The sequence below is a fragment of the Corythoichthys intestinalis genome, chromosome 2 (genome assembly GCF_030265065.1).
Source record: "Corythoichthys intestinalis isolate RoL2023-P3 chromosome 2, ASM3026506v1, whole genome shotgun sequence".
Classification (NCBI taxonomy): Eukaryota; Metazoa; Chordata; class Actinopteri; order Syngnathiformes; family Syngnathidae; genus Corythoichthys; species Corythoichthys intestinalis.
This window is the reverse complement of record NC_080396.1, coordinates 61613580-61890964: the sequence shown is the minus strand read 5'-3', so window position 1 is coordinate 61890964 and position 277385 is coordinate 61613580. Positions and strand designations below refer to the sequence as shown.

At 40.2% G+C, this 277385-nt stretch overlaps 6 protein-coding genes across 17 annotated transcripts; all 6 read left to right on the top strand.

Moving 5' to 3' along the window:
* Positions 1 to 2605: 2605 nt before the first annotated feature.
* Positions 2606 to 13602, top strand: dpm1 (dolichyl-phosphate mannosyltransferase subunit 1, catalytic). The gene is made up of 9 exons (XM_057855916.1): positions 2606 to 2779; positions 2971 to 3070; positions 3187 to 3220; positions 4768 to 4844; positions 4942 to 4967; positions 5871 to 5966; positions 6046 to 6114; positions 12886 to 13000; positions 13232 to 13602. The coding sequence occupies exons 1-9, from the start codon at positions 2649 to 2651 to the stop codon at positions 13334 to 13336; spliced, it is 753 nt and encodes a 250-aa protein (XP_057711899.1). The 5' UTR covers positions 2606 to 2648; the 3' UTR covers positions 13337 to 13602.
* Positions 13603 to 17138: 3536 nt separating this feature from the next.
* adnpb (activity-dependent neuroprotector homeobox b) lies at positions 17139 to 28769 on the top strand. The gene is made up of 4 exons (XM_057830609.1): positions 17139 to 17528; positions 23235 to 23351; positions 24856 to 24948; positions 25024 to 28769. Exons 2-4 carry the CDS (start codon positions 23244 to 23246, stop codon positions 27880 to 27882), a joined length of 3060 nt encoding a protein of 1019 aa, XP_057686592.1. The 5' UTR covers positions 17139 to 17528; positions 23235 to 23243; the 3' UTR covers positions 27883 to 28769.
* Positions 28770 to 38303: 9534 nt separating this feature from the next.
* On the top strand, positions 38304 to 77241 carry pard6b (par-6 partitioning defective 6 homolog beta (C. elegans)). Its single transcript, XM_057828374.1, has 3 exons — positions 38304 to 38674; positions 48465 to 48687; positions 73399 to 77241. Exons 1-3 carry the CDS (start codon positions 38612 to 38614, stop codon positions 74301 to 74303), a joined length of 1191 nt encoding a protein of 396 aa, XP_057684357.1. The 5' UTR covers positions 38304 to 38611; the 3' UTR covers positions 74304 to 77241.
* A 2609-nt stretch (positions 77242 to 79850) lies between these two features.
* On the top strand, positions 79851 to 132052 carry arfgef2 (ADP-ribosylation factor guanine nucleotide-exchange factor 2 (brefeldin A-inhibited)). 3 transcript variants are annotated; one of them, XM_057830505.1, is made up of 40 exons: positions 79851 to 80184; positions 82646 to 82676; positions 83017 to 83140; positions 83508 to 83654; positions 84781 to 84960; positions 86734 to 87019; positions 87101 to 87217; positions 88468 to 88592; positions 88733 to 88866; positions 91026 to 91260; positions 91335 to 91434; positions 93641 to 93780; positions 95623 to 95731; positions 95817 to 96006; positions 96091 to 96202; positions 96284 to 96489; positions 96562 to 96646; positions 96878 to 97049; positions 97134 to 97279; positions 97491 to 97619; positions 97707 to 97865; positions 97941 to 98088; positions 100156 to 100255; positions 100338 to 100378; positions 100797 to 100966; positions 101894 to 102045; positions 102167 to 102339; positions 102449 to 102609; positions 102695 to 102825; positions 105699 to 105828; positions 105915 to 106050; positions 108581 to 108719; positions 108800 to 108857; positions 110079 to 110187; positions 110414 to 110553; positions 111821 to 111998; positions 112101 to 112239; positions 123902 to 124019; positions 124099 to 125976; positions 131903 to 132052. In XM_057830505.1, the coding sequence occupies exons 1-39, from the start codon at positions 80037 to 80039 to the stop codon at positions 124255 to 124257; spliced, it is 5457 nt and encodes a 1818-aa protein (XP_057686488.1). In that variant the 5' UTR covers positions 79851 to 80036; the 3' UTR covers positions 124258 to 125976; positions 131903 to 132052. The 3 variants fall into 3 exon arrangements, with proteins under 3 accessions (XP_057686488.1, XP_057686487.1, XP_057686486.1); XM_057830504.1 differs by having other exon boundaries at positions 97128 to 97279; positions 100159 to 100255; XM_057830503.1 differs by having other exon boundaries at positions 97128 to 97279.
* A 19-nt stretch (positions 132053 to 132071) lies between these two features.
* bcl2l1 (BCL2 like 1) lies at positions 132072 to 171895 on the top strand. The gene is made up of 2 exons (XM_057830526.1): positions 132072 to 132606; positions 171343 to 171895. The coding sequence occupies exons 1-2, from the start codon at positions 132076 to 132078 to the stop codon at positions 171484 to 171486; spliced, it is 675 nt and encodes a 224-aa protein (XP_057686509.1). The 5' UTR covers positions 132072 to 132075; the 3' UTR covers positions 171487 to 171895.
* A 942-nt stretch (positions 171896 to 172837) lies between these two features.
* Positions 172838 to 266396, top strand: wu:fa11c10 (protein FAM110B). 10 transcript variants are annotated; one of them, XM_057830513.1, is made up of 6 exons: positions 246925 to 247090; positions 249163 to 249314; positions 255265 to 255350; positions 261126 to 261289; positions 262491 to 262779; positions 263645 to 266396. In XM_057830513.1, exon 6 carries the CDS (start codon positions 263646 to 263648, stop codon positions 265011 to 265013), a length of 1368 nt encoding a protein of 455 aa, XP_057686496.1. In that variant the 5' UTR covers positions 246925 to 247090; positions 249163 to 249314; positions 255265 to 255350; positions 261126 to 261289; positions 262491 to 262779; position 263645; the 3' UTR covers positions 265014 to 266396. The 10 variants fall into 10 exon arrangements, with proteins under 10 accessions (XP_057686498.1, XP_057686500.1, XP_057686502.1 ...); XM_057830515.1 differs by lacking the exons at positions 246925 to 247090; positions 249163 to 249314; positions 261126 to 261289 and adding exons at positions 172838 to 177266; positions 214979 to 215071; XM_057830512.1 differs by lacking the exon at positions 261126 to 261289.
* Positions 266397 to 277385: the final 10989 nt, after the last annotated feature.

The window sequence follows — 277385 nt, the reverse complement described above, 5'->3', positions numbered from 1 at the left end:
TTTTTTTTTTTTAATTAGAAACACGATCCTTTTCACCTGACTAATCCTCTGAAAAATGGCCCGATCAGCCCTATTTCCGATCACGCAATTGGATTGGGACATCCCTAATAGATTTAGAGCTTATGTATGCACAGGAAAGTTTATAAATTAATTACCAATAAATACCATAGAGCAGGGGTCAGGAACCTATGGCTCGCGAGCCAGATCTGGCTCTTTTGATGGGTACATCTGGCTCGCAGATAAATCTTTAATTGTTAAAAAAAAAAAAAAATGTTATACTCCTTTGTGCATTGTACGAAACGGTGACGGTCACTGGTCATATGCTGGTATTGTGCAGTAATGAGCAGACGTGACTTTTGCGGCGAATCTTCACTTTTTTAATGCTACGACAACACCCCGCACTTCACACTAGATACCATCAAATAGCAACCTAGATCCCCCCAAGTCCCATGCCATTGGCTGCATGAGTCCAGGGTGATCATGGGACACGTAGTCCATATACTACAACCGGCAACTAGAAAGCCGGTTCGCAGTAATTTTAGTGGGAAAGTGGCAAACATACGTGTCATTCTATCTATTTATCTATCAATCGCATAGGCAACGCAGATGTGGCAGAGGCACTGTTCAAGTGGTGTTGCCGAGTTTTGATGTCGAAAATAGATGTGCGCTTGTGTGTGAGATCAGGAAGTAAACTTTCCTCGTTTTCAGTTTTGTTTTCCGCGTTGTCATCTAATTTTAGAAACCCTTTTGAGAAGATGGCAAAAATAAAAAAAGACGAGGAGTATCGTACCTTTCAGCAGGACATAAGGACATAAATGCAGCACTGTCTTTTCTCTCGCTGTGGATGAGTCAACAGACGTAAGCTATTCATCACGGTTCAGCGTGATTGCAAGGTTTTGACTATGAAAGGGACAACAAGAGGGGAGGATTTATACAAGTCCTTCACTGAGTTCGGTAAAGAAAAAAATTTACCGATGGATAAACTTGTTTTGGTGTGCACTGATGGTGCTCCATGCATAAGATTCTCAACGCCTGCATTAAGCTTAACCCCACCAAGTATCAACTAGACTACAAAGCCATCAGCAAAACCATGCAGCACCAGAAGTCATATTAATGGTAAGAAATACTCATCATTGATTAGTAACAGCATAACTATGTTATTAAAAAGAATTGACTAACTAGGTTATTAAAAAGTGTTGAAATTATATAAATGCACACATTACTTGTATTTTTAGTTTTAAACATATTGTATGGCTCTCACGGAATTACATTTAAAAATATATGGTGTTCATGGCTCTCTCAGCCAAAAAGGTTCCCGATCCCTGCCATAGAGGAAGAGTGTCCAAAATACGGACCGCAGCAAATAGCGACCCGCCGCCCAGTTTTTATTGGTCCTCGGCAAATTATGAAAATATCACTGATTATGCCTTGCACAACAAGCTTGAGTTCAGCCTACATTCTGTTGCATCTCTTATCTTTTAACACTAGATGTAACTAATCACTTAAAGATTGCCTTTCAATTTTTTAGAGGTCAAAACCTGACAACATGTTGAAATCAATGAGAAGAGAGCTGTTTAGAATTTCAGTATTTTGTTTTACATAGTAAATAAATATGAGAAATAATCTAGTGTGAAAAATTGAGCTAGATTGGGTGTGATTTTCTTGATTTAAGATTTTTTTGTGTGTGTGTGCAATATCCTAATACCTCAAGATTGTATTGTTCCTTGTCGCCCTCTCTTTTACAGCCATTAAAACTTAAAGTGATCACATCTATTTCAACTGGGAAGACATGAAGTCATGTTACGATACTGGAACGATCGCTGCCAGCCCCCCAGTCAAATTGGATTGGACAACTATCACCGTCAATGGCAGCTAATGAGTTATCACTGAAAACTAAAAATACAGTTTAAACCTGATCTTTTTTAACGGATTTCGGTCCTCTGAAAACGATCGCATCGGGGACATCCCTAACATATATTGTGCTGTAACACATGATGATATACTGTCTATCTTCACGTTTGTCAAATACAAGTGGAACTATTTCAAGTTGCCCCCTGCATTCTTTTGATTTTTCTGATATTGGAGAAAGTTTGGACACTACTGCAAAGAGCTTCACAGACACAGTTGGCAGTAAAATATCAAATAACAGTGGATGAGTGATGATAATTTAAAGATACACTTTTACATAGGAATATATAAACCATACAGAGTTACAGATCATACCCTCGTATTGACACGTACACATACTTTTTGTTCTGAATTATTGAGTACTTTCTTCTGGGAACTAATGTATAAAAAAAACTGTTTCCAGTCGCATTTATTTTCTAACAGTACACAAATGTTTCTGCCGATCGTGAAAATATCATAATAGTTGGATGCGCTTCCGATTCAAATCGGAAATATTTCAAAATAATGGAGTTTACTTCAATGTGTGGGGTTTGGGGACATTTTTTTTTAATGTCGTACCAACTAAACTTGGATTCCATTAATTTTTTATTTATGACTCGTGTAACATTTTCAATATAAGTGATGTAAACCTCGCCATATAAAGAGACGGTAAATTTACTTAGACATTACGAAATCGGATATGATACGGTACTTTGCTCAGCATTGCTAGCTTTAACAGCGGTCATCGTAGTGACGTCGCCATGCCAGCCAGGAAAAGTTCGCACTCGAAACCAAACGGTGGGGATAAATATTCAGTGTTGTTGCCCACCTATAACGAAAGAGAAAACCTCCCTTTGATTGTGTGGCTTTTGGTGAAATATTTTGATGAAAGGTGAGTTCAGGAGAGTGAACAGACATTTGGAGCTACTTAGTGATGAGTTGTCACTTAACCTAGCCAGACCTGTACTTAACTTATTTATCATTATAAGTTATTACAGATAGCACTTTACATTAAATCCCAAGATATTGAGTTTTGCTGGATATTTTGCTGTCGCGTTGCTAAATTAAAACATGTATTTCCAGTGGTTACAAATACGAGATTATCGTGATCGACGATGGAAGCCCGGATGGGACATTGGCAGTGGCGGAACAGCTCCAAACCATATATGGAAAGGACAGAATTGTAAATTCTTTCTTATTCTAAGACTGTCTCTCAGTTTTGTAGGTTTTTTGTTTTGTTTTGTTTTGTTTTTTGGTGTAGTATATACTTACTATTGTTTTTCTATATTTTTTAACAAGCTTCTTCGGCCACGAGAAAAGAAGCTAGGACTCGGTGAGTTCATTTTATTTATTTATGTTTTATTTATTGCTTGCCATTGACAACGATAGACGTCCAATAGCGTATCGCACGCAACACGTCACTTTTGCTAATTAGTATTCATGACGTTAGCAATTGTTGCTAGGCGGGTCAAGCTCGCGTTTGTCCCTCATGCTAGATGCATTGCATGAGATGTTTACTGAGCTAAACCTACCAATTCTATCCAAAAATGATGTCCCTGGTGCCAAATTCGCTGTTAAAGATGTGGAAGAACATACAAATGTTCAGTTAAAGAGATGGCTTGAGTGTCGAGGGCTGAAAAAGACTGGAAAAAGAGCCGACCTGATCCAGAGTTAGCTTCTTTATCGACACCTTTTTCTTGTGTGCATTGCCTTACGCCAGTGTTTTTCAACCAGTGTGCTGTGAGAGATCGCGGGTGTGCCGTGAGAAATTAACCAATGTCACTTTTTTTTTTTTTTTTTAAAAACGTCGTCGGGCAGAGTTGCAGTAGGAAGGAAGGAATAGGTAGAAGGTTGCGGTTGTGTGCAGATGAGCGAGGTTTTGTTCGTGTTGCGTTCAAGAACTGCTTGGATTTCTAGCCATGAGCCACCTTGCTGTCCGTGACAATGTGCACTCCAGCACATCTACTGTACATCATTCTATTCAACTCGTCAAGTGGCGATATACACGAAAGTCCTTACCATTTCATCCATATGTGACGACAGTCAATCCTCCCCCTGTGTTTTATTCCAACACATTTCCCTTCCTGTTTGTATGTGGTACAGCTTTCGTACTTTTTCAACCTAAACCCGGCGTTGGATCGCTGCATGTGTTTGAGAATAACTGCGAGCGACTTTGACCGACTGAAGCAGAGTGTGGGACGGCCCCCTACTTGAAGGCGTGGCGCAGTGTCTGGGGAATGTGTCCCGTCAATATCATTATGAAGTCTATGCCACAGCATTTTAACTATAAAAAAAAACTATAGTGAACATCTGCATGCTATCTCCATTAAAACCACGACATTCACTGCTCACATTAATTATTTTGACATGATGCTAACAGTCGTAGCTGATAGAAAAACAAGCTAACAACCACCAAAATGAGCGTGAATGATTTTAAAAAGGATACAAAACACATTTAACATAACTAATCCTCCTCCACCTAGCATTGTGAGGAATGTCCACTTTACAAGGCATACTCACTTTATCATTGAAGGAGCAGACGCATGAACCGGGAAACGCATAACTAGGAATAAAAGCACGAGCAGTATCCAGAATAGTTTCTCCCTTTGGGGTTGCTTGCTGACAGTTCCTGCCGTCTGCAGGGGGCATCATTACAATACTAGGGGCGCTCATTATATTAGTAGACAATCCCTTCTTGTACCTCGCATGCATGCGACCGCCCAATCCGACCCTGCAAGGAACCGCCATTGCTTCCTGTCAAAATGATTTGGACGTCTAGCACTATCAATAATAGCCAGTGACTTATTCAAAAACATGGATGTAAGTCAGAAAAATACATGGATATCTGTTAATTCTGTTTGCTTCCCCCCAAATATTAAGGCACTGCGTATATCCATGGCATGAAGCACGCTACAGGAAATTTCATTTTCATCATGGATGCTGATCTCTCCCATCATGTGAGCGCAGCCTAGTGGATATCGATCGGATGTCGAGTGGGGTGAAATAATTCGCAAAATGTCTCTGTGTTTTGACTTTTTTAAAATTATGTTTCAGCCCAAATTCATCCCGGAATTTATCAAGTAAGTACTCATTTTGTATTTTTTCCCATTTTCAACTTCATTTAAATGACACTGTAACTAGGGCTGCAGTTATCGATTATTTAAGTAATCGGTTAATCTATTAATTATATAATTCGAATAATCGAGTAATCGGATAATGAACATTTAATATGTTGCCGATTCAATTTTAGGATAGGAAGGGCTTGCTAAGATTGCACTTTCCAAAGAGCATTAAATGCGAATACGAAATTAAAATTCCAGAGTGTTTTTCAAACTATGCAAAATTGTACTTTCATTTTCACAATGCCAACAAATGGATTTAACAATAAATTAAAATACCTGAACTCTTGAAAATATTTAATAAATGAGGATCGAAGTACAACAAAAGAACATTTGGCTAACTTGCATAGCAAAAGTCAGCTACCGGAAATGACATAAAATGCTAATTTTTTTAACAATGCTCATAACAAATATTGTTACAAAAAATTGCTAAATGTACCTCTAAACTTAATTATGAATGCAGAAACAATCATATTAGCTTAAACAAAAACTTACAACCTTATGTTGGTCTTAACAGGGAGCAGCCGTATCCATCAATGTTAGATGAGTTAAGGCATATTCACTGTTGCCACTAGAGGGCAGTGTATTCAGCCAAATCAATAAAACTAAATGCAAACAGTTTAAAAACAAACCATTACAACGTCACCCTAATTAAGCAAATCCTCGAAGCAACAAAATTTGATTCAAAGCTTTTTTTCTAATCGAATTCCTCGAATTAATGGATTAATTGTTGCAGCACTAACTGTGACATTACACTGTGAGGTTTCTTTTACATAAGGTTAGTTATTCTACATGTTGCTGTCAGATGTTGGCAGTTCAAAGCAGAATTTGTTTAAGGAAAATCCACTTTTTTATGTCTGCCAGAAAGCAGAAAGAAGGCGATTATGATATGGTATCGGGGACTCGCTATCGAGGCAATGGAGGTGTTTACGGCTGGGACTTGCGCAGGAAACTCATCAGGTAAAAAAGGTGACCAAATGTGAGTGCAAGGGCAGAGAAGAACTATTATATGTGTTTCGCTTTTCTTTCTCGCACACAGCCGTGGAGCCAACTTCCTGACTCAAGTGCTATTGAGGCCCGGTGCATCAGACCTCACAGGCAGCTTCCGGTAAGCTTCAGTATGCTCAAAATACAGCACAGAGGTACCTCTTCACACTATTTAAAATCCGTTCCAGGACCTTGTTTGTAAGTCGAAATGGTCGTATGTCGAGCAGGATTTTTCCATAAGAATACATTGTAATTCCATTAATTCGTTCCACAGCCCAAAAATCTACACTAAATCCTTAATAAATACTGCTGTTACTATTGCAAATAGCAATTGCAAAGAGCAAAACAAATGAATTATGAATAAAAATCAGAATAACAATACTATAATAATGTCAATAATAAAAATACCTGTAATAATGTAACGAATCAGGTTCTAATGTGGCGAACTTTTTTTGCTGTACCTGAACACACCGCGAGCTGACGTGACGGTGAGCAAGAGAGCACTATTTTACTTTCTTTTTCAATCCTGGCGTCAACAGCAGCGGAAACTAGGCGAGTTGATGGAATAAATTATTAGAAATCTGACGAAGCAGGCAATTTCTTTGGTGATGTTACCACAATAAGAATCATCACCTTAACTTATAAAGACTGGCGAACGGAAGAGAACCGCCGGCTGAGATAGACATTCTACGACCCTACTGTCGACCCAGTTCATGGATGAACACACCCACAATGCTTATATTTTGCTATCATTCACATCTTCATTCCAATGGTAAGCGTCACCTTTTCTTGTTTTTTCTCCACCTGCATTAACCATTTTGGATCCAGTGTTGATTTCTCTCACAAGAAAATCAGCCGTGCATCCGTCTTCCGGCAAAACAAAGGAACTGCGGCGCTCTCAAAAATCCTATTTCGAGCATGTCGTCGGATGTAGAAACAAATGGCAAGTCAAATTTTACGTCAGATGTCAAAAAGATCGTGTGTCGAAGCGATCGTATGTCGAGGTACCACTGTATATGACACCTCAAGTAAGATCCAATAGAAGAACACTACCTTTGCAAAGATGATAATACTGGGCAACACAATTTTTATTATATTAGGTCTGAAAGCTGATTTTAACTCATTTTTAAGTGCTGAATTCATATGTGATCTCAGTTTTTCGCACGTTTTGGAAATACAGGATCCCTGTTTACATTTAAAAAATAAGCGGCAAACACTGTACATAACGTAGTTGTTTTATAACTATGTAAAAATATTGACATACTATGACATTTGAAAAAAAATGCATAAAACTACATACTAGTAGTAAATACCGTGAACTAGAGAAAAATGGGGCATGATAGTGAAAAATTCTGCACCCATTAATTAGCAACAGCGGAAGTTCAGGATTTTTGACATTAGGCGTAGTCTTCGAGTTAGCAGGGGTTTAGTTTGTCGGTGGAGTTGATTTCAACAAATTCTGTTTCGTTTGTTATTTAGTTTTTTGTTAGTTAGTTTCAGGGCTCCAGAGTGGCTAAGCTAGCGCGAGTCAATGGCACAATTATAGCATTCCAATAAAAAGAACGATACAGATCTACGAACAGATCCAATATAGTCAAATAAATTCAAAACACCCATGCAGCCAAAACAATGTCACACCAAACTGCCGTAATTCATTTCATTCTGCAGGACTATTTATTCTTTTAGATGCGTAATACGACCCCAATAAAGAGGAGTGCTATAGGCACTCGTTCTATCGCTGCATTCGAGGAAGTTGGGAAGTCGGACTTATCTTGTTCAGGGGGTACCAGTTGCGACCTTAAAGCAGTCCAAGCGAATGTAAACCGCAAAGATGGCTGATCGCCACAATTTTTTTTGTATTTTGGCCGTCAAAAGACCTTTTGACCCTCCAGCAAACCTGACTTCTCGTAAGCGATCAAATAGTGGAGGCGTACTAATGATATTTTTCCAGGTGAGAGGTTGCAAACTCTGACTTCCCAACCTTCCTTGAATGCAGCATCAGTCTGCTGAGTTAACTGACGGCCGGCAACATGGCGAAATGTATATTTAGGGGCTGTGGAAACATACAGAAGAAACGGGCGAAGGAAAGTTTCCACAAATTCTCTATGAAGAACGAGGAAAAATATAAACTGGTCACTTGCTGCTGGCTACTCCATAAAAAATCAATGGTGAAAAAAAACCGATGTGATATCACTCCGCCCTGCTCCGCTGCAGAGCTTCTGGATTACAAATGTTGTTGTTCATACTGCAATTATTGACATGCAATATTAAGTTTTAATAACTTTATCCTGAAAACATAGCCAACACTATTGAGTTTTAATAACTTTATCCTGAAAACATAGCCAACACTATTGATTGCATGGATCATCGATAGGGGTGTGACAAAATATCGAAATGGTGATATATCATGATACTTTGTATCCCAAAAGGTTATCGATGTGCTCCTGTCAAGAATAGAGATATCGTTTAAAAAGGTATCAATTTTAAAAAATAATAAAATATTTTTTTTTTTAAATGGCTGCCATTGACGGTGCTCGACGCCCGATCCATTTAGACTGGGAACGTTCGTTCATTCAAAACCAGAGCATTCACAGTCATTCGGTCTGATTTTCGGTTCATTTACAGGTCACTTGCTTTTCGTTTCAGGGCATTTACAGGTCATTTCTTGTTGAGTTTGAGTCACTGCCTATTCATTTGCGTGATTCCCAGGTAACTTCCCTTTCTGTAACGCAAAATAAACAGCAAGTGACCCATAAAACACCCCAAAATCAACAGAAAGTAACTGAAAATCAACAGGTAAATGACCTTAAATGGCCCAAAATTACTCATTGCCTGGCATTGGCTGCCACTGACGGCCATATACGTTCAATCTGTTTGAAGTGGGAGGGATGGCATCGAATGAACGAATGTTCATTCGCTGCCACCCTCCCAGTTCAAATGGATTGGACGTCTACTAGTGATAAACACATTCCAATTCACAGCAGAAGCTTGTTTTTCTGTTTAATAGTTTTTTGTAGTCCTGTTGTCCTGGCCAACGTATCGAAAATCGTATCGATATATCGTCAGATCATCGTTATCGTGAGCTTTGTATCGCAAATCGTATCGTATCGTGAGGTAACAAGAGGTTCCCACTCCTAGTCATCGATGATTTTCATGTGTGCATATGTTATTTTTTATGGGCATGCTATAATGGTGCCATTGACTCGCACTAGCATAGTGAGGCAGCATTTAGTTATTGTGCTCCTCACCTCTGGAACAAGTTACCTGAACGTCTGAAGTATGCTCAAACTGTTAGCTCTTTTAAATCAGGGCTAAAAACGCTTTTGTTTAGCACTGCATATCCATAACTGGCTATATACAGTGCCTTGCAAAAGTATTCGGCCCCCTTGAATCTTGCAACCTTTCGCCACATCTCAGGCTTCAAACATAAAGATATGAAATTTAATTTTTTTGTCAAGAATCAACAACAAGTGGGACACAATCGTGAAGTGGAACAACATTTATTGGATAATTTAAACTTTTTTAACAAATAAAAAACTGAAAAGTGGGGCGTGCAATATTATTCGGCCCCTTTACTTTCAGTGCAGCAAACTCACTCCAGAAGTTCAGTGAGGATCTCTGAATGATCCAATGTTGTCCTAAATGACCGATGATGATAAATAGAATCCACCTGTGTGTAATCAAGTCTCCGTATAAATGCACCTGCTCTGTGATAGTCTCAGGGTTCTGTTTAAAGTGCAGAGAGCATTATGAAAACCAAGGAACACACCAGGCAGGTCCGAGATACTGTTGTGGAGAAGTTTAAAGCCGGATTTGGATACAAAAAGATTTCCCAAGCTTTAAACATCCCAAGGAGCACTGTGCAAGCCATCATATTGAAATGGAAGGAGCATCAGACCACTGCAAATCTACCAAGGCCCGGCCATCCTTCCAAACTTTCTTCTCAAACAAGGAGAAAACTGATCAGAGATGCAGCCAAGAGGCCCATGATCACTCTGGATGAACTGCAGAGATCTACAGCTGAGGTGGGAGAGTCTGTCCATAGGACAACAATCAGTCGTACACTGCACAAATCTGGCCTTTATGGAAGAGTGGCAAGAAGAAAGCCATTTCTCAAAGATATCCATAAAAAGTCTCGTTTAAAGTTTGCCACAAGCCACCTGGGAGACACACCAAACATGTGGAAGAAGGTGCTCTGGTCAGATGAAACCAAAATTGAACTTTTTGGCCACAATGCAAAACGATATGTTTGGCGTAAAAGCAACACAGCTCATCACCCTGAACACACCATCCCCACTGTCAAACATGGTGGTGGCAGCATCATGGTTTGGGCCTGCTTTTCTTCAGCAGGGACAGGGAAGATGGTTAAAATTGACGGGAAGATGGATGCAGCCAAATACAGGAACATTCTGGAAGAAAACCTGTTGGTATCTGCACAAGACCTGAGACTGGGACGGAGATTTATCTTCCAACAGGACAATGATCCAAAACATAAAGCCAAATCTACAATGCAATGGTTCAAAAATAAACGTATCCAGGTGTTAGAATGGCCAAGTCAAAGTCCAGACCTGAATCCAATCGAGAATCTGTGGAAAGAGCTGAAGACTGCTGTTCACAAACACTCTCCATCCAACCTCACTGAGCTCGAGCTGTTTTGCAAGGAAGAATGGGCAAGAATGTCAGTCTCTCGATGTGCAAAACTGATAGAAACATACCCCAAGCGACTTGCAGCTGTAATTGGAGTAGAGCTGAAACGAATACTCGAGCAACTCGAGTAACTCGAGTTTAAAAACTGATCCGAGTAATTTTATTCACCTCGAGTAATCGTTTATTTTGACAGCTCTAAGCATCACGTTTTGCTAGGACTACTTTTAATGCGGGACAACGCGCTGTCACGTGCGGAGAGGAAGAAGGGGAAAAAAAAAAAAACTTACCGCAGCCGACAGCCGCCACAAACGACGCCGACGTTGCTAAATACTAGCCCGCACAATGCTACATTGGTAACAGGTAGCATCTGGTGCGTCTCATAGAGATCACATGTATGTTGAACTAGATGCACAGTGAAAGACTAGGCCGCGTCTGGGCAGCGTTAGCAAACAGCCGCCATCTTAAAGCAGTAGAGCGCTAAGCGCTAATAAAGAGCGCTAAGCGCTAATATATAAGATTAACGTTACTGTCACTACTAGCTCACCTTACGTTAGCACTGCGGAGGGCTAGGTTTCAATTAATTAAGACCGCTTTCGATGCGTGGCTAACGTGTCTTTCATACAGGCTTTAACATAACATAGCGTTGTGGAGTGATGAGGGTGTCAAATAAAAACTCAATAATGCTAACTATCAATTTTAGCTCAGTAGTCATTGCTGGATAAAACACCAAGTAGCACTAGTCCCTAATGTGCTCCAATACAGCCTGTATCATACATTTATTTTGAACAGTGCAAAAACTCAAAATCCTATCAGGACTTACAGTTTAGACTAACTTAAAACTTAACTAGAACTTAAAAATGACTTGACACAAATAGATATTTAATTGAAAAACGTGGGAAAAAATCCTAACTTTTAAGTGATGTGTGTTATCAAGCGTAAAGGCATTTTTAGGTGTGTTTATATATATATATATATATATATATATATATATATACTTTTTAAAAATAAGATCTAAAGGTTTTTTGAGTGAAAACAGTGAATTAGTCATTTTTTAAAATTCTAGTTACATCTGAGATGCAATTGTTGGCTGTTTTTAACAATATACATCAAAAATAAAGACATTGATTGACTGAAAATGATAAAATGTCTTGTTTTCTCATGTATATCTATAATTGCTCTTTACCTAAAAATATATTTGTTTTATCCGATTACTCGATTAATCGATAGAATTTTCAGTCGATTACTCGATTACTCAAATATTCGATAGCTGCAGCCCTAAATTGGAGCAAAAGGTGGCACTACAAAGTATTAACGCAAGGGGGCCGAATAATATTGCACGCCCCACTTTTCAGTTTTTTATTTGTTAAAAAAGTTTAAATTATCCAATAAATTTTGTTCCACTTCACGATTGTGTCCCACTTGTTGTTGATTCTTGACAAAAAATTAAAATTTTATATCTTTATGTTTGAAGCCTGAAATGTGGCGAAAGGTTGCAAGGTTCAAGGGGGCCGAATACTTTTGCAAGGCACTGTATTTCAATCTACTTGCTTTCTATTCCTCTTGTGCTTATCTCCATTGCTGATTTCAATTATTATTATTAGTAGTAGTTTTTGTTTTATTTTTATTTACATAGTTTTATTCTATTTGTGATTAAATGCGATCTTTATGTATAATTTTATTTCCGATTTTGATTGTCTTGGTTTTTACGTTGTATTGATTTAAATGTGATTTTTATGATCTTCATGTGATCTAAAGCACTTTGAATTGCCTTGTGTTGAATTGTGCTATATAAATTAATTTGCTTTGCCTTGCCTTGCCTAGCTTAGCCACTCCAAAACCCTGAAACTAACAAGTAACTTGCAAACGAAACCGAATTTCTTGAATTCAACTCCACCAGCTAACTAAACCCCTGCTAACTTGAAGATTAATGTCAAAAATCCTGAACTTCTGCTTTAAGAACTGCTGTCCAACCTAAAACAATTGCATTTTTTAAAATTATTGTCCAGTGAAATGCTCGGTTTGATTTGACTCTTTAGCAAAACCTCACAGCACACAGCCAAACAAAACATAAAAGTGAATGTACAAATAACTGTGTACCTTCTGCCTACCAGTCGAAGAGTCATTTATCATTGGCATGGCTATATGAAAACATTTTTGTCGGGGTAAATAATATTTTTTAGACCTATTGTGGGAAATTGGATAATTTCTTGGAGTACACCTGACATGTTTTCTTTGTGTGATACAGACTGTACAAAAAGAAAGTTCTGGAAAGTCTGGTTGAGCGCTGCGTGTCCAAAGGTTACGTCTTTCAAATGGAAATGGTCGTCCGAGCCAGACAGCTCAACTACACTATTGGAGAGGTGAGTCACTTGCATAAAACAAGGCAAGTCTGCAGACGACCACTGTAAATGTAATGGAGGAAACAGTCAGTTACAAGCAAATTTTCATTGATAGGGAAAAAATGTTGCTTGCCTTTACATTGTACCAAAGATGTGATAGTGACTCTTCATTTCTCTGCCACCAGTTTTAAAAAAATGTTTTTAATATAGTTTTAATAAGTGTGTGTCATGACGCATTGACATCTCTTTTAGGTTCCCATCACCTTTGTGGATCGGGTCTACGGCGAGTCCAAACTGGGAGGGAATGAGATTGTGTCGTTCGTGAAAGGCCTGCTAACACTTTTTGTCACCACATGATCACCCAATATACACCATACTGTATAAATGTGGCGTGTGAGAGTCTTTATTGAGGACGTTGTACAATTCATGGTGCAAGGAAAAAGGTTTCCCAGCCTTTGGTTGAAGCAGTGATAGCAATTGAATAGATTATCCTAATAACTGAGGCCATTTTGTATTGTACATTCCCAGCCTAATGGACTTTGCACTAAGTGTATACTGTCTCAAAATTCATAACACAACTGTCAACAAAAATAAAGTGGTATTTCAGAAAATATGTGCCATTTATGATTTGAGTAAAATGCCAATCATGTTCCTTTTCAAAAATACAAGGATTCAGCTGGGGTATCAGTATCTTCTTTGATTCTAATTTTGTCAGATTTGATGCCTCAGTGTCTCCTCCCAGATGGCAGAGAGTACAGCGTTGCCCTGCTTTTTGACATCGTTCGTGCTCCTGCTATATTGCAATTTATGTATGCCACTTTTTTCTCTTCCACAATTTAAAAGCACCTGTTCGTGCGAATTTCTTGCCATCGTAAAACTGGCTTTACAGCAGTGGTGATTGCTCCTAAGATTGCATGGGAAGCTCAGCTCAGCTCTGAGAACTGACTCAAAGCCAATGCAAACAGAGCTCTTCCAGACATCACAAGGACAGATAATCTTTTGGCTGTAAATGCACAGACAATTAACTTCAAATAGTATATTAATATTGTGACATTCTGTAACGACATGGAACTGGTCAATTGGTCACTGAGTGCCCTGGCCAAGATCTTCTCTACAATGCTGTCAAAACCTGGACCACGCGCCTGCCCGGGAAACAACTTAAAGTCTGGATATGTGGAGGATAGCTGGGGTAGATGGCGGCTGCTGTGTCTGACCACACTCGAAGGGGAATGACATCGAGGATGTTTTTCTTTTTGTTGCGCTGCTGGCTGCTATTCTTCTGCAGGGGCTTGGAGCACACTTGATTCGTCGGAACATCATCAAAGTGTTGGATAGCCAAAAGCGATCGGTGGAATTGGCAACTACTGCAGTCAATGCTATCGCCGGAGTGAATGTCAGCCTCAGCAAGGCCTGTGACAATATATTACAGGTGAAGAATGACCTGGCGGCATCCAACACTGCCACAACCTGAATGGCGATTCAACTTACTACGAAGCTGTTCAACCTTGAGATGAATGTTCGTCGGGAGGCAGCAAGGAATGAAAACTGCGACGATTAAGTCGACGAAAGGGGGTGGCGGACACCGCCTGCCATCGGTCCTTAGCTATTCCCGATCTTCTGGATCGAATCAACTGAATAAACTAACCACTGAATTATGAACTAATCTACTGGATCTAATCAACATAATGGACTATTGGGAAAATGAACAATCAAGGGGGATGGTTAAGTTAAAAAAAAAAACTTGTAATCACTACGCAATCTGAATGTCGAAAATTGTTATTCGATATTTTCTGCGTCCTATGGTATACTGGGGGCGGGTTTCAATAAGCTTCGGCTTCTCCCGTCTGCCCTTTTCTTTTCGGGTTGAATTAATTGTAAACACATATAAATGCTGTATGTTTGTTTGGATTTGTCATGCCTGAAGGGAAAAGAAAGAGAAGAAAGAAAGAAGAATAAGCCCCCAAACTGTCAAAAAATAAGCGATCAAATGTATACTGTTGTGTGTACGTGTAATTGTAAAAATGCTTTACAAAGCACTCAACAATTACAGTTGCTGGCCCGGATGCTCATGCTTCTCTGCATGATGGTTGGATGATCTGTCTGAGGCTGAATCATCTTTTGATTGACAGCGAAATGAGCGAAACCGGGATCTAGTCATACTGTATTAACATCCACGGAAGGCATTTTTCAATTTTCACTCCGTTGTTCTGAGTTAAACTGGACACTCATAATCATCCTAGTGACACTAGCTTTGTTCAAAACAACTAGTGAAAAGCTTCTATTTCTGTTTTTTTTGTTTGGAAATTTCACATCTGGCACTGTGGTTTCTTTCCATACTAAGCCCCTCCATCGTCACAAAGCACGCACAGGCGGACACACTTTGAGCTTCCCCTCACTGAAAGACCAGCATCCGCCACTGCTCTACAGGTAAAGGGCCTATAACGCAACTAACACTTACATTTTTTTGTTTGTTTTTATGTGCTACCAAAATGCATCTAGAGAAAAAAATGTCACCCAAAAATGACTGCATATTGATTTTAGGCTTGTTTTAAAGAAGATTGTCGGTCTGTCGTAACCCATTAATTAAAAACAGTGTAATAGTAGAGGTGTAAATGACCGATTTATTGATGTTCGATACAATTTCAAATCTTTGAACAGCAATATTCCAAAGTCTGCCACGGTTCAATTAAATTCATGTGCTTTCAATGGATTTAAACCGATATGTAGACCATAGACTTCATAATGATATTGACTGGACACATTCCTCAGACACTGCGCCACGCCTTCAAGTAGGGGGCCGTCCCACACTATGCTTCAGTCGGTAGCAGTTATTCTCAAACACATGCAGCGATCCAACGCCGGATTTAGGTTGAAAAAGTACGAGAGCTGTACCATATACATACAGGAAGGGTTGTCTCAGGAGTGATTTGTTCGAGGATTCAAGGTAATTATCATATTTTTTGTACCATGCATGCATTTTGAAACACTGTGAAAAAAATCATTAGGAGAAATTAACCACTACGGCATTGGCGTCGCAATATTTACGTAAAATAAATGCTAACTGCCCGATTTTTTGCTTTTAACCAAGAATCGAGACAAGAATTGAGGCATTTAAGCATTTATTCACGAGAATTTTCAACGTAAAAAGCTCTTTGTGGTGATAAGGCGGCGCCACAGTGGCTTAAATACGAGCAGCACATTCGACATATTTACATAAAATTCCCATTCTGTTTTGTGTTTTTTCATTGCACGCAAAATCAATGAAGATATTACTATCAAATCATTTGTAATTGCAATCATTTTCTGGTACAAATTGAGCATTATCTGACAGATCGCAAGATCCACCATCTTAAGCAGCCTCATCCAGCTCCTTTTTAATAATAATAATAAATATTAATATGATATTAATATAATACATTCTTAAAGTAAAAAACTATATCAGAGAAAATTACGGTTTTTTTTTTGTTTTTTTTAAAATCCACACAATAAACCTGGTGTTAGAATTCTTACTATTTGCTCGAACACAGTTTCTAACCACCAAATGTCCCCAGACTCCTCACCACACACCCAGGTCAAAGAGGAACAGCGTTTTTTTTTTGTTTTGTTTTGTTTTGTTTTTAGGTTGTTTTCGGTGTTCAAGTAAAGTAATTTACTTGGTTGTGTGTCTGCACAGTCGGCCAGCACACACATACGCACCAAAAAAAAAAAAAAAAAAAAGCCCAGTCAAAAGGGGCACTTTAGGCATGTAGAGGCAAAGGGGCAGGTGCTCAAGCATACTCCCCCCGCACGTGCCTGCTCTTTGGGATACTTACATTAACATAAAAATTAACATAAAATGAGTCACGAAAAAAATGAAGGAAAATTGTATTAACATCAAGGTAGCCACCGTGATTTTCGTGAAGAAATCCACTTCAAAAAGGACGCCCACTGTTGGCCAAAATTGTGAAACTGCAGTGCATTTTTTTAAACCTGCAGGGCCAAAGACTGCAAAATAAGAAAAAACAACGACAAACAAAGCAACGGGAACTGTCAAATTCCCTCAAACCTCAGCCAAGTAGGCGTTTGGAAAGGAAATATCGACTTTTAAATCGGCGCGCCGCCCCTGTACGCTAAATGATCAAACAACGACGTCACATCCGCTCATTTATTTGCGCCATTTTGGATGGGGGCACTTTCTCGGCTGGATGTGTATTGTCTGTCAAGAGAAGAACGGGGCAGAGAACCATGTCGTTATTAACATTGGCGTGCATTCCCGATCTTCTTAATCATGAAAAGTGATTTCCTTTTCGTTTCCCTCAACACGTGTCCGTCCTCACCGAGCTTTTTTTCGTCACATGAGGCTCGGAGCGGGTGTGTTCCTGTTTGCTGAGCAGAAGGAGGAGGAGGAGGAGAGACCCTGTCGGCGAGGGAGACCGACGGCGGGGTGACTGACCGACTCTCTCCTCCTGCTTCGGAAACACTACCGGTACTCACCTGTACGGATATCGCCGGTCGTTCCCGCTGGGGTGACGCGGAACACTCAGAACTCCAGTAGCGGATGTAAGAGCAGGTAAACTTGGCTGTCACGATCACATAGTACGTGTTTCGCTACTAATGTCTATGGAAGAAACGCTCAAATGAGTTTAAAAAATAAACGAAGAGGCAGCTGGAACGTTTCAAGGAAAGAGGGCTCCGTTGTCGGACAATATAGCCGAGCTCTCGTATCCTTTCAAGCCCTCTTGTTGTGGTTTAGCTTAGCATGCTAGGCTAGTCTAGCGCTGCTTCGGCACTCTTTGTCAAACGGCGTTAGTGTTTGTGTTTTTTTCACACAAATAGTCTATTGGAACAAAATGTCAGAGTTTGCTGATGACGGAAACGTGAAAGGTGAAATTGGACTCTTATTTGTACAGATTTCACCTTCTCTTGTTTAATTGTATTTTTCTTTTGAAGGGAGGGGGTAAGGGGGGGTATGTAAACTGATTTCCAAGTGACACTTACATCCGCGTGTATTGGAGACGTCAAGTGGGAGGGATTTTGTTCTGTCACAATTTTTATTAAAATGTTCCCCTTTTCTGATTATTTAAGCCGGTGTCACCTAGGGTTCATCTGAGCATCCCAAACTTTGAAGGGGTTGGGAGGGGGGCCTGACGTGATGTCCATACACTATGTGGGAGCTGGCTGGATGACAGGGGTCATGTCCCATTCGGAGGTGGACCATCTAGGTTTTTTCAGGCCCTCACGGTTCGTATCCATCGAGGTGATTTTCTTCCAGGCTCCTTTCAATGTCTCTCTCCCCCTTTCTCCCTTCCTCCCACTCAGCCTTGGCTTCTCTCTCTTTTTCCCTGTCTCCCTCGCCTGTTCTTCCTCCCAGTCCCAGTAGCCCTCCCCCTGTTTTCTCTCACCCGTTTCCATTTTCTCTCTCCGCTTCTGCTTGCTCTCACCCTCTCTCCCCTCCCTCCCCCTTTCCCTTTGAGCCAGTCTGTCCGACCTCCCCCGTCCCATCCCCCCCCTGCTTCCGTCGGTCGCTCCCTCCTTCCTCATCCTCTCGGCAAGCCACCCTTCCTCACCCCTAAGAGTCCATCCTCTCCCACACACACCCTCACTCCCTCCTCTGATTACTCCTTCTCCCCCTCTACTGCAGACATATTGTAAAGGCTGCCGCTGACTCAATAGGAGGCGCCATTCTGTGGCAGCATTGGGAGGCAGAGAGAAAAGGGGAGGGCGAGCGGGTAGAGGAGAAGCAAGGCATTATATAATGGAGCTCCTCACTAGCGCCATCTACATGTAATGGTAGTACTGTATATGACAGGAAAGCAAGGCAGCGGGAAGTTCGTAAATGGAAACACCTGAGTGTTTGGTAGTCCTATTTGCTCTTTTGCGCTAGGCCATCAAATGAAACAAAACCAAATCGCCAGGGTCCTACAGTTTCCACTCTCGCCAACTTGTTAGAACCAAAAGACACAAGCACAGCATATATGACAAAACCTCAGGTCAGCGAGTTTCAAAAATGAACTAAATTTTCACTCACTTCGTAAACTAAGCTGATCGTAAAGCGCTTTATCAAAGGTAAGTTAGACTATGAAATAGTAGAGGTGTGCCATCTTAGGCACCCCACGATTCGATTACGATTCAAGGTGCTACGATTCGATTGTTGAACGATGATCACTGTACTGACGTTGATCACACTTATTACAATTATCGATGCATCATACATTACTAATTAATAAAGTAGCCAAACAAATTTATGTCCTTTATTTATTTAAAATATCCTAATGATTCTACAGGAACGATGGAAACATGCACACACAACAAAAAGCTGCCCTTTTTTATTGTACAAGAAAGTGCAAAAACATTAACCATTTTAAAGTCAGTAGTTATTTCTCAGCATGCTTATACAACACACACCTGACCTTGAGATGCCCTTTTTCACAAGACGGTGAAAAAAACATTAGCTGTTTCAAAGGTAGTACTTATTTCTCTCAACAATACAATAAAATTTTCACTGGTGATGATATGAACTCCATTTTCTGGAAGCAAACAAGGTGTCTTTAGAAATAAGGCTTCTTTTAACCAATATACTTTGTTTTCACAGATTTCTGTACTATTTCGCATGTTTGTAGTGTTACTACTGTACTTAATCCTGGTTTTAAACGTTCTGCATCTGGAGTAACTTTTGTACACCACCAAATCCAATCAAAGCACAAATTGACATGGAAATACATTTTAGCAAAGTCTCTAATTAGCATAGCACTCAGCGCTAACTAGTAACATCTCAAACACAATAACAATAAAGGCTAAACAGTACAAGAGGGTTTGTGTGCTCGCCTCTGATAGACGGACACGGGACTTGGCAAAACACTCGGGACTTTTTCCAATTAACATGACTTGAACCTACTGCTAGACAACTGAAAGACAAGGAGCAACGAACTCTCACTTTCCCTCTCGCGCTAAAAAATAACTGGCGCACAGAAGAGGACCCAAAGTGCGACCGCCGGGTCCCTGCCTGTCTCATACACAAATTTATTTTTGAGTCTTTTGAAAAGGAGTAATTCTCTCGCTCAGTAACTTCAGCTGCATCCATTATAACGTTGTGTGTCCGATAAAGGTGTCCGGGCGGCGGAAGTGTGTTGAATTTCGTTCCGCTACTCGCGGCTGTCAAAGTTATTAGGGCAAATCGTTTTTGAACATTTATAAATCGTATTCGAATTGTCACGTGTTGAATATCCATGCATCTAATAATTGATTTTTCGGCACACCGCTACGAAATAGGGCTGGGAAATTATTTGATTTTAACTAGAGTTGGCCAATATGATCGGGTAGCTGATAATATCGGCCGAATGAAGATTTTAAAATGATATGTTTTTTATTATTGGTTTTGGGCCAATGTGCATGTTGCCTTCAAAGTGAATGTAGAAGCTTTCAACGTTTTTACAAAGGCTGGTCACAGTTTAGCACAGCAGTTATGCCTATTGACCATTAGATGGCTCTAAACTAAGGGGCCATTTAGATGGTGACACTGCAACACCAAGACACAACGATTGTGTTGAGGAATATCCTCGCCTTTAAACGGTGACGGCAAAAACCGAAGGCGAAGACATAAACTTTTGATTCCGGCCTCCAAAGCAGAACGATTCGATTGCGGTGATACGAACATATGAATGGAACGCGCTCGCTCAGATGACGTCAACACTCGCACATGTCACTTGGGACATGCGCCGCGAGTAAACAATCAAAACAGCAAACATGGCGGAACGCCAGCTTTAGCATACCGTTTTGATAATACTTTTAATTTAAATATATTTTATTTTTGCATTTTCGTGCCTTTCGAAGCAAAGCTGTCGCCTTGTAAGACTGCACTGCCCCCTAGGGCCTGACATGAATACTACATCGCTTTCACACAGAATTGCGACATCGTTCGAATGGAGACAGAACCATGTAAATGTGTCTCGTATTCGAAGAGCTTTACCATGTAACTGGCCCCTAAGATGCTTGGAATTTGTTATGTGAGCAGACCATTTGAATTCATGTTGCATGAACAATAAATGATTGAAAAATAATATCCACGACCACATATTGGTTTTAAATCCTTATCGGATTTTTGGAGTTTGACACTATCAGGTTATCGGATAAAACTCATTATCGGACAACTCTAATTTTAATGGTTATTTGCTACTTGCATGAACAACATTAGAACTGTGTTGCTAATTTAACAACCCAAGGCTTAGATTGACAGAGATATTTTGTAATTGTCACCTAACCTCACCTGTACTGCAATAGAAAAGAGTACGAGAGAGCAGAATTTGTTAACAAACATTGACCAGTCCAGCCATGCAGTTGGATAGCTCTTTAATTTGTTAAACATTTGATTTCATATGCTCGGGAAGAAATGCAAAGGGGGGGGGGGGGGGGACAATTAAAAGTATGTCTGGTACACGGAAAAACAAGCAAATCCCAGAACGAAAAACAAAAAAGTTAATTCTGTGTCATGATTCATGTATTAGTCATTGGCTGTTTCAAGAAGCAAACGGGATAAAACATATTAGTTTATTTTGATAGAATTTTAAATGTTATTTTAAAGTCAGTTTTCCTATCTTAATGATTTTACATTTGACTTGCAGAGGTCGCACTCCGGCTTTTCCGTGTGGCATTGCCTGTTCACCTTGTGCATGTACGTGTTTTCACTGGATACTCCTGCATATTGAAGTGTAATGTTTAGGATAAAATGCCCGATAGTGGATGGGTGGATTGATTACAGCGAACTCTATTGCATGTTATCACCATGATAGGGCACTTATCGACTCAAACTCAAAACTTGTGTAGACTTCCAAAACATTTTGACTGAGAGTCAAAATGAATTTGGTGTCAGGCGGCATCAATGGCATTGAAACATGAGCATTGAGCATGAGCAGCTAGTTATCCCAGTTTAAATTAATTGGACGTCTGTCGTTTTCAATGGCAGTTAATGAGTTAAATATGATGGAGAGAAAAAAAAACTATTTTACAGTATTTGTTACATTTACATTCAATTGTTTTTTTAAAAAAAATTATAAATCTATATTTTTCAATTCGTAAAGAATATCAAAATAATGATTACAGGTAATAACAAAAAATAAATCATTGAGATCTGGCGTCCACATATGTAGATGTCACTTTCTATGGACACAAAGTCTTTATGGTGTCTGTTTTGTTGTTGTTGCGTTATTTTTTATTTATTTTTTTATTATTTTTTTTTTAAATTACCAAAAAGTCATTTGACCTGCTAAGGGTTTAAAAAAAAAAAATGTTGAACAAATGTAACGTAACTGAAGTGAAAAACATATGTTTTAGGTGTCTTTTTCTCTCCTCATGCGTGCTGTCAACCTCCAAATACAACGTAATAACTTCACAAAGAAACAAACTCCTTCTCGTGGGACAATCTATTTAATAAATGGTTCTTTGTTGTTAAAAAAAAAAAAAAAAAAACAACCTCAAATTGGTATTTTTTTTTTCAATCATCTACACTACGACCAGTTTATAGGGTGCAGTGCGCCTTTCGCCCCGAGTCAGCTGGGATGGGCTCAAGCATTCCGCGACCCTGACAAGGAAAAGCGGTTATAGAAAATGGATGAATGAATGGGTCGTCTGCAATAAAAAAGTCGAATTAATTCATAAAATTGATTGCCCAGGCCTAAATACTACTAATTAGATTTGAAAAGTATACTTCACTAGTGTCTGGGAGGCCTATTTTTGGTGAAAAGACCAGAGATGGAATTGTGATTGATTTTTTTTTTTTTTAATGAAAACTTCACCAATTCTATAAAAAAATAAAATATGTAAATTTAAGAATTTTTCCTTACTGGTGATCTAAATCATAATGAGGGTCCATTTAAAAAAAATATTTTCCTTTGCGAATAATCTAATTTATTCGCTTCTATTTTGTCTTCCTTTTCATCCATCCGATTGCCCCTTGGGACCTTGTTGTCAGTCTTGGTACTACGAAATTGTAATAAGTCTTCCTGTGTTTGTCATTTTGAGTGCAACACAAATTACAAGAGCCGTTACCACAAAGGACATATATTCCCCTTGTAATTTTGAGTATCTTGCATGTTATGACAACCAGCCATTGCCCAATTAATTATATTTAAGTATATTAACATGCAACCAATCCTGGGTGTACATCCTGTCTTGCTTGGATTAAACACTCACAGGACACTCACAAATCGAATGGGGATAAGTGGTATAGTAAATGGATACATGGATTGAGACGGCTACATCAATGGTTTTCATTTTGATCCAGGCCACCAGAATGTTCCAGCTCCCTGTCAACAATCTGGGCAGTCTGCGCAAAGCTCGGAAAAATGTCAAGAAGGCCTTGGGAGACATTGGCTTGGAGTATTGCAAAGATCATCTGGAGGTGCGTGTGTGAACATTTTAATGCTTTATATACCTCATCTGCAAACTGATAGAGACTACTGGACCTACTGAGGAAAACTTACAGTATAGCTATGCAAACATTTTTATGTTAACTCATTGGGTACCATTGACATACAGTGGGGAGAACAAGTATTTGATACACTGCCAATGGGTTTTCCCATTGACTGTGTATGAAATACTTGTTCTCCCCACTGTAAATATGATTGGACGTCTATCTAGATAAAGAGTTAAATATTTAGGGGCTGCAGTTCTCATTAAGGCCCTTGATGGCCAATAACGAAGATCATTAAAAACCAAAGTAGTTTGTCCATTATTTTTCTCTGCAGCAAATGTACATTTAGCACTCAGGGGGCTTAACCCTCATGTAAACGGGACACAACAATGCAGCTTGGTCACCAAATTGTTCTTAAATTAGCTTCAATGCTATGTAATAACACTGACTACCTCAGTCATGATCTTTATGCAGGCTGTTTATGGTTTATGATGTTACCGGCATGCAAAGTTTTCAATTTACGAATGTAGTGCAATCAACTCGTATGTGCAGTAGTCATTATGCAGCAAGAGAAGGCTTGCTTAATTACAGCCTTAATTTATAACTTTTTAAAATTTGAGTGTATTTATTTCATGACCTAAAAGTGTTTTCGTACAAATAGTTATAGAGTTACATTTCTACTCGAGGTATAAATCACCATTTTCATTACGGTATGATATTGATACTTTGGACAACGGTGCAATATTGTAAAATTTGTCATGATTCAATTGCAACATTATAAACACACATTGAAAAAAAAAAATCATTTAAGCATTGGAGACATATTAATGAAAATCAGTCCTGTTAACAAAACAGCATATATAAAAGATGACTATATTATTTGAATTGATTGAATCATTGCTTAACCAGCCGATGTAGTGATCTGGATTAATTTATTGTTAGTTTGTTACACCCAGAATTTCTGCTAGTGTGGAATAAGACGTGGTACAAGTTTGAATGCAAATTAAGCTTAACTATTTGCAGCAGAAACTGTACTGTGTTGTAACTAAGGAAGACACCTGGGTTTAAAAATAGTTGAACTGATTGTTGACAATTGAATTTGAATTTTGTGTGATATTTTCTTCAAGTATAGAGACAAAACAAGACTTAGTGGGAACTAACAGGTATGCTATTCGTGCAACATAACATGACATCTATTGCATGGACTGATCTTCGCTGTGACTCACTCCTTTAAATACCGCTGAAGCAACACTCTTGAGATTTCACCATTGTGGCGGGAGTAACTTAAATCAAAGGCCCGTGGGTAGCCACATATTTTGCAAAGAAGCCCATAAACGTGCAAAATGTACAAAATTGGCTATGAAAAAGTTAATGTAAATACGGTTTTAATTTTTGATCATCGTGACATCTTCAAAAAAGCAAGTGGACAGGAAACATTTTCATTTGTTAAGAATTGAAAATGGGTCGTAAAATGTCTCGTTGCCTTTTGCAGGACTTCAAACCTTATACTCCACCAGAAGTTTATATAAAGCACACCTCCTGGGAAGATGTGTGCACGTGGGAGCCATCGCATACCAAAGTCCAGGTGTGTAGAATGGTAGTCACCAAAGCATTAAAATATCTTATTTGTTAAATAAACTGTGATCCTAATGTGTCCCAGGACTACAGATCCAAACCTTTCTGCTGCTCCGGCTGCCTCTTCTCGTCCAAATACTTCTCTGCATACAAGAGCCACTTCCGCAATGTCCACAGCGAAGACTTTGAGAACAACATCCTGCTGAACTGCCCTTACTGCACATACAATGGGAACAAAAAGAGCCTGGAGACGCACATCAAACTTTTCCACATGCCCAGCAACACCTTGCGCCAGGGTCCCGGGACTGTCCACCATGGAGCTCCCATGATGAAGGACGGCCTCTTGAAGAGGCCTGGGGACAGTGTGGAACAGGCCGTGTACTACTGTAAGAAGTGCACCTACCGAGATCCTTTGTACAATGTCGTGCGAAAGCACATCTACAGGGAACACTTCCAGCAGGTTGCACAGCCTTACATTGCAAAACCAGGAGAGAAGACCAACACTCCAAATGGCGGACCCACTGCAAAAACTGAGGGGAGCAATACAAGCAGCACGGCTAGTCATCAGATCCACTGCAAGAAGTGTCTGTTCGTCCCGAGGACCTATGAGGCGCTTGTTCAACACGTCATCGAGGACCACGAGAGGATCGGCTACCAGGTGACCGCCATGATCGGTCACACCAGCGTAATTGTCCCCCGGCCTAAGCCCATCCTTTTGATGCCACCAAAAACTCACGGAGATAAGACAGTCATTGGGATGGGCCCGAAGGGGATCGTCATGGCCAACCCCAGGCCTACGGCCTCTCAGCAGATGGCCCGAGTTCCCATCGCGTCCAAGCCAAGCCTGAGTGCTCAAAGTCTCCTCTCTGGGATTAAACATGAGTCAGTGGGATTAAAGTCAGGGACCAACCAGCTCTTTTCCTTTGCGAGCCAACAGGCGAAGGCCACCCTCACAGGGAACGCCCAAGTTTCACCCCAGCTGCACTCGGCAAAACATCACTTTCCCGGAGGCGCCCTGCGCAGCCCATTGTTGGTTAGCCCGGCATCTTCCCTCAAACCCAACCCCCTGGGATCAAGGGTCCAGGCGGCAGCCACCACCTTTGCATCGGTCACAGCCAAAAAAACTGGTTCCTCAGTCCTGAGCGCGTCTTACACCCAGAAGTGGAAAATATGCACCATTTGCAACGAGCTCTTTCCAGAGAATGTGTACAGTTCTCACTTTGAGAAAGAGCATAAAGCCGAGAAGGTACCTGCCGTGGCCAACTACATCATGAAGATTCACAACTTCACCAGCAAGTGTCTGTACTGCAACCGCTATCTCCCCAGCGATACCTTGTTAAACCACATGCTCATTCATGGCCTGTCCTGCCAGCACTGCCGCGCCACTTTCAATGACGTGGAAAAGTTGGTAGCTCACATGCGTCTGTCTCACCTGAACGAGCCAGTAGGCCCTCGCATTGACTCCCCTCTTACTTTCGACCTCACCCTTCAGCAGGGCAATCCAAAGAACGTTCAATTGATTGTGACTACCTACAACATGAAAGATGCACCAGAGGAGTCTGTGGCCTTTCATTCCCAGAACAACACCCCTATCTCGCCTTCCCTGTCCTCGTCCCTACTATCGTCTAAGAGGTTGTTGTCTCAGCACCCGCCTAAAACGCACGTGGGGGTACCTGAGACTGCCGGCCCGCTCAAGAATGTTCCACAAACGTCTGTACCATACAAGAGGGACGTTGGGAAGACCCTTTGTCCACTTTGCTTCTCTATTCTCAAGGGCCCCATCTCAGATTCCCTGGCCCATCATTTGCGCGACAAGCACCAAGTCATTCAGACTGTCCACCCTGTAGAGAAGAAACTGACCTATAAGTGTATTCACTGCCTGGGTGTGTACACTAGTAACATGACCGCCTCCACCATCACATTACACTTGGTGCATTGTCGAGGAGTAGGCAAGTCTCACAACGGCCAGGATAAGTCTGCTCACTCCTCACGAATCAGTCAGGGGCAGGTTGCTGCTGCCAAACGGATCGCCCTCGATCGTGCCAATACGAGTGCACCAAAAAAAAAAAGGCGGGGTCCTCCTGGAGAGAGAGCACACCCAAGAGATGTGAATGGTCCGTTTGAAGAAAACCCAGACCAACCTGTTTCCCTAGCGCTAAACCCTAAAGGACTTGAAAACGATTCATATGAATCGAGGAAGGCTTTTCTCACTCGCTACTTCAATCGAGCGCCTTACGCCACGCAGCGAGAAGTGGAGAAGCTGGCGGCCGGTCTGTGGCTGTGGAAGTCCGACATCTCCAGCCACTTTGTCAACACGCGCAGGAAATGCACGCAGGAATGCGAAAGCCTCAACCCTGCCATCTTACTCGGATTCAGTATGCACGAAGTCGGCAAAGTGAGACACGGGTTGGCGTTGGATGGGGTAGACTGCTTGTGTCAGAGCCAGCCGGGCCGTAGGCGCACATCTAGGACACGCTTAGGCCTGTCGGAACGAGCTCGGCAGAGGCTTAAGGAGTCGGTCACAGCAAATCTTGACGCCGAGATCAACACCGTTATAGACCAAACCAAGACAATCAACAGCACCCCGTTGCAGAAAACGCCTGCGGATCCTGCTGAACCAATCCCCATTGATTCTGACAGCGAAGAGGAAGTCCAGCAGGTGGCATCCAGAACGCAACATCCAGAAGCAAAAACGGCACTCGCTGCAGAGGGCAAAGTTACGTCGGACCAACAGGACATGTTCGAGGACGATGACGACGATGATGATGATGATGACGATGATGATGACGACGACGAGGATGAAGGGGTGCACCTGGAGAATGGCTTCGGTCCGACCGAGGCGGCCAAAGGGAGGGATGCCCTGCCCATCATTATTCCCAAGTTTGTACCCTCGTCTGCAAGACGGGGTGGCGATGTAACACAGCTGGGAAAGCAGCAGGTCTAACTATGAACCTAATGGACAATTTTCAAGACCTGCAGCCCCACACCAACAAATCTGCCTCACTTAGACCCAAGGAACACAAAGAAACTTCAAACAAGCCATCCAATGACATTTCAATGGACTCAAATCGCCACTGGACAGCATAAAGGATTCAATGAGTACACTTTTAGCAAACTAGGAAAAGTTTTTGGACTTGCATACATCAAACAAAAGGCATTGTTAGCATTGCTTTAGCCCCTGAATTTGTAAACATGGCGGGTTAATCCAGCTTTATTTTATTACCCTCACCCCTTTTTTTACTGAAGTAGTTTGTCTGAGAGGTTGTAAATTTGTACAGTTTTTTGACACATTTGGCCCAGTGTCACCACGCATCTCCTCTTGGATATTTTGCTGTCCAAGGTAGAGATCTGTATGCTACATGATAGTGTTGCTTTGGTGGCTGGTCTTTACCTATATGTTAACTTTATTTTTACTAAAAGTAATTTGGGAGGGGGCAAAATAAGATATGAATAAATAATTCTGTTGAATTGGTCTTTTTTTCCGCACAGAGCTGTTCTCATTTGAACAGATTGTACTTCAACTGTAGTAATTTGCAGCTCTGTGCTTATTAGCCATGACTGCAGTTTAGTTGCTGTTTTTAGTGTTCCCTATTATGCCCACCCAACTTCCACTCACGCACGCAACTGATAACTGGATGGTAACCATCACGTTTTTACAAATATATTTATCTCATGTTTTTTTGTTCGTATATGTGTTTGTTTTACACGAGTCTATTTTACACTTGCGCATATATGAATAAAGTGTTGTGAATGTTTCTCACAAAATGGTGGCCAAACCAGTTTGACTTAATTTAAATTCAAATTAAACCTCAATTTAGGACAGTAGTATCTCCTTATTCATTTGTAATGTCAATGGATCACAACTATTTGAAAATTGTTACTTAAGTCTTGCAATTCAGTTGAAGAACACTTTTTTGTTATGTGTTGGCCTAATTAGAATAACGAAAAAAAAATTAAAAATCATGATAATGCTGTGAACATATATTTTTAACCTAACTACAAAATGGATTTTTCTGAGTAAAGTGTTTCAAAATGAAAAGCATGACCACAAAACCTATAAAATGGAATTGTGGAGTTTAACTGTTGGAGTTTAACCCTTATACATTATCAAGAACAATTTTCTTTTAAATGATTTATACATTAAGTAAAAGTGTTTAAAATATAGTTTAACAGCCAGGTTACTATTTCACGATATCATTTAGGAGCTGCAGCAGTAACACGATAACAGGCCATAGCAAATTCATTTATTTGATATGAATAAGTTCTTTAATGTTTAGGGGGGACATACCATTATGAATATAGACCCTACTCACGTGACGTCACAGCCACGCCCCCGCGCCATGTTGTCCGTCTACTCGTCATGTTAATGCATTAGCGCTTCATAAATTCCTATTATGGCGTGTTTTTCTGTTCGTTAACAATAATCAAAATGGTGAAGTCGTGTGTGGCGATCGGTTGCAAAAACAGAGAAGATAGACGGAGACTTGAAGTTTTACCGTATTCCGAGAGACCTGGAGAGGAGAGCGAGATGGACTGCTGCAATTCGACGAGAAAACTGGGCTCCAAACGACTACCACAGATTATGTAGTAGTCATTTTATATCTGGTAAGATGCATTTAATATATATTTAGAGGGTTTTGGGCTGACAACCGCACTTAAGATCATTGCTAGGCTAATCGCTGACAACATACACTCAGACGTTGTGAATGAACTACCTGAAAATATATACTTATAAGGGGATAAGACAGTTGTCATACAATTAATTTACAATTTCACTATTGAGGTCAAAAGCCAAAAAATAAATTCAACTAGGGACAATCTGGAGTAGTGCTATCGCACTTCATATTTATTACATATTATATATGTATGTAGTGAGAGTGCTATCGCTAAACCATATAAACATTAAAAGCCCTAGCGCCATTGACAAATGACATGAAATACATTACTTGACAGTGGATGTTAGCAAGAACAAAAGATTTTGAATTGAAAAATTCGTAACTCACCTTTCCGAGCACAAGATAGATTCCTGCCGAATTTTCGTGGACGAGGACCTGTTTCACCCAACCAGCAACGAAGTATTTATAAGCCTCCAAGCTCTTAAAGTTTTTCAAACTTTCGTGAGAATAGGCTGATTTTGTGTGGACAAGATAGTTGTAAATATCAGGGTAGCAGATGTCAGGCAAAGACAGCAAAGACAGCGGGTTGAAAAACATCGATTTAGGCATCAAATATGGATCTGGCGAATGGATAAACTGAAGCTTTTCCACATAACGCCTTTTATGCAATGCATCCAATGAGTTTACAGCGTCAGATAACACCGGGGCTTCCATGAATTGCTCTATAAATTGCACGACTAATTGAAAACAATGAGAATAGGTCTAAAAAATACGGACAATATGGCGGCCGGATACAGCGACACGTCATTTTGTGACGTAGGTGAGTAGGGTCTGTTGAATAGGTTTAACATTCATGATTGTTTTCCCAGACTGATCTCTGCAGATTGGGGAGGATTTTTGGGGGGGAATAAAAGACATCTCTTGCTCAAACAGGCTTAATTATTGGTATGTGTACAGTTCTCCATTTTAGACTGTAAACAATGCATACCTAACCTTCAATAGGGCAAGTGACTTGTTTGGTAATTAAAAAATAATACATACAGTGGGGAGAACAAGTATTTGATACACTGCCAATATTGGCAGTGTATCAAATACTTGTTCTCCCCACTGTATATTAACATTTGGGACACTAAATTTTGTTCACCATCCATCCCATTCATCCGTTTTCTCCCGCTGATCCCAGGTCGGTCGCGGGGGCAGCAGCTTCAGAAGGGATGCCCAGACTTCCTTCTCCCCAGCAACTTCAGCCAGCTCTTCTTGCGGGATCCCAAGGCATTCCCAGGCCAGCCGGGAGACAAGTCTCCCCAGCATGTCCTGGGTCGGCTCCGTGGCGTCCTCCCTGTGGGACGTGCCCGGAACACCTCACCAGGGAGGCGCCCCGGAAGCATTCCTAATCAGATGCCCGAGCCACCTCATCTGGCTCCTCTCGATGTGGAGGAGCAGCGGCTCTACTATGAGCCCCTCCCGGATGACCGAGCTTCTCACCTTATCTCTAAGGGAGAGCCTGGACACCCTGCGGAGGAAACTCATTCCGTCCGCTTGTATCCGGGATCTTGTTCTTTCGGTCACGACCCACTGGTCGTGACCATAGGTGAGGGTATGAACGTAAATCGACCGGTAAATAGAGAGCTTTGCCTTTCGGCTCAGCTCTCTCTCCACCACGACGGACCTATGCAGAGTCCGCATCACTGCAGACGCGGCACCGATCCACTTGTCGATCTCCCGTTCCATTTTTCCGTCCCTCGTGAACAAGACCCAGAGATATTTGAACTCCTCCACTTGGGAAAGGACCCCATCCCTGACCTGGAGAGGGCATTCCACCTTTTCCCGACTGAGGACCATAGTCTCGGATTTAGAGGATTTAGAGTTTCATCCTGACCGCTTCACTCTCTGCTGCGAACCACTCCAGTGAGATCTGAAGGTCACGGCCCGATGAAGCCAACAACACCACATCATCCGCAAAAAGCAGAGCTGCAATACTGATGCCACCTCAGTGCCTCGGCTGCGCCTGTTCTGTCCATAAAGGTGATGAACAGAACCGGTGACACAGGGCAGTCTTGGCTGAGTCCAACTTTCACTGGAAACGGATCCAACTTACAACTGGCTACACGGATCAAACTCTGACACCGGTCATACAGGGACCGGATCCCCCGTATCAGGAATTTCAATACCCCATACTCCCAGAGCACCCCCACAGGACTATCCGGGGAACATGGTCGAACGCCTTCTCCAATTCCACACAACACATGTAGACTTGTTGGGCGAACTCCCATGACCCCCGGAGAACCCTGCTAAAGGTATTGATCCACTATTCTGCGGCCCGGATGAAAACCACACTGCTTCTCTTAAATCCGACATTTGACTTCCCGACGGACCCTCCTCTCCAGTACCCCTGAGTAGACCTTCCCAGGGAGGCTGAGGAGTGTGATCCCCCTATAGTTGGAACACATCCTCCGGTCCCCCTTTTTAAAAAGAGGGACTACCACCCCGGTCTGCCAATCCAGAGGCACTGTCCCTGATAGCCATGCGATGTTGCAGAGGCATGTCAACCAAGACAACCCCACAACATCCAGAGCCTTTAGAAACTCTGGGCGGATCTCATCCACCCCCAGGGCTCTTCCACCGAGGAGCTTTTTAACCACCCGTTGACATCAACCCCAGAAATAGGAAGACCCGCCTCAGAGTCCCCAGGCTCTGCTTCCTCATGGGAAGGCATGTTGGTGGAATTGAGGAGGTCTTCAAAGTATTCGGCCCACCGGCTCACAACATCCCTGGTCAAGGTCAGCAGCGCCCCATCCACACTATACACAGTGTTGGTGATGCACTGCTTTCCTCTCCTGAGATGCCTGATGGTGAACCAAACTTTCTTTGAAGTCGTTCCCCATGGCCTCATCGAACTCTTCCCATGCCTGGGTTTTCGTCTCAGTGACCACGCATGCCGCTTGGCCAGCTGGTACCCGTCAGCTGCCACTGGAGTCCCGCAGGCCAAAAAGGCGCGATAGGACTCCTTCTTCAGCTTGACGGCATCCCTCATCGATGGTGTCCACCAGCGGGTTCTGAGATTGCCGCCACGACAGGCACCGACCACTTTGCGGCCGCAATTTCGGTCAACCGCCTAAGCGATAGAGGCCATAGGATAGGATGGTCCATTTTGACTCAGTGTCTCCCGCCTCTCCCTGGACATGGAGGAAGCTCTGCCGGAGATGGGAGTTGAAACTCCTCGAAGAGGGGGCTCCACCAGGCGTTCCCAGCAAACCTTCACAAAACGTTTGGGTCTGCTAGACCGGACCGGCATCTTCCCCCACCATCGGAGCCAACTCACCACTAGGTGGTGATAGGTTGACAGCTCTGCCCCTCTCTTCACCCGAGTGTCCAAAACATGCGGCCGCAAGTCCGATGACACGACTATAAAGTTGATCATTGAACTACGGCCTAGGGTGTCCTGGTGCCAAGTGCACATATGGACACCCTCACGCGTGAACATGGTGTTCATTATCGACAATCCGCGACGGGCGCAGAAGTCCAACAATAGAACACCGCTCAGGTTCTGATCGAGGGGGGGGGCGTTCTTCCCAATCAGCCCCTCCAGGTCTCACTGTCATTGCCCACGTGAGCATTGAAGTCCCCCAGCAGAACGAGGGAGTTCCCAGAAGGAGCACTCTCCAGCACCCCGTCCAAGGACTCCAAAAAAGGTGACTACTCTGAACTGCTGTTTGGCGCATGAGCACAAACAACAGTTAGGACCCGTCCCCCCACCCGAGGGCGGATGGAGGCTACCCTCTCGTCCACTGGGTTGAACCTCAATGTACAGGCGGCAAGTCGGGGGGCAGTAAGTATGCCCACACCCGCTCGTCACCTCTCACCATGTGCAACTCCAGAGTGGAATAGTGTCCAACCCCCTCGAGAGGACTGGTACCATAGCCCAAACCATGTGTGGAGGTGAGCCCGACTACATTGAGTCGGAATTTCTCAACCTCACGCACAAGCAAGCAAATTTTGTACACACGACACAAAATGTGATATAGACAAATGGAGAAGCCAGGTCTCAATTATAATTTATTATTTATCCTTATTTTTTGTTCATATTTATATAAATACACAAATTAATAAAAATATTAATTCAACAAAAACGAGTAAAACAAATATGCTCTTGTTATGGCCCTCTGGGAGGACTGACTGAATGCTTATCATTCAGTGCCATTGTGGAGCTAGACGTCCAATCCACTTTGGATGGGAGGGGATTAAATGGATTGGACGTCTAGCGGCTTCAATCACAGCCAATAAGTTAAATGAGTGCCCTGTAAGAGTAAAAGAAATCATTTGTACATGCAAGGCTTAATGGGGCAGACAGCTAGGTTATTATGTATGATCAGGAATCATTGCTGCCAAACTTCCAAATGTCCAAATGGATTGGACGTCTTGCGCAATCAATGGCAGTGCCCAATTAGGGGTTAACAGGGCATCAATTTACAAAAATCAGATCCTCATTAGGGTTTTGGGTCACCTAGATCCTGTCCAATGTGGTTTTGGAGGACAGGCAAAGTACCATAGTACACCCTCGACTGGTCGCCAGGCAATTGTGGGACATCACAACTAGGGTAATTAGAGCCTTCAATGAACCTCAACATGCACACCTGGGGCGAAATGATGCTCAAACTCTGGAGTAGGAGGCCGATATTTTCACTTCAGTACACTGTGGTGCTGCTATCCAAAACATTGGTTTAGAAAAACACAATGTTAAGTCTGCTGAGGTGAAATGTGCTGGAGTAGGGATAACGGACAAAATTGGAGGTGGGAGGTCTTTGATTCCATCCTTTACTGTCCTACAACCTGGGGATGAAGACAAAATGGAGGGGAAGAGGTCTCCTTGGCTGGATAGTCTGTGTTGCTATGCTGTTGTATGGAGTGAGAGGAGGAGAAGGAGAGGCAGACTGCAAGCATGGGAGGGGGGAGGCCTCATCTGCAGTGCATTGGGGGGGGGGGGCAGTGGGGGAGGGTTTTGAGGGAGAAAACGGGGGAGTCAGAGGAAGGTAGGGGAAAGGAGGGGCAGTCAGAGCGGGGGCTGATAAAGAAAGGGTGAGGTTGGGTGAATAGGAGGGAAATGGTTTTGGACAAGTGGCGCCCCCTGTTGCTGGAAAACACAGGCCGCTGTGTGGACGTCAGTACTCCTAAATCGACTACCTCGTTCGACCCCCAGATGACCCCACCAATTGCTTTCACCTGAGCGCTAATTAACACGATGGTAGGATTTCTGGATGCACAGTCTGGACTGCAAGAATTCTGCAGTTAAGAGGGTGGGGGAGAGACAGCAGGAGTTGAAATGCAGCAAACAATAATACTGTATGTTCCCTGGTCAAAGTGTCGCAATCATAGAAACCATGAGTAGTATTGCACGGGCAATTGCATTTCAATCGCTACAAAGAGTGAAAGGAATACTGATAAATGATATCTCAAAAGAGAAATGATATGGAAGATTTACTTAGGATAAAGGGTTGTGTGTGGAGTAGAACTGCCCTAGGGCGTAGGTTTGGTCTCATCATTGGTAGGGACGATATTACCCTAATGCACACAATGAAAACAATGATCCAAATAAGGAATGGCTAGCTTGACTTTGTTGTTCCTCGTGGAGGCTGGCCTGACCACAGTAGTTTTGCAGGTTAGCAAGTTTATTGTTATGCGAACTCTGATGCAGGTCGGACTTCCATTAGCAAAAGTAGTGGTGTTTCCCCCCACTTCCACAACATTGACATCTTTTTACATGACTTAATGGCTGCTGCTGGTCGAAAAAAACTTCTAATACCTCTCCTCTCTGAAGGAGGCGGCAAGTTTTCGACATGAATCTGTCGGAGCTGTGTGAGTATGTGTGTGTGTGCCTTCTTGCAACAGCAATTTTGAGATCTCTCCATAAGTGTTCAAAGGGATTTAAATCCAGACACATCGATGACCACCTCCTGAATTCTCCAGCGCTTTGTTTCCAACCATTTCTTGGTGCTATTTGAAGTATGTTTTGGGACATTGTCCTGTTGGATCACATATGACCTCTGATGCAGACAGTTTTCTGACACTACATCCTACGTTACGGCCGAAAACATTTTGATGGTCTGCAGATTTCATGACTCCTTGCACATTGTCAAAACCCAAAACATCATTGGACCGCCACCATGTTTGACTATAGGCACAGTGTTCTTTTCTTTTTAGGCGTCATTCTTTTTTCTGGCACTGGCTGGGAGAAATTAATTTATCTTTATTAAAATGTATTTACTGCTAAGGATATTTTCTTTAAATTGAATGACAACTTAAGATCTCTTCCATGTGTGGGTCATTCTACCGAAATCGTGCAAATTGTTAAATTTTTTAAATTGTTACACAAAACTATAACAAGAATTCAGGCCTTCGATATTTACTAACATTATGTTACAGTCCAGTTAAACACAAAACTAACTCGATGGTAATTAAGCTAGATACATACATAATCATCATTTCAGCTTCGAAGGTACTTTTTTTCATTAGGAAGTAGTTGTGCCAATCTCTAAACCCTAAATTTTAATCCAAGAAAACAATATAATTTTTTAAAAATTGTCATATTTTTCCCTATACTGTATTTTAAAATATGTTGGGTTGATTTCAAACTGAATGTATAATATTTGGATTGAGGATAAAGTTTTTTTTCTTTTTTTTTTTCTTAAATGCCACATGGCAAAACTCCTTTTGCCACATGGCAAAATCCATTTTGCCACATGGTTTGGTTCTCGCTGTCTCTCCTTACTTGGGTGCCAGTTAAATGTCAATACGCCCTAATGTAAAGTGTATGGTCAAAAATCACAGCCACACAAGTTTTTCCTGATATTTAAAATGAATGGAAAATTAGGACATGCATCGCTGTCAATGGCGTAGCCTTACTTGGGTGCCAGTTGAATGTCAATGTGCTCCAATGCAAAGTGTATGGTCAAAAATCACAGCCACGTATGTTTTTCTGCCATTTAAAATGAATGAAAAATGTGGACATGCATAGCCATCAATGGCATGGATGTGCATGGCCTGCAAAACTGCCATATACCCCCCAAAAATGTCATTTACCCCTTCCCCCCAAGAAATGCCACAAACCAAAATGCATTTTGCCATATATGTATATATATATAAACGCATGGCAAAATGAATTTTGCCACATGGCAAAATGAATTTTGCCTCATGGCAAAAAAATGCCACATGGCAAAATCGATTTTGCCACATGGCAAATACTTCTTTTGGTTCTCGCCGTCTCTCTTGTTGAATCACCCTGTACTGTATAGACCCTGCTCACCAACGTCACAGAATGACGTGTCGCTGTATCCGGCCGCCATATTGTCCGTCTCTGTTTAGCCCTATTCTCAATGGTTTCAATTAGTCGTTCAGTTTATAGAGCAATTCATGGAAGCCCCGGTGCTTTCAGACGCTGTAAACTCATTGGATGCGTTGCATTAAAGGCATTATGTGGAAAAGCTTCAGTCTAACCATTCGCCAGATCCATATTTGATGCCTAAATCGATATTTTTCGACCCGCTGTCTTCGCCCTCTCTGCCTGACATCTGCTACCCTGATATCTACAACTATCTTGTCCACACAAAATCAGCCTATTCTCACGAAAGTTTGAAAAACTTTAAGAGCAGCACTCTAAGCAACATTACCCTGTGTGACTTCTAAAATGGCGACAATAAAAAAAAAAAAAAAGTTGACTGCGATGGCCAACGCTAAAAAGATAGGTGGATATTGGACTATTTCTTCAATAAAACACGCAACAACTGTGTCTGCCTCATTTGCAAAGAGACAGTCGCTGTTTTCAAAGAGTTCGATGTGACGCAATATTACTAAACAAGACACGCTGACATGTACGACAACATTACAGGGAACATACGCGGCGAGAAATTATAGCAACTTGAAGCTAGTTTATTTTTTCACAGCAGCAGTATTTCGCAAGAGTCCGAGTGTCGAAAGAGAAAGCCACAAAGACGAGACTGTTGAAATTATGAATTAAAAAAAATAATAATAAAGCAAATGTGACACACAGAAGGGCTTGCTAAAATTTGTTTAAATATATTGTTCTATGTAAATCAGCCAAGGTAGCCCCCCGCATTTTTACCACACCAAATCTGGCCCCATTTGCAAAAGGTTATGACACACCTGTTTAACTGATGATCCGTAGACGACGCCAGCTTCTTTCACTTGGTACCAGCTAAATACTATTCAAAATGTAATGATGGTGGAATAAATAAGCATCTTGAATTTGAAACTGTATGTTGTCGGCGATTAGCCTCGCAATGATCGTAATTGTGGTTGTCAGCCCAAAACCCTCTAAATATATATTAAATGCATTTCACCAGATATAAAATGACTACTACATAATCCGTGGTAATCGTTTGGAGCACAGTTTTCTCGTGGAATTGCAGCAGTCAATCTCGCTCTCCTCTCCGGGTCTCTCGGAATACGGTAGAACTTCAAGTCTCTCCGTCTATCTTCTCTGTTATTGCAACCAACCGCCACACACGCCTTCACCATTTTGATTATTAATGTTAACGAGCAGAAAAACACGCCATAATAGGAGGAATTTACGTAGCGGTAATGCATCAACACGAAGAGTAGACGGACAATATGGCGCGGAGGCGTGGTTGTGACGTCATGTGAGTAGGGTCTATACTGCAGCTTTTCTGAATAAATAATTTTTTCCCCCGTTCTTCCACCAGATGTCACAATACAGCAACCTAAGAACACCGGGAGGGCTCTTATTTTGAAGTCGGCAACTAAAACACTTATTTTGAAGCAGCGCGGCTCAAGGAGAGAACAGAGAGACCGACCAGGCGCCAGCCCACTGAGCTCAGTACAGTAGCCGCTACCAGCGCACCGGTGTCCGGCTGTGGGCCAGGCAGTATGACGAGGAACAAGTTGCGGAGCACCGGGGCTTCTCGACGGTAGTCATTCGCCATATATATTCGACGGACAAGACGGAAGCCCTCACCCACTGGAACCATATCGTATCGGACGGATTCGGCTCTTTGGGTCCCGAACGGAGGTCCGCGGCGAAACATGAACAAGAACCACCGAGTGCCGAGCAGCCGTTCTCTGAGTGCCGTGGAGGTGAAGAGTAAGGTGAATATGACAACTTATCAATTGTTGTTGGTGTTCGCGGTTCAATGACAACATCCACTAGAGGCTAATTTAGCTCAGCTAAAGTGGCTGGTATCAAGTTGTTAACAAATGAACAAGTGCATACGCTGATAAAGTTAACCTGAGGTGGTTGCTAACACTCGCTAGCATAAAATGGTGGGAAGAACCGAGGTTTGGACTCGTCGACAGAAGTTTTTGAAGGTTCTCGCCTCGGAGTAATTTTTCACCTGTCACTGCCTCCTCTTGCTTCCTCCAAATATTGACTCAGCGCACAAGTTTTCATTATGGCGCGTTGACTTAGGTTCGGGATTGTTGTTTTACAGGCGGCGACGACATCCTAGTTAAACCAAGTCGCTCAATGGTAGATTTCCTGGAGCTGGAGCGCACAGGTGTTTTTGGGCCCGCGGGCTGCTCTTCTTCCGCGACAGGCGGCCTCACCTTGGGGCGGATCTTGCGGGGAGGTCGTTCTTTTAAGACTCTGGTCGTTTGACGCCAGGGAATGGGGAAAAGTTTTTGGTTTCAAAGGGCTGCATTGTTTTTTTTATTCAAGACCAGATGGGAGGAGGAGTAGTAGTAGTAGAATGGGCAATTATTATACTGTAATTATTATTATTACTGTAATTTTTTGACAGACTACTTTAATTAATTGAATTACCCGTATAAATTAATCCTAACAAGACCCGGCGTCAATATGCATGTATAGGCCAGAATATTATTATGTTGTAGTCAAGTGTGGCCTACAAAATGTAATCTCCACATACTGTATGTCGACACCAGGCTGGGGCGGCACTTTGAGCGTGCTGAGGGTGCGACCGCACCTGGACCTGGGCCTCTACGGGGCACAGTTTGTGGGTGTGGTTGTGAAAGGGGTGGTCGAACAGAAATGTAAAATGATGGGCGGAGCTGTAATTTAGTGATAAAGATTAAAATATCTTTGCCAGCCAGTTGTCTAGGGGAGCCTGCAAAACAATTTCCACTGGCACCCCCCACACACACATCGGATGGTAGTATTGAGGGGCCCGCGAATAATTGTCCGCGAGCTCCAGTTTTGGTAGCTGTGTTTTATTAAACCTACAGTGGGGCAAATAAGTATAAGTTCTCCCACTTGAAAATATGAGAGAGGCCTGTAATTGTCAAAACCTCAACCATGAGAGACAGAATGTGGGGGAAAAACAGAAAATCACATTGTTTGATTTTAAAAGAATTTATTTGCAAATCATGGTGGAAAATAAGTATTTGGTCAATACCAAAAGTTCATCTCAATACTTTGTTATGTACCCTTTGTTGGCAATAACAGAAGCCAAACGTTTTCTGTAACTCTTCACAAGCTTTTCACACACTGTTGCTGGTATTTTGGCCCATTCCTCCATGCAGATCTCCTCTAGAGCAGTGATGTTTTGGGAATGTCGTTGGGCAACACGGACTTTCAACTCCCTCCACAGATTTTTTTATGGGGTTGAGATCTGGAGACTGGCTAAGCCACTCCAGGACCTTGAAATGCTTCTTACGAAGCCACTCCTTTGTTGCCCTGGCTGTGTGTTTGGGACCATTGTCATGCTAAAAGACCCAGCTACGTCTCATCTTCAATGCCCTTGCTGATGGAAGGAGATTTTCACTCAATATCTCTCGATACATGGCCCCATTCATTCTTTCCTTTACACAGATCAGTCGTCCTGGTCCCTTTGCAGAAAAACAGCCCCAAAGCATGATGTTTCCACCCCCATGCTTCACAGTGGGTATGGTGTTCTTTGGATGCAATTCAGTATTCTTTCTCCTCCAAACACGAGAACCTGTGTTTCTACCAAAAAGTTCTATTTTGGTTTCATCTGACCATAACAAATTCTCCCAGTCCTCTTCTGGATCATCCAAATGCTCTCTAGCGAACCACAGACGGGCCTGGACGTGTACTTTCTTCAGCAGGGGGACACGTCTGGCAGTGCGGGATTTGAGTCCCTGGTGGGGCATTGTGTTACTGATAGTAGCCTTTGTTACTGTGGTCCCAGCTCTCTCTAGGTCATTCACTAGGTCCCCCCGTGTGGTTCTGGGAATTTTTTTTACCGTTCTTATCATTTTGACGCCACAGGGTGAGATCTTGCATGGAGCCCCAGATCGAGGGAGATTATCAGTGATCTTGTATAGTGCTGCAACGCTTAATCGATTAACTCGAGTATTCGATTTGAAAAAAATATTTGATTTAAATTTTGTTGCTTCGAGTATTCGTTTAATTAAAGTGGTGTTGTAGTGGTTTATTTTGAAAGTGTTTGCATTCAGTTTTGTTGATTAGGGTGGTGTTTGTAATGGTTTATTTTGAAAGTGTTTGCATTCAGTTTTGTTGATTAGGGTGGATACACTGCCCTCTGGTCTGCCTCTTTTCACATGGCTTAATCCAACTGCTCCCTGTTAAGACCAACGTAAGCTTTTGTTTGAGCTAATGTTTTTTAATGCATTCATAATTTATATTATAGGTATATTTAGCCGTTTTTTTGTGGGAATATGTGTCTGAACAATTTGTTAAGAGCATTGTTAAAAAAAAAAAAAAAAAAAAAAAAAAAAAAAAAGTTAGCATTTTATCACATTTAAGTAAGGTAGCCAATTGTTCTTTTGTTGTACATAGATCCTCATTTTAAAAATATACCGTTTGAGGCTCAGCTCAGGTATTTTAGTTTTTCATGTTCCTTATCCAATTACTCGATTATTCGAACTAACTAGTCCATCGATTAATCGACTACTAAAATATTCGATAGCTGCAGCCCTAATCTTGCATGTCTTCCATTTTCTAAAAATTGCTCCCACAGTTGATTTTTTTTTTACACCAAGCGTTTTACCTATTGCAGATTCAGTCTTCCCAGCCTGGTGCAGGTCTACAAATTTGTCTCTGGTGTCCTTCGACAGCTCTTTGGTCTTGGCCATAGTGGAGTTTGGAGTGTGACTGACTGAGGTTGTGGACAGGTGTCTTTTATACCGATAATGAGTTAAAACAGGTGCCATTAATACAGGTAACGAGTGGAGCCTCGTTAGACCTCGTTAGAAGAAGTTAGACCTCTTTGACAGCCAGAAATGTTTGTTTGTAGGTGACCAAATACTTATTTTCCACTCTAATTTGGAACTAAATTCTTTAAAAATCAAACAATGTGATTTTCAGGTTTTTTTTCTCCACATTCTGTCTCTCATGGTTGAGGTTTACCCATGTTGACAATTACAGGCCTCTCTATTTTTTTCAAGTAGGAGAACTTGCACAATTGGTGTTTGACTAAATACTTATTTGCCCCACTGTATATATTTATTTATGTTGTCATTAGGGCCACAAATAGCGGTTGTTTTAATGATAATTAATCTGTCAGTTTTTCCTATCTGCTAGCTACCTAGCTGCTTATTCAGCTACATACTAGCCGGACATTAGCCCCTAATACGCTGTTGTACGACCCACATAAAGGCAACTTCAATTAAAAATGTCGTTATATGGACTTACGCTCTGCTAGCTTGTTGTCTCCTGTCCTCTTCCAGAATTACACCTGGGTGACGGCGCTTCAGGTGTTCATTCACGGCCGGCATGCTGCTGTGGTATGCAAGCTTGGTGTACCGTGTACCGTCCTTTGTTTCATTGAAATAAGTCCATGCTTTGGTCACTCAGGTGAATTTTTTTGGCTTTGTGCCGCTTTCCCCGCCATTCTCAACTTTCCATGCATATATATTTTTTAAACCCTTTATTAACTGTCGATGGGATGGGGTGCTCGTCGACGCATTTACATCATCGATGACGTCGACTACGTCGACTAGTCGGGACAACTGTATTTGACCGGTCATCATCTGAGTAATACCAACAGTACAGGGAAGCATGGATGTGGCAGTATTGAGCTGTATGGGGATGTTTTTCAGCGGAAGTTACTGGGAGACTAGACAGGATTGTAAAAAGATGAATACAGCAGTGTACAAAGACATCCTGGATCAAAACCTAATCCAGAGTGCTCAGACCCTAGAGTGGGCACACAGCAACAAAACGAAGTAGTGGTTTCAGGATAACTCTTCTCATGTCCTCGTGCGGCCCAGCCAGAGACTTGAACCCGAACAAACATCTATGGAAAGATCAGAAAAAAAGATGAGCACCAATGCCCCCCTTCCAACCTGACAGAGCTTAAGAAGTGCTGAAAAAAGTAATGGGAAAGTGTTTCGAAAGATAGGTTTGCCGAGTCTGTGACATCATATTCAATCAGACTTGAGGCTATAAATACTGCCAGAGGCGCACCAACAAAGTATTGAGTAAAATTCAGTAACGTAAAGAAATTCCTAGAAGGCGATCAGTGCTCTTTGTACGATTTCATGCATCAGCATGTCTAATGATAGGTCTATGTTTGTGAGTTTGTAGTCATTTGTATGAAGTTGAATGTAGTAATTATCTTTTTTATTATGCACTTAATTATGGCAAAAGTTTACATTTTAAAAAATCATTACGCACAACCAGTATTCACCAAAAAGGCACTCTAGGTTTTTAGATGCAATGTCATTTTTTGAGGGGAAAAATAAAGACTTTTAACTTGGTACTAGAGATCGACCGATGTAGGTTTTTCAGGACCGATACCGATTATTAGTAGTTAGCGGAGCCGATAACAGATTTTTTGGGGCCGATACTCATTTGTCATTTGTCATAAGTCTAAAAAATGACGTTAAAAAAATTGAATAATGCAAACACTGAGTTTCATTAATATGCCTAAAGCATGTTTATTGAATCACACAAATAGAAAAGATTAGCTCCAAAACTTCCTGAATTTCCTAGAATCAGAAACCTGAGGGCCAGGTGGAAAGGCACAATCCAAGTGTAACTCCATTTACATTTACCATTTAACCAATCAGAGGACAGGGTGAATACTCGTGCAGGAGACAGCAGGCGGGAGAGAGGCAAGTTTAATGCGCTCATCTCAGAATGTAAGAATACGTGGATCTGGGTTAATATATCAATTGCTATAGTACAATCAAATCGAAAATGATATAAATGCAAAACATCTATCAATGTCATTTTTAGATCAGCTATTTTGCTCCAAAAAATGGTTTTCATCAAAAAATCTGAAATGTTTCACCAACAAAATTGTAGAAAACATCAAAATTGCTTAAATATATTTATTGTTTGGGTAAAATGGAATTGATTATGTTTGATATGTACATAATGCCATATTAAATGAATAAAAGGCCCTTAAATCAAATCGAATCATGGCAGAACTTGCAATATCGATGCCAATCTTAGTGTCGTTGTCCAAAAATCATAAAATTGGAAAATGACCACAGTTTACCAAAACACAGAAGTAAATCAACTTCAGAATAGTTTCAGAAGAACAAAATACACGTTCTGGATTGGCCAAGTCAAAGTCCTGACTTGAACCCCATTGAGGTGCTGCGGCATGACCTAAAGACAGTGATTCATGCCAGATATCCCAATATTCTGACAGGACTACAGCAGTTTTGTAGAGAAGGGCTAAGATTAGTCCTGTTCAATGTGCGAGACTGATCTGCAGCTACAAGAAGCGTCTGGTTGAAGTTATTGCTGCCAAAGGGGGGCACAAAATATTAAATGTAATAGTTCACTTACTTATTTTCCCCCCTTCGGTCTTTGTTTGCTTACTATCCTTATTAAAATATGAAAACCTATAAATATTTAGGTAGTTTTAGTTAAAGCAGACACTGTTTTTTATCTGTGTGATTTTGATAAAAATCAGCTCACATTTCATGGTTTTATGCAGAAATGTGAGAAATTCCAAAAAGTTGAGATACTTTTTCATACCACTTTAAGCCACACCAGACTATAAGATGCAAGTGTCTACATTGTGTATGGAATGTTTACACCAAAAGATATGCTGATCAATAGCCTGTAAAAATAGATAAATGTGCCACACTGGACTATAAACAGCAGAGGTCAAAGCAGGTAAAAAAACTAGCACTTTATAGTCCGTATGTACGGTTCTGTTTTTTCTTGTTTTTGTTTTTTGTATTACTCGTGTTTCTGATACACACTCTTCCGTCCACATTTTAAATTCATATATGTTAATTCGAGAACCCTTTAAATTAGGGATGTCCCCGATCTGATCATGTGATTGGAAATTGGGCTGACCGCACAATTTTTCAGAAAATCGAAATCAGGTGAAAAGGATAGGGTTTTCAATTGAAGAAAAAAAAAGTAATTTTAAAATAAAGCATTTAAGGTCTAAAAAGTAACAAAATAATCCAGAAATACAATGGCATTGCCAAATAAAACAAATACATAGACGAAGTACTGTAAATGGTAAGTAGTGTAACATTTTTGGAACTTTTTTTCGGTATCGAATCAGGACTGTATTGGCAGATTCTCAAAATCAGGTGACTTAAAAAAATTATGCGATCAGGACATCCCTAATTTAAATGATGTCCATAAGGAATTATGCAAATGACTACTTTTAATAATAAAAACATTCGTTTTATTAATAATGGTCTATCATGTATTATACCACTGGTGTGTTTCAGAATGGATGCAGTTTGTCTCTATGATGTTTTAAATATCAAAATAAGCGGAAGGTAACATTTCATTTTAGTGCAGGTGAACAGTGAGCGCAACACTTAAAAGTAGTCATCTACATCACCAATGGGACTTGGTGCTCACTGGCAGTCAATTTTAAGATTAGATAGCCATTTATCCAGACAGACCACATTGATTACCACAATTGTCAGAAGCGTATTTAGAGCGCAGAATCTAAACATAATTGCTTGACAACCATTCTGTCAGCCTGCTTGATTGGTCTTGAGAGAAGTGTTTCTCGTCATTGTATTTTTGCTCGGCCCAATGCAATAAAACTTGATCTTTTTTTTTTCTTTCAATCGAGTAATATGTATTAGCATGTACAACATGTGTTCAAGTGGACAGATACATTCGCGTTGCAATTTGACAAGAGTGCATTATAACTCCTCAGCCCATCATATAGCTTGAACAGTGTGACACACAGCCCCCCCACCCCCCCCACCCCCCCGCTTTGTTTACCTGAACAGTTCATGTACCTACACTGGCTAACACAATGGGTGACGTCACCAAGGGTTTGTCAAAAAAAAAAAAAAAAATTGTAGTCTATGGCCGTAGTCTATCTCACAAAATAATCTCATGGATAAGAACGTCGAAGCAGTCATTTCACATGCCACATAGCCACATGCTCAGTAATGGAAATTAATAATTAATCACATGATGTGGTGTGTCATATTGGCCAAGTGAGTAGATAGGATGGACATTTAGAATCGAACTGCTGTCACAGAACATGGTCATGGCCCTTCTGCTGCCCCCCCCCCCCAAATGTGTCAAGATTCGTGCAGTATTTTCTGGACCTATATCGTTTAATAGTATATTCGCTACAAAGCCTAACTTTTTCCTTGAGCTTTAACCCAGAACTGCACATTGTCGACTTGCCAAAATCGTGTTTAGTGGTCATGAAGTTTTCAATGAGTTCCATGCTAATGTGCGAAATGCCAATATTTTTAAACCATTTTCTCAAGTGCACGCGTTCATTCTGCATATTTTTGGAGAGGGTGTGGTGGGTATGAGCAGTATTTTGTTTCCATTTGTGTTCATCTCCCATGCAATGTTGCTGTTTTTTCGTTATCTCTTCTTTGTATAATTTGTATAAGATCTCCAAATGACAGGCCAATTGTTCTTGCAGAAAACTGTATTTTTCCGAAATGCTCAATTGAGGTCCAGTTCTTGGCATTAGAATAATTGTGCATCAATGTTAACATGAATGCACAATTGTTCTGCATGCATGTTAACATTTATGCACAATTACTCTTAACACTTGGTGTGCTATTCTACTGCTAAAAAAACCAAAATAAATGCAACAGACAGGCTAACAGATACTAGCGTCACCATCACAGTCATTTTAAAACCCTGAAAACGTTTATAAACAAGGCAGGCACACAAACAAAACTTTTAAATATATATATTTTCTTTGCTCTTTGGAATGATCAGTATTGCTGTTGTTCTAGCATAGAGTACCTCCTCTTTACATGACCAATCAATTCTCTCTGTAATATATTGCTGTCACAGTCAGGTTTAGGTTTGCACAGGAATGTGTGTATAATACCGTGGTATGTCAAAATTTAAGAACCCCTGTTCATTTTAAATAATTTTCTTGAAAATTAATCAGGAGTGCCCAAATTTTTTCATACCACTGTAGCCCCTTTCATACACACTCCAAAACCCCAGGAATATTGCGGGGTTTAGCCGTGCAGCAGTTGTATGTGAAAACAATTTCCCGGGTCGACTGACACTTAGTTCACGTGGACATTTCACTGGTCGTGTCTTAGTACAATGTCCGGGAGCTTCCCGGGAAGCGGTGTGTGTGAAAGCAGGCGTTAAATTCCCGGGTCACAGCACGATGGCTGATGACGTAAATATCATCGCGGCCCGATCGTCACTTCCTGTCTCTTCTCAGTAAGACGAAAAGCGGGAAATAAACATCGCAATTATCAACATAGCAAGCTGGAAATAGCTAAATTAAACTGAAAATATAACTATATTAAAATGCTACGGGATTGTAGAGCCGAGGAAGAGAGTCCACCGTTCATAGTTAGAAATGTGCGGTAGTTACTTTGTTGCCGAGGTTAAGATTTGCTACTGCGGAAACAAGGTTGTACTTCAACGCAAAAAACAACAGAAGGACGCGTTCAAGGGTTTGTTAAATACAAACAAAAATACACGCGATCGCAGAAAAGGGGGGATAACACGATGGGCCCGTGACAGTAGGACTGAGGAAGAGAGTCCATCGTCCATCTTTGGAAATGTGTGATTTATTTTGTTGCCGATGTTAGGGTCCGCTACTACGGAAACATGGTTGCACTTCAAAGCAGAAATCAACGGAGGGATGCGTTCAGGGGTTTATTAAATACAAACAAAAATACACGCGATCGGGGAACAGGGAGAATAACACAATGGGTCCGTGACAGTGGAAGAGAGTCCATCATCCATCTTTGGAAATGTGTGGATATTTTGTTGCCGATGTTAAGGTCCGCTACTACAGAAACATAGCAGAAAACAATGGAGGGAAGCGTTCGGGGTTTATTATAGAAATATGGCAGAAAACAAGCAAAAATCAACGGAGGGATGCATTCAGTTGTTTATCAAATACAAACAAAAATACACGCGATCGCTGTAAAGGGGGATAACACAATGGGTCCGTGACAGTAGAACCGAGGAAGAGAGTCCATCGTCCATCTTTGGAAATGTGTGGTTTATTTTGTTGCTGATGTTAGGGTCCGCTACAGCGGAAACAAAGTTGTACTTCAAAGCAGAAAACAATGAAGGGAATACCATTCTTCCTTCCCAAGCCAGTGGGATTCTTCCTTTCACCCTTCTCTTGGATCGCCTGTGCTTAAATACAGTCTTGATGAGCTTGAATTGGCTGCAGTTATGACGTCGGGAACGCTCCTTCCGGAACAAAACACGATTTAACCAACATTGTGACAGCTGATGTTGACCAAAATCGACGTAATGCCCGGGTTATAAAATTGCGCCAGCAGCCCTCCCCGCACAGAGAGCGCCAGTGGGCAACATGGGACAAGTCTGAAAGTGTCCAACACGCGTCATTCTAGGGACATCTCTACATGCGTGAAAGCAATGACGCGAGTAAATACCGCGTCACCTTACACGGGAATTTCCCTGGATATGTGTGTGAAAAGGGTTTGTATGTACTGATTATGTATTTCATTTTATTCTGCTAATACAGGTCGTGTAAGTTATGTTTTAATGTCCTCTTTTTCTGTCTCATCACAGTTTGGTGCTGAGTTCCGTCGCTTCTCTCTGGATCGCTCAAAGCCAGGCCGGTTTGATGAGTTCTACGGCCTCCTGCAACACGTGCATCGCATTCCAAATGTGGATTTGCTGGTGGGCTACGCTGATGTGCATGGTGACCTGCTGCCCATTAACAATGATGACAACTACCACAAGGCTATCTCCACAGCCAGCCCACTCCTCAGACTCTTCCTGCAGAGGAAAGGTAGGAGGAATGCAGAAAAAAGGGGGAAAGTTTCACCTGTTCATTTCAGATCCAATTTCCTGTTGAAATTTCAACTTGACGCACGAGCCGTAGCTTGCAATTGAATACTTGGAAACTACCAGCTTGGCTATTGAAGAGGAAAATGTTATTTTGTAACCAAACAAAACCTGCTTTTGTTGCTCATTCGGCTACACACTGTGTGAGGAAACAGGCGATCTCATAATATTCAAAAGGCTTTTTTTCCACTGGAGTCAGACTTACTTGATTTTGAAGATCTGCTGGTAAACATGACCCTGTCCCAGGAATGTGTTGCATCTGGATTTTTAAAATTTTTGTTGGGAGTATTCCGGAGTGTAAAGATTGAGTATAGGGATGTCCCCGATCCGTTAAAGTAATCGGAAATCGGGCCGATCGCACCATTTTTCAGAGGATCGGAATCAGGTGAAAAGGATCAGGTTTTCAATTGGGGGGGGGAATAAATAATTTTTAAGAGCTAAAAGGTAACAAAATAATCCAGAAATACAAAGGCGTTGCTAAAAGAAACAAAACTATACGTTTTATAATCCGCAGTACGACCGTAAAAAGTGGAAGAGGAAGCACTGGTAACAGTGCAGTACTGTAACATGTTTGGAACTTTTGTTCAAATTAATTTATTAAAAAAAAAAAAATATATATATATATATATATATATATATATATATATATATATATATATATATATATATATATATATATATATATATATATATATATTGGATCGGGACTATCGGTAGATTGTTAAAATCAGGTGACTCTGGTGCAAAAATATGCGAACGGGACATCCCTAGTATAAAACATCTACAGGTATTTTTTTTTTTCTTTTGGCAATGCCATTGTATTTCTGGATCATTTTGTTTCTTTTTAGCCCTTAAAAAATACTAGAGCTGAAACTAACTATTATTTTTGGAATCGAGTAATTGGTCGAATAAATAATTGGATACATGTAACGTTTTTCTAATTACCTTCACAATAAAGCTTGAAATTGTTTTAGGCATGTTGTAAGTAACAATGAAGACAAAATGGATGACCATTTCCTTCAAAAATATTTTATTACAGCTTCCTGACTTAACTGTAGTCTACAACTGTACTGTTTTAAGTACAGAAAACTTATTTTTTGCAAGTTTTTAATAAAGGCTCTAAGTATAAAAGATAGCAAGAATTTCTCGGTACACAAATCAGACAAAAGTCCTGTTCATTCAAATGGGAAAAAAAATGCTGCTGATTGACATTTTTTCTTGAGGAGGAAGACTGTAATGAATCAGTTATCTTTTATCAAACAGTTGTTCATAAATACAATTCATATCAAATTTCAAAGGCAGCACACTCTCGTATCGCAATTTACAGTTTGCATGGGGGTTTGTGTTGAAACGAGACTCTAAGCTGTTATACGAATGGGTTTATATGTGCGGTTTCATTATAAAAAGAAATGAGACAACTTTACTATCTAACAATAACTCAAGTGCTAATATGCTTCTCCAAAACACAATACAAATGGACACTGAAGACACTGATTAGCATAATCGCTAACTAGTAAGTAAGTAACATATCATTAACAGAGAATACAAACAATACATTTGGCTTAATTTACTCACCTCTGACAGAGGCAGACTGGATCCAACAACACAAAAGACAATCTAACTCTCGACACTTCGTGATATTACTAATTCAGCAACCCAACCTAAGTCTAGCAGTGAACTCAGTCTTTCTTGCTGCAATCACTGGCGCGTGCGCAGCCTCACGCTACACACAAACAAGGACCCAAACGGGACTGCTCATAGCTGCTGGCAAAAATCGATTATGAAATTAGTTGGCAACTATTTTATTAATCGATTTTAATCGATTAGTTGTTGAAGCTTTAAAAAAAATACAAATATATATATAAATATATGTATTTAAACACAAATTATAAACCCAATCCTTTTTACCCGAATCCGATCCTCTGAAAAATGGCGCAATCGGCCGATTTCCAATCACGTGATCGGATTGGGGATATCCCTGGTAGAAACTGAAAGTACGGCTACAACTACAGAACCCAAATAATGTAGATGCTGTGAAGTCGAAAAGAGGCTTTAAAATATTCAGTATGGCTAATTTACTAACAGCGTGCCCCACGTAACACGTCACCTTTGTTCTAAGCCTGAACGATATATCGTTTACAGATCGCCACCGCGATGTGCGCATGCGCGATAGTCCCATCACAAGGACGTGCGATAGTTATTTTTTTTCTTTCCAATCCATTCGCTCGCACAGCCTCTCTCACCCCCTTTCCCAGCTCTCAGTCACTGCAGCACTTGCTTATTAAAGTTAACCATGGCTTTGATTTGGCCAAAGAAGCCGGGCAGCAATCTGTCAATCATCGTTTACTTGTTAAACAGTTTCTCCAAGGAGGCGCGGGCTGGAATGAATGTGCGTGCGTGTGTGTGTGTCTGTGGCGGGAGAATGTGGAGACGTTCGAGACATATGAAATAAACGCCAGAAGTGATTATGAGGAGTTTGTAATTTCTACATGTCACTCCGAGTCACAGCCATGTTAGGTAAACAGAGGCATTTAATAAAGCCAAGCATTTTTCTACTGCAGTACTTTATTCTTGTTTAAAAATTGATTCAGTGGGACAGTTATGTTTAAAACTGATCATAATTATTACATTCGAAGTGCTTAAAAAGCATTGATTAAAATATATATACATATACATTTTTAAAAATCATACTTTGTGGGAAAAAAGTGAGAAAAAAAACATGTCTTATATGTATCTCTTTCCAGTGCTAGATCAGAATAAATACATTGAGCACACACACAAAAAAAATGGGGGGTGCGTTACTTCGAGGTTTTTCACTTATCGCGGCGGGTTCTGGTCCCTATTAACTACGAAAAACGATGGAATACTGTACACTGTGGTCATTTTGAGTCATCCCAAGTCTTTCCAAACTATTCTAGTTTCTATTCAAACTAGTAAAAATTTCTTTAAAAAAAAATTATATATATTTTTTAATATCGCAATATAATATCGCAATATAGCGCAAACCCTAAAAAATCGCAGCAATAGTTTTTTCCAATATCGTTCAGGCCTACTTTGTTCATTAAAATTCATGACATTAGCAACTGTTGCTAGAGGGGGTCAAACTCGCTTTTGTCCCTCTTGCTAGATGCATGTAAATAGTGTACGAATGAGATGTTTACTGAGCTAAACCTACCAATTCTGTCCGAAAATGATGTCCCTGGTGCCATATTCACTGGTAAAGATGTGGAAGAACATACAAATGGTCAGTTAAAGAGATGGCTTGAGTGTCTAGGGCTGAAAAAGAGCTGACCTGATTCAGAGGTAGTTTTTTTTATCGACACCTTACGCCACTGACAATGACATTCCCCTGTTTCAACAAGCTATCCTTTACCAACATATGCCCGGTCTTTCTTATATGTTGTATCCTCTTAACGTCTCTGACCGTTGTTGGGGGTAATTTTTAATTGCTATTTTTGTGTAGCGATAGCAAATGCTACTCAGTGACAGCCAACGAACACTTTTAATTTTTTCAATCACACATCTTAATTTTATTAATTTATTTACACTTCTCCCATACTAAGGTTGTTCCTTTACAACAGAAAAGCTAAAGCTGTTAAATCTAGAGCCTACCTGTTGGCATGAACAGGCTTACTACAAAAAGACCAAGGCCAAACATGGCTAATTTATTTAAACATCTGTATTTTAAAGACATAGGCCTACGTGACTGTTGTGATGTATAAATAAAATAAAAAAAAAAAAAATCAGGTCATTCATTGTCAGAAGCAGCATGGCAAAACGCCACGCAAAAAAAAAAGTAAAAATATCAAAATGACTTACCTCTTCGGGGCAGGCTGTGGCAGGCAATGATCAGGATTGTCGTCTGTAGGACCGTGGCCCTCAACAAAATGTTTACTGCAAATGAAGGTGTTAAACTGGTCTTTTGGACGTTCGCACAAGTTGATCCATTGTTCACATTTTTTCCCCCTCAGTTTTTGGCTTCGGGAAACATACGAAAAAAACATCCTTCATATGTGGACGGTCGTAATGTCTAGAGTCGTTTGTACAAGTTCCATAGCAGCAGTGTTTACTCAGCATGTTCTTTTTAAAAAGACTGCCGGCAGAAAACAAGCAGTACTTGCATGGGTTGTATGCGAGCGCGCTTCTATATTGACCCTCTTCCGGTTTACGACGGTGACGCCACGCAGCCTTGCGGTCTAAAAATAGCATACGTGTGGTACGCTATTCGCTCAACTCTGTAAGTGGCGGAAGTGGTGAGAAGTAATATTACAAGTGGTAGTACTTATTGGGCCCTAATGAGTCACTTGCAACTGACTGGCGACCAGTCCAAGGTGTACCTTTAACTTTTGCCTGAAGTTAGCTTGTTTGGGTCCTGTTCGACGTTGACCACAAGCAAGACAGGTGCTGTAGATGGAAGGATGTGTCTGTCAGTGTGACCTTTTCAATGCAGCATGAGGGGTTGTGTTGGGTTGTCCCCTTGTTGTGTTGTGTTTTAAGCCCTGCCATATGACCCTATAGAAACTAAGCCACTTTGTCATGAAGGAGATTAGTTGGGGTCAGTGTGCTGCGCTGCATGGGACTGTGTTTCAATTACACGCTCCAGACACGAGCACCACGCTGGGCCCCTGCTGCTGAAGCTCAGACTTGCATTCAAACAAACACGCACACACAAACGTCGTAGCAGGCATGGTGGAAGTGTTGCACCGCACAGGAGAAGCACCCTTGATCCATTAAAAACTACCTAATTTCCAATCACTGAGAGCGGTTAGTTAACATAAAAAGCTCTGTAGCTGCTCGTCTCTATCTGTGAATGTGGATAAACTAATGTGGATCAATGCGTTGCAATCTGCTTAATACCTCTGTTTAAAGCATGCTTGTTACCTGCTTCCTACACGCTTTTAAATAGCACATGCAGGAGAGCATATCCAATGTTTTGTTTGTTTATTTTTGCTTTAATTACATCAGACAACCGAAGCAGGCTGTGTTGTATCGCTGCAACGTATCAGAGTTTTAAGTGCCTAAGCAGATTTTAACACGACTTAGACTTTGAACCGTTGCAGGTGATTATGTAAAAGGTGGTGGAATGGGATGTAAGAGGCTATTATTTCACAAGAGGGAACCTTAGACAAGCCTGCAGTAGGCCATATTTGACCCATCGCCAACTGTATCGGAGGCCTACAATTAAATCATATTTGCTTGTGTGTGAGCGAGAATCAAGTCTTGGCACAGTGGTTTATTTTAGAAATGTGCCTTAAGGGCTAAATTTAGAATTGTTCTATCCTGGGGATCTGCTTTTTTACTGGTGTGCAGATGTTGGGACGGAAGGAATGAGGTGTGGATACTGGTGCATGCGCGCTCGTGTTTCTGCTGTTGTGTCATTAATTTGGCCATTGTTTTTGTGTTTTGATAAGGCCTACTTGTGTTGATGAGTGTCAGGCAGCAAGTAGCAGCATGCTCTATCACAAATTGCTTTCAACTCACCTTAGTCCTCTGACTGCATTGCTTACCCTTTGAGCCAAGCCCCATATTCCTGAACGAAGAATCTGTGACTATTGTGCCAGCCATGAGGTGCCCAATGTTTACCTGTTGTCATGGTAGCAGGGAAGAGAGGCACGCTCATGGATGGATTTAAAGGGCTGAAGTGGTTTTTCAATGTTTATAGAAGCAGTTCTGCAGAAGTGAATGTTGGGAACTGCAATGTAGATATTTGACACTTAGAACACAGCTGTAATCTTTCAAAAATAATGTTATATATTTATATACTAACTTTAAATATTTTAGTGATATATATTTGGGGTGTTGTTGGGGTATGTTTGACAAGTCCTTGGAGACAGAACCTGCATGACCTAATTTGGTGTGACATAAGTGGTTTAACCTTGAATTAATCTCTAATTATACTTTTCCATTCATGCAGAAATTATCAAACTTGACTTGGACCTGGGACTGGTTGGAATGGCTTTCAATAAAATATCAAATTTTATTTCCACAAAAAAGCACCCCCACCCCCACACACACACACTTTAAGCATTCTTTCTCCCGATCAGTTCTGTTCAACAAGGCAATGTTAGTGTGGTTAAATGCAGCACATGGCCCCCAACCATATACAGTACTGTAGTTTCACTGATTGATGATGGTATTATATTTGGTTGTGGATCTGAATTGGGGTGCAGATAGGTTTTGCGTTTTTTTGTTTGTTTATTTTGTTCTACAAGTCATCATGGTATCAATAGAACCAGCGGTTTTCTATGCTCAGGAAATGGCATGCTACCTAACACACAGATGGACCAACAAACTATGAACAAATGATAATCTCTATGGTTTTTACTTAAGAAAAAAATGATGTTTGTCTTGTTGGAGGTCTGTAAAATACACACATAATTCTAGTATTATGATTATATTAACAAAAAGCTTTTTCGCATGATTTTTTTTGAATGGCTACAGATAAAAAAACAAATTCAAAATTGTTTAGCTATCATTCCTCTACTTTCTACTTCAACATCATTACTGTTTGTCTGTGAAGATATTTTGGTGATTTCGGGCTCAACAAATAAACTTGACGTAAATATTGAAGCTCTGTATGTAGACAAAGTATTGAAGTCCAAATTTTTAAGCGTGACAGCGCTAAGTTTAAAAGTTTAGATTTGTGTTCTTCTTGGATATATTTAATTTCCCGTAATATGAAACGGCTGTAATTCAGTTGTTTTATACATAATGTTGTTATTATTTTTTAAATTTAGTTAAAGAAAAGGGCTGATCTTTGTTCTCATCCTCCAAGTAGATCCGTTACAGTTTCCAACCTGTGATCTTCATTTTAGTTGTTCACTTTTCATTCTCTGTTAGGGTGTGCATTTGTTTTGTGGTTCATGGAGTTTCAGTCCCTGAAAGGTAGAAGGAAAGGTATGAGGAGGAAATGGAATGTTTGCTTATCCCAGTTGGGCTTGCCTTGCTAATCACTAACCAGTGAGTCATCCAGTTGAAGGGGCCATGTACAGTAAAATAGAGAAATGACTTGTTGGACAAAGTTAGAATGCCCATGGCAAGACTGCATATGTTGTACTTTAAAGTGTGGCCGAGTGCCTGATGAATAATTTATGCATGGCAGAAGTAAAAAAGGCGAACGTACATTTGTCTTAGCGCTGAGGATTTTTTAAATTTATTTGTCCTATAGAGCATTATGTCAAATATATATTTTCTAGTTCTATCGCAATAAATATATGTTGCCCAGGGAGTCAGTTTCTCACTGTGGGGCTCGGTTCCTATTGTCCTTCCTCTATGAGTAGCATGTATTTACTGCATATCACACTGTATCTGCGATGATCAACACAAAATTTTTATTCAGTGCTGCAAAAATGTAAAAACGTTTTTGAATCAACCTTAATCCACAACTCAAGAGGAAAAGATGTCTTCACCATGGCTTTCTCACCTTTACGAATTAATTGTCTTTAGGTCTTGTTATGCTTCAGGGCGACGCCGTGGCTACGCCATCGACGGCGTACCCTATGCCGTAGCCTGACGTGCGCCTCCCAAAAATCCTGACTACGCGTCACGGTAATACGTTGCTATGTGAACTGCAAGGACTGTGATTGGTCCACACAAAACGTCATCGGTTTTATTTTATTTTCATGGCATACTGTGTGTTTGCTGGTGTAATATTAAACGTTGAATTCGGCGAAGAAGATCGTCAAATCTGTCCTCTGACATCTAAAAATATCGGAAGTGCATCTCTTCGTCCATGCCCCTCAGTAGGTGAATAAGTGCGGCAAATTCACCCGTTTTCTGCCGATAGTAGTTCAGTGGCAGACAGACCATCTCTTAAACGTTTGGAGTAAAAGCAATTCTTTTTCGATTTCGATGAGCTCCACTTGAGAAACGGCTGCTCCATTTTTGACATTAAAGAAACCAATGATTGCCATGTGAAGCCCCCCAAAAGTTTGCAAAACCACTAAAGATAAGTATACACGATTCCCTAGCTACTGGGCGGCACTTTACAGCGCAATGCAATGCGTCACCTCTATGCCGAGCTTCAAATACTCATTGACGGCGTAGGGTCGTTGCCATAGCTACGGCATTGGCCTGACGCAGTAGCATCAACCAAGCTTTATACTGTCTAACCCACACAATTATGCCACACTCTCAAAAGATCTCTACTAGTGATGTCCCGATCCAAAACTTACTATCAATAAATTTCTACACACCGTTGCACTAGGTTACAGTACTTGTCCTGTTTTTCTCATTGTAAAAATTAATTTTGCACCATTTTTTTGTTCTGCTTTAAATAAAGAAATAAGGAAACAAAGAAATACATGACACTTTCAGACTTGTCCCGTGTTTGCAACTCGGCACTCTCTTTGTAGGGAGGACGGGGGACGGGATTTTATAACCTGGACATTCATTTTTGCTAAGCATCGGCAACAAAACAAACCACACATTTCGAAAGAGAAACGATGGTCTCTTCCTCGGCTCCAAGATCCAGTAGCAATTTAATTTTATTATTTTTATAGTTAAATGTAGCCATTTCCAGTTTGCCATTATGATAATTGCAATGTTTGTTTACCACTCTTCGTTTTACTACAAAGAAAGAGGAAATGACGATTGGCCTGCCATGATATATATGTCATTAACCTGCGCGCTGTAACCTGGGAAATAACCGGCCGCTTTCATACATGCTGCATCCAGGTTAAGGCCCGGACATTACACTAGGACGCGACCCAGTTAATGTCCGTGTCATGTCCATGTCAGTTGATCCGGGCTAAAATGGTGGACGAGACTCCAATGTCGTATAGTCGAAATCATGTACTACCTGTAATGTGATATTTTGATGACACTATGCCACACTACATTATACTTTGGTAAACTGAACTGAAATAAACTGCATTGATGTGAATCCGTCATGATTACTTGCTCCTAACATCATACATGTAAAAAAAAATATATATATAGGAACACTGGGATCACAGCACCCCAGGAAGGAATGTGTGGAGGAGGAACACATGTTAAGGCCTAATATGATGGCTGCACAAGAGGATAGAAACGGAGAGTCAACAAAATTAACACGGATGCTAATGTAAGAGGCATTGTTGAGGCAAGGCAACTAATTAGAGTGGGGAAAGGAAAGCAAGTGCAATCTTAAGTGTGATTGGAATTCAAACAGAGAGGGAGCGAGGGGAGGATAGTGGGAATAGTATTAGTGAAGGAGGAATGTCGAGTGAGGCCCCAGCTGGGGAGGGTGGGAGAGAAAAGAGAGAGTAGAAAAGGGAGAACAAGTGAGGGGGTGCATTTTGGGTGGAATGTGGCCAGTCTCAGATCAGCTCTGTTGGCCAGATTAGACAGGACAGCGGGTCAGACTGGACCCTCGCTGTAGAGCCTGGCTGCAGTCAAAGGGGTACTTAGTAAACGAGACAGAGGGTGTGAGCTGTTGAGAAAGACAGCACAGACAAAATGATTTACCCCCTGAAACCTGGCTCCAATTGCAACAGGACGATGTGGCTTTGACATCAGGATTGGGGCATGAGGACTCTCCTGCAGCTCAGTTTCTTAGGAATAAGGGAAGAATAGACAGGGGATCTGGATGAGGTGGAGAAAACAAGGGGCAAATAAAGTAGAAAGCAAAAAAAAAGAGGTGTCATATCTTGTTAAAGTATTAAAAATTTAAAATTCAGAGGCAGCAGAAGTCTTTTGGCTTACCCATTGACTTGAATGATTGCATAGAGATGTATTATGCTTTTTTCCCCCCTGCAATTACAAAAACAGTTCTAAAATGTCTTAGCATATCTGACTCATGCTTTTATCAAAGTGGCTGAGTGAACATAAATTATTGAACATCATTTCAGCGGATTTCTTGCCACAGCCACATTAGTTCATTTAGTAGCAAATTTGGTCTCAAGCAGTGTGCCAGCTAGGGTTCGGTATCAAGCATCGTTGGGATCCGGTTCTAACACTCCGATGCTCTCGGAACCGTACGAATTTTAAAAATTTGATTCCATGTTTTGATGTCCCTGCCGCCGAACGAAAAAAAATTGCTGCCGAAACCCACGAAGAAGAAGGCACAAGAAGTGTGTGTTTGTGCTTTGCAACTTGATTACAACCATGGACACGGTGCGGCGGCGCTCAAAAGTTTGGCTCAACTTTACCAAAAAAAAAAAAAACAGTCAGCTCAGTGCAACATTTGCAACACAACACAACATGTTAGCTGCACACAACAACTGCATGCCGCTCTTTCACTGTTAACATCTTCGCTGTGTCATTAAGCATTAATTTACGCCATATTCGTGTTGCACATGTATGTTTATGTTGTAACTTGTTTATTTAGCAACTTTGGATAACATTGAGAGTCCAACTGAATGTAAAATAGGACTTATTCACCGCTACAACAGCTTCGGTTGCAAATTCTCATGAGGGTGCAAAATTTGTCAGACCACCGGTCCTCTAACCAGTCAGAACCAGGTAAATAAAACGGTAAATTACGTCTGTCTTCAGCTGTCCCCACGACCTGACCCCGGATTAAGCAGTCAATGATGCGACAAACAACACCCAGTTGCTAGTTGCTTCAAACATACGGCCACATAATGCTACGGTAGATATCACATATATATAGAACTAGATGCAATGTGACAGACTCGGCGGCGTTAGCACATGTATAGAGTACTAGATGCGAAATGAAAGACTCGCTGATGTTAATAAACAGCCGCCATCTTAAAGCAGTAGACTTCTCAGTCTATATAGCCTATATACGCAGCTACGTACTTTATGTAGCGAGTTGCCGCCTCCGTTAATCCAATTATAGTCATTAGAAGAATTTATACTAATGCTTTGTTGTAGCTCCTAGCTAAGGTACATGTATGACAAAAGAATATATGTACATGTTTTCTCTGTGAGCGTTTGAAAAATAAACATCTCTGTGAAAGTACACTCCTGTGGAAAGAAACTTCATCACATTAAAGTTCAAAGACCTTAAGCCCTGAAAGAAGTTCATATAATTTAAAAACATGGAGAAGTTAAGACATTAATATAAACTATGCAATTTTTTTTACCCTGCCTCTTTTTTTGTACCGTGCGTCTTTAAAGAATTGGAATCGAGAATCGTTTGGAACTGGAATCGAAACGTGGAATGGGAACCGGAATTGTTCAATTTCAAATGATGCCGGCCGGCTAGATGCTAGGGCCGGCCAATTTCCAATCCATCCAATTTGATTGTGCATACAGTCTGGTTGTAATTAGTATTTTGACCTTTTCATACACTGCTGGCAAGTATTGGCACCCCTGCAATTCTGTCAGATAATGCTCAATTTCTCCCAGAAAATGATCGTAATTACAAATGCTTTGGGAGTAATATCTTCATTTATTTTGCTCGCAATGAATAAAAACAACACTCAAATAAACTCCAAAAAGGGGCCGGCACCCTCAGCCTAATACTTGGTAGCAAAACCTTTAGACAAAATAACTGCAAACAACCACTTCCGGTATCCATCAATGACATTCTTACAATGCTTTGCACAAATTTTTGACCATTCTTTTTTGGCCAACTGCTCCAGGTCTCTGAAATTCGAAGGGTGCGTTCTCCAAACTGCCATTTTCAGATCTCTCCACAGGTGTTCTATGGGATTTAGGTCTGGACTCATTGCTGGCCACTTTAGAAGTCTCCAGTGCTTTCTCTCAAACCATTTTATAGTGCTTTTTGAAGTGTGTTTTGGGTCATTGTCTTGCTGGAAGACCCATGACCTCTGAGGTAGACCCAGCTTTCTCACACTGGGCCCTACATTATGCTACATTATGCAGCCTTGATATTGCCCATGCTTCCTCACAATTTTGCTTCTCAAGTCCTCAGACAGTTCTTTGTCGTCTTTCTTTTCTCCATGCTCGATGTGGTACACACATGGACACAGGCAGGACAGAGGTTGAGTCAACTTTAATCCATCTCAACTGGTTGCAAGTGTGATTTATATATTGCCATCACCTGTTATGTGCCACGGGTAAGTAACAGGTGTGGTTAATTACACAAATTAGAGAAGCATCACATGACTTTTAAAAAGGCTGCCTATATTTTTGTCCGGCCCATTTTTGGAGTTTTGTGTAAAATGATAATGATTTATTGCCCCCCCCATTCTCTTTTGTGTTTTTTCATTGCAAGCAAAATAAATGAAGATATTACTACCAAAGCGTTTGAAATTGCAATCATTTTCTGAGAGAAATTGAGCATTATCTGACAGAATTGCAGGGGTGCCAATTAGAGGTGTGCAAAATTTCCGATTCTTAGATTATTCGCGATTCGGCCGTGGAAGATTCGAGAACGATTCACAAACATTCAAATTCCGATTATTGAAATATGCCAAGTAAAGCAGAAGTACGACACACTCAGCGCGCCGCGCGGTCTTTGGTACGCAATTAGGGACGGAGCGAGAGTAGCTAAACATCATGCTTCTCATTACCCGGCCCCTCGGGTAACGCCAATGCTCAACTCACGGCTCTAGCTCAACTCATGCCACGAGATATAAAAAAAACAAAAACATACCTGACTGCTGCCGAAAAGCTGCTACAAGCCACATTATGTTACGGTAGATATCATTTATATAGGACTAGATGCATTATAGCTTCGGTATCGTTACCAGCACATCTACAAAAAACTAGATGCGGGCGTTAGTAACGGCCGCCATCTTAAAGCAGTACACTTCCTGCAAGGCTGTTGTTGCGAACCCTCCAAGCGAACCTAATTAACTTTTTATCTAAAATACTCCTAAATCGGTAAAATATTGACTTGAATCTATCTTTAAAATAGTTTTAAAACTTTTACATGTTGAAAGTAGACAAAAGAGAAATTATGGAATAACAGGAGCAATTTTAACAACTTTAACGGTTGATTCACAACATTAAATTAATTGAAAGTAGTTTAAAGCTGCTGATATAGAATGGGGACTGGAGCTTTTTATTTACTGTTATTTTTGTATATTTGTTTACTGCTATACTGTATGTTAACTTGACACCGAAATAGTAGTTTGGTTTAACCTGAGAGGATTTTTGAACAATTTTGGAACTAATGTACAAAACAAATTAAAAAAAAAAAAAAAAAAAAGGAGTGGGGTGCATCAATAATCGTTTTATAATCGAATCGGAGCCTCTGAATCGTAATCGTAATCGAATCATTAGGTGCCCAAAGATTCCCAGCTCTAGTGCCAATCAATACTTTTGGCCAGCAGTGTATGTGGTGTTACAAGCAGAATTACCTTCAAGTACTATAATTTATAGAATTGTTTTGGTTTTTGGCCTTGATTTCCTCATTTTAAGTTTCTGCTAAGGATTTTCATTTTGGTGCACCTTTCATTAATGTACGTTATGTACTGTATGCCAACAATCCAGCTAGACTGTGGGGTGCTTCTGTAGCTGCTTCAAAGTGATTCTTTACCACTAAAGAATCGACCAGCCAAGCTGCCAAGTAATTGGCTGAAAAACGGTTTTGTTATTTTTTTTTTTTAATCATAAAGCTGAAAAACAGGCCGCTTGCTCAAAGAAATTTTCAATCATAGATAACTAAAGTTTTAAGTAGTATTGGAGATACATTACCATTTTTATACTGTATAAAAACAACAAAAGGGAACATTTTCAATTCAAGTTCAAATTTTATTAATGTACGTTTGGTCTTTATAATGACTGTTAAAATCAATAGTCAGCATTCAGATGAAGACACAGCTAAAAGGAAGTTAAATATTTGTTTGACAAATAAGTTCTTCAAATCCCCGAGTTAACAGCCATGTTTGTCCAGTTACTGCCCACTTCTTTTGTCCCAGTCTTGTTGAATGGTTTGTATGCTTCCAGTCCCCCTTAACACTATTTTGTGATATACTCCTTCGGTCCACCATTTTTGCTTTTGGTTGTGATGCACCCACACACTGAACAGCTAACCTGATACATATCCTTCATCAGCAATAATAAAAAAAAAAATCACTTTCACCATACCATGATCCAGAATTAACATCTGATGTCATGTAAACTAAGGGCCAAAACTACGCAATTTTCATAAGGTTTCAGCGAGAAAATGATACATACAAAGCCTTAAAGCTCTAATTATGTAATCTTGTAAGAGTGATGGCTGTGATTGTGAATTCATGAGTGGGGTCATAATAGAAGCAGCTTAATGATCGGCACCACAGTCTATTGCATTAAGAATTTAATTGAAAATTCATCAAATTGTCAGCATCTTGGCACATAAAGGCTCTTGCTGGTCATGCACCTCACATGGGTCATAACGACTCTTTGTGTTTGAGTCTTGATGAGGTGGTACAATGTTGTGTTATACCAGCTGTAACAAGACACACAGCTATCATGTTTGGTTTGGCTTGTGGAAATGGGAATTAGCTTTAAAAAAAAATCTGATTAACCACGGTCAATTCATAAGTTAAGGGCAAATTACTTTTTCACGGAGGGCCCCGTAGCTTTCATTAGCTTTTCCCAATTGTAAAAATAATATAGAATAACTGCATTTTATTTATACTTGGGTTATCTAGAATTTAAAAAAAACATTTTTTCGATAATCTTAATAAAGTGGGAAAACTGCAAAAAAAGTAAGACTTTAAGAAAGGATGAATATTTTTTTCACTGCACTGTATATGGGCTGTTGAGGACAAGGTATGCTCGCCCGCACCAGAAATAGCAAACCCATGGGAATGTACTCCTTTTCAACTTTTATCACCTCAACACGCTGTTTTCCCGTCCTCGGTCAGCATTTGTGTTATTTTTGTGCCTTCGTGTCTCTCACGTCTTGTGTTTTGCACTCACCCTGGTTTTTCTCATCTGCACAAGCTCAAACTGGCAGACATGCACATTCACTTGCACGCACACACACAAGCGCTGTAACACTCTGTGTCAGGAACACCTCGGCACGGAGTGTAGTGAGCGTTTAGGCTTGTCATCAACAAACTCGACTGTTTCCAGAACACCGCAACCTTCAGCTTCTTGTCTATGTGTGTTGTTTTTCTTACTCGGAGGCTTGCCATGAGTAATGTGTAGATAAGGTGGACTGCTTCCACGTATGAACGCATGCACGCGCAACCCCCCTGACACACACATACACAAATATAGTGAACTATTTTGTTCAAATTTTTATGCCTACCTCTTTTCTTGTACCTTCAGTTTAGCTCTGCTTCCATTATGCTGTTAAATAATTGTGGTACACTTCTTTATGCATACATACAGTGCCATTGTCAAAAATCATGAAAGGTACCAACATTACAAAGATTATACTTAAAGGCTGAAAGAGGCAAGCACGATTTTCTGACACGATATCCAACATGTTAACTATTGTTTGGATTAGGAATCACAGACTACTCTATTTTTTTTAAACCGACAAGAATTGTAACATTGTGATATTGTTTCACTCTTTGAACTGAAAAATACATGGTTTCATTTGGTATATAGGAACATTACAGACAATAGCGTGATTTGCTGTGCAACATAGTGGTGTGACATGCATACTGCTTCAGTGCTACTATTCTTCAGTTTATACAAAGCTGCAGGAAATGCGGGGGGCCATTTGCAGAACGCCTGATTGCCTTATCAGATATGGCCAATCAATCAGTTTGGTGGTGCTAATTGAGAAATCTGACCGCAACAATAGTTTGTTTTGCTGAAATGGGTAGTTACCACCAGCACCAGCAGCTAGTTGTGATAACTTTCACCAATCATAGTTCATAGCCAAAAAATAAAAGACCAAAAGTCTACTACTTATATGTATGTATAAATAATTACAATGTTAATCGATGTTTTGAAAGTCCTCTCGACATTCTGTGGCATGCAAAAGCTTGTCTGTTCTAACAGGCGGATAGTGGATTTGACATTTATTTTAATCTCCTCGAGTTGGCAGAAAAAAAACACAAGTTTTCTCAATGTTTAATTAGTCTACATATTTTTATGATCATTATAAATGCATTTACACAACGAAATAACGCTGGAAAAGTTTGTTAAATATATTGCTTATATGAGACCAAAGCGCCACATTCGTTTACATTCAGCCGACACAGGTTTCCTTATATTCTTCAACAATCAATTTGAATCTTTTCCATATCCCACTCCTACCGCAGTTTTTTGCTTTTCAATTCCCTTGTCTTTAGTTTGTTTTTCACTCCTATAGCTGCTCCATATCGAAAAGGAAATACCAGGATGCTCGCGGGGGGTGACGCAGGGTGCGGGAGGGGAAGATTAAAAAGAGAGCCCCTGCGTTCACGTGCGCAGGCATGCACAGCGCCGTCTCTGTTTTATCCAATTTATTTATTTTATTTAACATCCATACAGTAAATCATTTTAGTATAAATATATGAATATATATTTATTTTTTAAAAAAAAGTTGGCGAGAGAGAAGTCAGCCCGACCCGACCGTGAATAATCGCACATAAGTCGCTCCAGAGTATAAGACACACCCTCTGCCAAACTATGAAAAAAAATCTGCGACTTATAGTCCCAAAAATATGGTAATACCGTAAGGACAGTATGACGGAAAATTTTTGCGGTTTTGGAACCGTGATGTTTTCATAAAACAGTATACCATGAAACCGGTTATCGACACATGTCTAACCTGTACATTCCTGACTGCACTTGACCGTGTACACCAGATTGAGTTACACCCCACTTCATACACAGAAAAGCCCTCAATGTTAATCATCAACTTGAGACATTATTTTCAGTATTCAAGGTTGTGAGCACTTGGCTCAGTAAAACAAAGAAACAAATATTCAAATGTTTCTTGCCTCTGTTACTATTTGCTCTTCTTCAAAAAAATTATAAAATGGCAGTTATTAAAAACAATGTTATAAGGTTGGGCGAATAATAGGAACGTAATCACAAAAACACAGTCGCGTAAATCCCTTTCCAGGTTTGGACACATGACATCGCGGCCCTTTATTAGAGACGTTGTGATGTTCGTATCAGTTGATAGCAGAGGTTGATAATGGACATGTTGGGCCTCTGAGATGAATGAAAAAGACATTGTTTATCTGTTATTCCACTACGCCAATATCAATCGGAATACTAGGTTTTGACTAGAGGTGTGCAAAATTTCCGATTCTTAGATTATTCGCGATTCGGCCGTGGAAGATTCGAGAACGATTCACAAACATCCAAATTCCGATTATTGAAATATGCCAAGTAAAGCAGAAGTACGACACACTCAGCGCGCCGCGCGGTCTTCGGTACGCAATTAGGGACGGAGCGAGAGTAGCTAAACATCATGCTTCTCATTACCCGGCCCCTCGGGTAACGCCAAAGCTCAACTCATGCCACGAGATAAAAAAAAACAACAACAACTTACCTGACTGCTGCCGAAAAGCTGCTACAAACCACATTATGTTACGGTAGATATCATTTATATAGGACTAGATGCATTATAGCTTCGGTATCGTTGCCAGCACATCTACAAAAAACTAGATACGGGCGTTAGTAACGGCCGCCATCTTAAAGCAGTACACTTCCCTACAAGGCTGCTGTTGCGAACCTTCCAAGCGAACCTAATTAACTTTTTATCTAAAATACTCCTGAATCGGTAAAATATTGACTTGAATCTATCTTTAAAATAGTTTTAAAACTTTCACATGTTGAAAGTAGACAAAAAGAGAAATTATGGAATAACAGGAGCAATTTTAACAACTTTAACGGTTGATTCACAACATTAAATTAATTGAAAGTAGTTTAAAGCTGCTGATATAGAATGGGGACTGGAGTTTTTTATTTACTGTTATTTTTGTATATTTGTTTACTGCTATATGTTAACTTGATACTGAAATAGTAGTTTGGTTTAGCCTGAGAGGATTTTTGAACAATTTTGGAACTAATATACAAAACAAATTAAAAAAAAAAAAAAAAAAAAGGAGTGAGGTGCATCAATAATCGTTTTATAATCGAATCGGAGCCTCTGAATCGTAATCGTAATCGAATCGTTAGGTGCCCAAAGATTCCCAGCTCTAGTTTTGACCTGTGGAGACATAAATCAAATTCTCAAAAATCATTTATTTTAGTAGATAAAAAAAAGGTTGTTCTCTGTATTAAACAGTGACGTATTAAATCAATGAAATGTGGTGGAAATTCAAATTGACTATAATTTGACAGATTGCTGGCAATCATTCAAAAATGGTCCAATATTGATTTGACTTTAATTGAGTTTGTATGTTTGCAATTTGGAGTCTGTTTCAAATTTTGAGTTAAACGTGTTGTTTGCAAAAGGCAAAATATTCAGTCCTGTAATTTTGTTTATATTTACTTTATAGTATGTGAATGAAATTATAAACTATCCTTTCCATTTCTAATTAAAATTACCCATAAAAAAAAAACAGAAAAATGTAGTATGAAAATAAAAAAGTGAATAGAATCAAGATCGGACAACAGTTAAAATTGTGTGGGGGGTTTGGGGGGGGGGGACCTGATCACCCAACCCTAATTCACATCCTTTAAAAATCATTTTTCATGTAAGATGTATTTCAGTTAAAGGCGGATGCATGCAGAGCGTGAGAGGAGTCAAGAGTGGCTTCCTTTCCTCAGGCGAACTTGCTTCTTTCTTAACATCCCTTTGTGACGGGATGACATGCCCTTTTAATTCAGAGCAGAGTGGAATCACCGAGCTTGGCTGCGTGCACACGTGGTCATGTGTGGCGTTGGCCGCTCGTCATATTCTCCCCCAGTGCTTTAACTTCTGTTGTTCATCGCTGACTCCATTCAAACTTGTGGGGGTGTCTAAGCTGCTATCGCATAGTTCGAATATCTGACCTGTGCACAACCGTGATGAGCGCACCACTGAGTGTGCAGTGGGTGGGCATTGGGTCCGCTGAGATGCTTCTCAAAAGCTTGGTTCAACCCCAATCCACTCATTTACACAGGAGCTGACTGGCTGAGATGTCAGTAAACCAGCAGCATAAGAAAAAGAAGCCATGTAACATTGTCCAACCAGTCTGATTACAATGATGCATCACCGTTGACAGTACAAAGCGGCAGTTTGTAACTCAAAGGAATTTGTACCAGTTGTTTGAAAACATTTTTTCTATAATAAGGATGATGTGATCAAAAGTAGTTTCAAAAAGTTTGTTATAACATGCAAAGTGAATGCATCTATTTTCGACACTTAAATCACCACGTTACCGCATATCAGTTCATTGCAACTATATTTTTGTTTAGTTTATTGACACGATTCAAAGTATACGATACATAGTATATACAAACAGATACAGTATTGCGAAACAGATACTCCAAGGAAGCTATTTAAAGCTTTTAGTCAGGGGCCCAGTTTTCCACATATATGAGCGATTGGCCAGATATCTTTATAAATATGGACAACACACAGACATAAAATTGACTATGGACTGTCTGCTGTGACATTAAATAGTATCATTTTTCTATTGAATTTTTATAAGTTGATTGCTGGAAATTAACATCATGTTTTTGCTGGGAAACAACTCGTGCAGTTAATGAGCATGAAAGGGTTGTAATGTCTGTGAGACTGTGACTCCTCAAATTAGAACAAAACAGAAAAGAATAGAATAGGAATTTACTATTATTGCACATTATTTTAGAATTCAGAGGAAAAAAATTAATTGGCTAATAAGAACATTTTCTGGTAAGAGAGAATTTCTTCAATTTAGGCTTAAAATGTATCCAAACTAATTGATTGCCAAAAGTTGTTGATATTTGATAATCAGTCATTGTAAATAATACACCAGTCTATACTCGTCTCCCAACATTGTCACATCGAAGCCAAGCCCTCCATATGCGTCGTCATATTTCCTGGTCTTAGCTTTGGAAGACTTTTCTTTTCTCATCTGTCTCGCTCGGTCTTTCTTTTCATTCCTGTTCAACATTCTTTCACTTATTATCTCCCGCTCTGTGCTGTGTGCGCACATGCTCAGTGCATCAAAAACCTAAACATAGGATTAACATTTCCAGCACACTTTTTAACTACTTCTATCTATGGTAGTGAATCTGCCATAACAATTTCCCCCTTATATAGCAAAAGAAGCATACACTCAAAAAACAATAAAACTGACAGTTGAATAGACCATTCTAACTTGTGTACAGTATGTTGAATATGACAATAAAGATATCAAATACCTGAGGGGTCCAATTCAACAGACCAGGATAATGAAGTATTATTCTCGATCAGTTGCAGCTCAGTATTACTATGGTGTGTATGGCGCTCAAGTATAGAGGACAGTATTTATAAATAATAGACTTAAAGGCTGGGTGCATTTTTTTTTTTTTTTAGACGATAAAACAGAAGTGTACATTAAGTACAATAAATTGATTTCATAGGTGTTTGTAGTAAACAAACACTAGTATACTATACAGTAGAGGTGTGCGAAATTTCCGATTCTTAGATTATTCGCGATTCGGCCATGGAAGATTCGAGAACGTTTCACAAACATCCAAATTCCGATTATTGAAATATGTCAAGTAAAGCGGAAGTAAAACACACTCAGCGCGTCGCTCAGTCTTCGGGACGCAATGAGGAACGGAGCGAGAGTAGCTAAACATCATGGTTGTCATTAACCGGCCCCTTGGGTAATGCCAATTCTCAACTCACGGCTCTAGCTCAACTCATGCCACGAGGTAAAAAAACAACAACATACCTGACTGCTGCCGACAGCTGCTACAAAGTACGTCCACATAATGTTACGGTTGATATCATATTTATATAGGACTAGATGTAATATATACTCGGTGGTGGTTAGCAGCACATCTACAGAAAACTAGATGCGGGCGTTAGTAAACGTCGTTTATTTAAGCCTTTTTTTTTTTTTTTTTTTTTTAAAGTTTTTGTAACGTACAAAACATTAAAAGCAGCTGTCATCAATAATCGATTTGTAATCGAATCGTAATCGAATCGTTAGGTGCCCAGAGATTCCCACCTCTACTATACAGGCTTTAAGGCTGTTACAAAGACTGGGTCACTCCTAACCTACTGCCAAATGTGGGTCTGAAATTAATCAGCCCTGATAAAAAAAAAAACATCAGGCCCCAACAATTGATGCATATACATCCCTAGAATATACAGTACATACTAAGTTTGATTGTGTGGCGTCCACGAATAAATGAGGAAGAGATCAAAATGATAGGGAACACACCAACAACAACATGAGTGGGGACTTAACGGGCCTTCAGCCTGTAATATTAAACCGCAGACATAAATGGGGTAATTTGTGAAAATGTATTTATAGTGGGAGTTGCTTCGGGGTTGTGGGGATAATTAGACTGAATACGCCACATCTTTGCTCATTAGCTGTAATAAATGTACAGTACAAAGAGTGGTTGACCATATTGTCTTTAGTGTGGTTATCAACATCTACTTTGCCTGCCTTCTGTCTCCCCTGTAAATTGGTTGCACTCACTGCCTTCCTCGTAGTTCGCAAAGTCAATTATAACATACGAGTAAACTGGGAGGCAGTGTAGCGCTCAGCAGCGATGCAGTTAACAAAGTAGTTTAGAAGAAAAGATGGAAGAGTGTAAAGATTGCTGACATACGTTGTACATGCACATGTGCCTGCGAGAATTGTTATATTTCTTGTCAATGAATATTTCTGAGGCATTTGTGTAATTGCGTGTGAATATTTATTGTTGTGAGAGTAAAGTGATGGTAATTAGTGTGTGGGTGGCGTTTGCAGTATATATTAGCATTAAGCTAGCAGGGATTTGTATGTATGTTAATGCACAGTATGTGTAATTTTCTTTGTGTGTTTAGTATGACATTTTACCTCAACTGAAGTGAAATAAACTACAGTATATCACAAAAGTAGTACACCCATCGCATTTCTGCTGATTTTTAAGTATATCTTTTCATGGGACAACACTGACAAAATGACAGTTTGACACAATTAAAAGTAGTCTGTGTGCAGCTTATATAATAGTTAATTTACTTTCCCCTCAAAATAACTCAAAATATACCCATTAATATCTAAACCCCTGGCAACAAAAGTGAGTACACCGCATGGGAACTACGTACATCCCTAAATGTCCAAATTTAGTACTGATAGTCTTTTTCCCTCCAAAATGTCACGTGACTCGTTACAGGAGTGCTGTCAGCATTGCTGCAGAGATTGAGGAGGTGGGGGGTCAGCCTGTTAGTGCTCAGACCATACGCTGTACTCTACCTCAAATTGGTGTGCATGGCTGTCACCCCGGGAGGAAGTTTCTTCTTAAAAGTAAGCCCGCAAACAGTTTACTGAAAACATGTCATCAAAGCACATGGATTACTGGAACCATGTCCTATGGTCTGATGAGACAAAAATTAATTCGTTTGGTTCCGATGGTCTCAAGCATGTGTGACGGCGACCAGGTGAGGAGTACAAAGATAAGTGTGTCATGCCTACAGTCAAGCATGGTGGAGGGATGACCCCCCCACCACCACCTCTTCAATCTCTGCAGCAATGCTGACAGCACTCCTGTAACGAGTCACATGACATTTTGGAGGGAAAATGACAAGCAGTACTCAATTTGGACATTTAGGGAAGTACGTAGTTCCCATGCGGTGTACTCACTTTTGTTGCCAGGGGTTTAGATATTAATGGCTAAATTTTGAGTTATTTTGAGGGGAAAATATATTAACTCTATTATATAAGCTGCACACAGACTACTTGTCATTGTGTCAAACTGTCATTTTGTCAGTGTTGTCCCATGAAAAAATATACTTAAAAATCTTCAGAAATGCGAGGGGTGTACTCACTTTTGTGATACACTTGAAAACCATCAACATTGGCCTTTTTTTCTCCAGGGACTGATAACTTTCTGCAAAACTAGTCAATAAGCATCTACACCATATTTTTTTGATAAAATATGTCACAGCTGTTTACAGAAATTTACGTCATTTTTTTTTTTTTTTTTTTTTTAATCTTAAAATCACCCACTCCAATCTGTAGGTGCCTTTCAGGTTTAGGCCTGATTGTGAATTAGATTGTGATTGTGTTTGCTGAGGAATGAATTGGGAAAAATTATTTGGAAGACACTCAAAATTAGGTGACTCCAATTTGGTTTGGGTGAAAAGATAAGTGATGAGGACATCCCTAGTAAAACATAATATCACAATCACCTTTGATCTCTTGTGAATAGATGGCTATAGTCAGTGGCTAACTAGCATTAGAGGCCAACATAGCAGTGTACTTCAGGATAAACCAATGCATTATACTGTCAATGGAGGCTCAAGCAGTAGGAACAAAAACAGTGCAGTTTGCCCAACCGGCACCCCATTGTCAGGTCTAGCCATTCAAATGCCACATAGAGAGATGCGCTGCATGAAAAGGAAGTTGCATAATACTAAGATCAGATGGGAACCGTGTGCGTGACTCCATGCCATGAACACCAATGTACCCTTTTTGCATAATGTCTTTTTATGGGGCTGTTGATTTGCATTTAAATGTAGTAACATAGAAATGAGTGACGATGCTCAGTTACAGCCTGACGTTAGAGTGCAATTCTTTACTAGCCACCTGAATGGATCTCATCCAAGATGTACACACACAGTTCAACAGTGCCTGGGTATTGACGGCAGAGAATGGAATTTATACTGCCGTTAATATTTAGCTGCTGTTTTTCGAGTTAACTAGTAGAGAGCATACTTCCTGCTTTTTCCTACCTTTTCACCTGCTCTGCTCTTCATGTGTCATCAGGTTTCAGGTTAAAGTCTATAAAAGCTCAACGATGACAACACAAAAGTCGTGTTGAGTGTTGTGTCTCATGGAGTACTTTGGACTACTAACAGCAGCTGACTGAATTGAAGTATAGTTTATTGTTCAACCCCATTTAAAATCCATCAAATGACTCCTACTTACCGTACTTTCCGCTCTGTAAGGCGCATTGGAGTATAAGGCGCACCATGAATGACTGGCCTACTTTAAAATGTTTTTCATATATAGGGTGTACCGCATTATGAGGTGCAGCAGCAGCAGCAGTAGTAGTAGTAGTGGTAGTAGTGGTTGGGGTTGCATTATGTATCCACTAGATGGAGCTGCGCTAAAGGGAATTTCATGTCATGATTAACCAATATACAGTATATCCATATATAAAGCGCATCGGATTATCAGGCACACTGTCTGCTTTTGAGAGAATTCAAGGCTTTTAGGTGCGCCTTGTAGTGGAGAAAATATGGTATACTGTTCAGGGTGACACTGGAGCTGTAGTCTATCCCTGCTGAACAGTAGACACTGGAGGTGTAGTCTGTCCCTGCTAACTTTGAACAAAAGGTTTCCTGAACTTGTTGCGACTCAGTCACATTGAGCATATCCTGTAGCTGACAACCATTTGCACCGAGACTCACACCATCAATCCATTGAGTGGGAACTGGACCAAAAGTGAAAATCAGCTGTCATTTGGCACAAAATACATTTGAGTGGAGTTACACAATTTGATTTTAAAAAAGAGCTATACAAAAATATTTTAGTTTCTTTTTACTTTTGATGGAATGGATGTGAATGATTTTTGTCGAAATTTCCTTTATTGATTAACTAGCGACCGGTCCTAAGTGTGGCAAGCTCACCTTCAAAATGCTATTGAAAATGGATGTATTGATGAAATGCAAACTTCATTAACAATTGTCTATTGTCTCTCTCTCCTTTCTACTCTCTTCTCATCTCTGGTCTGTCTTCATCACCCCTCTGACTGTTGGGCTCCCACCTGTTCCTCCCTGCTTTCTTTTATTTTGCAGAGGAAGCAGATTATACAACCTTTGGTACCGATTCGTTGACAAGAAAGAAAAACACGGTACTTTCAGCAGTTCTTCTCCGACCCGACGCCAACAGGAAGAAGCCCCCTGTTATCATTAGTTTTCCGAGGGACTTCCGTCCCGTTTCGTCCATCATTGATGTTGACATCCTCCCTGAGACGCACAGACGCGTACGCCTGTACAAGCACGGCCAGGAAAAGCCTCTGGGCTTCTACATCCGAGACGGCTCCAGCGTGCGGGTCACACCGCAGGGCTTGGAGAAGGTCCCCGCCATTTTTATATCCAGGATGGTTCCTGGCGGCCTGGCGGAAAGCACTGGTCTCCTGGCGGTGAATGACGAGGTGTTAGAGGTGAACGGTATCGAAGTGGCCGGTAAGTCTCTGGACCAGGTGACTGATATGATGATAGCTAACAGCCACAACCTCATCATCACCGTGAAGCCGGCCAACCAGCGGAACAACGTCGTCCGCGGCGGTGGAGCGGCGTCTGGTAGCTCGGGTCGCTCCTCGGACAGCGGGGCCAGCTACTACGGTTACTCGTCGTCAGCTGGGCTCGCCGCAAGCTCCTCCGCCCCCTCGCACATTATACAAAACTTCCCCGTTGGGGAGCTCGACAGCGACGAGGACGATGAGGACCTTGTAATCGAGGCGGGGGGTGACAACCTACCCGTTAGCCGAACGCCGTCCACCTACAGCATGTCCATTCTGCCTCGCTATGAGCCGCACCTCAACCTGCGCACGTCCGGCTCGCCGCCCCCCCCGGTGGTCAACGGCATCGCAATGAACCGCGGGAGCAGCAGCTCACTGAGCAAGGCCGGGTCCTCCACGTCTTCACCTGACAGAGGGAGGCGGAGTCTCGAAGAGGATGGGACTGTAATAACACTGTAGACTGACCACACATGGGCACACACACACACTACACTCATGTACTTCTACACACTCAGTACGTTTACACAAAGTTAACAAGAGTCCTTTCTTGTTAGTCTGGTTAAAACATCACATTACCCCATATGAAGCGATAAAAAGTAACTTCACCATACAACTTGTGTCCAACAGTGTTAGAACACTATCCAAATGACTCACCATTTCAGTTCGCTTGTTGATTCATTTTCTGACATTCAGTGCAACTATATAAAGTAATAGCCAGAACAAACTGCATGTAAACGTACTGAGCAACATTTTAAGGAGGAGTCACGGATCAGCCATTGACGCCAATGACTTTGATGAAGAAGCACAATAACGTGTAAATATTGAATCTGGATACAAAGCCTATTTTGTTTGTATGTCCTAACATTTACACATATAATACCACACCTTAGACTTTGGTACCCATGCATGCATGCCCCTGTGGCATCACAAAGCGGAATGCACAAGACTCATGGAAACTCACTAAAGTTGTCTCTCCATAGAAAAATCTCCTTCCAAATCCAGGTACTGCACCACCTTCCAAGCTTCTAGAAGCACTTATCCGCCTTTTCTCAAGCTTCCTCTAGAGGGCAGAAGTGAGCCTCGATGCGCCCTTTTGTCTTATGAATAGATGAGCGTTTCCTCAGCAACACACCCATGGACACAAACAAGACTTTCTCCTAGCACGACAATCGTCCACAAGAATATTGCAGCAAAGTCACTGACCGAGCTGCGTCCTGCAATAATAATAATAATAATAATATAATATTATAATAATGATGATGATAATATTTTTAAATCTAGGGAAAAACAAGTGTGGGCACTTCAGCCTCTATTTTTTTGTGTTTTTAAGATGTTATTATTGATTAAGAAGAAGTGATCGATTTAAAAAAAAAAAAAAAATTATTTATATCGGATACTGTCCCTCTTTTTAATCTCCGCTAAACTGGCCTCTTGTGGTTTTTCATATCGATTACATTACAGCTGAACCTAAAGGTAGCCATGTTATGCATTTGGGCATTGGCCCGTCATCTAATGTAGCAGTGTGACACCTATACAAATGAGCAACTGTTTGTGTTTGAGCAATTGAAGTCAGTGTTGCATATTACGTCCCCTTTAAGGTTGTAAATGGCAGTTGACACCAGATACAAATTCCAGGACCTTTTTGTAAAGGTAATTTTTAATTCTCATACAGTTGTATTTCTATTTGGAGGGAGGGGGGCATTATTTTCATTTTTGCCATTGCTGGTAAATTAATGTTGATATACGGTCACAATCAGGACAGTACCGATGCTGCCACAAGTATTTCTGGATAGGCAGTTTTCATATTTATTCCAACTGTCATCACAGGTACGATGCTCTTTTGTGGCAGCATCATTAAAGCAAAACCTATGACACCAAAGAAAAATGCATGCAATCCTTGAAATTATCACTGAATTTACATTTGTGTCTGGCTGTCACTTATGATGACATTTTGACCTCTGTATTGAGCTCATATTTCCCCCCTCCGGACTTTCCGAAACCATTCAAAATCTTAAGGGTTCACTTTATTTTGAATGATTTTGTTCCACAGGCTCTGACGCATGCAAAACCAATGCGAATTCTATTCCACAATCAGTGTTTGGACAGGATTTAAAAATTTGATTGCAACACATTCACATTCTGTGTTTGTCTTTGTCTGACCCAAATTAACCAAACTAAAGTTAAAGATATACCATTTTATAGAGGCAAAATGTTTGTGGTGGCTTTAACAGCTTTATGCTGTATGCTCCTTTTACATTACATTTGACAAATGTCACTGTGCAATCTGAAAGAGCAATGTTTGTTTCGATTTTATTTTTGTTTGCGCCCCCTAATGCGGGTCTTTGTTTGTTTGGTTCAAATCTCAACACGGGGCCACCTTAATGGATTTTCTGAGCTCCGTTATTGTGTAGGGTTGCTGTGGCTGCTCAAACTTCTGCCCACATTCCAGAAACGTGTTGTAGTTTGATGGAAGATTTGAAATCAGTATTTGCCAACCTTTTATTCATCCAAGCTGCATATTTTACATTAAGCATCTCATTGGCCACTACCAGTCATGTAAAAAATACAGTATAATAGTGGTTACACACCTAATGTACCTTCTGCCATCTAGTGGAAAAACATTTAATTGTTCTCTGTCATTACATGGCGCTTATTATATTTTATATACTTGCAGCCTCGTTATTGCGATCTTCTCCATACGAGTGGTCAATTTAATGAGCCAATTCAAACTGTTATATTCGACTGGTAAGACATGTAATGTTAAGTCTTGTGTGCTACGGTGGCTACTGGTGATAGCCTTTGTCATTCCAACGGTAAGAAAACAAGAAAATCAATGTTAAATTATTGTCTTTAACTGCACCACAGGACGCTGGGATTGTAACTGCATAGACACTGTTATTTATTCTCTAATGTCTATATTCTGAGAATTTCTTTGTAAAATTTTTACATTATTGGTTTCTTTTTTATAATATACTGTTTCATGTGTTTGTGTGTTCTCTGTTGATATTTTTGTCGAGAAAATCTCATGGTAGATGTATTTGACCACTGGAGAGGATTTTTAGTAGCCGACCGTTGTTTTGATAAAACAACTAATTAACCGGGGGACATTAAAGTATATATATTTTTTTCATACTGTGAATTCGTTTTAAAACAGAACATTTTGATATTTTTTAAAGAAGTGATTGAGCTATGGCGTTTGCTTGCCAGATGAATGCTATGATATATATAGATTTGTAATGATGATTGTCAGTATTTTCATATCAATGCTTTAAATGATGTAAATTTTTATCACATAGTGAATATGGTTTAAGATTCTACTGGAGCTGTACGAATAAATAGATTTAAGTCTGTAATTGTTGGTTTTAGGAGCTGGATGAAATAATAAAGAATAATGTGCTAGCCGTTGAGTGTCAACCACTTTTTGCATTAATTTTCTCTAAACAGGCAGCTTTTGGACCGCAGTATTTAAATTACATACCTAGACAGCATATACAGTGGCTTGCAAAAGTATTCGGCCCCCTTGAACCTTGCAACCTTTCGCCACATTTCAGGCTTCAAACATAAAGATATAAAATTGTAATTTTTTGTCAAGAATCAACGACAAGTGGGACACAATCGTGAAGTGGAACAAAATTTATTGGATAATTTAAACTTTTTTAACAAATAAAAAACTGAAAAGTGGGGCGTGCAATATTATTCGGCCCCCTTGCGTTAATACTTTGTAGCGCCACCTTTTGCTCCAATTACAGCTGCAAGTCGCTTGGGGTATGTTTCTATCAGTTTTGCACATCGAGAGACTGACATTCTTGCCCATTCTTCCTTGCAAAACAGCTCGAGCTCAGTGAGGTTGGATGGAGAGTGTTTGTGAACAGCAGTCTTCAGCGCTTTCCACAGATTCTTGATTGGATTCAGGTCTGGACTTTGACTTGGCCATTCTAACACCTGGATGCGTTTATTTTTGAACCATTCCATTGTAGATTTGGCTTTATGTTTTGGATCATTGTCCTGTTGGAAGATAAATCTCCGTCCCAGTCTCAGGTCTTGTGCAGATACCAACAGGTTTTCTTCCAGAATGTTCCTGTATTTGGCTGCATTCACCTTCCCGTCAATTTTAATCATCTTCCCTGTCCCTGCTGAAGAAAAGCAGGCCCAAACCATGATGCTGCCACCACCATGTTTGACAGTGGGGATGGTGTGTTCAGGGTAATGAGCTGTGTTGCTTTTACGCCAAACATATCGTTTTGCATTGTGGCCAAAAAGTTCAATTTTGGTTTCATCTGACCAGAGCACCTTCTTCCACATGTTTGGTGTGTCTCCCAGGTGGCTTGTGGCAAACTTTAAACGAGACTTTTGTATGGATATCTTTGAGAAATGGCTTTCTTCTTGCCACTCTTCCATAAAGGCCAGATTTGTGCAGTGTATGACTGATTGTTGTCCTATGGACAGACTCTCCCACCTCAGCTGTAGATCTCTGCAGTTCATCCAGAGTGATCATGGGCCTCTTGGCTGCATCTCTGATCAGTTTTCTCCTTGTTTGAGATGAAAGTTTGGAAGGACGGCCGGGTTTTGGTAGATTTGCAGTGGTCTGATGCTCCTTCCATTTCAATATGATGGCTTGCACAGTGCTCCTTGAGATGTTTAAAGCTTGGGAAATCTTTTTGTATCCAAATCCGGCTTTAAACTTCTCCACAACAGTATCTCGGACCTGCCTGGTGTGTTCCTTGGTTTTCATAATGCTCTCTGCACTTTAAACAGAACCCTGAGACTATCACAGAGCAGGTTCATTTATACGGAGACTTGATTACACACAGGTGGATTCTATTTATCATCATCGGTCATTTAGGACAACATTGGATCATTCAGAGATCCTCACTGAACGTCTGGAGTGAGTCTGCTGCACTGAAAGTAAAGGGGCCGAGTAATATTGCACGCCCCACTTTTCAGTTTTTTATTTGTTAAAAAAGTTTAAATTATCCAATAAATGTTGTTCCACTTCACGATTGTGTCCCACTTGTTGTTGATTCTTGACAAAAAAATTAAATTTCATATCTTTATGTTTGAAGCCTGAAATGTGGCGAAAGGTTGCAAGATTCAAGGGGGCCGAATACTTTTGCAAGGCACTGTATATGTGTGTGTGTGTGTGTATATATAAAAACACATACATATACACACACATATAAAATGTTTATACGCCTCATTTTTCAGACTATAAGTCGCACAAGTCCCACTTTTGGGAGGTAATTTTATTTTACCACAGACCAAGAACAAACTTACATTATAGTAAAAACGTCAATGATGGGCAATTAGTTCAATACTGTATATTAAAACAACTTCAGACATTTTTTTGGGTTTTATTAATGTATCATGTATATATATATATATATAATGATTAATAATAAAATCGATAGTTATATGAGAGACCTTAATTTGGGGCCAACCGTCATTTAGGACCAAAGGTTAATGTCGTAAACCACATGACCCCATAGGTCTTAATGGGTTGTTATTTATTATTACCAAAAATAGTCAATATCCATATAAATGGATAAGATGAACAGAACAGTATTGGATGGCGCACAATTTATTTTAACTGGGAAGGTCTGGATGTCGTTAATAATAATTATATATATATATATATATATAGCCAAACTTTTTTTTTTAAATTACAAAACACAATACAGAACAGTGAATATGTACACGACAGAGCCGGTACACACATAAAATGAATACCATAACTTTAGGAGGATTAAAAGAAAATAAAAAGACAATCTAAAGAAAAAAAAATACATGCCGTCCTACTAACACTAAAGAACACGCACGGCATCTACTCGATGGGTTCATTATTGTTTATCATGTTGATTTAAAAAATCGTTGTTGTTGAACATGGTGGAGTTTTGCAGAAAAAATCTTGACCAAATAAATTACTATTACTATAGCTTTACTCCGACGGCACACGAATAACCTAGAAACAATACGGATATGACGCATCACTACTTCCGGTCCAGCTGGCTGTGGTTGGTCACGTGATGTGAAAGATAGCAGATATGGTGGTGCTGGGTTGAAGAGTAGCAAAAAAACGCGGCTGTAACCCCCCCTCGGACAAAAAGGTTCGTTCACTTCCCTTGTCACCTGCTCTTCCGCAGGGGCCGGGCCAAAATGACGGCCTGAGACAAGTTCGGGACAGAGAACCCAACAATGCAACAACAACAACAGCAGTTGAAGGCAGAAAACAGTAAAACCAAGACTATGTTTCTGTCTCGGGCGCTGGAGAAGATCCTGACGGATCGGGAAGTAAAGAGGAGTCAACACAGCCAGCTGCGCAAAGCCTGTCAGGTGGCGCTGGGTGAGTGAGCGACCGATCTGCTTCTATTCGGACACGTTTTATTCTTGGGTTTTAATCGGGCATCCATTTTTGAGCCTTCATCTACCACGTTAGCTAGCATTAGCAGCCAAGTGGCCCTGCGCGGTGGCGCCTGGAGACGTGCAAAAGTGTCATTTACGTGTCGTCGTCTTGGTATCGATCCCGACTTTCTTAGTCGGACATATGGACGCCACGCTCCGCTGTCATTGCGGACTTGTATACGCTGGCATCGTAGAGGTTAGCAGGCTTGTTAAACAGACCAATGACTGTGTCGTACGTAGCACTGTCAAGCAGCCAGACAGCCTAGTTAGTAAAATAAATTCAACACACACCCAGTAACACCAGGATACGGTGACGTCCGTGCTGCTCCCTAATCACCATACGTGGTACATTGACTTACGTGTCGAATTCATTCACTCACATCAGGCTTTCCTTTTGTATGATTGAAATCCCATTAAATCTTTTCCAGGCCCCTTACTTGTGGCCCACATGACTCAAAATGTATTGTCCACACTTGTGGACGCCTAGTTTTAACTCGGTCCAAATTGATTGGATGATTATCGTCATTGTTTGCTAATGTTTGTACCACAACAGCAAAAACATCATATGGGAGCATATATTGTCTTTAAGAAAGGTTGTTGTCTTTGCCCAATGCACTGAAAGAAGTAATCATAATTGTATATTGTCGTCATTACACAACATTATTGTATTTTTTCAATTGTTGGTATATATTTCTGAAGGAAAAAAAAAAAAAAAATATATATATATATATATATATATATATATATATATATATATATATATATATATATATATATATATATATATATACCAATTGTTAATATGAACAAAATTAAAATGAAAAATATTGAAATGAATTAAAATCAAACACCATCTGATTATTACCCTCAATAAAACTCAAAAGTTTAAATGTGTGTGGGTGTATAATTAAAAAAATAAAAATCATAGTGACAACGACACATGTCCAATTCATTTAAACTGCGAGGGCAGGCTGAGAATGCTCAGTTTTCAGCACCTTTGACAGTACTATACGTCAAATCCATTTCGACTGGGTGGCATCGGTGACTGCCATCCTCTCCCAGTCAAAATTAATCGAATGTGTACTTGTGTAGCACTGTCAATGGCAGCCAGTGTCCTTTAGGTACTTTAGTGTAGTAATTAGTTTTATAGTAACAAAACATACACTGTCGTAAAAGCGCGTCTATATATTAAAACCCAAGCATAAAAGTGCAAACTGATAGAGGATATTCTGGCAGCTGTGGAACCGATCAAACACTTCCTGTGCACGCTGTGATAACATAACTATGGTAACTACGAGCTGATGACCTGATTAACCTGAACTTGTTAAAATGTCATTTTCTTTATCACTGACATCTGTGGACAAATGCTAAATACATGTGGAGGCATATCACTTATTCATACTTATAGACTAAATGTAACCAGTACAAAGAATGGATGCTAACATGAATACAACCTAAAAGGCAGATATTACCACATTTGAGAGTTCTTCAAAACATTTGGTGTAAAATAAAAGGCATTTTGACTTTTTGTACATTTGGCTTTGTAGAGAGTATCCAAAATTTAGGATCATGTCACACTTAACTACAAGAACATGCATTGCCAACATGGGGTAATGTATTAGTGTTTTCTTAGATATAATAGCCTACCATTGTGAGTTGGAATGTATTCCAAAGCCTCACGAAAGTGGTCAGGGATTGACATTGCTGCATGGCCACACCTCAAGCCGTGTCACTCTATATGCTGACTGAGGTTCGGGGTTAGCCAGTCTTTGGCTAACGTCAACGTCACTCGACAAGCCAAGTCAATCTGTATCAGGCTTCCTCCCACTTCTCTCAATGTTCCACAGATGTGAATGTGAGTATGAATTGTTGCTGTCTGCATATGCTGTGCGACTCACAGGTGACCACATGTACTCTACTTCTCCCCCAATTTCAACCAAAAGTGGAGAAAATTAATGGAAAGCAACTCTTCACTGTAGCATCAAACATAGGACTATCTTATTTCCTCAGATAGTGGCCTCAGCTTGAACAAATAAATGCCACACCTCAGTAACTCTCATTTGCCCTTACAATGACCTATAATAGCATGTGTTTGTGGTATACTGTACTTTGTAGATGATCTGTCTTGGATGTTGATTTTTAAGTGGAGTTTTACAGAAAAGAAGCTTCAGAAAGTTTGAAGCCTGCGTTGCTTCAGGATTTAGTGAGTGACTTAGCCAACTTGTTCATCATCACCTTTGGCTGACTAAAATTCCACTTGGGTGAAATTCATGTTGAATTCGTTTATCAACTTTGCATGTTTACAGTGGCTGTCATCAATTTTGTGAACTTGTCTTAATCATAAAACTATCATTATCTATGAACTAGTCAGTCGTGTCTTATTTTGTATTTTTTTTTCATAGATGAAATCAAGGCCGAGCTTGAGAAACAAAAGTAAGTACACGCAGGCGCTCACATATATGTATACGTTAGTATGCGTAAATGAAAAGATGCATGCATAATCGGTGGCCAAGAAAGTCTTTATTATTATTATTATTTTTAAATAGTCTGCAGAAAGTAATATTTAATATACTTGTACAATATCTGTAGCCTACTGACACTTTGGCAATTCAGAAGATTATTGATGATTTATTCTGTTCAGCCTGACGTAAAAAAAATAAATATTTGACTCCACAACAATCAGATGAGTTACACTTTAGGAAGTGGTGGCACACTGCGTCATTGTATTTTTTTATTTATACTATTTAAGACCCATTTTCTTGCCCTCCACCAGGGATGGCACAGTGGTTCCACCCAGAGCCAACTACATTGAGGCTGACCAGTACGTGCTGCCTTTTGAATTGGCTTGCCAATCGAAGTCCCCCCGCATAGTTAGCACCTCTTTGGACTGTCTGCAGGTAAAAATACACACACATGTACAAACACATGTATCACTAACATGCACTATTCACAAATGGTTTGGGATATTTGGCTTTCGGGCAAAATTGCATGTTCAAAGCTTAGGTTAACTCCAATAGAAAAGGTTATATTGTGTTTCAGGTTCAACCTGAAATTTCATACAAAAGCCAAAAATGCCTAACTTTTTGTGAGTAGTGTTGTTCATGAGTGAGAGGCTCAGGCGGGCGACATCTTGCCCTACATTCTCAATGTTGAAACACGACTTTTGTCAGATTCATTGTGTCAGTTGAGGTAGCTCGACAACTGCTTGTAAACATGCTGCTCGGATCTGATGCTTAAAAACATGCTTTTGTGTCTTCGTGACAGAAACTAATAGCGTACGGCCACATAACAGGCAACGCTCCAGACAGCAGAAGCCCAGGCAAGAGGCTGATTGACCGCTTGGTGGAAACGATCTGCAACTGCTTCCAGGGCCCGCAAACTGACGAGGGAGTCCAGCTACAGATCATCAAGGTATTTTCAGATTAGTCATTACAAAGCAGTTCATTTGAAATCTGTTTGGTGCGGCATATCCTTTTCTAAAAAAAAATAATTTTTTTTTACTTTCAATGCAGATCCACCTGTTGTGGCTCAATTAGAATAAAATTTGATATCAAGAATTTTAAAGTTCCAGTCATCAAAATATTAAACTCCCCAAAAATATAGGTCTAACCTGTTTGTGCTTGTTTACTAGATACTTAAGTGAGAGATATTCTTTGTTATTCAATATAAAAATGTAATGTTTGTGGGAATACATTTATTCATGTTAAGCATTGTCTTCCTTTTGTAGAGCAATGATTGGAACCTTCTAGTAGCCTTGTGCAATTTTCTAGTTTCTAGGAATAAAAGGCTCCTCCCCACATCTGCAGTTGAATAAATAAACGCCCGTAGGCCACTGTTTGCAGAAATACGATACAGGTTTCATGTCTTTGGTGCTTTACAGTCCACATGCCACTGCTGCTTGCTGAAGTTGTCTTTGGGCTACTGTGTACACATGATCAGGTTAGACAGGACAAAGTATCCATCTCTTGAGATGAACACATTGCGAATGAATAAATTATTATTGTCAACATCTTGCTTCTCAATGTTAGCCAAGTCTTGTTTTGGTGTTAAAGCAAAACCGTAAGCAGCTAAAAACTACATTTCATCTCTTCATGTATTAAAAAAAACAATGTTCCGTATTTTGTGCACTATAAGGCGCACCTAAAAGCCTTCAGTTTTCTCAAAAGCCAACAGTGCGCATTATAATCCAATGTGCCTTATATATTGGGTAATCATGGCATGGCAGTCCCTTTAGCCCAGCTCCAACTACTGGATGAATAACACAACTCCAACCACTACTACTACTACTACTACTACTACTACTACTACTAACTATTACAGTTGCAACTACGCCTTATAATGTGGTGTACCCTATAAATGAAAACAACTTTAAAAAAGCCCATTCATTGAAGGTGCGCTTTATAGTCTGATGCTCCTTATAGTGCGGAAAGTACGGGTACATCCAGCCTTCGTGGTAATACAACCAATGCATAGTCTTGTAACGGCCTCGTTTGTGAACATTCTACTTCACATATTCTATTTTCTTAACTCCATCCAGGCACTTCTGACAGCCGTGACCTCGCCACACATTGAAATTCACGAAGGCACAATCCTCCTCACTGTCAGGACATGTTACAATATCTACCTGGCCAGCCGGAACCTCATCAACCAGACAACTGCCAAGGCCACGCTCACTCAGATGCTCAATGTCATCTTCACGCGCATGGAGAACCAAGCTGTTAGTTTTAGTTTTATAATATACATCACCAGGGGTGAAAGTGGGTCGGAACGCACCGGATTGGCGTTCCGCCAAAAAATATGATGGCGGAACGCCGTTCCGGCATACGGTGCTTTGATCCCGAAAATATGACGGCAAGTGTCAAAACCCAATGTTTAAAAAAAAAAAAAAAAAAAAAAAAAAAAACCTGCCACGCCGCCACACACGCATCTCCAATATGAGCAATCTACTAATGTCAGATTTACATACACAAGTGTTAACAATAGAAGCCTAATTAAGAGCTTGCTTAGCGTCATCCGTTTTCACTGATTTTTATTATTCATTTATTCTACGTAGTTCTCCCCAGCGTCTCTCTCTGACAAGTCGCATTGCCTGTAGCCCTTTTCACACATATTACCAGGGAATTTCCCGTATAAGGTAACGCAGGATTTACTCTCGTCATTGCTTTCGTGCATAAAAAGATTCCGATAATGAACCGGTTGGACGCTTTCACAGACTTGACCTGTGTTACCCACTTGGAAGGCTGCTGGGCGATTTTATAACCTGGACATTACATCATTTTTGGTCAGCATTGTCACAATGTTGGTCAAATCCTGTCGTGTTTTGTTCCGGAGGGAGCGTTCCCCGACGTGTAACTGCAACCAATTTACGGTCATCAAGAGGTAAGATCGGGCCTAAAAAAATCCAGCCCGACCCGACCCGACCTTTGTCCGCTGGTATTAATGCCCGACCCGCCCGAGCCCGATCAATTAACTTGATTTGTAGGCCCGAAAAAACCCCAAAATATTATGTTTTATTTGTAGGCCCGAGCCCGGAAAAAAAAATGAAATTTTATATTTTATTTGTAGGCCCAAACCCGAGAAATAACCCCTCAAAATTCTATGTATTATTTGTGAGGAGAGGAAAGGGATGCTCCAGTCAGACCTGGACAAATCACTGCTTGCTGCTTGGAAAAACGGACTGGTTGCGTTTTGCGTGATCACATTTGGTGACAATGCCTGCGCATTAAGCCTGTCTTTTGTCACGAATTCTCAGTTGGCAGAAAAAACCCGCAACTTTTCTTAATGTTTAAATAGTCTACATATTTTTATGATCATTTTAAATGCATTTGCACAACGAAATAACGCTGGAAAAGTTTGTAAAATGTAAATAAACAGATGCGGTTTTGCATCGCAGAGGAGAAAGAGTAAAAAGAGGGCGCATGGCACGCTCTGGCTAAGCAGTGACCATACAGCGCCTTGTCTTTTTTATCCAAATTATTTATTTGATAAGTATTCCTTTGTTTAACATCCATACATCGTTTTGGTATACATATATAGATATATATTTATTTTAAAAATTTAGCGAGAACCCCGACCCAAACGTAATGATTGACATTTTAATTTCGTTATGTTTTCAGTTTAATTTAGCCATTTCCAGCTTGCCATGTTTATAGCCCTGCTTTCACACACACCAGGAGAAAACCAACGCAGGCATGGTGTTATATTCACAACTGTGCCAAAGTTCTTGCATTTTGGTGGTTTTAGGAAGTTTAAGCCCCCCCCCCCCTCACACACACACACACACACAAACAAAAAAAAAGGGCTCTGTGGCGAACTTTATGTTAGGGAGTTCCGGCAAGAAATTCTAGCCACTTTCACCCCTGTACATCACCCTTCCAAATACACAGGATCAAACTAATTGTTCAGCCCTAAATTGAATTAACAGACATTGTCATTGGACTTGCAGGTTTTTGAATTACTACAGAATATTGTTTTACATTTATTTGGCCAGGCTTTCGAGGCCCAGGAGCAAGAGAAGGACCGTCTACATCTGCCCCAAAACAACCCCTCACCAGTCCCTTGTAGCCGGAGGTCTGGCTCCCCTCGGCTTGACCGTACACCCACCCCTGAGCCACAGAGTTCCCCATCACCTGCAGCCAGTACTCCAGATCTAAATGCCACCAGTTCGACGTCACCACCTCCGCCTGAACTTGACCTAGACACACCCACAGTCAATGGAGACTCAGAGAGCAGTAATGTACCACGGAATGGAACAGAAGAGGTCATACTTTCTAGAGGTGTGTGATGCCAGATTTCAAATTCATTTTAAACTTTGAGGTCCATGTCGGGGTTTAGAATCTTGTCGTCTTTCTGTGTAGATTCCGTTTTTGAAGATGAAAGCAGTGAGGCCCCTCCAGAAGTCCAGGGCGCTGAAGAAGTCAACACAGATCCAGAAGCTGCGACTGAAGATGAAGGAGAACAGCCACCTCATACTGGTCAGAACTCATCTTACTGCTACTGTTAAGCTAAGACATTTGCGGAAGTGCCAACTCAAAGAATACTTGGCACATACATTAGCTCATTGGCTGCCACTAACGGGGCTAGATGTCCAATCCACCCCCCGCCCCTTCAGTCAAAATTGGACATCTGTTACCGTCAATGGCAACTATTAAATTAAAATGTGTTCATATTGTAAGGCCAAAATGTTCAGGAAAATGGTCATGTAGGCCACAATATTAAAATTTAGTATACAAGTGTGACCTGCATGAACCAAAATGTGTTTTCTATTATTAATCATTATTGTATTCTTTTATATTATCTTTATATATTTTGATGAATAAGTACATTAATAACTTACATGATAATAAAACAAATAACATTAAAATCAATTGAAAACACAAATACACTCTGGTAAATAACATAAAGTACCCCCTAGCGTCCACATATTTTCTAGTATCAAGTGTTCTAACAAGGGTTAATGGTGTTCCTAATGTTTCCGTTTTGTACAGGGTGACCCAAAAAAAAGTTTACACTCAGTTGACTGCTTGTTTAAAAGCCATTGAAACATATCTAAATAGGCTGTCACGCTTAAGTGATTCATTAAGGTCACTCAATGCAGCTGGTAATCTCTTGTCTCTACAATTCCTGTGCTTCTGCTGAAAATGAAGAAAACTTTAGCTGTACCTGAATTGCTGCGTGCCGGTCTGACACCTACTGAGATTGCAGCAAATCTGAGAATATCCAGATGTGCAGTCTACAAAGTTAAAAAGAAGCTGAAAGATACTGGAACAGCCTCACGAAAACCTGGGTCTGGAAAATCCGATCTGTGCGGACCAAAAAGTTGATTGACAAGGTGATATGTGGCCACCCCAGAGTCCAGAGCTCAATCCCCTGGATTATAGCATATGGGCAACTGTAGAGGACAGTGCCTGTAAGAAGCCACAAACTTCTGTGGCAGCCTTGGAGAGGTCCATTGTTAGATCTTGGGAAAAGATGACAGCATCCTACATAAAGAAGACCTGTCAAGCGTTCCGCAGGCGCCTGGAGGCTGTTGTGACACTTAAGGGAGGACACATTGAAAAATAGAGTGTACTGTACATGTTCTTTACAATAATGTATAATTTGTGATTAAATTCTAATTCTAAGTTGAATAAACATGGCATTTAAGTTGTATTATGGCAGTGTAAACTTTTTTTTGGGTCACCGTGTAATTGTTTCCATTGCTCTTTGCATCTCCTCCAATTAGATGAGCCCCCTGTCCAGCACATTTTTGAGCAAACACGAGTTGCTCTCCCTCAAGCCGGCGGCGAGGCACTACAGATGAACGGCATCATCGAAGACCGTTCCTCTGTTTCTTCAGCGGAAATGTTGGTAAGCAAAAAACTAATACCACCGTAATACTCAACATGGTCAAATCAATCACTGTTAACAGTGTCAGTGAAACATATAATTTTTGGCAACATTAGGTAGATTGTGCTCAAATAAAACTTTTTTTTCTGCATGTGGCTTAGGATGCAGAGACACTCCAAGGACCCCACAGCGCCTCCCGGTTCTCTCATATCCTACAGAAAGATGCCTTCCTGGTTTTTCGCTCATTGTGCAAACTTTCAATGAAACCCCTTGCAGATGGACCCCCAGATCCAAAGTACGTAAGGGACCAGCCTACTAACAACAATCACTCCCAGTCCTCTATGAGTTCAATTGTTTAACTGCACAGTGCCTTTTTGTCTTGACACCACTGGACTCGCTAGTAACACTTTGGTGCTAAGAGGCACTCTTCATCGTTATATTGCATATTTCTCCCATCCCATAAAATGATTCCCATTTGTGAGACGTACATACAAAAGTGCCACTTATTTAACCCATGTCAATTAGTCTGATGCGTTTAAATGTGGCATGGTGTTTGCACATTTACATGGTAGGGAAGAACAGGGTTCGTTGTCCCATGGGTCGGTTGTCTCACTTGCTATAACACAACCACCAGACGGCGCTGTTGCACAATATCAGAATTGAAATTAATCATAATTGTACCCAGAAAAAAATCAAGAGTTAACTGTAAAGTCACACATCACTTTGATGTAAGAGGCATTTACTTTTTATGAGTCAATATTAAAATTTTACGGTCTTCACTTTTTTTTTTTTTTTTTTTTTGCTTTTACACAGTAGGTTTATTAGTTGCAAAAGTGTTACCATTCAAAAGAATGAAGACGTAGCTACAGTGCTGGCCAAAAGTATTGGCACCTCTGTAATTCTGTCAGATAATGCTCAATTTCTCCCAGAAAATGATTGCAGTTACAAATGCTTTGGCAGTAATATCTTCGTTTATCTTGCTTGCAATGAAAAAACGCAAAAGAGAATGAAAAAAAAAAAAAAATCATGATCATTTTACACAAAACTCCAAAAATGGGCCGAACAAAAGTATTGGCACTCTAAGCATAATACTCGGTAGCACAACCTCTAGAAAAAATAACTGTGAACAACCGCTTCTGGTATCCATCATTGAGTTTCTTAAAATGCTCTGCTGGAATTTTAGACCATTCTTCTTTGGCCAACTGCTCCAGGTCACTGAGTTTTGAAGGGTGCCTTCTCCAAATAGCCATTTTCAGATCTTTCCACAGGTGTTCTATTGGATTCAGGTCTGAACTCATTGCTGGCCACTTTAGAAGTCTCCAGTACTTTCTCTCAAACCATTTTCTAGTGCTTTTTGAAGTGTGTTTTGAGTCATTGTACTGCTGAAAGACTCAATGACCTCTGAGGGAGACCCAGCTTTCTCACACTGGGCGCTACATTATGCTGCCAAATTTGTTGGTAGTCTTCAGACTTCATAATGCCATGCACACGGTCAAGCAGTCCAGTGCCAGAGGTAGCAAAGTAACCCCAAAACATAGCGAACCTCTGCCATGTTTGACTATGGGGACCGTGTTCTTTTCTGTGAAGGCCTCGTTTTTTTCCCTGTAAACTCTATGTGGATGCCTTTTCCCAAAACTTTAATCCATTTGAACTGGCTGCACGTGTGATTTAGTTATTACCACCACCTGTTATGTGCTACAGGTAAGTAATGGGCTGTTAATTACACAAATTTCAGAAGCATCACGTGATTTTTCAAAGGGTGCCAATACTTTTGTCCGGCCCTTTTTTGGAGTATTGTATAAAAGGATAATGATTTAAAAAAAAAAATGTTTTCCTTTCTCTTTTGTGTTTTTTCATTGCTAGCAAAATAAATGAACATATTACTACCAAAGCATTTGTATTTGCAATGATTTTCTGGGAGAAATTTAGCGATGTCTCACAGAATTGCATGGGTGCCAATACTTTTGGCCAGCACTGTAGTTGTGGGTGACATTCTCTAGCTAGACAGTTTCTTGCTAGCTGGCAACTTAGCTTTTTGCCAAAACACAAGTTGGGATTGGTTGTCAGTCGCATAACCAACACTGTTCTTCCCTACTATTTTTGGCAAACCTGACTGCCCCAAATTAAGGTGATCTTCAACACATACTGAAAATGAACGTTACATTTGAACTCGTTTAACAAACTTAACTTGGGCCTTTCTTTTGTACATTTCATGTTTTACTTTGCCATGATTTGATAAAGGGTCTAGCATTACACATGTGACAAAAATTCTGACATTGTGTAAATGTGCTGTGGTTGCTAGTAGTTGTCTGACACTTCAAAGGTTGTAGTGCCTTCCCATCTCTGGTTACTTTTACGTTAAACTTCACCTGATTCTTGGATGGTTATTGAGATATCTTTTGACTTTGTACATTTAACGCTTTCATGTTTTTAACCTGTTATTTGGTTGTGTAGGTCTCATGAGTTGCGGTCCAAGATTGTGTCACTGCAGTTGCTGCTGTCTGTGCTGCAAGGTGCAGGGCCAGTGTTCCGCACCCATGAGATGTTCGTCAATGCCATTAAGCAGTATTTATGTGTGGCGCTGTCAAAAAATGGCGTCTCCTCAGTGCCTGAGGTGTTCGAGCTCTCGCTGGCTATCTTCCTCACACTGCTGTCCCACTTCAAGGTCCACCTGAAGATGCAAATTGAGGTATGTTGCTGAGTAGTTGGTAGGGCTTTGTTAACTTGTTTTGTTGACATATTTTCAAATCTCGTTTGCTTCAGGTGTTTTTTCGGGAGATTTTTCTCACCATTTTGGAAACGTCAACAAGCTCCTTTGAGCACAAGTGGATGGTCATCCAGACATTAACACGCATTTGTGCAGGTATGCATCAAAATATGCCCTGCAGGACACATACGGCTCATTCTTTTCTTTAATTTGCCGAATTCGGCATTAACGTACAGTAATTGATTCCTTTACTATTTGCAGCATTCGATTAGCTGCTCTATCTTAAAATTCATTTGTTTTTTTAAACCATAAAAAGGACCCATATGAAATTTATAGTTTTAATGTGAAATACTTTTCTACTCCATGCATGCTCCAGCAGTGCCCTGATACGTACGCAGAGCCCTGACATTTTAACTGAGACTGCCTGAAAAAGCCCTTCTCCTCCCTTCAATAGAGAAGGTTTCGATCGAACATTCTGGGCGAACACGTACCTGTGCATATCCTTGCGCTAGTCTCCGCTTGGCCAAAACTCTGCACAAGCGAGCCGGTAACTTCACTATACAATGGATTCTCCAGACAATAAGAAGAAATTGGCTTCCAGCACAGCTTCAGCTCGGACTCCAAGCTTTATGTTCGTGCTCGTACAAGCATGCGCGCCATGCACGAGTTTAAGACAGTGGTAGAATGTAACGAAGTACTTGGCTACTGTACTCAAGTACATTTTATGTGTGTCTGTACTTGAGGACAAATATGAAGTCGTACTTTTTACTGATACTTCATTACATTTTACAGCACGTATCTGTACTTTTTACTCAGCTACTTTTGAAATTGGTGCCTGTGTTACACGTTACTTTTGTTTGTTTTTTCTCATTGTGAATAGTTCGCAATCGAAAAGCCACGTCCAACTATACTGTGGTTGAGCACTGGCGGCAAAAACATGAGTACAAGCAAGATTAGGCAGGTGAACAAGATATTGACCAATAAAACCAACAGTGAGAGCAGTGCGCCTTCAGATGGGTGCTTCACACTCTTGAACTGTAGGTGGGGGTGCACCTGATAGTTGCTTGCAATCTGCATTAAGCTGGTTTTGGCGTTCGAAGCGCGATTTGGCGAGGGATCACTGTATATCACATTTTTGCATCGGGAGAAAATTATTTTACTTTGTACTTGTTAAGTAAATTTTAAGGCAAGGACTTTTGTACTTGAGTAAGTTTTTTTCTGATGTAGTTGTACTTTTACTTACTTTTTTTTGCCTCTGTAGCTATACTTTTAGTCAAAGAAAAATGAGTACGTCATCCACTAGAGGTGGGAATCTTTGAACACCTAATGATTCGATTACGATTCAGAGGCTACAATTCGATTATGACCCCCCCAAGCAATTAGCTGCTTTTAATGTTTCGTACATGTTTACAAAAATTGTACAATAAGCCTCTCAGGCTTAAATAAACGCGATTTCAGTATCAAGTTAACAGTTCAAAACAGTAAATAAAATACTCAAGTCCCCATTCTGTATCAGCAGCTTTAAACTACATTCAATTAATTCAATGTTGTGAATCAACCGTTATAGTTGTTAAAATTGCTCACGTAATTCCATAATTTCCCTTGTGTCTACTTTAGACAAGTGAACGTTTTAAAACTTTTTTAAAGATGATTCAAGTCAAGATTTTGCCGATTTAGGAGTATTTTAGAAAGAAAAAGTTAATTAGGTTCGCTTGGAAGGTTCGCTACAACAGCCTTCCAGGGAATTCTACTTCTTTAAGTTTACTGTTTACTAACTCCTGCAAGTCTGCCATTTCGCATCTAGTTTTCTATACATGTGCTGCTAACGCCACAGAGTCTGTCATTTCACATCTATTTCTATATACATATGATATCTATTATCTACCGTAGCATTATGTGGACGTAGTTTGTAGCGGTTTTCGGCAGCAGTCAGGTATTATTGTTTTTTTATCTTGCGGCATGAGTTGAGCATTGTTGTCATTACCCGGGTAATGACAAGTATGATGTCTACTCTCGGTCCGTTCCTCATTGCGTCCCGAAGACAGTGCTATGTTTTATTTCCGCTTTACTTGACATATTTCAATAATTGGAATTTGGATGTTTGTGAATCGTTCTCGAATCTTCCATGTCCGAATCGAGAATAAGAATCGGAAATTTCGCACACCTCTATCATCCACTACTGCTTAAAGACAGAGGCTGCAGTGGTGGCAGTTGCAAGTAAAAAAGTGAAAAAACTCCATATAGCACGTTTAAGTAATGACCGTATTTAATATGAACACTAAAATGCAAATAGTGTTTAAGATTTTGATTAATAAGATTTTTAACAAATCGCCAATGAACAATGCTTGTCTTTCCTGTTCAGATGCCCAGTGTGTGGTCGACATTTACGTGAACTACGACTGTGACCTCAATGCTTCCAATATCTTTGAGCGCCTCGTCAACGACTTGTCCAAAATAGCTATGGGCAGGAGTGGCCAGGAGCTGGGCATGACGCCTCTGCAGGTACATTTTTATGGTTGACCACTATGATGCATAACTGAAAGTAAAAGAGTAAAAGATCCCATAGCGTTTTATTTACAAGTGACATTAAAATTTATATGAAATTAAATGCTGGTAAATCAGAACAACTGTATTATCTCATTGGCTGCAATTTGCGGTGCTAGACGTCCGATCCATTTTAACTGGGAGAAGCTGACACCGAATGATCGCTGCCCACCCTCCCAGTCATAATGGCTTGGATGGATGTCTGGCACCGTCAAAGACACTGAAAGTTGAACATTCACAGACTTAGTCTGTCATTATAAAATTAATTCATACTGTACATTTATTTATTTAAAAAAAATATATATATACAATAATAGAATTGAGACTGCTCTCAGCATACAGTATGACGATGTGTACATAACATTTTTAATCACATAGTCCACACGTGTATACAGAATGTCGCCAGGTCTATGGGATTATCTACTTTTTTTCCCCACTGACCAAAAATTGTCACTTGCCCGATAAAAGGTTAAGTTGCCTGAGGTGTTAACAGGGGGAGAAATTTAATCTTGGAAATACAAATTGTCACAAAGATGAATATTTTTGCAATTTTTTTGGTTTTCATTACACTACAGCCCATTTTACATATACCTGAACACTGTTTAAATCCCGGGATTTAAACGGGTATCCCTTGTGTGTGAAAGCAATTTCCTGGGTTGACTGACACGGAGATTAGGTGGACATTTAATGGGTCGCGTCTTAGTATTATGTCGGGGACTTTCCCGGGACGAGGAATGCTTGAAACCACACGTTTGATTCCTGGGTCAGAGCACAATGACTGATGACGTAAATATCATGGCGGGCCGACCGTCATTTCCTATTTCTTCGCAGTAAGAAGAAAAGTGGTCCATCTTTGGAAATGTGTGGTTTATTTTGTTGCTGATGTTAGGGTCTGCAACTGCGGAAAAGAGGTTGTACCTCAAATCACAAAATAATGGAGGGATGCGTTCAAGGGTTTAGTAAATCCAAACAAAAATACATGCGATCGCGGAAAAGGGGGAAAAACATGGGTCTGTGACAGTAAGTCGACGGGGATCAATAATACTAACCTAAGTGGTATGCAGAGAGCCGATAAGACAACAAAACAAATACACTCAAATACCAGCACAACATAGGGTATTTCACAACAAGGGCTGCACACGAACAAGCTAGCAAATGCACGAGATTCGAGAGAACAAGGTGTCGAATGGCGTCCGGCAAGTTAATATCTCGGCACCCTTCTCTTGGATCACCTTGCCTTAAATACGTCTTGATGGGCTTGAATTGGCTGCAGGTACGACGTCGGGAACGCTGCCACAGCCGGCTCTGTATCAAAACACGTTCTGACAACAAAATGCGACAGCCGATGCTGACCAAAAATGACTTAATGTACGGGTTATAAAATTGCGCTAGCAGCCCTCCCCGCACAGAGAGCGCAGAGTCGCAACATGGGACAAGTCTGTGAAAGTGTCCAACCTGCGTTATTCCCGAGATATCTCTCTATGTGTGACAGCAATTATGTGAGTAAACCCCGCGTCACCTTATATGGGAATTTACCGGGATATGTGTGTGAAAGGGCCTTATTATACTGCATTACTATTATTCACAGCTATTTTCTATTGTACTCAGTAGGCTTGTGTGATGAGCTGGAAGACCAATGGGGAAATAGTGGCTAAACCTTTGCATACCGCTTGTTCTTGCCATCTTATATTTGAAGTGTGGTGCCAAATTTAATGGTGTGGTGTCTACTACTTGAGAAAACGGCATGAATGAATGAATTGTATCTGAGTAGTGTATTTTTGTGCTCTTTGGTGTCATCAGGAGCTTAGCCTACGTAAAAAGGGCCTGGAATGTCTGGTGTCCATCCTCAAATGTATGGTCGAGTGGAGCAAGGACATGTATGTCAACCCAAACCTACAAGCCAACCTTGGTAAGCGTGCGGGGTCCTTTTGCTCAATCTATAATTTCCACACAGATTTTGCTAACGGAACTCTGTATGTTGGTTTGTTTTGCAGGCCAGGATCCCCCGTCTGAGAGCGAGATGGCAGAGTTGAAGCTTCCAGAGCAGCTTACTGGACGTCGAGACAGCATCAGCTCCTTGGACTCCACGGTCTCGGCCAGTGTCACGTCATCTCAGCCAGACCACCCGGAGCAGTACGAAGTCATTAAGCAACAGAAGGACATTATAGAGCATGGCATCGAACTGTGAGTTTTTGGCAAGATGTGGTGGATGTTTAGATAATGAGAGAGTAAATTGATCGTCTGTTTTCTTTTCTCACCGGCTCTCAGGTTTAACAAAAAGCCAAAACGGGGTATCCAATACCTGCAGGACCAGGGAATGTTGGGTTCCTCAGTTGACAACATTGCACAGTTTCTTCACCAGGAGGACAGATTGGACACAGTGAGCGACCGATCGAGCGGAATTAAAAACTGCAAGTAAAATCACCAAGAATGAAGCCTACTGCTATGTCTTTATGTGTAGACCCAGGTGGGCGAGTTCCTAGGAGAGAACATAAAGTTGAATAAAGAGGTGATGTACTGCTACGTTGACCAGCTGGACTTCTGCGGGCGGGACTTTGTCTCAGCCCTTAGAGCCTTTTTAGAAGGTTTTAGACTGCCGGGTGAAGCCCAGAAGATTGACAGGCTCATGGAGAAGTTTGCTGCTCGATACCTCGAGTGCAACCAGGGGTAAGGAGGATTTTGCCACGGTTAGAGTTTGTATGTAGCTAAATGTTAATTCATTTCATTTTTATTCTGCAGACAAACTTTGTTTGCCAGTGCAGATACGGCTTATGTGCTAGCCTATTCCATCATTATGCTCACCACAGACCTGCATAGTCCTCAGGTAAAAACAAGGATAGTTGGATTTAAAGCAATGTCTACCATACATCCTGCAATAGCCTGATAATGGAGTATCATTAATAATGTTTTTTTTTTAATTATTATTATTTTTTTTAAATGTGGATGTGCGTATGTGCCCGTTTTTGAAAATGGTTGGTGCTGTTGACACAGTGATGTGTAACTCAAAATTATGATGAAAGGCTTACCTGCATGTAACCGTAGCCAATGTTACCAGGTGAAAAACAAGATGACAAAGGAGCAGTACATCAAGATGAACCGTGGTATTAATGACAGTAAGGATCTGCCTGAGGAGTATTTATCCTCCATATATGATGAAATTGCCGGTAAGAAGATAGCCATGAAAGAGAGCAAAGAGTTCTTAATCACACCCAAGTCCACCAAGCAAAGTGAGTATTGTTCCTGGAGGAGTGTGCCAAATCTTTGCATGTTATCCACCGCGGCAAACAAAGTTCTTTTCTTTTGAGGTGTAGCCAGCGAAAAGCAGCGTCGCCTGTTGTACAACATGGAGATGGAGCAGATGGCTAAAACTGCTAAGGCTCTGATGGAGGCAGTGAGCCACGCTCAAGCCCCTTTCTTTAGCGCTACACACCTGGAGCATGTCCGGCCCATGTTTAAGGTCTGCAAAACTGATATACAGTTGTCCTGTGTCCTTACTGACATTGGTATAATACATGGTAGAATGAAAAGGTTTGGTTGTCTAACCTTTTGCATCACAAAGTATGCTCCTTTAAGTCACCCATTCAATTATAGAATCCTTGAACTAACCTCAGTAAAAATAAAATTTTGTTTCAAACATTATGAAAGTGAGCCATATTTCCAACTTCCAGCTGGCATGGACCCCTTTGTTGGCAGCATTTAGTGTTGGTCTCCAGGACTGTGATGACCCAGAGGTGGCCTCACTATGTCTGGAGGGCATTCGGTGTGCCATTAGGATAGCCTGCATCTTCACCATGCAGGTATGGATTGCTCCTGTCCTTTATTTTTTTCCCTAATCCAAAAGCATCTTTGGTTTTTTAATTTTCCGCTCTGCTGGTCATATGTAGCTAGAGCGAGATGCCTATGTCCAGGCCCTAGCCAGGTTCACCCTTCTAACAGCCAGCTCCAGCATCACTGAGATGAAACAAAAGAACATTGACACCATCAAGACCCTAATTACTGTGGCACACACAGATGGAAACTACCTGGGCAACTCCTGGCATGAGGTACGTTCTTTCTGCTGACAACAATGAGATATATTTTATATCCCCATCATGATTGTCATTTAAACATTCTTGTAGATCCTCAGGTGCATTAGTCAACTGGAACTAGCTCAATTGATTGGCACTGGAGTGAAGACGCGCTACATATCAGGAGTGGTTAGAGACAAAGACACCACCATCAAGGGCTTACCCTCTGGCACAGAGGAATTCATGCCCCTTGGACTCGGTAGGTAACACTAATTCAAGATCTATGGGAGGGTTTTATTATATTATAATGGACTCTTTTTTTTTTTTCCCCTATATCTTATCAATTTACAAAACCAATGTTGGAAACATGTTATTTGTAAGAAAAGTAAGGTACAGGCACTTAAAAGTCACTCAGAAATTGGCTTTGGTGATGATTTTTATTTATAAATTTTAATTGCACTCCCCCAAATTTGTTTTTTTTAAAATAACCTGTTATTCGAAGTGCAAATGGAGGTATATTTTTTTGTAATGTTTTATTTTATTTTGGCGTCGCATATAGTAGTTACTCGACATGCATTAAAAAAAAATTGCTGACCAAAAATCTTTGGCCGAAATGTGACTAAGGATGCGGTTTCAGTCCGAAACGCTTTTTTCACTGAAATAGCATTAACGAAATGGTAAATTGCGTTGCGGCAAGCAAATAGCTTGGTAGCATGTATTTCTCGTGCTACTAGAGGTCACATGTTTGTTGAACGACAGTGTGTTCGCTCAACACAGCTATATGCTGTTACACTTGCAGTGGAACAGCATATTACATGCTCTCGCAAGGGAGTTTTAGCTGCATATGGTGCTTTGGAGATGATGAGCTCCCTACGACATTGCCTTCCCACCAGTAGAGCTTCACTCTCCTTGTCCCCTTGAAATAAATAGAACTTATAGACTAAACCCACAGCCACAGCTCAAGTTGCTAAACATTAGAACAAAAATAATTATTTTCCATAAAAAACACTTCTAAATAAAATTAAAGATATATATTATATTGCAGGCACTACACTAACTTCTAAGCTCTATCTCAACATTTTATGAGACTTCACATTTTCTACATATTTCTCTCTAAGTTATGATGCAGGAATGTGTGTTCACTTTTTTTGGGTTAATATACCACTACTACTATTAATATTAATTTGTTGAATATTAATGGAGAATGAAAGCAAGAGACAAAGCGCGTGTGTATGACTTGTGTCATTTTTTACACATTATGCACACCGACCCACTCTCTCTGAATACAGAAAGTCGCCAGAGAGAAAAAACGCCACAGGCTGTATTGTTTTTGAACAGTGTTTACAATGGCGGAAGAGTTTGCAAAAGTGAGGAAACTAGTTAGCCGTCTCGGCATGCTAACTAGCAATATTAACAGCCTTGTTAACATGCTTAATCTTATTTGTTTTACCATCGCTAGACACGCTGGAGTGAACTCTCGTAGCTGTTGGGAAATGTTCATGACAGCGTTAACTTAAATTTTGTGTAAAGTGACTGATGATGGTTACGTAAATGTGAAATCATGTTAGAGGTGTTGCCTGCACGTCGGCTGTCCTTCCTCCTCTAAACCGCGGCCATCTCTTTCTTTACTCCAATACTAGACTTGACTTTTTTGAGGGGGTTTTGAAAAAGCTCAGGTGTCGTTTCGACAGCAACATCGGTGTCACCGACAGAGCAAAAAACGGAGGGGGAGGGGTGAGCGCTGACGCTCAACGCTATTTCTCGCTGCATTTTTGGGACATAAAAAACGGCTAACATCGTACTACGCTGTGATGGAAAATTTTAGTTGTTTTGAAACCATGACCATTTCATACCACGCTAAACCTTGAAACTGGTAACTGGCACATGCCTACTTACAAGTGAAAGACAGTGCTGCAGCTCATGTTTTCGAATAGCTGTGGAACAGATGTCAGTGTGATGCGAAGCTACTTTTTTTTTTGTTTGTTTGTTTGAGTACAATAGATAATTGCAATTTTTATTTTGGAGGCCAACTTGCCAAGGCTCTACAGACAGACCCAGTAAATTGTCTTCCTATAATTGGATAGAAATTTGTGGCAATTGATGCATTTACACAATGTCCCACATGGTAGACGCATGGTTGGTTCTTTAACTTAGGTCTGTTTTGTGGAAATAAAGGACTTTAAGTGTCTATTCAATTTTAAGATTGTATTTGTTCGCCAGCTTTCATATTTACCTACGTTTAGTGACTTCTATTATATAAACAACCAACTTCAGGATGCACTGTAGAAAATTCCTAAAGTTGTCATGGTGGATGTTAAATGTGGAGCAGGTAACCTGGTGGGAAATCAGGACAAGCGTCAAATGGCTCACCTCCAAGAGTCAGTGGGAGAAACCAGCTCTCAGAGTGTTGTCGTAGCTGTTGACAGGTGAGCCTTGGTGCTTAAATAATCACACATGTAGAGCTGCTAATTCATTTACTTACCTTGCATGCTTTCTTGGTACTTGCAGGATCTTCACAGGTTCAACAAGACTGGATGGAAATGCGATTGGTGAGTGAGCCTACCCTTCGCAGAAAAATGTAACTTGATTGCAATCAAATAAATAAATGACAGATAACACACTATTACCAGGGCACAATCTCATTTCGACCTCGTTTATGCATGAAACAGTTAAAAATATTGGAAAATGACTTTATATATACAAAATTCAGACAAGGCGTCCACATAATCTAGATATCACATTTTGAGTCATCAAGGCCACACTTGTATACCAAATGTTAATATAGTGGCCCCTATGAATAAAAATGTGTGGGCCATGTTGGCCTAACTTGTCTACTGAATATCGTGGCCTACATGAACCAGAATGTACGTGTGGGTGCCATCTTTTAGAAGTTTTTATTTATTTATTCATTTTTTACCAAAAAATAAATATAAAGACTTTATTGTTCTTTTATGGTTCGTCTTGCAGTGGACTTTGTGAGATGGCTGTGCGCAGTTTCCATGGACGAGCTGGCCTCGGCACATCAGCCCAGAATGTTCAGCCTGCAGAAGATAGTGGAAATCTCCTACTACAATATGAATCGCATCAGGCTGCAGTGGTCTCGAATCTGGCAGGTCATAGGGGACCACTTTAATAAGGTTAGTGAGGGTCCACATAAGATAAGAACTTTATATCAGTGTTGTTTTGGCAGCTCTTTTCATTTTCGTTTAGTTTTTGTCTTTTGGACGAAAATACTTATTAGTCTTAGTCGTATTTTAGTTATTTCAAAATGTGTTCGTCTTCGTCTAGTTTTTGTCAACGAAAACTCCCAATTTCGTCAAGTTTTAGTCAATTCTCAAAATGTTTTCGTCTATAAACTTCAAAAGTTTTAGTCCATGAATCAACAATTTCGATTGAACATTGACAGACGAGCACATAATTGTAGAGTCTACAAGGACATCAGCATCGTCATGATGATAATACACATTTGCAATTAATTAAACTCATCTGGACGCCACAAACAGTATGTAAAATGTTTTCCAAGAGTTTAAGAAGACACTCACTGAGTCACCGCGCTAAATGCTAATGCTAACGTGAACACTATGCTATGGATTAGTGTGTGATGATCACTCAGCACAGACCTTTAAAGGCTAAAGCAATATGACATAGCCAAGATAAGAAAACAAAACTTACCAAGCAGCACCTGACACCTGTCACGCTAAAGCCTGGGTGTGGATAGGGCGAGTAAGGAGGAGGCGCAGCACATCACATAAGTGACACGACCAAACACTGCTAAAATGTCGGTTAACTACACATACGATAAGAAAATATCACACATTGTGAACTTATGACGGAAATTTTCGTCTCGTTCTCGTCTTGTCAATCGACAACTGGCATCCATCTCGTTATGTTTTAGTCTCCAAAGACACGTTTTTAGCTCGTCTTCGTGGCGTCACCGTCATAAAAAAATTGTTCGTTGACGAAATATTTTCGTCATCGTTGACAAAAACAACACTGCTTTATATGAATTCACAAAGTATTCAGTCTTGTAAAGAAGCGTCGTCTTTTTCTTGCATCCTTCATAGGTTGGCTGTAACCCCAATGAAGATGTAGCCATCTTTGCAGTGGACTCGCTGCGTCAGCTCTCCATGAAATTCTTGGAAAAAGGAGAGCTGGCCAACTTCCGCTTTCAGAAAGACTTTCTTAGGCCTTTTGAGCACATCATGAAAAAAAACAGGTAAGGACAATCTAATGCGCTGGGGATATGTCTTGTCTAATTTACTGTTCCTTTTTTAATTAATTAATTAATTAATTTATTTTTTGGGATTAATGGACATTGTTTTGGTCATTATCCCAAGATCTCCCACAATCAGAGACATGGTGATCAGGTGTGTTGCACAGATGGTCAACTCCCAGGCAGCTAACATCCGATCAGGCTGGAAGAACATCTTCTCCGTATTTCACCAGGCAGCCTCTGACCATGATGAGTCCATAGTGGAGCTTGCCTTTCAGACGAGCGGCCACATCGTCAGTAAGTTTCTCCAATGCGGTCTGACTTCCTAATCCACTGAATCCTGACCACTGTGCTATGAGAGATCAAGTATACCAATATCAATGCCAACTATATACTCCACCATCAGTGAATACATTCCGGGAGCATTTTGCTGCTGCAATTGATTCCTTCCAAGATGCGGTCAAGTGCCTGTCCGAGTTCGTGTGCAACGCAGCTTTCCCGGACACCAGCATGGAGGCCATTCGACTCATCCGCCACTGTGCCAAATACGTGTCAGAGAGACCACAGGTAAACCCTAAGCTTGTAGACTTTATGATTTGCAACAATGCATGGAAATGCTACACTTATATTGCTGTCTTTGCCTGATATGCAGGCTCTGAGGGAGTACACTAGTGATGACATGAATGTAGCCCCTGGGGATCGAGTCTGGGTTCGCGGCTGGTTTCCCATCCTGTTTGAGCTGTCTTGTATCATCAATCGCTGCAAGTTGGATGTGCGGACCAGGTATGAACTAATGAGCCTCACTGGAGTTATCTTCATAATATTTTGTTCATCAAAGGCCAAGAAATGAATTGTTGCCTGTCCAAAGTGAAGCCTAGACTAAACTATTTACGAGGTTTAGGACCATGCGAATAGCAAAGGTTTGTAAAAATATTTCAGATCAAGCACACACCAAAAATTGAATTCTTCATTTAATTCAACAAACATTCTGATTATCATTGGCCCTTTTCACACACAAATATCCAGGGAGATTCCCGTGTAAGGTGACATGAGATTTAATCGGTTCATTACTTTCACGCACGTACAGATGTCTTGTGAATGACGCGGGTTGGACAGTTTCACACACTTGTCCTGTGTTGCCCACTGGCGCTCTCTGTGCAGGAAGGGCTGCTGGCGCGATTTTATAACCCGGACATTACGTCATTTTTGGTAGGCATCGGCTGTCACAATGTTGGTTAAATTGTGTTTTGTTCTGAGGGGAGCGATCCGGACGTCGTAACTGACGGCAATTTAAGCTCATCGAGACTGTTTAAGCTAGAGGTAAGATCAGGCCTAAAAAATCCAGCCCGACCCGACCCGGGTCCGTGGGTATTAAAGCTCGACTCGCCTGAGCCTGCAGCGCCTTTTCTTTTTCATCTAACTTATTTATTTTATAACGGGTATTCCTTAGTTTAACATCCATACATCGTTTCAGTATACAAATATAAATGTATATTTTTAAAAGTTAGCGACAGAGGGAACACCGGCCCGACCTGAACGTAATACTTGACATTTAGGGTCGGGTCGGGTTCGGGCTTAAGATCTTATTTCTAATTTAAGACCAGGCGATCCAAAAGAAGGGTGGAAGGAAGAATCCCGCTGGCTTTGTTTTGTTGTCCTATCGGCTCTCTGTCTACCGCTTAGGTTAGTATTGTGTTTGATGTTTGTTTACCGCTTTTCGTCTTACTGCGAAGAGGGAGGAAGTGACGATCGGCCTGCCATGATATTTATGTCATCAGCCATCGTGCTGTGACCAGGGAATTTAACGCCTACTTTCACGCAACGCACACCGCTTCACGGGAAAATCGCAGACATGATACATAGACGCGACCCGTGAAATCTCCATGTCAGTCGACACGGGAAATTGTATATTGCTATATCAATAATGTTCTATCATCTGTAGTGAGTGTTAAATGCTCATGATTAGCATTTGGAACATAATGTTATTCAAATGCATACTTTCACTCCACATTTTTTTTAAAGTGGTGTAGGCATACATTGACGCTGCAGCTATCGCTTATTTAAGTGATTAATCTGTTGATTAGTTAGAATAATCGAGTAATCGGATTACGAACATCTAATGCGTTACAGAATACATTTTAGGAGATGTGAAAGTGTTTATGCTTGCAATAACATTTATGACATGCCTTAATTGCAATTTCAAAAGGATTAAATGGAAGTGGAAAATAAAATACCTGGGGGTTTCATTTCACAAAGAGCAATAAATGCATTTAAAATAAATGAAAATACCTGATCTTAGCCTCAAACGGTATAAAAAATGAGGATCTAGGTCAGAGGTTGCGCTAGACTTTTTCGTTGTCTGTCATTTTGACTGACAGTGTCATAAAAATCCGGTCATAATCTATTTTTACCCGTCACTTACATTTTTAAAATGATAATAATGACATATTCAATAGTATTTAGTTTTCATTCATTTTTAATTAATATTCTGTCCGAACAAGATTAACAAGAGGCAAACAGACAGCGGAGTGCACCAATCAGCGACGGGCAGACGTGCCGTTAGCAAAGCGACGAGGGCAGGACAAGGGACTTGTGCGCGGAAGTAAACATACGAGGAGAACGGAGTTTATTCAACATGGCTAGCGCGAGACAGACTGTTGTCAATGACTCGTGTCGATGTGTTTTAGCTCATTTAAAACTGAATTTACCGCGGATTGGAACATATTCTCGGCTCTCCCGTTCGCCATCCGTGTTATAAAAGAGACTACTTTCGGAGCGCAAGAGTGACGTTGCTCGTGAAGAACACGTCACGCAAATAAACAAATCTGATTTGTCGATTGATTTTGTACCTACTCGAGAGGCTGTGTCCCAGACTTTTCTCTCAGTGTTTGAAAAATACAGGCAGAACAGTCTGGCCGTGCCAGGCAAACACTCAGTTGCCTTGACATTTTTCCGAGTAAGGCCAACGACGTCATGCATCAAGAGAGACAATAGCTAATTAATATGCTCACTCGCCACCCTGTGGTCTGGGGTGTGAATTGCAACCTGTCAAAATGACGGACGGACTTCAGTTTTTTCCGTCACCGTTTTAAAAAACCGGTCAACGACGGAAAATATTCGGTTGACGCGACCCCTGATCTAGGTACAACAAAAGAACAATTGGCTAACTGGCATAGCAAATGTCCGCTAGCTTAAATGCTATAAAATACTATCATTTTTTTTAAACAAAGCTCTTAACAAATCGTTCAAACACATATTCCCACAAAAAACAACAACTGCTAATTAAACTAAATTACGAATACAGAAACTAACATTAGCTAGAAAAAGACTTATGTTGGTCTTAATGGAACAGCTGTGAGTTAATGTCATATCCACTCAAATCAATAAAAATGAATGCAACACTTTCAAAACAAACCATAAGAACGTCATTATAATCAAACGAATCATAGAAGCAGCAAAATTTCTTTTGAAGCTTTTTTGAATCGAATTGCTCGATGTAATCGATTAATCGTTGCAGCACTACTATTTCATGCTAATAATAAAGTTGGCATTTTATTTGTGTTACAAACAAAGAATAATAAAATGAGTTGCTGTGGTATGTGCCAAGAATCAGCCATCTGATGCCTCTTTCTGGGATTCGTTGTTGCTTCAAACAGAGGTCTTACAGTCATGTTTGAAATCATGAAGAGTTATGGGCACACTTTCGAGAAACACTGGTGGCACGACCTCTTCCGAATCGTCTTCCGAATTTTCGACAACATGAAGCTGCCAGAGCAGCAGACAGAGGTGCAGTATTTCCTGGGCTAACCTGAGATGTTTTTTATTTGGTGTTAGACTTAACTTGGCCCTCTTGCTTCATTGGTCACGTTTAGAAAACCGAGTGGATGACGACAACGTGCAACCACGCGCTCTACGCCATCTGTGACGTGTTCACGCAGTTCTATGAGCCTCTCAGTGAGATCCTGTTGGCGGACATTTTCACACAGCTCCAATGGTGTGTCCGGCAAGGTGGGTGTTATACATGCAATAGGTGGAATCGTAAAGTGACAGTACCATTAACTGTAAGCACAAAAAGCATCAACTTATCAGCAGTTAATGTCTCAGATTTTTTATTATTCAGTCTTATTTAGTTATACCTGTTGGATTCCAACGATGAACAAGCCCAGCAACCACTTTGCGGACAAACTACAACAGACACGTAAAGATTTGTGATTGGCTATACGTAATTTTCGGACTATAAACCGCTACTTTTTCCCCTCATTTTGAATCCTGTGTCTTATAGTCCAGTGAGGCTTATTTGTTGATTTATGTGGGTTAATAGGTAACACTTTGTTTGACAGAGGCATCATACGACTGTCATAATGATGACATCACGTGATCATGGGCATTACTGAATCATTTATGTCCATCTTTAGATCTTTTACATTTATTCAAAAGTGAGATAATTTGCAGAGATAACCCAAAATGAAATCTGTTATAAGCATTCATTAATGCTCATGACAGTGTCATGTCATGATTATTATTGTCTAATGGCAGTCTTATGGCGCCACTGTCAAATAGTGTTACCAAATACCATAACTAGCAATTAATGAAACAACTGGAATAGTAATATTAGTAACTGAAGAAATAATTAGCACAGAACATGAATTTTCATTTTTATTTACATCTGTAACGCTGCAAAGCATGCTAGGAGGCATATTGGACAACAACATTGTTGACAGCAGGTGGCAGCAGAGGTTGATTGTAGGGCTGCAATTATCGATTATTTTAGTAGTTGATTAATCGATGAACTATTTAGTTCGAGTAATCGAGTAATTGGATAAGGAAGATAAAAAATGTAAATACCTGAGCTGAGCCTCAAACGGTATAAAAAATAACTAAATAAGGATCTATGTACAACAAAAGAACAATTAGCTAACTTACATAGCAAAAGTCGCTAGCTTAAATGCTATGAAAAGCTAACTTTTTTTTTTTTTTTTTTTTTACAATGCTCTTAACAAATGGTTCAGACTCATATTCCCACAAAAAACGGCTAACATACCGGTAAACTAAAATACTAATGCAAAAAAAAAACTTAAGCGCAAACAAAAACTTATCTTAGGTTGGTCTTAACAGGGAGCGGCTGGATTCAGCCATGTGAAATAAGGCAGACTAGAGGGCAGTGTAACCACCCAAATCAATGAAGCTAAATGCAAACACTCAAAACAAACCATTACAACGCCACTTTAATTAAACGAATACTCGAAGCAGCAAAATTGAATTCGAATCTTTTTTTTCTAATCGAATACTCGAGTTAATCGATTAATCGTTGCAGCACTAGTTGATTGTCTCCCCCAAGGGAACAGTGATGGCCAAATGAAGCTTCTTGAAGCAATGAAGCTTTGCAGCCATGATGGTTCATTTGGTCTTGACAGTCGTAATCAAATATTTGCCGATGTCAAATAAAGTCTTACTGGTTAATATCTTTTGGTGTAAATATCCCATAATACAGTGAAGACAGCTGCGGCTTATATGTAGTCCAGTGCAGCTCATCTATGAACAAATGCCATTTTCGTTCCAAATTTGGTGGGTGGCGGCTTATAGTCAGGTGCGTCTTGGAGTGCGAAAGGGTAGGTTTGAAATTTGTAATTGTCTGGCCCAATTGTTTTTGGAGCAGATCTGAGATGATTAAAAGAAAATCCGCAACACAAGATAATCGTTAAGGGGTAAAATGCTGGAAATTTTTTATTCATTCCTTTTCTCACAATCATTTTGACGGTAAATAGAAATATATTAATTACTGTCAGAAAATAATACAGAAGAAAATACATGTGCAACAAACAGGATTTTTTGTTTGTACCTGTGTCATGCTCACTACACATTGGTTATAGGAGAAAAACAAAGAAGACCCTTGATTAACATTTCAGCCTGATTGGAGGTCCGTGCTGAAGGATATTGTTCTCAGGGGATAGAAAAAGTACATGTGACTGTCCAAATGACAGGACTTTTGATGGAAATTTGGAGACCAAAACAAGACATTTTCCCATGACGAGTTGTGCAAGTTATTAGTCACCTACTTTAACAGTTGAAAGTTTGGAAATGCTTCATTCATCTTCTAAACCGCTTATCCTCACAAGGATCGCGGGGGTGCAGGAGCCTATCCCAGCTAACAACAGGCAGGTGGCAGGGTACACCCTGAACTGGTTGTCAGCCAGTCGCAATGCATATAGAGATAAACAACCATTCACGCACACCTATGGACAATTTGGAGTCTGCAATCAGTCTACCATGCATGTTTTCGGGATGTGGGAAGAAGCCACGCAGGCACGGGGAGAACATGCAAACTCCACACAGGGAATCCGGAGCCAGGATTGAATCAACAACCCCAGATACATTTGGCGGATGACGTGCTCACCGCACCTTGGAAATGATTCACTGGTCCCATCTCCACCCCAATTTCAACATTTCAACTGTTTCTACACTGTATCAATTCATTCAGCAACTGTAACTTATAACAGTAGCTGACAGTCTTATACTGCACTATCCACTTTTCCTTCAGATAACGAACAGCTGGCTCGCTCGGGAACCAACTGCCTGGAGAACCTAGTGATTCTAAACGGAGAGAAGTTCAGCCCCGAAGTGTGGAACTTAACTTGCTCGTGCATGCTGGAGATCTTCCAGAATACCAGTCCTCAAGTGTACGCCAGCCAGCTACTAAATTTCAATTCCATAAAATTCTGGTCTTGGTGCTCAGTGCTTTGTGTTATCCCTTCATCAGCTTGTTGACGTGGCGACCTTCTGGGCAGGATGATGAAGCTGCTGACGCTAAACACTTGGTAAGGAGGTGACTACACAGTATTTGAATGCAAATGTCAAAGTAGCATGTTACATTTAATGCAAGGGTTGTCACTATTTTTCAAAGGGGAGAAATTTTCCTTTCCCCTTCTATGAGGGGGAAAGTAGTGTTTATAAGAAAGTATTTTGTCAGTAAAAAAAAAAAAAAAAAAAAACTTGAAAGATTAGTCACATTTTCCTGCCGACCGTAGTACTATACTATATTTGTGAAGTGAATTTCAAAAATACAATTTTATTCGCCAAACATTACAGATTTTATTGTAGAAAACATGTTAGTCAGACTATCATAATAAAAAAATCCTTTTGTTCTAAATTAAAAAAAAAAAAAAAAAAACCAACCAAAACAGCAACAAACGATTCATCCTGCATTATGCGCCAGAACCATGTTAGGGCTTTTAATTGGCCCAAAGCTAAGGAAGGGAGGCATGATTAGTTTAGCACAGGGGTGTCAAACAGTTTTTGTCACAGGCCACATCGTAGTCATAGGCTAATTTGGAGGGCCATGTTGTCTGCCATTTAAGGCAAACATGATTAATTGACTAATTGACAACTAATTTTCAGAGGATTCGACAACTATTTTTATGATTGATTCATCGTTTGGAGAAATTGTTGACCCTGAAATCATCCAAATCCTCAATAGCAAAAATGTAAGAAATAATTGGGTATTAAATGTTGACCCTGAAATCATTCAAATCCTCAATAGCAAAAATGTAAGAAATAATTGGGTATTAAATGAAATAATTATGTTTATTTATTTTTAATAATTTTTGTTCAAACAATTAAAAGTGTTTTTTCCCCCATTTAAAAAAAAAATCATTTCCATATTTGAATGAAAACAATAACATTTCTTCAGTTTTGCTGTTTTGAAAAATAACCAAAAAATTGAATAATCTTTTTTTTTTTTTTTTTTTTAGTAGATGATTATCTCCATCTTTATATACGGATATACTTTTCAAAACAGTAAATCTCATTTTTGCAGCTAATTACCGGTACTATCGCAGGCCAAACAAAATGATGCGGTGGGCCAGATCTGGCCCCTGAACCTTTAGTTTGACACCTGTGATTTATACGATGTAGGTATGCAGTGCTATGCACTTTTTCAAAACGTTGTGACTGTTTATTTCAAAAACTTTTACTGATCCCCTGGCATTACTTGTTGACTCCTGGTATTTTGAAAACCCTCATTTTAAATTCATTTCCAGGATGTTGACTTTGACACCCAGTCACAGAGCAGCTATGACAGAGCTCTTTCAGAGAGAGGACACAGCCAAATGTCGAGTGATGACACCTGGAAGGGCAAGTCCAACGCTCGTGAGTATACCACATGCCAAGGTCTTAGCATGTAACATGTTCCTTTTTTTGGATACAGTGGAACCCCCAAAATAGGACGAATTGTAATAAATGTAGATGAATCAGCATTTTTCAGATAAAATATTAGTTCAAACAACAATCGTGTGTGACGTCCAGAAACGCTAAACTGCTGTTTTTTGAAATTGTATTCCCCAACGGGTCTGTGACGCCTTTCTTGTCTTTGCAGGAGTTTCAGACCACAGGTTATTTGCAGGCCTGCTCATCAAATGTGTGGTACAGTTGGAGCTAATCCAAACCGTTGACAACATCGTCTTCTTTCCGGCGACCAGCAAGAAAGAGGATGCCGAGAACATGGCTGCCGCCCAGGTAAGCAACAGCGCACAAAAACATGTGGATCCAAAGCAACATGCAGGTAAAAGATGAACAAGGTGAATGTACTACTACTACTACTACTACTACTACAGTGGGGCAAATAAGTATTTAGTCAACCACTAATTGTGCAAGTTTTCCCACTTCAAAATATTAGAGAGGCCTGTAATAGTCAACATGGGTAAACCTCAACCATGAGAGACAGAATGTGGAAGATCACATTGTTTGATTTTTAAAGAATTTATTTGCAAATCATGGTGGAAAATAAATATTTGGTCAATTCCAAAAGTTAATCCCAATACTTTGTTATGTACCCTTTGTTGGCAATAACGGAGGCCAAACGTTTTCTGTAACTCTTTACAAGCTTTTCACACACTGTTGCTGGTATTTTGGCCCATTCCTCCATGTAGATCTCCTCTAGAGCAGTGATGTTTTGGGGCTGCCGTTGGGCAACACGGACTTTCAACTCCCTCCACAGATTTTCTATGGGGTTGAGATCTGGAGACAGGCAAGGCCACTCCAGGGCCTTGAAATGCTTCTCACGAAGCCACTCCTTTGTCACCCTGGCTGTGTGTTTGGGATCATTGTCATGCTGAAAGACCCAGCCATGTCTCATCTTCAATGCCCTTGCTGATGGAAGGAGATTTTCACTCAAAATCTCTCGATACATGGCCCCATTCATTCTTTCCTTTACACAGATCAGTCGTCCTGGTCCCTTTGCAGAAAAACAGCCCCAAAGCATGATGTTTCCACCCCCATGCTTCACAGTGGGTATGATGTTCTTCGGATGCAATTCAGTATTCTTTGTCCTCCAAACACGAGAACCTGTGTTTCTACCAAAAGTTGTATTTTGGTTTCATCTGACCATAACACATTCTCCCAAAAATCAAACAATGTGATTTTTAGTTTTTTTTTTTTTTCCACATTCTGTCACTCATGGTTGAAGTTTACCCATGTTGACAATTACATGCCTCTCTAATCTTTTCAAGTAGGAGAACTTGCACAATTGGTGGTTGACTAAATACTTATTTACCCCACTGTAGCTTGTTCTACAGAAAAAGGGCAGTGTCAGACATTCTATCATTTTGGCCTCGATGACACTTTAATGGGTGTTGTAGTGAAACCGATAAGAAGTGACATGTTTTTCACATCGCTTGTTAACGTTGTGGATAAAAAGGTTTACACATTCTTGGTTAGATCAGATATGACTGTTATCATGTCATGTAAACGGCAGTCTGTTTGACTGAGATTGTCCTTCCGTCAGCGAGATGTTCTGGAAGAGCCGTCAGCCGATGCAGTCGGTCCAGAGTCTGATCAAGGGATGTACAGACACATGACCTCTGCTCACCTCTTCAAGCTGCTGGACTGTCTACTGGAGTCGCATACTTTTGCAAAGGAGTTCAACTCCAATAATGAGCAAAGAACAGCCCTCTGGAGGGCAGGTATGCTATGGCTAGCCAAAGTGAAGCGGAGTAGGGGAGTTTTCATTACAGCGATACGTTGATTTATCCTTTAGCAATAATGTGTCTAATATGGTGTGCCAGGCTTCAAAGGGAAGTCCAAGCCCAACCTGTTGAAGCAGGAAACCAGCAGTCTAGCCTGCAGCTTGAGAATTCTGTTCAGGATGTACTCGGATCCCCAGCTGCGCGACTCATGGCCCGACATACAAACACGTCTGCTACTGTGAGTTCAACCTTTATGTCGTTAACAATGTCGTTATTCCTTGCTGTTTTAAGGAACACGGTTAACTGTAATTGTATTGTGATGCCTTTCTGTTTATCCTTAAACATCAACTCGTTTCTGAGAATACTTGGCAACATCAACATTGAAATGTACAAGAACAACAATTCATTTAAAATGAAGCCGTTTTTTCCCCCCTCAATTTTAAACACATTATAAATACAATATAACACTGTGCTTGAATACAGGAAAATAGAAAAGATACCACAAAAAACTATTAAAATTTATAAGTTGTATCTGATTAAATAAGAGTTGTTCGATAATGACTTTTTAACCTATATCCCGATATTGTCCAACTCCATAAATCTGATACCGATATATGCAATTGTGGACTTAACATATTATGGCTGATTGTATTGTGATGCCCCACTGGATACTTTAATAATGATAATTATAACAACTTCAAGCATAGACTTCATAATGGTATTGATGGGTCCGATCGGTCATGCACTGCGCCTCGCCTTAAAGTAGGGGGCCGCCCATATCAAGGGGAGGTATTCACAAACACGCACACAGCGATGTAACGCCGGATTTCTGTTGAAAAAGTACGAAAGCTGGACCGCATACAAACAGGAAGGATTGTCTCAGGAGTGATTTGTTCGAGGATTCAAGGTAATTATCATATTTTTCGTACCATGCATGCATTTTGAAACGTGAAAAAAATCAATGGGAGAAATTAGCTGCTACTTCATTGGCATCATAATCGCAATATTTATGTAAAATAAATTCTAACCGCACGTTTTATTGCTTTTAACCAAAAATCGAGACTGTTTTACGTCCATATCTATAAAGAATTGGGGGATTTAAGTATTTATTCACAAGAATTTATTACCAGAAATGCTCTGTTTACATCAGGCGGCCGCTATCTACATTCACTAACAGACTAGCATTGTACTTCGACATATTTACGTAAAATAAATGGTAACTGCACATTTTTTTTGCTTTTAACCAAGAATCGAGACTGTTTTACGTCCAAATCTAAAAGAATTCGGGAATTTAAGCATTTATTCACAAGAATTTTCACCGGAAAAGCTCTGTTTACGTAAGGCGGCCGATAACTACATTTACTAACAGGCTAGCATTGTACTTTAACATATTTACGTGAAATAATTGCTAACTACACATTTTTTTTGCTTTTAACCAACAATCAAGACTGTTTTACGTCCATGTCTATAAACAATTCGGGGATTTTATTCACAAGAACTAAAAAGCTCTTTGTCTGTGATTCCACTCGGTCAGCTTTGACGGCCTCACCAACAATGCAGGCCCCCTATTTATTGGCCCTGCGCCCCGTGTCCAGTCAATACATTATGAAGTCTATGCTTCAAGGTTTTCCAAATAAACCTTCTATGAAAAAGAGAACAACTTCAAATTAAGTTATGGATAACTGTATATAATTGCAACACTATATTTAGTTTATAATTAATTATTTTTTCAATCATTTATTGTTAATTTGATTTTTGTACCATGAATGCAAATGATCTGCTCACATAGCAAATCCCAAGCATGTTAGTTTGGAGACATGTAATGTTCAATTAGCATAACTGCTGTGTTAAGCCGTGACCAGCCCGTGTATAAAGGCAGAAGGCTTCTCATAAATGATAATACAAGAATAATAATAAAAGGCCTCTACCAGTGTCATGATTATCTGATATTTTAAAATGCGTTTATCGGCCGATATTATCAGCTACACGATAATATCGGACAACTCTCGATTAAATGTATGTTTATTGTACTTGAATGTTAAATACAACTGACCTTAAATGTGACTTAACCAGCTGAATTGGTATAAAAATATATGTAAGTACTTTTAGAACCTACAGTGCCTTGCAAAAGTATTCGGCCCCCTTGAATCTTGCAACCTTTCGCCACATTTCAGGCTTCAAACATAAAGATATGAAATTTTATTTTTTTGTCAAGAATCAACAACAAGTGGGACACAATCGTGAAGTGGAACAACATTTATTGGATAATTTAAACTTTTTTAACAAATAAAAAACTGAAAAGTGGGGCATGCAATATTATTCGGCCCCTTTACTTTCAGTGCAGCAAACTCACTCCAGAAGTTCAGTGAGGATCTCTGAATGATCCAATGTTGTCCGAAATGACCGATGATGATAAATAGAATCCACCTGTGTGTAATGAAGTCTCCGTATAAATGCACCTGCTCTGTGATAGTCTCAGGGTTCTGTTTAAAGTGCAGAGAGCATTATGAAAACCAAGGAACACACCAGGCAGGTCCGAGATACTGTTGTGGAGAAGTTTAAAGCCGGATTTGGATACAAAAAGATTTCCCAAGCTTTAAACATCTCAAGGAGCACTGTGCAAGCCATCATATTGAAATGGAAGGAGCATCAGACCACTGCAAATCTACCAAGACCCGGCCGTCCTTCCAAACTTTCTTCTCAAACAAGGAGAAAACTGATCAGAGATGCAGCCAAGAGGCCCATGATCACTCTGGATGAACTGCAGAGATCTACAGCTGAGGTGGGAGAGTCTGTCCATAGGACAACAATCAGTCGTACACTGCACAAATCTGGCCTTTATGGAAGAGTGGCAAGAAGAAAGGCATTTCTCAAAGATATCCATAAAAAGTCTCGTTTAAAGTTTGCCACAAGCCACCTGGGAGACACACCAAACATGTGGAAGAAGGTGCTCTGGTCAGATGAAACCAAAATTGAACTTTTTGGCCACAATGCAAAACGATATGTTTGGCGTAAAAGCAACACAGCTCATCACCCTGAACACACCATCCCCACTGTCAAACATGGTGGTGGCAGCATCATGGTTTGGGCCTGCTTTTCTTCAGCAGGGACAGGGAAGATGGTTAAAATTGACGGGAAGATGGATGCAGCCAAATACAGGAACATTCTGGAAGAAAACCTGTTGGTATCTGCACAAGACCTGAGACTGGGACGGAGATTTATCTTCCAACAGGACAATGATCCAAAACATAAAGCCAAATCTACAATGGAATGGTTCAAAAATAAACGTATCCAGGTGTTAGAATGGCCAAGTCAAAGTCCAGACCTGAACCCAATCGAGAATCTGTGGAAAGAGCTGAAAACTGCTGTTCACAAACACTCTCCATCCAACCTCACTGAGCTCGAGCTGTTTTGCAAGGAAGAATGGGCAAGAATGTCAGTCTCTCGATGTGCAAAACTGATAGAAACATACCCCAAGCGACTTGCAGCTGTAATTGGAGCAAAAGGTGGCGCTACAAAGTATTAACGCAAGGGGGCCGAATAATATTGCACGCCCCACTTTTTTATTTGTTAAAAAAGTTTAAATTATCCAATAAATTTTGTTCCACTTCACGATTGTGTCCCACTTGTTGTTGATTCTTGACAAAAAATTAAAATTTTATATCTTTATGTTTGAAGCCTGAAATGTGGCGAAATGTTGCAAGGTTCAAGGGGGCCGAATACTTTTGCAAGGCACTGTATTTGTCAATTAAATGTATATTATTGTAACGCTACAGCTTTTCCACAGTAAAATATGACTTGACATAAGCTTTTCGGACTATCAGGCACACCTGACAAAAGCTGCAACACCCATATTTAACAAGAAAAAACTATCTGTTCATATAAGAGTCACATTGGACTACAAGGAGCAGGTTTCTACTTTGTATCATGGTATATTTGAACAAAACACATGCGACGCGTTAGGCTGTAAAAATTAATAGATTAGCCACACTTTACAATAAACAGCAGGGCTAAAACTTCAGATTTTGCTACTTCGAGGATTTGTTGAATTAGAGTGGCGTTATAATGGTTTGTTTTGAAAGTGTTTGCATTTAGTTTTATTGATTTGGATGGATACACTGCCCTCTTATGGAAACAGTGTATATGACATAACTCATTTAACATGGCTGAATCCAGCTGCTCCCTGTTAAGTCCAACGTAATTTTTTGATTGAGCAAATGTGTTTTTATGCATTCGTTCATTTCGTTTATCGGCATATTCAGCAATTTTTGTGGGAATATGTGTTTGAACGATTTGTTAAGAGCACTGTAAAAAATGTTAACATTTTATAGCATTTAAAATAGCAGACTTTTGCAATGCAAGTTGTTTTACTTTTATCCTTATTAATTTTTTTATACCGTTTGAGGCTAAGCTCAGGTATATTTTTAAATGAAAATGCAGTTCTGAATGGTTTGAAGAACACTCAGGATTTTTTGTATTCACATTAAATGCTCTTTTGAAAGTGAAATCTTAGCAAGCCTTTGTTTTATATCTCTTAAAATGTATTCTGCAACATATTTAATAGGTTGTAATCCGATTATTCGAACAAAGTAGTTGATAAATTAATTGATTACTAAAATAATCAACAGCTGCAGTCCTAAAGCCGAGTATTACGGTAACTTTCATTATGCAACTTTTTTTTCTTTAAACCAAAAAGTTTTAGGCTTTCAGTCATACAGTTCCAACATTTTTCTTTGTCACTTTATTCAAGTGGAGTAAATATATTATTAGTCATATATTCTGAGATGTGTTCTCAAACAGAGTGTGTTACAGCTTGTGACTCCTGGTCGGTTGTTAAAGTGATAAATAACAACCAACTGCTTAATTTGCATAAACTGCGTCTCTCCTCTTACCTCCTCATGTTGGCTGTGATTTGTTGTTTTTCGATGTTGTTTTTTTGCCACCTGTCTCATCATAGTTGTACGAAAAACAAGCTGGTGTTGTTTGTCACCCAGCTGCTGACTCACGGAAAATGTTTTGATGCTTCAGCCATGACCTATTACTTCACTTACTGCAATAGCTGTAACCGTGCTGTAATATGAAGCACTACTCTGGATGAAAAATGGTGATTTATTGGAATTATAAATGATAACAATATGAGTGGGAACCTCTGGGTAGCTCACGATACGATTTACGATACAAGGTCCACGATTACTATGATTTCACAACATGGCAATACAACAATTATTGATACATGGTTCAGAAAATCATTGGAGGATATTCTACTAAATAATTAACAGGAAAACCAGCTATTTCATCCTTCTGCTGTGAATTGGACTGAGTAGAACACTAGTAGACGTCCAATCCGTTTGAACTGGGAGGGTGGCAGTGAATGAACATTCGTTCATTCGCTGCCATCCCTCCCACTTCAAACGAATTGAACGTCAATGGCAGTCAGTGGCAGCCAATGCCAGGTGATAAGTTCATTTTGGGGCATTTCACATCATTTCCTGTTAATTTTTTAGACATTTCCTTGTGCGTTAAGCGTATTTACGTGTCACTTCCTCTTGATTTTGGGGCAATAGCGTACCGCACGTAACACGTCACCTTTGCTCATTAATATTCATGACGGTAGCAACTATTGCTAGGGGGGGGTCAAACTCACGTTTGTCCCTCATGCTAGATACATGTAAATAATAGGGGTGCCATCTTAGGCACCCCACGATTTGACTCGATTACGATTCAGGGTGCTACGACTCGATTATTGAACGATGATCACGGTACTGGTGATGATCACGGTTATCACGATTATCACAATTATCAATGCATCCTACATTACTAATGAATAAAGTAGCCAAACAAATGTATGTCCATTATTTATTTAAAATATCCTAATGATTCAACAGGAACGATGAAAACATGCCCATACAACAAAAAGCTCCCCTTAAACTACTGTATATATATTTTTTCTTTAACAAGAAAGTGCAAAAACATTAACCATTTTAAATGCAGTTCTTATCTGTCAACATGCCCATACAATACACAGCTGACCTTGAGATACTATTTTTTTTTTACAACAAGGTGAAAAAACATAGTTTCAAAGGCAGTACTTATTTCTCTCAACAATACAATAAAATTTACACTGGTGGAATGAATTCCACATTTTCTGGGAACAAAGTGTCTTTAGAAATAAGACATAACCAATATACAGTGGGGCAAATAAGTATTTAGTCAACCACTAATTGTGCAAGTTCTCCCACATGAAAATATTAGAGTGGCCTGTAATTGTCAACATGTGTAAACCTCAACCATGAGAGACAGAATGTGGGGAAAAAAACAGAAAATCACATTGTTTGATTTTTAAAGAATTTATTTGCAAATCATGGTTGAAAATAAGTATTTGGTCAATACCAAAAATTCATCTCAGTAATTTGTTATGTACCCTATGTTGGCAATAACGGAGGCCAAATGTTTTCTGTAACTCTTCACAAGCTTTTCACACACTGTTGCTGGTATTTTGGCCCATTCCTCCATGCAGATCTCCTCTAGAGCAGTGACGTTTTGGGGCTGTCGTTGGGCAACACGGACTTTCAACTTCCTCCACAGATTTTCTATGGGGTTGAGATCTGGAGACTGGCTTGGCCACTCAAGGACCTTAAAATGCTTCTTACGGAGCCACTCCTTTGTTGCCCTGGCTGTGTGTTTGGGATCATTGTCATGCTGAAAGACCCAGCCACGTCTCATCTTCAATGCCCTTGCTGATGGAAGGAGATTTTCACTCAAAATCTCTCGATACATGGCCTCATTCATTCTTTCCTTTACACAGATAAGTCGTCCTGGTCCCCTTGCTGAAAAACAGCCCCAAAGAATGATGTTTCCACCCCCATTCTTCACAGTGGGTATGGTGCAATTCAGTATTCTTTTTCCTCCAAACACGAGAACCTGTGTTTCTACCAAAAAGTTGTATTTTGGTTTCATCTGACCATAACACATTCTCCCAGTCGTCTTTTGGATCATCCAAATGTTCTCTAGCGAACCGCAGACGGGCCTGGACGTGTACTTTCTTCAGCAGGGGGACACATCTGGCAGTGCAGGATTTGAGTCCCTGGCGGCACATTGTGTTACTGATAGTAGCCTTTGTTACTGTGGGCCCAGCTCTCTGTAGGTCATTCACTAGGTCCCCCTGTGTGGTTCTGGGATTTTTGCTCCCCGTTCTTGTTATCATTTTGACGCCACGGGGTGAGGAGGGAGTTGAAAGTCCGTGTTGCCCAATGACAACCCCAAAACATCACTGCTCTAGAGGAGATCTGCATGGAGGAATGGGCCTAAGTACCAGCAAGAGTGTGTGAAAAACTTGTGAAGAGTTACAGAAAACGTTGGGCCTCCGTTATTGGCAACAAAGGGTACATAACAAAGTATTGAGATGAACTTTTGGTATTGACCAAATACCTATTTTCCACCATGATTTGCAAATAAATTCTTTAAAAATCAAACAATGTGATTTTCTGTTTTTTTTCCCACATTCTGTCTCTCATGGTTGAGGTTTACCCATGTTGACAATAACAGGCCTCTCTAATATTTTCAAGTGGAAGAACTTGCACAGTTAGTGGTTGACTAAATACTTATTTGCCCCACTGTACTTTGTTTTCACAGATTTCTGTACTATTCCGCATGGTTGTAGTGTTACCGCTGTACTTAATCCTGGTTTTAAACGTTCTGTATCTGGAGTGACAAACAACACACAACTTGACAAGGAAATATGTTGGCAAAGTCGCTAATTAGCATAGCGCTCGGCGCTAACTAGTAACATCTCAAAAACAACAACAATAGAGGCTAAACAGTTTAAGAGGGTTCGTGTACTCACCTCTGATAGACGACACGGGACTTAGCAAAACTTTTTCCAATTAACACGACTTGAACCTACTGCTGGACAACTGAAAGACAAGGAGCAACGAACTATCTCTCTTCCCCTCTCGCTCTAAAAAAATAACTTGCGCACAGAAGCACGACCGTGGGGGCCCTGCCTGTCTCATACACAAAATTATTTTCCAGTCTTTTGAAAAGGAGTGAATCTCTCGCTCAGTAAACGGCAGCATCCATCATAATGTTGTGTGTACGTCCGTTAAAGGTGTCTGGGCGGCAGGCGTGCCTTGAATTTCATTCCTCTACGAGCGGCTGTCATAAAGTTAGGGAAAATCATCGTCTTTGAACCTTCATGAATCGTAATCGAATCGTCACGTGTCGAATCGTGGTGCATCTAATAATCGATTATTTGGAACTCCCTTGGTAAATAGTGTACGAACGAAATGTTTACTGAGCTAAACCGACCAATTCTGTCCGAAAATGATGTCCCTGGTGCCAAATTCACTGGTAAAGATGTGGAAGAACATACAAATGTTAAGTTAAAGCGATGGCTTGAGTGTCAAGGGCTGAAAAAGACAGGGAAAAGAGCCAACCTGATTCAGAGGTAGTTTTTTTATCGACACCTTTTTCTTGTGTGCATTGCCTTACGCCACTGACAATGAAATTCTCCTGTTTCAACAAGCTATCCTTTACCACCATATGCCCCGTCTTTCTTGTATATTATATTCTCTGGTTGTCTTACGTCTCTGACCGTTCTTGGTGGTAATTTATATTGCTATTTTTGTGAAGCGATCGCAAATGCTACTCAGTGACAGCCAACAAACACTTTTAATGCTTTTATTAATAACAAATCTTAATTCTATTAGTTTATTTACACTTCCCCCCATACTAAGGTTGTTTCTTTACAACCGAAAAGGTAAAGCTGATAAATGTAGAGCCTACCTGTAGGCATGAACAGGCTTACTACAAAAAGACCAAGGCCAAACATGGCTAATTTATTTAAATATCCGTATTTTAGAAAAATAGGCCTACATGACTGTTGTGATATACAGTGCCTTGCAAAAGTATTCGGCCCCCTTGAACCTTGCAACCTTTCGCCACATTTCAGGCTTCAAACATAAAGATATAAAATTTAAATTTTTTGTCAAGAATCAACAAGTGGGACACAATCGTGAAGTAGAACAAAATTTATTGGATAATTTAAACTTTTTTAACAAATAAAAAACTGAAAAGTGGGGCGTGCAATATTATTCGGCCCCCTTGAGTTAATACTTTGTAGCGCCACCTTTTGCTCCAATGATAGCTGCAAGTCGCTTGGGGTATGTTTCTATCAGTTTTGCACATCGAGAGACTGACATTCTTGCCCATTCTTCCTTGCAAAACAGCTCGAGCTCAGTGAGGTTGGATGGAGAGTGTTTGTGAACAGCAGTCTTCAGCTCTTTCCACAGATTCTCGATTGGATTCAGGTCTGGACTTTGACTTGGCCATTTTAACACCTGGATACGTTTATTTTTTAACCATTCCATTGTAGATTTGGCTTTATGTTTTGGATCATTGTCCTGTTGGAAGATAAATCTCCGTCCCAGTCTCAGGTCTTGTGCAGATACCAACAGGTTTTCTTCCAGAATGTTCCTGTATTTGGCTGCATCCATCTTCCCGTCAATTTTAACCATCTTCCCTGTCCCTGCTGAAGAAAAGCAGGCCCAAACCATGATGCTGCCACCACCATGTTTGACAGTGGGGATGGTGTGTTCAGGGTGATGAGCTGTGTTGCTTTTACGCCAAACATATCGTTTTGCATTGTGGCCAAAAAGTTCAATTTTGGTTTCATCTGACCAGAGCACCTTCTTCCACATGTTTGGTGTGTCTCCCAGGTGGCTTGTGGCAAACTTTAAACGAGACTTTTTATGGATATCTTTGAGAAATGGCTTTCTTCTTGCCACTCTTCCATAAAGGCCAGATTTGTTCAGTGTACAACTGATTGTTGTCCTATGGACAGACTCTCCCACCTCAGCTGTAGATCTCTGCAGTTCATCCAGAGTGATCATGGGCCTCTTGGCTGCATCTCTGATCAGTTTTCTCCTTGTTTGAGAAGAAAGTTTGGAAGGACGGCCGGGTCTTGGTAGATTTGCAGTGGTCTGATGCTCCTTCCATTTCAATATGATGGCTTGCACAGTGCTCCTTGAGATGTTTAAAGCTTGGGAAATCTTTTTGTATCCAAATCCGGCTTTAAACTTCTCCACAACAGTATCTCGGACCTGCCTGGTGTGTTCCTTGGTTTTCATAATGCTCTCTGCACTTTAAACAGAACCCTGAGACTATCACAGAGCAGGTGCATTTATACGGAGACTTGATTACACACAGGTGGATTCTATTTATCATCATCGGTCATTTAGGACAACATTGGATCATTCAGAGATCCTCACTGAACTTCTGGAGTGAGTTTGCTTCACTGAAAGTAAAGGGGCCGAATAATATTGCACGCCCCACTTTTCAGTTTTTTATTTGTTAAAAAAGTTTAAATTATCCAAGAAATGTTGTTCCACTTCACGATTGTGTCCCACTTGTTGTTGATTCTTGACAAAAAAATTAAATTTCATATCTTTATGTTTGAAGCCTGAAATGTGGCGAAAGGTTGCAAGATTCAAGGGGGCCGAATACTTTTGCAAGGCACTGTATAAATAAAGTTTTATTTTTGTTTCCAGGACATTCATTATCAGACAGAAGCAACATGGCATAACGCCACGCTAAAAAATAGTAAAAATATCAAAATGTCTTACCTCTTCGGGGGCAGGCTGTGGCAGGCAATGGATCAGGATTGTCATCTGTAGGACCATGGCCCCCAACAAAATGTTTACTGCATATGAAGGTGAATGACTTCACTTTGCTGGTGTTAAACTGGTCTTTTGGACGTCCGCACAAGTTGATCCATTGTTCATATTTTTCCCCCTCTTGACTTTTATGGCTTCGGGAAACATCTTTCATAAGTGGACGGCCGTAATGTGTAGAGTCAATTCTACAAGTTCCATAGCAGCAGTGTTTACTTGGCATGTTTTTTGTTGAAAGAATTCCGGCTGAATCGATGAATTAAAAACCGCCATGACTGAATGGAAGTTAAGCAGGCAAAATCAATCCATACCAGTAACTAAACCATAGACAATGCTGCAAATATTGTTAATTCAGTACATAACACAGATGGACTTGGACCACAAATAGGATGTTTTGCTCATGTGGTAAAAATAGCTGCTAAGTGAGCTGTAGCAATCAACAGTGTGCTCCGCCTCACTTTACAAACAGTAAAGATTGCTAACAGCACTTTTAAACAAAATTTCTTCAGATCAGTAAGAAGTAAGCACACAAATATTATGCACTAAAAAAATGCATGTTTTAATGATGGCATTTTTGTTTTTGCTTGTTAGCAAAATGAAAACTTAAAAAAAATAATGATAACACTTGTATATTTTGTTTCGGAGCAAATAAATGTATTGAATCGAATCGAAAATCGTGTCCCTCGTATCGAAAACCATACCAAACCGTGACTTAACTGTATCGTTGCATCCCTAATGATGACGTCCCGCAGCCTTGTGGTCTAAAATTAGCATTAGTGCGGTACGCTATTACAAGTCCTTTGCTTTTGATTTCTGGTGACTGAAAAGAAAGTGACTCAAGAAAGTCTCCCAAAAAATGAGAATTGACTCAAAATCTACAGGAAATAATCTGTAAATGCCATGTAATGAACAGGAAGTGATTTATAAATGCCCACAAAATACTGGCTGTGAATGCTCTTGTTTCAGTGCCATTGACGGGACTTGACGTTTAATCCAGTCAACATTAACTGGATGTCTCACGCCGTCAATTGTTGCCAGTGAGGTAATATAGACCTAAAGCTAAGGAAGAATTTGCTCGCAAACTGTTTTAAAAACAGTGACACCTTTTAAAAATTATATATAGATTCTTAGTAGGAGCATCTCGAGAACCTTTTTGGCTACTAAGTATGGCGATGTATCACCTTTTCCATATATTGTTACACCCCTAGATAACAATGTTTTCGTTGTCAGGGTGTGTAGTGAAGCTCTGGCGTACTTCATCAGTCTCACATCTGAGAGTCATAGAGAAGCTTGGAACAGTCTGCTGATGCTGCTGCTCACCAGGACACTCAGGCTGCCTGATGACAAGGCAGGAACACCCACACCCAGTATGTCGCAGAAGTGTAAAATTGTCTAATGTGCGTTTCTGCTCTCCCTGGTCATCCTAGTTCAAGCCTCACGCCTCGTGCTACTTCTCCCCCCTGTGCGAGATGATGCAGTTTGATCTGATTCCCGAGCTGCGCGCCGTCCTGCGACGCTTCTTCCTGCGCATCGGCTCTGCCTTCCAAATAGCTGTACCAGGGGCGATGGGGAGAGACGGCCCCTGAAAATACCACCCCACCACGCACAACCCGCATTTCGCTCAATCAACCATGCTTTTTTCTTCATTTGTCTCACAGGAGGTGCTTTCTTTGACCAGCAATCTGCTAACTTGTTATTTGTCTCATTCTGGTCATGGCAGCGTCACACCAGGTGGTGTAAGTATCTGTTAACTTATTCAGTGCCATAGATGGCTAGGGACTTCCAAGTCATCAGTTGGACTGGAGGGGCTGGCAGATTGGACGTCCATCGTCGTCTATGGTATTAAATAAGTTAAAGGAACTTCAAGGACCTTCCACTTGCTCGCTCTGTTTTGGCCACCTGTGCCTGTTGGGAAAAGACCGTCTGTGAGTCAGCCGCCCTTACACTTTGCTGTCACACTGCAGTGTTCAGCATTGGCTTGTTTACAACAGTGTTGATCCCGCGTGTGCTAATGCATTCCATTTGTGTGTTAATGGATTTAACCATTGCTTCCCATCTTTGCCTCAGTGATTGCGTCAAAGGCAGCCGCGTCCCTCTTTTTTTGCACATCTGTCATGTTTTGTCCCATATGCAGTGTTTGTAATTATTTAAAGTGCATTTAAATATTTTTTGGGAGAATCGTTCCTTCCCCTGTAACAGTGGATGTCTAATTTTCTTCCCTAAAAACTAGGGAATTTATAAATATATATAAATATATACAGTTAATGAAAAAATGCAGACTGTCACGTTTGCAATGTAAGATTCAATGTATGATATACCACGGAAATGAAAATGCGATGATTGTTATGTTGTGATGGTATCTTTGAGCATTTGAAGTTATCAATAAACTGGAATTCTGATCAGTTTAACATGAAAACCAGTTTGTTACAACTGCTAAGCTCAGCCGTTAGCTAGATAGTATTGCTCATTTCAGGGAGAAATTTACAACAGCCTCATGTTCTTTGATATTTCTTTGTTATTTAGCTAGATAGTATTGCTCATTTCAGGGAGAAATTTACCTCATTTGCCTCATGTTCTTTGTTATTAAGTCAATGCTGTCAGACGGAGAAGTGACCCAGTGATATTTCATGTTCAACATTTTATGGCAGCGTTGTAGCAATTGTAAATTGTCCTGAGATATTAAGAGCGGGTATCCATTTTCAACCTATTTCTAGAAAAATGGTAAAACATTAATTATGTTGTCACTGTTAAGTAATTGGCTACCAATGGCAGAGAAAGAACAACCAGAGTTGCTTTTAAAATGTAGATTTTTTTTTCCCACTGACCACACAGTAACTTTGGTATACAGTATAACCACGTACAAGGCTGAAACACATCAACAACCTTCCAACTGTTCTCACGGCTTGGATGTTAGTTCATAATTAAAATCTGTTGCCATTGACGGCGCTACACGTTCAACGGAACATGCCATCCATCCATGGATATGATGTCTATAGCTGACAATGGAGTTGACAGAATATCTTGTGTGAAAATGACAAAAAAAAAGTTAATTGAACGCAAACAAGCGCTCAAAAAAAAAAAAAAAAAAAAAAAAAAAAAATCCAAATAAATAGAACATGAAAGAGATACGAAGGGTCAGTTGATGACGCAAAATCCCGTAACAAAGCGATCAATGACTTCAAACGGTGACGTAAATCAGTCACTTTGGCGTTTAGCTCGTTCGGCATCTCACTGCTTGCATTACAACTTTTTGGAATTCCAATGCATCACGACTTTATAGCGGTCTACCTCTTTTGGAATTAGACGTAAGTAAATTCATATAATATATACATGCTACTATCGTACCATAGTCTTATTTAGAATTCATTGAAAATTAGAAATGAAAAATGAATTTGAAATAAAGTATAGAAATTAAATCCTCATTTTCAGATTTCATGCTGCGCTTGTCGAAGTACGTTTAAGTGTTATTTAACTTTTAACTACGTATACAACAAAGCTGCAAGGAACACAAATGATCGAAACTTTATGGTGTCTGCAAAGGCGAAAGTAGCCACACGGGGGCACACTGCGCCTGCCTGAAGTCGCTTGGTGGGCTGCTGCTTCTATTCATAGATATCGCGTATATAAAGCGATAGATGCACAATGTGCGCTGTGAGTCAGTGGGGCGGGCTTTTTGTGTCTGTTCCATTCGAGAAACAAGTTAACGTAGCGTGTACTTTAAAAAATGAATTGACCATTTTCAAACGGCTTGGTTTCTCATACACGTCAGCGATGCAGTGAAAGCATGCAGGAGAATTTTACTGCTTTAAGATGGCCGCCTGTTACTAACGACAATGACATTGACGTTATGCATCTAACTCAGTATGTGCGACATCTATGCTTCTACTGTGGCTATTAGCCTCTTTTGCGGCATTTAGCTCGTCGGGCTAGCAATGATTGGACTCTTCCGTTCGGGTGTTTACCGCGAGGCGACCAGAAATGGTTCTGTGGAAACCGCCGTACAAGTAAGAGCTTCATGGTTTGTTTTTCAAGACTAGACCGACGTTTGTTTGGCTTGTTTTGATGGGGGGGGAAAAAAAAGCTCGGACGTTTTCCCTAGTCTCGTTAGCCGAGGAAGGAGGTTGAAAGAATTGGTAGTTTCTACCACCATTATTTTATAAAGAGTACGTTTTCCCGAAAATATACACGGTTGTGTGAGCGTTTTCCCTCATTTCCGCTTTAATGCAAATGGACTCGATGACAGCTACAGTCGAGGAGCCTTCTACCGTATCATGGCGGAGTCATGAATGTATTAGTGGTAAAAATATGCTGAATTCAGATGACTCCGAACCCTGCGGTGTCTCGTGATGGGTTTTAATTAATTTTTCTTTTTTTTTTTTTTTTTTTGCAATATGATGCGTTTTGAGCTCGTGCTGCCTTCGTGATCCACTAAAACCCTTTAAAATATAATCGGTAATGCAAGACACCATCCGGGTTTTTCCGTTTTCAAACAGTAAGGCATTTTTATTTAAATAATGAATCATATCTAGTAGTAGGTTCAGGGTATTTCGTATGTAAATTACATATACACGGGGAAATAAAGCAAAAACCCCAATTTCATCTGCGGTAATGTTGGATTTAATAATCGAGAGATTCTTACGTAATTGTTCAAGTGGGCGTGTTTCTTTCCGAGAGACTGAGATGAGATTGGGAGGGTGTGGGGATCATTGGTAGTAGTGTACAAACCATATAGACTTCTCTCAACACAAAAGTGGACATTTCCTTTTTCTGTGGTTGCTCCTGTTCTTCCTCTTGAAATCATTGAGATAGTTGACAGACTGGGAGGAACTCGCCTTTTGAAGGAACGTGTGGTAAGACGCCCTCTTCAACCTCTTTCATAAATACCGATTTGCGTCCGCACGTCTATATTATTGCGTCTTTATCAGCCACGGATTAAAAGAATGATTAGTATTGCGCACCTTTAGGCAATTTCTTTGTAGTGAATACGTGACTCCGCAACATGACAAAGAACAACTCAACTATCAACGCTGTACTAATTAGGTTGGCAAGACGGCAGATAATATAGGTCGAGAGGACAAAAATGTGTCGTCTAGGTGCCACATTTTGCTGGGCACAATTTAGCACGTGTGTAGCCCTGATGTTTACGTGGGGTGCGTGGCTAGCCAGCCACGTGGTGCGCCGAGCTCGAGACCATGTGGCCACTGTAAACACTGCGACCCCCAGCCTGTGGCTCAGTTGAGGAAAAAAAAATGTTTTTCCAATTTTCTAAAGAAAATAGACTAACAAAAAAGTGCTCTCTTGGTTACCCATAGTAACGAAACTGCGGACCAAAATTGTTTCTTGTTCAGCATCTGTTTTTGTGCTCTTCATTAGGTACACCTGCGGAATGCAAAGCGCTGAAATCAAAATGTTTTGGCCAGGGTAGTTTTATGAAATATTAGCAATAATATTTTGTTGTTTTATTTATTAATCATTGTTTTGGTTTTTAAAAAAAAATTATATTTAATGTAGTTATAAAAACTAATGCAATGTTAATACAAGCTTAATCAATGAAATTGCAATGGATAAAAACAGAAGTCCTCTCCAATTACGGCCTCAAGTCACACTTTTAAAGTAGTTATTTTTTAATTGTATTAACTCATTGCATGCCATTGACGGCGAGAGATCATTTAAACTGGTAAGTTTGGCTGTGAATGCTCATCTTTCAATGCCGTTGACAGTGCTCATCTTTAAATGCCGTTGATAGCGCTAGATGTCTGACCCATTAGTCAAAATAGATTGGATGTCTAGAACCGTCAATGGCAGCCACTGCGTTGAGTGCCCCTGTAAGGGTAAAAAAAAAATTAATTTCTGCACGAAAGAGTTAACTCATTGGCTGCCTTTGATGCCTAGATGTTCATTCGCTACCAACCCTCCCGATAAAAAAAAAAAAAAAATCCTTTGTTCACAACACATACACAAACATGGAGTGAACAATTCACATACAATGTACAAAAAATAAATACAAATAATAATATATAAAAGGGTCAGTTTTCTTGTTAACACAAGCCATATTGTTTGCAAAGTCTCTTGGTCCTTTTAGTTTTGGGGTTCAGAGAGATACTTCAGTTTTCCAAATATAAAAACATTTTCCCGAAAATTTGGTGTTTGATTTATGTATTTTACAGAGTTAATGTGGAATTTTGCCAAAATTTAAGATTTATAACAAATTGTTTATTTCTAGTTCTTCAATGTTGGATAGACCAAACAAAACGTGTCTAATAACTATCTTTTTTCAATGAGGGCTCAACTTTGGAGTTGATAAAATTGTTCAGATCAACCCAAAAGATGTGAGAGTAAGTACATTCCCAAAACAAATGGGAAACAGTTTTCTCTGCATTTGCACAAAAAGAACATAACGTATCAATATTAATTTTAAATTTCACCATTGTTGTCTTTACAGGATAACACCTGTGTATTATTTTGAGAGTGATATCTTTAACTTTATTTCTTCAGATATTTTATAGGCAAAAGCCAAGTCTGTTTCCATTCAATATTTTTGTATAAATTATTCCAATAAATTGCTGCAGCTTTGGAACCTATCCCCTTTGAAGAAGTCCTCTCAATGTGTTGAGGCCTCAGAACTTAATGCACGTTTATAACATGACGAACTCATTTAAATCGCCGCTGTAGGATGAAAAGAGCCTAACAATTGGACGTCTGTCATTGTCAATGGCACTGAAAGGGGGCCCAATTATGTATTATGAGATTCATTTTTCTATTCAAGTAGTATGAGTATTTACCTAAATTGTATGTCACTGACAACAATAGATGTCCAATTATTTTAAACTGGGAGGACTGACTGTGAATGCTCACTGACTTTGCTCGATGCCCAATCCATTCTGACTCTGATGATTGCTGCTATCCTCTTGTAGTAAAAAAACGGATTGGACATTTAGCACTGCCAACGACAGAAAATTAATTACATGAGTTCTCTAACAGCTTAAACAATGTGAAAAAATGCTCTTGTTGAAAAAAAAAAAGTTTTTCATCAAAACATGTAACATCAAAATGAGCCGACAACCTGTATGGCTTGTCTGGTCAGTACATTTTGTCCAAGAGCGACGCCTAAGCCCCTCCAGCTCTTTCGCAGTGCTCATGCAGTCTTCTCAAGGTGAGGCAATGTTAAAAAAATATTTGCAACTTTGAGGCACAGACGTGCGCTCGAGTTTCCAACATGTTGATAAGTGACTGCTTTTGCAATGAATATGCTCAACCATGTCTTGGTCAATGTTCAGTGCGATTGACTAACCCTTTCACAAGGTTTTTCTCTGGTCATACAGAAAAAAAGTTTATTCTCTCATCTTTTTTGACTAGATCGGCAAAGCTGACATTTTGTCTTTAACATTGTCAGGAATGTTAATTTATATCCATCACTGGACACTTGTGATGTGCCTTTGGTAAAAGCGATGGTTCGGATAATTGTAACAAAACAAAATGCAAAATAAAACCTGCTTGTGTTTTGTTCAGTCAGGAACCAAATGAATCACATTTTAAATGACAGCCGCTAGCACGCGGCTAAACGACACTGTTTACAGACTAGTCATGTGAGGCAGTTGTACTTCTTGTCTCTTAATGTTTTTGTATCAGAAAACAAATCTTTTTCATAATATTATCCAAATAGGATCATAGGATCACGGTGGATAACTACTTTTTACTTCAAGGAGCGTTAGGATGAGCGTTGGCATAAAATAATGGGTCAGAGCCTTGGTTTGCCTATGGAATTGAATGCAAGTCTGCAATTAACAATTTTAATAAATGATTCATACCAAGCAATGAATTGGATTGAAAAAAATAATATAGATAAAAATAATTCAACTCCTTTATTTGAGAAACATTTTCAAATTGACCATTGAGAAAACTCACTCACATGTATGTTTTTAACTGGTTAGGGCAATTTTCTAGGTGATTAAAGACAAGAAAAATAGTTGTTAGGTTCAAATATTGATTAGTTTATAATCATTTACTAATTGCACCTCTAACTTTAAGCACTGCTTGTCTGTATGAATGTGCTTTATAAACAACGCAAACTGACAAATAAAATCGAATTCAAGTTCATTTGTCACCAAGCCCTATTTTAACATTTTCTTTTAACTTGAAATAGTCACACCAACAGTAACGCTTAGTGCAAACAAATTAAAATGTCTTAATAATTAAAATAAATCATACTGTGCTTTTCAGGACACCTGGAAATGCTTTTAGATTAAAAAAAAAAAAAAAAAATTCCAGGTGACAATAATGCGGCATGTTGCGCAAGGTTGACAAAAATATTGCACACGGTGTATAGGATGTCGGTACACAATGTTCTGGATGGTAAGTATCATTTCTAGGTTTACGTCTACCTGTTCCTGCCCTATCAGGTTAAATGCCATTCTTAGTTTTTAGCAAAGCCCGTAGCTAGTAAAAGGTCTTTGGGGGGGTTTGCTCTTGTACCTCCCTTCTTTGTGCCCGCAGCCACTGCGACAGTGACTGCACAAAATGAGGGAGGGTCTCCCCCTCTTTTGTTGAGGAAATCTACCTTTCCTTAATTAGGTGATCTGGTTTTATTCACCACACATTAATCTAAATTCTTATTTATCCAGTAGCATAATTGTCATTTTAATACAAATAACACCATTCCAAACAATACACGAGGTGAAGGTGTACTCCTCATCTGTGGTTTGCCAACTGCCGTTATGGTTTCGAGATCATGCCAGCCGGCAGATAAAACGTTGTCGACTGCTAACATGTTGTGTTAATTATGTTATGATTCAAACTTAATAAGCTCCCAGCAGCTGCCAACATGGATAACAACAATGAAGCCTGAGCTCCGTGACTGCCTGGACAATGCCTTTTGATTTCATTTGTGCGGTTTATCTGTAGGTGAGACCAAGTGAAAATTCAAGGGTCTTGAGTTCGTGTGAGTAGTTGACAGGGTCTCAAGACTCACCTAAACCTCACCTTCACCACCCTACCGCTCCCTTTGTCGTCTTCTTCCTCTGCTCTTTGTCTGAAACATACACACACATACACACAAACTAGTGCCTCATTAATTGAACTACCATCTGCTCCATGTGTACCATCCCAATTAGAGGGATTTACCTTTCACCCCACCTGTCTAAATCTAATAGGAGAGGTGGGACTTCATCTACACGCACGCACACACTCAGAGTAAGCTGTCCAGACTTTGAGCCTTTCTTTTTGTGTCTACAGGGTCTGAACTGGTTTGTCAGCCTTGTGTAGGATTTGGTTTCCGCCCCCTCAGTGTCCTCTGGACCCCGAATGACCATGTTGGTCTGAAGAAAGGAAGGCGCTGTGTGTATGAGCGTTCACTTGAAGGGACCTGGAGTGAAGAGACATAGCGCATTTTCAAACTTGATACCAATATGTCTCAAAACCGAAAACTGGTTGAATTTTATATTAGCTATAAACTCTCCCAGCGAAATTATCCACTCAATCACGTCGGACTCAGACAAGCATTCAACAGGACTGATGGGGGGGAGGACGCCTCAGGTGAAGAACAGCGGGTAGCCACGCACACCAACGGAACAACAAACGGCACAAGTCCCCCGGCGTCGCCGCTACGGGGCACGGCGAGCCTTGACGCGGTAAAGGAGGCTCTTCGGGACTCGGCCAATGAGTTTGAGCTGCGCTACTCCCACGCCTTCAGCGACCTGGACCAACAGCTGCACATTACTCCGGCGACCGCCTACCAGAGCTTTGAGAACGTCGTAGATGAGGTTTTCCGGGACGACATCAACTGGGGCCGCATCGTGGGACTCTTTGCGTTTGGCGGTGCGTTGTGCGTCGAGTGCATGGAAAAGGAAATGAGCCCTCTGGTCGGCAGGATCATCGAGTGGATGACGGTGTACCTGGACAACCATCTTCAGCCTTGGATAGAGCGCCAAGGAGGATGGGTGAGTCTTAACCTTTTATGGGGCACCCATTTAACTAATTGGCTACCATTTACGGTGCCAGATGTCCAATCCATTTTGATGGGGAGAGGCAGGCACTGCCACACCTCCCAATCAAAATGGATTGGACGTCTAGTGCGGTCAATGGCACTGAAACATAAGCATTAACAGTTATCGTCTATCATTATCAATGGCAGTGTAGATATAAATGAACTTCTCTTTTCCTTGAGCAGGCAATGAGTTATATACTATATACTACTCAAGAAAAATACTTTTTTCACAGGAACTGTTTCATGCTGTAAAATGTACTTCTAGAAGCAAACAAGGGAAGTTGAATGAGTATGTTACTGGACGACACACTCGTGGTACGACAAAATAGAGGGACATTGCCATACAACCTATAGATGAAAACCTATAGGTGAATTCACATTACATACAGAGCACAGTATGGCAGAACAACAAGATGACAATATTTGAAGTTCAAAATAGAAATTTAACAAGTGAAGTAATTTTTGACAAGGAAAACCTGTCCCCCACTTGTTATATTTAACAAGGCAAAGTGTTGCTCATAGATTAACAGTTTTAACTCTCCCACTATGTAATTATATTGACTTGTCACACATGGGTTATATTTAACAAATCTCTGCTGTGAATATTGGTCACTCTAAAAGAACACAAATTGTTAGTAGTAGTGCATTCCTGAGGTGATCAAATTAAGAAGAAATTAAGGGACTGGATTTGGACACGAAAAGCACAAGTGTGCCCCAGCATACTACAGGCTGAAGGCTGTGTGTGCACACTTTCTACTGGTTAACACAAAACCTACAAGCCAACACAAGCACCATTAGAACATGTGCTGTGCTTGCATGCCCTCTATTGGCTAATTTGTAAACTAGAGTTAATGCAGGCACCAATAAATTTGCAATTAATCAGCCCTGATACAATTAGAATAAAAAAATCAGGCTCTGAGGATCTGTAAATACTGGGCTATAATACATAGCTACCAAGTTTAAGGACGACCCGTCTCAAATGTTGGAGGAGTAGACTTAAACGTTAGTGTCAACAAGAACAACAACAGCAACCACAATGTGGATTTAACAGGCTTTTAAGCCCGTAAAATTAAGTGCAATCAGCACATCTGTAATTAAACACCTGATGTTGTGCTTGTGCATTTATGAACTCACACCAATTGGGTTAGGAATATGAGAAATATTCGTAATACTTCCAAGTTTTGAAATGGTGTTGGTGTTATACTTGTATAGCGCTTTTCCACCTATCAAGGCGCTCAAAGCGCTTTACACTACATTTCCATCTACCTACTGGTGACGCAGCACCAGGAGCAATGTGGGGTTCAGTATCTTGCTCAAGGATCCTTAGGCGAGTTCATCAGGGCAGAGAATCGAATCCACAACCTCTGGGTTGGGGGGACAACTACTCTACCACTGAGCCACGCCATCCCCAAAGTATTCAAACTAATATGAAGACACTTATATTGGCGCACGTTAGGCACCAGCGCCCATTGATTATTTATTTTTTTAATCCGTTAACCAAAAATGAACCGTACTTCCTCTTCCTGCCACACCGTAATAGTCTGCCGAGAGTGACCAGCTACTAACTGTTAATTTGTCATAGTTTAATTTTCAACCTATTCACTCCATGTCACTATCCTGTAACGGATTGAATAAACATAGTATGACGTCACTGTGTAGTCACTCATGGCTCATCGTTGTAATAAACTGTTGTAATTTCTGGACTATATTACGCCCTTGTGTGGTGCACCCCCCCCCCCCCCCCCCCCCCCCCCGCACACACACACAATTTGGCATGGTACGTGACCTGCCTGTCAGTCTGTGAAAGTAGAAAGACAAACACTCTCCCTTCTAGAATAATTGTCACACACAGTTCCCCAGTTTGATGGTACCCTATGATCTGAAATTTGTGCCACAAATAACTGAAGCTAAATCGCTAAATGTGAATAACTGGATCACAATCTTTTGCATTAGGAATTCTAAGGAAGAGACTTGGAGGATGTGCTCAATAAGAATGAATGCAGGGTTTAACATCGGACTTGGAGACAGAGTTGTCTCATCACAGGACGGGAATGATTCAAGGCTATCACAGGCAGTCCTTTGTTTGACAGCGGCCGCTCGATTGGTTCTCGGCCGCATTTTTTCCCCGTCCTCTATCTGTCCATGTTCTCTACACCCTTGCCCCGGCCTCTCCTCTAGTGGGCTCTTGTTCACGGCAGCTGCCTCCACATTAAAGCAATGTTTTTCTCGCAACCGGTTGGCTAGAACCAGGCTGTCCCAGTACAGTCTGACCCATGTGTGTCTATGCGCACGTGCACTGCAGGACCGTTAAGGTCAGCTCTTCCTTTGTGCCAGCCATTTGATGGTATAAAGGAGAGCGGGAGGCAAGGGGTGGGGTTGTTGTTTATGTCCACTCTGGTGTTCTGTATAGTGACAGGTCAAAGGTCAATTCTATGGCAACTGTCATCCCAGCGGCTGCACCGTGCACCTAGAAGGGTCCCATTGGGCAGGCCACAGCGTTGTTTGTTTGCACTGCAAAGGTCTTCTCTTAAAATGGGATGGAAGGTACAGATATGGAAAGCAAGTGCCTGCATTCAATGAGTTGTTCCATATTGATTTATTTTTATGGTGGACAATTTATACTTGTATAATAAACGGGACCTTTTGAACAGTGAACATTATGCAGTCCTTGATGCTGGTTGACCTGATTTGTTCCCTTTCACTGCTTTAAATGACAGTTTATTTCAAAGAACTTGTTGTGTAGTTCCTATAATGTAGTAGAATTCTTTAGGCAAAGCAAAATGAACAAATCTACTCAACTGAGGTCTTGTGACTTCTTACATCAAAACGGTTCAAAGGGCAGAGCTATGTGTAACATTTGAGGCCTAGTTTGAATACTAGTCAGTAGAGGCGTGAAAAATTTCCGATTCTTAGATTATTCGCGATTCGGTCGTGGTAGATTCGAGAACGATTCACAAACATCCAAATTCCGATTATTGAAATATGCCAAATAAAGCGGAACTAAATCACAGCGTGGTCCTTGGGACGCAATGAGGAACGGACCGACAACTTATGCCGCTAGATAAAAAAACAATAATACATGACTGCGGCCGACAGCCGCTTCAAACAATGTCGCTACAAACTACATCCACATTATGCTACGGTACATATCACACGTATATAGAACTAGATGCGAAATGAGGGACTCGGCAGCGTTAGCAGCAAATGAATAGAGAACTAGATGCGAAATGATAGACTTGCCGGCGTTAGTAAACAGCCGCCATCTCTAAGCAGTAGACTAATCTGAAAGACTGCTGTAGCGAACCTCCCGAGCGAACCTAATTAACTTAAAAATTATTATTATTTTTTTTAAATACTCCTAGATTCACGTCAAGATTTTGCCGATTTATCTTTAAACAATGAAACGGTTTTAAAACTTTCACATCTCGAAAGTAGATAGAATGGAAATTATAGAATAACGGGAGGGATTTTAACAACTTTAACAGTTGATTCACATTCACATTGAATGTAGTTTAAAGCTGCTCATACAGAATGAGGACTTGAGTATTTGATGTACTGCTTTTAACTGTTAACCTGATAGTGAAATAGTAGTTTGTATAAAACATACAGAATGAGGACGAGTATTTGATGTACTGCTTTTAACTGTTAACCTGATAGTGAAATAGTAGTTTGTATAAGACTGAGAGGATTTTTGTACAAGTTTTGTAACCAATTTACGAAACATTAAAAGCAGCTAATAGCTGGGGAGGGGGATGCATCAATAATTGATTTATAACTGAAACGTAAGCCTCTGAATTGTAATCGAATTATGAGGTGCCCCAAGATTCCCACCTCTACTAGTCAATAGAATTTAGGGACATGCAACCAAAAGTTTCCACTTTAGTATATAGAAATTTGGACTTGTGCTCCTTTGTTTGTTCTGCAGTGACTCCTATACACATGAACTAAATTTATATGTGATGATAACGGAAAATGTTGTACCAGGTTGGCACCAACATTTTAGGCTGACTATCACACGTATCGATCTCGGTGACAAAATGACAGGAACATACACTCAATGTGATGCTTATCGTACTGGCATGTGTGTCATCAAGTAAGACTAGCCTGCCAGCCTGTTGGCATGTCAGCATAACCTAGACTGGGAGAAGTGAATGAATGGCGTCTAAAAAGTTGAATGGATCAGCGTCTATGCTTTCACTTCTCCAGACGATGGACAACACTGCACGACACAGTTGCATCCACCCCTAACACTCCCAACTTGTCTTTTTATTGCACTGCACAGAGAGCATACGGGTGTGACAGATGTTGGTTATTCATGAGCACACTACAGCCACTAGGACAATCCCAGTCTGCACAGATGGAAACTTGACTTTGTTTTACCGCCTGAGAGTATTGTCATATCACCCTATCATTCTTATTTGAATTAGTCTTCTGAAAAACAAGCCTTTCTCACTTCTTCTTTTGCGGTCTCGTCTGTTCAAAGTCAAAACCCCCTAGATTCCCTGAAAGGCACCCACTGCAATCCCACACGAGACCCTGTTGTTTCTCGCTTTTTTCATGGTGCTTACAACCTGCCTTCCTTTCCCCCTGGCACCTCCTTGCAGGGATTTGCCGCCGGCAGATGTTGGATCATTGCCGCGAGGCAGGTGTGCCCTCCTCGATATTAGCTGATGAAATATATGTATATTCTGCACCAGCCAGGTGACTTCGCTCTCTCACTCAGTTGCTCAGTGACTCTTAAATGAAATATATGAGTAACAGTTAATTTTAAAATAATGATGGGGGAAGGAAAAAAAATGTTAACAGATATTGGAAATCCTTCAGTAATCTAAAAACTTGACACCCACTTTTAGGCAACTCAATTTTATATTCAGTGTCTGTCAGCAAGTCAGTTTCAACTACACAGGGTTTTCCCCCTGCAGGATTTCTGCACATATAAATTTGTTTTTACCAAGTAGAGTAAAATTGAAATCCCCCCCCCCCCTTTTTCCCCCACTACTTTCTAAATTTGAGAATTTAGTCCTCATCGGACAAATGTCACTAAAATGTTAACCCGTTGTCAGAAGTCTTTAGAATGCATCACTCCTTTCGTCATTGCTAAAATTGTGTGTTTTAACAAAATGGAAATACAATTGTGGACCAAGCTGACAATAATAATGGAAAATTGTATGTTTAATTTGGTCAGGCTGGCCTATTGAAAATGACATTGTCAAAATGACCTGCTAAAACAACTGGGGGTAAAATTCTCTATTATGCCTCCAACTTTTCATGGTTCTAAGACTCATTCAACATGTCTATGTACACTGCTGGCCAAAATTATTGGCACCCCTGCATTTCTGCCAGATAATGCTCAATTTCTCCCAAAAAATGATTGCAATTACAAATGCTTTTGCATAGGTGTGTAACGGGCCAAAAAAATCTCGGTTCGGTACTTATCTCGGTTTTGAGGTCACGGTTCGGTTCATTTTCGGTACAGTAAGAAAACAAAATGCAAAATATAAATGTGCTAGTTGTTTATTGCACACCTTTGTGCTTTCAACAATAGGAACATAAGTTTATACAAAGCTAGAATTCTGCTCAAAAAGTAGCGGGTATTTAAAGATAATCCAACAGCCTTTCAGACCCCGTGTATTGGTCAGCTTTCTTTCTGAAAGAAAGAAGAAAAAAGAACTGCTAAAGAGAAAAGCAATCCCAATGACGAAGATTTTAACATGTATTTTACAAATGAAATGCCTCAATGAATCTTTTTCTTTTCTCTTATAATTGGTTTTCAAAAGCTTTATCGGTGGATTTTCTCAAGTTGAAGCGCCACACAGAAATTAATAAATTTAATTGTGTAAGCAGGATCTTATTATTTAATTACAGGTGTTTTAGCTCATTTCAATTTATTTTATTTAAATGGGCTATTATTTTATTATGTATTTTACAAATGTGATGTAGTATTCATTTATATCGTATATTTTATGTTGTATAACTTTAGTTCCTATTTGAATATTAGTTCCTACTTCTTTTGTTGTGGTAGGAGGGTTTTGTATTGAACACGGGGCCGTGTTGGTTATTACAGCAGAGAAGACAGCAGTAAATCAACAAAGACAACTCAACTGTGCCCCGATCTACAACTCAAGAGATCTGATGGACTCAAAAAGTGGGTTACGATTGCATATTAGTTTGAAAATCGACCGGATCCACCGTATTTTTACACGAGTGACTTCCGGTGTGCCCGATCCTAGCTACCGGTAGTAGTATTGACGCAGGAGGGTCACGTCTCGCCTCAAATAATAAACTCTGCCGTTCTTTTCGCGTGCATCATGTTGAGCCGCTTCTGGGACGTGTCTAACAGGTGGCCGCACTGCGACTGGTGTGCATTGGCTGATTGACTTTAACGCCCGCGTTTCACTGCGTTCTGGCGGCGGCCATGTTGTCGCGCCGTCGACGTTTTTGGGTTATACTGTCCTACCGTGAGGACGGAGTAAATATAATCTACACAAAGAAACTGTAACCCGATCGACTCACAGCCTCGAAAAGTAGGGGTTACATTACGTCAGAAACTCGTTCGGTACGCCTCCATTCCGAACCGAGCACCACGTACTGAAACGGTTCAATACAAATACATGTACCGTTACACCCTTACTTTTGTAGTAATATTTTTCTTGCAATGTAAAATCAACAAAAGAAAATGAAAAAGAAAATCATTATCATTTTACACAATACTCCAAAAATGGGCCAGACAAAAGTATTGGCACCCTCAGCCTAATACTTGGTAGCACAACCTTTAGACCAAATAACTGTGAACAACCGCTTCCGGTATCCATCAATGAGTTTCTTACAATGCTCTGCTGGAATTTTAGACCTTTCTTCTTTGGCCAACTGCTCCAGGTCTCTGAGATTTGAAGGGTGCCTTCTCCAAACTGCCATTTTCATATCTCTCCACAGGTGTTCTCTGGGATTCATATCTGGACTCATTGCTGGCCAGTGCTTTCTCTCATACCATTTTCTAGTGCTTTTTGCACTGTGTTTTGGGTCATTGTCCTGCTGGAAGACTCATAACCTCTGATGGAGACCCAGCTTTCTCACACTGGGCCTTACTTTATGCTGCAAAATTTGTTGGTAGTCAGAATAATACCATGCACACGGTCAAGCAGTCCAGTGCCAGAGGAAGCAAAGCAACCCCAAAACATCAGGGGACCTTTGACTGTGGGGACAGTGTTGTTTTCTTTGAAGGCTTTGTTTTTTTCCCTGTTCCCCCCCAAAAAAAAAAAAAAAAAAATCTCTACATTTTTCTCACCTGACTAGAGAACATGCTTCCAAGACGTTTTTGGCTTTCTCAGGTAAGTTTAGGCAAACTCCAGCCTGGCTTTTTTATGTCTCTGAGTCAGAAGTGTGGTCTTCCTGGGTATCCTACCATTGAGTCCCTTTTCATTCAGATGCCGACGGATAGTACGGGTTGACACTGTTGTACCCTTGGACTGCAGGACAGCTTGAACTTGTCTGGATGTCGAGGTTCTTCCATCATACATCAGAACAATCTTTCGTTGAAATCTCTCGTCAATTGTTCTTTTCCGTCCACATCTCGGAAGGTTACCCACTGTGCCATGGGCTTCACACTTATTGATGACACTGCGCACGGTTGACACAGGAACATTCAGGTTTTTGGAGATGGATTTGTAGCCTTGAGATTGCCCATGCTTCCCCACAATTTTGCTTCTCAAGTCCCCAGACAGTTCTTTTGTCGTCTTTCTTTTCTCCATGCTCAATGTTGTACACACAAGGACACAGGCAGGACAGAGGTTGAGTCAACTTTAATCCATTTTAACTGGCTGCAAGTGTGATTTAGTTATTGCCACCACCTCTAATGTGCCACAGGTAGAAACGGGGGTTGTTAATTACACAAATTAGAGAAGCATCTCATGATTTTTCAAAGGGTGCCAATACTTTTGTCCGCCCCTTTTTTGGAGTTATGTGTAAAATTATATTTCCATTCTCTTGTGGTTTTTTTCATCACAATCTAAGATATTGCTACCAAAGCATTTGTTGTTGCAATCCTTTTGCAGGAGAAATTGAGCATTATCTGACAGAATTGCAGGGGTGCCAATACTTTAGGCCAGCGGTGTAGATATGCCTTCAAACATTTGAAAGATGGAATTATGTGATTTTTTTCCCCCCCAGATAAACCTTTTCTTAAGCTTCATCACACCTGTCATCCAAACCGTCAGACATTGCAAAGCTAAAATCTAGGTAAGGATGTTGTTATAGTAGCACCACTACATTGGAGTACTAGAGTATTGTGTGCAGAGACTATTTATTGTTGAAGGGCTTTTTCACGTTTATTTATATGTAGTTGATATCTACACTGAAATATGAGCAAATTGGGCTTCTCCCTTCCAAACGATACAGTGGCGACCTGAATGAAACTCGACCAAGATTACCAAAGTGGCTGTATCCCGTCCATTCAGAATGAAAGACCTCTATTTTTCAAAACGGAATGTAGTGCAACAGCAAGAATTACAGACACTGTGCCCTATATAATAGTTGAACACAATACGTTTTAGGATAGAGTATGAAAACATTCCGGTATTACAACCATCCTGGCAATGCAAACTGATCTGGCAATCATTCATCCATTGCCCTTGTTATGGTCCCACCTAAGTGCTCATATTGAAGGTGGCAGAGGTGACAAGTTCTGCTACACAGAGCACACCTCGCTGTCATTAATACTGCAGGTTGCCTCATAAACGTTCCCGCCGGAGCTTATTTTGGAGGCTGCGTTGGCCGAGATGCTGAGATAGCGCCATATTAGCGGCTCCTGATGGGAGATAAATCTAGTCCGCCAGAGCCACGACCAAGCAAAGTGCCGGAGTAAAAGGCCATATATTGCCAGATAATAGACAGACAGGGGAGGAAGCGCAGTGCCATCGACCTTAATAACACTGTTACCAGCCGAGGAGGCGATTGCAGTGATTACTCAGTGGAGACCAAACTGCCTCAGGGTCAGACCACAGCCTTATTACCAATTAGGGAAGAATAATATCTTAACTCGCTATAGAGGGAAACAATGTCTTTCAACCCCCTTCTAGCAGGCTCAAAAGTCTATCTGGTCTGGAGAGAATTGACTGCAGCTGGCTGAAAGTAATGTGTGGTGGAAAAACCTGTAAAAATTGGAGGGAAGGGCCATTAGCCCAGTTGTTGCACTCCATTCGTTAACTTAAGAAAAGGGTTGCAATTAAATTGCCTTTCTCTTATAGCCGGTCATTAATGGATCAACACAGATAAAAATAGCATTTTAAAGGAAGAACAACACATACATTATTTTTGATGGTATTTTTGTGCTACTAAACCGTAATGCATTCTAACCCTTTATCTTATTGTTAAATCGTAGAAATGTGTTGCACTACGGGATTTGAAATGTATTTTTGTTGCCTTATAGTACAAACTTTCGGGCAAATTTGAATGTAGCTGGATACTGTTCTCCATCACCTAACATTTTGCTGATTGTTTTTTCAGCATGACACGACAATAGACGCTCAAGAAGGGTGTTTGTCATGTTGCTTTCGGCCGTTTGCGACAATTTTAGACCACATACATTTGTATACCGCCCATCCATTGTAGGTACTTAATTAATCCCACAGGAAATTGGAACAAAACTGAGGCCAAACAAACGAGACAATGGAAGACTGCAGCCTTTGTCATTCTTCTTGATGTGGGTTTTTCCTCCGCATTTATTACCATTTTGAAAATGACATTTTTTTGTCCACCAGTCAGTGTACTGCTTTGTGTTATGCCCTGAAGATGACCTGTAATGTAAGTTTTATAAGGGTTATTTTAAGATGACTAAATGAATTGTACTTTACTAGCAAAGTGGTACTATAGTAGCGTCATTCCATAGTTTGGTAAATGGAGCTCTAAATATAACCACTCAAAAAAAGGTTCTGGTATTATCTGTGCCCCGCAGCCTTCAACCCCCCTGATAATTAACATAGAGGTGCTTGGCTAGATCCATAGTCTGTCAGACTGCCTTCCATAGAAAAGAGGGAAATCTCACCCTTGGGACCAATCTGGCCCGCCTCCTTCTTCGCTCCTCATCCTTTATCTTCCATATGTCTGTCTTGCATCTACCCACTATACTTCCAATCGATATTTGTCCCTTATTTTTCAGTCTGAACCCCCCCTCTTCCCCCATTCCCCCACTCACATCCCTCGTTCAATATATCAATTCCACGCATTCCTCATTTGCGTCTCACGTCCACATCTAGGTCGGCCTATTTTTTCTAAAACTGTTGTTAAAAAAACTATCTCTTCCATACGTTCAAATATGACAGAATAGCAATCACACGTAGTTTTGTGAAGGAGCATCTTTATATGCATTGTTAAAAGGATATTTACCATATAGAGGAGAATTACAATGTTGTCTTAGACACATCTATTGTCATCTCAAGTGCGTCGACATTTTATTATATTGTGACGCGCTGCATTGGGGAGGAGACCGTGCCAAGTTGAACCAATGACTATTTTAAACAAAGGACCTGATGCCAGCCACATACAAAGATTTGCTTACAGAGGATATAGTTTTCCACACAATTGGCCATATAGGTGGGTTTTTGCTTTGAATCACTCAAGGCTGAACCACTTGCTATCTTCCGAACTACTAACACAGTTTATGTAATTATAATGCACACCGAGAAAAGCTCCAGCAAACACCCTTCTTTGCATCTGATCAATGGCAGCCACTTTAGCTCATCATTGTAAGCGGCTCTGCGAATCTAAATGCGTTCATATGTATATGCATATCTATTGTTTCCATATGCTGTGTGGGTGTCTGTCTCTGGATGTGGGTGGGCTCTTTTTAGCATCCATAACACACTGCATTCGCAGTGTGCACGTATGTGTGTGTGTCTTTGTACTCTGAGGTGTTTGTCACAATCGTGGGCTGTCGATGACAGCAAGCAGATTGTAAATCTCAGTCGCTCGCCGTTCCACTCCGAAATCATAAGGAATGCCATTTTTGTGTGCTAGTATGTAAGTAAGAGCTCTCGTGCCTTTTGTTTTGATTGGTTAGGCTACCTCCACATGACATCAACACTTGGTAATGCAATTTGTACTGCAAATCATATTGACACATCACATAATCATTCATCTTATGAGTGGCATGTTGCTTTTTGAAAAAGTCGTTTGACAATTGTGTGCCTTAATTTCATAAAAAGCAATGTAGTAGTTTTTCTTCAAATGTTAATACTGTAGATCAATTCTGATTCCTATGCTCATATGTGAATTTTTTTTTCTTTCAGTTCAGCGTGAAAAAAAAACTTGGACTTTTTTATGTGGATAAAAATCTGACATCTGTCCGATGGATTTGCAGTCCGTACCCAGAGCTGTATGAGCAATATCAGCAAGTAAAATACTACACCACTGTTTGACAAAACAATGCAGATGAGCAATGGCTTAAAAAAGCTAAAAAAAATATCTTTTCTGCACGTGAAGTTAACGGGTTGAAAAAAAGGTTGGCTCTGGTAGCATAGCATGAAATCATCATAATGGTGTGACAGCACAGACTTCCCGAAGGGACCATATATACTTCATACCAGTAGAGGTGGGAATCTTGGGGTACCTAACAATTCTATTACGATTCAGAGACTACAATTCGATTATAAATTTGTTTAATTGTTGTGAACTAACTGTTAAAAGTTCTTAAAATTGCTCCCGTTATTCCATAATTTCCCTTCTGTCTACTTTCGACATGTGAAAGTTTTAAAACTGTTTCATGATTTATAGATTCAAGTCAAGATTTTGTCGATTTTGGAGCATTTTAGATATAAAGTTAATTAGGTTCGCTACAACAGTGCCTTTCAGAGAAGTCTACTGCTTTAAGATGGCGGCTGTTTACTCACCCCGGCAAGTCTGTCATTTCACATCTAGTTCTCTATACATGTTCTAACGCCGCCGTCGTCTGTCATTTCACATCTAGTTCTATATATATGATATCTACCGTAGCGTTATGTAACCGTATGTATGTAGCAACTAGCAACTGGGCATTGTTTGTAGCGGCTGTGGGCCGGTCAGGTATTATTGTCTTTTTATCTAGCGGCAAGAGTTGAACATGATATTTACTCGGTCCATTCCTCATTGAGTCCCGAAGACCGCGGTGACTGTGTTTTAGTTCTACTTTACCTGGTATAATTAAATAATCGGAATTTTCATGTTTGTGAATCATTCTCGAATCTTCCACGGCCGAATCGCGAAACATCTAAGAATAGAAAATTATGCACGCCTCTACATACCAGTGTTGTTTTTTGTGGCCCTTTTAATTTTCATCTTAGTCTTTTGGATGATAATATTTATTAGTCATATTTTAGTCATCTCAAAATTTGTTTGTGTTCGCTTAGTTTTAGTCTACGTTTACTAATAATGTTTTCGTCTGTAAAATTTTACTCCAAAAATAAATATTTCCTACTATTTCGAGTGGACATTGACTGGCGAGCACATATTGTAGCATCTACAACAGGGGTGGGCAATTAATTCCACAAAAGGCCGCAGTGGGTGCGGGTTTTTGTTCATACCCATCATGAGGACAGCCTTTCACCAATCTGGTTTCTTACAAGTGCAATCAGTTGATTGCAGTCAGGTGCTCCTTGTTTCCACTGAAACCTCATTGGTTATACTGTGTGTGCTGAATCAGTTGGAACAAAGACCAGGACCCACTGCGGCCCTCGAGGACCGGTTTGCCCACCCCTGATCTACAAGGACAACGCCAACTTGGTGATAATACACACTCAACAGGAAAGTAGTACATTGTTTTCAATTATCAGACGCACCTGTGGCCTATACTACGAAGCCGGTTTTCTGGCTGAGCAGGGTAACTTCGAGAGTAACTTTATCACGTGCGACGTAAGTTTGCGGCTATGCGAGACTACGAAAGGTGGATATGTTGGAACCGAGAAGTGTTGCCATGGCAACACACGCCACACGCCAAACCTGGTCGTGTCAGAGTTAGATCTTGCTTAACATCAGGATTCCAATTAACCACGCTCTATTTAAACAGCACTCCTCCGCAGACGTGTCCTCCTGACAATGACAGCGTACTTGGACGACCCATACGACATTGGCGCGTGGATTGTGAGGGGCTCTCTCCGGAGGGCACGGGTATTTCGGGATCGCCAGAATCCGCTGGCGTACCCGGAAGATGTTCTCCATGAAAGATATAGATTTTCAGCTGAGGGAATTCTTTACCTGTGCCAACTGATCTAGACAGACGTCACTAATGTAACCCGCCGAGTCAGGCCCTCACAACCGCGCAGATTGTGTGTGCCTGTCCATGCGCTCTTTCGCCAGGGACAATATATGTATTCCATCGGTGATGCTGAATATCTGCGTAAGAACACTGTATGCCGTGCGATTCGGAGTGGGGTATGGAAACGCTTCAAATTGATGCATTTATAATAATCATAGAAATATGTAGACTATTCAAACATTGAGAAAACTTGCGTTTTTTTCTGCCAACTCGAGGAGATTAAATTAAATGTCAAATCCACTGATAGGACAGACGCACAAATATAAAAGATATAAATGTTTATTGAATATGCATCTTACAGTCTTGTTTAACTGTGAAAAATCGTTTCAAAAGACGGGCTTTTATTTTCGCAACAACGCATGGCATCCCCGCATTTCCTTCTTCTCCTGAGTCCTCACAAATATGACATAATTTTTTTTTGGGGGGGGGGGTTGTCGGGCTCGGGCCTGCAAATCAAGTTTATTGATCGTACTCGGGTCGAGTCGGGCTGGATTTTTTAGGCCCAAACTAAAAAAAAAACATACGTATTCGTACAGTCAAGGGGACTAAACATACAATCATCCTGTTTCGTGTGGTGATGCGTGACAATTATTTCTTACTGTTAATGTACCAAATCTTATTTTATTGTCCTGACAGCAGGCTTTATTTCTTTTCATGGACATAAGTAAACTGGCATATTGACGCATTCACAAATCACACGATCTGTAAATTCGCTGTCAACAGACCCGTTGCGCTCTACTCGCCGAAGCGGTGTTGGATTTCGCGGTGAGGGTGGATTTTAATTCCTCATAATTCCGCATGATCATCGCGCATTCCTCCTCCGTGAAGTAAGGTGCCCGTGCCATCGTCACAAGTATTGTTTGACTCTGGTCACCGCCCCCTTTTATGTGAACGCGCAGTAACTCTGACTGGGTTGACACAGGTTCGACTAATCAACCTCATAATCAGCGTCGTAGTACCGATTGACCACAAACTAGACAACCAGGTTTTGTCAACTCCGGTTACCCGATGGTAAACTGGATTACTTCTGGGGAGGTTGAACTCGGTTCGTAGTATAGGCCACTGGTTGCCAAGAACTGTATGTTGAAAAAAGTTGTCAGAATGGAAGAGGACTCACGTCGTTAGCATTAGCCTAATGCTAACGCGAATGGTATGCTAATGCCACGAGTTACATTTAGTGTGTGTTGATCACTCGGCACAAACCCTCTAATGGCCAAGATAAGAGAACAAATCTTACCGTGTGTGCAAGCCTTGAGACTGGAGAGGGCACTGCATGGTGAGGGGCGCACCAAGTCGCATGAGTGACGCAACCAGACACTGACACGATGCAGGCTAACTACACTTAAAATGTCACTCATTTTGAACGCATGACAGGAACTATTGCCCATTTTCATCTCGTCTCGTCAGACGAAAACTTGCTTTTGTCTCGTTATGTTTTAGTCTCCCAAAACATGTTTTTAGCTCATTATCGTCTCGTCATCGTCATGAAAAAAATGTTCTTTGACGAAATATTTTCATTATAGACATTGACGAAAACGTTGACGAAAACAACACAGCTGTATACCTCAGTAAACGTACAGTGCATATGTGTCACTTGTTAGCCATATTCCTTTAAAACGGCATATTGCGTGTGTTTTTGCAATTTGAACCGCGACATAAAAAAAAAAAAATCTGAATTTTGGTCATCACTCCCTGCCTTAGTTTAGCACTCCAGTCAGGACACCAAAATTGACACCTGTTTGTTCCAACAAGGAATGCTACAATGGCAGCACAGGAGTGTGAAGTCTGACACACTCCCTTTGCTTGACTGTTGTGTTGAAAGCAATTGGCATCACAAGACGAGATGCTCGCACCGAATTAACAAATATCAAATTCTTACTGTGGTATATTATGTCGCTGCGAAAGTGCACCCAGATGATGTATCTTGGCATTATGGCTCTGACAAATTTACAGAATGTCATGTTTAATCAAGGTTAGACCATTATTATGGTCTTTTATGCCTTCTGCGTACAGCGCAGACATTATGCCTTATGCATACTGCGCAGACAGATAAGCATGTTCACTGTGTCTAGACTGGAAGCGCTATCACAGAAGTGTTGCCAGTCCATTGGCATCAAGTCTTTCCCTGTTACTGAATCCCTCTTATATAGTCCACCCCCCATGAGAGGTGTGAAGTAGCAGTGTGCGGCGCAAGACTGGCAACAATAGCAGCGTAAAAGTGCTGGTGACTCAGCTCGATGAGGTTGTTGCTAGTAGGTCACTATAAAAGACCCCATGGTGCACTGTGGCTTATGGATTCAAAGGAAGACATTCTGATTTTGGTGTGCTGCTCCAATTCTCTCAGGCTTAGTGGTAAAATCAGGTCACAAGCAAATACCCCCAGCCCCCACTGATTTTCCCCGTTCCCTCCATTTTTACCTCCTGTGTTCTATCCCTATGGGTAGACCTTTCTTTCTCCTTCCACCAAAATTTAAAAAAAGTCTAACCCTATTGTCTGTTTCCCTGCACCACTCTGATTTCACTCCACTTTCTTCCGCTCTCATATCTATGATCAGATTATGTGGCATATCACAGGATTAATGTGGCTCATGGCAAGTATAAAGATGGAAAGCAGTGGGACCGGTGGAGAGGGTTGATGAGGCTTTCATGCAAATGCTTGCTGCCTCTTACGAAGACTAAATGATGATAAAGAAGAGCATCGAGGCTACGGTGCATGTGAGCTCTTAGCATAAACGATATCATTTCAGCGCCTCAGCAAGAGCATAGATAATAAAACAATTTGTTCACAATACAAAGATGATGATCTCCTCATAAAGTCGTTATTCTTTCATGTTTTAATAAAGTGGATACTCAACTTTTTGGATTCCTGTTATAGATTGCTCCCAAAAAAGACCGTGATTTAGTCTGGAGTCCTGCCATTTGAACAAACGTGCTAGAATGTCTTATCGTTAGACTGCTGTCAGCGATATGCATTTGCAAAGCAAACTACTGCATTTAAATTCCGGTTCTTGTGGTTGAGGTTTTGTTCTCCTGGCGAGAGTTTATGTACTGTCATGCACTTTATCTCCCACTTGCAGAGGTGTGTTGTCTTTCCAGTGGATATCTGTTGTGTAAACTTGTGTACGTTGACAGAATGAGGTTTTGTGGCGAGACATCCCCCAAAGTGAGAACAGATTGGTGTCTGAGCCTTCATGTCCTGACTCATTAATCTTGTCTTTAATTCATGGCCTCACTGACAGTGCAACACACCTGCGCACATGCTAGCACAGATTGAGGCTTGGTTCCAAGGTCCTAAAGCAGAAAGACGATAGGCTTATTGGCACAAGTAGCAGCATTGCCATTAGGAGGAGATTTAATATTTTAATATCCTCGTCGTTGCTTGCTTCCTTGCTACTTATTAGAAACAATCCATCACACTTAATCACTCGCACATACCTTCTTTAGCATTAATCGTGAGCACCAGCTCCAAGTCTGTGAAATAAGAATAGAAAGGGTTAATAAATGATAGAGAGCAAGTCCAGGGATGTCCTGATCCACTGCTCAGTATCTGCATCGGCACCTGATACAGCTATTTTTGGAGTATCGGATTTGGTCACAAGATGGGATCCGATCCATTAGTCACGTGTTTTCAATAGCATAGTGCTTTTTGGCTGCTGTAAATCAAGCCATTAAGCAAATATGTCTGCTGAGTGAAATTAGTGCTCTTTCGAAACAAAGGATAGTAAAACTGTATTGTGTAATAATCATGAGGAGGTATCAGCGGAGCCCAGTTTAAAAAAAAAAAAGATTGCATTCTTTTTACTGGTTGAAAAATCTAGGCATCGGATCTGTATAGGCAAAATATCTTGGAAAAAGGAATCATATCGGAAGAAAAGAAAAAAATCTGCATCAAAACACCCCTTTGTACTTGGAGTTTTTCCAAATCCGCAAATGTTCTTTAAGTCTCCCTAATAAAATATTCATAATGTTTCTGCGAAATGATGATAGTATGGCATCCCTGATGAGTAAGGGTGTAACAGTACATGTAATAGTATTGAACCGTTTCGGTTCGTGGTGCTCGTTTCGGAACGGGCGCGTACTGAACGAGTTTCTGACGTAATATAACCCTTACTTTTCGAGGCTGTGAGTCGATCGGGTTACAGTTTCTTTGTGTAGATTATATTTACTCCGTCTTCTACTATAATGAGGACCAACACAGTAGGAAAGTATAACACAGAAACGTCAACGGCGCGACAACGTGGCCGCGGCGAGAACTCAGTGAAACGTAGGCGTTAGTCGATCAGCCAATCCACACCAGTCGCAGTGCTTCCGCGTGTTAGATGCGTCCCAGAAGCGGCTCAACGCGACTCATCCGAAAAGAACGGCAGAGTTTATTATTTGACGCGAGACGCGGCCCTCCTGCGTCGATACTACTAGCTAGGATCGGCCAGACTGGAAGTCACACGTGTAAAAATACGGTGGATCCGGTCGATTTTCAAACTAATATGCAATCGTAACCCACTTTTTGCGTCCATCAGATCTCTTGAGTGGTAGATCAGGGCACAGTTGACTTGTCTTTGTTCATTTACTGCTGTCTTCTCTGCTATAATAATTAGAGATGTCCCGATCCGATATTTGGATCGGATCGAATGCAGATATGGGCAGAAAAAATGCGCATTGGTATCGGATCGGCCGACACGAAAAAATTCCGATCCAGACTTCCGATCCAGTTTTTTTGAAAGTCCGGTTTTTGCTCCGGTTTCCCTAAAATCCAGTCCGCATTTTATGGCACACCTTCAACAAACTACGTTACAGTCTCCCAATTTACCGAGAGACTTTATCGGTAAAAATGTCAGCTGTGTGGGATCATTTCACCATAAAGGACGACAAAGACGAAGAGGCAGAGTGCAACATATGCCACAATAAAGTCAAGCGTGGTGGTAAAGCTGTAAGAAGTTTTAATACAACCAACCTAATCAAGCATTTAGCGAAATACCACCACAAATCTTTACCAACCGTTGTGTGTTATTCAAACTCACCTAATTCAGCTGGCTATTTGTTATCAAGAGTACTAAAACCCTTTTCAAAATGAGTCTGACAACTAAGTAAGGAGGCTAAATAACTTTAAACTTTAATGCATGCTCAGATAGGCCGGTATCGGATCGGAAGTGCAAAACAATATCGGTATCTGATCGGAAGTGCAAAAACCTGGATCGGGACATCCCAAATAATAATAACCAACACGGCCCCGTGTTCAATATAAAACCCTCCTACCACAACAAAACAAGTAGGAACTAATATTCACATAGGAACTAAAGTTATACAACATAAAATTGCAATGTAAATGAATACTACATCACATTTGTAAAATATAAACACATAATAAAATAAATAATAGCCCATTTAAATAAAATGAAATGAGCTAAAACACTTGTAATTAAATAATAAGAACAATACACACATCCTGCTTACTCAATTAAATTTATTAATTTCTGTGTGGCGCTTTAACTTGAGGAAATCCACTAATAAAGCTTTTGAAAACCGTTCATAAGAAGAAAAAAATGATTCATTGAGGCATTTCATTTGTAAAATATAAGTTAAAATCTTATCATTGGGATTGCTTTTCTCTTTAGCACAGGACTTATTTTTTCTTCTTTCTTGCAGAAGGAAACCTGACCAATACTCAGGGTCTGAAAGGCAAATTGTTGTTGGATTATCTTTAAATACCCGCTACTTTTTGAGCAGAATTCCAGCTTTGTATAGGCTAATGTTCCTATTGTTGAAAGCACAAAAGTGTGTAATAAAAAAACTAGCATTTATATTTTGCATTTTGTTTTCTTACTGTACCGAAAATGAACCGAACCGTGACCTTAAAACCGAGGTAATTACCGAACCGAGATTTTTGTGTACGGTTACACCCCTACTGATTAGTGATTGGTCCTAAGAAATCCTCATCGTATGAAGCCTAATTTAAAATAGAGACCCTAACCCCTTTCATTCCCAATTATTTGTTGAAACTGATTTTTTTTTTTTTCAATAATTTTATTTATAAAGGTGTTTTGAAAAGTATCACCTACTCCTGCAATTAAGAGGGATAAATGCAGAATTTGGGGGAACAAAATATTCTTTTCATTTTGGAATAAGGCTACAACATAAAATATGGAAAAGAGCTGTGAATACTTTGCCGTCTCATGATGATCCTTGTTTTCCGCATAGTTGGTGGCCACTGTGGGTCATGTTTCTCAGCCTCTTGCTGACGTCAACTTACCTTCTTTGCTCTCATGCGGGGGAATCTGCTTAATGCTTGATTTATCAAATTGAACCAGACCGCTGGTTTTTGTGGTCACAAACTCTTCTTGCCTCGGTCATGTGAGATCTCTGGCGAGCTTCCTAGCTCCTTAAATGTCTAAGCAATTGTAATAAAGATGGAAAAAAAAACAGGAGGCCATTGAAAATGGCAAGGACCTCAAGGGGATGAGGCTTGTACCATTTCGTGCCGGGCAATAGGGACTATAACTACCGTATTTTTCGGACTATAGGTCGCACCCGACTTGAGTATAAACCACACCAGCCCAAAAAATGCACAGTGGAGTACATGTCGACTTTTGGGGAGGTCATTTCATTTAATCGGCGATCAAGCAACAAACATTGTACAATATAATAGTAGTAAAACTGAGAAGAAACTGCTTAATAGGTATAGTTAACATATTAAGTTATTCAGATAACGATAAACAACGCAAACTCTCAATGTCACTCCTAATCGCTACCAAATCCATTCGAGTTTTAATCTTGAGCAACACTTTTGAATAACATGACCAACTCGAAGTAGAGGGCACATTTCGAATATAATATCAACATAAAGGTCGCACCTGAGTATGTCGCAGAACCAGCCAAACTATGAAAACTAGGAAAATATGGCACATACCACAATAGTTTAGTTTCAATGGATCAATATAGAATTGTCCAAAATATTATAATAGCTTTTCTTTTTCTATTTTAAATGGTCATTAAAGCGGAAATGTGAAGTAAGGTTGGCCAACCATGTTTTTGAATAATATCAATGGCTAAACAATTATAAGCATATTTTCGTTATTTTTTTTAACGCAACCCTTCCAGATTCTTTTTTTAACCCATAGCAACGCCCTTGACAACGAAAATGCTTTTCTTCGGCAATCTTCAGAAATCTTCGGAAATAACGTCCCATCTAGAAGTGCGAGGGAAGTCCGCCATAGAACAGTATTGTTTGTTGCATTGTTTCTCGGTAAGATGCCACGGCGGTGTGTGGCGATGTTTTGTTCTCACTCTAACGAAAAGTTGTTTGAGTGGCCAAATGATAGCAAGGCACGTAAATGGACATCTTTTGTTCTCACGAAGTGAAAGAATTTCACGCCATCATCGAGTAGTGTTCTCTGCTACAAACACTTTGAAGATGCCTGCTTCCTTAACTGGTCTGCTTATGATCAAGGATTTGCCAAAAAGTAAGTGTAATTTTTGGATAGATGACTGATGACTTTGTCAAAGCAGAGCTGCCAACTCTTGTGGAATGTACAGTAGAAGCTAGCGACGTTAGCCGAAAGCCTAGTCGTGGCATAGTTGTTGTTGTGTTCGCTAGGTTAAGCGTGTTTAAATTGTGCGTTATCTACGATCTTGTCCGAAAGGGTTAATCCACTGTCAATCGGGAAATGGGTGTGGATGTGCATATAAGCGGGTCGGCGTCGCGGTAATTCACGGTCATGTTGCCGTAAGAGAGAGACACCGCCGGTGAGTTTGTGCACATGTATTTGTATTATGTATTTCCACCTTCATGCTTCAAGCATTGCATTGCATTTGTACGGTTCGGCGTTTCTTTCACGGTGATCGCTCGATAGCCTTCTAGTTTGTGTTTTAGAGCCCCTGACAGGTAACAAGTAGCGTGTTGGCATTGAGTCAATCTCGCAGCGAATCGGCGCGCGGCTCAAGTCACGCAGTGAATCATGGGAAATGTAGTCTCGAGATAACACTGAAGTGGTACTTTGTAATCTGTTCGCTTGTGTGAAAAAAACTACATTTCCTCACGCCATTAGACGCCACTTGCTGCCGAGAGCCCCAGCCCCGAGAGCCTCGTACTGTTAGCTCCATGTGTTAATGAAGAAACAAAGTTGTCAGCACGTCGTGTGTTCGATACATTTGTAAACAAAAAGCTCATAACAAGACACTATGCATGATCCGTTTAAGAGACGCTGGAGTAGTAGAAGGCGAGGAGGAGATCAGCGAGAAGCAAAACTTCGCGGTCGCAGGCCGCTATTATTTTGTTTTCTTATTGTTGCCACAATAAAGTGGAGAAAGCCATCAACGACTCATCTCCTTCTTTCCCCCCAACGTTTTTATATTATTATCTTATATGCACGAGAGCTGCCGGATCTGCCAAAATGAACATGAAGTCTGATTATTATTTTTTTTAACAATGCCATCAGATAGACAAAAACATAAAAATCTGTGCAAATGCCTGCATCTTCAAATCATGAAAATAATAACAGCCTAAATGCCTGCATCTTCAAATCATGAAAATAATAACAGCCTATATCTTACCAATCTCGTAATCTCGATGGGTCTTGTATCCATTTCATGTCAGGTAGTCTAGGCACATCGTTTGCATCCTGATTAGCTGATTAGCTAATACATGTTAGGTCCAACATAAAATTCCAACCTCCTCTTCTTCCTCCAACTCTTCAAAAACTTGGATCTCCTCCCTTGCGCTCGATCTATCGCTTATATCGCTGTTTGAATCGTTGTTTGAAGGGCTTTGTATGGCGGCCGTATGTATGGAGCTGCCATCGCTGCTCCTGGTGTGACGTATCACTTCCGGGTTCGTCCCCTTTCAGGCTCAAACTTCGGAAACGCGATTATTTTGTCAAATATACAACATATAAATGATTTTTTCATGCTTTATTTGTTGGACAATGTTTAATTACTTTAATTGTGACCCTATTTGGCATGTTATGAAATTACTTCACATTTCTGCTTTGAACTCAAAAACATTTGAGCTTTTGACACCGCTCTTTATAACACCTGTCAACGAGGGTCACATTTCCTCACCCGATCGCTGTCACTTTGTAAATAACCAGCATTTCATCAGTCACACTTTGTAAATAAACAGTGTCTCATCAGTCGCACAGTGCAAGTTGCTCAATAAAAAAAAACAAAAAAAACACATGATGTCTTAGTTGGATTGCACAGTGTATCTCGGCCAAAGGACATCTCACCAGCATGCACACATCTAATGTGGTGCAACGTCAGGTCTCTCAACTTGGCTTTTTGGACTGGGAGCACAGTAGCTCTCGGCCAGTAATTTTAGGGATGCAAGTAGAAACTTTGGGGACACGCACAATATCAAACACAGAATACAATTTCCGACTTCCACTCATTTTCATTCTATTACAAATACAAATTTTCACGTGTGTATTAGCACCAGCAACTAAACTTTGGTTGGGAGCAGTAAATGATTTTAAAAAACATTTTTTTAAATGAGCAAGCTTACTGGTAGCACAGTAGTCTGGAAATTCAGTTGGTCAGGTTTCAGTGACCAAATGGACCAATTTACAAGCAGTCTGGTTGCTTAGCAACAGTCTGGAAAATTCACAAGATCTCTTTAGGCCTCAAGAGCCCTTGAGGTTAGCTGTTCCCACCTCAAGACCTGCACCATTTATCTAAGCCATCTTTTTATAACTTTGTAATGTCATAAACGTGTAAGATGGTCCTTCTAATTTGAAAGTCAAGTGAAAGGCAAGCACTCTCCCACATGATCCATTCATTCAATGAACAGAAACTTATAAATGAGGCATGGAGAATAAAAAAGTGCTTTAAAGTTTTGTATGGACGTGCGTGTGATCACTGAACAGTATCTCATTGGCACAAAAAGCTCCTCCCCGCCCTGAGAGTCATCCATTATTATCCAACAATCAAACTTTAAATTGTATCGTTTGTCTCTGACATTTTGTTTATAATGTTTTGTTAGTTGGATGAACATTTTTCGCACCAATTTATGAACCTGACTATAAGGTGCCACCCAACAAATTTGACACAAATATAAGCCTTGGCTGTCCTCACTGTATAATGGGATATTTACACCAAAGGATCTTACCTGTGACTTTATTTGACAGCGGCGTTATAAGACTGTAATAAGACCGTCATGATTATGACATGGCACTTTCATGAGCATTAGTGAATGATTTTGACAGATGTCATTTAGTGTCATCCGGTAAATTATCTCACTTTTGAATGGATGTAAATGATCCGAGCTCGACATGAATGGAGTAGTGACAAAATTTGCCAGATGACACTTGATGACATTTCTCATAAGCATTCATTAATGGCCATGTCATAATTATGACTGTCTTATGACAGTTTTATTACACTGCTGTCAAATACAGTGTTACATATTAACCCAAATAAATCAACAAATAAGCCGCACTGGACTATAAGCCGCAGGATTCAAAATGAGGGGGGAAAGTAGCGGCTTCCAGTTTAAAAATTACAGTACTGCTGCTTATTCGATCGCTGCCAGCCCCTCACAGTCCAAATGGGTTTGATGTATATCATCATAAATGGCAGCTATTGAGTTAATTTATGAAAACATTTTTTAAGCCATTTGGAAGGTTCTTTATTGATATTTATTGAAAGTGTTGATGTCAATATATTGACAGAGCCATTTTCATTTGGTATTGTTTGCGCAAGTGGGTGGCACCCCATCAATAAGTTGTGCCAACTAGGCATGTGCCGGTATGAGATTTTGACGGTATGATAACCTTAAGCAAAAAATACAGCGGTTTCACGGTATCACAGTATTGCAATTAGAGCACTAAAATTTGTTATTTTGAGATGTATGGGGTTTTAAAAAACAACTTTTTTCCATTGAACAGAATTTTTCATAACTTGTTTGCAAATTGGAACATCAACATGAATATCATGTTAAAATGAATAAAACAACAAACAAAAAAACAAAGATTTTAAATAAAATTAGAAAAAATTAGAACTTATAGATTAAACTCTCAGCCACAGCTCAAGTTGCTCATCATTCAAACAAAAACCCTTGATAATATAGAACTGGACATAACACATACCACTACTATTATTAATAATTATTAGTTAAATATTAATGGAGTTCGAGAGCAAGAGACAGACCGTGTATGACTTGTAACATTATTTACACATTATACACACACCTCTCAACACAGAGTCGCCAGAGAGAAACACCCCAGGTTTTATTATAAAAATTTTATTTTGAACAGATGTTTACAATGGCGGAATACTTTGCAAAAGTAGGCTAATGGTAGAGCGGAAACTAGTAACTAGCCTCGTTATCTCTGGTTAACAAGCTTACGTTATAGTATTTCTTTTACCAGCGCTAGACACGCTAAACAAGTTGGAGTGAACTCTCGTAGCTGGGGGGAAACATTCATGACGCTCAAAACCAAGGATGTCTCGTTGCATTTTTGGGACATTTAGGGGACCGGACTTGATAACTATATGCTTCTCCCGTCAGCCCTTGTCTTTTCGGTTCTTTCTTTCTTCGGGTTAGGGGTTATCACATCTTGTAACTGTCAATGATACCGATGATGATAATAGATAAATAAATAAAAAAACATAAAAAAATAGCTAATACCATAATACTACGGTATGACGAAAAATTTTAGTGGTTTTGAATCCGTGACGTTTTCATACCACGGTAAACCTTGAAACCGGTAACGGACACATTCCTAGTGCCAACTTTTCGACAACAACACTTTTCGATTTTACGTGGAATAGAGCTGTTGGATTTCTATTTATATTCTTTTATCCGCGCATCAAAAAGTTGCGAGCAAAACGAGGATTATAGTTAAAGAAATTGCATATGAGACTCCACTACACAAATTCCGTGAGGGAATGTACCATATTCGCCCGAATATAAGACGGCCCTGATTATAAGACATCCCCCTCTTTTTCAAGACTCAAGTTTGAAAGAAGATTTTTTGAACACCAAATTAATTTTTATACAGAAAATAATTACAGTACATCCGAAACAAATGATTATAACAATATATTTGAGAGAAAAAGCATGTTATTTTGCCTCATTCAAAACTTAATATCTGAACATTTAAATATGTAAACTAAAGTGCAATCACATTCGTAAATGAATGGCTTCTGGTTTTTGAAATGTAAATAAACCAATCTATTGTGATAAAACAACAAAATTGCATTAACCATCAAAGTGAAGTCTAACTGTAACTGTAGTCTTGAAACAAATCTGAATAAGGAAAAACATTGCAAATCTGAATAAGGAAAAACATTGCAATAAAATAAAGCAAACTGGTTAAACTAAAAAGAGTAGCTGAGATCTGTCACGACAGAACATCGCTTCAATGATATCTGGTGCCATCTAGCGTCGTGAATGAGGAGAGTAGCTGAGATCTGTCATGACAGAACATCCATCGCTTCAATGATATCTGGCGTCATCTAGCGTCGTGAATGGGTATAATGTCTAGACTGGGAATATAAGACAACCCCCTCTTTTTCAGTGTTATTTCAATGCAAAAAACAGTCTTATATTCGGGCCAATCCGGTATTTCTAGTTGCCTAACCGAAGGGTTATTGAACGTTGCTCAGCAGGAGATATGGTAGTACGTATAAGTATAAAGTTCTTAAAATATGAATCTTTGAGTGTTTTAAGTGGTGATTTACCAAAGGTACTGTATAAAGCTTATTTATTTAGAGTAACTACAGTTTGTCCAGCAGCCAATGAGTTATTGTACACCAAACAAGCATTGTTTGATCGAATAGTTTGTTCGAATGTACTATATACTTGTCCAATTAATCATCAGTTATTGGCAATGTCATGGACGTGGAGCTTTGATTGCTCTGCTCAGCCACTGTTGACAATCGAATTTTCCTTGTTATTGTCTTACCGTCAAAGAAAGTCGTTTTTGTTGTGGGTGCTTGTTATGGCGCAACACAGGAGCAACCAACCAGCGAGAGGTGATGAATAAGAAGCTACTGCTAATGATCATTAATGCTCTCCTTTCTCCACACACAATCTTTGGGCCATTTGTCAGCCACCACACAGTCATCAGCTGCTCGCCACTTTCTGTGGCATCCATTATCGGTTTTCATTTCCCCCCGCTCACCTTTGTGCTTCTTTGAGCAAATCTCTTGACATCCCCCCAGATTCCTCTTTCACTTCAGAAAAAACAAGTTTTAAACCCGGATGGGGTTGATTTCCCGTGTGAGAACAGAGCAGGGATAAAGACAAAGGTGTGGTTGTATGAAATGGAAGAGGAAAAGTGGAAGTTTAAAGTGAATGACTGGCTTCACCTGCCAGGTGGGACTATAGGTGGGTGATAGAGTATCTTGCAATCTGCATTGCTTCTTGCAGTAGCCCTCCGGGCGTTCTCCTGATCAGACCTTCAAAATTTAATAAGTAGCTCATCTGATGAGCGGTGAACAGGCAAGAGTTTGTCTTAAAGCTTAAAAAAAAAAAAAAAAAAAAACATAAACTGAGGAGTAGAGATCGCGATTGATGGAGTAACGCATAGCAACTCGGCGTATCTATACGTCATTTAAGACACACACAACCACACCTATCATCATGTTTTAAGGACGCCTCAACATGTGCAAAAGCGTATGACTAGTTAAATAGTTATGTTTAGTGCACAAGAGAACAATAACAGTAACACAAACAATGAGGAAACGTGGGAAATTGTGTATGTAGAAGCTACAGGAAACCATCCTTTACATGAGACAACCTTCAAATATTTTGGGCATTCTTCGTACACGGTGTAACCTTCATGTAATATTGCATAACATTTTTCTTAAAATGCCCAGTCTTAAAATATGCACGTGGAAAAACAAGTACCATATTTTTCGGACTATTAAGTTGCAGTTTTTCCATAGTTTGGCTGGGGGTGAGACTTATATTATGGAGCGATTTATGTGTGAACTTATTAACACATTATTATATCATTTCACATGTTATTTTGGTGTTTTGGAGTGACACTGATGGGTTGGTAAACTTGTTAGCATGTTCTTTGTGCTATAGTTATCTGAATAAGTTTTGATAGCTATGTTACGTTAACATACCGGCCACGTTCGCATTTCGTTGTTCATGCATCATGTAACATTATCATACTGTCCACTTATTCAGGATGTTGTTCTCTACTGTATTTTTATTTTAAATTGCGTTTCGAGATGACATATCTGTTTTGTGTGTTGGATTTTATCAAGTAAATTTCCCCCAAAAATGTGACTTATACTGCAGTGCGACTTATGTTTTTTTCGTCTTTGTTGGGCATTTTATGGCTGGTGTGACTTCTACTTAGGTGCGACTGGTAGGACCAGCGTAAATCCCTGTGTTTCTTTCAGCAATAGCGCAACCTAACCAGACTCGTGTTTTCTTGACCCATATCCAGTAAATGGTAAAACGGTGCTCGATATGGCTATTTATGGACTATTGGACAACATCAGATCAGTTTCCAAGATGGGAGCCTATCCATTCGCTTGGAAAAATACATCGTCCCCAAGAGATATGTCACGGCGTCATGTGCATAGAGCCATTTCAAACTCCATCTAAGTGGTCTTTAAAGTATTAATTTCACTTTTTGAAACATACTGAAGGCTTGTTATAAAGCTTAAAGCTTCCCAGAACTTCTACATGATCAATACAGCTACTGAACTTTTGACATGCCCTGGCTTGTCCCTTCTATAGGTGTCAGTCACCATCATTACAAGGTGCTTGTCCACTACGCCCACATTACTCACATGTTTCCTTGCTGATTACAAAGGAATGCAAAGCCTTTGCACTAGGCCGCCCATTTTTTTATTCAGCTATGATGAAGTCAACCATTGAAACACCATGTACTAAAACTGGGCATGACTCATTTACATGAACATTCGTCAATCCCTTGTGGCTGCTTCTATAGTGAAGTTACCCACAATTTGGCCTGATAAACCGTTTAGTCATTCTTGCCATCTGTGTCAGAAGCCGTGGTGGTTTGGGGGCAGTTTGGGTTTATTTATCTGGAGGCGGTTTCCTCTTAATCTCTGCGTGCGCCACAATCAAGGCCTGGAGGAAGTCAAGGTGAGTATGAAAGTAGACAAACATTCCCTTTTTTTGGCAGTCTCCTCACATTCCAAATCCAACTTAATGGTTTTTGATTCCTCAGAAGGCATGTGCGTGAGTCAGAAATCGGCATGCAAGGCCACCACTTCATTTTGCCATGTCCTCACATATACAAGGCTTTTTAGATCTAGCGGAACCTCCCAAGTTGAACAAACGCTTTCAAATTGTTCAAATTTTGAAACTTTTCCCATAGGTAAATTTAAAATACACTGTAGTTCAAAGGGATTTTGTTCCAAACTTATATGTTGAATCATCATCATTGAATGGATGGGCTTGTAACATTCTTATAATTTTTTATATGCTCGAAGTGTAAAATAACCAATAAACTAACTAAAGCTGCTCACTCTGAAAACACCTGACAGCACAAGATTGTGCAATACTGTCACCTAGTGGCATAGTAGCACCTGACTAGGTAGCAAATGGAAAAGGCCAAATGCAATTTTTCCTGGTAAAATGCATAAGCAAGTTGTCAGTAATATTTTACTAAATATATATATTATAGCAATATTGGTTGAGGAGATAGTAACATTAATAATTCCTTATTAACTTCATCACATATTTGTTTGAAAATTCTCAATTGAAATGAACTAGGCTATTGCTATAGAAAGCTCAGCCCAAGTCTGGATATATTTTTAATGCTCCAAATACATGAAAGTACAATCGATCCACCCTGGATAATTTAGTCTGACTCTGTGTTAAATGAAAATCATTTATCATAATTCCATGACTCTTTAACTGCTACTGATGGCAACAGAAGTCTGTTCTTTTGTTGTGGTTTACTAAAGACAAACCCATTTGAATTCACATCAGGATGAAAAGAACCACATGATTGCATGTGTATCAATGGCACTGAAAGATTAAAAAATGGGTTGTGTAGACACATGACTCCAGCAAGGGACAAGTTAGGTAGGGTCAGTTGTTGCCTTGAAAAAATTTTGTATGCGGTGAAACTTGAAAGCTTCTATGGTGATGAACATTGACACTCGCAGCATCTAACACCTCAATAAATAAATGCAAAGACAGTTCAAGTTTATTGGATATTGTGACATCTTCATGTAGCTAAAACACGGCTTGTCATTTACCATTCCAATAAGCTTGTCCTCAAACTGAGCAAATGTCTTGAAGTACAATATCTTCAGTACTATAAGCGAACCTAAAAGCCTTCCATTTTATCAAAAGCCGACAGTGGGCCTTATAATCTGATGCGCCTGATGTATGGATCAATATCAAGCCTGAGAATGAATGGTTTATCTGATTGTTTTGTTGACATTGTCTTTAGCGCAGTTTCATCGAGTGGATGCAAAATGCAACCTCAACTACTACGACTACTACTACTACTACTACTACTGCGACCTACAATGCGCTGCCTCCTATATGTGAAAACTGTTTCCAAACAGGCCATTCATTGAAGGTGCGCCTTATACTCTGATGTGCCTTATAGTGCGGAAAATACAGTATTTTTGTCTGATCGAGTCAAATCTAATTGAGTAATAAAGGCCTAAAAGTGAAATTATTGATCATGTTCAGACAGGATTGGCGTCTTAAATTAAATGCATTGAAATAGGTCATATGACGAATTGCTCATGTAGTCACTTAATGTGCGATCACATACACACACCACAGGATTGAGGTCATTGCGTCGGCTTATCTTCCGCCAGCATGTTGACACCCGGCGAAATTCTTAGAAAACTTTGCAGAGAGATTTGTTTCTTAAGAAGTTCCTGTCGGTTGGACAAAACTGCATGACACTACTACATCCGTTGCTTCCTATGCACTGAGCAATTTCCTCACTCTGCAGATGCCTTAGTTTCAATTTTCATCCTTAAAGGGGAACTAAACCCACACAGACTTCATAATGTATTGACGGGACACGGGGCGCGGGGCCAATAAGTAGGGGGCCTGCATTTTTGGCGAGGCCGTCAAAGCTGACAGAGTGGAATCTCAGACAAAGCACTTTTTGTTGTTGAAAATTATTGTGAATACATGTTTAAATCCCTGAATTCTTTATAGATATGGGCGTAAAACAGTCTCAATTCTTGGTTAAAAGAGAAAAAAAACGTGCAGTTAGCATTTATTTTAAGTAAATATGGCGAAGTACAATGCTAGGCTGTTAGTAAATGTAGCTAGCGGCCGCCTGATGTAAACAGGGCTTGTCGTGTACAGAACTTGAACAAATGCTAAATGTTTATTCAAAAGATTTGCAATGTTAGGTCTGCCTTTGACTCAATGTGCAAAAGTCGTGCAGTTTGGCATTCTCGCATTTCGAACTAGACAGCAGGATGCCATCGAGTCCCCCAACCCAGCTTCGTCAGATATACGTAAAAAAGGACGAGCACACAAAACTCTAAGGAGTGTGTAATATTCGCCGTCACTCTCTTCATAACGTATCACGAAGTCAGTCAACATTTCACTGGAGTAGAAATCCAGTTGAAACCACAAAGCCCCAGACTGACTTACTATGTATTTTGTACATTGTGAAAGTTGGGCTGGCTTGCCAGGCTACCATTTTGCCCTCTTCCACATACTACAAGTGATGTCATAGATTGTTTCGTTTCCAGTACATAGGAGCTACTCTGGTTTAGTAAAAATTAATTGGTAGAAGTACGCTTATATCAGTCTGTCCTCACTAATTATTTTTCACCTTTTATAAACTGCCTTTAAAAGTAGTCTTATCAGGCTGTCACTAACGATGCAGTATTTAGTTTGAACCCATGACAGTGTAAGTAGCGGAAAACACTCAGACGATTTGAAGTTCCGCTCCGAGACCCCCAATTTGGCCAAATTTCAAAATTGTCCTATATGCATGTGTGATACATCATTGCAAAGCTTAAAATCTCAATTTTCTGTGTGAAGAAAAATTTTGAATAGGAGGGCAATTAAAAAAAAATAAAATTAAAACCCTAACTTGAGGTGAGCGCCTGGAGAGCGTAATTAAAGACACCCTTATTTTAACGAGATATTATCACGTACTTACCTTGTTTCGATCCAAAAACTCAGTGTAGCATGTCTCACCGAGGGTCAAGACACTGCTGTGGATGGCCACAGCTTTTGGGGGATTTTATGGATGAAACACAGCAATATAACAAGGGTAGGAATGCAAAAATCAGACATCAAGGAGTGGTCAAGATTTTCTTTTTCAAATATTTACCATTTTAAACGTTTTTTCAATTTTTCTTTCTTCCTTGAGCGATTATCATCTAAAATATCAGGAAAAATGCAACTGTAACAAAAAATACAACTAAGCAATAGTTATGTGGTTGATATTTGTGACCTATTTACGAACACTATTTTTATCATTGTGACCTAATTTGAAAGTTTAAAATATGCAAGTGAATAATTTTATAAAGCAGTTTAAAAAAATAGACATCAATTAATGATGCTAAGCTAAAAATGATAGACATTTCGAATAATAAATACTTTTTATGGCTGGGTTGAAACAAAAGAGGCTGCGCGGTGTCTGTAAACGGGGGTCTCCAGGGTGAAACGGACAAATTAAAAATAATTCGGGGGCTTGATGCGCCATGAAACTGCTATGGCAGCATAGACATATTGTTCTATCAAACACAACAGTTCTTTTGGCTTAAAATACAGCAGTTTATTTAAAAGAGTGGTGCAAGAGCAGAAACTGCTTTTTCAGCCTTGTCTGTGTTTTCTGCCATATATATATATAACTGCAATAAAATGTGTACCTACTTCAAGTGCCTGGTGGAAATTTCTGTGTACTTTGAGGTGTCTGGCAATTTCTGAAAAATAAATCTAAATTTTAGAAATATTGAGCTTTAATGTTGATCAACCTGATGAACACTATTCATGGAGGTCTTGCTCTAACGTTGACATTTATCACATACTCATCCCCAATCATACTGTGTTTCAAGAAACTACTCTCTCAACGCTACAGTCGTTTAACACGCTCTCACCGTTCTGCAGTTTCCAGTGCAAGACCAAAAAGTTCCCCTTGCTCATTAATTCTACCATCAAACCCAGAATTAGTCATTGCTCTTTTTCATGACTCATTCAGGGTAACTTGCACATTTTGAAGGCCATGTTAGGGGGCTTGCAAGGATAAGTGGGCATCATCATTAGTGAGTCAGTCCCACTGTGCATTATGAAGCCAACAGATACCCCTACTGGTTAAAAAGCCTAACTACATACTTACTCGGTCAGTTTCATTTCCAGGAAATTACTTCAGTGGGCGGTGGCTGTGCGAGGGCTTGGGCTGGAAAAGAATGTCAACATCTTGCCTGATTCCGCTGCAGTGTTATTGCGATGCGGGAAAAGGAAAGAAGCTATCACAAATCTTCCGACTTCTTCCTCGTGACTAAAACAGTCAAGATGGAGTTTGCCTCCGGGACTTCTAATGGTGGCCCCAATGTAGTGTTGCCATGGTGACTGTGAACTCTACACAGACGTAGGTGGTTTTCATGAGGCCAACCTGACTAAAATTAAGTGGAAAAAGTTCCATTTCATCACTCTGGGCCTTTAATAGGTGTTTATACACTGAAAGTGGTCAGTCACAACAACAATAATGGTGGACAACAATGTTGCGGTAGGGTTTTTTCTTAAACAGCTTTCAACATTAAGTGTTATTTGCTACATGCAGCCTACATGAAATTTTGTTAAATACGCTACATGCAGCCTACATGAAATTTTGTTAAATACATACACGCTACTTACACGCTACTATCAAGGAGTTGGGAAATTTGTAGAGTTCAACCAGAGGCCTCCTTTCATTAAGCTTTACTTTCCACAGACCCAACAGTGATGAAAGAATTTTCTGAATTTCTAATATCAACCATTCATTCATTTTCCATGCCGCTTTTTCCTCAAGAGGGTCGCGGAGGTGCTGGAGCCTATCCCAGCTAACTACGGGCAGTAGGCAGGACTGCCTGAACTGGTTGCCAGCCAATCGCAGGGCGCAAGGAGACATACAACCATTCGCGCACAGACTCATACCTACGGACAATTTAGTGTTCAATCAGCCTACCATGCATGTTTCTGGGATGTGGGAGGAAACCAGAGTTCCCGGAGGAAACCCACACAGGCACGGGGAGAACATGCAAACTCCACACAGGAAGGATTGAACCCTTGATCTCAGAACTGTGAGGCGGACGTGCTGACCACTCAGCCACAGTGCCGTATATATATATATATATATATATATATATATATATATATATATGTATATATATATGTTTTTGTAGCAAAGTAGAAGACAAGCTCACTTTTGGCGGATTCAAGAAATAAACACTCCCAATTAGACGGCTTCAGCGTTGATCGAGGCATGTCATCAGGCATCTTTAGACTTATTTCCGCGCCTACTTAAAATGGCAAATTTTGCATGGATAAATTCGTAATGTACAATGTTAAGAACACAGTACTTTGATTTTGAAAATTAAGGTTGTCGGCACTGTGTTGGCAGACACTTTTCTACCCAAATGAACATTGACTGCATTCGTTTAATTAAGAGCCCCCAAGCTAATTGTGTTCATAGTTGAAGTAAAAATCCACCTTCAACTAACATAACCATTGAAAGTAATGAATATGTCAACAAGTTAGTCGAGCAGATACTCTCAATGAATCAAGAAGTTGTCACGCTAACTTTGGCAGGTTGAGATATTCATTCCATTCAGTTACTGAGAAATTTGCAACAAAGTTACGTTTGGGTATTTGTGTAGTCTAAAATGTTCCTGTGCTTTGCAGCCTAATTGGACATGAATTACTTGCGCCATCTGCTGGTTATCGTAGACATACCGGAGTTCTGATTCCCCTTTGCCATTTTTAGATGGGAAATCATAATATAAAGGTCTCCAATATTTATAATAGAGCACGCGACTCTTGCATTTTGCAATTTGACCTGAGAAATTAGGGGCAGGCAAATATTGAAGTACAGTGGTGCTTTTAGGTAAAAGGTGTACTTTATGGAGAAAACTCTAGCGGTGGGCCTAAGCAAAGCTACATTTGACTTTGGGCTGTGTCAGTCAGAGGTTTAAGAAAGATGTGTATTTAATCATTTAAAAAATAATCATTCCTTGAAATTTTAAGACTGCCATGGCTAGTTTCATACCGTAAATGAATTTGTGACTACACTTGCAAAATGGTTTATTTGGCTGATAGTTTATTAAAAAAAAAAAACAATTACAATAACTTAAAACCCGACATAGACCAGGCATGGATGACAGTTGGTCTGCAGGGAACAGGAGCCAATCGTGTATTATGCACTGCGCTTGAACTCATGATACAACAAATATGGTAGCACAGTGTGAGAAACCCTCCTGTAGGATGAATTAGTCGATTTATGGGAAGTTTACGTGTGCCTTTACGATGTCTAGTCCCCCAAAAAATAAGGACCCCAAAAAGAAAGAGAAACAAGGCGATGGAAGAGATCTTTTGCTTTCACTAGATACTGACTCTGTCACCATCTTGAAAGGTCACGTGATTCCAAACACGTGAACACAGCTCGTCTCGTGTGTGCCAGGCTTTGAAAAATTTCTGATTTTATTTTTTAAAAATGGATAAATGAAAAAGAATGATCGAAGCTAATGTGACAATTTAAATACTGTATTTTGAAGATAATAATTAGTAGAGGTCGACCGATATGGGATTTTGAAATGCCGATACCAACCAGACCAACAAACGGAGCACTTTTGTTAATGATTATACATACTAATAAAGAGCAGTACATTATTTTCAAATATTTAAACCCACCAGAACGTCACGACGAGATGTAAGCAAGTGAGAGTTTAAGAGCATGCTCCCCATGCTAAAGCTAATGCTAACGCGAATGCTACACTAATGCTACAAGTTACATTTAGAGTGAAAGGATCACTTGGTAAATGCCTTAAAAGGCTAACGCAACATTGCATATTCTCTCATGCAAGATTTTAAAACTTACAATATTTACAAAACACACAGGCAACCCTGACGCTGCCTGTAGCAGCCTGCCTTCAAGCTGCTGCGGGGTTCTTCCGGGGTCCTATCGTCAATGAGCGGCGGCAGTAGTTGCCCACGCAGATGCCTGATCAAAATCCCTTTTTTAATCGGCTTATTTTTTGTTTGTTAATTGGACGATGTTTGAAAAAAGTCCATATATCGGCTGATGGCTGATGTTGGAAAAAAAGTCCATATATCAGCCGGCCAATACATCGGTCGACCTCTATTAATTAGTAGTGTTGCACCGATACCATTTTTTGGCCCCGATACCAATACCACTTTATTTGAAATATATATATACAGTGCCTTGCAAAAGTATTCGGCCCCCTTGAATCTTGCAACCTTTCGCCACATTTCAGGCTTCAAACATAAAGATATGAAATTTTATTTTTTTGTCAAGAATCAACAACAAGTGGGACACAATCGTGAAGTGGAACAACATTTATTGGATCATTTAAACTTTTTTTAACAAATAAAAAACTGAAAAGTGGGGCGTGCAATATTAATCGGCCCCTTTACTTTCAGTGCAGCAAACTCACTCCAGAAGTTCAGTGAGGATCTCTGAATGATCCAATGTTGTCCTAAATGACCGATGATAATAAATAGAATCCACCTGTGTGTAATCAAGTCTCCGTATAAATGCACCTGCTCTGTGATAGTCTCAGGGTTCTGTTTAAAGTGCAGAGAGCATTATGAAAACCAAGGAACACACCAGGCAGGTCCGAGATACTGTTGTGGAGAAGTTTAAAGCCGGATTTGGATACAAAATGATTTCCCAAGCTTTAAACATCTCAAGTAGCACTGTGCAAGCCATCATATTGAAATGGAAGGAGCATCAGACCACTGCAAATCTACCAAGACCCGGCCGTCCTTCCAAACTTTCTTCTTAGACAAGGAGAAAACTGCAGAGATCTACAGCTGAGGTGGGAGAGTCTGTCCATAGGACAACAATCAGTCGTACACTGCACAAATCTGGCCTTTATGGAAGAGTGGCAAGAAGAAAGCCATTTCTCAAAGATATTCATAAAAACTCTCGTTTTAAGTTTGCCACAAGCCACCTAGGAGACACACCAAACATGTGGAAGAAGGTGCTCTGGTCAGATGAAACCAAAATTGAACTTTTTGGCCACAATGCAAAACGATATGTTTGGCGTAAAAGCAACACAGCTCATCACCCTGAACACACCATCCCCACTGTCAAACATGGTGGTGGCAGCATCATGGTTTGGGCCTGCTTTTCTTCAGCAGGGACAGGGAAGATGGTTAAAATTGACGGGAAGATGGATGCAGCCAAATACAGAAACATTCTGGAAGAAAACCTGTTGGTATCTGCACAAGACCTGAGACTGGGACGGAGATTTATCTTCCAACAGGACAATGATCCAAAACATAAAGCCAAATCTACAATGGAATGGTTCAAAAATAAACGTATCCAGGTGTTAGAATGGCCAAGTCAAAGTCCAGACCTGAATCCAATCGAGAATCTGTGGAAAGAGCTGAAGACTGCTGTTCACAAACACTCTCCATCCAACCTCACTGAGCTCGAGCTGTTTTGCAAGGAAGAATGGGCAAGAATGTCAGTCTCTCGATGTGCAAAACTGATAGAAACATTCCCCAAGTGACTTGCAGCTGTAATTGGAGCAAAAGGTGGCGCTACAAAGTATTAACGCAAGGGGGCCGAATAATATTGCACGCCCCACTTTTCAGTTTTTTATTTGTTAAAGTTTAAATTATCCAATAGATTTTGTTCCACTTCACGATTGTGTCCCACTTGTTGTTGATTCTTGACAAAAATTTTTTTAAATTTTATATCTTTATGTTTGAAGCCTGAAATGTGGCGAAAGGTTGCAAGGTTCAAGGGGGCCGGATACTTTTGCAAGGCACTGTATATACATTTATGTATATACTGTGTATATATAATATATACACAAAGTAAATCCAGTAGAAGATTTTATTGCATACTTGGTATGGGTTACAATAGTTGAACGTTTGGCTCTCAAATGCCCAAATAGTGCTAAATTGGTGTAATAAAATAAAAATGTATAATACCAGCCCAACAGTAAGAAAGTAAAATTACAATGAATGAATAATAAATAAATGTTTTTTTAAACCCTGAGTTTTGGCTCTCGAAGGCCAAACAGAGCAACTTTCACGAAATTATAAGTAATAATAATCTAGTCTATTAGACTCCCTCTTTGTGCACCAGGACCAACATAACTCAACTCCATCTATAGCTACGCACAAATGCACACAGCAAACGAGTCAAGACTCTCTCTCTGACACAGACACACTTAGCTGAATAGCCGCTTAGCTTACTTTGCTTACTCCTACAGCACTTTTGAGTAGGCTTGCACACCTGTCCTTTGAAATACGTTCTGAATTGGGAATTAAAAGTTGCGTTTCGTATTGAACCAATACGGAATGTATATACATACATTTCTATACATTTTAGGAGTTTTGGGGATTGATGTCCCCTTTTTTTTTTTTTTTTTTTTTGTCGCGTGTATAGCTTTGGGTGCAAGGGGGGGTGTCCCTTATTTCTATTTCGGAAAGGTGGCAACCCTACTTTTGAAATAGGTCTCAAATTACTGCGGCATTTCTTTCAGTGAGGCAATAAATGTAAAGTAGCCGATTTGAACTGACCCAGGGTCTGATGCTCCGGTCCAGCCCGCTTCCTCCGGAGCGCAGTCCAGCTGTTGCAGCCTCAACCTCTTTGTGTGCGTTCACATGTTTCGTCTTCAAATGTTTTATCAGGTTCGAGGTATTGAAACTGGCCGATTAAACGCCACCTCTCGAAATTTTCCAGGCCGCAAATCTTACTTTCTATGCCGAAATATTTCCAGACTCTGCCGACATTCCTTCTCCTGGTTTGTTTTTTCTCCATATGAAAAAGCTGCCCCGCCATTGGCCTGCTCTCATTGGTCTAGAACAGGCCTAAAGCGTTAGCTGCTTGGCATGCAAAGTGATCACGTGTCGTCACACAACAGAGATTGTAGTGAGCATTAGGAGAAAAAAAGGCTGCGGTCAAGTGTCATAATACTGGACTGGTATTGGCACCCTCTTTGTTGGTACTCACTGATGCCGATACTGCAATTTTGGGCTGGATCGACCCCCCCTGCCAATACTGGTATTGGTCCATCTTTATTAATCAGTCCAGATTATAAACTTTAAAAGAAAACTAACTACATGTCATGCATTGCGTGTTAAAATCTGGTGGGATTTATAAAATGACCATGTGAGATTAGGCTCGTGGGCCATCGTTTTAACATAATTTACTCTGTATTTGATACACTTCAACATGATCAATAAAACACTTTGTCACTTTTACCTTGCATTAAAGTGGTGCCCTGTCTGTTTTTCCCCCCCAGGAGCGTTTCGCTGAGATCTTCGGCCATGATGCAGCAGCAGAGGTCCGCCGGTCCCAGGAGAGTTTCAAGAAGTGGCTTCTGGCCGGGATGACCTTGGTGACGGGGGTTGTGGTGGGCTCGCTCATTGCCCAAAAGCGTCTGTGATGGGAGGAGACTCTCACATTCCTCATTATACACACACCCTTAACACGCATATACAAAAATACACGCGGGAAATTAAATCCAAGGCCCCATTTACTGATGTTGACGTCCTTGCCATCACGTGTTGGACCAAGAATTTACCTTTGTTTTGGGAATTTAGTGAGAAATGAGTAGTGTTCACTCATCCCCCTGTCACTCTTGCCACAAACCTCAGCATAAACAGTCATATTACTATTTTTTTTAAATTTATTTTTTATATATACCCCCTTTGATTGTTGTTGTTTTTTTTCTTAATCTAAGTCACCTGTTTTAACCCTTTTCGAAGGCTAAAACTTGGAGGGATTGTAATCGTTGAACCAGCCCGACTGAAACAAAAAAATCGCAAATAGTCATAATATAACAGTAAACCCTTGTTAGTATCTTATTTTTTTTTCAACAATTTATTTTGGGCCCTTCAAAGTAAGTTTCCCGAAGCTCGATCCAAATTGACAGCGTGTTTTGGCCTTGCCGGGTGTGGAGCTTGGATGTGCCATATGGAAAGTGAAGGGCAGGATGTGGTTACCGGAACGGCGTGGAGCAGACACACCTGCCAAGCCATGCTAAAAACAAAAAAATGCGGTGTCCTCCGACGATACTGTCTCACATAGTTTGTAATGTGTGGTGGTGCTTTTTTTTTTTTTTTTTTTTTTTTTTTATAATTTGAGGAGACATTTTTAGATGACAAACAAATGCGGTGGTCCAAAACTAAAGTGAGCTAAGTTTGCTCATTTTGTGCTTTTAGTTATGTTTGCGTTTTTAATCCAATTGAACCCGAGCACACCCAGCTGATCTATTGCTCAAGTTTGAATGGTATTTTATTTAAAAAAAAGTTTCACCGTTTACGTTTGAGTTGGCTAGTGGTGCGTGCGTGCGTGTGTTTGTGTGTATGTATGCTGGGGAGGGGGGCATGCTGTCCTCGTTTACTAGACAGTAGCTGACCAATGCAGCAATCGTAGCAGCTCACACCCGCAGTTAGGACATCTCTCAGCATGAACATGTTAGATATTTTGGATGTAAAGTGAAATGTTAGTAGCACTGATCATTTAACACCCCTTGTTTAACATTTTCAAATATGAGCAGTTAATAAAAGTTTATGACACATTCAGGTGTGCTTGTCTCATGATTAATGCATTGTATCCCGTTCTAAAGTGCAGTCAGGAAGGTTAGATCTCTATCCAAATCGAGTTGGATGGCTGTGTTTTGAGGATGAGGAAGCCGTCACTCTGACGACGCCTCCCGTCCCCTAGCTGTCAGGAGCGCCCAACAACTTGTCACTCGTTGAGTAGCCCACCTGCTGCGCGTATACTATCGCGCGCAAGCACCTGCCAGTCAGATAAGGTCCAGCGGGATGTTCAGACCTGGTCGAAGCCTCTTTGAAGTGTCAAGTTCAGAGGAATGTTTTACCAAGAAGGAATAATGAAATCGATCACGTTCCAAGGGTAGGAATGGTGTGCAGGAATACACTGGCATGTTACACATCACCTTTGTCATTTGGTTTAATAGTTTCATATACATGACCCAGGAGGGACCTTTTTATACTAAATTATTCATGCCATGTTGAAGTTCATATTCAGTCAGTATGCCCTGAACTACTTATGACAGATGTATTATACATGTAAAAAAAAAAAAATACTGTAAGACTAACCAAAGAGTTAACCATAGACTTCATAATATATTGACGGGGCGCGGGGCTGATTAATAGGGGCCTATCTGCGTCAAAGCTGACCGGGCGCGGGGCCGATTAAGCTGACCGAGTGGAAACAAAGACCTTTTTACTAGAGGTGTGCACAATTTCCGATTCTTAGATAATTCGCGATTCGGCCGTGGAAGATTCGAGAACGATTCACAAACATCCAAATTCCGATTATTGAAATATGCCAAGTAAAGCGGAAGTACAACACACTCAGCGCGCCGCGCGGTCTTCAGGGCGCAACGAGGAAGAACGCAGCGAGAGTAGCTAAACATCATGCTTCTCATTACCCGGCCCCTCGGGTAATGCCAATGCTCAACTCACGGCTCTAGCTCAACTCATGCCACGAGATAAAAAAACACAACAACATACCTGACTGCTGCCGAAAAGCTGCTACAAAGTACGTCATCCACATAATGTAATGGTAGATATCATTTATATAGGACTAGATGCACCATTGATTCGGTAGCGTGAGCAGCACATCTACAAAAAGCTAGATGCGGCCGTTAGTAAACGGCCGTCATCTTAAAGCAGTACACTTCCCTGCAAGGCTGTTGTAGCGAACCTTCCAAGCAAACCTAATTAACTTTTTATCTAAAATACAGTGGTACCTCTACATACGATCACTTCGACACACGATCTTTTCGACATCCGACGTAAAATTTGAGCCGCCATTTGTTTCTACATCCGACGAGTTGCTCGAAATACGACGACATGACAGCACTGCAAACGAACGCACGGTGAATTTTCTTGTGTGAGAAATCAACACAGTTTTCAAAAAAAGTTGATACAGTTGGAGAAACAAGGAAAAAAGTGATGCTTACCTTTGAAATGAAGATGCAAGTTATAGAAAAATATGAGCTTGGGGTGCGCGTCTCTGAACTGGCTCAACAATACAGCTCCATGGTCCTCTTCCGACCACCGTTCGCCACTATTTATAAGTTAAGGTGACAATTATTATTGTGGTAACATTGCCAAGGAAATCGCCAGCTTCGTCACGTTTTTATCATTTATTTAAGAACTTATCCAACACAAAACGCCCATTGTCTTAAGCAGTTGACTGCTCTCAAGAAAACGAAAGTATTATCTCTACCGCACCGACCTATCTCACTGAGACGTCAGCTTCGCGGTGCGTTCAGGGACAGTAAAAAGTGTCCGCCATATTAGAATCCGATTCGTTACATTATTTACAGGAATAATTATTAATTATTATTCTTATTATTATATTATTCTGAATGATTTATTTATAACTTATTTGTTTTTCTATGTTTAATTGCCATTTGTAACAGTGCCAGCAGTATTTATTAAGAATTTAGTGTATGTTTTTAGGCTTTGGAACGAATTAATGGAATTATAATGTATTCCTATGGGAAAATACTGCTCGACATACGACCATTTCGACTTACAAACAAGGTCCTGGAACGAATTAAATTCGTATGTAGAGGTACCACTGTACTCCTAAATCGGTAAAATATTGACTTGAATCTATCTTTAAAATAGTTTTAAAACTTTCACATGTCAAAAGTAGACAAAAGGGAAATTATGGAATAACGGGAGCAATTTTAACTTTAACAGTTGATTCACAACATTAATTGAATGTAGTTTAAAGCTGCTGTTACAGAATGGGGACTGGAGTTTTTTATTTACTGTTATTTTTGTATATTTGTTTACTGCTATATGTTAACTTGATACTGAAATAGTAGTTTGGTTTAGCCTGAGAGGATTTTTGAACAATTTTGGAACTAATGTACAAAACATTTAACTTAAAAAAAAAAAAAAAAAAAAAGAGGGGGGGTGCATCAATAATCGTTTTATAATCGAATCGGAGCCTCTGAATCGTAATCGAATCGTTAGGTGCCCAAAGATTCCCAGCTCTACTTTTTACGTTAAAAATTCTTGTGAATAAATGCTTAAATCCCTGAATTCTTAATAGATTTGGACCTAAAACTGTCTCGATTCTTGGTTAAAAGCAAAAAAAGGGCAGTTAGCATTTATTTTACATATATATGTCGAATATGCTGCTAGTCTTCAAGCCACTGTGGCGCCAACTTATCACCGCAAAGAGCGTTTTACGTTGAAAATTCTCGTGAATAAATGCGTAAATCTCTGAATTCTTTATAGATATGGACATAAAATGGTCTCATGGCAGGCCATGAGGTAAATACTGTGAATTTGAAAAACAACACTTTAGATAGTGGTATTGTGGAAATAACGAGTGAATTTGTTTTTATTCATTTTAATTTTATGAATTTTATTAATGTTATTAATAAATGTATTCATAAAATAATATAAAAATAATAATAATAATGAATCATAATCAAAATATATGTCACGTAAGCCACTTGTATATGGCGGAAAACACTCAGGTGACTCCGCTCTGAGACCCCCAATTTGTCAAATTTCAAAATTGTCCTATATGCATGTATGATACATCAATGGAAAGCTTAAAATCTGAATTTTCTAGGGGATGAAAAATTTTGAACAGGAGGGCATTTAAAAAAATTAATAAACAGCGAAACCCTAACCGTAGGTAAGAGCTTTAGAGAGTATAATTAAAGACGCCATGATTTTAACGCGATATTATTTGCATACTTGTTTCAGTTCAAAAACTCCATGTAGCATGTATCACTGAGTGTCAAGACACAGCTGTGAATGGCCACAGCCGGATTTTGGGGGGATTTTGTGGGTGAAACATGGTAATATAACAAGGTTCGCGATGCAGAAATCACAGACATCAAAGAGTGGTCGAGATTTTCATATATTTACCCTTTAATTTTTTTTTTGTCTTCTTTGTTTGGAACAATTATTTTATCTAAAATATCAGGGGAAATGCGACAGTAACAAAAAAAATACAATTAATCGATAGTTATGAGGTAGATATCCGTTACTTATTTACAATATTTTTTTTTTCATTGTGACGTAATTTGTTTAAAAGATCCGAGTGAACAATTTTTTAAAGTACTTTTAAAAAAAAACTAAATATTAGACATCAATTAATGATTCTAAGCTAAAAATTACAGACATTTCGAATAATAATTATAGTTACTCAGCTTCTTTTTATGGCTAGGTTGAAACAAAAGCGGTTGCACCGTGTCTGTAAACGGGGGTCTTCAGGGTAAAACGGACAAATTAAAAATAGTTCAGTGGCTTAATGTGCTATGAAACTGCTATGGCAGCATAGAGACATTGTTCTATCAAACACAACAGTTCTTTTGGCCTAAAATACAGCAGTTTATTATAAAGAAGGGTGCAAGAGCAGGGAACTGCTTTTTTAGCCATGTCTGTGTTTTCCGCCATATGAAAAGCTAATATTGTGCCTTACACCTTACTTATATGGTGGACGCTAGGTTTTTAATTAATTTTTAGTGAAATTGTCTTTTTTAATTACAAAAAAATAGTCACTAGTCTAATAACCAAAAAATAGTCACGTGTCTCATAAAGGGTTAAACTCGTAATCTTCCTCGGCAAAAAACTGAAAAACCGAGCGAACGTAAAAGCCTCATAGCAAACCCAAACCAACACTTCTTCTCATTGGCTGCAATAATGTAACATGACAAAAAAATTGTTTATGGATTAATTAAACCACTGTTCATTGATTAATTAAGCCCCCCCGCCCCCATAAACACAACACAAGCAAAATTGGTCGTCCTCCAAAACAAATTTACTTTTTTAATACATCAGAGAAACGTAGAGGACGTGTGGAGTGAATGTGGCTGGAAATATATGACGTCACACTCACACGTGTTACCGAGTGTTGATTATTGTATTCACACGTGACGAAGCCAAACCTCAGCGGCTGAGTTACACGAAGTTTAAAAAAAAAACAAAAACAAAAAAAACATGCACAATGTGTTAATACGGAAATTCCAAAGGCGAAAAATTTGAGAACGAGACAAACTAGAAATTTAAGAGAAGAAAAAAGCCAGTGTGAACGAGGTGACTTGAACTTACCGTAGACGGACCGCCACCAAACTACGAGACCAGTGAGGCCCAGAAAGATGAAGACGCCTCCCATGACCGTCTCCCACTCCGCGGTGGGCTGCTTCATCTCTGGGTAAGTCTGACGGAACATCAGGCGGTACACTGCGGCACGTATAGACAAAGACAAGGACGCATTAATGACAAACTCGTTAGTTCCCATTGACGGTTTTAGACGTCCAATACATTTGAATCGGGTGTTCAGATCAATAGGGCCTCTATCGCCAGTCAATGGCACTGAAATTAGGCCCTTAGACAGTAAAATTAAAAGTCATCTTTGTCGCTATTTGTTAAGGCTCACTGTTGATGGCCCATTTCATTTGATTCAGTTAACTTGTAGGGTAAAATGTGAGAAATTATTTGACACAATGATAAAGCCCATTGTTTTTTTGTGATCCATATTAGGATCAGTTGCAGTGGATAAGTGTTTTAAGCAGTATCTGAGTTTATTTATTTATTTTTTTGAATCAAATGTTCAGATTCCTTGACATGAACTTCATGTAATTGACATTTGACCTGACAACTTCATCTTTGAGATAATTTAGGCAGTCTAGCTCAGGGCTCAGTATACTTACATAATGAAAGAGCTGCTTTAACAGTCTTCCAGCATTTATATATACATATAAACCAGATATATATACATATATATATATATATATATATGTATATGTCAGGGGTCGCGTTAACCGAATATTTTCCGTCGTTGACCGGTTTTTTAAAACGGTGACGGAAAAAAATGAAGTCCATCTGTCATTTTGACAGATTGCAATTCACACCCCAGACCACAGGGCGGCGAGTGAGCATATTAATTTAGCTATTGTCTCTCTTGATGCATGACGTCGTTGGCCTTACTCGGAAAAATGTCAAGGCAACTGAGTGTCCGAAGTTTCTTCAAAAAGCCCCAAAACGACGATGGTGTTGATAAAAGAGGTGAAAAAAGAGGGACTGATGCAGTGGAGGATGAAGGACAGCCTCTGCAGCAATCCCACTTGAGACATTTGATTATGCACAAGCGGGCACGCAATGGCGTACCGCACGCAGGCTATTTTTAGACCGTGACGTCGCATCGTAAAGCGGAAGTAAAGCCGAAGTGGGACATTATAGACCCACCCTCGCATAGACCCAACGTAAAAAGTGCTACTTTTCTCCGGTAATCTTTCAAAAAGGAACTTGCCGATCACGCATTGCTTTTTTGGAACTTGTAGAAACGACTCTAGACATTATGACACATGAAGGATGTTTTCTTCATACGTTTCCGGAACCAAAAACTAGGGAGGAAAAAATGTGAAGACTGAATCAACTTGCGCAGACTTTAACAACAGCTCGGCGAATTCATTCACGTTTCATATGCAGTAAACATTATGTTGGGTTGGCATGGTCTTTCAGAGGACAAAGAGGTAAGCCATTTTTATATTTTTAACTTATTTTTTTAGCGTAACGTTGTGCCGTACTGCTTCTGTCTGACAATGAATGACCTGAAAAGAATTACAAAATGGTATTTGACTGCCACTGTTACCGTTTCTGTTATATATATAAAAAAAAACAACTTTAGTAAGGGGGAAGTGTAAAAAAATGATAGGATTAAGATATGTTATCAATGAAAAAATTACGGTGTGGATTCTCTGTTAAGCTTGTTCGGACAGAATATTAATTAAAAATGAATGAAAATTAAATACTAGTGAATATGTCATTATTATCATTTTAAAAATTTAAGTGACTGGTAAAAATAGATTATGACCGGATTTTTATGACCCTGTCAGTCAAACTGACAGACAACGAAAAAGTCTAGTGGAACCTCTGAGATATATATATATATATGTATGTATATATGTATATACTCACTCACCGGCCACTTTATTAGGTACACCATGCTAGTAACGGGTTGGGCCCCCTTTTGCCTTCAGAACTGCCTCAATTCTTCGTGACATAGATTGAACAAGGTGCTGGCAGCATTCCTCAGAGAGTTTGGTCCATATTGACATGATGGCATCACACAGTTGGTGCAGATTTGTCTGCTGCACATCCATGATGCGAATCTCCCATTCCACCACATCCCAAAGATGCTCTATTGGACTGAGATCTGGTGACTGTGGAGGCCATTTGAGTACACTGAACTCATTGTCATGTTCAAGAAACCAGTCTGAGATTATTCCAGCTTTATGACATGGCGCATTATCCTGCTGAAAGTAGCCATCAGAAGTTGGGTACATTGTGGTCATAAAGGGATGGACTTGGTCAGCAACAATACTCAGGTAGGCTGTGTCGTTCCAATGATGCTCAATTGGTACCAAGGGGCCCAGAGAGTTCCAAGAAAATATTCCCCACACCATTGCACTACCAGCCTGAACTGTTGATAGGGAGGCAGGGAAGGCAGGATGGATCCACGGTTTCATGTTGTTGACGCCAAATTCTGCCCTACCATCCGAATGTCGCAGCAGAAATCCAGACTCATCAGACCAGGCAACGTTTTTCCAATCTTCTATTGTCCAATTTCGATGAGCTTGTGCAAATTGTAGCCTCAGTTTCCTGTTTTTAGCTGAAAGGAGTGGCACTCGGCATGGTCTTCTGCTGCTGTAGCCCATCTGCCTCAAAGTTCGACGTACTGTAGGTTCAGAGATGCTCTTCTGCATACCTTATTTTTAACGGGTGGTTATTTGAGTCACTGTTGTCTTTCTATCAGCTCGAACCAGTCTGGCCATTCTCCTCTGACCTCTGGCATCAACAAGGCATTTCCACCCACAGAACTGCTGCTCACTTGATATTTTTTCTTTTTCGGACCATTCTCTGTAAACCCTAGAGATGGTTGTGCGTGAAAATCCCAGGAGATCAGCAGTTTTCTGAAATACTCAGACCAGCCCTTCTGGCACCAACAACCAGGCCACGTTCAAAGTCACTCAAATCACCTTTCTTCCCCATACTGATGCTCGGTTTGAACTTTGGGAGATTGTCATAACCCATGTCAACATGTCTAAATGCACTGAGTTGCCGCCATGTGATTGGCTGATTAGAAATTAAGTGTTAACGAGCAGTTGGACAGGTGTACCTAATAAAGTGGCCGGTGAGTGAATATTTAAATGCTAGTTTGACATTTGGAGGGGTATGGCGACTACTGAAAACTATGTAAACTTTTACGCAGAAGGGAACTTTCCCATGTGGAGTGACAGTTTCATGTTTAGCATTAACACGAGAAATCGACTTTTACATTGAAATTCAAGATTAATTAGGGTTTTCTTTTTTCACAACAAGAATATTCTATTTTCCACTCTTCTTTACTGTTGTACTTTCTAACGCGTATATATGTATGTGTGTGTACAGATTCCTTATTTTATAGACTGTTTGACCTGAAACACAAATAAATTACGTTTAACAAATACTTCCCTCTTTACTCAAATTTTGAATATAGCCTCTAATTTTTGTAAAACCAAACCTGTACCTTTTTAGAGGCATTTTTCATTTAGTGTGGACCCAAGCAACATAAATAAAATCATTACAAGACAGGAACAAAATTGTATTATTTTCTGTAACGTGTTGTAATGTACAGTGCCTTGCAAAAGTATTCGGCCCCCTTGAACCTTGCAACCTTTCGCCACATTTCAGGCTTCAAACAAAGATATAAAATTTTAATTTTTTGTCAAGAATCAACAACAAGTGGGACACAATCGTGAAGTGGAACAAAATTTATTGGATAATTTAAACTTTTTTAACAAATAAAAAACTGAAAAGTGGGGCGTGCAATATTATTTGGCCCCCTTGCGTTAATACTTTGTAGCGCCACCTTTTGCTCCAATTACAGCTGCAATTCGCTTGGTGAATGTTTCTATCAGTTTTGCACATCGAGAGACTGACATTCTTGCCCATTCTTCCTTGCAAAACAGCTCGAGCTCAGTGAGGTTGGATGGAGAGTGTTTGTGAACAGCAGTCTTCAGCTCTTTCCACAGATTCTCGATTGGATTCAGGTCTGGACTTTGACTTGGCCATTCTAACACCTGGCTACGTTTATTTTTTAACCATTCCATTGTAGATTTGGCTTTGTTTTGGATCATTGTCCTGTTGGAAGATAAATCTCCGTCCCAGTCTCAGGTCTTGTGCAGATACCAACAGGTTTTCTTCCAGAATGTTCCTGTATTTGGCTGCATCCATCTTCCCGTCAATTTTAACCATCTTCCCTGTCCCTGCTGAAGAAAAGCAGGCCCAAACCATGATGCTGCCACCACCATGTTTGACAGTGGGGATGGTGTGTTCAGGGTGATGAGCTGTGTTGCTTTTACGCCAAACATATCGTTTTGCATTGTGGCCAAAAAGTTCAATTTTGGTTTCATCTGACCAGAGCAGCTTCTTCCACATGTTTGGTGTGTCTCCCAGGTGGCTTGTGGCAAACTTTAAACAAGACTTTTATGGATATCTTTGAGAAATGGCTTTCTTCTTGCCACTCTTCCATAAAGGCCAGATTTGTGCAGTGTACGACTGATTGTTGTCCTATGGACAGACTCTCCCACCTCAGCTGTAGATCTCTGCAGTTCATCCAGAGTGATCATGGGCCTCTTGGCTGCATCTCTGATCAGTTTTCTCCTTGTTTGAGAAGAAAGTTTGGAAGGACGGCCGGGTCTTGGTCGATTTGCAATGGTCTGATGCTCCTTCCATTTCAATATGATGGCTTGCACAGTGCTCCTTGAGATGTTTAAAGCTTGGGAAATCTTTTTCTATCCAAATCCGGCTTTAAACTTCTCCACAACAGTATCTCGGACCTGCCTGGTGTGTTCCTTGGTTTTGATAATGCTCTCTGCACTTTAAACAGAACCCTGAGACTATCACAGAGCAGGTGCATTTATACGGAGACTTGATTACACAAATTTGGATTCTATTTATCATCATCGGTCATTTAGGACAACATTGAATCATTCAGAGATCCTCACTGAACTTCTGGAGTGAGTTTTCTGCACTGAAAGTAAAGGGGCCGAATAATATTGCACACCCCACTTTTCAGTTTTTTATTTGTTAAAAAAGTTTCAATAATCCAATAAATGTTGTTCCACTTCACGATTGTGTCCCACTTGTTGTTGATTCTTGACAAAAAAATTAAATTTCATATCTTTATGTTTGAAGCCTGAAATGTGGCGAAAGGTTGCAAGATTCAAGGGGGCCGAATACTTTTGCAAGGCACTGTATGACAATAACTTATTACCCTTTGATAAAAACATTTTTTTATCGAACAATTGGTGAAATTGGTGTCAAGGTTCATTGTTTACACCTAACATTTTATAGATCAGTGGCCTGTGATGGTTGGTTGTGCAGCATGGTTTCCCCAAAGAACAAGAGCAGCAGAAAAAATGGATAGCAAAGGTCAGCCGTCAAAACATGAAATAATTTTTTTTTTTTTTGGTATGTTTTTTGCTATTTGAAAAATGGGCTTCGTGCGCACAGCCCACTGGCACCGGCAGCAGTCCCCAGCAGGAGCGGATCATGTGGCCTAAAAAAAAAACAACATAAAATTAGTTTTCTGTTATAAATTTGTGTTTATTGTTTGTTGACATCACTTTTCAATCTATACAGATCTCTAAAATATAATAATGTCAAACATTTTGGTGTAAAGAATACAGGTTGTCATGCATTGAGTTGGTACTCTTCCATGAGGGTGACACCTTAGTTCAAAGCTTACAAAATCGAGCTAATTAGCACGTGAAAGCCAGTCGTCTACCAATACTCACAAATATAGATGAGTGTCAACGTCCCAGTTAGCTCAAAAACTAGGAGAAAATCGCTTGTCACCAATATAAAATATATGTATAATTACGTCACGCACATACAAATAAAGCTCAACATATACACCATAAAGCGCCTCTGATAGAATACAGACTGTTGAAAATTTAAAAGGGACCGTTTTTATCATCAACTTACCTCCGAATATACTTGACAGCCAGCCATTTGTATGAATGCGGTCCGCCTTCATCGAAGCCATGTTTGGAACTACCCGAGGCTCCGTAACCCGGAAAACGCGAAAGTAAAATCGTATAATGCATCGTGAATGCATCCCTATTATACGGCTTTGGCGTACAGTACATGAACACTGTTACTCTCCAAACACATAAAAATTAGTGAAGAAAATACACTACTTATGGTTTCTGTACCGGTTCAATCTATCGCTATCTTTTTCTGTCTAAGACTTAGACGAAGCCAGCTCAATAGCCACTCAATAGCCGCGCAAACTACAGTGTAGCCAATGCGTGATGAGTAGGCGGGACAATCTGTGATACTCACATTTGATTGGCTAAGATAATACTGGCATTCAAATTCGGCTGTGTCGCTTACATCCGGAAAATATTGTGCTTTCTTTTTAAGTGTTGCTTCACTTTTACACATATGAAAAACTACAATAAAGATTTTTTGCCACTGGGGTGCACATGCTCAAGGTCTTGTCTATCCCTTTAGTATACTGTGGAATTCATATGTGGCTGACAAATAATTATAATTTATTTTCTAGTTTCTTTAAAAAAGACACCCCAGTCTACTAGGGATGTCCTGATGCGATCACGTGATCGGAAATCGGGCCATTCGCGCCATTTTCTGAGGATCAGAATCGAGTGAAAAGGATTGGGTTTTTAATTTGAAAAATACACATTTATGTTTTTCTGCTTAATGTTCGTACAGCCTCTCTCCCTCCTGCTGCTTTTCTTGGTCAGCAGTGCACTGGAGTTTGCTTGTTGAAGGTAACGATGATTAACTGGCGTTGAAGCTTTGATCTTGCCAGAAAAGCTTGATAGCGCTACCTTCAAGGATACCGAATGTGTCAATCATCGTTTAGCTTGTTAAACTCTAGCGGTAGTGTGCAGTGGCAACTCATGGTGTGTGTGTGTAAGTGAGCGGCTGTTCTCAGCATCGTGAGCGGATTTCAGTGGACTTCGGGCCTCGGTGTCGGCAAATTCTCAAAATCATGTGACTTGGACTCTGGTGCAAAAATATTTGATTGGGACATCCCTTCAATTTAGACTTTTGCTTCGGGCACAAAATCACCCAGGTCCTTTCCTGCTTGTAAGACTTTACTAATGTAAAATATGTGTTTTGGCTAAACGGAGGATGGGAAAGACTGTCCCAGAATACGTAAACAAGGAGTGTTTCAACAAACAATCATCTGTAGATGAGGTTTAAAAGAGAAACAAAAAATGTGTCTAAAATATTATAGTTTTATATTAAAATCCCAATCATAATTTATATTTTTATGTTATTTCGGATTCTTTTAAATTCTTCACTGCCAATCATGAGCTAGACCTTTAATAGCATCATCTAATGAAGTTTACCACCTTGTTTTCTACATTGCAAAGCCAGGCAGGTTATAAAGATGGCCCTGAGGAGCAGGTGTTCGATGTGTTCCCTAACACACCTGCTACCTCAAACAAGCGGACTCAAGTATGATACTGTACCGTGACCATGACTCGCCATGGTGGCGCTGCTGGGGGTCATGACTGCTGCCAATTGTTTTCCTAGGAACCTTGTTCCTACTACACGCCCCCCTGCTGCTGCTGCCCTCGCAGTCAAACTGAGCACCTGTAAACAAAGTGCATGAACAGTTGCATTAACAAGCAACATTAATAGAGCAATACTCCACTTCTACAGTTTTTACATGTGTTTCTCCTCCAATGACATTGTGTGATTTACTACATTTAAATTCATTACTTTCGGATTTTTGTTTTGATACTATTTCAAGGCCATTAGGAGCTAAAAAAAAAAACACATGTAATTGGTGAGCAGCCTGAAAGGTTTGCAGGGGCCAAAAGATGTCATCAATTGGCTCCAAAGCATTATTATGTTTCGTACGTTTTAAAATTATTTCTTTACATAATGCACAAAAAATAGAATTGTGTTGAAGATCAATTAATAAAATACAATGATTTGCAAATCACATTCAACCTGTATTTAACTAAATACACTACAAACACATATTTCATGTCAAAACTGATTAACTTTATAGAAAATAATCTTTAAATTTTAATTTTATGGCTGACAGTTTCCAAAAGAGGGCCATATTTACCAATGCGTTGTATTACAATTTTTTTAAGCAGCATTAGGTAAACATTTAGGAAGTGAGGACTTTTGTGAGAGTGCATTAGATTAAATGTGCCGTTTCTCTAGTGAATGGAAGCTCTGGATATGATGTTGTTCAGGGTGAACAGGTCATGTTTGCTTTGCTTTTGCTCAATATTATTGTTGAGGTGGTTGCAGCTCAACGTTGCATTCGTAGGAAGAATTGACAGAGAATAAGTTGTCTTTTAGCCAAAACTTGGCGTGTTTAATTTCTACTGACATGCGGATACATCCTCTCTCATTGCTGTCTTCACAGGCAATCCCACAAATCAAAGTCATCAAAGTCAAACAAGAAGAAGTAATAAAAGTAGCACTTTAGACAATTAAGTCCCATCCTGCCATCTTGTGGCGAAAAGATAATATGTCAATATTAACAAGCAATAGGAACATTATTTCAACATCAACTGAGGACACATTTATGAATACAAAACATTTCCTCCACCATTTCTCTCAACAATTATTGTATTTCATTTTATGAACAGAGCAACCACCTTAAGATCACCTTTGCGTCAAGAAGCAAAAAACACATTTTCTTCCCAAATAGGTTTGATCTTTTCACCTGTTGCTGGCAACACACATTGGAAGTGAAAATGGTGGAAACTGGTATGTTGTCAAATTCAAAGTACAAGCTGACCTCCAATTACTTTGCTCAAGGGCAACAGTAGCATGTCTGCAGAGGAAAACTAAATTTGAAGTTCCAATTATGGAAAGATGTACAAATGAATGTTCCACGCAATTGCAGCGGGCAGTGACTGTCTCTCAACCGGGGACTTTGATGCAGATTAATTCCCTGCATTGTTTGCCATCATGGCTGCACGTACACCACTCTCTCCAGGAGAGGGCTGGAGTTGAGGAAGAGAGGATATTTTATTTCCCTCAATTTTGTTGTGGAGTACTTGGTCAAGGAAATGATTATTATTGTGGCTACTCACCATTGTGGTGGTGCAGATTCTCCGAGGAAAAAGCTTGCTCTACTTCAGTGTCGTATCTGCTTGGATATCAGGGACACATGACAGGGAAGCAGTTAGTGGGTGGGTCACAAATGCAGCATGGATGGGGCAAAGTTACAGAGGGAGTAGAAAAGAAATGATTCATAATAACTTAATAAGAGTATGCATGTGACAAATTTGAAATGATGTGAAGTAGATATAACTGGATGCAAAAATGTAGAAACATTTTGTTTTTGCACTGCTGGGACTGTGCAGGAGGTTTAGGGTTACATAAGGACACAAGGAGTTGGTTCACTGCGTTTTTGTTTTTTTTAAACCTATTTTGGTATTTTCTATATTACATGTGCAGTCATAGTTGATGGAAAAAATACTCTCAACAGTTGACTATGCTTCAACGCTTGCTTTATTATTTTTTTTCAGAGGTCTGGCCTCCAGCCCAGAGGCGGAATGCCTAAAATGTGTGTGGGTGTGTGTCTGTGGGGCTAGTTAACCAACAGCAGCACAGCCTGAGCAATAAAAGGGAGGAGACTCACTTGGGTCAGACAAGGACGGGTACTGAATTCTATATTATAGCAACTTGAACCAGGCAGACAGGTCCAGCGTTTTAGGCATATTTGTACTAAAAACTAAAATCACAATTTATATAAAAGCATAGCAGTTGTGGTAAGAGTGTAAAAAAATGATTTTTACATACATACACACTACCATTCAAAAGTTTGGGGTCTAAGCGACCCCAAACTTTTGAACCGCAATGTACATAATGAAAAATCCCGTTTGATACACTACGGTTTAAAGGTTTGGTGTCGCTTAGACCCCAAACTTTTGAACGGTAGTGTATTTTTGAATTTATTTAGAATTCTTCAATGGCAGGGGAAGGGGTCATAAGGCAGCAGTTACAATGTGGTTTAGTTTGAAGCTGTGTTTTTGGCAGCCATTTTAATTTTCGTTCTAGTCTTTTGGACGAAAATACTTATTAGTCTTAGTCATATTTTAGTCATTTCAAACTGTGTTCGTCTTCGTCTAGTGTTAGTCAATGAAAACGCAGACAAATTTCGTGTAGTTTTAGTTGACAATTCTCAAAATGTTTTCGTCTATAAACAAGTTTTAGTCCATGAATAAATAAAAAGGTCTCCAACAATTTCGAATGAACATGTTAGACGAGCACATAACTGTAGACCATTTTCACCATTTTCATGATAATAATACACAATCAGGAAAACAGTACATTATTTGCAATTAATTAAACTCCCCTGGACGCCACAAACTGTATGTAAAATGTTTTCCAAGAGTTTATAAAGAGAAGTCACTGCACTAAATGCTGATGCGAACGCTATGCTAACGCTACAACTTAGCGTGTGTGATGATCACTCAGCACAGACTTTTAAAGGCTAAAGCAACATGGCATAGCCAAGATAAGAAAACAAAAGTTACCAAGCAGCACCTAAGACATGTTTCCAAAAGGAGTCAGGAAGGGGCTCACACTAAAGCCTTTGTGTGGGGCCAGGGGGGTTAGCGCAGCACGTCACATGAGTGACACGGCCAAACACTGCTAAATGCGTTCTAACTACACATACAAGAAGAAAATATGACACATTGTGAATTTATGACGGAAACTATGGCGAATTTTCATCTCATACTCGTGTCGTCAGACGACAACTGACATCTATCTCGTTATGTTTTAGTCTCCCAAGACGCGTTTTCAGCATCGTCATGAAAAAATTGTTAGGTGACAAAATATTTTCGTTATTGTCATCGTTGACGAAAACAACACTGGTCTGAAGGAACCAGGCTTTCAAGGAATGCGCAATGCAGCTTCAAATCTTAAGATAAACTAAAATTATCTCCTGTTATTTGACTGAAATAAGAAATGCTTGTTAAGAATCTTAGTTGAAGAAAAGATAGACTTCTGAAGAGTAACTGTTGCTGATCTGCAAACCACAATGCTATTTGCCATTTTTTGTTACGAATAATATTTAAAACCCGTTCTTGGGTGCGGAAAACGTTGATTTTAGGTGAGTTTTGCCGTCGTTTGTTTTTTCATGACAATCCCAGAGTTAATGGCTCAGTTGATCTCCATCTTAACGATACATGTAAGGATTTGTAATGGAAAACGCTGAATCTCTTTAACATTAGAAATTCTCAGTCCCATCCATTTTCCAACAAGAGGAGAAATATTTTGGAACACAGCAATGGAATTGACTCGCCATGATCTTTCACTGACATGTCAAAATCAGGGCCTTGCTTAAATTTGGTCCAATTATCAATAAGTGTGTTATGGTCTTCCAGATTTTTTACTCTAAGCGTCCCTCAGCTGGTTGTAGAAGGTGCTGAGCAAGATGGTGTCGTCAGCGTACTCCAGGTTGGCCAGTTGGTAGTTGCCAAGGGACACTCCAGGTATTTGCTCACAGACCCTGCACATCAGGTGGTCGATTACACAATTTAACAGGTCTGGAGCAGCTACGCATCTGGAGATAGGAAACTGGTCAGACTCATGGCTGTGGACGCAGACCCAACTCTATGCGTTACTGTAAAGCAGCCTGAAGGGGATGGTGATTTTTGGGGGTGCGCCAAGGGCTTGTAGGATACTCCACAGTGATGAGTGGTGGAATGTATCAAATGCGGCCTTGAGGTCTACTAAACCAATGTAAAGATGCTGTTCTTTCCGGAATTCATACACTTTCTCAATGAGCAGACGAACAGCGGGGATGTGATCTGTGATCTGATGTGGAACGGTTTGGCATAAAGCCAGCCTACTGGGGGCGGCAGCCACTTCTAATTGCTGGGAGAGCACGGGTCGGCAAGATCTTTGTGAAGAGCTTTCCAGGAATGGAGAGCAGAGTAATGCCACTGTGGTTCCCGCAGACGACCCTGTCGCCTTTGCACTTCCAGAAGAGCAAGATGACCCCTATAACCAGAATTAAGGGGCTTCTGACTCAACAAGACATGGAAAAACTTATGCATGCATTCATTTTCAGCAGATTGGACTATTGCAACGGTATATTTACAGGTCTTGATAAAAAATCAGTCAGGAAGTTGCAGCTGGTACAGAATGCTGCAGCCAGAGTCCTCACAAATACAAGGAAGCTGGACCACATTACACCAGTTTTGAAATCGCTACACTGGCTTCCAGTAAGTCAAAGGATAGACTATAAAATACTACTGCTCGTCTACAAAACACTTAATGGCCTCGGACCAAAATACATGCTTGACTTGTTAGAGTCCTATGAGACATCTAGACCCCTAATGTCGTCTGGAACCGGTCTTCTGCATGTTCCAAGAACAAGAACCTAGCAGGGTGAGGCAGCATTTAGTTATTATGCTCCCCACCTCTGGAACAAGTTACCCGAACGTCTGAAGTATGCTCAAACTGTTAGCTCTTTTAAATCAGGGCTAAAAACGCTTTTGTTTAGCACTGCATATCTATAACTGTCTATATATTTCAATCTACCTGCTTTCTATTCCTCTTGTTTTTATCTCCATTGCTGATTTCAATTATTATTATTAGTAGTAGTTTTTGTTTTATTTTTATTTTATTTATTTTTATTCTGTGATTAAATGCGATCTTTTGTCTTCGTTTCTACGTTGTGTTGATTTAAATGTGATTTTTATGATCTTCATGTGATGTAAAGCACTTTGAATTGCCTTGTGTTGAATTGTGCTATATAAATAAATTTGGCTTGCCTTGCCTTGCCTTTGGTCCAGTCGCTCTGGAGCTCCTCTCTTTCCCACACCTTGTTACAGATGTGCGTCAGCCACTTGACAATGCCATACCCGTCTGACTTTATCATCTCAGCAGTTATGGAGCAGAAGCCAGGGGCTTTCCTGTTGTTCAGTTTTTGGAAGGCATCTCTGACCTCCCCCTGGTGTTATGAGGTCCGTGTTACAGGCATGGTTGGGGGTTGTGGCTGCAACAGCTGGGATAATGAGGGGAACCAGGGTGGTGTTGTGTTATGTGTAAGAGGCGGAAGTGCTCTTTCCAACGTTGATGGCAGTCTGTCTCTGTTGTTATGAGGTTGCCGTCAGAGTCTTTAAAGGGCAGCTGAAGAGCTTTCCGGATTTTGGTGTTATTTTACGAATAGAAACTTTGGACGAGTTCGTCAAAACAACCATGACATTATCAACACGTAATTGCAAGGATAATATGCGTTTTTTTTTTAGTTTTTTTGCACTCCGTTAAATGTCCCTTCCCAAACTCGGAAGTGTGACATAAATTCTCCGACGCATCAGAAGACTAGTATCCACAGCTAGCATAGCAGCGACAACTATCAGTGATATTTCCGCCAAAGGTAACCGTTCAGGATCACTCTTTTGTGACGCTACAGTTGGCAAAGGCTCCCAGGAAAGATGATCTACAATTAATCCCTACATGTTTGAACCTGAGGCGTCAGATGACGAGGATTTACTTGACACAGCAGATGTCGTCATGACGCCAATTGACAGCTCAACACTTCACGAATGGGAGAGTGAGTGGTAAGCCTAAATCCAGCATCGTGATTTTTCAATTTGAGAGAATGCGATTACATGGTTGTATACATTTTTCATGCTCTCCACATAACTAAAACTGGAAATTAGGTTATGGGACAGCTCCTACCGATCTAAATATGGTAAAGCTAGCCCAAATGTGGCTAAATAAATGATATGTTATTGATTTTTCAAAATAAATGACAAAACGATTTTATTTTCCAGGTGTTGCTGTAAACCTTCAAATAATTACCCTTCCAAGAGTGTCGTCAGGAGATCCCAGACGTGAGAGCCAAACTTGAGGAGGCTGAAGCACTGACAGGGGCATGAATTACATAAAAAAAATAAAAAAAAAACATAAATTAAACAACATTGACATATTTTGTTGACTGTTTAATGTATTCTATTGGTATATCATATATTGTAATTATATTACATTCTGAAACAATATTTAATAGGCCACAATAATAAGTGATACCAGATTTATGTTGAATCAGCATCAGCTTTTGCTGTCAGATTGTGACACAACATAGAAAGCTAAGTTATACAAAGCAAACAATGGCACACATCAAAGAACATACATTTAGTAAGCAACACAAAGTTAGGATAGCAACGGACTAGCGCAACATTGAAAAATGATAATGAAAAAGACTGAGAAGCAGTTTAGAGTGGGAAATATTTATTTACTCTTTTCCGTAGCATTACGTGTTCTCTATACAAAGATAAATCATTATTATTAAAATATGAAGGTAACCAGATTTTTCTTTTAAAAATGTGTACTGTATATATGAGTAGTTTATGATTTCATTTCATCAAAATTTGCTAAATTTATTTCTCCTAAGTCATCGTCATCTGATGTCGCAGACGGAAGAAATTCAGCATCTGGCAGGCCTCATAGGATCTCTTCAGTCGTCATCGCTGGACTTGCATCACTTGTGTCATCATATGACTCGACCAACTCTCTTGATTTTGGGAAACTGAGTGGCGACTGCCTTGCAACGCTTTTTTCATCGTGTTGAGGGTTTCCGCCGCTTACTTTTTTATGTTTGGCTTCCTGGGGGGAAAAAAATCACAGCAGCATGAAAATATTGGATGAATCCTGATTTTAATTTAATAATTTTTAATAATTTCTTGGTGATCAAATAATAATCAAAGCAGCATCTATTTGATGCTATAGTTCCCTCTTCAAGTAGGCATACCTTGATGTTGATGCTGTAGTACAATAGTCATTGTTTTATTGAGATGTATTTGGTACATTAGGGCCTGGCAGGTGGATTGTTTTACCCTGTGACAGGCCAAAAAACAACAAGCAAAGGACCTATTTGGTGCTGAGGACATTTAAATTTACATAATAGCTATTGATATAGTAATAAAATTACATGAGTAGACGACCTGTCAGCAAACCTATCTACTTATGACAGGCCAACAGCAACAACAACAAAATGTCGCACTTCAACAAACAGGCCGTAGGAGTCCCCCTCGTTTATCAAGAAAAGCCAGTAATGGTCTACTTACGTCTTTGTAAAACCAAGGTTGCATTGTTGTAGGTTTTCAAAGCTGTCGTCGCTGATATGATGAAAACAATGAGCCGATTGGGGAGCTGTATGCATGCTCACAAAAACGGTCCAAACCTTTGCAGGAGAGGTTTTTTTTGGACCACTCATAGAGTCTCGAGTCTTCCTGTGAGCAATTCATCGCTGCACATCGAGATGGCATGACGAATCTCACGAGTAAAACCCAGAAAATATTTGCAATATATGGCGAAGATAGCGTGGTGCTATATTTCCGTGTTCAGAGTGGTGGCGAGGCTCCCTGGAAGTTACGTCATCAGGTAGCGGTCGGCAGGGCGGCGGGTCCCTCGTTGCTATGGTGTTGCTATGGCCATAACTCAAAAACTACGCGGTCAATTAAAAAAAAATTTTTTTTTTTTATGTGACTTTTTGAGACAGCGAATGATGCATTTAATACAATTCAACTGAGTAAAACACTCAAGAACGAAATCCGAAAAGCTCTTCATTTGCCCTTTAACCAGGATGGTGTTGCTATGGCCATAACTCAAAAACTACGCGGTCAATTTTTAAAATTTTTTTTATTTTTATGTGACTTTTTGAGACAGCGAATGATGCATTTAATACAATTCAACTGAGTAAAACACTCAAGAACAAAATCCGAAAAGCTGACTTGATGTGGGGGCCATTGCAAGCTTGGCGGAGTAGATTGTAAACGCGGCTCATGTTGTTGTTGTTGACTGCGGATTTTAGGTGTTTAGCCTCGGTTTGCCAGAAACGATCCCTGTCCTCTTCAATCGCCTCGTTTCGTGCACGGTTCAGTCGGTGGAACTCCGTCAGGTTTCCTCGGGGTTGGGTCTTGCGTCGCTCTTCAATGATGTTGAGCGTCTTCTCCGATATCCATGCCTTTTTGGGTGATGGTGATATCCTGAGAACCTTCTGGGCTGACTGAGGGACACTTTCTCTAAAGGTCTCCCATTCTCTAATTTGGTCCTGAGCTAGGGCATTGAAGGTGTGGCAGATGGAATTGCTGAAGCCCGTGGCGATGTTAGGGTACCTGAGGACAGAGTAGTTGAGGTGGGGCTGAGTCTTGTTGTACTGGTTGGCTCAAAGCTTTAGCCTAAGGTGGAGAGCTACCAAGTTCCAACTAAATACCTAATATCAGCTTTGCACAATTATGTAATTGATTGGTCTTGTGGTCACTTATACATGAATGCTGCATCCCTGATAAATCCCACTTTTTGGGAATGCAGGCTATGTAGCAACTTCCCAAATAACGTTGACTGCCAGAACATACAACACTGATGAATTTTTTTTAAGGCTAGTTTTTTTTAATAGACTGTGTATCATAGTACTTTAGCATCCGTTATGGCTTTTTAAATTTTTAAAAATTTTTTTATTTATTTATTTATTTTGCTATACAGGCTCAAAACACTTCCAACACTGTCTGAATACTTCTGTCACTAATTTAAGTCACCGGCTTGATCTTTTGCACAAATATATCAGGAGTGCTTATCGCAAAATGACTGAGTTTGCACCATATTAAAACACCCAACCAGCCTTTTCTCCTAAAACACACAAAACTTTAGTGGCAGAAACTGCTCAATCAACACATGCTATTCAGATTGGTCGATGTAATTCTTTAACACTGAAGCTGGTTTTGCATTCCATGTTAGTCCACTAGCTGGCAGCATCACACAATTTTGATGTCCTGTCTCAGCGGTGCTTAATCCGCTTTAATCACAGCAACATTTTGGCTGAGAAAGTTACAATGGAAGCACTGATAAGTCTTTTAATGTAATAATATATTTCACTGAGTGTCAAGTCATGCAGTCATATAAATGTACAAACCCCATGTCCAAGTGGATGTTGTGTAGACCGTAAATGAAAAGAAAATATGATGATTTGCAGTACAGTTTTTAATCTACATTTACAAGCAACAAAGTAAGATTTTTAATGTTAAAAGTAATTCAATTTGTTTGTTTGTTTTTTCTTGCCAAATGAAATATTTTTCATATGATGTCGGAAATATTTATAAATTAAGTCTGGATGGCAGAAAAAAAGACTAGGAAAGTTTGGGTATGCTTATTAAAAAAAAAAAACGTGTTTGAGACATTTTACTGGTGCACAAGTTAAATGGAAACAGGGGAGTGTTATGTTAGGGTAGAAAAGGAGAGTGTTTGTTAGAGATGTCCCGATCTGATATTTGGATCGGATCGGACGCCGATATGGGCAAAAAAATGCGCATCGGTATCGGATCGGCCGACACGGAAAAATTCCAATCCAGACTTCCGATCCAGTTTTTTGAAAAACCGGTCCGGGTTTTCCATAATCCATTCCAGTTTTTGCTTCGGTTTCCCTAAAATCCGGTCCGCATTTTAAGGCACACCTTCAACACTCTACATTACCGTCTCCCAATTTACCGAGAGACTTTATCGGTAAAAATGTCAGCTGTGTGGGATCATTTCACCTTAAAGGACAACAAAGACGTAGAGGCAGAGTGCAACATATGCCACAAAGTCAAGCGTGGTGGTAAAGCTGTAAGAAGTTTTAATACAACCAACCTAATCAAGCATTTAGCGACATACCACCACAAACAATATAAGGAGTATGTTGAGAAAACCGAAGAAAAAAAGAAAGGTCCTACGCAACTAACACTGGCAGAAAATTTTGCTATGCGTGACAAACTGGCACTCGACAGTCCCAAAGCCCAGGGAATAACAAGAGTCATTGCAAGAATTCATTGCAAGAAGAAGAATCAAGAATTCATTCTGGATGACGAGCCATTATCTCTCGTGAGTAAAGACGCACCATCCAACACATTATGCCGCATTCCAGAGAAGTGGGAAGTCGGATTAATCCCACTCGGATGGTACCAGTTCCGACCTTAAAGCGTTCCAAGCAAATGTAAACAACAAAGATGGCTGATCGCGACGAGGTGGTTTTTTATTTTGGCCATCCAAAGACATTTTGACCTCCAGCGAACCTGCCTTCCTATAAGCGATCAAATAGTCGAGGAAAAACGACGGCTGCGTTATAGCCCACACTGTAAACTGCCTTTTTTTAGTTACATCCTTTGCTGATCGTCAATATAAAAACATAGCACAACAAAGATAATTCACTGTATGAGGAAAAAAATACATGGCGTCTCAAATAAACTTGATTTACTTCATTACTGTGTTATCATTCGTGTTCTTGAGCGCCATTTTGTCCAGTGACGTCAGATTGAAACAACTTGGAAGTCGGGGTAGTTATTTTTTCTCCGACTTCGCGACTTGGACCTCCCAGTTCGAGTGGTGTTCCAATGATATTTTCCTAGTCGGAGGTCGGAAAAGTCAGACATCCCACTTTTCTGGAACGCAGCATTAGAGCCACGGTACAACATGCCCAGACGTCATTACATCCTTGAGCGATTCTGCCGTGGAAGATTCGAGAACGATTCACAAACATCCAAATTCCGATTATTGAAATATGTCAAGTAAGGCGGAACTAATACACAGCGGGGTCTTCGGGACCCAATGAGAAACGGACGGCATTGCGTCCCGAGAGTAAACATCATGCTTGTCTAATAGATATCATATTTATGTAGAACTAGATGCACAATGACGGACTCGACAGCATTAGCAACACATGCATTGAAAAGTAGGTACGTTAGTAAACAGCCGCTATCTTAAAGCAGGAGACTTCCCTTGTAGGCTGTTGTAGTGAACCTTCCAAGCGAACCTAATTAACTTTTTATCTAAAATACTCCTAAATCGGCAAAATCTTGACTTGAATCCATCTTCAAAACAGTTTTAAAACTTTCACATGTCAAAAGTAGACAGAAGGGAAATTATGGAATAACGGGAGCAATTTTAACAACTTTAACAGTTGATTCGCAAAATTAAATGAATTGAATGTAGTTTAAAGCTGCTGATACAGAATGGGGACTTCAGTAGTTTATTTACTATTTTAAAATGTTAACTTGAAACTGAAATAGTCGTTTATTTAAACGTGAGAGGCTTTTTATACAATTTTTGTAACTAATGCTCGAATTATTAAAAGCATCTAATAGCTTGGGGGATTTGTGGGATTTTCCACTGACAGTTTACGATATTATTTGCACGTTTTACTGACTGACTATGCCATTTCTGTTTGTTATTTATAATCTTTTGTGTTTGTCACTGAATAAACAGGTCAGTTTCTTGTTACCAACCATTGGGTGTTATTCAAACTCACCTAATTCAGCTGGCTAGTTGTTATCAAGAGTACTAAAACCCTTTTCAACATGAGTCTGACAACTAAGTAAGGAGGCTAAATAACTTTAATACATGCTCAGATAGGCCGGTATCGGTATCGGCCAGTATCGGTATCGGATCGGAAGTGCAAAACAATATCGGTATCGGATCGGAAGTGCAAACACCTGGATCGGGACATCCCTAGTGTTTGTAATCTTATTTAAAGTAATTAGTTATAGTTACAACGTACTTCTCCCCCCCCCCAAAAATTGAATTAGTAACTCAGTTACCTCATTGTAAGTGTACCGTAATTGGTTACTCAGCAAAGTAGCTGACGTTACTCTGCATCTGCACATTATTACATTACACATTCTGTAACGTCTTTCACATCAGAGATGTTTATATCAACTGGTAGAAGAATAAAAACAATATATACAGTATTTTAGAATATTTTGTATTTATTTGGATCTTACATATATATAGATATTACATTCTCTTAAGGAAGCACATCTGTGAACTGACCATTAATCAGTGCAAATCTGTGAAACTGTACGTTAAGCCTACTGCACAATAAGCAAAAGACTATATATATTTCGTAAAGCAGTACTTCTCAAATAGTGTGGCCAGAGCGATGCCCGGGGTGACGCATGTGACCACTGGGAGCATACTGGCACTTTTTTACTGTACTAGAATAAAGTGTAATAGCACTTCCACTCCGTAGGTGGCAGTGGCGCTCTTTTTAAGAGTGTGTGGAGTATTTTTTAATCAAACGAGCACACAGCAAAGCACATTCGAGATATGAAGAGCTCAGACAAGGAAATATGACGAAGCGTATGTAGCGTTTGGCTTTGTTTTTTAATACAGTGGGAGACTAGGAAGGACCAGTCTGTTTGCCGTGTCGAAAAATGTTTGCAGTGGACAGCAGGAAACCAAATCAATTAAGACGTCACTTAGGCTAGGTTCATATTACAGGTCTTAATGCACGAATCCGATTTTTTCGTGTTTTTCCGACTTGAGTCAGGCATTAACTTGACGGTCTGAACGGGACATGTCGCATAGAAGTGGACCATTTCAAATCCGATCTGAGTCACTTTCGTATGTGGTTCAAATCCGATCTGGAATTTTTTCAGAACGTGACTGGCGGCCTGAACTGTCAAACTCCCAAATCGGAATTCGTGCAGCAATTACGTTAGCAAAAAGCAAGAGGCAAGGAGGACGGCAGCCATCTAGGCATTAGCGCCCAGCTTGAACTCTGCTTTTAAGCACGAAGCGGGCTTGACCACAGTCATAAAAAAATAAAACGAAGGAAAGAATAAGCCTTTCAATTTTCGATTTTCATTTTGTGCGCCGAATGAGCAATGTTTCATTATTGCACACATGGCCGAGTCGGGGCAAACTGACGCACCCATGTCATTTCACGCACACACGTCAAGGCTCATGCGTGTGCGTGTATGCGTTCTATCATTCCATAGAAACTTTGAATATAAGACTAAACGGGGATTATTAATGTCTGTTATTTGTGTCCTCTTTTTGGAAATCAAAATAGGATCACTCTGGAATGACAAACAGCTAGCATGTGTAATTTGTTTTGATGCTTCTGCGCATGCGGGTCTCTTTGCTGAGCGCATCTCGGACTGCGAATTAGTGCGCATGCGTGGTACTTGAACGGCCTCAATGGACAAAGGCAGTCTGAACCGGCACGCCAAAAAAACAGATCTGGCAAAAAATCAGATTTGTGCATTGAGACCTGTAGTATGAACCTAGCCTTAGATATTAGACCCCAATCACATTTTTTTTTTCCAACGAAAACGTGCCAAATATTGCCAACAATTGTCCTGCTTTGTCAGTGTTACATCAGTAAAGTAGCGAGCGTTATTAGCATCATCAAAGGTGGCCTCCCAAGTTGCTTAGTGCAAAATACCCCCACACCGTAGCAAATGGGCTGATACTGCCTGCAGAAAAAATAAAAACTGTCCCTCTGTCCAATGACACTTTTTTTTTTTTTGTTCTATTAATTTTTGTTTTTTCGGTCAAATTGTTTGGCATATAGTCCTCGTGAGTTAATGTTGCTAATCAGTTTGGATTTACTATTTTCATTGATTTTATTAAATTTTATTTTTCAGTATTGAATGGTCAAAAAAATGTACCTTGAGTGTAATTTTATTATTTGGATGTGACTGTGTGGATGTCCCACCCACCCCAAGTTCAGGCAAATTGATACCTTTTCTGTTACAAAAAGCAATTTTAATAAAGTAATACTTTATTGTAAGTTGATCTATATTTTGTTTTTTTTTTAATATTAAAAAGGACACAATGTTATGCAGAGGTGTATTTGTAATAATAGTTTTATAGACAAACGATAGTATTTACAGGGGTGGCAGAGAGTTGAAAACGTTTACGTATTCGGGGGTGGGGGTGGAGGGTTTAAAAGAAAATATTTTGGAAGCACTGCTGTAAAGTATCAATATTAAATATAATTCAAGTTTGAGAACGCTACCTTTGAATTTCCCTGGCCTGCCGCCATTGTTGCTGTCTTGTTGTATTTGCCAGAGCATGGCGTGAAGCAGAATATGATTCGCCCTCCAAGACAATCATCATCGCGTTTGCAACAGCATCACCACCCCCTTCCCTCAATCCGCTCTGCTCTCTATAGGCAAGCAGGTGATGTGTGACAAAATTGGGCAACTCGCACGTCATTCAACTAAATTGTAGTAACGCGCTTCTTCACATCCTCAGTAACGGTAACAGTGTTGCAAAGATGGGAAAAATAATTGGATTACTCACTACTGAAAAAAATAACGTCGTTATTGGAGGTGGGAATCTTTGGCCACCTAACGATTCGATTATGATCACAATTCAGAGGCTACGATTCGATTATAAATCGATTATTGATACACCCCCAGCTATTGGCTGCTTTTAATGTGTCATACATTAGTTACAAAAATTGTACAAAAATCCTCTCAGGCTTAAATAAATGGCTATTTCAGTATCAAGTTTACGGTTCAAAACAGTAAATAAAATACTCAAGTCCCTATTTTGTATCAGCAGCTTTAAACTACATTCAATTAATTTAATGTTGTGAATCAGCTGTTGAAGTTGTTAAAATTGCTCCAGTCATTCCAGAATTTCCCTTCCGTCTACTTTCGACATTTGAAATTTTAAAAACTGTTTCATCATTTAAAGAGGGATTCAAGATTTTGCCGATTTAGGAGTATTTTAGATAAAAGTTAATTAGGTTTGCTTGGAAGGTTCGCTCCGACAGCCTTCCAGGGAAGTCTATTGCTTTAAGATGGCAGCTGTTTACTAACGCTGGCAAGTCTGTAATTTCGCATCTGGTTTTTTATACATGTGCTGCTAATGCTGCTGAGTCTGTCATTTCGCATCTAGTTCTTTATACTTGTGATATCTACCGTAGAATTATGTGGGCGTAGTTTGTAGCGGCTGTCAGCAGCAGTCAGGTACTATGGTTTTTTTTTTTATCTAGCGGCATGAGTTGAGCCAGAGCCGTGAGTTGAGCATTGTCATTACCAGTGTTGTTAATAACGGCGTTACAATATAACGGCGTTACTAACGGCGTTATTTTTTTCAGTAATTAGTAATCTAATTAATTACTTTTCTCATCTTGGCAACGCCGTTACCGTTACTGAGGCGGGAAAGGCGTGCGTTACTATGCGTTACTAAGTTGGTTGAATAAAAAAAAGTCTGAGAGAAATGGACTCACGGGGACGAGAGCAGGGCAGGAGTGGGGAAGACGCCGCTGCAACCGCGATGCTAGGTGGCTCCAATAATACCTGACTGCAGCCATAGCCGACAAACTACGCCCACATGACACGGTAGATATCATATTATAGAACTAGATGCAAATGACAGACACTGCTGCACTGCCAACATGTTTTAAGGACTACATGCGTTTGTAAACAGCCGCCATCTTAAAGCAGTAGACCTCTCAGGAAGGCCCTGATGTAGAGATCCTTCCTAGCGAACCTAAGTAATTTTTTAAAATCTAAAATGCTCCTAAATCGGCAAAATCTTAACTTAAATCTATCTTTAAATGATGAAACAGTTTTTAAACTTACACATGTTTAAAGTAGACAGAAGGGAACTAATGCAATAACGGGAGAAATTTTAACAACTTTAACGATTGATTCACAACTTGAAATGACTTCCACACATAGCAAAGGTTACTAGCTAGTTATCGCAATACCCTTGTGTCTAGTTAAGTGGAGGGTAAAGAATTGGGCTAGGGCCAATTGTCCCCCAAACACTTTAAGCTTCACATTGTGTGACCTGTGTGTGTGTGTGTTTTTTTTTTTTTTTTTTTTTTTTTTTTTTTTGAGAAAAAAAATATATATCACTAGTTACTTTGCCAAGTAACTAATTACTCTTACATTCAGGTAACTGAGTTGCTAACGCAATTACTTTTTGGGAGAAGTAATTTGTAACTGTAATTAATTACTTTTTTAAAGTAAAATTAACAACACTGCATGGCACTAAATGCGTTAGTAGATAGCCGCCATCTTAAAGCAGTAGACTTTTGAGGACGGCTCTGTTGTAGAGAACCTTCCTAGCGAATCTAAGTAACTTTTTATCTAAAATACTTCTAAATCGGCAAAATCTTGACTTGAATCTATCTTTAAATGATGAAACAGTTTTAAAACTTTCATATGTCAAAAGTAGAGAGAAGGGAACAAATGCAATAATGGGAGCAATTTTAACAACTTTTTACAGTTGATTCAGGGTAAAGGGTAAATTAGGGTAAAGAATTGGGCTCGGGCCAATTGTACCAAAAACCTTCACAAAAAACTTCACATAGTGTGGCCAATGTTTTTTTTGTTTTTTGTTTGTTTGTTTTTTTTGAGGGGGGAAAAAAAAAAGTAATTATCACCAATTACTTTGCCAAGTAACTAATTACTCTTACATTCAGGTAATTGAGTTACTAACGCAATTACTTTTTGGGAGAAGTAATTTGTAACTATAATGAATTACTTTTTTTCAGTAAGATTAACAACACTGGTCATTACCCAGGTAATGACTAGCGTGATGGTTACTCTCGGTCCGTTCCTCATTGTGTCCCGAAGACCGCGCTGTGTTTTAGTTCCGCTTTACTTGGGGTTTTTCAAAAATCGGAATTTGGATGTTTGTAAATCGTTCTCCAATCTTCCACGGCCGAATCGCGAATAATCTAAGAATTGCTAATAATAATCTAAGAGTTGCTGCATTAGGCTTTGGAATTTAGGAAAATCACTGTCAGTTATTGCAAATCATGTATTGATATTATATTAATATAGTTATATCTACAAATGGACAGGACTAAGGTATCATCATTACCTGGACAAATGCTGCTCAACTAGTCCAGCTTTAGTTTTGGCGGAGTCATAAAAAAAAATACATGAAAGTCATGCATCATATTTCATCATCATATTTTCTCATAAATGGGCTATATCAAAGATGATAAAATAGTTTAAAGGGCTGAGCCTGACACTAATAAATGTGTTTTACTGCCTGGACATGCAGAGAAGACGTCTGTCAAAGCAGCTGTGAGGACACGCGTCCGTTGCTCATTTATGCAAATTACTTGAGAACCATGACGCTACGAATGATTCTAAATCTTTCTGTGACAGCCGCTGCAGGGCTTCGCCCCACTGTAACCCCCTTACGTGTCCCCCCTCAGTCCCATTAGAATTGGAGATGTTGTGCCAGCTCTCATGGGGAAACCTTGGCCAGACATCCTTTTGCTTTTGTTCTTTGTTCATATTGTTTTTTTGTAACGATGGATGCAGATATTGTTATACCAGGAAATCAGTTTTTTGCAGTCTTTACCTCATTAGCATGGCAGGTGACCTGGAACCCATTCTAACTGACGTTGGGCCCAAAACAGGATAAATGGACTCTAAGATGGTCACTAACCAATCCCAGGGAACAATCAACCAAATAACAAACAAATGTGTTCTTGTCTGTTCGAGTCTGTCAGTGTGCATGCGTATAACTGACGTCGCAGCAATGGCTGTGCCTTAATCAGTGTAATTTTTTGGATGTGTATTTAAACATTATTTTCTTCATTGTCAGATGTCTAAGAAGCAACCGATGATGGTCATTTATATATACTTGGCACTATCTTCTCCATATTTCACTTGATAAAACTTGTTGGAGCTCTGATATAGTTGTTGTCCTTAGCTGGCCACTAGTTAAAGCTGTGCACCATCTCTCAACTGAAAGTCAATGAGGACAAGCAGTGTACAACATCTTTGGATGAATAAAACTCCACAATGTAATAAAAGAAAGCAGGCGCAGAATTAATGAGACATTTTGTAGTGGCTGTAGAGTATTATTATTATTATTATTATTATTATTATTTTTAGGCAAATACTAATTCTGTTATTTTGAAGACAAAAATTCCAAAACCAGATGAACTGGCTGATTGTTTTGAAAACTGGGGAATTAAAACGCTGCTTTTTTTGGTACAGTGGTATGAAAAAGTATCTGAACCTTTTGGCATTTGTCACATTTCTGCATAAAATCACCAAATGTGATCTGACCTTTGTCAAAATCACACAGATGAAAAAAGTGTCTGCTTTAACCAAAACCACCCAAACATTTATAGGTTTCCACATCTTAATTAGGATATCATGCAAACAATGACAGAAGGGGGAAGGAAAGAGGAAAAAAGTGAACCCTCTGCCTAAGGAAACTTGAAGAGCAATTGAAACCATTTTTACCAAGCAATTTAAGTCAGGTGTGTGCACAATCACTGATGAGTGGTTTAAAGCTGCCCTGTTCCCTACTAAACACACACCTGGTAAGAATTGTATTGATGAGAAGCGTTGTCTGATGTGCATCATGGCTCTGTCTAAAGAGCTGTCTGAAGACCAGCGATCAAGGATTGTTGATTTGTATAAAGCTGGGAAAGGATACAAAACCATGTCTAAAAGTCTGGATGTTCATCAATCGACAGTCATATCAGTTGTCTACAAATGGTGGCCTCCACCAAAGATGATGCCAAGAGTTCAGCGCAGAATACCCAGATAGGTAAAATAGAACGCTAGCCTGTATGCTAAAGACTTACAGAAATCACTGGCACAGTCCAATATCAAGTCAAAGTCCAGATTTGAACCCCATTGAGATGCTGTGGCATGACCTAAAGACATCGCTTCATGCCAGGCATCCCAGGAATCTGACTGAACTACAGCAGTTTTGTAAAGAAGAATGGGCCAAGATTAGTCCTGTCGATGTGCCAAACTGAACTGCAGCTACAGGAAGCGTCTGGTTGAAGGTATTGCTGCCAAAGGGGGGGAGCACAAAATATTAAATGTGATGGTTGAATTACTTATCTTCCCCCTTTCTTTCATTGTTTGCATACCATCCTCATTAAACTATGAAAACCTATCAATGTTTTGGTTGTTGTAGTTAAATATGACTGTTTTTTTCATCTGTGTGATTTTGACAAAGATCAGCTCACATTTGAAGATTCTATGCAGAAGTGTGAGAAATTCCAAAAGGTTCAGATACTGTTTTATACCTCTGTACCAAACCACAAAGATTTGAACTACAGGCTGAAAATTTGACTGTTTTACAATAATTTATCCTTTGTATTTGTATTCGAAGCCCAAATTGCTCAGGCGTAGTTCATACTGAAAAAGTGAAAGTAGGTCAGACGAAGTGAATTGTCACGACCTCACTAGGTTCAAGTGTACTTCCTGCAGAACGTGCACCTTTTTGCACATGTATTTGTATGTATGCGTTACTGCAATAGTCGTGCCGCCTTGAGGCTTTGTGCGTAACTGGGTCATCCTCCCATCACTTCCACGCTAACGACGGACCCCGTCTCCCTCCCCCTCATTCGCTTCTTTTCCTAATCGCTCCTCATCCTCCGCCACATTCGGCTCTGCTGCTTTTGTCTCTTGTTGGTGGCCCGACCCCCTTGTTGGCAGTCACTCATCAGACCCAGTTGCATGACTGGGAATGAAAGGGACAGGGAAATGGCAGCGCGAGTGTTAGCTGCGCATGCATAATCCTCAATAACATACAGCCCACATGGTGAGGTGGTCTTTTTCCTGCTGTGCATCCTTCACTTTTCCTATCTACTAATTGGCTTAGAGTGGCAGCAGCTCCAGGCTACCAAAGGCCATCTTGTGCTTCGCTTTTGAAATATATCCTCAAGTGCATCTTGCATCTGATTGACCAAGTCACTCCTCTAATTATTGCATTACTTGACAAAATTTTCTCTTTCCTATATATAAAAATGTTTTTAATTTACCTTTATTTACCCAGGGGTGGATTCTGGTCCTGAAATGTCCCATTGAGATAAATTATTCTATTTTCAAGGGAGTCGTGGCGACGGGACAGCGGCAAATACAAAATACAACTACATAATTATTACGACACAGAGGTTTACAAACTACGAGTGTGAGAATATATCAAAAAGGAGATATATCGCGATACTTTGTTTGAACCCAAAAGGTTATCGATATGCTCCCTCCAAGAATTGATATATCCTTTTAAAAAAGTCACTATTTGAAAAAACAAAATGAACCACCAGGTTGCAACCAAAATCTTCCATTAGAATAGTGTGTATATTAGCTCAATGGCACTGAAACCAGAGCATTTACAGCCAGTCTTGTGGGCATTTACAGGTCACTTCCTATTCATTTTAGGGCATTTACAGGGGACTTCCTGTTGATTCTGAGTCACTATTAATTTGTGGACATTTTTCAGTAACCCAAAGTCAACAGGAACAGTCCTGTAAATGCCCCCAAATCAATAGGAAAGGACCTGTAAATGGTCCAAAATCAACAGAAAGGGACCGAAAATCATCAGGAAAAATTAACTTGTTACCTGGCATTGGCTACCACTGACGGCCATAGACGTCCAATTCGTTTGAAGTGGGAGGGATAGCAGCGAATCATCTAATTAGCTGCCATGCCTCAATGTATTAATAATTGTTGTATCCCCATATCATGAGATCGTTATTGTGAGCCTTGTATCGTAAAATCATATCGTATCATGAGGTACTTAGAGGTTCCCACCCCTATTGCAAACCTTTTGTCAAAACCAAGTGCTTTAGGTGGAATTGAAGTAAAAAACCCTGTTAGGATTTAAAAGTGTTCAGGGGACTTCAATCAGTTAGCTTCCCTTTTTTTCTGTAGCATATTCCACGCATAAGGATCAGAGTAAATAAAAGCCCTTCAACCAAACTCCATATGAATGATAAGGCCTTAAGAACGAAACAATCAGAAATAAGATTCAGAATAGTTAAGGAACAAATAAATTATAGCAGTAGTCCCGATATTGCTTTATAATAACTTGAAAGTGTACCAAACCAGAGCAGGTCATTTTACTTGAGTATGTACGAAATTCAAAATGGTGAGTGGACATCCTAAACTTGTTAATGAACCTCAAACAGAATAATAATGATAATCAGACATTGAGCAAAATAACTCCATAATCAATCACAAAGAAAAAGGCTGCGACAAGACACTTTTTTTACATTAAGAAAAATGCTGCTTATCTTTTTTTCAAAATAAAAACCCTAACCTCAGATTTGTTCACAAGATTTTGCTCTATTTCATTGCACTGAGGAGGGGACACTGTGGAACCCATATCAAGCCACTTATTACAGGTATAAAACAACATAAACTTGGATTTGTCTGCATCAAGAACAAGTTCAAGCACCGGAAAACCAAGCAACTATGTGCCCTGGAAATTGACACTATATCATGGCCAATGTAGACAAATCAATGACAAGGGACGTGCAGTGTTGTTTTTTTCTTTACGTCATGTGTTAAAGTTGTGTCGTTTATTTCTTTCATTAGTGCTGTTAAAGTACTGCTTCTTTTCTGTCGATAGAGTATAAAATCAGATTTTGCTGGTTTCATTTTGATCCGTCCATGAATAATGGAGGAGTAATGATTTTAATTCCAGAACTAATTGACATAATTAATCAACCCTGAGACAAAAAAAAAATCCAGCTATAGGGATCGATGCGTATAAATGTCTAGAATGTACCTACGAAATTTCATTGTGATCCGTCCACAAATAATGGAAGAATAACAATTTTAGTGAGTGCCATCCCCAAGAAGAAGAACAAGAACAAAGCAGGCAAATTTTTGAGACCTTCCCACTGGCGGTCTAAAAAGCAATTAATTCATAATGATATTCTATGATCTACACATCTCCAGTAGGCAGGGAAAGACTTTTTAAATAGTCGCATCAATTTGTGATGGTGCCATCCTCAGAAAACATCCGATGTAAAACCCAAATTCCTGAAAACATCAATTTTTGTTTTTGTCCATTTTCACTGCCCTGCTGTTATTGAGATCTATTCCTTTTTTTGTTTCAGGCATAGAAAGAAAAGACGACCGAATTGTGTTATGATGACTCATCTCCTCCCTCCGTGTGGAGGTCAGCTGGAGGGTCATATTTATCTCTCCTGGGCACTGACCTCAGGTCTGCCGTTGAAACCCCCAAAACCTTACATTATGCATCTGCGCTTAAGCCCAGTTAATGAATGTGTGGGCGGGCAACAGTTCTCTCCAAAGGCAGTTACACAGTTAATGTGGAAGTGTGATAAAGTACTCTGGAGACCGGCCATGTGACGTCATAGCTGCAAGTCAACCAGTGTGATGGTGACGGAGGATGATTTTCCTCTCGTGGGACCCTTACTCATACGGTGGAGGTGATGAGGGGCAGCTGCTTGTCTGGACATGGCGTGGGGAGGGGGCGCCAGTGGTGAATGGCGATGATGGGACAGGGAAAAAAAATCCTGATAATATGACATTTTGCTAAACTAAGGCTCACATTTGCATCGTCAGCAGATTTTCAAATCCGCAATTTCAGCTGTGCGGTCATGTTCTCTTAAGATGTGTATTGATAAATATAGACAACATATTTGGACATGTTTTTTTTTCATCTAGTAATTTCTCTATGAAAACATGAACCTTGTCAAATGAATTTCCACATTTCCTCTTAATTGCTTGGTCACCTGTTGCTGGGCAGGCTGTATGACACACAATCATATGTGAGCCCAATGACGAAAAAAAATCTGACATATTGTACAGGGGTGTGACAAAATATCGAAATGGTGATATATCGTGATACTTTGTATCACAAAAGGTTATCGATATGCTCCTGCCAAGAATCATTTTTAAAAAGTGTCAATGTAATGTCTAAAAAATAAATAAATAAAAAGGAACCAACAAGTTGCTACCAGAATCTTCCACCATAATAGTGTCTCAGTTAACTCTAAGGCTGCACTGACAGTGCACGACGCCTAATCCATTTAGACTGGGAATGTTAGTTCATTCGAAACCAGAGCATTCACAGTCATTCTGTCCGATTTTCAGGGCATTTACAGGTCGTTTTCTGTTGAATTTGAGTCACTGCCTATTCATTTGGGTGATTCCCATGTCACTTCCTGTTCTGTAACTCAAAATAAACAGGAAGTGACCCGTAAAATACCCCAAAATCAACAGGAAGTAACTGAAAATCAACAGGTAAATGACCTTAAATAGCCCAAAATTACCTCATTGCCTGGCGTTGGCTGCCACTGACGGCCATAGACGTTCAATCCATTTGAACTGGGAGGGTGGCAGCGAATGAACGTCTACTAGTGATAAACTCGTTCCAATTCACAGCAGAAGCTTTTCTGTTTATTAGTCGTTTATAGAATATCCTAGAATGATTTCCTGACCAATGTATCGATAATCGTTGTATCGCCATATCGTCAGATCATCGTTATCGTTAGCTTTGTTTCGCAAATCGTATCGTATCGTATCGTTAGGTACCAAGAGGTTCCCACTCCTAATATTGCACAATGCTCCTAATGTGATGATTAACTTAAGAAACATTTGTCCTTTCCATATCACTATGCTGATTCAGGTCATCAAGCCAGTGGCTCTCTTGGTCATAAGCTAAATTTTAAACCACTTTGTTTACGGTGGTTATAGGTCTCATTCATAACTGCCCCATTAACCAAAATTTATTTTGTTATGATCTTAAATTCTGAAATGACAATCGTTTTGTTTTTTATTTTTACAGCTTAAAATATTTACATACAGTGCATCGTCCGTTTTTAAAGTAGCACAATAAAAATACAGTTTTCCGTAACATGATAAATAATCGTGGTTAATCACGATTACAATATTGATTAAAAATAAGCAGGATTATCATTTTGGCCCTAAATGTACAACTAACTTGATTTTCCAAGCAGCTCGAAAAAGCTGTCTGTATGACGGGCAATTTGTAAGGGAGGTGCACTCGTCAGGAATCATGGTACCGTATTGGCCCGAATATAAGACGGTGTTTTTTGCATTGAAATAAGATTGATAAAGAGGGCGTCGTTTTATATTCGCGGTCTAGACATTATACCCATTCACGAGCTAGATGAGGCAAGATATCATTGAAGCGATGTTCTGTTATGACAGATCTCAGCTACTCTCCCCATTCACGACGCTAGATGGCGCCAGATATCATTGAAGCGATGTTCTGTCATGACAGATCTCAGCTACTAGTTTAACCAGTTTGCATTATTTTATTGCAGTGTTTTTCCTTATTCAGATTTCTTTCAAGACTAGTTACAGTTAGACTTCACTTTGATGGTTAATGCAGTTATTGCAACTTTGTTGTTTTATCACAATAGTTGGCTTATTTATATTTCAAAAACCAGAAGCCTTTCATTTACGAATGTTATTGCACTTTAGTTTACATATTTAAATGTTCAGATATTAAGATTTGAATGAGGCAAAATAACATGCTTTTTCTCTCAAATATATTGTTAGAATCATTTGTTTCGGATGTACTGTAATTATTTTCTGTATAAAAATTAATTTGGTGCTCAAAAAGTCTTTTTTTTCTCAAACTTGTCTTGAAAAACAGGGGGGTCGTCTTATAATCTGGGCCGTCTTATATTCGGACCAATACGGTATATGTTTAGCCTGCCTAAGGAAATGAAACAAAAAAAGCTTCATACACATTTATTCAGCAAAAAAATATATATGCAAAGTGTAGGATACAATACAACTAACTTCATTGGGTTAATCCTAGCAAGCGTTGATGTATAAAGATAGTTTATCTCATTTAATAGCTTGAAAAAGTTCAAATATTTCCCTGGTAGTGTACTATCATGTTGTAGGTTGCATCATTAAAGTCCATCAATTTTCCTTATCTTTAATGACTCTTGCATCCATGACGAAGCTTTCATGACCAAGCTAGCTTCTTCTTTTACATCTACTTATTGTCTTCTGATCACCACAAATGGGTTTCTTAAAGCCAGTTGGCTCGGGCCCAGGACCCAAGGGAGAATCCCCCCGCCCAAGGGAACCTGCTGCCAAACGGTTGTAAATCACCATCTGTCTCCAATGTGTGATCACCTGACCTGAACTTGTCAACCTTGACCTTTAGGTGTCCGCCCACACATGTGTGCCCTGTTAGCCACCCACACACATGCACGTGCACACACAAACACCAAATAACAATCAATAAAAAAAAGTTGATAATTGTAAATGAAAAGATAGAGATAAATGCTATTTATTGTCGAGCATGTAAATATTATACAATTCCATTTTTACCAAATTCAAAGTGTGACTACCTTCAGACTATAGGTCTTAATGCATGAATCCAATTTTTCGGGTCCTATCCGATCTTTTCGTGTGCCCATTAAGACAGCTTTTTTTAGCTTGCAGTTCACCATGACTGGAGTGGCGTGCATGTGCTAATTTTCAATGCTTTAATACTTATTTCTCTCAATGTGTGTGTGTGTATATATATATATCAGAGGTGATTTCTGTAAGACTGCAAGTGAAACTGGGCATCCCCCAGAATGTTAAAAAATAAGTGATCAAATGTATACTGTTGTGTGTACATGTCATTGACTAATAATGCGCTACAACATGCTCAACTTTTGTATAGAATTGGCTTCTTATCACTGGTTACGATGCGGCTTGCTTTTCATTCATTTGTGCTGCTTCATAGTCCTTTAATTGGTGGGGAAGCTGTGCTTCACCAGAGTTGAGAGTTCTTTGTTCCACTATAGCGAAACGAGATGACTTATTGGATAAAAGCTGGGTTTATTCCGCCCTTCATCGAGGCTTGGCTTGCCCGGAAACTCTGGTCTGAGGCTGAACCCCTTTTTGAAGTGAAATGAGCGAATCAGTGATCTTGTCATTAATATCCGTGAGAGCATTTTTCAATTTTCATTCCATTGTTCTGAGTTGAACCAGAGACTTACATACTCATCCTAGGGACACTTGCTCTGTTAAAACGTTGAGCAAAAAAAAATTAGCTTATTTTGGTGTTCTTTTTTTTCTAAAATAGCTGCTTGTGTTTGGAGACTTGAATTCTGGCACTCTAGTTTCTTTCCCTACCGAGTAGCGGATGCGGCTGCCTTTAATCTCCTAATACCTCTCATCACATGAATTCTGACAATTGATAAGCGACACATTTGTGTAACTTCATGCTCAGGAAGTTCTTTACAGCCACGTGTAAATGCAGTAAGGGTCAAAGTAACTCCTGGAGGCAAACAGTTGTGGTCTGTGAGATCTGGCCACTGGATACTGGCATCACACTTCTTCAGATGAATATTTTCCAAGTTCTTGGGATCCTCTTGTGCATGAGTAGATTCAGCAGCAAAGCCGCGCTGTGTCGGCTGGGGGGCTGCGGCGGCGGCTCGTGGCCCGGGTGGGCGGACGGGGTTGGGGACGGGCGTGGGGTTGGTGGCGCGCCCCCTCTTGCCATCCCCGAGGGCCGGTAGATGGGCGCGTGGGTGGCCCGGGGGACCACCCTGGATTCTGGGGGGGGGGGGGGGGGGGGGGCGGGGTGAGGGCTCCTTTGCTGGGCTGTGGGAGGAGGGATGGGCTGCGCTCCCCCCCGGGCTGGCTGGGTGGGGGCCGTGGCCCTGTGTCGGCGCCCGCGTGGCGTCTCTGCTCGTCTGCGTAGCTGCTGCATGCCCGGTGGGGCACGCGTGTGGCTGGATGTTATTGGGTGCGCTCAAGCGGGGGGTCCCGGTGCCGGGATTGGCGATGGGGTGGCGTAGAGTCGGTCGCCAACGGGCTAACACTCACAAGGCATTCACACGATTACTGGGTTCTAGACCACAGAGATGATTTGTGTACACTCTCCCCCTTTCTATCACTTAGCTAATTGACTCCCCCACCTTCTTCCCCCTCTTTCCCTGGTCAACAGGCCCCCCACATGGTGTCAACCGGAAATACATTTAGCTGACGATAGCACCAACATATTAGTAGTTAGTGTAGTTAGGCGTTCAATGTATTTCTTGTTGTTGTTTGTGTTTCTTCTCTTTCTTCTCTTGTGTTTCTTTTCTTCTGTTCCCCATAACCCCTTCCTGTTCGCTGTTTTGTCATAATAAATGAGGTATGTTGAATGATTACAAAGGGAGTATGTCAGACTCTCAATGCGAAACATTAAAACTGTTCAGACTACCCGGGCACTTAGACTTCCATTCTCCGTGTCAAACAGCTGAACAGGTCAGGTTAAAAAAAAAAAAAAAAAAATCTCGTAATACCTCTCATGACATGAATTCTGACAATTGATAACCGACGCATTTGTGTAACTTCATGCTCAGGAAGTTCTTTACAGCCACGTGTAAATGCAGTAAGGCCGAAGTAACTCCTGGAGGCAAACAGTTGTGGTCTGTGAGATCTGGCCACTGGATACTGGCCTCACACTTCTTCAGATGAATATTTTCCAAGTTGTTGGGATCCTCTTGTGCATGAGTAGATTCAGCAGCAAAACTCTAAACCTTCGATGTGTTGACTGTGTGGGGTGCGAGACATCTTCGTTTGGGCAGGGCACGGACCGATGTCTCTATCCCCTGTGTAAAGAGACAGATGAAAAAAATATGACAATATTTTTAAATGGCCTTTCATGCTTCTTGCTCGTACCATAATGTTCCTTGCCCAACTGCCTGAGATAGGAATATGCCAGGAAAATACAACTGATGTTTATATCCCAAGTGCAATACTGGGTAGGGGTGCCCTTTAGTTGGTCTGACATCAATGAAATGTTTTCCACACACCTTGAACAGTAAATAATAATACAATCTGAAAATACTGTAAGTGAACCCAACAATACACCATTAAATGTCCATTCTCACTGGCCCAGATGAAAAAAAATGATGAAAGGAAAAAAATCTCTCTGTCAAAATATCTTTTCCCCATTCAAAGGCTTTTTAGGAAACCAGTTAGGTAACCAGCAAGCAGGATAACCCAACTCGCTGGCTAATGATGTTAGCCTATATGTTAGATGCCCACATTGAGAAATTCAATTTGTAGCGTTAGGCAATTATGATATTCAGTGTTGTACAACAAATGAACATCTGCACATGCTGCATTGCCTCAGTTATTATTCATTCGATTAAATATGAAGCACACAGTAGCCGACTACTTGCGTTTACAACTACTGCTCGTGTGCTTGATGATAAAGAACAAGATTTCAATTTTATTAAACAAAACTCACCCTGCTGTTGTGATTTGAAACAAAGTCCTTTCTGTGGATATATTTCACCCACTTTTTCCTAACTTCTTGCTCCTCTCCGAAGTCCTGGAAATCGATGCGAACTGTATGGCAACATACACCGGCGGTCTTGAATTGATGAACACTTTCTTCTTCCATTGTAGGATTTTCCTGCTATTGTTGACATAGTTGTTGACGGAACATGTATGTTCACTCGACATCATGAAAATATACGTATACACAAAAAGAAAATCTGTCTAATTCCGTTGATAAATTTCGGAAACCGTAAGGTAAACTGCTGTTAGCTGTGTGCTGTGGACGGGGCGGTGGCACACTCCTATTATGGCGGACAGGGTACTTCTGGTCGTTTTGTCAATAAGAGATGTTTTTTCCCCAAAAGTATATTTAAATAAGGAAAAAATCAAAACCAAATTTGAAAAAAAAAAAAAAACAACATGTATATTATGATAAATGGTTTTTAACCACTGCAAATGTAATAATTATGATATAAATGAGATGTAGATAAAAGAAAACAATGATTTGTACATGTATACGTGCATATATTTAACAGTTTTGAATAAAATACTGTATTTTGTATTTTGCGTGAAGTTTGAAGAATGAAGTAGCGAAGGATCGCTGTATTTAGGGGTGTGTGTGTGGGTAGGTGAGTGTGTGTTTGTCTGTACATAAACATATTACACTGTATGCCTGTCACACCATGAGATCACAGTCAGAGTAGTTGTTGGGATACACATTGGGGGAAAAAAATGGAGCCATGTTTTTCCAATTTTGTTACATTCCACAGAGTGGAGTAATTGTAGTAGTACTATACCATTATAAGACCCCAAAGAACTCTGTGGTCGTCTCTGTTGGAAGTCTTGTCTGCTTGTCTGCTGCCCGGATCATTGACTCTGTACGTAAGTCGTATTTGAAATGAGATGCCAAAGCCAACCACACTTATCCTGCTCTTTTATCTGAGTTTTTCCAAGTTAGTCTGTTATATTATCATTTTCAGCACCACTTTTGGTACACTTTTGTCGAGGAGAGTTGAATTGAGAGTTGAATTCAAACTAAAATACCATACAAAAACATTGAGACGTATAGTGCAATCGGCAGTTTAAGCCCTGACAGGATTGAGGCAGCATATGCATGAATGAGTGAATCGCCATACACAAGTACAACATGTTGATATCACATTTTTTTCTCGTTTGTCTCTGTAAAAATGAATTTCATGTCATGAATCCATTTTAATCAGTGCTGAAAAAAGCCCTATATACCAGTAATGAAGAAATACAACACTGTATTTTAAAATACAACTATAAAACAGATCTATGAAAGAGAATGTAAAGAGTTGAGCAGATTTTCAAAGTAAAGAAATTCACACACACATAGTACATCCTTGTGTTGGTGTGTGGCCTTTAATGCTTATAATGAGTAATCAGCTCAGGTTTAGCCATTTACCACGCTGTTGTGGAGTGTCTTCTCATTAAGGAAGTGGTGAGAATGGTGTGCCCTCCTGGGCCACTTGAACAATTTCCTTTCATCTGAAGTCAAGTTCACATAAAGAGTTCATAACTGGAAGCACTTAAGAGGCAATGTGGAGACATAAACAAGACTGTTGTTGTTTGATGGACTCTTTATTGAATGTGATGCAGTGCGAAAACAGGATTCTCAGAAATGGGGATGTAGTTGTTGACTTATGTAAGAGGGCAGCCAGCAGTGTTTATTAGACGACTTGCATAATGTTCAAAGAGCTTAACATTAATAAACAATGCGTGTTTCCGAAGGAAAATAATTCCCTTCAAGAGTGCAGTGTATTCTTTTTATATTTCCATGCCCAGGAAGGCAGGACTGTTATGCAACTGGAGTAATGAAGACCTGCTGCCTCAGCACATCTTCATGATCCAAGCTATTAGAAAATCTTCCTGCATGCGTGAACTCTTAAGCATGTATTGAATGCAAATATTTATATGTGAAAAATGTGTTTTGTCAGCCCCCTTGTTTGCATAAATGTACAGTACTCTAAAAACAGTAGTGTAAGAATTATGACATAATCTGTACACATTTTACAAATGAAATCTACTCTGGATTATTTCTTTCTTTTCACCACAGCGGCATGCCGTGTTACTGCTTGGAAGGTTGAGAGGCAAACAAAGAGCAGAGAAGAACTAGCACTGATAACACTGGAAATCTTGAGAAAGCGAGGTGAGTTTGTCCTCTTGTCATTTAGTGATCTGATACCAAACTACCAAGCTCGTGAACGCCAGTAGAGCGGCAGCTTGCTGTACTGTGCACTTCCACATGATCACAGTTCAACAAAGATTGAGAGTGCCAGTCAGTCTCACACCATAACAACTTCATCCTTGAACATTTCCACTGAGCAGTCAGAAAAAAGAAAGAAACCTGGCAAAGAATGTGTGATGGAACCAGAAAGCAAAATTTTGCTTAAAGACGCAAGGCTGTAGAAACCGACTCTATTGGCACAACATACGTACATAAAGCAAGACCAGTAACTTTGGAATAGAACACCAAAATAGTCTTGCAAATTATCTATACAGTGGTACCTCGATATACGATCCTTTCGACATCCGACATGCTCGAAATACGATGAATTATGACAGCGTCGCAATTTCATTGTTTTCCCGCAAGACATGGCCGGTCTCCTCCGACAGCCGTTCGCCATATCTCTATAAGTTAAGGTGACAATAAAAACGCTTTTTATTTCCGATTTATTATTAGTATTGTAACATCGGCAAGGGAGTCGCCACCTTCATCAGTGTTTTAATTGTTTCTTTCAGAACTTGGGCCAAACAACACGGCTACTGTCCGACATAGCCGACACCAGCAACCAAAAAAAAAATTCCCACTCTATCGCACTCCTCTCTCTCTCGCCAGTTACACGGTGCGTTCAGGAACAGCATGCAAAACACAACCGCCACATTAGGACCTGATTTGTGATAATTATTATATTATTATTATTCCGATTTGCATTTATAATTTATTTGTTTTGCAACGTGCAACTGTATCATTGTCATTGCATCAGCAGTATTTATTAAGGGTTTAGCATAGGCTTTTGGGCTGTGGAACAAATTAATCGAATTATAATGCATTCTTATGGGAAAATCCCGCTCGACATACGACCATTTCGACTGACAAACCAGGTCCTGGAACTAATTAAATTCGTATGTAGAGGTACCAATGTATTACAATTTTTTTCTGGGTCTGAGAGCATAGTAGTGATCGGTCACATCACGTCCAGATCCACTATTCCTGTCCTATTCCTTATACTGTACTTGCACATAATAATTAACTACATTAACCAACAGTAATTCACATTACAACTCCAACACTCAAGACGATCCCAAAGTGGGTGCATTTTTTGCCTGAAATCGGAGTCCGAGCAAATATTTCATCTCCTTGCTGCTTTGTGAGCAGCAAATTTGCAGATTTTTATTGTCGTTGTTTTTAAATATATTTTGTTTATAATAAAAACTTCGTGAGTGACAATAGGTCCAGGTTCACACAATTTAGCATTTCAAGTTAGCACACCTTAGCATTTCGAGTTTAGCTTTTTTCAAGAAAATGACAGTTAAGTCCGGAGCCCTGAGCTTAGTACAACCACTGTTTTATGACTAATTAGCTAAAATAGGGTATCAGTGGGCTCTTTTCCTGGTCTTTTTCAGCCCTCGACACTCAAGCCATCTCTATAACTGAACATTTGTATGTTCTTCCACATCTTTACCAGTGAATCTGGCACCAGGGACATCATTTTCAGACAGAATTGGTAGGTTTAGCTCAGTAGTGTCTCGTACCTACACTATTTACATGAATCTAGCATGAGTGACACGCGTGAGCTTGACCCCCATAACATTAGCTTCATGAATATTAATGAGCAAAGGTGACGTGTTACGTCCGGCATGCTATTCTGGGCCTCCAATTTTCCTTCAAGTGTTTTGTACTTTCTTCCGGCATTGATGTGAAATGGGTCTTAAATAGTATTCATTATTGTCTTACAAAAGTCTTAAAATGTTTTAAATCGGACTTGTTGAAATCTGCAGAGACCCTGTAAAAATAGTTTGCAATTAAAGTAAACCTGTAAACCATGTAAACCTAATGTAAACTCTGTTCATACCGCCAGCAATATGTTGTCAAGCTATCTAATCCAAGTGTACATTCTTGTTTGTCTTTGCAGCCTGATTTGAGCAGACTAGCTTTGACAGTATCCATCTCGAGGTGAATTGAGAACACAGAGTAAATATTCACCCCACGCAACTGCTTGGGGCGACTGTTTGTATGTAGCGTGCCAAGCGCACTTATTGCATCACCTGGGTCTTATCAACACCTATTCAGACATTTAGGCTCCTCTATTTAACATATAAACGAGGGCATGCTGAGCAAAAACACATGGGTTTGTTCTCGTGGGAAGAGAGTTTGGCTAATAAGCGCTGCATCCTCCTCTGCATGTGTGTGGTGAAAAAAGCTGAGGTCACGCTGAAATAGTTAATTAAAACAGTTTGTTGCCAAAACATTAGCTCATCATTCCCTGGCTTGTTTTGCCATTGGCCAAGGTTGAGCCCCCAACACTGGCCCCCTCTTGCAAAGTCTGAGAACTTGAGGGAAGCAGACAATATCTTCATTTGGGGGTGGGGGGGCAGTCCAATTGTTTTTTATTTTTCTTCATGTCTTTGACATAGGCTGAATTCATCCATGTATTCATTTTTGATACTGCTTAGAGAGTACCGCACATAACGAGTCACCTTTGCTCATTAATATTTTTGACGTTAGCAACTGTTGCTAGGAGGGGTCAAACTCCCGTTTGTCCCTCATGCTAGATGCATGTAAATAGTGTACGAACAAGATGTTTACTAAGCTAAACCTACCAATTCTGTCCGAATATGATGTCCCTGGTGCCAAATTCACTGGTAAAGATGTGGAAGAACATACAAATTTTCAGTTAAAGAGATGGCTTGAGTGTCGAGGGCCGAAAAAGACTGGGAAAAGAGTCGACCTGATACAGAGGTAGCTTTTTTTATCGACACCTTTTTCTTTTGTGCATTGCCATACGCCACTGACAATGACATTCTCCTGTTTCAACAAGCTATCCTTTACCACCATATGCCCTGTGTTTCCTATATATTATATCCTCTGTTTGCGAGAGCGCTTCTATGTTGACCACCTTCCGGTTTACGATGGTGATGTCACGCAGCCGTGCGGTCTAAAAATAGCATTCGTGCAGTATGCTAGTTTCATTAAGGTCAAAGGTGAGCCGGACCTTTTCCAAAGCGTGAGGAGCTGGGAGGTACATCCTGGACTGGTCGCCAGCAAATCGCAGGGTACATTCTGTGCGTTCAGACAACCATTCAAACTCACATTTGTTTTTACGAAAGATTTAGCCTTTCCTCAAGAACTATAAAACTGAGATCTGTTAGAATATATGCAATAAGAAAGTACTGTAAGAGTAAATATCTAAACATTCACCACACTATTCCAATTAGATTCCAGTCAACTCTGCTTGTACACAAAATTTCAGCAAGTGAAAAAATGTTCTCAGACAACAACAGCAGTTCTCATTTGTTACCATTTTTGGCTTGTTCACAGTAGCATCTGATTTGTCTGACCAAAGAATTTACTCCGTCATAAAGTGATGCATCTCTTTCCTAAAGTCATGATTGGTCATTCAACACAACATTATGAAATGTGTTCTCGGTTACACAACTAAGCAGAATCATCCAGTTCATTCACTGGTATGAGCCATGCAAAATTTTGATGTTTCAAGATACTTCAATCCCTTAGACTTCTCCTAAAAAATACACCTAATTAATTGACTTTTTTTTTTTTTTTTTTTTTTTTTACATCTATAAATATCCATTGCAGTTCCCCAGTACCTGTGTTGACTGATTGTCCTTTGTTATACAATGCTTCTACTAGGCATGTGCCAGTTACTGGTTTCACGGTTTACCATGGTATGAAAACGTTGCGGTTTCAAAACCACAAAAATTTTCCGTCATACCGTAGTATGGTGTTCGCTATTTTTCATATCCCAAAAATGCAGGCAGAAGTGGCTTGGCGCCGCAGCGCTCACCCATTCCCCTGTTTGTTGCTGTGTGTGTCAGTGACACTATTCTGCTAAACAGCAAGCGAACCAAAAACAAACACTCCGAACACAATGCGTACTATTCTTCAATTTATTTTAAATTGTGGTAAGTGAAATACACAAAATGAATACATTTAAAACTAGGGCTGTCAAACGATTAAAAATTTTAATCGAGTTAATTACAGCTTAAAAATTAATTAATCGTAATTAATCGCAATTAATCGCAATTCAAACCATCTATATAATATGCCATATTTTTCTGTAAAGTATTGTTGGAATGGAAAGATAAAACGCAAGATGGATATATATATATTCAGCATGCGGTACTTAAGGACTGTATTTGTTTATTATAACAATAAATCAACAAGATGGCATTAACATTATTAACATTCTGTTAAAGTGATCCATGGATAGAAAGACTTGTAGTTCTTTATGAAAAATATTAGTACAAGTTATAGAAATTTTATATTAAAACCCCTCTTAATGTTTTCGTTTTAATAAAATTTGTAAAATTTTCAATCAAAAAATGAACTTGTAGCCCGCCATTGTTGATGGCAATAATTACTTACACTATAAAATCAGTCGCACCCAAGCGCCAGCAGAGGGCAGCAAAACTCCGCAAAACACAATTAACAAGTGGGCCTTTCACTCCTGTCATTTAAATCTCTCTAAACTGGGCCAAGTGCGTTAATTGCGTCAAATTTTTTAACGGGATTAATTTAAAAAATTAATTAACGCCCGTTAACGCGATAATTTTGACAGCCTTATTTAAAACGTTGTACCATTGTATTTTTCCACGTGTAAGTAGCTTCAACAGGTTAGCACCATGAAAAAGTTTGTCAAAAATAAAACACACATTTTCCTTTCATATTCAATATACAAACTAACTCAAAACTTACAAAGACGAATTTTACCCTAGGCTTAGCTGGGAGAGCAACTTCGTCGAGGTTTTAAGTCTCACCGCCGCTGAGTGAGAAACAAGCTTGAATGAAGGGGGGAAAAAAGGATAGCGTCAAAGATCGCCAGTTACGAAAGATGATTTCGCCTAAGCACAAATCCACGTTCGCTGACGAGGAGAGGTCTCACTCCCAATGTTTTTTTTAGATGAAACCTTTCCACAACAATATTTACATTTTAACTAATACATTTTTAACTAACTCGTTAACTTATGAATTTTATATGTTCTTTTTAACACAAAGGCATGACATCATTTAGACTAGAGTTGACACAGTGGCTGAATATGGTGAAACTTCCCTTGAACTTCACCCCCCCCTTCAAAAAAAAAGTCATGCAGTGTATATAAATTTATTTTATTTAGAAGTGTTTTTACTTTTTTATAGCAATTATTTTGTTCTTGCTCTGATCTTGAGCAACTTAAGTGGGTATAGCCTATAAGTTCTATTTATTTTAATTTTATTTAAAATATTTGTTATTTTGTATTTATTTATTTTAACATTTTATTCATGTTCCAATTTGCAAATATGTTCTGAGAAATTTAAAAAAAATTGTTTTCAATTGAAAAAAGTTTTTATTTATTTATTTTTAACCCATACAGTACATCTCAAAATAACACATTTTGGAGCTATAATTGCGATACTGTGATACTTTGAAACCACAGTATTTTTGCTCACGGTTATCGTACCGTCAAAATCTCATACCGCCACATGCCTAGTTTCTTCTGTGTTGCTGACTGAGATATCGCTCTTATCCTAGAGTCCATTTGCTGGCCTCTGTTTACCCCCCAAAAAATGCTTTGTTCAAGTTGTTGTCAGCATTGCATAAAAGAGGAAGTTCACCTCAGTATTTCATGTTGACAGACAACTAGTCACCAATTGCTTCACAGTCACTTGCTGATGAGACATAACATGAAACAAATTTGTACATGATACAATATAATTTGTGTATTTCAAACTTTCAAACATCTTTGTCATCAGAATACTCCCACTAGTTTATTACGAAGACAAAATCCCAGGCTAACCTTGCTCTGACCTGTTGCCTTTTTAAGACAGAAAAGCACCTTATTTACCATTACTGTAACACAAGATTATTCATTTGAAATTATGGTATGGATATGCCTGCGTTGCAATTTGACAGATACCTTGTAAATTATCTCAAATCATTTTCCCTGAAATTGCAACCACTCCCTGAATGCCCACCTATTTACAGTATGAGTAAGAGAAAGTGCAAATCCCAGATCAGGGGTGTTGGAACTTTATTGACTGACAGCCAAACAACACACATATTTTAAATATGCATTCGTATGCAAAACATTTGCGCACCCACACTTAAGATGTCTGGTGCAGTTGGAAGAGAGCCAGATGTGCTCATCAAAAGACCCAGATGTGGCTTGTGAGCCATACTTTCCTCACCCCTGTCCCAGATGAATAACAAAAACAAAGCCTAAAACTTTTGTTTTTAATATGGATTTGCTGTTTCCTTATGCTATAAAACATGAGGGATTAATGAAATCTGATTCTTCTGGGGGGCGGGATAGAAGTGGGGCTGCACCCTGCCTCTTTATGGCCATCACCATTTCTGGCTTTCTAGTTGGTACTCTTGCAGCGCCAAGACACATTATAGACATGGTAATGCTTTGATCACCGTTTCAGGTAGTTCTTTCGTTGCCAAGTCATTTAAATGAGGAACTGGATGCGGTTTTAATTAAAGTTGCACCGATACCGATACCAGTATCGGCAGGGGGCGCCAATCCGGCCCGAATTGGTGGTATCGGTATCGACGAGTACCAACAGGGCCCCGATGCCATCTACTGGCATCAATTGAACGAAAATGTACTGTCCTCCCCACGTGAGCTAACTTCCCAAATCCTGATGCATGACATCTGTATGTCTATGTCTCAAAATTACCAAACGAAATTAACTCCTTCGTCTTCAATTTTAAGGATGTAAACTACAACGCATGTCCGCGATGTTACGCTGCTCATCTAACATGGCATTCACAAACGATTAGCATGCGTAAGCTAACACCTGCTATTGTAGTGCCGATGGGATCAGAAAGCTTAAAACCGTGGAAGACTAAGCAAACTCATGGTTTCATGATGAACAATGAGTGGCAAATTAAGAGCGCCGTACTTCAAACTTGTCCTGTTTATGAAAGTCAATTGTCATATGTGTTGTGCAGTAATGAGCAGAAGTGACTTCTGTGGCCAGAAATCACTCAAGCGGCGCAGTGCGCACACTAGATATCATCAAATAGCAACCTAGATGTCCTTTGTTAGATCCCATGCTAACTCTCGCGCGCACACACTAGATATCATCAAATAGCAACCTAGATGTGCTACATTAGATCCCATGCCATTAGCTGCGTGAGCCCAGAGCGACGCGCAGTCCATATACTACATTGATGAATTAGAAACCGCCATAACTGAATGGAAGTTAAGTAGGCCAAATCAATCCATACCGGTGACTATAGATAATGCTACAAATACTGTTAATTCAGTACGTTACATATGGACTCGGACCACAAATAGGATGTTTTGCTTATATGGTAAATATAGCTGCTAAGAGAGCTGCAGCAATCAACAGTGTGCCCCATTTTACAAACAGTAAAGATTGTTCTCCGCACTTATATACAAAATTTCTTCAGATCAGTAAGAAGTAAGCACATAAATATTATGCACTAAAATGCTTGTTTATATGATATTTTTGGTTGTTAGCAAATAATTAAAAAAAAAATAATAATAATAACAGTTGTATTTTCTGTTTCAGAGCATTAAATGTATTGAATTGTATCGAAAATCGTACCGAACCGTGACTTAACTGTATCGTTGCATCCCTTATACATACATATATATATATATGTTTTTTTTTTTTTGCTAACAGAGTGGTATCGGAATGGTATCGGTATCGGCCGATACTGCACAGCCAGGTATCTGTATCGGTATTGGGCCCAAAAAATGGTATCGGTGCAACACTAGTTTTAATTACCATGTTGATTAACCTTAGCACACTCTTGCGAGGAAGGATGTTTTGTAGAATTGGGAACAAAAAATATTTTTTCATACATGTTTTGGAGACTCTGGAGAGAAAAGTCAGCGGCTATCTCTGCCGATGGATGGGCTTTCCACGCAGCCTATGCAGCATGGCACTGTATGGGAAGACCAGCAAGCTCCAGTTCCCTTTCAGCATCCTGGACGAGGAGTTCAAGGTCTCTCGCACCAGATAGGCTTTGCTCTACCGTGACTCCAAGGACTCCAAAGTTACATCAGCAGGCATCGTGGTGCGAACTGGAAGGAAGTGGAGGGCTCAGGAAAGCCTGGAGGTAGCAGAGTCCCGGTTGAGACATAGGGTCCTGGGGGGTGCAGTGGCAACAAGCCATGCTGGGCTGGGAGCCCTTCTCCAACCTCGCTATGAGCAGTGTTGTCACAGATTACTTAAAAAAAGTAATTTAATGGCTAATTACTGATTACACCTAAAAAAAAAAAGTAATCTAGTTACTTTACTGATTACTTTATCATCAAAGTAACTAAGTTACTTTAAAAGTAACTTATTTACTTTTTACCAGTTTTTCTCCTTTTGCTGCCTCAACATAAAAATGACAACAAAAAATGTCATCGCATGTAATTGAATTTTTCACATAAGGCTTAATCTTTGAGTTAGTGGGGGTTTAATTAGTCGATGGAGTTGATATAAACCACCATTGACTCACGCTAGCTTAGCCACCCCGGAGCCCTGAAACTAACAAATAACTGACAAACTGCACGGAATTTGTCCAAATCAACTCCAATGACTAAATAAACCCCCGCTAACTCCAACATAAAGCTAAAGACTTAGCTGTTAAAATATTGTTTATAAAAGTTGTAAAGCAATAAAACAAACAACAAAAATTATTGAAATGAACAAGAATCCTACAACGTATTTCATAATGGGTCAAAATCATTTTTCGAGCAGATTTTTCTAGCACCTAAGACACTAGCTTTTGCTTTGCTAAGCCAAAACTACACCTGTGGAGGCAAGATGGGTATTTAGAATTTCTGTAAACCTAAGCTTTCAAACGCAACCAACAAGAACTGAGCTTGAACAGTTTTATATATATGTATATATACAGTATTGGCCAAAAGTCTGGGGACACCTCAAAGGTGGACACTTTGAAGAATGTAGAATATAAAACCTGTTTTCAGTTATTTCAGTTTTTTTGCCATTCAACATGTTCGTTCATAGTTTTGATGTATTCAGAGAGGATTTACAGTAGTAGGGAAAATATATAAAACGTAAAAATGTTTAGGTGTGTCCAAACTTTTGACTTTTGTTTCAGTCATCAACATGCTTACACAGCAGATCTGTGCGACGTTGAAGCAGCCCCACAAAAGTAAAACTCCGCCTATGGTTACAAACACTGACAATAAAATGTGCATAAAGGCTGGTTACAAACTGTCGAAGTGCGTGCTGTCTTGTTACCTCTAGGCTTTTTCGAGTTTTGTCGCGTTGTCCTGTAATTCCAAGTGCTTCCTTGTTGAATTGGATGTAGAGTTTTTAGCGGTCGACAGTCTTTTTCAGCCATTTTAAAGTTTGCCTTTCACTATTAGCCTCGCTGCCTTGTCAGAATGCTATGTTGTTGACCGCCGTGGCAGACAGCCTCAAACAGCATCGTAAAACACGTGACCCCCCCCCCCCCGATGAGAAATGTTCTTCGTACATGACTACAGTATTCTTCATTCTACATACATTATGAGGCAAAAACAAAATAGTAACGCACAGGCACTAGGGAAACTAATCAGATTACTGGCTTGGAAAAATGAACGCGTTAGATTACTCGTTACTGAAGAAAGTAATCAGATTATAGTAAGGCCTTACTTAGTAATGCGTTACTGACAACACTGGCTATGAGAAGGTATGCGCTAAGGACAAACGCTAGCTAGTCCTGAAGGAGGTGCGTGCAAATGTTGAGGAGGAACGAACCAGCAAGATGGTGGGGATGCAGCTGCATGAACAAGGTGGGAGGGAGCACTGGAGAGGAAGGTGACCTGGTTCGAGATCAGGTTGGCAGGATCCCAGCGCATTAAGTTCATGGTCCAGGCTGTGTATGATGTCCTACCCAGCCCAGCCAATCTCCATCTCCGGGGCCTGAATTACTCTCCAGCCTGCGTGTTGTGCTCTAAGAAAGGCTCGCTTGAACAAATCCTCAGCAGCTGCTCTAAAGCTCTGGTGGAGGGTCGCTACCGTTAGCGGCACGGCCAGGTGCTGAAGCCATAGCTAAAGCCATGGCAAAAACAACAGCAGCAAACAACAACCTGACAAGAGGAGAATCGCCTTTTTCAGGGCTGGTGAGCAGCCTCAGTCACAGCCCAAACCAGCGGCCAGGCTCACCAGGCCACCTCAGCATTGGACTGGGTTCTCCAAGTAGACTTGGGCAATCAACTCAAGTTTCCAGACCATGTTAAAACAACTTCATTGAGACCAGATATTGTGCTTACGTCAGTATCTTCAGGCAGGTGCTACTGATGGAATTTACATTTCCCTGGGAGGATCGCATAGAGGAGGCGAATAAGCGGAAGCGGTCAAAGTACCAGGAGCTCGTCGAGCAATGCCAGAGAGGAGGCTGGATGACACGCTGTGTGCCCATTGAAGTGGGGTGTAGAGGCTTTGCGGGCCGCCCTTTATGCAAGGTGCTCACACTTTTAGGCATCACAGGTGCTGAAAAAAGGAAGGCCATCAAGACCACCATGGAGGCAGCAGAGAGAGCCTCTAGATGGCTCTGGATCAGGAGGAGCGATCTGTGGGCCAATGCTACTGGGACACAAGCTGGAGTCTGATCAACCCTGGCTGGGTCACCTGAGGAAGGGGGTATGATGTTGGAAGACCTGAAACCCCCAATGATCTCTGGCATATCACTGATAATGTGTCCCAGTGAATCCTAGGATGTATCTTACAATCATAAGAATGGGCAAAAAACTACCAGCATCCTGACACTCTAACAGAAATACAACTCCTCGTATACAGATGTTAATGACTATTCTAACCTTTATAGGGCAAGTGACTATTTTTGGTGATTAAAAAAAGATAATAATAAAATAATGATTTAACCCCATAAATACCTGGCATCCACATATTTGGACGTCATGAAAGCCACAATATTAACATTTGGTATACAAGTGTGGCCTACATCAACCCCAATCACCAACCGGTCTGCGGATCACTTGGTGCCATGTTGCAAGAGAAATAAATAATTATTTGTGTTTTAACCCCAGCGTACGCGAGGCGTCATTGACGCTCAGGCCCGGAGTGGCTAATCGGGAGCTTCTGGACGATTCCAGAAGGGCCGGCCGGCCAGATGGGCCGGTCCGGGTTTTATTTAAAAAAAAAAAAAAAATTAGACTGTTATAATTTTTTGTTTGGTATTTATTTATGACAGTGTCACTGAGTAAAACTTACATTCTGTTACCGCTGTCCCTGTGGGCCGTCTTAAAAAAAATATATATATATATACAGTATTTTTTTTTTTCCAGACTCATCCTCACGTGCGCACACGAAAAATACAGCATGCAGCTCCGCCCCCTAATTGTAGTCTGTATTGAGCCAAATTAGCTGCTATCTCGGTGGTCGGGTGGATAAAAAGAGCAAGGGTGGCGCTGAAAAATAAGAATTACAAAGAGAAAAGCACTCGTGAAAGAATCGGCAAAATGCGCGAAAATAGCTATTTTTTTTCATGCAACGACCTTGCTGCCTCAAACTACAGAGGATTACAACGAAAGTGGTAAGGTCAGATGGCGAATAAAATGCAACTTGCACCGTGTGATACGACAATATGTAATTGTGGAAACTTTGGCTTCTTGTAGCACCTCACAAGGGATATGTAGCAGCAAGCATTAGCCATAATGAACACACCACAGGTGCAGAGCTGGAAGGTAGGATTGCCATGTCGTTCAGCGAGTGAACAATAGAATTAATATAATCAATTACGTGGCGTTTTTAAAGTGGAAATGGAAAATGGATAATAGTATCATTAGAAGTTGTTACAATGTGCAATACGTATTCTTTATTTTTCATATTGTTATGTTGCTATGTTTGTTTTATCTGTAAGCACTAATTTTGTTAATATTTAATGTTGCAGAAAAGGTCTTATTTATTAATTTATTTTAGGGCTGTTAAAATTACCACGTTACCGGGCGGTAATTAATTTGTTCAATTAATCACGTTAAAATATTTGACACAATTAATGCACATGCCCTGCTCAGACAGATTTAAATGACAGTACAATGACATGCCCACTTGTTAATTGTGTTTTATGGAGTTTTGCCGCCCTCTGCTGGCACTTGGGTGCGACTGATTTTATAGGCTTCAGCACCCATGAGCATTGTGTAAGTAATTATTGACATCAACAATCGCGGGCTACTAGTTTATTTTTTGATTGAAAATTTTACAAATTTTATTAAAACGAAAACATTAAGAGGGGTTATGATATAAAATTTCTATAACTTGTACTAACATTTATCTTTTAAGAACTACAAGTCTTTCTATCCATGGATCGCTTTAACAGAATGTTAATAATGTTAATGCCATCTTGTTGATTTATTGTTATAATAAGCAAATACAATCCTTATGTACAGTATGTTGAATGTATATATCCATCTTGTGTCTTATCTTTCCATTCCAACAATAATTTACAGAAAAATACGGCATATTTTATAGATGGTTTGAATTGCGATTAATTACAATTAATTTTTAAGCTGTAATTAACTCGATTAAGAATTGTAATCGTTTGACAGCCTTAATTTTTCAAATGTATCATTTAATAGTTTTTTTTTAAATCCATTTTTAAATTTGTTCAAAATGATGTTGTGTTGCACTTGTTAAAATAAAGCCACCTTGTTAAACAACCATTACCTGCACTGAATTGGAATACACAGAATTACAGTACACAGCTTTAGAGAACACTGAACTTAACACGTGTATGCATAGTGACATTATTTTAAATGAGTGGGCCGGTCTGAGGCATGAAATTCCAGGGCTGAAAATGAGTCCCACTCCGGCCCTGACGCTCATGCATGGAGATCAGGAGCTAGACTAGGTCTGTCTTTTGCCGTTGTGTTGTGCTGATCTGATCCCTTAATTCTTGAAGATAAGCACTTTGAAAACACACATTTGATCTAACCAATGTCTGAGAACAAAGCATGCTTCAGCCGTGTAATAGGGATGTAATAGCTGCTCACCTTGGGCAACACCACCTTGTAATTTCCATTCCTAATAATTTCCTGGCCAGGGAGGAGTTTCCATCTCAGCATGGACTCTTTTAATACACAGCGAGCTTTCCCTGTAGGGAAGAGTGAGAGGACGACTGCTTCAACATGAACAGGATCTTACATTATTCCCAAAGTTGTAATGGAAACAACACGCCATTTAAACCTTAATAACAGTTTGTGTCCAGGCACGTGTTACATGACTGCTTACTGTAATTCATTCACATCTGTTTCATAGCTTAACTACTCAAATTGCCCTTACTTGGTCTACCTTGTTGAGTATGAGGAAAATCAAGGAAGAAACATGGCTTCATGTGGAAAGAAGTTTAGCTGGATCCATTCAGGTTGAAGTTATTCACAAAATTGCCCTGAATTTGTTTACACGAGAATGTCCAAGAGGATGAAAAATCCGTAGCCGTAGCATTATGTGGGCACTGCGATAAATCACAGTTTTGCTGTCTTTGCCTTGAGCATGTGTGTGCTTAATGGAAACACAATCAATGTGACCAAACTTTTGTTTGTATCCTGCCATAACGCTTGTTGTGCAAACAGGGCAGTTATTGCTGAAGATTCAGTTCTTTTCTGTAGGGATTCAACGATAGTCAAGTCACGGTTTGGTACGATTTTTGATACGAGCGACACGATTTTCGATTCGGTTCAATACATTTAATGCTCTGAAAAAAAATACAAGTGTTATTATTATTATTATTTTTTTTTTTGCTAACAAGCAAAAATAACAATGGTATCACATAAACATGCATTTTAGTGCAAAATATGTATGTGCTTCTTACTTAGCTGAAGAAATTTTATATAAAAGATCTGAGAACAACCTTTACTATTTGTAAAGTGAGGCAGAGCATACTGTTGATTGCTACAGCTCTCCAAGCAGCTAGGTTTACCACATGAGCAAAATATCCTATTTGTGGTCCGAGTCCATCTGTGTCACTTACTGAATTAACATTATTTGCAGCATTATCTATAGTTACTGGTATGGATTGATTTGGCCTGCTTAACTTCCATTCATTCACGACAGATTTTAATTCACCAATGTAGTGTATGGACTACGTGTTCCATGATCACTCTGGGCTCACGTAGCACATTTAGGTTGCTATTTGATGATATCTAGTGTGTGCGCGAGTGTTGTCGGAGCTTTAAAAAAGTTAACAAATGCCAAAGAAGTCACGTCTGCTCATTACTGCACAACACCAGCATATGTCAATCAACTTTTATAAACAGGACAAGTTTGAAGTACAGCGCTCTTAATTTGCCAATCATTACACAGCAGATCTGTACGACGTTGAAGCCGCCTCCTTAAAGTTGTAATGTGAAGTAAGGTTGGCCAACCATGTTTTTGAATAATATCAATGGCTAAACAGTTATAAGCATATTTTCATTATTTTTTTTAACGCAACCCTTCCAGATTCTTTGTTTAACCCATAGCAACGCCCTTGACAACGAAAATGCTTTTCTTCGGCAATCTTCGGAAATTACGTCACACTGGGAAGTGCGAGGGAAGTCCGCCATAGAACAGTATTGTTTGTTGCATTGCTTCTCGGTGAGATGCCACGGCGGTGTGTGGCGATGTTTTGTTCTCACTCAAACGAAAAGTTGTATGAGTGGCCAAAGGATAGCAGGGCAAGTAAATGGACATCTTTCGTTCGCATGAAGCGAATGAATTTCATGCCATCATCGAGTAGTGTTCTCTGCTGCAAATACTTCGAAGATGCCTGCTTCCTTAAACGGTCTGCTTATGATCAAGGATTTGCCAAAAAGTAAGTGTGATTTTTGGATAGATGACTGATGACTTTGTCAAAGCAGAGCTGCCAACTGTTGTGGAACGAACAGTTTAAGCTAGCGACGTTAGCCTAAAGTTAACTTGTGGCAATCCCCGATCATAGTTGTTGTTGCGTTCGCTAGGTTAAGCGTGTTTAAATTGTGCGTCATCTACGATCTTGTCCGAAAGGGTTAATCCACTGTCAATCGGGAAAGGGGTGTGGATATGCACATAAGCGGGTCGGCGTCGCGGTTATTCACGGTCACGTTGCAGTAAGAGACACACACTGCCGGTGAGTTTGTGCACATTTATTTGTATTTGTATTATGTATTTCCACCTTCATGCTTCAAGCATTGCATTGCATTTGTACGGTTCGCCGTTTCTTTCACGGTGATTGCTTGATAGCCTTCTAGTTTGTGTTTCGCCGCTTCGCGAGAGCCGCTGACAGGTGACAAGTGTTGCTTTTAATGTCTGCTGGCAGCGAATCAGCGAGCGCGCAGGTCACGCAGTGAATCATGGGAAATGTTGTCTCGGGACAACACTGAAGTGGTGCTTTGTAATCTGTTCGCTTGGGTGAAAAAAACTACATTTCCTCACGCCATTAGACGCCACTTTGTTTTCTTATTGTTGCCACAATAAAGTGGAGAAAGCCATCGACGACTGTGATATAGTGGATATTATTTAGTTGTAATACGGGAGTTCACCAGTAGAGGGTACGCATGTCATTTAGATGTGTTACTGTTTGTGCCTTACTCCTAGACTTAAAGAGAGAAAAGTTGTTGTTCAGTCACTTGGCAAGACGTTGAGTAAAGTTGTAAAAGCCAATAAAGGTGTCGTGTCACTCGGTCAAGATATAACAACGACTCATCTCCTTCTTTCCCCCCAACGTTTTTATAATATTATTTTATATGCACGAGAGCTGCCGGATCTGCCAAAATGAACATGAAGTCTGATGATTATTTTTTTTAACAATGTCATCAGATAGACAAAAACATAAAATTATGTGCAAATGCCTGCATCTTCAAATCATGAAAATAATAGCCTATATCTTACCAATGTTGTAATCTCGATGGGTCTTGTATCCATTCCATGTCAGGTAGTCAAGGCACATTGTTTGCATCCTGATTAGCGTCTGGCTAATACATGTGAGGTCCAACATAAAATTCATAGCTCCACTTCTTCCTCCAACTCTTCAAAAATTTGGATCTCCTCCCTTGCGCTCGATCTATCGCTTATATCGCTGTTTGAATCATTGTTTGAAGGGCTTTGTATGGCGGCCGTATGTGTGGAGGTGCCATCGCGTTCCCGGTGTGACGTATCACTTCCGGGTTCGTCCCCTTTCAGGCTCGAACTTCGGAAACGCGATTATGTTGTCAAATATACAACATATAAATTATTTTTTCATGCTTTATTTGTTGGACAATGTTTAATTACTTTACTTGTGACCCAATTTGGCATGTGAAGAAATTACTTCACATTACTGCTTTAGCTTTTGTCTTTCCTCGCGAGCAATTATCCTCGTGTGCCATAAACAAAAGCAGCTCCAGCCCAGTTTGGGGTAGGAGGGTAGGGGGGCTGCTAGTGGGGAGGAGCTCTTTCTTTTTTTCAAGGCAAGGTGGACAGCTAGGCATACGCGCCGGACATTTTAGCGGGAGCAAAAAAAAAGTTTGGAAAATACATTTTGGGAGCTTTTCATTTGGATCGAATGTTTTTGCGTATTGAATCGAAGAAGGTATATCGAACGGTTCAATATAAAACAGAGTATTGTTGCATCCTTACTTTTCTGTAATTGAAGATAAAAATGTTTGCACCTAGTACCAATTGGGTAAAGCATATGTTCTTTGCAGTGGTGGATTTTGATCTTTCAGTGCGGGGAAGCTCAACGTGTGTCCGCCTGTGAGTGCTTTGTGATGGTGGAGGGGCTCAGCGGCACCTGCTGCTCTGTCGGGGAAAAAAAACAATGCCAGTAGTCAAGTCCCCAAATACAATCAGTTACAAAAGAAAAAAACACCAGAAATAGCTTGATTTTTTCACTAGTCATTTTTAACAAATCGAGTGTCTCTAGGATGATAATGAAAGTCTCCAGTTCAACTCCGAACAACGAAATGAAAATTGAAAAATACTTATAGGATAGGCATACAATACGATAAGATCACTGATTTGCTCATATTCTTGTCAATCAAAAAGGATTCAGCCTCAGATAGATCATCTTATTATCCTGCAGAGAACCGTAGCGTCCAGTCCAGCTGAGCCCCGCCCACTGCCTATAGAACCCCAGAGATGCACCGCGTCTGATGGGCGGGATAAACCCAGCCTTTATCCAATGACTCATCTTGTTTCACTGTAGTGGAATAATATAATGTCAACTCTGGTGAAGCATAGCTTCCACACTGTTCAAAGGACTGTGACGCTGCACAAATGAATGAAAAGCAAGTCACATCATAAACAGTTATAAGAAGCTAAATCTGAACAAAACTTGAGCATGTTGTAGTGCATATTTAGTCAATGACATATACACCCAACGGTATAGATTGATCTCTTATTTTTTGACATATTGGGGGAAGCCTTCCTTTGCAGTCTTGGAGCAATTGCCTCTGGTTGTTTGGCCAAGACCTGTAGATACTGCGCTTACCTCACATTACTGGAGCGTCACTTGTTTAAAAATTAAAGCTGCAACAGCTAATCAATTAAAATCGATTGATAAAATAGTTGCCATCTATTTTGATAATCAATATTTGCCCCGTTTGGGTCCTTGTTTGTGTGCAACGTGAGGCTGCGCCCCCCAGTGGTTAGAGCAAAAGAGAGAGAGAGAGTTCACTGCTACAACTGCTGCTGGTGCTGTTGTTGTTGTTGAGTATTACTAAGTCTCGAGAGTTAGATTGTCTTTCGTGGTCTTAAATTCTGTGTGTCTCTGTCAGAGGTGAGTAAACAAAGCCCATTGCATTGTTTGTATTGTTTGCTGATGAGACATTACGACTTAGCACAGTGGCGTTAAGCTAGTAAGCGATTATGCTAATTGATGTCTAAGTATCCGTTTGTTTTGTGTTTTGGAGAAATATATTAGAGCTTCAGCTATTGTTGTCTCAATAAGTTTTCTCATTTCTTTTTATAAAGAAACCACACAAATAATCACTTCATATAACAGCTAAGAGTCTTTCAACACAAACTCAAACTAAATTGTCATACAAGAATGTGCTTTGAAATTGGATTTGGATTGTATTTAAGAACAACAGTTTGATAAAGAAAACTGAGTCATTACAGTCTTCCTCTTCCTTATTCGATTTTGTTGTTTAGTTTGTATAAAGAATATAAATGAGTCATTGGCACACTTTATATCAGCGCTTTGGCCACAAAGAAAAAAAAAATATTTGAATGAACAGGATTGTCTGATTTGTGTACTGAGAAATTATTTTAATGTCTTATACTAAAAACCTTTAGTAAAAAGTTTAATAAATTTTATGTACCTAAAACAGTGCAGTTGTATACTAAGTTAAATTAGGAAGCTGTCATAAAATATTATTTTTAAGGAAATAGTCACCCATTTTGTCTTTATTGTTACTTACAACATGCCTAAAACAACTTCAAAGTTAAATTGGGAAGGTAATTAAGAAAAAGTGACATTTAATTGATTATGAAAATAATTGTTAGTCGCAGCACTACTAGAAACAGTAAATGAATACTTGGCAGTTCATTATATGAAATGTTTGAATAACCGTTAATTTAAATATAAATTTCCATGTATATCAAATTATTATTCTTGTTGGCAAGTAAAATTAAGAAATAATTTTGAGAGGGAAAAAAAAAAGTGCAGAAATTGCGTAGAACTGTGGCCCAAAAACACCGTACTGTGATTTACCTTTAACCTACCAGAACTATAGTAAACAAAAGAAAATGTTGTCAAAAAGTGTCAGAAAATGATGTAATATGCATAAGAAGGCAGTAGTTGGTAATTGTAAGGATACTCTGTGCAAATGAACAGGAATTTGTTGTCCTCGCACACGTGTGTGCACACTTGGAAATTGTAGACTGACTTTTTTTTTTCTTCCGAGAAATGAACACATTCAGTTCAGTTCTTTCTTTAAAAAAAAAAAAACTCAGGGTTTCTTAAGGTTGCAGACGTTGGAAAATTAAAATATTTGATTTGATTCATTTCTGATGTTGCTGGCGTGTTGACCAGAGCAACCAAACACTGTGGCTAATGCTAATGATGTTTTGATGAGTTCTCTTGGCCTGTCCTCATTTACTTGAAGGTTAGCCAGAAAAGATTCTCGTTTTTCCAAACAGCCATCTTGTCTTTAGCCTCCTTTCCCAGAAATGAGACGTTTCTAATAATACAAAGCAACATCTCCGGGCGAATAGCTGCCTCGGAAGGCATATCATTTTGAACTCAACCAGTATTATCTGTGTGGAAATCACCTCGAAAATTGCCCTTACTACTCTATTTGAGGCAATTCTCCATGAGAGGGGTTGAAATGGAGCATGACCAACAAGCAGTTTTTCATCTCATGGAAAGATTTTGTGATTTTCATATTTATAGGTAAATGCTTATCACATACCAGTACTTTTTGTTTGTGGTGGAAAGACCTTATAGAAAATCAATTCTACCCTCTTTCTACCTTGTAATGACCCAAGATGTTTGCTGCTGTTTGCCTTTTTGCAAGATGAGGTAGCTATTGTATTCCCCACCCTACTTCCCAGTGTGACACGAGCATTTGCTTGTCGTTAGAGCCCGAAGCTGTTTTTAGGACACTGTTTAGCAACATGCCTGCGCTTTGACTGTATAGATCCGACAACCCCACCCCCCTCAAACTGGACCCACTGACCCACTGACCAGAAAACTCAAATAGACCTATGCTTTTTCCTCGTCTGTGTGTTTGAATCCATGTTGTAGCTTGTTTTGTTGATCATTTCTTTTAGTCTATTCATTGTCAAAAAAAAATATTATTATTTTTTAAGACAACGTGTTATTCATCTGGTGGGAAAAACAAACTTTTAGTGCCTAGAAACACAAACTTTAGCAAATTAACATGTCAAACATTCAAAACCATTACTGGACTTCAGAGCATGTCTGAAAGGGGCTTTAAGAGTAAAGCCGCAACATCCACCAATATTCTTATGTAGAATTGAACAAGTGAGACAGGCCACTTCAGCAAAATACTTGCATCTTGGAACACATGCCTTTGGTAAAAAAAATTCCCAACATATTGATAAATCAATGTCAATCAATTTGAAAAATGTCAAAGGTCCATGCGTTTGGCAGTGTTCAGCATTATTAATGCCACTGCCTTCCATGAACTCCATGTCAAACAGAAAAATATGAAAACGATTCCGCACATTTACTGTTTCATATTGGGAATTAAAATTTGTCAGTTGCTTTTTATGGAAAAAGTTGCTCAAAGGGTCGGAAAAGTGATTAAATCATCACCACGCTGACTTTTTGTAAATTCAGTTCTCGGCGTATTTATGTCGTTAGCGTAAACTGTGAATATTAGTTGGCTGGCCCCTTAAACTTTCAAAGCCACTAAACAAAATAAATCTTAAAAAATCTGATATATGAGCGGGAACATCCCACTGCCCTCATTAAAAGTGGCAGATTTGTAGGATTGTGCCACTGCGTCATTTAAATGCTAACACTTAAAGCCAATAAATTAACATTTGGTTAATTCATTTTAAATACAGTTCATAATTCCATTGTCTGATGACTTCGAAGCATTATGATTCTAGGGAAAATGGTTCATTTGAAGGCGGAGAAGTGACCAGAAAGTATGTTTATACAGATGCTTTTACAGTATATGGCGGCCAGGTCAGTTGTTGATGTACACTTTGTACACTTGTGTAAAATTTGTATGAAAACCTTAGTTGATAATTATGACTCAGCAGGATACAGCGCAAATGTAAAGTGTACAGGTTTAAGAGGCTTTCTAAATATGCATCTTAAATTGTGCCTTTTGTCTGGGACATAGTCATTCGTGCCCCAGAAAAAACATGAATTGTCTTCTCAAACTACTTTTTACAGAGTTTTCATGCAAGCTCCAAAAGAGTCTTGCCAATCAGCACACAAACACAAGCACATCTTAGCACTTTTCAGTTCTTAATAGTTTTGTGCTCCTTGGGGGAAAATGGTCATTAAAATACGCAAACTATGAACTGAGAACATAGCCTTATTTGTGCTGCTTCTCACAGAATGGTTTACTTATCTCCTTCATGTGTCACAGGAGCAGCCGGGGGCTTAGAAACAAGTCACGTGGTGCCCACACAAACTCTTAATGTTTAAACAAGCCCTGAATATTTGCTTGGCTTCCCTGCCCTATATGTGACGCATGGGAATGTCAACATACCCATTCTGAACAACAGTGTTCATAGAGTAAATTGATTTAATTTTAAACAGGCCTATGTGCACCAACATTGACGGAGCTGTCCAAGTCAAACTGGCAAATTCAAGCATTGAACCACAGACGTATGAGATTGTTTACAGTGGAAGACCAAGATGAGGCCTGTCTGGTCATGAGTGAAATATGAGAAGTAACATGAGCGTTGTTGCACTCGTGGAATGTGTGCGTGTGTTCATGTGTGCGCAAACTGAGTGGCGGCGTACGATACCAACGATACCACAGAGACTTCATCTTCCTTGTTTAGTGGCTGTCTCTAGGAGAAGGCTCAGAGAATCTAATTGGATCCTGCAGTGTTTGGCCTAAGCGGAGCGCACCACACACTCTGTGTAACCTTCCTAATCCACCTGCCGCTTCAATTTGTGGCTTCCAGCCAAGGTGTGAGCTCTCTTGGTGGTGTATTTTCACCGCCTGAGGGACGGGCTGGCACTCTCACAAGGTCTTTATGTTCAGAGCATTCTCCCTGAGGCATGGAGATTGTGTAGCATGCAAATGAGGTGAGAGTTTTGAACTTAGCTTTTGGGCAAAAAGTAGGAGGCCAGCCTGAAACACAATTGAAAGCAGTAAAAGTGATGTGAGGTGAGAGAAGTGACAGGCTGGTTGAAATTTTAGGAAAGAGGATAACTCATCAAAACATTTTGGGAAAATTGAACCGGAACCTGTGCAGTACAGGTACAGTACATACTGAGACCGAGAACCAGTCATGCTCACATTCACACCTCTGGCCCCGCAGCTCCAGCAAAGGGCCCCCTCCAGGGACTCATGGCGGTCCCCCCGGACCATCTATGCCCCCATCAACCAGCCCTCAGGGAAAGGACGAGGAGATGCGCCACCATTCCTCATGCCTAACCTCACCACCGCCCACCCACCCGGACCCCCAGCCTCCGCCGCAACCCACTGCCCGATGTGGCACACCGCGGGACCCCCACGGCCCACTTGGCCCCGGACAGGAGAGGATCCCCACCTGAAGGGAGTGACACCCCACCCCACAGTCGGCAATCTGTGTCGACGCCTAAGGAAGATGGGTCGAAAAGGCAGAGGAAGGCGGAAGTGGGAGAATGCCGAGAGGCCACTGTGAGGCGGAGCGGGACCAGGGCCCCAAACTCTCCCTCCCCGACAAAGAGGAGGCCCAGCCCGGGTGACCCACTGTACTGAAAAGAATGCGACCCACCTGCCGCCCTGTGGCTGCCAGGTCCCCAACTAGCAGACACTTAATATATATAATTTAAAGTGCCCTTTGACATGAAAAAGCATGTTTATTTCATAATACACGTGGTATTTTATGCTCCAGAATGAAATGGACCGCCTGGATGTGTGTGGAAGCGATCGCTATATTTATTTAGTTTTTTGAATCCTGCGCCATGAAAATGAGTGACTTCCGGCAACAGTCTCGAGTTGAGAAAGAGGGCGCTGTGACGACTACGGAGGAAGGAGTCCTCTTCACTATACAGCCATACTGTTGTATGAGAAGGACTAAGGATTCAGCTGATTTTGCGGATTAATATGTTTATTTTTTGCATCACACCAGCCAAACGGCTGCAGAAAAATCTTGCGGGAGAGGCGTGTGTGTCTTTTTGGGGTTTCAAAAGGTTCCTATTCACCGATGGATATTGGCCAAAACAAGCCCTCCCACTGTGGGACCTTGGGATTTACGAGGAAGTGAATAAACATCGTGTTTTGTATTATGTCGAAAACTGGGATAATTTTGATATGTACCGTAATTTCCAGATTACAAGCCGCTACTTTTTTCCCTCATTTTGAATCCTGCGGCGGATGCAATGATGTGCCAATTTATCAATTTTTCTAACGACCGCCAGGAGCGCTCGAGCACAAAATGCAAGCATAAGACACGTGGAATATATGTGTCGAGGAAGACTCTAGTAGGCACTCTTACCCGTATTTTAACTTTGTGCTTTGTGCACGAATACCAGTAGCAGACCCTCATCTTTGTGCATACCCGCATCATGCTAGAAGAAATGGATATGACGTGCCGAGTTGAATTGAAGGCTTGGATGGCCAGCGGCGTCAGATCGTTTACAAAAGTGGCCGTATGCGAAGAGCAACTTTTCAAAAGTCTGACAGCGTGGAGCAGCGTGAAAAAAAATCCACCATCACCAACGGGTTTCGAAAAGCCGGTCTGCTACGTGACGAAGAGGACGACACGCTAAGGAGCGAGCTTGAGGAGTCAGCTAAGTGCCGTGTTGCTGGCGCTGTTTGGAAAGAAAAGTTAAGGTATTGTAACGATGACAAAGAGTAACCCGTTAAGTTAGGTTGCAATTCTTTATTTTGGAAACTCGTCGAACAACACACGACTGCTGCCTCTAGCAGCTGACGCACACACACAGACACACCCGCAACAACAGCACGTCTCTTGCTCTTCCGCACCTCCCTTACCTGTAAGTCACGCGCTGTACCATAACCCGATTCGTTAAAATATGGTATTTAAACTTAGAAAACTGTGTATTTCTTTATAAATATTTCAGTTTACTATGTGGGCACACGCGGCTTATAGGCAGGAGAGGCTTATGTATGTACAAAATGCTTTTTCCTTTAAAAATGTACTGGGTGAGGCTTGTAATCCGGGGCGCTCAATGGTACGGAAATTACGGTAGGTGGCTTGCATTTTGTGGCTGACATGCTCCTTGTACCCTCGGCCGACGACCGGCAACTTGTCGCACATCCCCCCGCCACGAGAGCACTATACTCGGTTTATTCCCCTCTTCGTGTGTTCTGTCAAATTTGCCGACCGATCAGAAATGGCAACTTTGTGTTAAAAATAGACGCGAATACAGCGATTACAAAGTAAACATTACAAACTTTCTTGAAATAAAGGATTACTTACGTTTGATCATGGATGGGCATGTAAAAAGCTCTCCTCAAACACATTAGCTGCACATGTTAGCTGCACAACAACTGCAGCCGCCCTCCTCCACTGAGTCTCTTGCTGTTCACGACTTTGCCGTGTAGTAAAGCATTATTTTGCCACATACGTTTTGACCATTTGGCAGTTACACGCTCCTCCGTCGTCGGCCGGTTTGTTCAGCGGTCATTGTCCAGCTGCTTCCCCGGCGAGCTCTCCTGTCTGTAGTTGCAGGGGAACGAGCTGTAAATTGCTCTCCGCCGGGCGCTTTGCCGATCGACGATGACAATCAACAGCCACGTCGTCATGTGAAATATTCCGGGCTAGTTATGTGTGATTTTCCGCTTCGAAGACTTTGAAACATCACTCGGTTGGGGTTAGCATGTCGGCTAGCTGTCACGCCTCTTGGTTTGGTAACATTTTCCGAGCATGTCGGCTAGCTGTCACGCCTCTTGGTTTGGTAACATTTTCCGAGCATGTCTGCTAGCTGTCACGCCTCTTGGTTTGTTTACATTCTCCGAAGCTGGGGAAGGGAAATGACATATGTTCGATTGAGGTTGCATAAAATATCGTTCGGGAGGTGCGACAGTAAAGGTGAAGTCGACAGTTTTGACCATTATGGAGTAATTTTGCCATGTCATCTTGAATAAATGCACTTTTATTATTTCATATTTAATTTAGCACAAGACTGTTATTTGTCATGACCATGCCATTTATTTGGCTATTGGGGAAGAATATCCTGTAAAAATATTGGAGTTGAGAGACTGAAACAATGACATTTTGTGGCTCTCTTCGTCACGTTTTCCTCGTTCTGAATAATTCCACCTCAACCGGCTGACTGGTCCTTCTCAAGCCATTTATTTAGCTATTGGGGAAAAACACTTGGATAAAAAGAATATCCTGTAAAAATATAGGAGTAGAGAGACTGAAACAATGACATTTTGCGGCTCTCTTCGTCGCGTTTTCCTCGCTGTGAATAATTCGCCCTCAATGGGCTGCATACTGAATCAGATGAAACCGTGACTCCGCTGACGTCGTCCACCTGTTGGGGACAGTAGAGCCCTATAATGGTAGTCATGTCGAATAGTTGAATAACCTAGGACATGGAGTGCATTTTGACCTAGGTTTCCCCAGTGATGTTAATGGTGACAAGCACTTTTCACAACTGATCTATACATTTTTATGGCGTCAAGCTAACCATTACTAAGCACTAAGAGTCACGTTTCAGCCAGATTTGGGGATTTTGGTTTAAAATATGGTGTTGGATGTTCAAATAAATAAAAACCCTAACACTAAAAATTTCTGTAAAATTTCATTGCTTTCATTTATAAGTCATTTCGCCAGTAAATGCCACGATTTAAGTTGACCTCAATCCATTGCAGCAGCAAAAAATGCCTTCTGGAATATGGCTGTTCATGTAGTGATAAAGCTTGTGTCCTCCAAAATAGGTTAAAATCGACCGATGAAACATCAGTTCTTGGGCTAATTTAGGTCTATTTATGTCTAAATTGATTTTAATTCCAAATTGGACAAGCAAATGTTGACAGTCCTTTGCTGGCATCACATGAGCCAACCGCGTACCCAATAGATGTTGGGTGAGTTTTTTTTTATTTTTTATGTCAGTCACTGGAAAGCGTTTCGGTCTACTGTATGTATGAGCTGCTGCTTGCTGCCATGCCTCACTATGACACAAGACTGAAAAGAAGATCCATGTAAAAATCTTAATGCTAGTATCACGTGTTGCTAAATAACATAATGAAACTTTCAGTTTGTGTGTCTTAATAATTTGTCGCTGTTCTTTCTTGTTGCCTTGCTTAAACAAGTGCCCCCTTGTGCAAATCAAAATGAAAGCACCATTTTCAAAATACATGTGCCCCATATTTGAGTTTTCATTTTTATTTCATAGCCATCGTTAGGGCTGGTCAAACACTGGGCAGACCAGATGTGGCCCGCACGTTTGACTTCGCTCAGGCCTGGTGAATACAATACTACCGTATGCTCAAATGTATGAAGAACGCTCAATGTGTTAAGTGCCTTAAGAAAACCCATAAAATGCAGAATAGGGTTAGAAGCTCAAAATGTAACTGTTTTATGATAATTTGAATCAATATCAATCCATCTATTAGGAGTGTAATGGTACACAAAAATCTCGGTTCGGTACGTACCTCGGTTTTGAGGTCGCGGTTCGGTTCATTTTCGGTACAGTAAGAAAACAAAATGCAAAATATAAATGTGCTAGTTGTTTATTACACACCTTTGTGCTTTCAACAATAGGAACATTAGCCTATACAAAGCTAGAATTATGCTCAAAAAGTAGCGGGTATTTAAAAATAATCCAAAAACAACTTGCCTCTCAGACCCCTGCGTATTGGTCAACTTTCTTTCTGAAAGAAAGAAGAAAAAAGAAGTCCTGTGCTAAAGAGAAAAGCAATCCCAATGACAAAGATTTTAATATGTATGTTACAAATGAAATGCCTCAATGAATCATTTTTTTCTTATGAACGGTTTTCAAAAGCTTTATTGGTGGATTTTCTCAAGTTAAAGCGCCACACAGAAATGAATAAATTTAATGGTGTAAGCAAGATCTGTGTATCGTTCTTATTGTTTAATTACAGGTGTTTTATCTCATTTCAATTTATTTTATTTAAATGGGCTATTATTTATTTTATTATGTGTTTATATTTTACAAATGTGATGTAGTATTCATTTATATTGTATATTTTATGTTGTATAACTTTAGTTCCCATGTGAATATTAGTTCCTACTTGTTTTGTTGTGGTAGGAGGGTTTTGTATTGAGCACGGGACCGTGTTGGTTATTATTATAGCAGAGAAGACAGCAGTAAACCAACAAAGACAAGTCAACTGTGCCCCGATCTACCACTCAAGAGATCTGATGGACTCAAAAAGTGGGTTACGATTGCATATTAGTTTGAAAATCGACCGGATCCACCGTATTTTTACACGAGTGACTTCCGGTCTGCCCGATCCTAGCTACCGGTAGTAGTATTGACGCAGGAGGATCACGTCTCGCGTCAAATAATAAACTCTGCCGTTCTTTTCGCGTGCGTCGTGGTGAGCCACTTCTGGGACGCGTCCGCACTGCGACTGGTGTGCATTGGCTGATTGACTTTAACGCCCGTGTTTCACTGCGTTCTTGCGGCGGCCACGTTGTCGCGCCGTTGATGTTTCTGGGTTATACCTACCGTGTTGGTCCTCATTATAGTAGAGAAGACGGAGTAAATATAATCTACACAAAGAAACTGTAACCCGATCGACTCACAGCCTTGAAAAGTAAGGGTTACATTACGTCAGAAACTCGTTCGGTATGCCTTTGTTCCGAACCGAGTACCACGTACCGAAACGGTTCAATACAAATACAGTACATGTACCGTTACACCCTTACCACCTATTCACAGCTCTGGTCTGCAATAGTGTCAAAGATAGGTTGGTCCCATTCAAATGACATATGAAAGAGAAAAATTGTTGAATAAGCATCAAGAAAATTACAAGCAACTAATAAATCTTTTACTTATGGTGGACCCTGTAAGTTTTTTTTTTCTAAATCGCAAATTATATAAAATGATGATTAAAAAATGATGGGGGGGAAATTATGCAATGGTCACCACTCTCAAAATACGCAACAACAACACACTGACAGTCAACCAAATGCAACTACTGTAGATAGCAGTGCATGCATTTTAAATACATTTGTACTTTATGCAAAATACCACCGCTGTAACTAGAGGTGCATGCATTTTAAACACAATGGTAGTTCAATCGTTTTAGGAAGTTAACTGTCAAAATTATTATTAGTATTGTGCACTGAATTAACTATACCATATGCTTTTGGACTTTGAGGCGTACCATCAATGAATGAGATTATTTCCACACCTAAAGCGTTGCGGATCAGTGTATCAATGGACTGTATTTTTTATTGTTTTTATTTTTTTTACAGTATTATTTGATTCATTTTTTTTTACTCATGTTCTACCGAAATCAATACTGTATGTTCAAACTGCCTTACAAACTATGACTCCTAATTAAATGTCTACTGCTTTGGAACTACTACTTCAAACTACTTTACTTTAATTGTTACATTAATAAATACATTTTCTATATTCTGCTGTATTTCTGTAAACTGCAATAGTAGTTAGTTGACTAAGTCTCTTTGCTAAAGTTCTAAAGAGTTACTGTACGGGCTGACCTGCGTGTTTAAATATTGAAATGTTATTTTTGGGCAAATGATTTGTTTCACGCTTGTCATACAATCTGGACCTAAAAAGAATCAAAGAAGCAATGAATTCCATTTGATTGCCAATTGCCTCTACAAATATGTGCTTCATTATACAAGAAATTAGTGGAGCCAAGGAAGGATTGAAGGAGGAGTATGAGTTATTCCCTTTGGAAATGAAGATCAAGAAGGTGTCAGAATTTGTTGACCTAGCTGAAATATTAATCCAGCCGTCCACACCCACTGGTTTATTTTTGACCCCAGAGCTGCCATTCTGAGTCTAAGGAATCCGGGTGGAAGTCCCTTTTGTATAATGAGGGAGCAATGCCCGGGCGTGTTTGCCTTTTAACCGTGCACGTGCGTGTGCAGGTCAGAGTCCATGTTTTTCGTGTGTTTAGTTTGTTCACTGTGCACCGCAAGGACTGGCCTTGTGCACTCCACCCTGGTTCACCCAAATAAGCATACCCGTTCATGTTTGCATAGCGAAAGCAGCTTCGCCAACATGCGCAAGAAATAAATGACCTTTCACTTTACATGATAATACAACCTTTTTAAAATTGTTTCTGAAGTTGTTACGCCAACCATGTTATGGAATGACAGGATATCCTTGACTGCACCCATTTATTACTGTGAATGTTATCACATTTCCCCTTAAAATCTCACTTAGGCATTCACTTTTCATTACTGTTCGAGAAACTCTTTATTTGAAGTTATATTTGGATATAGCCTACTGTAAAAAATGGTTTAAGAGACTGCTAACCTCACCCTAGTTTTTGTTTCCCCTCTTTAGTGCTTTGTAAATCCGTCTGCTTTCGATTTCATTTTGATTTTCTACAAGCTGATTGTGTGCAGTTTATTGATCGACACATTTCCATGACATCCGGCTGCACTGTATAGCCAATCTAACCATTTTAATTGCAGTCATGTTGCAATACCTCATTTTTATGTTTATATAACACACATCCATGTTGTTTGATTATTCTCAATTGAGATGTGCAAAACTGAGCCACAAGGACAAAAAACTTGAATTACTGTTTTATAAACTTATATCGAGCAAGGTACATAAAAAAAAAAAAAAAAAAACGCACAAATGCATGAAATCACAAAATGCTGTATGTTACTGGCATAGATATATGAATATAATGAATAATAATTGTCCAACAAATTTGGCAAAGTCGGATAATTTCCACATTCCTCATGAGCTCTTACGGTTCAGAGCAAACAATTTTCTCCCTGGAACTTCTATCTACAGGTATTTCCTATAAGTACCCCTTATCTTCATTAAGCTTATAGGTTCCAAATTCCAAGTGGAACCTATCCGAGCAGACTTTGAGAGGAAGGTGTAGTATACAAGGAACTGGACAGCCATAAACAGGGCATTTATACAGTAGATTAACAAGTTTAACTTAAATACAATTTTTGTTTTTAATTAACATATGCTTTTGGATTGTAGAAGCAAGTTGGAATAAATGGTTATGGAATAAACGGAAGTGGTTAACACGTCCGCCTCGCAGCTCTGAGATCAAGGGTTCATTCCCAGTCTCCGGCCTTCCTGTTTGCATGTTCTACCTGTGCCCGCGTGGCTTTTCTCCGGGTACTTTGTTTTCCCACTACATCCCAAAAACATGCATGGTAGGCTGATCAAACACTCTAAATTGGCACTAGGTGTGAGTGTGAGCTCGAATGGTTGTTCGTCTCCTTGTGTCCTGCGATTGGCTGGCAACTGATTCAGAGTGTACCCCGCCTACTGCCCATAGTTAGCTGAGATTGGCTCCAGCACACCCATGACCCCAGTGAGAATAAGCTGGCTCGGAAAATGGATGGAATAAATGGAGTTCCATATTTTTGGACTGTAAGTCACGAGATGGGCGATCTAAGCCTCTACTTCCACAGCTGAATGAGTTCAGTAGTGATACTGATCAAGACTAATATCATCAGTGATTTTGTGTGGGATCAAGAATTTGCTAAACAAGTTATGTTGTGTTCTTTAGGCTATATCTCCATTTTATTTTTACTATTATGTATAATGTTCGTTCTTGATCTCTGATCGAATATAATATTTAATTGATTTTACTAGTTCCCCCCCACCCCCGGAAAAAAACTCATTTACATAAGTCTGACATTTTTCTTTTTAATTGTGCTTTTTTTGTGTGCCGGTGCGACTTATAGTACGAAAGAAGGACAAATGAAGTTTTGATGGCCTACCTAATTTTCTACTACAGTGGTACCTCTACATACGAAGTTAATCCGTTCCAGGACCTTGTTTGTAAGTCGAAATGGTCGTATGTCGAGCAGGATTGTCCCATAGGAATACATTATAATTCCATTAATTCGTTCCACAGCCCAAAAACCTTCACTAAATCCTTAAAAAATACTGCTGGTACTATTACAAATGGCAATTACACATAGCAAAACAAATAAATTATAAATCAAAATCGGAATAATAGTAATAATTCCTGTATTAATATAACGAATCGGGTTCTAATGTGGCGGACGTTTTTTGCTGACCCTGAACGCACCGCGGGGCTCACGTGCCAGAGACAGACCGGTGAGCTTGAGTTTCACTTTCACTTTGAATGTTTTCTTGAGAACGCCGTCAATTGCGGCAGACAGAAGGTGTTTTTGTCTTGAATAAGTTGTGAAATAAATGATAAAAACGTGGCGAAGTTGGCGATTTCTCTGGAGATGTTACCACAATAAGAATTGTCAGCTTAACTTATAAAGACTGGCGAACGATGGTCGGAGGAGGACCGTGGAGATGTATTGTTGAGCCATTTCACGGATGCCCACCCTCCGCTCATATTTTTCTGTCATTTTCATCTTCATTTAGAAGGTAAGCGTCAACTTTTTCCTTGTTTCACCACCTGTACCAACCTTTTCTGAAACCAGTGTTGATTTGTCACACAAGAAAATCCGCCGTGCATTCGTCTGCGGTGCTGCCATTGTCGTCGTATTTCGAGCATGTCGTCGGATGTAGAAACAAATGGCGAGTCAAATTTTACGTCGGATGTCGAAAAGTTCGTGTGTCGAAGCGATCGTATGTAGAGGTACCACTGTATATGTGATTTATGACCTGTATAATTATTTTTAATTACCACAATAGAAGAGTTAATGACTTCTGGATTTCCCTTCATCTCAGGGTCGCCACAGCAACTCACTCGTATGATTTGTTTGGCCTAGTTTTTACACCGGATGCCCTTCCTCACAAAACATTCTTATTTTTTATCTGGGATTGAGAATTGGCGAACTAACTGGGAATCAAAACTTGTACCATCTGCGTTTAAAGGCAGCACTCTGTACTACACTATAAGTGCTTCTAACTACCACTAGTCAGAGTGTTTTGTGTAAATGCCAAGGGAATGAGCTGACAGGATGAATGATGACAAATTCTTGAGCACTCATATGACATAGCAAAAGCTTCCTGCCCTCTCTCACAACCTATCTTCCTGGTTTTCAACAGTGTGGGTGGAGCCTGCCCGACTGTGGGAGGAGAAGGCAATGTCATCCGTAAGGAGTAAAGGGACGAGCAGGTTTGCGCACACTCCACCTGCGCAGCCACTTTGTTCAGTTGGAGTTTCTTCCTGCTTATCAGGTTGCAGTTTTTTTTTATACCGAAGCTGAAGTTTCTTTCGGGTGGCTTCCTCAGTGTTTGGGACTTTGTCGCTCAGCCGTTGACATCCTGTAAGTAAACACTAGCTTGTGTCCTGTTTGGACACAGCCTGGTGTGTAGACATAGGTTGTGTGTGTGTACTTAAAAGGAGGAGGGTCCGTGTAAAAATTACTGTTTGGGTAGCTATTGGTGTCATATGGGTTAAAAAAAAAAAAAAAAAAAAAAAAAAACAATCCTGTTGTAAGGCAGGCAGCTGCTTCTGAGCTGGAACGTCAGTCTAAAAATATAATTGAAAAATTTCGCATCTCTGCTGTTGTGAGCTGCTGTACGTTAAGAGTAATCTGATGTTTCAAATATAACTTTTGGTTAAGCAAATAGCAGTTGGCTATTTCAAGACCTCTCTTCTGATTCCAACAACTTTATTTAGCAACGTGACACCACAGGTGTCAAATGCAAAGGCCCAGCAGAGGTCAGATTATCAATATGTGTCTTCAATCTCTACACAAGTTGTCTTTGTCTTTGTAATTTGTTACACAATTTCTTCCTCCATTCTTTTTAACTAACCTGAATCGTAATATCATGGCACCTCGACATACGATTGCTTCGACACACGATCTTTTCGACATCCGATGTAAAATTTGACTCGCCATTTGTTTCTACAGCCGACGACATGCTTGAAATACAACAATTTATGACAGCGTGGCAGTTTACTTGTTATCTCGCAAGACGGACGCACGGCTGATTTTCTTATGAGATAAATAAACATAGGTTCCAAGAATGTTTGTCCATCTGGTGAAAAAATGGAAACCATTGAAATGAAGATGAAAATGATAGAAAAATATGAGCGTGGTGTGCGCGTTCGTGAACTGGCTCGACAATACGGCTTTAGAATGTCTACAACCTTGACGGTCTCCTCCGACCTCCATTCGCCGTTCTATATAACTTAACGTGACAATTATCATTGTTGTAACATCGCCAGCTTCTTGAGGTTTTTAATCATTTCAGAACTTGTGGAAGACAACACGTCTACAGTCCGCCGCAGCTGTCGCTCGACAACAGAACATGTAAAAACTGTAATGCACTCTCTCTTACTCTCCCTTACTCTATCGTCAGCCAAGCGTTCAGGTACACTACGCAAAAAAACATCCACCACATTAGAACCAGGGGTGAAAGTGGTCAGAATTTCTTGCCGGAACTCCTGGAAGTGAAGGTCACAATTTTATTTTATTTATTTATTTTTCAAAATTTATATTTCAAAACTACTGAAATGCAGAGAAAACAGTTTTGGTCAGTTATTTCTATAACACATACAAAAAACACTGATTTTCATTCAAAATTGTATTTTTTTTCAATGATTTGCAGAATAAAAGTTAACAAAAACAGCTATAACCCCAACCTCCATCTCCTAATTTCTATTTTCCCTCATTTCCTCACATACTACATGCCAAATCTCAATGTTTTTTAATAATAAAGATATAAGTAACATACATTCAGAAAAAATAAGAACAAATGACTTATATTATGCAGAGTGAATATATTTTGAAGGTCGCACAAACATTTACTTTTTAAATCATAAGGAAATGAATAGGTAGCCTAACACAAATTAGCAAATATAAGTCCAAAGTGCACATTGACAGCTAAGATGTTCTGAACCTCCCCATCAGAGCAAATAAAACAAAATATGATAAATAAGCCACCTTAGCTCTTTCCTTGCTCTTAAAGATTTGATCCATTTTCTGTTGCGTTGCCCTATTTTTTTTTTTTTTTTTTTTTAGCTGTTTCAGAAAAATTGCACGTCTGAACCAAACAGAGCTAACTATCTCTGGTGATCACATGTCAGTATGTCAGCCAATTGAACAGATAAATGAGTCCAGGCGTTTTGCTTTGCTGCGTGGATTCGTCAGACTCTGATAACTGCAGCAGCTGGGGAAACCTCCATGCCGTCCGTGGAATACAATAAATCATAAATATCAGTGGAAACGGATTACCCTACACAGTACTTTATTATGCTTGTTGTTAACACTTGTGTATGTAAATTTGATGTTAGTAGATTGTTTTCTTCTTGGAGATGAAATGCATGTGTGGTAGCTTTGTATTTTTCTTTTTTTACATAGCGGTTTGACAGTTGCCGTCATATTTTCAGACTCAAAGCACCGTATACCGGAACAGCGTTCCTGCCCTGAATCTTATACCGGAACTGCGTTCCAGCCCTGAATCTTATACCGGAACTGCGTTCCTGACCATTCCCGCTCACTTTCACCCCTGATTAGAACCCGATTCATTATAATATTACAGGTATTATTATTATTATTACTATTACTAGATTGTTATTCCGATTTTTATTTGTAATTTATTTGTTTTAATCTTTGTAATTGCTATTTGCAATAGTACCAGCAGTATTTATTAAGAAATTAGTGTAGGTTTTCAAACTTTGGATCAAATGAATGGAATTACAATGTATTCTTATGGGAAATTAGCCTGAAGTGAGCCCGGATTTAAGTTTTTCGAATTAAGAACCATCACTTTATTGTTGTTCTTATTTTGAAAACCAATATATTACAAACAAGCTACAGGTTAGGGCTGTTCAATTTTGCTTAACAAAAAAAAAATCCCGATTATTTTCTCTCAAACCTGATTTTCCGATATCGTTTACAATTTCTTGTCAAATTAAAAATAATGACAAGTTATTCTGAATGTCTTCCATTTAAATTTATTTTTTCTTGATTAGAACTGAAAGTGCCAGTGAATTCTGGTAATACACACAGAACAACCCCTTGGGATTAAGATCATTTTATTTATACAACAGACTCGAGCTATTCTTAATTAAAGTGATAATGAAAGAAGAAAGTCCATATACCATTTGAAACAAAATCAAACATGAGAAAAGGTGGTCAGTCAGTCAGTCAGTCTGTAAACCACATAGTCTGTCAGCAAGTCAGTTTACCTACCAGCTAGCCAGCCAGTCCATTAAGCCAGTCAGGTGAAGAAGGTAGTCAGCCAGGCTCAGGGTGATGTGCTCTCATATTTCTCACTGGTCTCACTTTTAGGAATGATTAGTGTAAAACTGTCAATCAATAATAACAATATGCATGGTGACAGTAATCCTGTTTAAACAAACACAAATATGCACAGCACTGAAGGTAACAAAGAGAATGATCCCTTAGGTTTATGAGCACCGCGGCTTAAATAAAAACTGATACGGTTTAAAAAATCGAACGGACTGATTTGAACGTTTTTAACATCGTTTTAACCAATAAGTCTGTTTCGGTTCAAAATCGATTATTCGAACAGCCTTACTTCAGATATGAACAATACTCTGAATGAAGTTTTTTTTTTGTTTGTTTGCTAGTTTGCATTAATTTTAGTCGCACTTCAGAGCGCTGTTGGCGGTAGTGGTGTTTATCAATCGGTCCAGCACTAGTCGAGAGAGCCCACATCATTGAATTTAGAGAGTGACTGCTATTTGAGATAGCGTTGACGGCAACTAGCAATTCGACCCCTCCGAGCAGTGCATGAGTCAAGATGCTCGCCAGGCGTTTGTTTGGTTGGTGTCAGTCAAACCTGGGCAGTTGCTGATGTGCTGGAGGACGGTTTATTTTCTACTACATACAGTGCTAACCTTTTGGAATTTGTCACATTTCTGCATAAAATCACCATCAAATGTGATCTGATCTTTGTCAAAATCACACAAATGAAAATACAGTGTCTGCTTTAACTAAAACCACCCAAACATTTACAGGTATTCATATTTTAATGAGGATAGCATGCAAACAATGACAGACTGGGGGAAAGTAGGTAAGTGAACCCTCTGCCTAAGGAGACTCAAAGAGCAATTGAAACCAATTTTTACCAAACATTTTAAGTCAGGTGTGTGCCCAATCAATGATGAGTGGTTTAAAGCTGCCCTGCCCACTATAAAACACACCTGGTAAGAAATGTCTTGATGAGAAGCATTGTCTGATGTGCATTATGGCTCGGTCAAAAGAGCTGTCTGAAGACCTGCGATCAAGGATTGTTGATTTGTATAAAGCTGGGAAAGGATACAAAACCATCTCCAAGTCCAGATGTTCATCAATCGACAGTCAGAGAAGTTGACGACAAATGGAAAGAGTTTGGCACTGTTAATTCTCTCCCAAGGAGTGGCCATCCACCAAAGATGACGCCAACAGTTCAGCGCAGAATACTCAGAGAGGTAAAAAAAAAATCCCGAGAGTGTCTGCTAAAGACTTACAGAAATCACTGGCACTTCTTGTCTCGTCACTACGTATTATCAGATGATTCCAGTCCATTGTGCATACTTTCATTCATTCATTCATTTTCCATGCCGCTTTTCCTCACGAGGGTCGCGGAGGTGCTGGAGCCTATCCCAGCTAACTACGAGCAGTAGGCAGGGGACACCCTGAACTGGTTGCCAGCCAATCGCAGGGCACAAGTAGACATACAACCATTCACGCACCACTCATACCTACGGACAATTTAGAGTGTTCAATCAGCCTACCATGCATGTTTTTGGGATGTGGGAGGAAACCGGAGTTCCCGAAGGAAACCCATGCAGGCACGGGGAGAACACACACAGGAAGGCCGAAGCCCGGGATTGAACCCTAGATCTCAGAACTGTGAGGCAGACGTGCTAACCACTCAGCCACCGTGCCGCCATTGTGCATACTATTCTCATTAAAAGATGAAAACCTATAAATGTTTGGGTGGTTTTAGTTAAAGCACTGTTTTTTCATCTGTGTGATTTTGATCACATTTGATGGTGAAATTATGCAGAAATGTAAGAAATTCCAAAAGGTTCAGATACTAACATTAGCCACGTTTACATGGAGCCAAATATTCCAATTGCAATCGGTTTAGATGTTCAAACCGAATAAATGTGTTCCATATAAACACCTCATTCGGAATGAACAGGCCCAAACCGAATGGAATTTCATTCCGTTTCACAGGGGTGGAATATTCCTTTTCCCAAACCGATTAGAAGTAAAATTATATTATGTAAACAGGGAAGCTGAATGGTGTCTGGTTGCGTTCTTTCTGCACATGCTCCGTACTGACGTGGTGACGTCACTTGGTGACGTAAGTAACGTCGCTTGCAACATGGCTTCCAAGCACACGCACAGCAGCACCTAATTGGAGTCCGGCGGAAAGTTTATATCCATGAATCCCTCCACCAGCCCACACAACTTTTTAAATGAACGGCGTGTCATTCTGAAGTTTTGTTTCCACTCGAAAAGTTAAAACAGCAGCTGATCTGACGATCGATCTCCATGTTTTGCAACGTGACGCTTTGTTTTGATTAATCTGCGCATGTCAGACGGCAGTTGTCAAACGTCCTTTCGGAATAAAGGCAGACACATGTAAACGCTGGATCGGAATAGATGAAGTGACATGTAAACAGCTGATCTGAAATTTCCATTCGGAATTATTTGAATCGGTATGAATAAAAGTCAGCATGTAAACGTGGCTACTGTATAACTGCTACTTTTCACACCTGTGAACATGAATAAAAATGGCACAAGCTGGAAATGTTATTTAATGTGACGTCCATACATACGTTAGACCTGACATGCAATACGTTTATCTACTTTGCAAAACTGAAAACACCGAAAAAAAAAAAATAAGAGAGAAGGTACTCAGAGGCATGCATACAACAAAAGTGGAATCTGACCTGAAACCCTTGTGGGCAACTGTGCTTGGCTGTGTTATATTTCAGACGGTGGCTGTGGGGAGAGAAGGGATTTAAGAGGACAGAGTTTGATGGAAGTGATGGGTGAGGGGAGTGTGTGTAAAGCTGTCGTAACGGACTGCTCATGATTCACAGCTCCCTCTTGCAGTTGACTAAACTCTTGTACAAAACTGTTGCATAATGGTGTGGTCCGGACACTGCCCAGTCATGCATATGGGTGATGTTCTCCACCCAGCCACACGCAGAAGTAGGGAGCTGATATCTTCAAAGCCAGTGCTTAAAGGTTTGAATCTTGTTAAGTCTCATGCTTTCAACCTTGCCACTCTCTTCATTAGCCGTGTTGGCAGATCCCTAAATCAACCTTGAAAGAGAGTGGCTGATAACCTTTTGAACTCTACCTTCAAGCTCTTTATTGACTCCGAAACAGACACTGAGCCAGCGTTGCATGCTCATAGTCCAAATCAACATATTCTCAGGTTTTTTAAGTGTAGATTGTGAGTCAGCCAGCTGATGTGTTAACAGAAACTCCCTATTAACGCAACCTTATGTGTGTCACAGTTCAGGTTCCTCATCTGTTTAAACAAGAAGAGAAGCTATCTACTTGGTCTATTGACCCAGTTGTGCATAAGATATTACCGATATTTCTCATGCAAAGCAAAAAGTTACAGAACAGCCATTGTTGAATCTCAACAAGACATGCCTCGAGAATATTGCAGTTGCGCAAGTTAGTTTTAAGAGCAATTAACTTTGGGCATCATCGACATAACAATGAAGGTTCATATTTTTGAATGATTTTGTAGTGCTCTGCTCAAATCACAAGAAGGAATGGAGTCGGCAATGCTCTTTTACTCGCTTGATTGTATTTGTGCCACTTCAATAGACACGAAACAGGCACAAGTTACTTTTGGCCACAACTCACGCCGGCTCGTCTGCCACGAGACTGTCTTTACCGTCAAGCGGTGGAATCATTTAGGATCATTTTTTTCCGTTCGGCTTTTGTCACCGTTTCGGCAACGAGACAATGTGCGTTACGATGCGTTACTACGTTGGTTGAATGACGCGAGAAAAGTCAGAGACACTGAGAGAGAAGAGTGTTGTGACGCTGTAGCAAACGTGATGCTAGGCTAGGTGGCTCCAGTATTGCCTGACTGTAGCCGACAGCCTACAATCTACGCCTGGATATCAAATGCTTATAGAACTAGATGCGAAATGACAGACTGCGGCGTTAATAAACAGCCGCCATTTTGAAGTAAGTATACTTCTCAGAAAGGCTCTGTTGTAGTGAACCTTCCTAGCGAACTTAAGTAACTTTTTATTTAAAATACTCCAAAATCGGCAAAATCTTGACATGAATCTATCTTTAAATGATGAAACTGTTTTAAAACTAACGTGTCAAAAGTAGACAGAAGGGAACTAATGCAAAACCAGCAATTTTAGCAATTTTAACAACTTTAACAGTTGATTCAAAACATTAAACGATTTCCAAACATAGACATACATAACATAAACAAACATAGTTTGTTTTTTTGTTTTTTGTTTTTTTTTTTAATGTAAAAAAGAAACATGAATGGTAACACCAGTTTCTTTTCCAAGTAACTAATTACTCTTACCTTCAGTTAAATGAGTTACTAACTCAATTACTTTTTGGGAGAAGTAATTTCTAACTAATTGATTACTTTTTAGAAGTAAGATTAACAACACTGGTCATAAAGATTAAGTCTGCAGAATGAAAAGTGACGAAAGCAGAGATTTCATTCTGCCACTTTGTTGCCGAACACAATTTTCCTGAAACTATTGCTGATCACTTCACAGAATTAGCAAAAGAAATGTTCCCTGACTCAAAGATTGCATCGGTAAATTTTATCAATTGACGTTTTTTAATTCATAAGTGGACACACTAACAAACTACCTTCAAGTCAAACTGAATTGCGAGCTGAAGTGCCATAAAGTGCAGCCATCAAGACATAATAGAAATTGCCAAAAGTGCTACATGCAATTATAACAAAAGTCACTGTTAAATTTTAGTAATCATGATGTAGCTGAAGATATTGATTGTTCTTTGATTGCACCAGGTTGTATGTTACAATCTTACCAATAAATTCATATTATTTAAAAAAAAATATTTTTGTTTCATATTGCATGCTATATAGAACGTTGTAGGATTAGTCACCAATTTGTAAGGGCATACGTCACTATTTGTAAGATTGCCAACGGCCTCGGGTTGACTGGCATGCACATGCTCTGAATTGATGGGTTTTTGCTGTGTCGTCCGTCAATAATTGAAGCTTTGCATTTCTGATCCGACTGCGGAATTAGAGCTGCACGGTGAAGGCATTGTGTGGAATCGCGCACAATAATTAATTTATAATGCTTGTGTATTCAGCCATTCGGCATCCAGTGGAATTCCGCATTTAGACGTGCTTGACCTTATGCAATGTTGTCTTTCTAGTTTCCACTGATAAATAGAAAATAGTGAAGACCGATGGTCCCAAAATATGACATTTCATGGCATAGCTGTAAAAGCCCACCTAACACATACATTTCATGTTTAATTTACAGCCAAATGGGCGCCGTTCCACCAAATTGATTGATTTGGCATTGCGTGCATCCTCTGTTGTTGCTGGTTGTCTTCCCGGTTGTGAAAGGTGAGTTTTCTTTCCTGACTTGCATGCTGACAAGTTATTCCCATAACCTGTGACTGTAGAACGATGACTCTTCTTTTCAAAGTTCTGTTGTTTTTATGTACAATCTGTGGCCGATGCCCACTGGGTTCACGGCTGCTGTGGTTCTGCGTCATTCTGCGTCACTGACCACACATGCATGTGAATGCACTTTGTTCTTGTCTGACAGTGTTTGTTTGACATGGATAGTGTTTCCCTTTTTCACCTCTTTAGCACTGTTTCTTCGCTGTGTTACTAGTGTCGCTGCGTTACTAGTGTCGCTGCTGCTTCAACCACCCTCAAGCTATACAGGTTTCCAATTAGGTGTGCTACTCCTTGATTCCCCTCAGCTTGAGCAGGATACACATAATTAAAAGTCATATTTTTACATGTTAAACTCGCAGTCAAATCGCAATTTAAAATAAATGTTTTAGAGGCGGTGCGGTTCATCATAATTGCATGACTATGGAATCATGCAAGTTTCCATGATGAGATGTCATTCTTCGGTCTGAGTCTGTGGTGGGTTCCTGTGGCGTGTTTGTCTTTTTTGGAGGCAACTGCAGCGGCAAACATGGAATGGCAGACAAGTTTAGGGGTTTTTTTGTTTGTTTTCGTGGTTATATATAGCTCAGTCTTGCTCCCAAACAAAGAGCTGGACAAATGTGCCTTAGGAAGTTCAATTACTGTTGAAGAATGATACTTCAAGGACGTAATCGCCTCAAGGATTCTGGCATGTGCTGTGATGGTCACAGGAAAGTTCAAGTATTTTGCCCTGCCTGACAACTCTTGGTAGAGCCCTCTTGTGTTGACCTCAACACCCCCGCCCTCGTCTCAGCAGACTGTCCCTATTCAAATGATTATGAGGACGAATGTTGCTTTTGCACACTCGTTTTCCATTTAGATGCCTCACCTGGAACGACAGACAATTAAATGACAATACTTAGCTTTCTCAGCTCTGCAGTATATATTTGCATGTTGATGGCTTCTTTTGAGAGGGGTCACTATGTATGAGTTTAATCTGGTGCATTTAGATTTCTTTTTACCTCTGTCAAAGGAAGTACACAATTTTAGATTGGAATTTGCTGCTAGTTTAGTTGACAACTGCATTCTTGGCTTAAAATTCAAAACGTCTGTGTAACAATCAAAGAGTGGACCACAGTTCTGATGTTTGATGTTTGTCTCTAAGTCAGAAGTCAATCACATTTGAAATGTATTGAAACTCTCTAAAAGGATATTTGAAAGACATATTTGGATAAGGACAGTAAACACTAAAGGCGTGCGAAATTTCCGATTCTTAGATTATTCGCGATTCCGCCGTGGAAGATTCACAAATATCCAAATTCCGATTATTGCATTATACCAGGTAAAGCGGAAGTAAAACACAGTCAGCGCGGTCTTTGGGACACAATGAGGAACAGACAGAGAGTAAATATCATGTTCAACTCATGCCGCTAGATAAAATACAATCATACCTGACTGCGGCTGACAGCCGCTACAAACAGCGCCCAGTTGCTAGTTGCTACAAACATACGGCTACAGTAGATATCATATATATGTAGAACTAGATGCAAAATGACAGACGACGTCGGTGTTAGAACATGTATTATTGAACAGAGATGCGAAATGACAGACTTTCCGGCGTAAGTAAACAGCCGCCATATTAAAGCAGTAGACCTATCTAGAAGTATCTGTTGTGGCGAACCTAATTAACTTTTTATCTAAAATACTCCTAAATCGGCAGAATCCTGTCTTGAATCTATCTTTAAATGATGAAATAGTTTTAAAATTTTGACAAAAGTAGACAGAAGGGAAATTGTGGAATAACGGGAGCAATTTTAACAACTGTAACAGTTGATTCACAACATAAAATTAATTGAATGTAGTTTAAAGCTGCTGATACAGAATGGGGACTGGAGTTTTTTTATTTACTGTTATTTTTGTATATTTGTTTACTGTTATATGTTAACTTAATACTGAAATAGTAGTTTCGTTTAGCCTGAGAGGATTTTTGAACAATTTTGAACTAATGTACAAAACAAAAACCAAAAAAAAGGAGGGGGGGTGCATCAATAATCGTTTTATAATCGAATCGGAGCCTCTGAATCGTAATCGAATCGTTAGGTGCCTAAAGATTCCCAGCTCTAGTAAACACCTGGTGTAGACTCTTTACAAAGAGACGTCACCAACAACATTACCACCATACAGCAGAGTTTTAGTCATTTTTACATGTACATGTGAATGGGTATTCTTTTTAACACTCTAGAGTGGCCAAGCATTTTTATCACTGTTGGCTAGCCTTTTTATCGACTGCTTAAGTTGATTTGTTTACCTAGTCATTGTAAGTAAGCAAGGATGAGAACTTTTATGACAATGCACAACAAAGGCTGTTTTTAACATACCGAAATACAACCTTTTGCCAAAGAATTTGTCTTCATCGCGACCAAAGACAAACACCAGACACATGTGCACCATTCCTGTGAAGTTACAGACTTGTGTCTATTTTTTGAACATGAAAAGATGCTAAATATGGCCCGGAAAGGGTGCTTGTTAAGGTTAATGACAAGGTTACAGCTCACCAAACCTGAGGTGACTGAGGTTTTGATAACCGCACGTTTGTCTGGTTAAGTCCTTCTCTAGAGTGAATTTCTATTAACTGAAACATGTCCTAATAGGCTACTATGCAGAGTTCCCTACTGGAATCTATGACTTCATAATATCCAGAGCGAGTCAAGGTTTCTTTATTTTTTTGTTCAGGCATAGCTGAGGTATTTATAATCATGGTTAAAATTCAACACAAGACAGACAGGATAACTGGTATCTTGCGGTTCTCATATAATGAAGACAGAGGAGTATCTTGGTGTATGTATTTTGCTAAGTGCTACAAGCCCATATGCATATGGCCATGGTCCGCAAGTTTTTCATAACCCTTAAAAGTAAATGGCCTACCGATTAACAAACCCCCCTCCCCAAAAGGCACCAAAAGTAGGGCTATGCCATCTTAGGCACCCCACGATTCTATTTGATTACGATTCAGGGTGCTACGATTCAATTATTGAACGATGATCACGGTAATGACAATGATCACGATTATCGATGCATCAGACATTACTAATTAATAAAGTAGCCAAACAAATGTATATCTCTTATTTATTTAAAATATCCTAATGATTCAACAGGAACGATGGAAAATAAAATTTACACCAGTGGAATGAATTCCACATTTTGGGGAAACAAAGTGCCATTAGAAATTATACTTCTTTTAACCAATATACTTTGTTTTCACAGATTTCCCTACTATTTAGCATGTTTGTAGTGTAAACGGTATACTTAATCATGGTTTTACACGTTCTGCATTTTAAGTAACTTTTGTACACCACAAACAACGCACAAGTGGACATGGAAATACACATTAGCAAATTAGCGTAGCGCTCGCCACTAACTGTTAACATCTCAAAAACGACAACAATAAAGGCTAAACAGTACAAGAGGGTTCTTGTACTCACCTCTTATAAACGAACAAGGGACGTGGCAACACACTCAGGACATTTTTCAATTGACATGACTTGAAACTACTGCTGGACAACTAAAAGGAGCAACGAACTATCTCTCTTCCCCTCTCGCTCTAAGAAATAACTTGCGCACAGAAGAGGACCCAAAGCGCAATCGCCGGGTTCCTGCCTGTCTCATACACAAATGTATTTTCGAGTCTTTTGAACAGAAGTAAATCTCTCGCTCAGTAACTTCAGCTGCGTCCATCGTAACGTTGTGCGTGTGTCCGTTAAAGGTGTCCGGGCGGCACACGTGTCTTGAATGAACTATCATAAAGTTATTAGGCAAAATCATCGTTTCTGAACATTTATGAATCGTCACGTGTCGAATCTTGATGCATCTAATAATTGTTTTTTTATTTTGGCACACCGCTAACCAAAAGTGTGAACTGTGAAGACCCTGGTGTGTAGATACGTCGCAGCAAAAATGCCAATTGATGCTTTACATATAGCCATTTTATTATCTTTTTGACTCTGAGACTCAAAACCTTGTTAATAATTTTTGGACTTACAACCCTTCCTATGGCAACACCACAATGAGTCTTGCTTCTTCATCAGGCCGCTCCTTGAATCTTCCTCGACAAGCTGCCCAACTATCACATGCTAGCTTCGACCTCTGCTAACATAGCGATTTTGGATGTGCAAGCAGGACCTTAGAGCCTTATAGAAATGGAGATAAGGTGATGTTTTTAGACAATAGTTCTTAAGTAGGTGTCTCAGAGAATGTTGAACCAAGAGAAGGCAGATACTTTGAAGTCATGTTACATAATTTGTGAGGCTGTTTGATTTTGTATTGTTCATCCTTCTGAAATGTTGGAGTGTGGAGCAGTATTGTCAGATTGGGCGGGTTCCCGCCCAGTTGGGCTATTTTCAAATACTTAGGGTGGTTCGGCTACTTTTGACAAAATTCAGTGGGTTCGGAATGAACCGTTTTGATTAGTTTTAGCAGTTAAACTTGTATGGCTACACCTTGAAATTAAGCTATGCTTCTTGCTTACAGCACCATCATCTCAAATAATAAATATTTGAGAACTGATCTACTCCTTGACTGGCTCAAAATGAGTGATCTGTGAATTGCATGTAAGTTCTGATTTGTAAGCACACAGCCAAATTGAGCAAAATAATTTCCAAAATGATATAGCATTAAAATCCATATTCTGGTGTTTCGAATCGTTTGCTCACGATAGGCTCCACACTCCAAATTGTCCGTAGGTGTGAGTTTGCATGTGATTGGTTTGTTGGTTGCCTCCGACTGGCAGTCAGTGTGTACCCTGCCACTTGCCCATTTAGCTGGGATAGGCTCCAGCAACCCCACCACCACCAGCTCCCATGATGCTTCTCAGCGAAACAGCAATGTGTCCACCACAATTTGGACTTATTTTCTGGTTGTAATATGAAAATATACATATAGTTGTTTAAGGGAAATGAATGTGAGGTTGCAGATTAGGCCCGTGTTCATTGAACTGGGTGGCACTGAAACATGAGCATTCACAGCCTGTCTTCCCGGTTTAAATAAATTGGACGTCTGTCGCCATCAATGGCATGCAGTGAGTTAAGCCCCTTTCAGACATTCGCTGAACTCCGGTTAAATCTCGGGATTTAAACGGGTAGCCCTTATGCCTGAAAGCAATTTCACGAGTCGACTGACGCGGACACTAACCGGGTTGTGTCCTAGTGTAATATCCGGGACTTACCAGGGACGCGGCATGGGCCAAGGCTGATGACGTAAATATCATGGCGGGCCGATTGTAATTTCCACTTTCTTCGCAGTAAGACGAAAAGTGGTAAACAATTATTAACATGGCAAACAGAAAAGATGGCAAAATTAAACTGGAAACATAATGAATTCAAATTGCTACTGGATCTTAGAGTCACCAACACGGGACAAGTCTTACAAAGTGTCCATCCCAGGTAATTCCCTGGTACATCTCCCCATTTCTGAAAGGCATGACATGGGAATTTAGCGGGATATAAGTCTGAAAGGGGCTTTAAATACTGTGGGGAACAAAATCTTTTTTAGAGTGTTACCTGGGCCGTTAATATTTGTTTTTATTCATTTTATTGTTGTTTAGTTTTTTCATCAACATTGTATTATTTTATAAATGTATTTATAGTTATAAAATAATTAAATATATATATATAATATTGCTAATATGCAAGTTTTTTTTTCAAGCAACACTAGGTAACTTTTCAGTTTTGGTCGATTTTTTAGCAACGCAGGTGGACAAAAGCGGTAGTGTTTTGCCTTAAGGAAGACTGTGTTTCCCATGAGGACCAGTGCACAGTGTCGTAAAATCATGATCTCCCGGTCGCCTGCAGATGGATGAAACGACATTTCTGTTTCCAGCAGCTGTGTGAAGGATGAATAGAAATGAGGTAATTAATCCAGTTGTGGCTAAACAATAGCATATTACACAATGTTTATAATAAGAAACGTTTGCTTTTGTATCGTACCCCCCCAGGGGTCACGCCAGAAAAAGAAAGCCAGGCCAATGCTTATTTTTGAGTGTCCTTATATCCTGCTAGCCTTCCTTTTTCTTCTTGTCTCCTCGAATAAAACTTTTGGTCTCATTTGTTGCTCGGTCATCTTTGCAGAATTTGCGTGAAAGTGTTCGCATCAACCTTCAAGTCTTTATAACGAATGGGAAAAGGGGGAAGTGACGTAATGCCGGAAAGCGGTGAGCAAATTTGTAGTTTTTTTGTGTGGCAGGGTTTTGTGTACCATCCTCCTCGAAGGTAATTTGTGCCGGTGAAAGCGGTGAAAGGGATACAGACCCCCTCAAGATATAAAGCAGGTGTCATTCAACTAGTTGTCAGTCGACATGTCATCGCAAACGTCATGAAAATATTTTACAACTGTTGAAAAGCTATCTAGTATTGCTTTAAATGACCAAACATAATCACATGCTCTACAAAGGGTTAAGTGTCAACTATAGCTGTCCATTGTAATGGCCACTGTCCCTAAAAGGGTAAAGAAAAATTGTTGTGGTAGAGGATGAAAGGATGATGCAACCCAAAGTGGAGTGCTGTGAAGAGAAAGTTTGACCACTTCAAAAATAGTGACATAATACTGTGTTGAGAAAATAAATGATCCCAGGAGTGGAACTATTGTACTTATATTTTTAACTGCAGGACATTGGGCAAAAAAGGGTATTTGCAGCTGTTTTGTCCGTTGAGCCCCCCTTCACACACACACACTTTCTCCCTTTCAAAGAATTTTCATTTGAATGAAATCCCTCCCTCAGTGCACTGTTGTTCTCACATGGGGGGAGGGTTCCGATAGGTTAGGAGCTCTTATGACGTAAACCAATGGATGTGTAGCTCCCACCTCTAACTCCACCCCCGCGCTACGCCGAGGTCCAAGGCCTTGCGTTTGATTGGATGGCTGTTGGAACCAGACGTGGTATTAGGAACCGTCCCGTCTGCTCCACTTCAGTACTGAGGAGAGTCCCGACTGACTGCCAGAGTGTGTGAATGTGGGAGAAAGAGTGTTTGTGTGTGTGTGTGTGCATGCCTTTGTCAATGAGAGGAATAGACTTCCACAGGCATTTCATTTGGATTTTTTTCCACTCACCAGGAATGGAGTTTGTGTTGGATCACATCTGGACACGTTGACGTTGGGATTTTGTTGTTCGCCAGCTGATCTCTGCTTGAAGAGTCTGAGCGGTGACCCCGATAGACGGCTTAACCCCCCCACTGGGTCACCACCGAGTCCGACAGCGGTGTCTTAGACCGGCCCAATGTGGAATTTGACCCTGACCGACCCTGTTCACCAAAAAGCCTTTCACTGAGGCCGGCCAGGGTGGGGGGGAAAGGGAAGAAGGATAGAAGATAAAGAGAAGTGAGAACATCAGCATACAGAGAAGGTAAGCACATTAAGGGGTTGTGAGGAGGGGGGTTGCAAGAAAAGGCAGAAGTACAAAAGAATGATTTTCAAGCCCAGAGAGAACATGTGGGAGCATCATTGTCCGTAAAAGCCTCACTTTTGTTTCCTGACCCTTTTTGTTTGTTGTGACAAGAACCTACAACAAGGGTACTGTTTGTTACATGAAATTTAAACTCTTCAGTTCAAAGGTTAGATTTTGCTTTGGATAAAAGCCAGTAAAGCATAGTCACTTCCTAGTTCTAAGGTTTGCACTTTGAACCTCTGCCCTGGTACTTGGGGTTCCTCGTATTGGCCAAAACGTGCATGTTAGAAAAATTGAAAACTTTGAATTGCCCATAGGTGCAACTGTGAATATGTATGTTGGTGTGCCCTGTAATTGGGTGGTGACATGTCCTGGACCACAGTTCATCATGCCCAAAGTCAAATGGGATAAGCTCCAGCGCACACACAATGAGGTCAAGTGCTCTTGAAAATACAGTAGATGATTGACCGGAGAAAGAACAAGCAATTGACAAGAATAAAGTATTTTATTATAAGTAGATTAGTATCCGGTACCTTTTGGCTCAGGATTAGGGTTTGAATCCCTCTCACTTTGGGTCAGAGGTGGGATACACACTGGTCTGGTCACCCTGTATAAACAACTAGCAACAATAAGTCACATCTATAGTCAAGACCAAAGTCTTCACTTTGCCTAACATGCATGTTTTAGGTTTTTTGAGGAAATCTGAATAGCAAGTAATGTATGCACATTACTATTCCCAGTCTTTTCTTTAATCTGTGTGATGTTTCAATATAAAATATCTAGCAATTAAAACAGTCTTCTTTTTCCCTGTTTGCTCCGCCAGTATGCCAGTGGAGACTCTGCACCCCTCAGACGGCCGCCTGGCAGCGGCTCCCTTCACCTCCGCCATGCCGTTCAGGATACTACATAAGGGGCCCGACTACTTTCGACGCCAGGCTGAACCAGTTACCAGAAAGCTGAGCGCGGTAGAGCGTCTTGAGGCGGACAAGGCCAAGTATGTCAAGAGCCAGCAGGTAGCGCTGACACGGCAGGCGCCAGTCAAGCCGCCAATCATCCGCAAACCTCTCGTTCCCCCGGCCATGATCCTGCAATGCCATATGGGTGCTCCCCCTGCCCGAAAAGTTCTAAGGTGCCCCGCTAGTGTGGACAGTGCGGGCACAAGGGAAGGATCAGGAGGGAGACGAGGACCCCCTCTTAATTTGGATATTCTGAACAACCTTATCAATGACGTATGTGAGGGCCCACTGCCCTCCTCGCAGTCGTCATCATCCACCTCCCCGTCGTCCTCGTCTCCTTCATCAGGAGCCAAAAGCATCGGCAGCAGCTTGTCGGCTGAGCACGAAAGGAGCAGCCGACTCCTGAACAACCTCAAACCACAGAGCGCCACCACTTCCTCATCCACCTCCTCCTGCACGTCCTCCCCTCTCAACCCCAGTCATCGTCCTCCACCCATTCCAGCACGGGCTCCCCGCATCTTCGTCCCTTCGGCCTATGTCTCTCCGAATACCGTCACGGTACGCAGAGTGGATGTCCGACCCCACGCGGAATTCGGGAAGCCCCAGAGGCCCCGACTCAGACCTCGACAAACTGCCCAGGGTCAAGTACCCCACCCCCAGGTCCCCCCACCACCTCCGCCAGCCCCCCAGAACCCAGCGCAGTCCAAATCCAACACCACCACACGAACCATGCCCTCACCTCCTTCTCATCCGGCAGCTAGTCCGATGCTGGTCCGAGCGGGCATGATCCCGCCGGCCTCGCCCGCTTTCACCCGCCTGTCCAACGCCAGTTCCAAGGGCTCTGCCCGTAAGCACCCTTCGTTGCACCGCTCCAAGTCAGACCTAAGCGACCGCTATTCCCGGGCCACAGCAGACCTGGAGCGCTTCTTTAACTACTGCGGGCTGGATCCCGACGAGGTGGAGGGCATGGGTGGAGTGGAACGCTTTACTAGGGCCAACTCAGACATCGTGTCCATCTCCAAGATGCGCAGTGTCAGCACGCCAAGCTCAGAGTGCGCGGACGAGGTGGAGAGAGGCCGGGAAGACTATGAGGACGACGACGAGGACGGGCCCGCCAGAGGTAACCAGCGCGTCCCCTACGGCATCTCTGTCATCGAGAGGAACGCCCGAGTCATAAAGTGGCTCTACGGCATCCGACAGGCACGAGATGCGAACGGCCCCGTTTCGAACGTATAGACTATAATTCCACTTTTTGTATTTATATGAAGAAGGGAAGCCAGTCTTTTCATCTTGCGTGGCCTTACATCCTTCATATTTCCGATGAAGACACATTTGAAGACATTTGAGGTCCACTTCCCCTCCTTTTTGACTTAAACAATGTTACATTGTATCTGTAAGCAATAATAGACGGACAAGAATGGTCCATCATGCAAAGGAACGGTACTCTTTTAGTGTGAATGTGCGTGTGAGTTAGCACAGAGAACCTTGCCAATGCTGTGAAAAGTCACAAAAAGCTTCCATTAACACATTTTGTATTTTTCAAACTCACTTTTGGCTGAAAGACTGTTATTGTACTCGTTTCTGTTGGCATGCAAGTGTAATGTTTGTGTACATTTGGCACTTTATGTCAGCAAAGCACGCTTGTAATACGTAACTTTGTTGCACCAACACACATTTTTCAAGTCATACAGCATCACCATGCTAGCAGCGTACATTTGTGTGTGTGTGTCAGATTTGATACACGGACACACTCATTTTTGGGATTAGGCTGTGGGATAAATCGTGTTTACCACGCATGTCCCAGCACAGATCTGGTAAGATGAAGAACAAGTAGCATGAAAAAAATTAATAAATTCCCTGTCGTATACAAAACGGGTTCGATCGGGGTGGGCGATGTGAGAGCTTTTTATGCATCCCACCATGCAATTTTAAAAACCTAAAACCTCTGTGGAGCTGTTGTAGAAAGCCCCACATCACTTAAGCCACAAATGTTCATAATATAAGAATAAAATCAGATTTCCCTCCCCATAATCCCTCAGAGGACTTGAGCCCACCCCTGTTAAATGTATACTAAAGAGTTCACTCATGGATTAAAAAAAAAATCTAAATTCTCTCAGGAAAAGTATTTGGCATGCTAACACAAATGGACCAATATTTATTTTAAACGTAATTTAGTATTCTATGTATTTTTCAATACTTGTACAACACTGTACAATCAATACTTGCGTACAGAATTCAATCGGAAGTACAATCTATTCATACTTACTACGAAAATGATGTACACTTGCAGTCAAACGTTTAGAGACACTTAGCCATTCAGTCGGATAAGAATTTGTCTCAAAACTTTTGACTGCGGGTGTAGGTTACATTGGAAGAGACTCACATGTACAAATACAGTGGTGCAGCATGTGTGGAAATGTGAGCCACATGTGGGATGGACACATGTGAGCATGTCTACATCCTACCACAAAGTTTTTCTGCCAGGACATTCCTCTTTTAAGATGTCATGTACACAGGTTTGACAGTAGCCAAGAAATATGGATGCCCAAAGAGTCCAGAGGTCCGAAAGGCTTTAAAATGGTGTATTTGAAACAGATTAAAACACAGTTCTAAAAAAAATTCAGACTGTCTTTCTTGACCTTTTGTCCCTTAACGAACTACCCCTTGGTTTAAATCTCAGCTCCAGACTTATTGTGTAGAGTTTCCAAACTTTCCATGATTTCCCTGCATGCCTACATGGGTTTCCTATGCTACTAAACACTGGCATCAAGACAATGTCTCTCGGCGTGAGTGTCTGAAGAGCTGTTTCCTGACACGTGCCCAACAATTGACCAGTGTGCAGACCAGGTTGCCACCTATCTCACCTCTTAGCTGGGATAGGCATCAACTAACCCGCAAACCTAATGAGGTTTAATTAGTTGCCGTGATTAAGCCAAAGAAATGCTTTACAAAATATTTTGAAAATGAGTAACTTTAACAAGTCTACTGACTGGAGGCCCCAATAGCCTGATTTGTAATTGCAGTGTCTACTACAGGGCTGCCCGACCACTGGGCAATGTGCCAGTACCAAGTGCACAGAGAAATGGAACAAAAAAACAAGAAAAAAAACGTAAAATGTCATTTTTAGCACCGCAAGATACAGTTGTTGTAGAATACAACAAAACATCATGACACAAAACTTTTGAACACAAAAAGTCCAATTTCAGCATGCAGAAATATTTAGTCTAAAACAGGGGTTCCCAACCTATTCCACTAAGGCACACTGTGGGTGCAGGATTTCATTCTTACCAAACAAGATGACAACACTTTTTCCCCAATCTGGTGTTTTACAAGTGCAATCAGTTGATTGCAGTCAGGTGTGGCTTGTTTTAGCAGAAGCCTCATTGGTTCAACTGTCTCTGCTGGATCGGCTGGAACAAAAACCAGGACCCACAGTGTGCCTTGAGGACTGGGTTGAAAACCCCTGATCTAAAATATAAGGTGGCCAAACGTCCTCTTTTGCCCGGACATGTCCACTTTTTACATCCTGGTTTTATGAATTCATGAAAACCTCTGGTTTTCATTACCTTTAGCGGGACTAATTAGCGTATGTTGAAATGGACTGACATAAGCATTCATAAGCATAAGTGTTGCCTGTGACCAGAAGCAGAGTTTAAGGGGGGCCAGGGTATCCAGGCCCCCCCTGGTGGCCGATAAGTGTCATTGCATGTAATTGACTTTCCTATATATATATTTATATATATATAAAGTTGTAAAGCAATAAAACAAAAATGAATGAAATGAACATAAAAACATATTTTTATAATCCTTGGACCGTCATTTGCTTTGGATATTATTTTCCCCAAAAATTAGGGAAGGGCAATTTTATTTTTCAAATGATTTTTTACTTTGAAAATATATATTTTTTTTTGATTGAAGCAACTTTTTGGGAGATTGAATGATGTAGACACATACTTATGTCACACAAAAAGGATTGCTAAAATCAAAGAAAACTTTTAAAATGAAAAATTAAGTGTTCAAATGCAAATATTTGAGTCAAATATTTTTTCGCATTCAAAAACATTTTTATATGATTGAAATTTTTCTTTGATTGAAGTGATTTTTCTTCTTTTCTGGATTGTATAATAAAGACACAAATGTCCTAGCCAAAATGTGGCCCAAACGCAAAACAACGTTACTTCAATCAAAAAAGTTGCTTCAACCCAAAAGAACTTCAAAGAAAAATAGCTTTCAAATGCATTTTTTTGAGTTTCAAATTTATTTTTGCATTCAAACACATTTTTTTAAATTGAAGTGACTTTTTTTTAAATTAAAAAAAAAAAATTTTGATTGAAGCAGTTTTTTGTTGTTTTTGGGCTTGAAGCAACTTTTGGGGGGGATCGAATAATGAAGACACAAATCTACCTCCATGTGGCTCCGCCTAGGGGATACAATTATTGACTGGGGTAACTACATTGGCACGACACCGGTGGGCGAATCCATATTCAGTTGATGACGATCTTGGCGAAAAGTATGGCTGTCCTAAACAGCCTGATTTAGAATTGCCCTCAAGAATGATGGGAAACAAAAAATGCTAATTTCCAACTTATTATTATGAATATTGTAAGTTAATTTTATTGCTGACACCGCGTTTTGGGGTCATCAATATGTTGTGCCCGCCCCTGCCCCAAAAGTCAAACTCCCCCTATGCCTGTGATGTGTTCCAAGAGAGCTTGCCCAGTGGTTGGTTTTGCTGCCAGACGTCGAGGCAGTGTTCTATCGTCCCCCAAAATGAAGTCCCGGTCAGTGCAATACATTTCAAAGACACTTCTTGAAAAGACTTTCACACTTATTTGTTGGGCAACTGAAAACTGATGGAGAAGATCAGCTAACAGCAAAATATGAATGGGCAGACAAGGAAGATAAGGAGAAAAGCAGGGAGAAGAATAAAACCGGTAGGAACAAAACTAAGGACTAAAGTGACGTTTTTGATTGTTAACTTAGTATTGTTGTGAGGTTACAGTTTGATTTACATTATTTCACTGAAAAGAGCTTTTTATTAACACATTTTCTACAGAAGTATTATTTTGAACATCGTTTCAGTTTATTTGTACAGTAACATTTGAAAAGACTATTTTTTCAAGGATGATTCGCTAATACAGAAAAAGCTTTTTAAAATTTTATTTATTTATTTATTTTTTATCGTTATGTCAGTCCAGTTTTTTTTTTTTACTGTATTTAAGGAATAATAAAGCCTGTTGAGTAACCTCTGAGAATTAGACTTTGTGTGTTTGATTATATACTGTAGCTATTATTTTGTTATAAAACTGGAATTCCTATCGACACCGCGGAGGCCTACTTGAAATATATATATACTGTATTTATATTTTTATATTTTATATAAGTGATACAGCATATATGAATGAACTTCGAGTATAAGTATCTCGAGGCCGGGCCGAGTATCCTCTTTTTTGGAAATCAATCTTTGGTCAACTTAATAAAATTAGACCGATAGTCAGGTCAAAAGACCGAATACAATAAAAACAAGTCTAATACAAATGGTGAAAGGGATTTTTTTTTTTTTTTTTGCCTATTTACGTTACAGTAACACTATGTGCTATGGAACACAAGATGAGAGCGGCTAGGTCATTAAAAAGAAGTGCAGGGCTCAACTATATTCAGCTATACAGGGAATGGAAGTGGTATTTTTTTGTTGGCGAAATTGAATGAACGTATTGGCCCGAATAAAAGATGGTGTTTTTGCATTGAAATAAGATTGAAAAAGAGAGGGTCGTCTTATATTCGCGGTCTAGACGTTATACCCGTTTACGACGCTAGATGGCGCCATATATCATTGAAGTGATGTTCTGTCATGACCGCTCTCAGCTACTCTCCCCAGTCACGACGCTAGATGGCGCCAGATATCATTGAAGCGATGTTCTGTCATGACAGATCGCAGCTACTCTGAAGTTTAACCAGTTTACATTATTTTATTGCAATGTTTTTCCTTGTTCAGATTTGTTTCAAGACTACAATTAAAGTTAGACTTCACTTTGATGGTTAATGCAGTTATTGCAATTGTGTTGTTTTATCACAATAGATTGGTTTATTTACATTTCAAAAACCAGAAGCCATTCATTTATGAATGTGATTGCACTTCAGTTTACATATTTAAATGTTCAGATTTGAATGAGGCAAAATAACATGCTTTTTCTCTCAAATATATTGTTATAATTATTTGTTTCGGATGTACTGTAATTATTTTCTGGATGAAAATTAATTTGGTGTTCAAAAAGTCTTTTTTCAAACTTGAGTCTTGAAAAAGAGGGTGTCGTCTTATAATCAGGGTCGTCTTATATTCGGGCCAATACGGTCATTTGCACATTTCGGTCTGAAGTACAGACGTGTTAATAATCACATTGACATATTGATGAATAAATGGTGATAATTCAAAAATGATTCCAGATTAACGACATTGTCACTACAAGTGACTGCAACAGACTTCTAATACATTTTGAGTGAGAGAGCTGGCAGTGAAATCAGTGATCACTGACAGCGACCCTCTCAGTTAATATGGATTGGATGTCTAGTACCATCAACAACTGCCACTAAGTCCCTTACAAAAAGCATGCAATTTTTTATTCACGTCTGTGTGGGCATATTTCGCTTTTAAGTTTTTTTTTACAAGCTACTGCAAAAAATTGTTTAAAAAATATTTTTTAAAAATTTAAAACTTGTTGACTGTATCATGGGTTAAGGAAGATTCGAACACATGTTGCTGCTTTGTGCAGCCATATGACAGTCACATGTTCTTCCCAATACATAGAATTGGCCTCAGCAGTCTTACGAAGAATTTGTTAAAAGTCGCACTCTGTTACCACCATGATATCATGGCACACGTGTTCTCCACGTGTGTGGTTTTGATCTACAGCCTTAAGATGCTCGGTCTGATCATGCGGCTGCTCCTGAGCGCCATAATGCCGTCAGCAAACAATCTCCTGACCTCTTCCAAAGAGATCATCTTTTTGTTCATTTAAATCGCCATCACTAAAGACTTTTTGCAGTCATCAATCAGCATATCTAACTTGGTTGTTTTTGTCAACATCAAGATTTTGAATCTACAATATACCTAACAATGTTTTTGTTAGAATCAAGACCGTTAAACGTTCTATATATGTAATAAATGACATGGCATTACTTGAATTTTTCTTGAATGTTTACAAAACCATCTTCAGTAAATCTGACATGCTTCCATTAACAATGAAGACAATTTAGAACAATCATGAACAAGGGTCAAATTAGAGACAATATGAACACTGCAGTAATCAAACTACTGCCAAAAGAAGGGAAAGACCTAACCCAACCAGCAAACTATAGACCAATATCCTTAATGAATACAGATATTAAAATTATTGCAAAGGCTTTAGCTACTAGATTAGAACAAACTCTTCCCACTATAATTCATAAAGACCAGACCGGCTTTATTAAAGGACGTAACTCTACAAACAATATAAGACGCTTGTTAAATCTTATTAACATTGCACAGAATTATAAACAGAAAGCAATTATCCTCTCTTTGGACGCAGAAAAAGCATTTGACAAAGTCAACTGGTTTTTTCTCTTCAAAGTTTTGGAAAAATTTGGCTTCGGTGAGCCATTTATCCGCTGGATAAAAATATTCTACAACGCCCCAAAAGCCACTGTAAACACAAACGGGGTCATTTCACAAAGTTTCTGTCTTCAAAGGGGAACTCGACAAGGCTGTCCACTCTCACCCCTATTATTCGCTCTATTTATTGAACCATTAGCAATTGCAATAAGACAAAACGCTAATATCAAAGGGATCTGCTCGCACACATCGGAACACAAAATGAACTTATACACAGACGATATACTTTTATATCTAGAAAAACCAGAATCCTCCCTACATGAGACTTTTGAACTAATAAAGACATTTTCACAAATATCAGATTATGCTATAAATTGGTCAAAATCAATTATAATGCCCTTATCAACAAACTCATGGAATCCTGCAAATCAAAATCACAATATTCCAATAGGGAATATAAAGTATCTTGGAATCAACATTTCACCAAAACTTACAGAATTAACTAAACTAAACCATACACCCCTCCTAGCAAAAATATGTGAAGATTTGACACACTGGAATAATCTACCCATCTCACTTTTGGGCCGGATAGCAACAGTCAAAATGAAAGTATTACCACAAATAAACTATTTGTTCTCAATGATCCCCTTTAAACCCACTCAAAAATGGTTTCAAGTCCTAGACTCAGCCGTCACAAAATTCTACTTTAAAAACAAGAAAAACAGAATTAGCCTTGCCAAATTGCAAAGAAATAAACCAGAGGGGGGTCTAGAGGCCCCTAATTTCCAACACTATTATATAGCAAATCAAATACAATATCTTATTAGGTGGTTATATCTTAACACTGAACAACAGTCATGGCTAGAATTAGAGCAAACAGACTGCAACCAAATACAATTGGCAAACCTCCCCTTTATTAGTTCTAGTATTAAGCACCATAGCTGCTTCAAAAACCCAATGATAGCATGTACCTTGAAAGCCTGGTGGAGAGGTATGGAAATTACGCAATCACAACAAGCCCCGTGTAAATTCTCACCAATCTGGCACAACCCAGACTTTGGAGTTAATAAAATTCCTATTTATTTCAGCACATGGGATGATACGGGAATAAACCAGTTACAGCATTTGTTTAAAGATAATACATTCGTGTCATATGAAAAAATATTACAAGATTTCCAGATCAAAGGGGTCAATTTCCTTCAATACAATAAAATCAGGGCAGCCATCAGAAGCAAATTTCCATCACTAACGGGTACGTTAGACCCACCACCTTTCGTAAATAAAATAATAAATATACATCCTCAACCAAAAAAAATACTTTCAAAAGTATATAAAGCCCTCTCAAGTAACAACTCTACTTGCCTACCAATCGAAAAATGGAATAACGAACTTTCGGTAAGATTAGATAATAACTATTGGTCCAACATCTGTAAAAATACATTTATAATGACAAAGAATAAGAACCTTCAGCTTATACAGTTCAAAATACTGCACAGATGGCATATTACTCAATCTAAAATGCACAAAATGGGGTTCTCCCAATCCGATAAATGTACAAGCTGCAACGAAGATACTTCAGATACATACTTTCATGCTCTTTGGCAATGTAAACCAATACAAGATTTCTGGGCACAGATAACGAAGAAACTCTCTTTCCTATTGAACTGCAGGATTCCATTGTCTCCAACTCTTTGTCTGCTTGGCGATCTGAATACAGTCAATATCTCTATCCATCAAACCCGTCCACTACTAGCAAGTCTAACGATAGCCAAAAAAACAATATTGTTGAATTGGAAAAACAAACAAAACATTAGCATTAACCAATGGCTAAATCTAATCATTGAATATATAACATTAGAGAAAATATCTGCCAAACAGACAAATAAAATAGACAAATACGAACAACAGTGGGAAACGGTCGCAAGAATGATGAACATAGAATAAGGATTCTCTCTCACCTGCGAAGGAATGCCACAAAAATAATAAAAATGTATACATAAATTGATGTATGCGGGGTGTCCAGGGAAGTTGTATGCATCCTTCTGCAGCTGGAAACTGGACATGTTTAAATCCGAACTGTTTTATACACTCCCAACAGCATGTAATAAATAATTTTTCTTCCTTCACAGTTTAGTCGGTCAATGGGCTTATTTTACAAGGATACTCATAGACAATTTGGTTTCCAGCTACTGGGGAACATATGCAACTTTTTTTGGAACACCCTATATATTACTTATCAGACTTGGAACAATTAAGGAACTATGCGTAAATAATACACTTCACTGGTCCTTGGCATACATCTAATGGTGTTTGATAAACCTCTTCTTCTGTCAGCTTTACAGGTGGAGTTTGTTGGCGTCCTGCCCTGGGCCGTCCCGCCGCCGGTCTTGGCCCCCGGGATTTTCGGCCGGGGCTTGTCTGGTTGCGTCTGGCTGTGCGGGGGGTCCCGTCGGGCGCGCGCTGGTGTCATGGGTGGGTGGGGGGGCAGCGTGGGTGCCGGTCCGGGGCCGCGGCCCTTCCCCGGCCGGCCGGGGTGGGGTGGAGTTAGGGTGGGGGCCGGGGGGTGTATGCGGCAGCCATGGTTCCCTCCCAGGTCCGCCCGGCCGGAGCCGCGTCTCCCTGTACCGGGTGCCGGGGAGGTGCCCTCTGGTGCCATACCGCGCGCCCCTCTTGGCCCGGGGGTGGGTTGTGGGGGGTGCGCTTCCCTCCCCTTGGTCTGTTTCCGGCCCTGTCCGCCTCCCTGGGCCGCGGCGACCGCCGCTGCCCCCCGGCCGGCGGGGCCATTGGCGGAGCCTCTTGGGGCCCGCGGGGCCTAGGGTGAGGTTTGCTGTCCCTTGCCGGTGGGGTGGACGCCCCCTGGTCACCGGCGCTTGGTGTGGTGCTTGCTCGGGGTGCGGGGTGGGTGCTCGGTGGGTGGGCGGTCGCGGAGGCGCCGTGGGTGGTCTGGGGCGGGAATTGATCGGGGCCCTGACGCTTCTTCCACCCTGGGGCCGGTGGTTCTGGTGGACGGGGCCACGCCCGCGGGAGCCTGCCTCTTAACTCACGCACTTCTCACTTCGGCACTGTAAATATTTTTCACCCTGGCACTTACATGCTCATACATTTCTCCGGGGAGAGTTGGGACGGGGCTTTACAGTCCCAGCCCGACTCCCCCCTGTTTTTAATGCACCACACACCAAGGTTGTGGGATGGTTGGGACCTGTTGGAGGGGGGGGGGGGGGCCTCACGGCTGCCTCCTCACCACAGGCCCCGCTATCCCTGCACCTTTTTAAAATGCACCACACACATCATACTCCACAGGAGAGCTCCGGCAAAGGGCGGTGGGACGGGCGGCTGGGCAGAAACTCCATGCTGCGGTCCCACTGCCCCAAGCCAAGCTCTCCTATTTTAATGCATACATTGCACTACCCTCCCCTCACACCCCCATCACGGTGCTGGGTGATGGCTGCCAGTCGGGAACCTGGCAGCCACAGTAATAGGGTGGTAGGTGGGTCCCACACTTTTTCTATATGGCGTGGCTCCCGGGGTGTGGCCTCCCCTCTGCCTCGGCTGCCGGCCGCGGGAGTGGGTTGGGGGGTCGGGTCTCCGATCTTGCATCGCCCCGTGGCAGTTCCTGGGCGTTCTCCTGCCTCCACCTTCCCTCTCTTCTCTGGCTGGGCATCCGCCCTGCGCTCCGTCGCGGGTCGCTGGCTGGGCGCCGGTTTATCAGCGGGGTGTCGCCTGCACCGGCGGGGGACCCTGCCTTGCCTGGGGCTTGGTGGACCGTTGGGGGTCCCGTGGCGTGCCGTGCCGGTTGGGGGACTGTGGCTCGTGGCCCGGGTGGGCGGGCGGGGGTGGGTGTAGGCGTGGGGTTGGTGATGCGTCCCCTCCTGCCATCCCTGAAGGCCGGTTGATGGGCGCGCGGGTGGCCCGGGGACCACCCTGGGTCCCGGGGGGGGACGATGGCTCCTTTGCTGGGGGGCGGGAGGAGGGATGGGCTGCGCATGGCCCCCCCCCACCCCCCCGCCTGCCCTCCCTCCCCGGGCTGGCTGGGTGGTGGCTGTGGCCCTGGGTTGGCGCCCGCGCGGTTTCTCCGCCCGTCTGCGTGGCTGTCGCGCGCCCGGTGGGGCTTGCGTGCTGCTGGATGTGGTAGGGCATGCTCGGGTTGGGGGTTCCGGTGCCGGGATTGGCGATGCGGCGGCGTAGGGTTGGTCGCCAACGGGCTTACACTCATAAGAGATTCACACGATTACTGGGTTCTAGATCACAGAACTGATTTGTGTACACTCTACCCCTTTCAATCACTTAGCTTATAGTCTTATAGACACCCCCACCCCCATTCTCCTCTTTCACTGGCCAATAGGCCCCCACATGGTGTAAACTGGAAATACATCTCGCTGACGATAGCACCAGCATATTAGTAACTAGTTTAGATGTTCAATGTATTTCTTGTTGTTGTTTGTGTATGTGTTTCTTTTCTTTCTTCTCTTGTATTTCTTTTCTTCTGTCCCCCCATAATCCCTTCCTGTTCGCTGCTTTGTCATAATAAAAAGGTATTTTGAATGATCACAATGGGAGTATGTCAGACTCTCAATGTGAAACATTAAAACTGTTCAGAATCTGGGCACTTAGACTTCCATTCTCTGTGTCAAACAGCTGAACAGGACAGGTTAAAAAAAAAAAAAAAAAAAAAAAAGAACAATCATGAAACCATAGACTTCAAAATGATATTGAAGGGACGCCGCGCCACGCCTGCAATTAGGGGGCCGTCCCACACTCCGCTTCAGTCGGTCGAAGTCGGTCGCAGTTATTCTCAAATACATGCAGCGATCCAATGCCGGATTTAAGTTGAAAAGTTGCGAAAGCTGTACTGCATACAAACAGGAAGGATTGCCTCAGGAGTGATTTGTTCGAGGATACAAAGTAATTATATTTTTTGTACCATGCATGCATTTTGAAACGTGATAAAAATCAATGGGAGATATTAACTGCTACGGCATTGGCGTCATAATTCGCAATATTTATGTAAAATAAATGCTAACTGCCCGTTTTTAGCTTTTAATCAAGAATCGAGACTGTTTTACATTCATATCTATAAAGAATTCAGGGATTTAAGCTTTTATTCAAAAGAATTTTCAACGTAAAATGCTCTTTTTGGTGATAAGGCGGCGCCACAGTGGCTTAAAGACTAGCAGCACATACTAAATACTGTATTTATGTAAAATAAATGCTAACTGCCCTTTTTTTTTTTTTTTTTTTTTTTTTTACTTTTAACCAAGAATCGAGACTGTTTTACGTCCATATCTATAAAGAAATCAGGGATTTATTCACAAAAATGATCAACGTAAAAAGCTCTTTGTGGTGATAAGACAGCGCCACAGTGGCTTAAATACTAGCAGCACATTCGATATATTTACGTAAAATAAATGGTAACTGCCCGTTTATTTTTTGCTTTTAATCAAGAATCGACTTTTACATCTATATCTGTAAAGAATTTTGGGATTCAAGCATTTATTGAAAAGAATTTTCAACGTAAAAAGCTCTTTGTATGTGTTTCCACTCGGTTAGCTTTGACAGAGATAGGCCCCCTATTAATTGGCCCCGTGTCCCGTCAAAATATTATGAAGTCTATGATGAAGCCATAGTTGTTCTTGTAAACTAAGCCTTTATTCACGCCGTACGCTGTGATGCCCAAATCCGATTTAATGTTGAATCTATTTGTGTCTGTGCATGTGTAGCAGTTCATATAGAAAAAAATGAGTCTTCATTCAGTCAAAAATGTGTTTTTGTAAACAGCAAGGTCAACAGTCTTCGGTGACCCTAACAGATATTGTCATCAATTCGAAGACAATTTTGAGTCTTTGATGAACCCAACATGCGTGCTCTAAAACCTCAAAAACAATTTAGTTTTCAATTGGCCAAGCGAGGCTATTTGTATAGCACTATTCACACAAGAGGCAAATTCATAATGCCTTATTGGAGAAAAAAAGTCAAGATAAAATTGCAACATAAAAGCTGGACAAAGGAAGCATGATCAAAAT

What these genes read in the sequence shown, in the direction of transcription:
- adnpb (XM_057830609.1), top strand. Translation starts at nt 23,244, where the DNA reads ATGTTCCAGCTCCCTGTCAACAATCTGGGCAGTCTGCGCAAAGCTCGG. An exon ending in ATTGCAAAGATCATCTGGAG is followed by an intron (nt 23,352 to 24,855) that starts GTGCGTGTGTGA and finishes TGCCTTTTGCAG; the next exon opens with GACTTCAAACCTTATACTCC. An exon ending in CATCGCATACCAAAGTCCAG is followed by an intron (nt 24,949 to 25,023) that starts GTGTGTAGAATG and finishes AATGTGTCCCAG; the next exon opens with GACTACAGATCCAAACCTTT.
- wu:fa11c10 (XM_057830522.1), top strand. Translation starts at nt 263,646, where the DNA reads ATGCCAGTGGAGACTCTGCACCCCTCAGACGGCCGCCTGGCAGCGGCT.
- dpm1 (XM_057855916.1), top strand. Translation starts at nt 2,649, where the DNA reads ATGCCAGCCAGGAAAAGTTCGCACTCGAAACCAAACGGTGGGGATAAA. An exon ending in TTGCGCAGGAAACTCATCAG is followed by an intron (nt 5,967 to 6,045) that starts GTAAAAAAGGTG and finishes TCTCGCACACAG; the next exon opens with CCGTGGAGCCAACTTCCTGA. An exon ending in TCAACTACACTATTGGAGAG is followed by an intron (nt 13,001 to 13,231) that starts GTGAGTCACTTG and finishes CATCTCTTTTAG; the next exon opens with GTTCCCATCACCTTTGTGGA.
- arfgef2 (XM_057830503.1), top strand. Translation starts at nt 80,037, where the DNA reads ATGCAACAACAACAACAGCAGTTGAAGGCAGAAAACAGTAAAACCAAG. An exon ending in TTTCTTCAGCGGAAATGTTG is followed by an intron (nt 88,593 to 88,732) that starts GTAAGCAAAAAA and finishes CATGTGGCTTAG; the next exon opens with GATGCAGAGACACTCCAAGG. An exon ending in TGGGCATGACGCCTCTGCAG is followed by an intron (nt 93,781 to 95,622) that starts GTACATTTTTAT and finishes TGGTGTCATCAG; the next exon opens with GAGCTTAGCCTACGTAAAAA.
- bcl2l1 (XM_057830526.1), top strand. Translation starts at nt 132,076, where the DNA reads ATGTCTCAAAACCGAAAACTGGTTGAATTTTATATTAGCTATAAACTC. An exon ending in TAGAGCGCCAAGGAGGATGG is followed by an intron (nt 132,607 to 171,342) that starts GTGAGTCTTAAC and finishes TTTCCCCCCCAG; the next exon opens with GAGCGTTTCGCTGAGATCTT.
- pard6b (XM_057828374.1), top strand. Translation starts at nt 38,612, where the DNA reads ATGAACAAGAACCACCGAGTGCCGAGCAGCCGTTCTCTGAGTGCCGTG. An exon ending in CCGTGGAGGTGAAGAGTAAG is followed by an intron (nt 38,675 to 48,464) that starts GTGAATATGACA and finishes GTCTCATCACAG; the next exon opens with TTTGGTGCTGAGTTCCGTCG. An exon ending in ACTCTTCCTGCAGAGGAAAG is followed by an intron (nt 48,688 to 73,398) that starts GTAGGAGGAATG and finishes TTTATTTTGCAG; the next exon opens with AGGAAGCAGATTATACAACC.